The sequence below is a fragment of the Desmodus rotundus genome, chromosome 3 (assembly GCF_022682495.2).
Source record: "Desmodus rotundus isolate HL8 chromosome 3, HLdesRot8A.1, whole genome shotgun sequence".
NCBI lineage: Eukaryota > Metazoa > Chordata > Mammalia > Chiroptera > Phyllostomidae > Desmodus > Desmodus rotundus.
Genome location: NC_071389.1, coordinates 157,137,706 through 157,416,161, shown reverse-complemented (window position 1 = coordinate 157,416,161; position 278,456 = coordinate 157,137,706). Strand labels below are relative to the sequence as shown.

General features: G+C 41.6%; 1 protein-coding gene, 1 long non-coding RNA gene and 1 other non-coding gene across 4 annotated transcripts; 1 reads left to right on the top strand and 2 right to left on the bottom strand.

Moving 5' to 3' along the window:
• The first annotated feature begins 52,104 nt into the window (after positions 1-52,104).
• Positions 52,105-242,269, top strand: ANO6 (anoctamin 6). Of its 2 annotated transcripts, XM_024575416.4 has the most exons (21): positions 52,105-52,887; positions 99,708-99,767; positions 131,870-131,946; positions 169,410-169,538; positions 187,089-187,154; positions 188,073-188,360; positions 188,567-188,680; positions 190,708-190,823; positions 193,638-193,772; positions 195,336-195,438; positions 199,764-199,824; positions 207,595-207,737; positions 209,906-209,983; positions 215,543-215,768; positions 216,742-216,911; positions 217,113-217,210; positions 220,852-220,982; positions 226,210-226,415; positions 230,483-230,685; positions 231,746-231,851; positions 239,430-242,269. In XM_024575416.4, exons 1-21 carry the CDS (start codon positions 52,815-52,817, stop codon positions 239,634-239,636), a joined length of 2,790 nt encoding a protein of 929 aa, XP_024431184.2. In that variant the 5' UTR covers positions 52,105-52,814; the 3' UTR covers positions 239,637-242,269. The 2 variants fall into 2 exon arrangements, with proteins under 2 accessions (XP_024431184.2, XP_053777562.1); XM_053921587.1 differs by lacking the exon at positions 99,708-99,767.
• Positions 216,892-275,425, bottom strand: LOC123478199 (uncharacterized). Its single transcript, XR_008426507.1, has 4 exons — positions 275,343-275,425; positions 269,171-269,291; positions 217,821-217,926; positions 216,892-217,019 (listed from the first exon to the last, which is right to left on the bottom strand). It is a non-coding gene; the product is annotated as an uncharacterized lncRNA (long non-coding RNA).
• On the bottom strand, positions 269,865-269,969 carry LOC112318705 (U6 spliceosomal RNA). The gene has a single exon (XR_002976233.2). It is a non-coding gene; the product is annotated as a U6 spliceosomal RNA (small nuclear RNA).
• Positions 275,426-278,456: the final 3,031 nt, after the last annotated feature.

The window sequence follows — 278,456 nt, the reverse complement described above, 5'->3', positions numbered from 1 at the left end:
GTGTTGGTTGGCCATGAGCTGGAGTGGGTCTGAGGCTTCCTGAGGAAGTAGCCTGACTTGCCTGTGGGTCAGTCCTGTGAGAATTTTGAGTTTTGTTTATTCTTCTTTTTTTGGCCCCAGCAGAAGTAAAGGAACCAGCAGAAAAGAGACTCACAATAAACAAGGGAAGAAATAATTGGAAAAACAAGTTCCCTGAGGGTCTGGAAAGGAGAGAGGTGAGAACACAGGTAGAACAGAAATAGCAACACTTTTCCTTCTGTTAAATGGAGAGAAGATGGGAAAGCAAGGAGGAGCAAAGACAACCTTAGATCAATTATCCAAGTGCCTTGTACGTAATAGGGACTCAATACTTACTGAATTCAATAGATGTTAACTAGCGACAAACTACCAGCCCCTGGTCAGTAAGGAAAGCTGTCATCGAAACATTATATCCAGCAATTGGCCACATGGAGATTTAATATAGATATTTCAAGCAGACACTGGGCTGCGTAGACCATGTAGAGGGCCTGACAGAGCAAACGATATACTTAGTAGTCACCTATTTCCCTAATCACAATGATGATTGAAGTGCATTGTTTGTTAATGTACCAGGACTGGCCTGCACCAGAGCATAAATCCTCTCCACCTTTAAACACTTCCAAAAGATTAAAGAAAGAAGGTAACAAAGGGCTGAGCCCTTAAATATCAGGCTCTATGCAGAACACCCAATACATTGTTTCATTGAACTCCTCACAGCAACACCATGGAAGGAAATGACTTTGCCAGCTCAAGGTCTCAAATGCAGAGGTGGGATTCAAATTCAGATCTACCTGGTTTAAAAGCCCACTCTTTCCACATTCAACAGTGCAACAATGCAAAAATAAAAAATAATAAAAATAAAAGTAAAAGAAAATTTAATCTCCAGTAGAATTTTATGCCAGAAAGAGACGATTCAAGCACCTAACAGAGAAAATGTCCAGCTGAAAAACATTCCCACTTAACCTGACTCTTTTTCTGTAGCTCTATAAAGTGTCATAGATTTGTGGGTACTTTCAGGAAATTGACAACTTGTAGACAGAGCATAACTTTTTGTTTATCTGTAGATTTCCTCTATTCCAGTGAGAAAACAATTTGAAATGCCTTCTATTTCTCTACCTCTGAATTGGAGGTCCTCTATTATTTTCTGTTGTCAAAACTCAGACAAACCTTATTACTTTATTAGGTCATTGGCTATGATTTATGTCTCCTAAGAGGAGTGACTGTAGACAGGGAGAGTGATAGGACTTATCAGCCCCGCGTGGACTGAGATCACCCATTAAGTTAGCCTGTCTGCCCCGCTCGTGACAGTTATGAATGTTCCCACTTCCTGCCGCTCCCAGTGCTTTTTCTTCTGGGGTGCCAATTCCAGATGCTGTTGTTACACTGTGGCGGTGCTGATAGCCCAGACGTGCCAGTGGCTCTGTGTCTGGGGCATGGTCCTGCTGTAACTGTTCCCTGGGCGGCCCCCTCCCCTTGCATTATCCAGGGAGTGCAAAATGACTAGCATGAGCCAGTCAGAGTCCCTGAAACAACCAGCATATCTTTGCTCAGGCCACTTTCAAGTTGAAGTTCGTTCTCAGTAAAGAAACCCCTGCATGTTGCTAACTCTCCGGCCTTCAATGTGTTTATAACCTTAGTGGCTCATGAGCCCTGCAAGCCCACTCTCTGCTCACAGGAACAGCTGTTTCCTGTTGCAGGCTGGGCGAATAGGGACAGGGAGAGATGTGATTGCCCTGTATCAGTCAGATATACTTGGTTATGCTGTGGTAACAAATGATCCCCAAATCTCAGTGGCTCACAATAATAATAAACAGCTCCATTTTGCATGTATAGTTATATCCATTGTGGGTTGGCCTCAGCCCTACTCTACATTGTCTTTGCTCCAGGACCCAGGCTAATGGAGCAGCCTCTCTGGGGAATATTAAGTCTGTGGCAGAGACAAATGAAGCATGACAAAACCCGAGCTTGCTCTTACAGCCTCTTCCCCACTTCATCAACAAAGCAAGTCATATGGCCATTCCTGATATCAAAGTGAGGCAACATGAACTCCTCCTTCAGGGAGCAGTAGCCCGGGAGGAGCAATCAACAGCTTGAGCATTAACATAACCTACCAGCCTCACTTTGGTGGACACCTCTCAGCACATCAGCAAAGTGCCTTAAGCAGTGCCCCATCTATGGAGCCCAAGTCTCAAGACCTCATAAGATTCTGCCAGGGGAGGGGAGACCTGTTCAGTTTCTCAGCCACACCTGCCACATTTCATTGAACTCCTCAGACGTTGACAGATGGTGCTGGTGTCCTGGGGACTCCCTGAGGTGAGTCAAGGTGTTGCTCCTGGTCTTTGCAATTCCTAGGCTGTGTGATCCCCATGCCTGAAGAAGCAGACCTCAGCCCTCGCCCAGCCCCTGGGGCAGGGTAGGGAGAGAAGGCCTTCCATCAGAGCCCACCTATGTGTCAGTGAAGGACACTCTACTCTGAGTCACTCGTTTTTACAGCCTGTCAGAGACCGAATTAGATCACTTTGAAGGAATACATTATGACCCATCTGTCCATTCAAATAAATCATTGACCTTCCTTTTTCTTTTGCCCTAGCAGTAGGGTGTTCAAAATAGTTGTCTCCGTGATAAATCTTTACCAGTTTCATAGTATAAATGCTGCTGTACTTGATGTTTTATTCTATGATTAGCTCTGTGTTGAAATATGTAGGACTTAGGGAGATAATGTGGTCCTCAACATCGTGAGACACGCATGAAATAAAGATGATTTAATGATCTGAATTATGTTAATATGCAGAAAATGCCTCACACGAAGTTCTTCTAAATACAGTTACTTAAAATCTGGTTGAAAATAATTTCAAAAGTGTTCATAATAACCCTGGCCAATTTGGATGGGTTGGTTGGAGGATCATTCCATTTACCAAAAGGTCCATGGTTCGATTCCCAGTCAGAGCACATACCTGGTTTGTGGGTTCAATCCTTGGTCAGGGCACATATGGTAGTCAACCAATCGATGCTTCTCTCTCAAATAGATGTTTCTCTCTCTCTCTCTCTCTCTCTCTCTCTCTCTTTTTCTCTCCCCCCGTCCTCTCTCTCTAAAAATCAGTGAACACATCCTCGAATGAGAATTGTTTTTAAGTTTTTCATGTTAATAATATAGCAATTGGTAAATATATCATTTTAGGGCTACGCACATGCAGGCACACCAACATATCTATCTTTATATATAAGATTTATTGAGTATCAAGCATTGATTACTCACATAAGTCAGGAAGACAAAGAGAGCCAAGGTAAAAAGTGTCTCCCATGATGATATAGTCTATAATTGCTATACCACTGTTGACTTCTTTAAACTCACATTAAAACAACTGATATCTCCTCACTCCCAAAACCATGTTGATTGAGCACCCATCATGAGCCAGGCCCAGGGGACACAGAAGAGGATGAAGCAGATGAAAAGCCCAGCCCATGTGGAACTCAGGTTCTAGTTGGAGGAAGACAGCGAACGGAATACAGCGGCAATCTTCCGTGCGCGCCCTGACCTGCTCCCTGCCTTCCCCGCCTGAGCTCTGCCTGTCTGCGGCCCACCCCAACAAGCTCTCTCGGCTTCTTATCTCCAGTGGGGTTTGGCCAGTGGGAGGCACTTGAGGCACAAGAGGAGAATCAGGTTGGGGCGTTGGTTAAAAGGCAGCCCTCTCCACCTCGCTGCGCTCTCCAGGCTCCCCTCTCAATCCCGACCACTGCTCTTTGACTTGTCTCCTGCAAGCCTGGGGCGTCGATGGCTCCCCACCATCACCACCACTGCTGCTGGCCCCCGGGCACTCCACCAGCCCCTGGGGTCTCCCTAACCTTCGCCCACGTCTTCCTTAATCCTCCTTTTAGTACATCGTCCTGAGATCACCCAGTTCAAGGATACTGTTTCCTCTTCTAACCCTGACCAACACACAAATAAAGAAATTACGTAGTAACTTAGACCTTGGTAAGCGCTGCTGAGAAAAACAAGACAGGGGAAGAGGGTAAAGCACGCTGGGTCAGGGCAGGTGGGTGCTTTTTAAACACTGTGGTCAGAGGTTTCCTCGTAAAAGTATATAATACTACACATTTGCATATCTCCTGGCAGCACTTAGCTTTCAAAGGAAAGGAAAAGGAAGCGAGCCCAAGACGTGAAACCTAGAGCCGAGGCGCATCACTGGTGAAGCAGAGGCAGGAGTAGCGGTGGAGGCTCAGGGGCCTCCCACTCCGGCTGCTGAGTCCGCCCTCTACGCCCCAGGCTGCACAGTCGCCCTCCGCCCCACCGGTGGCTTCTGACGTGCCCCTGCTGCCCTAGGGCTCTGCGACACACAGAACCCAGACCGGTACCCAATATTCAGTTCTTAATCCCCTCCAAGTTCTGTGCCGCATCATTCCAGAGAAACATAAAACTTATCTCGCCCTCAGGAACAGCTTTATAGAACCACGATTTAGTGCTCTGTCCTCATCGTTCACCCACTGCTAAGAAAAGAAAGACATGGCCTCGTATATATTTGTCTTTTCATTGTTATTTGTAAAATTGACATTAAGGATCTTGTCCCAATTTTTGTCATTGTCTTCTTTACAAAGGTCCATATGATGAATGATCTCAGGTCCCAGGGCCAGGAAAATGTTTGCCTCTCCTGACGGACCCAGATGGCCCTTCTGCTGGACAGTGAGAAGTTTGTATTCTCTCAGTTTTCCTCTTGGCGTTGACAAGCAGAAACTCCGAGCTAAGGGTCGTGCTAAATGGCTGTGACTTTTCTCAACCATGTTTTCTTAATGTAATTTTTTCTTTTCCAGTTTCTCTACTGTTTTTTGTTATATATGTTTTATTTTATTGTATGTATGACTTTCTTATAGAAGTAGGTAGACTAAATAAATATTATAATGGCGCTGACCACGTGACTCAGTTGGTTGGATCATCATCCTGTAAACCACAAAGTTGCGAGTTCAACCCCAGGCCAGGGAGCACACAGGAGACAAGCAGTAACTGTTTCTCTCTCACGTCACTGTTTCTCTCTCTCTCTCACTCTCTTTCCCCCCCTCCCTTCGCCTCTCTCTAAAATCAACAAACATATCTTCGGGTGAGGATTAAGATAAACAAACAAACAAATATTATAATGCAACTAAAATATTTTATTTTGATTTTGTTTAACTATTTTTCCTAACTATATCTACATCAAAATAATCTATAAATTATGAAGACTCAAGCCAGTTAACCATTTTTGTTTGCATGCTAACCAAAGTAACCAATTTGACTGATTTTTTCTTTCCCACTCTAGAGACTGTGCTTCTTCATTCAAGAAAGGAAAAGCACGACTTCTAGGTAATTTTTTGTTACTAGGATCGGTGCTCAGTGCTGAGAGCTCAAAGCTGAACGTGCTACAGACCCTGTCCTCAGGGAATTTACTGTCTAGAATTAAAGTTATTTTTCTCCAACTTCCCATTTAGAACCAGTATTTATTCGTAATTAAAAACGAATTTGCAAAAGAAAGCATTTTTGAAAGCAACATTAGTTTTCCCACTTACTTCTCTCATGCCAGCAGAGAGGGAGGTAAAAGAAATAAAAATTCTAACCCTTCTACAACCGTAGCTTGCCCCCACAGAAGCACGAGACTGCGTTTAAAATACTTCCTGCACTAAGGATTTATGGAGGCCGGCCAAGGCCCCTGACAAGCCCCTGGGGGCCATGCCGCTTCTGCTCCTAATCCATCCTACTTCCTTCAACATCAAATCCTCTTAAAACATTTAAAATCAATATTTGGCTTTGAAAGCCTGAAATGTATCTGCCTAGCAGGTCAAGCTACATTTTTATATCAATCATAATTCCTAGCAAGTTCTGTACCTTTCCAAGTTTGACAAATCACTTTATGCCATTGACAATGCAAAACCTAATGGCCAAGGTACTTCGCGACCTCCAGGTTACCAATATGATCAGCCCTGGCGTACCTCCAACTTCTATACCATTCTTTCATTTGACGAATATTTGCTAAGCACCTACAGTGTTCCAGGCTCAATACTATATGCCGGGATAAAAATGATAGACAAGACAGATGTGTTCTCTGCCCTCCCGGAGCTGCGTTTAATAGAAAACACAAACGGTGAACAAATACCTCCAAGTGTGATGAGGACAAGGACTTCTGTCTGATGCCATCACTGCTGAATCTCTCACGCATGTAACAATGCCACACTCAGTAGGCATTTGCTGGATGAACAGTGGGAAAGAGGAAGCGGAGGGATGCACAGGAATATATGCGGGGTGGCAGGGCAGGGGGCGGGGGACGCTCATCCAGTCTGGGTTGCTGAGGCAGATCATCCTAAAGAAGTGGCATTTCATCCGATACTTAAATGATGAATTGAAGAGGGGAAGGAAGAGTGATGGCAGGTGAAAGACTTTGTTCAAAGGTCCAGATGTAAAGAAACTGCAGTTTTATAAAAACATACAAACATATACATGCAGAGTGGACAATGTCGAAAGAGCTTAGAGCAGAGTGACGAGAGACGGGCTTGAAAATTTTGATATAAGTGGCAGCTCAGACAATCTCACCAGGCAAGTTACAAATTCGGTACTTTATCTTATAGGCAACGGGAAGCCACTGAAGTGCTTCAAGTAAATGTGTGATGTGGTCAGATGTATTATTATTATTATTATTATAAATATTTTATTTACTTTTAGAGACAGGGAAGGGAGGGAGAAAAAGAGGGAGAGAAACATTAATGTATGGCTGCCTCTTGCATGCCCCCTACTGGGGACCTGGCCTGCAACACAGGCATGTGCCTTGACTGGGAATCCAACCTGCGACCCTTTGGTTCCCAGGGCAGCGCTCAGTCCACTGAGTCATACCAGCCAGGGCAGATTTATTATTTTTAAAGATCCCACTATGTATAGAGAGAAGTCCTTGTAGCTGATGTTAGAAAATTCTGCGATCATTCTCATCATCTTTCTGTTGATCTGCACTCCATTTCCCCTTACTGCTTGCTCTGTAGTGTTCAGTTTATAAGACATCTTTGCAGGAATGCCACATCCCTCCTGTGTCCCCAGCTTCTCCCTCCAAGAGGGCAGCATCACTGTCTCCCAGACCGACACCTAGCTCACTCTTCCATGACTTCTTACGCCAGGCACCCTTTCAGTCATACATATCACATGTTGATCTACAGTACCATGCACCTGCAACTTATATCCCAAGGTTCTCCTTTCTTCTGTGATGACTCAGTATCTATAATATACAAGCCAGTAAGTTTAAACTCCTCTGCCTCAGAAAACAGGGAGCCCTGAACAATTCTGAGAATACCCAGAAAACGCTCCCGTTCCTCTATTGTTCTGTGTTCTCTCATTTCAATCTGCTGCTCCCCAAATTTCCCTGATCATTTCTGGTGGCTCTTCATCATTTTACATGCTGTCCCAAAATTCTATCAGTTGCAGGGGCACATCACCCCCAAACACAGACCTCTCTTCACCCCCCCAAAGCACAGTGGAAGACTCAGGGACAGAGGAGAGCTTCAGGGAAGAAAGGCAAAGCCAACATCTGGTTATCAGCTCGCTGTCACCACACCCTTTGAGTGGGGGTCTGCCCTTGGCACTCTCCTTCACGCCCCTGAGCCAGCTCTCTGCGCTGGAACCAATGTCATTTCAAAGGAGCCTGGCTGTTGCCCAACCTCTCCCCATGTGTCTAAAGCCCAAACATTCTTTTTTCTTAACCCCAACCAGTGGGAGCTAAACCAGGAAGCCTATAATAACCTGCAAGAGTTGCCAACCTGTGCAGAATGACAATAGCTATTAACCCTGCTAAAGGAAGGAGTTTCACTCCTCTGTGACCCAACGTTTCCCTTCCAGACTGGCCCTGGGATTTACTTAACTTGGCAAAGCAAAGGCCTACCAAAGTCTTTCCTTCCAAACTGAGAAACAGTCTTCCACTGAAAGATGCCTCTGCTACATCCCCCTAGAACAGACAGGGGCAGTGTTGAAATAACATTTTTATTTACTTTATAGATGTACAAGTGCGCTTATATATCAAAGTATACATACCCCCATACAATGTTTCTCAAATTTCCCAAACTAATTATTGCTAACAAGTGAAAGTTCCCGGAGGAACAGGGAATGTTATCTCAAAGCAGCCTATGGCAAACATATTATTTTCTTCTAAAATTTACATTCTGCCTGTTACTACAGTTTGTTCATTTATATTTCAATATGTAACAGTAGAATGAAATACATTTAAACCCAGCCATAGTGTTATAAGCAGGATTCACAAAATTTTATTCAGAGTAACAAGGAGAAACCATACCTTAGAGTAGTTGATGGGAGATGAAAAGAGAGAGAATTGGTCTGTCTCCTGTCTTCCAGGCTGATTTCACAGGGATCTGTCTCCTCCAGCTCCACTGTCTGGGCAACTGCTCAGGACCAGAGAGTCCACGCTCCACAGTAAGGGGCTTCTTTGCAGCCCAAGGTGGATGGAACCCCAGTGTATGTGGAATGCTGAGCAAGAAAAAGAAGGAGGTTGTCAAGGAACTCTGAGAAGTGTCACAAGGTTTGTGTCCCCAACAAGCAAGTTATATAAAAAGGTCAAAGTTCTACCATATTTGATGGGATGAAGGGTTAAGTTCTACCCTCGTAGGATTCCATCATGAAGGGTTATCATCTTAATCCTAAGATGAATGGACTTTACGTCAAGCCTACATTATTGCTTCTATAACTTGAATTCTCCAATTTATACAATCTTATAGCAGTTGCTAGACTGCAACTCCGAAACTTAGTGTTTAAATATGTTTTCCTATGTAGTTTTCTAAGAGCTTATATAATACTTTCCCTTCCCATCATATTTTTGGATGTTCTAAGTCAGGGACCAAAATAATACAGAGTCCGGCAGAAGCAACGCCTGCTCCAGGGTGGTTGGGAGGGTAATAATATGGGAGCAATAATTTATAGTTTCGATGTGAGCATTTCACCTAAAATGTCATATGGTGTGGTTGAGTGTGATATTGTTATGTTACAGAATTACATTGTTATCATTTTGAAGTAAAAGATTTTATAATAAAAAGGGGGTATTATTTATGCTGGACCCTGTATAATAGTTAAGAAAATGGACACTGGACAATTTACTAACCAATACAAATCTCAATTTCTTCATAAACTCCTTCTTTTATAATGAATAAATGAGATAATGCATTAAAAATGTCTTTTTGGCCCTGGCTGGTGTGGCTCAGTGGATTTAGAGGCAACCAGCGAACCAAAGGGTTACCGGTTCAATTCCCAGTCAGGGTAGATGCCTGGGTTGCAAGCCAGGTCCCCAGTAGGGGTGCGTGAGAGGCAACCACATATTGATGTTTCTTTCCCTCTCTTTCCCTCTCCATTCCCCTCTGTCTAAAAATAAGAAAAGTTTTAATAAAGTGTTTTCTTGGTAAATGCCTGGCACATAGCACTTAAGAAATATTGTATATTGTTCTGTCATAATTAACTATTTAATTATTTAATTATTTTATTAATTGTTATTATTTTTCATGCCACAAAACAATCAATAAAGTATGGAACATACCATAAATGTTTAATAAGAAATTTATTGAGTGATCCATATGGGCTATGCTTTTTAAAATAATGCTTCTGTACAAGAAGGAATACTTCTCTGGGTCTTTTTTGACTTTTTTTGTCAAAAGAAGGGATTAGACTCAATTACCTCAAAACTCCTAATGTTATTTATACTAAGTTATTGTTTTCTTGAAAAAATCTACTTGCAGCTTCTTCTAGTCACTAGCAGACATGAATACGACAACATGTACTGTTACGGAGAAATTCTGAAAACGAGCACTGGGTGTATAAGGTACGATTCACAATCACCACACAGGTGATGCTCGCGCAGCTATCTGACTGCCTCGCCAACACTGAATAGACAAAACGAAATCTTCGCCTTCTCCCATAAAACTTCTCTGTTTGGTCCTATCCCAGTGCATCCATCCATGGCATATGCCAGGGTGTTGGTCTTATCGTTTTCATTAATCTCAACGCATCTTGTCATTTCTATCATATATGTGTGTGTACCGGAATCCATCTAATTAGTCTCCACTCGTACCACCTAGTTGAAGCTACCATCATATTTCTCTTATAAGAACACAATGATCTCCTCACTTGTTTCCCTACAATTATTCTTGAATCCTCTAATCCATTCTCCATACACCACGATATGCCTGTTTTAAAACTAAATCTACCTCCCCCACTTCTGGGTTATAATCCCTCAGTATCTTTTGTGGTCCATTAGATTATGGAAGAAAAAGTGCTCCCTCCCTCCCCCACCTGCTCCATGAGAAGATTATCCTCTGTGCCCCACTGATGCTGGGCATGGCCATGTGACTTGCTTTGATCAATGGGATGTTAGTTCATCTGACACAAGCAGAAGCTGTGCCTGTTGCTTGCTCTCGGGCTTGCTCTTTTGTGCTTCTGCTGTCAGAATGAGAAGAGCGTCCTTGGGCAGCCACTGGCCCTTAGGCCTGTGTTCCAGGGTGATACAGGTGGGCCAGAGCCTCTTTAGCCCACCCTCAGACCTGCAGCCTGAAGCTAAGCCAATCCATTTGACTTGTGTAACCAAGAAATAAATGCTGTTTGTCTTGTGCTCTTGAGATCTGGTGGTTGTTTGTTATGCAGCAATAGCTAACTGATAGAGTTTCATGTAAAGTCAACTTAAAAATTCTTAATGTGACCTAAAAGCCTATGATGGGTTTCCAGCCTCACCACACAGCACACTCTCTTCTTTACCCCCATACCAGATTGTAACCACTCTCTCAGTTCTTAAATATGCAGAGCCCGTTCCCAGCCTGGACTCTTTATATACGTTGTTTCGTTGGCCTGGATATTATTTGTCTGTCTCTTGGCCTAGCCAACTTCTGACGCACATTCTACCTCTCCTTCTATGTCCCTGCCTCAGGGACACCAGCCCTAAAACTTCTCTTCACACAAGTACCAGATCAGGAAGCATCCCCGTATTACCTATTTCTACCTCCCGCTGTATCTTTCTTTCATAGCATTCATTAAAAAGTTGTAATTTATTAACTTGGGAAAACATAATACTTACTTAATGGCTCTTACACCAAATACCTAGCCCCATCACGTCAGGACAGTGTCAGGCTTATTTGCTTCTACACCTTTACGAGGAGCACATGCCTGGCATGATAAGTACTTGAATAAACAATTTGAGTCACTCATATTTCCTTGATTGGAACAGACTAAAATAGTTTTTACACACTGTTTATCTTATATCAAGTGATGCCAGTAAAACTATTATATTTTAGAGCCCTTCAGTGTCAGGTTGTTTTGGTTGAGCAGACAATTTCCTTCTCTTTCTAGAATCCAGTTGTTTCTCATATTTTTGTTATTACAATATGTTTAAGTATGTCACCAGTCTGAAATGACAGCTAACAATCTATCTATCTCCAGCAGAACATTTGACAAATTGAAGTGTGGTATCCCATATGTAAACAAAAATATTAAAAGAAATTATAATATGCCAGAACTTATTTTTTAATGTAAAGGGAATTTTCAGATTAAACTGTTACTAAGGGAGAAGGGTAAAGTGAAAATATCTTGAGTCTGGAATTGTAATAGAGGACAAACAGGCATATCAGTAACTTAAAAAAAATATCAACTTGTTATCCCATATGTGCAAGAGTTGTCATCACAAGAAAAAGAAAGGAGGTGGGGAGGGAAAGAAGGAAGCAGGGAAGAAAGGGGAAAAAAGGGAAGGAGGGAGGGAGGAGGGGGGAGAAAGAGGAAAAAAGCGGGGGATGGAGGAACGAAGACGACTTTCGGTATCATCAGGTGCACTGGTTACAACTGAATTGGAACAGGAGCTCCCGTCTATAAAATAATACCCCTCACAGGGCTCTGCAATAGCTGTGAAGGGGTTAACAGTCTGAAGGCTGGAACTCTGCCGGCCAGGGCCAGCCGGCTCTCTGCTAAAGCAGCTGTGCAAGCAACAGTCTGCAACCTTCAGAGCAGCTGCTGGGAGCAGCAGAGAATGAGGGTCAGCCCACATGGGGAGAAGAGGTCAGATCAGCATTTTTATGCAGAAAAAGCCAAGGTAAACCTCCTCACAGAGTTTTTTGATAGGACCTTCTACAGTATCTTAAAAACCTGTCTTTCTGTCACTATAAATAATTAGAGAACAAGACCAGGAAGGTAAGATTTTATCAGGCTTCTTTTCAAGAATGACCCACTTAAATGTGCCCCAAAGCACCTGAGTTTCTATACCTGGGCACAAAGCCACTGGATGATAAACTAAACTGAATCTTACGGATTATTTGCATACTATGGCCAGATTCTTTTTTTTTTTCTTTAAGATTTTATTTTTAGAGAGAGAGGAAGGGAGGGAGAAGGAGAGGGAGAGAAACAACAATGTGTGGTTGCCTCTCACACACCCCCTACTGGGGACCTGGCCCGCAACCCAGGCATGTACCCTGACTGGGAATCGAGCCAGTGACCCTTTGGGTCTCAGGACTGCACTCAATCCACTGAGCTACACCAGCCAGGGCCGGCCAGATTCTTTTTAAGTAATACGTGTAAGATATTTAACATTGCACCTATGTAGTGAACATTTATGGTCTGACCTACCCAAAATAACACCTGTTCCTGGGATGCATTATTGCCTCTCCTTAGTCATAAGATTAAAAGAGAAATCGCCATTTTCTTAAAATTCTCCACTAGTCATCACCACTGATTGGCCCAAGGTTGTTTATCCAACAGAAACAAGATTAGTAAACATCCTACATCCTGGACACACGTTATTGGTCTGGGGTAGGGTGGCCCGACATCTGTTGAAGTAATTTAAACTTTACCTTAGGCTACAGTTTTTGTTTGTTTGTTTCTTTGTTTGTTAACTTGAGACAAGAGAGGGAGTTTGGTCCCTCTTCAGTGGCACATTGAGAAGAGAAGAGGAGAAAAGCTGCGACATCTGTTTCCTGCTACATCGTGAAAACCGGTGTGGGGGAATGAAAGCAGCATGCCAAGACAGGCCCAGAGAAGAAAGACAGACAGACCCTGTGGCTGTCCAGTCCACGTTCCAGCCGCCTCTAACACCGGCTAGGTCCTCGTTTCTGTCACTTGCACCCGGAAGTTCTGACTGATACACACTGATATCTCGTAAGGACGCAGTAAATGATGAATACTATTGTTCAGTCTACTGACCATATATATATTTATATTTTAATGTTTTCAGTGTCAACATTTCATTCATTCATTCATTTATTTCTCTATTAATGTTTTGTTGTTGATGCTATTATAGTTGTCCCAATTTTCCCCCTTTGCCCTCCTCCACCCAGCCCGCCCCCCACTTCCATAGGCAATTCCCCACACCTTGTCCACGTGCATGGGTCCTTTATGCATGTTCCCTGACTAATCCCTTTCCCTTCTTTCACACAGCCCCCGCCTCTGTCCTCCTCTCTTATACGCTGTCAGTCTGTTCCATGATTCCATGCCTCTGGTTCTGTTCTGTTTGCCAGTTTATTTTGTTCATTAGATTCCACATGTAAGTGAGATCATATGGTATTTGTCTTTCACTGACTGGCTTATTTCACTTAGCATAATAGTCTTCAGTTCTATCCCTGCTGGCTCAAAAGGTAAGAATTCCTTTCGTATAAATGTACCACAGTTTTTTAATCCACTCATCTACTGGTGGACCTTAGGCTGTTTCCAAATGTTGGTTATTGTGAATAATGCTGCTGTGAACATAGAGATTCATAAACTCTTTTGAATTGGTGTTTCAGGATTCTTGGGGTATATTCCCAGCAGAGGAATCGCTGGGTCAAAAGGTAGTTTCATTTTTCGAGGAAATTTCATATTGTTTTCCAAAATTAAATGACATAGAGACTAAAAAAGCAATTCAAAGGAGCAATGAAACCAGGAGCTTGTTCTCTGAAGAGATAAACAACATGGACAAACCTTTAACTGGACTCATCAAGAAAAAAGAGAGAGAGGACCCAAATAAATAAAACGAGAAATGAAAAAGGAGAAGTAACAACTGATACCACACAAATACAAAGGCTTGTAAGAAATTACTATCTATATGCCAAGAAATTGGACAACCTGGGCGAAATGAGTACGTTTCTAGAAACATATAATCTTCCCAAACTGAATTAGGAAGAAGCAGAAAACCTGAATAGACCTGTAACAACTAGTAAAATTGAAGCAGTAATCAAAAAACTCCCAGCACACGAAAGCCCTGGATGAGATGGCTTCACAGGAGAATTTTACCAAACATTCAAAGAACTAACACCTCTCCTTCTCAAACTATTCTAAAAAATTCAAGAAAGGGAGGACACCCAAGCTTTTTTTATGAGTCCAGTATTATCCTAATTCCGAAACCAGGTAAAGACACAACAAGAAAAGAAAATTACAGGCCAATATCTCTGATGAACATAGATGCTAAAATCCTCAACAAGATATTAGCAAACTAGATCCAGAAATACATTAAAAATATCATACACCATGATCAAGTGGGCTTTATTCCAGGGATGCAAGGATGGTACAATATTCGCAAACCAATAAACATGATACATCATATAAACAAAATGAAATACAAAAATCACATGATCATATAATAGATGCAGAAAAAGCTTTTGATAAAGTACCCATTTACGATAAAAATACTCAGCAAAGAGGGAATAGAGGGAGCATGCCTCAACATAATAAAGGCCATGTATGAAAAACCCACTGACCTTATTTTAGAGAACCCCCATCAAGATTCTTAGTTTGAAAAAGGATTTCGCACATTTCTGATTTTTCTATATCGAATTCTTACAAATGTATAAGTGGCCAGTGATATTTTATGAAATATTTAATATAGCATCTTTTTTCAAAGAAATAAATTTATATGCCTAAATATCTAGTAAGTGTGGGTACCATAATCTGGGCTGATAATAGACATAATATGGGAAGACACAAATTGGAATACTCCTTCGTAAATGACAACAATTCTGAATGAAATTTAACTGAGATTGTTATTATATCCCTACAAATGCCAGGACAAGTTAATTATCTGATTATTCCTGTGGAGAATTTCACATACAGAACTATGAAGAAAGAATATTTATATATGGCATATATGATATTAAAATGCATCTAAATACTTTCAAGCTCTAAGCAAAATAGATTTGGTAGCTAAGAGTCCAACACTTTTCCTCCAACCAGGCTGGGGCTAATCAAAAGTGTGAAAGGCTGATATATTTTTAGTTTTCTGAGGAAATTCCATACGATTTTCCACAGTGGCTGTGCCAGTCTGCATTCCCACTAACAGTGCACTAGGGTTCCCTTTTCTCCACATCCTCTCCCAACACTTGTTTGTTGATTTGTTTATGTTGGCCATTCTGACTGGTGTGAGGTGGTATCTCATTGTGGTTTTAATTTGCATCTCTCTGATGGCCCTGAAACACCAATCCAGAAGAACCTATGCACCCAATGTTCATAGCAGCACAGTTTACAATAGCCAAGTGCTGGAAGCAACCTAAGTGCCCATCGGCAAATGAGTGAATCAAAAAACTATGGTACATTTACACAATGGAATACTACGCAGCAGAGAAAAAGAAGGAGCTTATACCCTTTGCGACAGCATGGATGGAACTGGAGAGCATTGTGCTAAGTGAAATAAGCCAGGTGGTGAGGGACAAATACCATATGATCTCACCTTTAACTGGAACATAATCAACAAAAGAAAAAAGCAAACAAAATATAACCAGAGACATTGAAATTAAGAACAATCTAACAATAGCCAGAGGGGAGGGGACAGTGGGTAAAAGGGTTTCCAGGAACTACTATAAAGGACACTTGAACAAGACCAAGGGGGAGGGTGGAAGCAAGGGAGGGAGGTTGGTTTGGCAGGGGTGGGGGAGAGGGGTCGTGAGAAAATGCAGGCAACTGTAATTGAACAAGAATAAAATAATTTTTAAAAAGTGCGAAAGAGACAAAACTTATCTTCAGTGTTTTTCTCATGAGTACTAACTAGATACGTGCATTCCCAAATCTAACTGTGAACATATTTCTTAGGGAACTCTACTGTCAAAATTAACTGCTTCCTGGACTCCGGTAAGACTGCGTTCCCATAGTGCACAGCACTTCCACTTCCCCTGCTGGAACACAAGCTTTTCAAGAGCAAAGATTGCTTGGAAAAACTAGGTGTTAACCAAATTGATTGTTCTCTCCTCTAAAGAACTGAACTGAACTGAGTGAAAATTCAATAGCCAAAAAAATTACATTTAGATAAGTTCCTTGTATTTCTGTTCCCTGAGGACAAAAGCAGTCGCTGTTTTTGACCATGACCTAAAGTAAGAAATACATTTACTTGGTAACACAGTAACATGTACATAGATAGATAAAACTGAAATAGAAATTTCACAAAACAATATTTATTCTTAAAACAAGTGACAAGCTCTAACATCTAGTCATTTTTTAATTTTTAATAATAATGGTTCTGACCCATTAAATTAATTTTATGGCCCCTAATGAGTCATGACCCATAGTTTGAATACATTGTGCTAATGAGAACCTATGGCTTGGTGCATCTTTATAAGAGAAGGTGGGAATATTGAGTGGAATCCTCAAATCAGGTGAAGCCTCAAAAATGGCCATTATTCTATATGCTTCCTTAACATATAGGTTGCAGAACTATAAAGTCATAGAAATATCAGCCCAGAAACAAAATTTAGAGGAGTCAATTACTCACTCTCAAAATATTTTTCTTCTCCAGATTACAAGATCTGTGTAAGGTAAACAAAATCTTGAAGGATTTATTCATTTCTTCTATAATTCATTGAGCATTGTGTGTAGGTGTTGGGGCTACAGAGGTAAGTGAAATAAACAAAGTCCTTGATCTCGTGGAGTTCACATTTTAGTGAGGGACACCAAGAATAAACGTAGACATATCTAACACAATTTCAGGTAGTGGTTAAGTGTTATGAAAGAAAAACAAAACATGGGAGGGGGCTAGGAAGTAATGGGGAAGGGGAAGGGCTGTGTTAGGCGGGGGAGGGGGGGGGCATGTCCAGGAAGACTTCTCTGTGACGATATCTGAACAGAATCTGAGTTTGCCACTTGAATGTCTGGAAAACTGAATGAAGCAGAGGGAGTGGCAAGTGCCATAAGTATTTTTACTAAAGTGAGGGGGCTGTTAGGCAGGTGGCATGGTCAGCAGACTTAGAAATCATATTCATGATAGAGATGAGCCCAAGCGCAGCCCCTTCCAAGGGAAGCCACCTTGAACGTAATCACCGGCCATCCGGTGGACAGAGGCAGTCATGAGCGTAACGTGTCCCACCCTCCTCTTCCAGCACGCCAGCCACGGCTATTTGGACCAAGTATGGTAGATTGGGAATTGGTTTCAATAACTGAATAGAAAATAGGGGTAATCATTTGTTATGGCTTGAATTGTGTCCCCTTCCAAATTCACATGTTGAAGTCCTAACCTCTAATACCTCAGAATGTGGCCTTATTTGGGAATAGTGTCATTGAAGATGTAATTCATTTAGATAAGGACCTACTGCCATTGGGTGGGCCCCTAATCCAATATGGCTGGCGTGTCCTTGCAGAAGGGGGACATTTGGACAGGCATGCACCCAGGGAAGACACCACGGGACCACGAAGATGATCATCTACAAACCAAGGAGGCAGACCTGGAACAAGTCTTTCCCTCACAGCCCTCGGAAGGGACTCACTCTACCAACACCTCCAAAATCTTGGCCTCCAGAACTGTGAGATAATAAATGTCTGTTGTTTAAGCCACCCAGCTGTGGCACTTTGTTACAGCAGCCCTAGCACACAAATACTGCTCCCCTGGGGAGCAGTTGAGGGTATTCCGCGTGTAGTAAGATGGCTCACATGTGGATGAATGAATATGGATGTGTGGCAAACTGCTAGCTGACCTACCTCTGTAATAATATATCCCAACTTTTTAGCTGAGCCAAATAACATTTTTTACTCTAGTACAACTGTGTGGCTAAGTCACTGAGTTCTGGCTAATGAGATACAATCACATGTATCTGTTGGCAGCTTCCAGCAGCCTTCCTTAAAAGATAGCTGGCAGCTATCTTTTGCTCTCTTTTTTTTGCACCCTCTCCTCCTCTCTGGTGGCCGTAATACAGATGTGACACTGGGAGTGGATGCCAAGAGGGATGAACAGCCAGAATATAAGGGCTGTGGGTAATTGAAAGCTTTGCGGAGCAAAGTCATTGTACCAACATTAGGGCACCCACATCTGGACGTTGACAGGAGGCAAGAAATGGCCTTGTAGGTTGTCCAAACCATGGTTTGGTTTTTGTGGGGGGCATTATTCTTACTTGCTGTAGAATCTAGTCTTAACCAATACAAGCATGCAAAGTGCGCACAGAAGAAAAACAGAACCTGAGGGAGGATTTTAGTATAGAGACAGAAAAACCAGAGTGAGAAGGAGTGATCAAAGAGACAGGAGGAAAACCAGGAGAAAACCGAATCTGGAAAGTCAAAGGAATATGTAAAAGAAGAGAGAAATAAAGCATTCGATATAACTGATTCAACTGGTACAAGGACCAAGAAACATCTAACGGCGGGCCCATGTTTCTCAAACCTTCATGTGCGTAAGAATCTAGTGTGTCGTGAACATACAGATGAGATTCAGGGGGTCCGGGGTGCGGCAGTCCTAGAAAGCTCTCCGGTGATGTCCATGCTGCTGGCTCACATAGAGGGGCAAAGGTCTAGGCTAGAGTGGGTCTCAATGTGTGGCTCTTGACCAGCAGCATCCATGTCCCCATGGAACTTGTCAGGCATGCACATTCTCAGTCCAACCCCATACCTACCACCTGAGAAGCGCTGGGGGTGGGGTCCAGCAGTTTGTTTTAACAAGACTACCAGGTGATTCGGATGCACCCTGAAGTCTGACGGCCAGCGATGAGAGCAATAATAATAATAACACCCTCCGCAGACGATGCTCACCAACTGTGGGCCAGGCCCATCAACACTCTTCTTACTGTTATTTTATGTGGTCCTCATGACAATCTCTTTTATCAATGAGGAAACTAAAACTGAGAAGAAGTTAAATATATTGCCAAGGTTACACAACGAGCAAGTGGCAAATCCGAGAAACCACCTCAGTCTGACACCTAAGCCCATTCTCGGGCCACTTCGCCTACTCACCTTCGAGGGTCAACGGTGATATCGCCATAAACAGTTTCAGCAGAGTGTGAAGACGGAAGCCAGGCTGCAGTGGCTTTGGAAGGGAAGAGGTGGGAAAAGTGAGTGCAAAGTCCTTTTTTGAAAACTGACTTTGAAAGAGAAGAGAAAAAGAAAATGAAAACTTGAAGGTAATGAAGAGAGAGAATATTTGCTAGCTTGCTGGTTTTAGGAAGGGAAACAAATAAAAGTAGGAAAGGGTTTGAGGACACAGGAATGGGTTTGAGATTCCAAAAGATCAAATAAGCACAATCGAGGGAGGATGAATGAGGGAGGAAAGGTTATTGATTATGTTATAAATGTTTTGAGGAAATAGGCTATTTATCCCGGAAAGGAGAGAGACTTACTTAGGCAGAATGTAAGAGTGAACTTGGAGCAGCTACAGAAAGGGAACAGATCTCATTTTATAGCTCCAGAGAGTAGACCAGGGATGGAAGTTAGAAGGGCTAGATTTCACCTTAAAATGAGGAAGAACAGTCTAATGATTCAAGTTATTTGAAAACAGAATTACTTGCCCTTTGAGATGGTGATTTTCTTATTACTGAAAGCAGTTGGGGAAAAGCTATTTGACACCCACGAGGCAAGTTGTATAAGGAATCCCTGTGAACTCGCCAGGGGGTATTAACTCTGCTAAAATTCTAGGCTATGTTCCTACACTTCTGTTCCGTTAGTAAACCAATGAAGGATAGTGCTGCTCACGGGAAGGGAGATTTTTCTTTGTGAAGTTTGCATCTTGGAGCCTTCCTGTTATAATTTTGAAGCAACGGAGATGGAAAAAGAGGTGATTGCCTACATTTCTGACATTATCAAAACAGTTCATGTATTTGAAGTAATTTGAGTCACCATTTAGACTTCAAATCAGGGATTCTAATTTCTCGCATTTTGTATAGACCCTGTTTCTAAGCCTCCACTCACTCTTCCTAGGTAATTTTGACTACATAAAGCAGTAACTGGATTTTTCTATGCTATACTTGAGCCCCATCATCATATATTTTCAGCATTTCTGCCTTTAGCAGATTCTGTTCAGAGCATTCTGCAAACACCACCGTGACTTACTAGGTAGGGCGTTTCTTCTCCCATGTGAAAGACCATTGTTTCCAAATCAGAGGAAATCATATTTTGACAAATTTGTGAGAAGAAAACCACAAAACCCACACATCTCAACAGATCCTAAATCGAACCTGCAGAGGCTTAATCTGTTCCTGTTTTCTTTCCCACAGCCTGAAGACAGTGGTGTGACCTGAAAACTTCCTGCTATCTTCACCATGGACAACCAAGCCAAATCTAAAGCCCCTGCCCTCCCAGAAGATGAGCACAACTCATCAAAGTAAGTGGTAGCTTCGCGCCCACTGGTAAAAGGGCAAGACAAAGGCATCCGGAGGCAGTGCTGGAGAGCGAGACCCTGTGCTGCGCGCACCTGGCGAGAAGAACAGTTGGTCCCCAGACCACGCTGTAGATCACAATCAGGAGCTGGCATCTACAGAACTGCTGTTTCCTCCTGGGCTCCAATGCACTGCTTCAGCGAGTGCTTTGTAAAACTTGACTTAACCTTAGATTTTGCAAAATTTTAGGGGACCAGAAACTGCCATTTCTCAGGGTAAACTGAAGAAACAGGGCATCAACCCTTTGTTCTTGGCTTGTGGACTTGGAAAGATGGTTTCTAAGGCTACACTCAGGTTTTTAACTTGAATCACAATATATGGGTTTCCTCTTGAGCAGAAGGTCCTTACTTTCACAGACCTTACGATATTTGTTAAAATACAGCATCCTTAATTGTATATACAAGTGTACGTATATATGTGCGAGTGTGAATATATTATATATGTGAAATTTTGGACACTTACCTCTGAAGCTTCAGGTTGAAAGTGGGAATTCCACTTGATATATTGTCATATGATATTTGCATACATAATATTATCGGGACATAGGAGAGAATGACAAGAACATGTGCCAAGTGCAGTCCACTCCTTTGAAAGCCGTCAAAGAGAAACAATGTTTTTAAATGGCAGTAATACATTGCCAATATGTGAGTTTTTCCTCACAGGCTTGAAGGTCAATAAAATGTACGAATAATATAGTCTAGAAAGGCAGAATTCTAGGATGTCCCTTGAAAATAACTGGCCATGTACTGCAGTGTTCTCAGACGCTGCTATACTTGTTTTCTTCATCTTTGGAAGCACCGAGTAATCTTCAAATGGGCCTTTAAAATGTAATGCCATCATGGCATTTTAGCTAAGGTAGAAGAACTTTTGATTGATAGGGTCATATTCCTAAAGAGCTTCAAAAGAAGCTAGCTTGAAAACTAGTGTAAAATATGTACAAGATTTCTTTCTGATTCAGCTTCTGAGTTGTTCTGTGAATCAGTTTATGCGTTCTGTTTCTTCTCCTGAGGAAAGGGAGGGAAGGAAACATTTCTGTGTCCTGCCTTGGGAAGTAGGGCTATTAACAGGAGACCACTAGGCGGCAGCACTGAACTAGGAATCAGGAGCCCCGGGTTTGGGCCGGCTGGTCAGCAGCTGTGCCTCCTCCAGTGTCATCTAAACCAGTGAAATAAGCCAGGTGGTGAGGGACAAATACCATATGATCTCACCTCTAACTGGAACATAATCAACAGAAGAAAAAAGCAAACAAAATATAACCAGAGACATTGAAGTTAAGAGCAATCTAATAATAGCCAGAGGGGAGGGGGGAGGGGACAGTGGGGAGAAGGGTTTTCAGGAACTGCTATAAAGGACACATGGACAAAACCAAGGGGGAGGATAGAAGCAAGGGAGGGAGGTGGGTTTGGCTGGGGTGGGAGGAGGGGTGGGGAGAAAATGCAGGCGACTGTAATTGAACAACAATAAAGTAATTTTAAAATAAATAAATAATTTTAAAAAGTAAACCAGGAGTCCCCAACCTCTAGGCCATGGACCGGTACCGTCGGGCCCATTAGGAGCCGGGCCTCACAGCAGGAGGTGAGCGTGAATGTAATGTGCTTGGATCACCCCGAAACCATCCCCCTCACCCTGGCCTGTGGAAAAACTGTCTTCCACTAACTGGCCCCTGGTGCTGTAAGTGCTGGGGACCGCTGGTCTAAATGCTGAGCTTAAGTTTCCTCCTCATGGCCACGACAGACTTTTGATATATCTATTCTTATTGTTTTTAGGATTTTGCTGTGACTATGACCCACTTGTACAGCCTGAAGTGCTGGGGGACACAGGGTGGGAATCCAAGGGTGGGCCACCCCAAGTCTGTTTGAGGGCAAGTGGAGCCTCCTGGGAACGCTCCATTCTAAGGCATAATGGTTTGGCCCAAGTGCAGTGAGAAGCTCGGGAATGGGAGGGACTTCGAGTCCAGTCAGGGGTGTGCTACTTCCCCTTACATATAACGCAGGATGCCATATGTTCCATTCGTAGGGCAGAGCATGCGAAGATACAGATCAGTCTGTTAATTTGTAAGAGGGCATTACTGTGTCAGGGATCAGAACCTCCTATCTGCAATCACAGCATTCTCTCCCTTTGGGCAGCCGGACTCGAAAAGCCAAACGACAGTCAGAAGGCTGCTGGGTGACAACTGGTGAATAGCATCTGGGTACGGTGCACCTGTCTCCCCCAGACACGGTCTTGTTGGGACCAGAACTTTTGAAGTATGATAGCTAAAGCCCCCTTTCTGTTCTTGGTGTGGCGCACACATGCCCACTGCTGCTGTTTTGTGACATTAGTTTCATTCACGCACTTTGGAAAACAATGGTCATGTGTCTTTAAAAAAAACTTGAGTCAATGATCCCTAATTTCTCTTCTGAGCGATTAGTTGGGCTCCTGGGGTATCACCAAGCAATAGCATAGATTAATGGAGCCGGACTGCCTGGGTTCAGCCAGGCAGCATGGGCAAATTACTCGATCATTCTATGGCTCCCCCTTCTTCATCTCTAAAATGGGGAGAATAATAGCATGTGGGTTCCAAAGTTGTCACGAAGATTAAATGAGTTAACACATGAAGCATTTGATAAACTTCTTGCCACATGATGAATACTTAGATTTTAGCTGTTTTGAGAAGGTACTTGCTTTTTTCTTTACAATTTGTTGTGGTCTTAATGAGCTTGATATAAGTAATTATTTATTGTGTTTCAGAGCCAGGTAGTTTTATAACACAGTCAAGTATTTACTATTACATGCCAATTAATGAGTTGAGAGAGGCAATTTTTTTAACAGTAGTGTCATTACTATTATCATTGTAATGAATCATAACACTAAAACAAAACTTTTTAAAAAATTAATGAGCATGTTTTTAAGCACAAGGAAAATACAGTAGTTCCCCCCATCCCGCCCTTATTTGTGGTTTCCTTTTCTACATGTTCAGTTACCCACAGTCAACTGCAGTCTGAAAATGGTAAGTGAAAAAATTACAGAAACAAAGAATTCACAGGATTTAAATTTTGGGTCATTCTGAGTATATGATGAAATCTCGTGTTCTCCACTCCAGCTCCCCTCCCCAGGCGGTGACTCAGCCCCTTGTCCAGCATCTCCACGCTGCAGACACTCCCGCCAATTACCCACTTAGTGGCCATCTTGGTTTTCCGATCAGTCGCACTACTGAGTGTTTGTGTTCAAGTAGCTCTTACTTTACTTAATACATGACCCCAACGTGCAAGAATAGTGATGTTGGAAATTTGGAAATGCCAAAGAGGAGCCATAAAGTGCTTCCTTCAAATGAAAAGGTGGGTATAGCACAATGAGAGATTTTGAGGAGAGACCACCCACATTCACACAACTTTTATTACAGTACACTGTTAAAATCGTTGTTTGATTATTAGTTGTTGTTGTTAATCTCCTACTATGCCTAATCTAACAAATTACATTTTATCATAGGTGTGTATGTTTAAGAAAAAACATAGTCTATATAGGGGTCAACATTATCAATAGTTTCAGGCCTCCACTGGTGGTCTTGGCACATACCCCCGTGGACAATGGAGGACCACTGTTTCTACACCTGGGTTGAGTCTTTCCCAACGAGAGGCATGGTCTCCAAAGGGAGACGATATATTGGTCACTGCCGGAGCTGTGCCAAGGGGAAGAAGCCCTGGGGACACGTGTTGCATGCACTGGCAAAGTCCAGTGCGAGCTTTTTTGCATAGGTGTGCCAGGGTGTGTTTGCACTCTCTGATTCCTATTCTCACTGTAGCGTCAGAGTAATTGGGAAAACAAATAGTCCCAAAGTACTGGGTAGAAGTTACAAAATAAAAAACAGAGGACAATTTTAAGCCCCATATATGAAGCTTATTTAGCAATTTTAAGTAGATGCAATTGAATTTGCTTCTTTTGCAGTTGGTTTTGAATCATTTAATTCATGTAAAATATATTATTCCAAGCAATTTTTAATCTCATCTTTTAAGGGTTTAAGACTTAATAAGCAGAAAGCTAAGAATGTAGTTAAATGTGTAAATCACTGGTACAAATAATCGATAATAGGATTTATTAGAGAATATAGTAGCCAGTTTAACACTTAATCTTGAGTAACCAAATAATTTGGGAAGGACTTCATGACTTTTAAAGAAATTTATAATCACATGGTTAGATTTAGATCATTGCCTTGGGTAGCTTCAGGATATAAACTAATAAAAATATTATAGAACAAATTCTTGGTATTTGGAATATAAAGAGTTTGATGCTGTGAAATCATTGTTTTAATTACATTTTCTTCAGCTGTTGGATTATATCCATTGCCTTTTAGTGACAATTTCTGTAATTTGAGAAATCCTCCCTACATTCGTCTCTGTTCCCAGCACCCTCTCCTCGCCGTCTCGCCCTCCCAGAGCTGCCCCAGCGTACCGCAGGGCGTGTCGGGAGGCAGGTCAGGAGGCACTGCCACTGGAAACAAGACCAAAAATCAACATTTGTTTTTCACATTTTTCAAAACAAGGGTGTTTGGACGATGGTATGCGTGAATTGGTATAAGAACCGCTCCTTCCTAGGGAAAGGAATGAGAATGGGCTCAAGTTCCCCGAGAAAAATGCCCGCTGAGCACCCAGAGGCAATGCCTAGGGTCACTGCACCACAGGTGACGGTGTGGCTCTCAGCTTAGCAGGATGAGAAACTCAGTTTGGTCCATGTAACTAATCAGCCTCTTGGGGACTCACCTGAACCAAAGCACTTCAGACTGTTCCAGAAATCAAAACCTCAATTAATCAGGTTTCAGTGAAGAATCTGTAGCCTTTCCCTGCTACCATAATATCTAAGCTGGCCAGCACAGTGTCTCATTTTGCTCCCTGTTGGTGACCAAGGTGCCTAGCACCGTATTTTGCATAGAGGTATTAACTAAATTTAAAAAGAAAGGAAGAAAAAGAGAGAAAAAGGGAGTAAGACTACGGAAGGGGTATAATTCTGAGCGAAACGTCATCCAGGTCATAAAAGCTTAGCATTCCATCTAGTACCCTCAGAAAACATTGTTGTGGCACCCTAGTTTATACTACTTTCTCAGATTCCATTTTTCTCCTTGAGAACAATCAAATTAATTGAATTATTTTAGCCTTTCAGCCTTGATATTCAGCCTTCCTCATTCTCTTTATAACTCAGTCTTTCTTCAGAGACATTTCATGATAACTGATGAAGTGTTGTCTTTTCCAGCCCTCCCTCTCAGGGAGTCAAGCCTGGCCAGCTTGCTCAGACTTCCCAAACCTTCCTGGGAACTTGTTAATAGATAGTCCCCGTGTTCTTCCAATTTCAGGGTCCCCTTCCTCCCCTGCTTGTATAATCCATAAAAAGCATCTGAAGGAGGAGCTAAAGCTCCACCAGCAGATAATATATTTCAGCAAATCCCCCCCTACCACACGATGGTACTGGCACACAAAAAAAGAATTTTTTTATATCCAATTTGTGAATTTCTATATTGAAAGAAATTGCTACTTGTTACTTCAGAATTATAGACATGTATTAACAATACAAATCTCATCCTATCTGATTTTTAGGGTTCAGGGTTGTATAACAGTTTTCTATGTTAAAAAGTCTAACAATTCCCTTGTTCTAATTCTTGGTCCAAATCAGAACTATGCACACCTGGAACAAAGAGCCACTTAACTGAGATCTCACAGCTTCCGTGGCTGATCAGTTACCTGAACAGCTCTGGATTCTGCTCGGAAAGTGTGCAGGAGGCACAGACCAGATGGTGTCCCCTGGGTGAGGCCCAGGAACCCTGCAGGCCTTTCCTGGCCCTGGGTCACAGCCTCAAACACAGCGTTTGAACTGGGAGGGAGTGTGCACAGAGTCAGACTTTTCTTGCCTTGCCTTCCCAGCGAATGCCTAGGGAAGTGTCCCTGTAACGGCTGTGACCGTTGTCGTTATTGTTAATGCTAAAAACAAGAAGATAATGTTGCGAATTATAACCATTGTGATGACACTAATAATGGCTCATATTAATCAAAAGTCTGGTCTGGCCAAGCCTTTTTCTAGTATTTTACAGATATCGTTCCATTTAATCTTCAGAACAACTCTGAAGTTTTTTTTTCATTAAACAGATGAGGAAATCAAGGCCTGGAGTGTTCAAAACCTTGCTTAAGATCACACAACAATAAGTGGCATCACCAGTAGTGTCTGGCTCCAGAGCCTACTTTCTTAACTAGAACTTTTGGCCTCTCCTGTCTTAATCTCAGAAAGGTAATTAGTTGCATGACACATACCAACAAATCTGATTTCTAAACATCTCATTAGATTGCTTTTTACATTGACCCTTTGGTCTACCTTGACTTATCTAAGGGGATTTATATCTGTATCTGTACTATATGTAACACACACACACACACACACACTCACATTCTACCTTCATGCTCTGCTAAACTTTTTATCCCTTTAGGATTTATGTCCCATCCTATTAAAGGGAAGAAGGAAAACTAGGAGAGGTAGAAGACAGATCAGTTACTTGTGTTACCATAACAGCTTTGGGTGCAGCTGAGAGCCTTTGAAACTGATGTATAAAATTAAGCTTCTGGATTATCTACTTCTTTAGTACTTCATTCATCTGGATATAATGAGATGAGTCAGCCAGTAGCCAAATCCCATTTGCAATTGTTTGTAAGTATTAGGATGAAAAACTTCATATACCCTACTACGGCCAGTTGCCCTAAGAACACTTGCTTTATCTTTTCTTTTTATGGTTGGAATTCTGTAAATAGAATTTATGAATAGCATTTAATCACTATGAAATCATAGTTTTCCAATGTCTTATAATTGACTCAGTTTTTATAAATATTTATAAAGGCCCTGGCCAGTATGGCTGGGTTGGTTGAAGCATCCTCCCATGCACCAAAATGCTGCGGGTTTGATTCTCAGTCAGGGCACACACCTAGGCTGTGCGTTTGGTCCCCAGTTGGGGCTCATACGGGAGGCAACTGATTGATGTTTCTCTCTCCCATCGATATTTCTCTCTCTCTCCCCATCTCCCTTCCTGTCTCTCTAAAATCAATAAATATATCCTTGGGTGATATATTATATAATATAATATTATATCAATATTACATTAATATAAATTATATAAATATAATTAATTATATCGATATAATAAATTAATTACTGTGTCACTGTAATATAAAGTAATTGTTTAATTATATCAACATTATATTAATATTATTATATTATATTTATACCATTACATATAATAAAATATATTGTAATAATACAGTAAATGTATAAATTCTATTTCTGTAATAAATATATAAATAATGATGTGTTTATATAAAACAATTATGTATAATAATATGTATTACATATAATATATATCACCCAAGGATATATTAATTGATTTTCGAAAGAGAGGTAGGGAGGGGGGAGAGAGAAATATATATCTCGCCCAAGGATGGAAGATGGAGATACAGATAGATAGATAGATAGATAGATATCTGTTTTCATTATGTTTTTTCTATTTTGCTTTTGTAAGATTTTCCAGAAATGATCAATATTACCAGAAAAATATGCAGTCAAATGAGGGCTATTTTTAACGATGCCTAGAGAAGATGATATTTCTTTCCCCAAATTTTCAGTGTTCATTGAAGAAATTACTCTTTAATATCTAATTCCTATTCCTGTGGGTAAGTTGCATTTCCTCCAGCTTCATCCCCTTGGAGATGGAGAATAATTTGTCATAGGAACAGGGAAGAGTTAACTTACATGCTATCAAATATTCTGAGCTTTAGATATATGGAGAAAACCCAGAAGTTAAATTTTAATAGGCCTCCAGATTTGGACAGCAATCAAAGATTTTCTCTATGGTAACAATTACACACACCAATGATCTGAGATCAAATATTTATGTCTTCCCCTACATGCTAGAGAACTAGCATTTTGCTAGTTACTGTTATTACCAGGGCAATTCAATGGATGGCAAAAGATTCTAAAAAATGTCATTTCACAGTGGAAACTGTAAGAGAAAGCAATAACGAGCCCGGAACAGATTAAGTACGACTGGAAATGAGTCTAAACTGAAATAAAATACTGTATTTGAGTGAATTTCTTTTAGGGCTGTAATTTTAACTTCTACTAAAGAACTGTCATCTTGCCTATCACTGAAACACACCAAAAAAGACAAAGAAGCCTGACGCTGGCAGGAAACAAAAGCTCTTCTTCGTTTTCTGAAAGTACTTTCTTTTCCAGAAGTGTAGTTTGAAGAAGACTCTTTCATTATGCCTTAGGGAAAATGTAAGCATTCTTTAAAATAAAGTATAAATCATACTTTCCTTTGGAAAAACGTTGTCTCCTTTGTCGTTGCAACCTAGAAAGCACTAACAGTAACTTCTGCTCGTGCAGGACCCCAGCAAACACCCCCAATGTCTCATCCACCTGCAAGGACCAGCGCTTTCTTCACATTGCCATCATTAATCACCACCACGGTGGCCACCACATTACTGACTGCTGTCCTGTGATATCTTTGGGAGTACGGTCTTGCAGCCAATTCTCCCAAGCCAGGTCCTTTTCGGGAACTGTGACAGAGATGCCCATGATTTAAAGACTTTCATTGTAGTGTTGTATTACCATTCTTTCATGACTTCATTTCTTTTCTGTTCACATCTCTGGTGATTTTGTTTGGTTCCACGGAAGCTGTGAAATTCTGTTATTTCTTCCCATTGGCTCCAAATATACAACCCAACAGACCTCTCTAGGATCTCTTCAGTCTCCACTGGGACCTCTAAACTGAGGACGGCTCCAATGAGGACATGGTCCCTTGGGAAAGTGCTTGTATAGTCCAGAGGGGCACACAGGACCAAAGACAAGAGAAGATAACTAGTAATAGAGATCAGTTCTGAATGAATAGTGTGCCTGGACACAGTTCAAAAGAAGGAGAGAACCCTGGGTCTGCTGGAGTCTGGGGAGGCTTTGTAGAGAAGGTTCTTGTAGGGAAAAGGTTCCCGGTGGCAGAGGCTAGAGGAAGTTGATCTGTAGATGATGTGACTAGCTAATGTGAAGGCTGGGAGGATGGATGGAATAAGGATGCTCGCTCATGGAGCAGTAAATAGATCTGTCTGTGATGGGGTGTTTATGAAGACAAGAAGCAGGACAGAAGGATGAAAAAGGTTATGGCAGGCCTTGAAGGACAGGTAGGAGATTTGAACTGGATTCCCTGTTCCTGTGGGAATTGTTAAGCTTTCTGGAATAGGGAAGTGACAGGATGAAGGTGGAATTTTAGGAAGATTAATGTGGAAGAAATGTGCAACACAGATGTGAGAGGAACAGGAATTTCCTCCCTGGAATGGGAAGATACATTAGGAATTCCTATAAAATGTCAGGCACCATTCATTCATTAGCAAGCATTTTTTGAGTATTTATTATGTGATGGGCACTAGCCCTAGGGCCCAGGAATACGGTACTTAACAAGGTGGGTCCAGATTAGTAGGCCCTAAAGTTCAAACAATCTGGGGAGCCTTCTTTTAGAAAAAATATATACAAAATTAAGTATGGGGGGTTAAATATTACTTGGGAAATGAAAATATATAAAAAACAAAAATTGCCACATTATAGAGACAGTGGATTTAAATGGACATGGTAGTTTTTATCCCTTTAAAAATAAATTAATCACTATTTCTTTCTTTGCCAAGAATATGCAAACATGATTTATTCCTTTTTCATCCTAAGATATAATTTCAAGAATCTGTTTATAGGTGTGATGGAGGAAAAGAAACCCTTTTTATAAAAAAAGGCTTTTCACTCAGTCTTCCCGAAGGACTCTTCCTGCATTAGCCAACTTAACCAAACCTATAGTTTGCTGCACCCTACTGCCTCTAAAATATCTCCTCTTAAGGATTTGGCAAAGAGATGGCAATTTTTTTGAAGTGGCTGAATCACAAGATCAGGCTGCTAGAAGGTTGAGATGTTCCCAGAAAAAATAGTGTGGGGTGGGGAGTAAATCTCAGAATCTATAGGAATAAAAGTTAAAAAATAATACCCCTATGTTTCTGAAAAGCTGTCACACAATTCAAATTGCTTAGTCCTAAACTATAAAAATAAAATATTGTTGCTATTCTACACTGCAGACAAATGGATGGAGAGCCAGAGTTCTCTATCTCTTGTGTCTAAGAGGCAGTGGCATGAAACTGGATTCAAGCAAATCTGAGTTTGAATTTCTGCTTCATCATTTACTAGTTGTGCCAGAGACCACTAACTGCTCTACTCACTCATTACCAATTTATGGTTCAGCAAGGCACATGGCTGCCCAGGCATAGGCTACATTTATCAGCCTCCCTTGCAGCTAGGTTTGGCCATACAACCAGATTCAAGTCAGTGGGATGTTAGCAGAAAGGATTTCTGCATCTTCAGGCTGGAATACGCATATGGGAGTGACCAACCTTTGGCCATGCAGGTGTGTCAGTGGCAAGATGAAGGGAACCTGGGTCCTGGAATGACCGCATGGAATGGAGCTGCTCTGACAACCAATAATGCTCACACCAGGGTTGTTAAGAGAAAAGCATTAATTTAATTAATTAAGCCACTATATTTTATGGTCTTTTTATTACAGTAGTTTGAAACTATAACCTCAAAAATATACTTGCTAAGTGCCTTCTTTGTTTAACCCTTCTGGATCTCCATTTCTTTTTTCCTTAACTGAGCATAACGTCTATTTCACACCCTTGTTGGGAGGATTAAATGGGAAAATGCATCGGAGGACCACATGAGAAGTGCATGATACGTATTTGTTGTCTTCCCTTCATCCATTTAGGAGTGTGTGTTTTATGTTCCTCTTCAGTGAATATAGAAAATACAGAGATTTAATGTCAGGCTGCTGAGTAATATGATTCACACTGTACAGGAGACACTCATTCTAAGACACTCCAAGTGTTCTTTGAATAAACTCAGGAAATAACCGTATTAATCAGATGAAATCCTGTTGATCCATCAACAGGTTCTCAATTATATCTGAAGTACACAGCACAATGCCTGGTACAAAGTAGGCCTTTGATAAATATTTGTTGAAAGAACAACTAGTCAGCCATCAACCATTGGGAACGGAGGTTGGAAGTGCTCAGGATTCTGAGTGATAACACGCCCATTGTGAAGGCTGGTTGACATTAATCCATGTGAAAATACCTAACAAATGCATGACATACATATAAGGGCACTCAGTAGTTCTAATGGGACTATAAGGTTCTTGCGGACCAGTTCTATGTCTTGTTTTCTGCTGTATTCCAAGTACACAGGACATAGTAAGACTAAGTAAATATTTGTTGTGTGAGAAGAACATTCATATGAAATATGACTAAGCCATTTTCACTTCCCTCTTCAACACTTACCCCTGCCCCAGTGAATAAGGAACTGGCATGCAAAAGTGAAGCAAGTTGCCCCAACTGGCACAGTTAATAAGTAGCAGAATCAAGATCTGAAGCACACCCAGACCTTACTGGGTCCCCATTTTGATGTCTTTCCACTTAAAACCTAGGTAGATACTCCTCTTGACAGCAGACTTTGAGACTAGTAAGACATTTGTGTATCACTGGATGAAGAAAAGCAACTTAAAGGAGAAAGGGAAATTAGGTAGTTGGAATACTTTATTTCCTTTCTTTCTCTCTCTCTCTCTCTCTTCCCCCCCCCTCGCTCTCTCTCTCTCCTTCAGATTTGCCTAGGTCTTAGACACTATAGCAGTGGTCACTCTTCCATTCCTTGCCTCTTATGTGGTATAAACAGTTCTAAAGGACCCCCTCCCATTTTCTTCCACCAATCTACGGTATAACTAGAACTTTTGAATCCCTATGGGAAAAAAAGGTTTCTGACAAGTGGCAAGATTAACAAATCCCCAGCCTTCAGCCCTGGGTGGGATTTACACTAGGGAGGAGAAAAAGGAGAAGCCACCAGCAGGGCTATCGTGTTCTAATTCTAGCTGATTCGCAGTGCCCTTGGCATTGCATCACATATATCAGAGCAACAGATGAGCCACTGATCCTGACAAGATAAGTCACTGCTCTTCAGCAAGGGAAAAAGCGGAACCAGTTCCCCTGTGCCTAAGTTGGCTGATGAGTTATGAATGGCTCAGTTAGGACTGACTTCAGATGAAATTCTGAAGAGGACAAGGTTTTTCTCCCAATGTACCTCCCCTCCCAGTGTATTTACACTCTAACTGTTTTTAGAGACATAAGGTTTTTAGCAACTGTCTGATAAGAAAGATATTGGCCAACTAGGTTTTAGTTGGATGCTTTTGCAGGAATATTTGTATGTTTAAAAAGCTGGTGAGGATGAAACATACCAGATGGGAGAAAAAGTGCCGTTACAGCCTTTTCTCTCTGCTTATATTCAGAAAGGCTTCCTCCATGATATCTCTGGACTATTAGCTAACATGATAAATAGAAATCTGTAATTGAGCATCCTTTCATATTTGTTCTCAGGACCCACTCACCCACAATAAGATAACTTAATAGTTACTTGTATGAAATAGTGTGTGTGTGTTCCCAGGTTTAGGAAGTTTCTACAAGTATTTTGTATTGGTCTAAGATATCCATGATGATATTTACTTAATTAAGACTTTTTAAAATCCTCACCTGAGGATATATCTATTGATTTTAGAGAGAGAAGAAGAGGGGGGAAAGAATGATGTGAGAAACTTTGATTGGCTGCCTCCCATACTTGATATGCACCCTGGCTGGGTAACAAACCTGTGACCTAGATATGTGCCCCGAATGGGAGTCGAACCTGCAACATTTTGGTATAGGGGATGATGCTCCAACCAAGTGAGCCACCTGGTCAGGGCTACTTAATTAGTAATTTTAACTAATTAATACATTTTCCCCCTGACTTTCTTTCTTTTTAACCCCTCTCTTCTCCTACCACTTATTCCTCTTTTTCTCTAACTAGAATCACAAAGGTGGGCACTGTTCAGGGTTGGCATTTGGAAACCGTATCAGTTCCCTTCCAATTCTGCCCCTGGATGTGGAGAAGAAAGATGCTCTTAAGATTTTACTATCCTGGGTCTAAACTTGTGGCAACTGTTTTGTGAGAAGCTGTAGCCACAAAGGGCAGTAGTAGAATCTGCCTTCAATCTAACTTGGCTCTCAGGGGCCATGGTTGTTTATATACATGGATGCTTTGCATCCATATGCTAATCAAAGCCACTCCCACGTCTGCCCCAGTGGTGGTGAAATTATACAGGCAAGGAAGACTCCGCCCTCACCTGAACTCTGTGCCTTTGAGGTTTGGATTAGATCCTGATAGGAAAAAGAAATTGGTCTCAAATTAGAACTTATCAGGAAATATAATAAGGGAACAGAAATGCATTTGGGGAAGGGGAGAACTTGGGGTGGGCTGAGGTTTAAATTGTTGACTTAGGGAACAAGGGAGAAGAAATATGAAGCCAGTGACATTTTGAAACTTACAGGCTTTGGTGAAAAATGCTAAGCCTCTTTTGTTTTCTTGCTGCTCTGTGTGTGGAAGACAGGAGTGCAGGTGGCAGGGAAGGGTGGATTGGGCAGGTTGGCGGCATCTCGGGGGAAGGGAAGCAGACTTAGGTCACAGAAGTTCCTCCTAAAAAAGAAACTAGGCTACTTCTTTTCACACGCCATTTTAAAAATGTAGTCCACTTTCTACGTGGAGGAGGTGTGGCAGCACCAAATGGCTGGCAGAACCGGACGAGACTAACCGCAGTACTAAACAGGTGTGCACGTCCTTAGCAACAATCATAGCCCACAGGTAGAAAGATAATGAACATTCTTGAAAGTCATTCAAAAGTATAAAAGTAATGCATTTATGACTGTTTAGGAACACTATAACTTACATAAATTACTAGACACAAAACTTACTATTGATTTAAAACCTTTTTATTATAATTATGGTGCTTAGCTGAGCTCTTGTTTCTGGAACCCAAGAGATACCCAATAATCCTTTATTGACTACATCATTCTTCCCCCAGTGTCAACAGCAGGTGGGAAGTCACAGCCTCTTCTCGTGCCCCCTTGGCACAGCAGCCAGTGAGAGCTTCCCACAGGAGGGAGGGTCATGTCCTATCAAGAATAAGGACACTTCGCTTTGCAATAAACACTGTCGGGCCAAACAAGAGAAGATACCTTCTGAGACATTTAGAGACTTTTTAATTGTTATATATCTATATCTGTACATTTATAGAGATATAGATATACAGATATACACACATACATATAGATATCATAGTGTTTATTTGTTTTATGCCTCTATTATTAGAGCATGGGCTATAGAAAGATCCTAGCACAGTGTTTTATATTCTCAAATTAAATGGAAAAGAGGATCCCATTTTCCAACACAGTTCAGGCATGCTTTGTGAAATAAAGATAAGCATAATCCATTTTAGGAGGGCTTCTGAGAGGCTTCGTGAATCTGCAGGAGGGGTCACAGTGTAGAACATTTCCCTAATGTATTTCACCACCAAGCTCTATTCTCAATTTTTTTCTTTAACCAGGTCAGAGCAAAGTCCTAAAATACTAAACTAAAGACTTCCTTAGAGGCTCAATATGTCATTAATTGAACAAATATTTATGAAACCAGTCAAACAGCAATACTTAATAAGCACTTAATATGCACCACACACTGTCTTAGCTTTTGGATAGATTGGGGTGAAAGACAAAATTCTTGTCTTTGGTAAGCTTACATTTACTGAAGAAAGACAGGCAACAAACAAGGAAACAAATAGGAAAGTATCACAGGTGCAGTGGAGAAAATAAAATAGTCTAACGTGACACATCTGAGCTGAAGGCTGAATGAAAAGGAGGACGGAGCCTTGTGAAGATTGGGTGGAATCTTTTGAGGAAGGAAGAAGAGCAAATGCAGACCTCGATGTGGAAAACCGTTTGGCTGTGTGGTTCCTAGAAGTGAAAGATGAGATGCGCCTGGAGAGGCTCCGACAGGGGGAAAGAATGGAGGGAGATGAAGGCAGGGGCTGCAGAGCCAGGTGAAGGAGCATGCTTTCTCCAGCTGGAGTCATTGGTAAGCCCCTGGAGCCTCTTGTTTAGTGTTCATTGGTTTGGAATGTTTTGTTTTACTTTTTATTTTGAAGTACTTTCCAATTTACAGAGAAGATGCAAGAATACACAAAGAACTCTCATATATCTGCCACCCAGGTTCCCCTACAAATCCATGGTACGAGCATATAAATTAGGAAATTGCTATCAGCTAAGAGATCCAATTTAATTTCTACCGTTATTCTAATAATATCCTTTATAGCCAGATTTTTTTTTCTTTTGGCACAGGATCCAATATAGAATTATGGGTTGCACAAATCTTATATCTTTTTAATCTACTTCAGTCTGGAATAGTTCCTCCATCTTTCCCTGTCCTCTGAGACCTAGACATTTTAAAGGATTGCAGGCCAATTATTTTGTAGAATACCCTTCATTTTGGGTTTCTTTGATGTCTCTTCATAATTAGATTTATTCTACGCCTTCTTGGTAGGAATTTCACAGAGGTTATGCTGTATTCTTCTCAGTACGACATCAAAAGTCACATGATGTTGTCTCATTTCTAGTGATACTAATTTTGATCTAGGGTATGTCTATGAATTTCTCCACTATAAAGTTACTGTTTTTTACCCTTGCAGTAAGTTGTTTTGTGAGGGAGAAGCTTTGAGACTGTGTAAATATACAATTCCTCAGTAAACTTCCACCCCTGGTTTTAGCATCCATTGATGCTTCATGTCTGAATCGCCATCATGACGGCTTCCTAGTGATTTCCTAGTTTCATCATCCCCTCAACATTTATTAGTTCCATTCCAATGAAAGAAGTAGTTTTTCCCTTCTGCCCTATTCATTCATTCATTCATCTACTCATTCATTCATATCTGTGTGGACTCATGGATTCCTGTTATATTTAATGGGTTATAATTTGTTACATCATTATTTCTTTGGATGCTCAAATTGTCCCAAATTTGGCCAGTGGGAGCCCCTTCAGGACATGGCCTGAGTCCTTTTGACAGGTCTTCATCATTTTTAAGCTCTCCTTTACTTTATGCCGCTCCACAAAACTTTCCAGGCTTCTCTTGTGCTTCTTTCACTTCTGCCCTGGATTCAGCTATTTCTCCCAGTATTTCTGGTTCCTTTTAGTGGGAAATGATATTTATAAACCAAGATCTTGGTGCTAAGTGTGATCATAGCTATTAGGACGTTATTACTTCTAAACCCTCTCATTGGACTGAAGTAAAACACACACACACACTGTATGTATATAACATATGCATATAACACATACATATAACATATATCTTCATCTACTTCTATATCTAGCTAGCTAGGTATATATGTTAAAATACTATGACTTCTTCAATATCTCTAATTCCAATTAAAACCACAAGATTCATTCTAGTCTTCCCTATTCCCACATTGTAACTTACTTACTCATTCATTACTTAAATTCATGAGTAACTTACTCACTCATTCCTCCTGTAGGTAGCCAATCTTTTGACCCCACCACCACTTTCTCAACTTGCAATGTTTCACCCACAGCCACCTCTGCTCTGACTGTCTCCTTGGTCTCACCTCTTCAGGCCCTGCCAGCCATGTCTACCACAAAGGGAAGGAAAAAGAAGAAAACTAATAAAAATCTTTACATTTAAAAAAATAAGGAAAGAGAAGGGAACAAAAGAGAGAGATACTTAAGCATTCTTTCCTTTTTAAAAATAAAATTTAAAACAAAAAATAGAGAGAGAATAGTATACTGACCCCTCTTATCACCCAGCATGACAATCTTTAGTTCCTGAGCCTTGTTCAATCAGTACTGCTATCTCCTCTCTCTCTCTCTCTCTCTCATTTAGAAACAATAATACTTGAAGTCATAGTATTTCATTTACAAAGATTTCTATATGTGTATCAAGAAAATTTTAACTACAATACTATTTATTATACTTTATAAATTCACAATTACTTCTTAATATTTTGAAACATCTAGGGAGATTTCAAGTTTCCTCAATCCTGGAGAGTTTTAAGCAGGGAAGGGACTATATTCAGATAAAGACTTCTTTAATATTTCTTTAGCCACTGAATGGAGAATGGGCTTTAGAGGATAAAGAGGAAAGCCAGGAAGATCAGTTGGGAGTTTGCTGATTGCTTTAGCCATGGATAAAGGTTACTTGGATTAGGAGTATCATGGGGGATAAAAAAGGGGGGGAGGGTTAAATGCACATGTGTTTTAGAGATAGAGTGAACCAGACTTCTTGAATACACTGGATATTGATATGAGAGAAAAAGAGGAACAAAGAATTACTTTAAAATTTTTGACCTAAGCAAGTGACTAGCTGTTATACTATATTATCTAGTGCCATGTAACACATTACCTCAAAACATAATCACTTATTATGTCTTGTGGTTTCTGTGAGTCAGGAATTCAGACAGGTCACAGCAGAGATGGCTTGTTTCTGTCCCATGCCTGTAGTCTCCATTGGAAGGCTCAATGCTTGAAGGCTGAGACATACATGTATAATGGTTAATGATGGCTGTCAGCTGATTACCTGTGGTAGTCAGCTGAAACGTACACATGGCCATTCTATGTGATCTGAGCCTTTTCATGACATGGTGTTTGGTTTCAAAGGAAGAGCATCTTGAGAGAGAGAGCCAAGCCCCACCCTTTATATGGCTCAGTCTCAGAGGTCACATAGCATCACTTCTTTTGTACTCTATTGAATGTGGTGGTCACAAACCCTGGTCAGATGCAAAGAGAAAAAATGCAGAGCCCACCTTTCAGTGGGAACAGTGTTAGCCACACTGTACAAAGAGCAGGGAAATAGGATAAGTACTTCAGTCCAACTATCTCTATAAAATACAATCTCTCCTAGGTGCCATAGCTAAATGGAGACAACTTGGCTAATGGTGTTTGGGTAGTGATAATAAGCCTGTTTTCACCAAAGCAAGAATGTAGACTAGACATTTGGGTATAAGAATCTGGAATCCCCATGAGATGTCCAGGTCAGAGATACAGATTTAAAGGTCATCAAGGTATAGATAATAGTTTTAAATCATGAGACTAGAAAAAATAACCTTAAGAAAGGGTGTGGGATTGAATAGAGGGCTAGAGGGCTGGTAGAAAAGGAGTGGCTGCTGAGCATGCATGGAGTCAGATGACAGATGTCCTGGAAGCTCAGAGAAGAGTTTCAAAAAGGAGGAAGTAGAATCATTTTTATGAAGTACCTCCTATGCTAGGAATTAAATTTTTTAAAATTAAATTTATTGTGGTGATATTAGGTTAATAAGACTATATAAGTTTCAAGTGTACAATTCTATGGTACATCATCGGTATATTGCATTGTGTGCTCCCCACCCAAAGTCCCTCCGTCACCATCATCATATTTGACCCCCTTTACCTTGTACTATCCCCTGCCCCTCTTCCCCCTGGTAACTGCGATACTGTTGTCTGTGTCTATTAGTTTTTGATTACTTTTCTTGTTTATTCATTTGTTCCTTTCAGTTTTATATCCCACATATGATTGAAATCATATGGTTCTTAACTTTTTCTGTGACTTATTTCTCTTAGTATGATATTCTCAAGATCCATCCATGTTTTCACAAACAGCAGTATATCATCCATTCTCATGGCTGAGCAGTTTTCCATTGTACACATCTTCTTTATCCAATCATCGATAAACTTCCAGAGGCTTCATATATAGAGTAAGCTATTCACACAAGGTCCCTCTCCCAATAGAAAATACAAATAATTAAAATATGACTAAACAATTAAACAAACACTAACAGTAAGGTATATTAAATGCTAGCATGAGAAAATACGGGATGCTTTGCAAGCATGTATCAGAGGCATTCAATAGGGGGAACATCAAGGAAGTCTTCTGGGAGGAAGCAAAATTTAAGCGGACACCTGATGGATAAGTGAAAACCAGTTTAATATGGGGGAGAAGTGGTCCAAGTAAAGAGAACAGCATGTGCAAATTCTTGAAGGTATGATAGAGAACGCAACCTCAACTGAAAGTTCTGAAGATGCTGAAGAAGTGTTGAGAATGAGGCTTAAGATATGGACAAGTTCAAGTGATTGATTTGAAAGGAATCATGTCATCCAATTTTCACGTCAAGATCAGGGCAGGAAGGTGGATTGGAAAGGATAAGAAAAGAAGTCAGGAGGCTTCAGCAGCAATCCAGATGAGAAATAGCTCCAGCGATCTCAGTAATTCTACACCACCAGAATATACAGCTTTCTGGTCTTACCAACTCTTTTGAGTCACGTCCTTACTGCTCTATCCTTTGGATCCTGATAAAAGCATCCTCTTGCTTACACCATCAGCCCCCACCCCTTCTTTCCCTCTGTTGAACTTACCTGATATAACTAGGGATATAACCTTAGCTATAGCTATGCCTAACCCTTTAATATATGGACCTGAGTAACAGAATGTGACTGGAAAAAATATGTGACAATGCTGACAGGTTCCACTTTAAATTCATGACCTCATGTGGGTCCTTGGTGTGGTCCTATGTATTTCCCTAGTCCATTTACTTTCCAGCTGTCATAGGTAACTATTCCAAACCTTCCTTCTGCATAAACCTCCCTCCACATTCTCATCTCTTCCTAATGGCCTTTGTTTTCTATTTTACTAACAAAGTAGAAATTATCCAAAGATAGTTTCTGGGCCTTGAGGACATTTTGTTAATAAAATAAGCCAGTCACAAAAATACAAATACTGTATGATTTCCCGTATATGAGATATCTATAGTCAAACTCATAGAAACAGGAAGTAGGATGGTGGTTTCCAGGAGCTGAAGGGAGGGGAAATTGGGACTTGTTCAATGAATACAGAGTTTCAATTTTTCAAGGTGATAAAGTTCTAGAGATCTGTTACAGAACAATGTGAATATATGTAATACTACTGAACCATATACTTAGAAATAGTTAAGATGGTACATTTTATATGTTTTTTACCACAATTAAAAAATAGCTTTCAGACTTCTGGCCAAAATGGAGGTGTAGGTAGATATGCCTTGCTTCCTTGCCCAACCAAAAGAAGGACAACAACACATTTAAAAACAAAAAACAAGTAGAACTGCCAGAAAACTGAGCTGTATGGAAACCCAAGAACTAAGGAGTTAAAGGAAAAACATTCATCCACACTGGTGGTGGTGGGGGGACAAAGACAGGCAGCTGGGATGGAGAGGACCCGCTGCAAGGTGGTGGCTGGTAGACCAGGTGGTCCCACATTTGCATGAAGATAAGCCAGGAGGAACAACTGGGGAGTGAGACAGACTGTGCAACTAAGGATTCCAGTGGAGGAAACTAAAGGCTCAGAACCTCTGGCTGTAAAAACCTATGAGGGTTGGAGTGGGAGAAACTCCCAGCCTCATAGAAGAGTTCATTGGAGAGACCTACTGAGTCCTAGAACATACACAAACCCATCCACCCCGGAATCAGCATGAGAAGGGCCCAATTTGCTTGTGGGTAGTGGGGGAAGTGACTTAAAGTGGGTGAGAGCAAGCAAGTGGCATTGTTCCCTCTTTGACCCCTGCCCTACATATAGCACCATAAGGCAGCCAAGTGGGTTGCTCTGCCCTAGCGAACACCTGAGGCTCTGCCCCTTACAACATAAAAGGTGAGCTGACACAAAGAAATATGGCCCAAATGAAAGAACAGATCAAAAGTCCAGAAAAAGAGCTAAGTGACAAGGAGATGGACAACCTCTCAGATGCAGAGCTCAAAACATTGGTAATCAGGATGCTTACAGAAATTGAGTATGGTCACAAAATAAAGGAAGAAGTGAAGCTATGCAAACTGAAATAAAGAAAAATATACAGGGAACCAACAGTGAAGGTAAGGAAACCAGGACTGAAATAAAAGGTTTGGAACAGAAGGAAGAAATAAACATTCAACCAGAAAAGAATGAAGAAACAGGAATTCAAAAAAATGAGGAGGGGCTTAGGAACTTCTGGGACAATTTTAAACATTCCAAAATCCGAATCACAGGGGTGCCAGAGGAAAAGAGGAAGAGCAAGAAATTGAAAACTTATTTGAAAAAGTAATTAAAGAAAACTTCCCCATCTTGGTGAAGGAAATAGATTTGCAAGTCCAGGAAGCTCAGAGAGTCCCAAAGAAGTTGGACCCAAGGAGGAACACACCAACACACATCATAATTAAGTACCCAAGATTAAAGATAAGGAGAGAATCATAAAAGCAGCAAGAGAAAAGGAGACAGTTACCTACAAAGGAGTTCCCTTAAGACTGTCAGCTGATTTCTCAAAAGAAACTTTATAGGCAAGAAGGGGCTGGAAAGAGGTATTCAAAGTCATGAAAAGCAAGGACCTCCATCTAAAGTTACTCTATCCTGCAAACTTATCATTTAGAATGGAAGGGCAGATAAAATGCTTCTCAGATAAGGTCAAGTCAAAGGAGTTCATCATCACCAAGCCCTTATTATATGAAAGGTTAAAGGGACTTATCTAAGAAAAAGAAAATCAAAACTATGAACAGTAAAATGACAACAAACTCATGACTATCAACAACTGAACCTAAAACACAAAAACAAAAACTAAGCAAACAACTAGGACAGGAACGGAATCACAGAAATGGATATCACATGGAGGGTTATCAGCAGGGATGGGGTGGGGTATGGGGGAAAAGGTATAGGGAATAAAAAGCATAATTGGTAGGTAGAAGAGAGACAGGGGGAGGTTAAGAATAGTATAGGAAATGGAGAAGCCAAAGAACTTACATGTACAACTCATGGAAATGAACTAAGGGGGGAATGCTGGTTGGAGGGGGGCTGCAGAGTAGAGGAGGATTAGGGGAGGAAAATGGGAGAACTGTAATAACATAATTAATAAAATATACCTTAAATAAATAAATAAATATTCAAATAAATATTTCAATTTTTCAATCTGGTCCACCTTTAGCTAGGTACACCACACCCTCCCCAGATCCCCTGCCTCTGCCATTGCCTCCCCTAATGGTCATGGGGCCTGAAGCCCTTTCATATTCATGCAGAGGTGCCAATGAAAACAAGCTGGGGATGTATGCTGAGTTACTGCCCTAATGAAACCCCAAGGCAGACAAATGTAGAGCATATCTAGTGTAGAATCTTAGAGCTTTTAAAGACTGCAGTCCAGAGCTGCAGAAGTTGCTCTGTGAGGCCATCACTGATGAGAAGCTGATGGGGCCCCTGAACAAGGAGTGGAAGATACAGAACAGAGCACATCCCAAGGTGGACTGGCCCAACACAACATGCAGAGTAATGAAGATTGGATCACCGACCAGAATCTATGCCAGGAAACTGAGTGAATGGAGGGAAGGTGACATGCATGCTGCCAGGATGGGTAAGAACTGACCTGGTGGGTGGGACCCGATGCCACCAAGGCCCGAAGAAAGAGCAGAGACCCAAGTACTTTGCCCTTTTGCCTCAGAGTATTGAGTAGTCTCGGGGACAGTTTGGAAGAAAATTTTAATGTTGAGCTGGATTCTTAGCTCCATTCTTGGGCACCATTTTGTTGTATGTTTTGACTCATCCAAAAGAATATTTCATATTTGTAAAAAAACATTCTGCCCTGGCCAGGTAGCTCAGTTGGTTGGAGGATTGTCCCAGTATGCCAAGGTTGTGGGTTCAGTTCCCAGGCAGGGCACACACAGGAGTCAACCAAGAATGTGTCACTGGGTGGAATAGCAGGTTGATGTTTCTCTCTCTCTCCCCCGCCCCTCTCTCTTTAAAACCAATGAATAAAAAAGTTTTTCTTAATTTCAAAAAAACAAAAAATATTTCTATGGAACACTCACTTGGAGTGGACTGCTAATTCCATGAAATCTTTTGTGATTTCTTCCATGAAAATCTGTAGGGGGAAATGTGTAATTGCTGAAAATAATAAATGAAAATCAACACACAAATACGCGATTGTTTATAAATACCCATTTGTACAGATGGTTTACCAGCTGAAACAGCTCCATCTCAGATGTATAATGTACTGTTTAAGAGTTAGGTCAAGGGATATAGTATAACCTAGGGGCTGACAAACTTTTTTGTAAGGGGACAGATAGTAAATATTCTCATATTTTCAGGCCACACAATCTTACTAAATGAGACAAAAGGTACCAACAAGGCTTCGATGATTCTGTAAGATGACTACAGTCATAAAAACATGCTCCTTCTGTTGATTAATCTAGCAGCGTTCTAGAAAAGGAGATTTTATGTCACTCAGACTCATAAAATTGTGAGTTAAATGCTAGTGAAACTGAAGACATTATGTCAAGTCAAAGCACAATGGGGAAGCACGCCTGGGTGTGGCTTGTCCACCCTTCTCAACCACTGCTCTAGTTATTGTAGGGAGTTATTTCCAATCTCTTTGTTGGTGTGAGACTTTGTGTCATGTTTTCCCTGACACCTCACCTTGCTTTGCAAAGCATTATCTACTTTACAAATGGAATTAAAATCGAAATAGCTTTGAGCCTGTATTGTAGAAATCCATGCTGCCTTACCCACCGGTCTGACCCCCAGCGATGACTCAGATTCTGTAATACTGAACAGGACACGTGAACATTTGGAGGTTTTTGATATTTCCTGTCTTGTATGGCAGTTGAGGACCAGCTACTGGGAAAGCTGTGGCCTCCACTCAATTCTGTAAAAAGAATAAAAACAAACAAACAAAAATATAAACAAACAAAAAAGCCACGTAGGAAAGTCTCTTCATTAAACAAGCATCCTGCCCACCACTAACCCAGCTGCCCTGACACTGGTTCTAATCTAATCCAGCAGTTAGGTAGTTCTAGTCCTAGTTTGTCCATGATCTTCCTGCATGAAAGTAAGGCAGCCATGCGCCAGAGCACTGGAGACTGCTCTCAGGCCAGGCACTTCGTTTACCTGATTCCAAACTCTTCAACCGGAATTTGTTTGCCAACCTTCCCTAGCAAAGCAAAAACAAAAACAAGAACAAAACAAAACATCTAACTCTGAGAATTTAGTAGCCAAAGAGTTATCTGGATGAGTTAATTGCTTTCAAACAGGGTTACAGGTAATCTGGCCTAAATTCCTCCTTTAAAAAAGAAATTCTAATCTGAAATTTCTGCTTTCCCAATATTAGAACCATCTTTCCCCAAAGCCCAGGTTATCACAGAATAAAAGAGTTGAATGCCCACATCAAAGACCACCTTCCTGTTTCATTTACACATTTTTCTGTGCATAAGAAAGAAAGGTCTTGGGGAATGATCACGAATCAAAATGGAAACTGGAAAATCAACTACAATCTGGGTTATCTCCTTACTGTCCTTGGTACCAACTAACAAGGCAATAAATGCATTTTTATCTTCCTCAATAAATAAATAACACAAGAGGGAGTTTGCTGTCATCAGGAAGTGTAACAAGTTTGAAGGGTCCTTTTTTATGATTCTGAACTGACAAGGCATTTTTCTGTAGTGGGCAGAGCAATCAGCTTTTGAATTCTGGCATTGGTGCTTGTGTATTTGCTCTTGAGCCCTGTGCTCTTTCCCCAAGAGGGGATACAAAGTGGTGAGAGGCACATTCCCAGGAGTCGGACTGCCCAGGCTCAAACCATAACCTAATGGAAAGGTCTGGTGTTCGCCATGTAGCCTGGTGTTCAAACTTAGCACCAGTAATGGGGGTACAGACAGCCAATGTACCCTTCCTACTGTGATGACACATGGAAAACACAGTATTTCTATAACGGATTTTTTTCTGTTCAAAAGTGTTTAACTTGAATCTGGTTCTGGCTTAACATCCAGGTTACAGGAAATACTAGACATTGAACAACAACAACATTATGGGAAAAAATATCATCCATACCTCTTTTGTTTGCCTAAAAAAGTAGAAGTCATTGGGGGAAAGACCATTGCGGAGTATAATCAGTCTCCGTGTGTGAAATGTGACTGCGGGCTTGTGTGAAAGCCTTGGCCATTACAGACTCCGAGACTTGACTATGGATTGGATGCTAGTTGGTATGAGGGGAATACTATTAAATCTTTTCAGTGTGAATATATTATTTACATAGGGACGGCATGCCATGAGGTCTGCAACATTAACATTGGTCAATGAAATATGCACAGGGAAACAAACAGACGAATCAAATATAGCAAAAAATGCACAACTGTTGAAGCTTGGTGGTAGATGTGTAGGTCTCTGTTATATTATTCTTTCGATTTTTCTACATGTCTGAAAGCTTTTTAAAATAAACATTTGGGGGGGGAAATTGCTTCCATAGCTCCTACCAATACATTTACCAATAGATCTGCATTTGTACTATGTTTTCCCTACAGTTTTCATGACGGAACATTTAGCCACCTTCTTATGGCCAATGTCTTCATGGTGTACTGGAGCTCATCCCTCTCCCGTCATTACCCAAGGACTTCCTGACAGCAACATTCCCTTGTCTTTCCCACATGGTAGCCTTTCCCTCTTTTGGTCCCCCACATCCTTCCGTCTGCTATTGCACTAACCTTTCTCCACTACCTTTAACAGAAAACCAAAATTCAAATAATAGTTCTCGAGCACCTACTGTGTGCTGGAGATACCATCATAAAAGAAGACAGAAGCACTGCTCTCATGAGGCTCATCTTTTCGTTGGTGAAGACAGATAATACACAGAGTAAGTAAACAAATGATGTCATATGTAAGAGGGGCTAGGCGATGAGAGAAAATAAAGCAAAGTAAGAGGGATGGGGAGTACATGAAGAGAGGTGTCCAGCGTTGCTGACGACCTACATGGAGCCTCGTACAGACAGAGCCCTTGCACCAAGGCACGTGGCTTGGGAAGCAGAGCCCAAGCTGGATTTCATGCCTCATTTTGTTCCCCTTGACCAGGCACCTGTGTAGAGTAAACACCTTATACAATATGGGGTTGATTCTGGTGATTTCACAACTTAAATAGGGTGGGTTTGTGCATTCCTTAGATTTTCCTATAGGTAAAGAGGCATCTGTTGATAGTTTGACCAGAGAGGAGGATAATCTGATTTATGGTTTAAAACAATCCCTTTGGTCACTGTGTTGAGAATGAACTGTAGGGGGGGACAAAGGTGGACGCAGGAAAACCAGATAAAAAAATAATCCAAGTGGGAGAGGATGATGTCACAGATGATATGTTAGTGGTGAAGCTGGTGTATAGTGATCCAATTGTAGACACACTGTTTAATCGACTTAAAGAGATCTGCTGATGAAGTAGCCTTGCAGGGTACACAAAAGAGAAAAGTCAAAGGTGGCTCCAGGGTTGGGGCCTGAGCAATCGTAAGGAAGGGGTTTTGGTTACCCGAGATGAAAAGATCATGAGTAGAGCCAGGTCTGAAAGGAAGGTGAGCAGTTTGATTTGGGGTGTTAAATTTTAGCTGCCTACTGGAATCCACATGGCGATGATCTAGAGGCCCAGAGTTCATGGGTCTCAAAGAGTTTTAGGTCTTCTCAGAAGTGTTCTATACTTGTTGTTACCACTTCCTCTTCCTTCATCTTCCCGTGAACCTGTGGCATAATAAACAATGTATTTGGTCTTTGTCCCCAGTTCCTGGCACAGACTCTTGGAACTCAGGGTCCTTCCAGATCTGCCACTATGTATCTCTTCATCTCAATGTTCATCTGTGTTCCTTTTAAGAAACTGGTCAGTTTAAGTAAATGTTTCTTTGAATTCTGTGAATCTTATCTAGCAAATTAATCAAACCTGAGCTGGAAGTCATGGAATTCTCCAATCTATAGTCAGTTGGTCAGAAGGACAGATGGCAACCTAGATGTGTGATTGGTGTCTACAGTGGTGGAACGGGTGCAGTTTCGTGGGGCTGAGCCCTTAACTTGTGGGATCTGTTGCCAACTGCAGGTAGATAGTGTCAGAATTGAGTTAACTGTAAGGTACCCAGTCAGTATCCACTAGGAACTGGAGAGTTGCTGGGTCATGTTGGAAAAAACACTTCAGAGAACCCATTCCAGACTTTTGTCACCTACCACTCCTCTGAAACTGCTGATGTCACCAATGACCATCCATTGCTAAGTCCGGTGACTAATTCTCTTCCTACTTGAAGAAAACTACTCAAGCTACAAGAAAATTTGAAGTCTTTATAAGGTCATCTTATTGGATTCATTTGACACAGGACATCATTTCCTCCTCTTCTGAAAAATGTTTTCCTTAATCTCACCCTTTTCCATTGTTTTTCATTCCTCACTGAACACTCCCTCCTCCTCAGTCTCCTTTGCTGGTTTTTCCTTATTTTCCCAATGTAAATGCTGGAGTGGAGAGTCCAGGAGCTCAGTCCTTGGGCCTTATCTTTTTATACACATCAACTTTTCAAGCAATCTTATCCAGTCTAAGTTTATATCTCCAGTGCTGGTCTTTCCTCCAAACTCCAGACTCAAGACTACTGGACATCTGCATGTGGATGTCTAATCTTGAATTCAAATTTATGAGTCCAAAAGCCCAAATCCCCCACTCCCTTACTCTCTCGTTCGCTTCCGCATTTCAAAAATAGCAACTCCATTCTCCCAATTACTCAGGTCAAAGCCTTGGAGTCATCTTCAGCTCCCTTTTTCTCATGCTCACACCCAGTACATCAGAAACTTTTTTCAGGTACACTTCAAAATATAACATAATGCCTATCTACCAATACCTCTCTGGTTCAAGACCATCATCCCTTGTCTGAATGGGGGAAAAAAAAATGAGTCTCTTAAGTGGCCCCCCTGCTTCTACACTTGCTGTTCTACAATCTAGTGTATTTTTCATAAAATAGTGAGATCATTTTAAAAATGTTAAATTATGTCACCCACTTATTCAAAACTTTCCAAAGGCTTTCCATATCGTTCAGAGTAAAAGCCCAAGTCCTTCTGATGGCCCGCAGGGATGTGCAACACCCCCCTCCCCACCGACCCTGACCTCCTGCTGCTCTTCTCCTCTCTATCAGGGCTACGCTAACCATGACCTCCCTGCTCTTCTTGTGCATGCTATGCATGCTTCTTCTCAAGGCTTTTGTACTGTTCTTCCCTCTTCTTAAAATTCTGTTTCCTCAAGGACTTACAGTACTTGTCTTATTCCCTCACTATCTTGAGACCTCTACTAAAATGTCACCTTATCAGAAAGGCTTTCCCTAACTACTCCATATAAAGTCCCCCAGCCCCAGCCACTGTTCTCTATTGCTCTTGCCTGGCTTCGTTTTCCTCACTAGTACCTCCCATCCTATCCTGACATGTACTTGCTTATTTATTTGTCTCTCTCCACTAGAATGGAAGTCATAAGGGCGGTGTTTTCCATCTTTGTTTTTTGATTAATATTGAATCCCCAACACCCAGAAAAGTGTGTAGTATATAGTTTTTTTTACTAACTAAGAACAAAGAATGATTGTAGTGTTCAAGAGCAAAATTCAACCAAGTAAATTTGAAGACACCATTGACTTTATTAAATAATTCATGAATCAGGAAACATCCTGATTCACCTTACCAACTGGGAAAGTGCTCTGAAGGGTTGTATAAAATGAAAGGTTCTTACATGCAGGAAGAAGGAAGGATATGAAGTTAAAAGAGTGGGTTATTTCAGGCAAGGGCACCTTTTGTTAGAAGTCAGGGGCTCTAATCAGGCAGACTCCCTCACTAGGGTTGATCAGGAAATTCCAGACTGGTTTAAAATTTCACTCCTGGAAGAGGAGGCTGAAACTGCATTTGGGTTAGTTACTAAGTTTTGGCTTGGTGATATGGCTTACCAAAGGGACTGCATTTTGGCCTGCTGTTTAACAGTGCTATGTATCGGAACAGTGATAGAGGAGATGCGTGGCAGCCAGCCTCCAAGACGCCCCCAGTGATCCCTGCCTCTGGTATTCACGTTTCTGTATAAGCCTCTCCCACAGCAAGTAGGGTTGCCTGACCTGTGCAACCAAATGCAGAAGTGACAGTGTGTGACTTCCAAATCCAGGCCATAAAGAATGCTGTGGCTTCCACCTTACCGGCCCTCCTGGATTGTTCTTGTGGGGAAAGACAGCACGGTGTCATGAGGATGCTCGAGCAGCCTGCAGACAGGTGCATGTAGAAGGAACCGTGCTCCTGCTAACAAGAAGGCCACTTGAGAGTGAACTGCCTTGAGAGTGAACTGTCTCAGGAGCAGATCTCAAACCCATCAAGCTTTCAGCCAGAACCCCTTGACTATGCTGCTCCCAAATTCCTGACCCACAGAAACTGTGTGATATTTATTTGTTTATTATTGCTCCGAGCTGCTAAATTTTGAGGTAGCCTATTATGCTACAGTTGCTTTGACCTCTGCTTGTTCTTCTTGGGACTTTTGCATTTGCTTTCCCTTCTGCCTAAAATGCCATTCCTTCAGATAGTTGCATGTCTTAATCTCTTCCTTCAGGCCTCTACTAAAATGTCATGCTATGCAGTTATACAGCAATGCAACAACAGACAACAGATATAGGATGTGTTTGATATCCAACAGATATATCCAGGAGGTAGATGTAACCAGATTTAGCAAGTGATTGGATCTAAAAGATAAGAGAGAGCAGAAGGAATCAAATGATTCTCAAATTATTGGTTTGTAGAACTAGTTCCTACCACTTCTGGATTTAGGGAAATAGGTTTTCCAAAGAGATTATAAGCAGAGTTTGAAATGTCTAACAAATATCCAAGTGGAGGTGTCTAACACGCAGGTGGATATACCATTTGTTAACACGGAAGACAGGTCTGGACTAGAAATAAAAATCTTTGAATCAGGGTCAGTTATACAGTTTGCAGGGCCCTGTGCAAAATGAAAATGGAGGGTCCCTTGTTCAAAGACTGCATGATGTCCACCAGCTGCCAGGCCCCTCCCACCATTTTGTAGGGCTGACAGGCCATGCTCTGGTTGAGGGTGGGGAAGGTGAGTCAGGTGTCTGCTCTTCCCATGGACTTTATGCTCCAAACTACGCTGGAGGGGCGAGGTCCAAGAGATTGCAACTTCCCTGCCAGGGTGCACTGTAATAGGGGATGGGCAAGAGACTCATCCCCAGAGTCACCCACTGGGTGCACTGTGGCATTGCCAGTCTAGGGCCAGGACAACTGCCACCATGCCCTGCCCTAAGACACCATGGGTACATACACACAATCCTGACCTTCCCTTGTGCCCTTGGCCAGGTACCCCCAGGTCCTGGTCCTGAGTGGGGCAGAGGGGAGGATGGGCAGGGCTGAGATTCCAGGAAATGGTGTAGCTGGCACCAAGGACCTATCCCAAGGAGGCAGGACTGCATGTGAACTCAGACATGCTCCACTGTCTCTTTGAACTTCACTTACAAAAGTTCAAAGGTAACATTATTAAGAATTTCAAGCCAACAACCACAGAGCATTAAGACCTCGAGCCCCCTGTGTGAATTAACTGTTTGAATGCCTATGAATCTGACCCCTGTTTGGAACAGATGGTGTAGTTATAAGGGAGATGAGAGGAAAAGAGGCCCCAGGACCGAAGTCAGAGAAGCACCAAGATTTAAGGGGTGAGCAGAGAAAGAACATCCTGTGGCCAGTCAAAGGTTGTAACTAATCAGAAGACCAATGAAGGGGAAATACTTGGTCTGTGATCCTTGACTTGCCCACATGTTGTTAAGCACATTTTATTTCACAAACTGTTCATGGTATCGATGATAATTTTTCAGGGTCATAGGTGTGGTCCTTACAAAAGCCTATTACTTTGATTATTTCTGAAGCATATATTACTCCATTGGGAAAAAAAATGCCTGAGAGAAGCTACGAGAAATAAAACGGGTTAAATGAAATAATAATGGAGTTTACTAATAATAGATTCACAGCTACCGAAGTAAATAATTCATTTCCCTTCCAGCCACAGTCACCTTTTCACAAGGCCAGCAGTGTCTTTCTACAACATTTATCAAGCAAGAAAAATGTAAGCTGTAAGATCTGTGAAGAATTTTAGATGACTCATTGAAACATTTTGCGAAATCAACCACAAGAGTTTTCTAACTACTAATTAACTTTGAGCAAAGTCTTAGGCCATAAAAATCAGACCATTTGGTGAGAGAACTGTGGCAGGGAGTTGATGAGACTTATAATAATTCTGGTACTTCAGTGGGAAACATATAAAAAGTTTCAATGAGAAGTGTTAGACAATGAATATAACAAGAATTTCAAATATACCTCCACCCCTTTTGAGAAGTAAAAACTGGCCCATCTAAATTCACCAGCCTTTTTGAAAAAGGTTCTGCAGATGCACGATCCTAGGAACCTGCAGTTCAAACTATCCCATGTCTGTTAAACACAGAAATCGCTTTGAATTTCTCCTATTGTTCCCGTTGGTCTTCGGGAATGCATTCTTTTACTCTGTCCCTCAATTTTATCTCAGTACTTTCTTTGTTTCGGTTATTATAGTTTTTCACAGTGCTTCAGAGTTTACATGGTGGAGGTCTTCGGTTTCTTTTGCCTTTCCGTCGCGTAGAACTAGGCTTTACAAGGTCCAAATGGGCTGCACACTCGGTGACCCAGTTCGACCACTCCCTGTGTGTGCTCAGCAGGCGGAGGGTAGGGGGCGCTTCTCTCTCTTTAACCTCACTTTATGCGGAAATCCTCCTGCCTTTTGTGAACGTGTTTCTTTAGATCTCGTTTTCCTTTCTTTTTTAAAAATTACTTACGCGTTTTGCCTCTTTTCTCTGTAATCTCCCTCCCCCTTTTCCCTACAGCATACTCGTTTGCCCCTTAGAGCCAGAGAAATTGATAATTTAAGATTCTCCATTGGCTCCACGTCGCCTTTAAGCACGGCTCTAAGGGGCTCGTCTTCAGGGTTGATAACGTGAGCCAGAGCGGCGTTTTCTTCTCTCCAGCAACAGATTTCAAAGACAACAAGCCCCGTATACGTATCTATACTGGTAGCACAACAGAGAGCTGCCTCGTCTGGGGGCAGCATTGGGGAGCCCCGTCCACTCCCACCCTCCCGGGCTCACGCCTCGCCCTTCCGCGAGGTCACTCGCGTGCAGAACGCGGGCGCCGAGCCCTCTCCGCGCTCCCCCGACTTCCTTCGGAGCGGCTCCGCGGCCGGGGGAAGTTCGGCGTCCGCAGCCAGCCTCGCCGCACTGGGCATGCTCAGTGGCCGGCGCTAGCCCCGGGCGCCGGGTTTGGGTCGGCGGCCGCCTCGCCTGGGCTTCCCCGAGCGCGGGCCGGGCCCAGCGGGCCCCGAGCCGGGAGCGAGACCCGCCCCGCGGCCCCCACCCGGCTGCCAGGCCCGCGGGAGCAGCGCCGTTCCGGACCCCGGGAGCCCCAACTTCGCGCCAAGTTCGAAGCCGCCTTCGGGAGAGCCATGCAAATGATGACCAGGGACATTTTGTTAGACATGGAGCAGGAGGAGGACGACGACGAGGATGGAGATATCGGTGAGCAAGGGGACCCCTAGGTTGGGCCGGCGCGGGGCCCCGCGTCCACGCCCAAAGCCCCAGCCCACGCGGGAGGAAGTTGGGGACTGCGCGTGGGCGCCGCACTGGCCGCGAGGCAGGTTGGCGGGGACCCTCGGCCGCTCGCGGAGCGCGGGAGGGCTCCCCGGGCGGGCAGGAGGAAGCCCGCGCCACCGTCCGGGGGCCGCACTGCGGCCGCCTCGGGCCGCCGACCCGCGCCGCCTGCCGGGCGGGGCTCGCCCCCGGGAAGGCCGGGGAGGCGCGGGGCGCGCGGGGGGCCCGAGGGGTTTCTGGACGGGGAAGGGACGCAGCCCCTGAACACTCTCTGGGGACAACTGGGTCGCCACCGCGCGGGAAGTCTTGACTCAGACAACAACTCTTGGGTCATTTTCTCCGCTTCGAACGAGCGCCGGGGATCCCAGAGAGCCGGCGTGGGCGGCGCGCCCGTGGGCTGAGGTTGGGAGAGCAGGGGTGTGACCCACCTGAATCCCCTCCAGGTGAAAGCGGCTCTGGGAGGCAGGATTGGGACCGGCTGGGGCGGCCCAGGGAACTGATTTGTGGCCGCCGGCCAGCAGCCTTTTTTCTTCCGCAGAGCCCACGAGGTGGTGAGCGGAGGAGGAAGCCCTTAGGTAGGGCGGACCGCAGGCATTTCCTACGAGTCCGGGAGGCCTCTGGAGCTTGAGGGCGGGGCGAGCCCATTCCTAATTGTAGTTAAAAAGGCATAAAAATTGTAAAAGGAACGGAAGGAGAGATGTTTCACAGTAAAAAAGCAAACCGAGGGGGTGGGTGGAGGCAAGGAAGGGGAAAGCAATTACAGGAGTAGTGAGAAAATTAGGTCTCTAAAGAGAACACTGTTAGGAACAGATGACATTGGGTCCCTCCGCAAGACTGAAAATTAAATAACCACTCTGGTCTGTTTCACAGACTCCGCCCTCAGTTTCCTGGGTGGCAGATCACTTTAAAATGTAACAGTTCCTGTTCAGGTCCTACAGCCCTATCCTTCTCCAATAACATTAGAAAGTAATTTAATTTTAGGGGTTAGGTGTGGTTTTGCTTCCTTTCCCAGTCTAGGCACTGCTTATTTATTGAGTTACTTTTCCCCCATCTCTCCTGAGATAGTTGACATGTAACACTGTATAAGTTTCAAGTGCCATGATACTTACCATGATTTGATACTCTTATGTATTGCGAAGTGATTACTTCCGTAGCCTTAGCTACGTAGCCTTTTGTGTGTGTGTGGTGAGAACATTTAAAATCTACTCTTTCAGCATCTTTAAAGTGTGTATGACAGTTACTATAATCACTGTCTTGTGCTTTAGATCCCCAAAACTTACTCATAACTAGAAGTTTGACCAACATTTCCCATCCCCTCATTCTGTTTTTATGAGTTCATCTCTATTCACGTATAAGTGAGATCATGCAGGATTTGTGCTTCTATGTCTGACTTATCTCACTTAGCATAAGGGCCTCGAGTTTCATCCATGGTGTCACACATGGCAGGATTTCCCTCTTTGTTGTGGCTGAATACTATTACACCAAATGCGTGTGTGTGTATACATACATATATCTCATATCATGTATCTCTCTCCTTTCATCTGTAGCCACACAATTAACTTGGTTTTATATCTTGGCTGTTGTAGTCACGGCTCATTTAAATTCCTAGTACTTGATAACTTCCTTGTTGACCAGGGACAAATTGAATAGAGGGGATTTTTTACTCTATGATTCAGCTTTGGCACTCAGTTAAGAACAGCTTACTAGGTCTCCGTCCTTATGGAGGGAGCAAATAGTGTTTTTCTTCTGTATAGGAAGGAAAACTTAAGCGCACAGGTTGATCTGCCGGCTTCTCACACAGCTAGTTAAGGTTCAAACCCAGGTTTTCTGATTTGCAAGACCTGCACAGATTAACGCACCTTCCACCCTGTGACTCCAGCTGTCAGGTAGTGCAAAATGCTATTGACAGGCTTTAGTATAAATCATAATTACATAAAAATATAAATCACGGGAGCAAACTTTAAAGAGTTATGATAAAATTAGCAGTCTGTTCCATTTGAAAATAGTCTTGTTGGTTGTGGTGGGGTGTCACTATTTATATTGAGTATGGTAAATAAATAATGGTGAAAACCCAAATGGAAATTAAACAGTCAGAGCTTTGTCTGTCTCCCTGCGCCTTCAGTAGATCTCAGCTGAGAAAGAAAACTGCCTTGGTCTGGTCTGTGCTGACATGATAAGGCATAAATTTTTTCTTAAGTGTGTGGCAATAGACTTTCTGTTTATAATTACAGGTGTAATCTGTGCTGGTTCTAGCACGTCGAACAGTGTGGATATATTTAAGAAAAAATGAAATATCGCTGTTCCTCCTTCATCCCACCCTCCATTGGCTAATGATACGAATATTTTAGTGTGTCTAGGGGTCAATTCAACATATTTTCTATCAGGCAACAAATATTAACATGTTTCAGCAATTTTTGGTTGTTATGTAAATTTAATGTGGGTTGCAGTGATTTTATGTCAAGAGAAAATGTTTACCATGCTAATGAAAGTTTATGTCATTGTAACTTTTTTTTTTAAAGCCTTTTAAAAGGTTACCAGAAGTAGGCTGATGCTATCTATACAGCCTTTTATGAAGTCATTATAATTTCCAGCTATGGGAGAGGAGACTCTGGTGAAATGAAGATTATAAGTTTAACCTCTGCCTCTAGTTTTGTGATGCAGGGCTGTGTTAAAGCTGTTGACTAACATATTTCTCCTAGTACTTGGTGGTCACTATGAATAGTTGTGTAATAATTTAAAACCCACTCAGGTACTGAAGATTTCTGTGAAATCTCTCTAGAAATATTAACTTTATAATTCAGAGCAGGAGAGTTATTTTGACATAAGTTCTGGGATAAAACATCTATGACCAGCTAATTTGCAAGAGATAAAAAAGAAAAACTTTTTAAACTACATGTGGTTCCTGGTTGCATCATAGAGATGTTTTACATACACATATGGAACTGTGCCCTCTACTAGGCAGGGATTTGGGGCTTTTTATTTTATTTTTTTAACTAGTTAGTTCCTGCCTACTTGTGAAGAACTGTTTAGTACTTTAAGCGAAAAGATTGCCTTCTTGTTTGGCATGGACCAATCCAGAGAATCAAAGATGCTAAATCTCACCACGGGCGTCTTTTCCATATTTGCTTAACTCAGTGGCCACCAGAAATTATGCCCGAAGGTTTGTGAATGAGGCAACCTGTTGGCCTGAGAGCATTTTTGCAAAAGGCCACTTATTTTCTCCATGAGCTTCAACAACCAACCACAGATGTAGTAGTTGCAGGGACTATTTGGCCTGCAGCCCTGTTGCAGTGGGGCTGGTGGAGATCTCCTGCCAGGCAGGTGCTGTGTGCCTGGTGTGCGAAAGAGGGTCCGTAGCTGCCTCCAGGAGCACACTCCGCCACCCCCAAATTAATCAGTGCATTGCATTCAACATCTCTTCCTGTTGACCTACAAAGTGATGGAAACATCTTTTGTAGCCAGAATGTAGCTATTATATTTAGTGTGTTGTTTTATTTTGTTTCTTTCATTTCCACCTTCAGACTTCACTGAGAGAGGAAAAGTGTTCTTACAAAAGAAGGGGGTTACAGAAACAAGTCAGTTCAGGCAAAAACCTTTTGGTTTAGGTGACTGGTTGTTTTGAATTCCCAGCCCGTTTAGCAAAGAATTTACTGTGTGATCCCCACAGCTTATGGCCGCATCCCCGGGGTAGGGGTGGGGGTGGGGGTGGGCAGAGGTCTATTATCTCTGAGAGATAATGGTTCTGCAGTACCTCTCAGTTGTTTTAACTGTCTCTCTTTTCACTGTCTTCCTGCACAGTCTCTATCACCTCACTACCTGCTTTAGGTTTAATCGCCTGCAAATCTTGTCCTAGCCCCAGCTCTGCTTTATCAACATTCACTGAGCAAACTGCTGTGCCTGGTACAGGATTAGGTGCTGGGCTGAGTGTTCAGTGACTAAGAATGAGTAAGATGCAGCTCTTGTCCGTGGAGAGATAGGTTCCCTGGAACCAGATATTTGCAGTAAGTGCCGTTATTGAGGTATGTACACAACCGTGGGCGGAGAATGGCAGGCAGCTTCTCAGAAGGGATTGAGTGGGCCAGGTGTTGAAGGACCAGACAGATGCAATGACGTAGAGATCAGGAGAATCTGGAATCCATCTGTGGTGGAAGGGAGAGGACACCAGGCTGGGAAGGCAGGGAGGGCTTGTGCCATGCAGACTGTTATGCACGATTTAAGGATTTTGGATTTTACTGTGTTATGTGATTTGGAGCTCTTGAAAGATTTCAAGGAAAAGAGTGATAGGATTGAATTTGCTTTTGGAAAGATCTCCCTGATAGCATACTGGAAAATAGGTTGAAAAGAGGAGATGGTAGAGGTGAGCCTTTCCAGTAGTCAGGCTCAGAAATGCCTGCAGTGAATGCGGGATTAAAGATGTGTGAGTCTGAGAGCTTCTGAAAGAGTCAGCATCTATGAGGTCTGAAGAGACTGATTGCTTCCAGGAAGCAGAGAGGAGTTGTGGATGAGTCTCGAACTTGAATTGGGTGATTATTAGGTGGGAAGTGGTGGCAAAAGGAGAACAGGTTTCCAGGAGGGGAGAATTTTCTACTCTTCCAAGTCTTACACATTTCTCCTCTGCTTTGGCTTAGTCCATTCCCCTTCCTTGTACTTCCGGAGTCGCTTCCTCTTTTCCTTAGCCTGTCCCAAACCCAGAAAGCTGTTCCTGATCTTCTGAGCCCAAAGTGCCCACCGCTGAATCCTCACACCCCTTCTTTCCCTCTTCTACCCAATTAGCATTCACCTTGTATTTTGTCTTTGTTGTTCATTATCTTTGCATTAATTATCCCCACAACTAGAGTGTACGTTTCTTGGGGACTGGGACTAGGCCACTTGGATTTTCTAGAAAACATGTAAAATACCCCAAATGTTGTAGATACTTCGTTGCTATAATTTAAAAAAAATAACACCTCTCTTCCTCACTGTCCTCTGAAATGTAAGTTCCCTGAAGGCAGATGTCTTGTGTATTTCCTATTCTATGTCCCTTGTGCCTAGAATGGTGCCTGATATTCAGTAGAAGCCAAGCAAATCCTTGTTGAAAGAATGAATAAACGAATTACTCTTTTTAAATTTTTTAAATTATATTTTACTGATTATGATATTACAGTTGTCCTGATTTTTCTCCCTTTGCTCCCTCTACCCAGCTGTCCCTATTCCCTCTGGCACCCCCCCCACCACTGTTCATGTCTGTGGGTCGAACGTATAAGTTCTTTGTCTACTCCATTTCCTATACTGTATTTACATCCCCATGGCTATTCTGTAACTACCTATTTGTACTTCTTAAACCCCTCACCTCTTTACCCATTCTCCCTCTCCCCTCTTCCATCTGGCAACCTTCCAGTAACTACTTTTCTCTTGCTTTTAAGAGTCTCTCTTTACCTTTAATCTTTGGCCTTTTAAAAATGATGTGTCTTAGAGTGGGCCTCTCTGCATCCATCATAATTGGGACTCTCTGTGCTTCCCGGTCTTGGACATCTATTTCCTTCACCAAATTAGGGAAGTTTTCTTTCACTATTTTTTCAGATAGATTTCCAATTTCTTGCTCTTTCTCTTCTTCTGGCACCCCTGTGATGTGAATGTTGGACCTCTTAAAGTTGTCCCAGAGGCTGTTTATACTATCCTCATTTTTTTGGATTCTTTTTTCTTCCTGTTGTTCTGATTGGTTGTTTTTTGGTTCCTTATGTTCCAAATCATTGATCTGATTCTTGGCTTCATCCACTCTACTCTTATTGCCCTGTAAACTGTTCTTTATTTCAATTAGTGTATCCTTTGTTTCTGACCAGATATTTTTTATGCTGCTGAGGTCCTCACTAGGTTTCTTGAGCATCCTTATAACCAGTGTTTTGACCTCTGCATCTGATAGATTGCTTACCTCCATTTCATTTAGCTCTTTTTTTGGAGTTTTTATCTGTTCTTTCATGTGGGCCATGTTTCTTTGTCTCCTCATTGTGGCAGCCTCCCTGTGTTTGTTTCTATGCAGTAGGTAGAGCTGCTTGACTCCGTGTCTTGGTGGTGTGGCCTAATGTAGTAGGTGTCCTATAGGGTCCAGTGGCACAGCCTCCCCTATCACCCAAGCTGTGTACTTGAGGTTCACCCTTTGTGTGGACTGAGTACACCCTCTTTGTAGTTGAGCCTTATTTGCTGTTGGCAGATCAATGGGAGGGATTTACCCAGGGCAGTCAGCTGCAAGGATTGGCTGTGACCACTGAGCACCAACCTCTGCTCTCCATGGAGGATCAGCTGTGCAGGGGCAGGGTGGTGGTGCTCTGCCGTAGCTGTCCACTGGGTGCCCTGGCCCTGGGGTTTCCTGGGTGGTGCAGGCCAAGGTCAGCCCCCACCTGTGTTTTTCTCGGGGTAACCAGCCTGAGCTGTAAAGCAATCTTAGATGGCTGCTACTTGTGCTGGGCTTGGAGATTCCCAGGGGAAGCCAAGCTGTGACTCTAATCTGGCTGTTGCTAGGGCTCACTGAAGCCAGCTGTTGCTTGTTTGGTAAGATTTAGGAGCTGAGACCAGCCATTCCTATGGAAAAGCACCGTGGATGGGCCCATAAGTTGGGTGTGGTAGAGCTTCTGTGGGTCTCCAAGATGGGTCACACATTGTTAATTCAGGCTGATGGAGTCTCAGATATGACATCAGACTACTGCCTCTCTGGGGGAGATGGGGCAGCAGAGGGACAATGGCCTATATTTACCCCAATGACAGACACTTCATTTTCTCCCCGTATATCACTGGTGCCCTTCAAGATGCTACCCTGGTGCTGGAGCTCAGATGGAGGGAGTCTGAGTAGGTGGATCCATGTATAGGTTCCCCAAGAGGAACTGCTTAGGGCTCTGGCAGCTTCCTCCACCAATCAATCCCCAGTGGTTTTCACAGCCAGAAGTTGTGGGGACTTGACTTCCCAGCACTGGAACCCTGGGCTGGGGGCCCTGGTGTGGGGCTGGGACTCCTTCCTCGCTCCTGAGACATCCCTCCTGGATTTTTAGCCTGTTCCACATCTGTGCCCCTCCTACCAGTCTGGATGGATGTGGTTTCTTCAATTCTATAATTGTCAGACTTCCATTCACCTTGATTCCTGACATTCCTGACTGATGGTTGTTTTTTATTTTAGTTGTAATTTTGATGTGTTTGTGCAAAGAGATAAACCCTATCTGCCTACATTGCCATCTTGGCCAGAAGCCGAATTACTCTTTTAAAAATAATTTGATTAACCTAACGCTTAGTGGTTTTATGGCCCTAGCAGAATTCTCTTTTATGGCTTTTGAGATTCCCTCAGTTATTTGTTACAAAAATGTTGATTGTACTTACTCTATGAGGCACTCAGCTAGGTTCCACTCCTAGCTGAACTCCAGTATCTCACTATCTGGGAAGGAGGCAGTGAATAGATAATTGCAGTAATCTGTGATTAACGCTGTAATCAAGATGCATACCAGGGTCAGTCGTGGTACCAAGGAGAGCGTGTAACTCTGCGTTGGCCAATCCGAGATAGTTCTATAGAGGCAGTTCCTGAGCCAGCCCTAGAAGGGGTGAGATGATAAGGGAGGGAATGGGGCTAGGACAAGGGAGTGTCCTGAGCATCTCAAATGTGCCATTGTTTCTCAAAGGATAAACCTTGATGCTGCCCTTGCCTTATTTGCTATGGCAAGGGGATCATTCGTATACTTGTCTCTGTTCTATATCTATATTTATATCTGTACCTAACCTGTTTTTCTATGAGGGTGATGACACTGGAAAGCCAAGCAAACTGTCCTTAAAGTGTTTCTTTTTGAACATAATCAGTTTGGCCCTTTCCTGTAAACCTTTTGTTATTTTCAGTTTCAAATCCACAGTCCTAATTTATCTTCCAGGTTCTAACTCACGGGTCAAATAATCACTTTCCAAAAGGTTCCGCAGTCGTCTCTTACAGTTCTCATTGTTCTTCGGATCTGACACAAACTCAGCTTGGAAAGAGTAAACAAGTTCCACATACCCGTTTCTTTTTTCTTGTTTCTCAGACGGATGAAATAGTCACATATGTTGATTGCCATACATTTTATGTGTCTTTTAGAAATCAAGAAATTCACATCAAAACCTCCTGGGAAGATTTACATCAGAGAGATTACTTAAATTCTGCAATTATTGAGGGAAGATTAAATTACTAAGAATCCCACAATCTAGCTTTAAAGGATGGTCTTGAACTCTCAACGTGTTATTTGTAGCACGTTGAATTAAAATGATTGTATTTTAATACAAGTTTTCACTCTAGCTGGTAATACTTTAGATTTTCTTCTGTTATCCTCTTCTCAGTTGTGTTTTTCATTGTAGCCGATTAAATACATCTTAACAAAAAGCTAATGGCCTTGGAGTGTCAAGGCCATCTTATTGACCTCTGTACCCCGCAGCCTGCGTATCATAATGCTTCTCACATAGTAAACACTCAACAAACATTTGTTAAGGGACTGTGTTTTTAAATATACATAATTTTATTATAATTTTTTTAAAAAATGCAACATTCTAAAAAAACCCCAAAATTATATTGATACTGATTCCCATGAGTTTGCTGTGCTACCACACGCAAGTCAAGAAATTAAAGAAACCATGAAGTATTCAGAATCATTTGACATCAGAAGCCTTAAAATCTAACTGTAGTAGCCCCTCAAAAAGGTACAACCTGCATTTTTAAAAAAGTACTTTCTCTACCAAGAGTCTTATCAGCCGTACAACAATCTCTACGGTTTTTGTACTGAAGCTAATATGGAGCTGCACTTGAATTCACATTCTGAGCAAAAACAATTGCTACAGTGCACACACTACTCCACACACATCATCCCAGGGTAGCCATTTGTCCTTCATTTTTGTCCTCTTTCTCCTCCTCATCATCTTTGTATTCTTCCTGCTCTTTATCTTACATTGTAATGGAGGCTTTGCATGCTGGACGATTTAAGCTTCTTGATCTGCTTTTGATACAGTGCTTTCAGGGCTGGGTCTGCGGAAAAATCACTTGTTTTAGAACAGAAAAGCATCTTTGCCAGTTCCCTTCAACCAGGAAAATGTACTTCTTGAGTGATTGGTAACTCTATCTATGAAAAGATAGAGACTATGAACATTTAATACAATCAAGTGATTGTCTTAAGTCATTGTCATTACTGCCTTTCTTGTATAGTTTTATCATGCTTTCAATACTGCAAGTAAAATTAATTAGCATCCATTTTAAGAAGCAGCCAGTGTAAAGAATACTAGCTGAAAAAGTCAACAATAAAATATTTTGGATATGTACCAAAGAGCAATTCAAATACTATTCAGCCAAAGCATCAGATGGAATGTTTGCACAGAAGGCAAGACGAAGGGTTAATAGGCACCTTTCTTTGCCATGGTACTTATTACTGCCCTGGCTAAATCACTGAATACTAATTGAAAAAACTTGCTGCAGTAAGTTATTCAGTAGCCAAAAATACAAATGCAAGAAAACATATTCTTTTGTGAAGTCCAGATGTTGCTTTTATATTTAATGCTTTCAATCTAGGACATTGAAACTCTACTATTTCCCACATTTTAAAATACAAATACTTGAAATTGGGGGAAAAAGGATATTGGTTTTTAAAATTCTCTTTCTATAATTTTTATTTTAACTTTGGCAGAACTTTAGCCACAGGTCATAGTCATGTAAATAGATGTTCTTTCACAAAGTATAATTATGCAAATTGTAGGTTTGTTTATAAAGCTTGTTTTGTATAAACTAAGATTGTGTTTACATAATTGAATTTGTTATGATTTCTCCAGACGTTATATCTAGATGTTTGAAAAATAGTCTTTGGACAGACAAATGATGCTGGTCTCTTCTGTGGCATCACACACACACCTTAAACACTGTTCCCCCCTCCCCCACCCCCAGCTTGTGCTGTTTTTTGGAGAATTTACTTCCTACTAAATTCTAGACAAAAATGATGCACCCTTCCCACATATAAAACTCAACATTATTTTAAGTTTTGTTATTTATATGATTGGAAACAGTTGCGTTCCTTTGTTATTTTATTTCTTTCTGTTATGTATTAGACTCCGAATGCTAAATTTGTATAAAACATAAGATACTCTTTTTCAAAAAAAAAAGAAAAACCAACAAAGGAAATCCATCATTGTTTCTAAGTGATACAAATAGTAAAGAAACAGTACAAATTTATTGATCTTAGATGCTACCTAGGAAAAGAGATTTTAACCAGAGCATCTTGGTTTCTTGGGGGAAAGTTAATCCCTAGGAGGAGAGAAAAAAAAAATTAAAAGGAAAGCATGGGTGAAGGCTGTGTGATGGAGAGTGGTGAGAAGGGAGAAGGAACGTCTTGCTCTCAGAAGACCTGAGTTTGCATTGGCTTTGTCACCTAGAATCTATCAGCTGGGGCAGGTTTCTGGGCACCTCTGAGCCTGTTTCTTCAGCCCTATGGGACTGTTAGGAAGAGGTGAGGTGGGATGCACAGTGCTGGGTGGAGCTCTTTCACTCACATTCCGCAAGGGGCAGTTACCATTTACCATCCCAATGAATTCTTGTATTTAAAAGCAGTCACTGGAGCCCTGGCTGGGTAACTCAGTTGGTTAGAACGTCATCCCTATACACCAAGGTTGTGGGTTCGACCCCCGGCCGGGGTGCATGCAAGAATCAACCAATGAATGCATAAATAAGTGAAACAACAGATCTGTCTCTCTCTCTCTCTCTCTCTCTCTCTCTCTCTCTCTCTCTCTCTCTCTCTCTCCCCCTCTCTCCCTCCCTCTCCCCCTCCCTTCCTCCCTCTCTCCCTCCCCCTAAAAAAAGTCAGTAAACAAAAATTAAAAGCAGTCATGGGAACTGCTACTCTTAACCTCAGAGAGCTCAAAGTCCTTCCCTCTGCCGTGCGGTGTTGCTGTGTGCCAGGCTCTGTGCAGGACCTGTAAGGGTGAGGGGTCACGGCAGCAGCTGCACTGCAGGCACAGGGACTTAAAGATGGAGTTGAAGAACAGCATGTCATTTCTGCAAAGTGGTAATTAATAATTACTCTGTGTGCGTTTTTTCCTACACTATCACACATCTTCAGACTGACTGAGCTCTCCAAATTCCAGGCAACCTATTTCAGGGGAATCTCAGGAAATCTTAGCAAAAGGTCCTAGGGTTGACACTTAGTTGTCCCCGCCCCCCCCAATAAATGGCTCATGAATGTAAGGATTGTAGTTCACATTCTCCCAATTGCTGCCAGGCCATTATAACCAGTCTGTGTGCTCCCGTGTGTGTGTGTGTGTGTGTGTCAGTCACTGTAGCAGCCTATGTGCAAGAAGTGAGCAAGGAGACAAGTAAGCAGTAAATGGCTTTTATTACAAACTGAGCCTTTAGAATATGACAGGAGCACAGAGGAGGGGATTTTAATTAATGATGATACTCTCAGTGCTCGGGGTTGTACATGACTCCATAGTCACTACTGGGTTGTGGAAGCATGGGGGATCATTCAGAGAGTTCACCAGTCACCGGAGGGAAGGCAGACCCGAGGCAGGTGAGGGGAGTGATCGCTGATTTGCTGCGAAAAACCCATTTGACTTTGATATCCTTCCCACCAGCCCTTCCCAGTTTTTGACCATTGTGAATGCTGGCAGCTCAGTTTTGGCACCTCATTCTCTAAATGTCTTCAGAATTGGAGATTATCTTGGATCTCTAGGAAAGGACCTTCTCAGCTACCTCATTGCCCTGCACACCCACACTCTACTCTCAGAGGGCTGTGGGTGCTTTGGAAATCTGCGTTAACTGGAGAGGTGAAGGAGAGACTAGGTCCTTTGTCTCTCCCTGAGGGGATCCACCTGCCCTGCCGCCTCCCTGAGAGCCCTGGGCAAGTGTAGGTACTGGGGATCACGTGAAATCGATCTTAAGGTTTGGATTTGCAAATGAAAACCTGAATTTGACTAGCAGCTCTTTCAGTGGAACCTGAAATAAAAGGCTGACTCCTCCCTGTGTTGAAGATGGTAGCTTCACCTTCACTTGGCCAAGGATGTGGACTAGCTCGCATCCTGGGGCACTGTGGCTGACTGTGGTGAGGGAGAAATGGGCCCCTCTGCTGGCCTGTGGTCCTTTTTGTTTATTCCACCACACCAGCTCCTTTTCGTGCCCTTCACTTGCCCATCATTCTTGGAGTCCTTTATCCTTCCTCCGTCCCAGTATTTTCATCAGATTCTGAGCCTGGTTCTTCACAGAGACAGAGACCAGCACTATTGAAACTTTGTTTCGAGCCTGGACAGTCACTAGCTGTGTGACTTTGAATGGTTAATGTAACTTTCCCTTCTTCGTAAAATGCAGCTCATATTAGAACGTACTTCAAGGATTACTGTATCAAAAATAATACAATTTTAAAAAATCTTACTTTGCAGGATTATATGCCTGATACATTAAAAGCTTTTGGTAATTATGAGCTAATGTTGTTAATATTATGAGTACCTATTTTTACCTATATCTTAATGGAGACTTACCTTAAAAAAAATTTTTGTCCTCACCTGAAGACATTTTTTTTTCATTGCTTTTTGAGAGGGAGGAAGGGAGAGAGAGAGAAACATTGATGCGAGAGAGAAGCATCCGTTGGTTTCCTCCTGTCTGTGCCTGGGCCAAACCCGCAACCTAGGTGCGTGCCTTGACCAGCAATCAAACAGTAACCCTTCCGTTACCGATGCTGCTCCAGCCAACTGAGCCACATCGGCCAGGGCCAGACTTACTGCTGCTGATTTTCCTCAGAAATTTTGCCTTTCTTCCACAGCTAGATCTTTCATTTATACAGCTTACTGTAATTTTTTTATTTTTTATTAAACTTAGCATCCGAGGAGAACTATCACCTCAGTGAGTGCCTGGCATGTAGAAGGTGATCGATAAATCCGTGTTGAATGAGTGAATGAAAGATATTAATTATTGAAAAGCTACGTGATATGCTTGGAAAGATAGGACTTTGGATGTAGATCAGCCCTCGGGCAGGTTATGATAACTTTGGATCATTGTTTTTCAGACCAAAACATGTAGTAGGGATAATACAGAAATACAGAAGGGGCAATGATATGTTACAGGACTGTTATAAGTTTAACACATTAATATATAAAAGGATGAGGGACAGTTCCTGGCACCCAATCTACCAATGAATAAGTAGTCGCCCTCATTAAAACAGCTAAAATGGAGAAATGAAAGCCCAATAATTAAATTGGACTTTCCAGTGGATTCATTTTACAATAGAATTGTACCATCCCTTTGAATTTTTGGAAAAAGGTAAGAGAATATAGTGTAAAGATTTATAACAAAATTGAAATGATATTTTAATAGCTTTTACACTGAAGAAATAAGAACATTAATTTAGACAATGTAAGACTTTAAAAGTATCTTATGTTAAAGTCTAAAGAGTGGCATTTTTGGTATTGATCATGTAAATTTTTAGTAAAATATGTAGTTTTTAAATATGTATCTTTTACTTGTCATCTGAGTGGGCAGTTACTTTTAAACAGAAAATTTTTCAGATGTTCAATTTGTCCACAAGAATAAAATTTGTTCATTGAATATCATCTAATAGTTTGAAGTCAAGTAAAATCTCTGTTAAAAGAGATGAATATGTTACAGAGAAAAATGATAAAACTGAAACATGAACACAAAAAAATCACTACCATTACATTTGAATTGTTTTGAATTTAGTGGTATAAAAAAAACATAATCTCTACCTAATTTGTATGATAGTTATATGAAATACCATTTCTTACTTTGTCTGTTCGAAGCTTGGGAGTGATTCAGCCTCTATCCAGTTGTTTAAACTTAACCCTGCCAGGCCCCCTTTGGGAGCATCAGACCTAAGAAAAATCACTCTTCCCTTTTGGGTAGATGACAGCAAAATGAGAGGAAGGAGATGGGTTTTATCCCCAAATCAGGTAGAATGTAAGATATTTGCTCTGTATTTAAGCCTTTCATTGAAGAGGCTTTTCAGTAAAAGCCAAATTCCGTTCTCCAGTTAACTGCACTTAGAATTGCAGTTCGTGTCACCCGCGGGTTTCAACCTGCACGCCGTTCAGAAGATTGCCAGCCAGACCGTCTCACCTCTGCCGCCTCCACTTAAATTTAAATAGTGTTTAGGACCCACTGGGTACATGCTTCTACAACATCGCAGCTTACAAAACGTAAAGGAGTCGTGAGCATTTCTAGCAGGCCTTGCTATCCGCTCCGAAGGTAGCAACGCAGCAAATGGTTTTTGGGCGACGCGGTAATCATGGCTTTCCTGAGAGTTACAGTTCCCCAAACTGTAAGGGCTCTAATGGCTTGCTTTGTCCTCCAGAATACTTTTGAATATTTTGAAGTATTCAATCACAATCTTAATGTGTTTGGCACACACAGAAACATCCCTTGGAAAGCTGACTATGGAGTTTGCTAGCAGTGACCTTCATAAATCAGGTCTACTGCCCTTTTAAAAAGTCATGTGCATAGAGATTTAATTTAGTTCGGAGCCCTGGGTTTTTCTTGTCTCACAATCTTTGCTAATTCAGTAAGCATTTACTGAAGACCTCCTGTGGGTCATTTAAGGTCTGAGTATAGAGGATCCCATCTTCATTCGAGCTTGTATTCTAATAAGTGACAAAATAAAAATGCATGCAGAAATTCATTCAATTTCCCAGTGTCTATTTAGCATCTTCTGTGTGCCAGGCATGGTGCTCAGCACTAGGGATGGAACAATACACGAGACAGGAACAGCTCCTGCCTTTGATGAGGAGGCAGACCGGCGGGGAAGACAAACATGCCAACAGATTGTATTTAAAGGTTGTGGGGGAAAAGACTGAAGCGGGAGGATAGCACTGCTGGGAATGGAACTTGGGTGTATCAAAGCCAGGATGGGCCCCCACCAGAGGACGGCTAGCAAGTGCAGCTGTTGTTTCCATAACTCTAAAAATAACATGGCCTCAGACTCTTGAAAGAGGTCTATGAGAAGGCTCAAGGTGTGCAGTAGGTTAGTGTGTAAAACACCACAAATGTTTTCAGGCCTACTCTTCCAGCTGTGCTGGGGGAATCCTCCATGGGGAGCTTTGCTTATATTAATTTCTACAGCTGTTAACGCACCTTGTGAAGGTGAGCAGGTGGCATTGTTGCTGTATGGTCCTATGCCCCTTTATTTCTTGCTAGATGGGCTAAAACATTAGTACTGGGTTGGGAAGGACCAAAACTTGGTAGGTCACTCCCAGTTCTCTTTCTTTTTCCTCAGTAGCTCAGTTTAGCGCAGTCTTCTCCCTTCCTTAAGTTAAAGCAGGAGCTGAGAGGTTGGGCCTGAGCAATCTGTGCAGTTTCCTTGAGTTGACGGAGGAGGAGGGAAGAGGAGTGGAGCAGGTCCACCTGTGCCCTGCACTCCAGCTTCCCCCCACCCCCAACTTGAAAGGGGCAGGGACCTGGTAAGGAACCCATTTCCTAGTCTTCCTGTCATGCTCGCCCAGGGGTGTGACTCATTCCTGTCTGGAAGTGACTGACTTTGGCTGGGAATCATACCCAAGCCCCTGAGGCATGAATCAGAATTTGTGTGAGAGTGGAAAAGCCCCACAGGGGCTCTCATGTGCTCCATCAAGGATTTTCCCTTTGAGAAATCCTAATATTAAGTTAACGCCCCCCTCCCCTTATCTGCGGTTTTGCTTTCCATGTTTTTAGTTACCCACTGTCAACCACGGTCTAAAAATACTCAATGGAAAATTCCAGAAATAAACAATTCATCCGTTTTAAATTGTGCACCCTTCTAAATAGCTTGATATCTTGCTCCGTCCCACCCAAGACGGGAATCATCCCTTTGTCCAGCGTCTCCACGCTGCACATGCTCCCTGCTTTTCAGTCACTTAGTAGCCCTCTCGGTTACCGGTTAGTTGTCAGTTGGTTATCAGAGAGAGAACATACATATACTTTTGATGACAGTATATTGTTATAGCTTTTAAATTTTATTAGTTATTGTTGTTAATCTCATACCGTGTCTAACTTATAAATTAAACTATTACAGACGTGTGTGGGGGGAGGAAATGGTATAGGAGTGTATAGGGTTCAGTGCTGCCTGTGGTTTTAGGCATCCATTGGGCATCTTAGAGCACATCCCTCAGGGAATAAGGGGCTGGGGCGGGGCTGCTGTCCCAGACAGTCACTCTCTGGAATCCCTTCCTTGTGAATAGCCAGAGGTACCCTAGTAATAGAGTAATGCAGATGATGCAGATTTAAACTTGTTTTGTTTTCAGTTGATAGGCAGAAGGAAAAGGATGCAAATTCTGATTTTATTACTATTTTAAAGTCCCGTAATTTTTCCATGTGCGGATCTTTGACACATTACTGAAATCTATAAGACAATATGACTATATTACTAAACTTCCTGTCATAGCCATTACATTAGATTCCTTCCAAATTGGAAATATTTTTCTTTATAAATGCTGTTGGGGTCAAGTATACAGTATACTACCATTAACCCTTTGCCATGATTTTATCTGGACACTCTATTCCTAGTAATATTTTTTAGTCCAGTGGTATTTTTTATTATTTAAAAGTCATATTGTACATACAATAAAATAGACCGTTGACTGTTCAGTTTGGTAAGCTTTGACAATAGCATAACTTCCACCCCAAACAAGGTAGAAGACACTTCCATTGGCCTCTCAAGTCAGGCCTTCTCCTCACAGTGCAGAGGTCACATAACGACTTCTACTCCCATACATGGGTTTGGCCTGTTCTTGAACTTCATATAAATGGAGTCATATAAAATGTCATCTTTTGTGTTCCTGGCTTCTTTCACATGGTATGATATTTTTGGAGATCCATGTTGATGTGATTATGTTTAGTAGTTCAGGTTATTTTATCTGTAAGAATATCTGGAAAAATATTTTGAATTAAAGCTTGAAGTATTACGTCTCATAAATAAATAGTTAACCTTTCAGTTCTATTTTTGCTTTAAAGTCAAGTATTCTTTTGGTCTTAGTTATTTTTGTAATCTCTTCAGCAGCTCACACAATGCCTTGCCTATAATAGGAAGTTAGCAAATGTTTTCTTAAGTTGAAAGAGGTGTGGGAGAAATGAACTCATCTCGCTTCACAGAGATGCAGATTTTAATTGCCCAGCTGTGATTGTGAAACCAAACTGCACGTTCGTGCGCCGACGATTTTTCTGATGTGTGTGGTACCAGTGCAGAGTGGACGGTTGGTGGATGCCTTCCTTCAGTGTTAGGAGTTCAAGTGTAGTAATTCAGTTTCCCAAAAGGTCAGCTCTCATTGCTGTTTTTTTCCTGGTAAAAACATTCTAAACAGATATTATTAGCCTTACATGGAAACCGAAGAGCTCCGAGGACAGAAAAGAGTGACCACGACCGACCCAAGACCGATCCAGAACGAAGGAAGGAGTGACTCCGTGTTGATGCAGGATGTTAGACTCCAAAATATTTGTTCAAGCATGTGTCCCAAGTTCCCAGAGAAGTTACTGACACTGACCCCGGTTTCCTTTAAGGGTGACTCATGATTTCTTGAGTTTGCTTTCCACTACATGTTAGTCATCTCCACTGCCTGGGTTAAAATTAAAGCAGGCGTTTAGACTCTGCCTGGATTCCAGCCTTCCCTTCCCCCACCCCAGCCCTGTTTCTTGATTCCCACTTCTTGGCTTGGTCACACAGCAGTCTCGGGAACCAATTCTGACGCCAGGCAAGAAGGGTTCTAAAATTCAGCATTTAGTTACCGTTCAGCGCTAACCCTGTGGCGGTGTTTCAGCTGTGACAGTTTGGCTCGCCCCTTTCTTCCGCCAAGTTGCCCAGACTGCGTTGTCAGAAACACGTAGGACCCCAGTCTCTTCATCCTTCAGGTCCTCTCTTACTCTTGTGAACGCCTCCTAATTGCTCTCATGCTCTGGAAACTAAGTCCTCCCTTGCGTGGTGCTACCTGCCCCTGCCTGTATCAGACCCAGGTAATGGTCAGCTTGTGTCCCCAGATGTAATCAATGAACTGCACTCTCTTTCCTTCTTTAGCTGTTATGCCAGTATTACCTTAAATCTGGGGCTCTGCACTGGGATCAGAGTGTCGCAGTTGTGTTCACTCCACTTCATTAGTCATGCCCTGCTGGCTGCTGCGAGTGCGTCTGTGAGTAAGAGTGGGATTCAGTTTCCTTGCAGTGAGAGAGAGGAGACTTAGCTTCGGCCTGGCCACCAAGAATGGTCAAGTGTTTAACTGGAATGTAGGAAACCACCTCACGGGCACAGTAGAAATCGGAGCCTGGCAGTAAACATTCTGTCCTAAATCAGCTCCCTGATACTGAGAAGTGACCTCTTTGAGCAGTGGGGTATCTGAGCAGAGCTGGCACTCAGCAGCACTTGTAACACTTGTGGCTGTAGCTGTCATCCACCCCTCCCTGTTTTTCCCTATGGAAACTGGATATTTTCCTCAGTCTCGTGCACATACAGCTTTATGAAAGGTCCCCTGGTCAGAGTTTCCAGTGTCTGAAAAAGTGTTGGGAATCCAAAGTGTTGAGAACCACTCTTGGCTTTTTCCTTCCCTCCCTGACACGGATGGTGTCCCTGAACGAGCATGCCCGTCTGTCCCCGCATTTCTTGGTTACCTCGTCCTCTCTCAGGTGGCCTTCCTCCTGGCTCCCACACTGCATTTTTTCCCAGGCACTTGATCCACTCTGGAGGCAGGCCTCATTCCTCCCAGGCAGCCTCCAAAGCCCCGTCCTGGCCCAGGATCTTTACCCAGCCAGGCTTGACTGTATTTGGAAATGGAAGAGGTTTCATTGAAGCGAAGGAGGGAAGAAGGATCTTGTCTGCCTTATGGGAGAGAAATTAGCTGTGGTGAATGAGCAGACAAAACAGACCTAACCTTGTTGTGACAGAACTTAGAAGGCATCTGGTTCAAGGCTTAACTTGGAGAAATTAAAAGCGATAAATGCTGTGAGTAGGTTAAATGCAGGGTTTACTGCCCAGGTTCTGATAGAGCTGGTGTGTGCCACTGAGCTCTCACATGGGAAGTTCAACAGGGATTGAGAAGGGCTCCCTTCTGGACTTTTCATTTTATAAAACGAGTAAGGTTATAGTGTTTCACATGCCTTTTTAAAAGTTTGTGATTTCTGACTTTTATTCTGCACCTGGAGTAGGAAAGTATGTATTTGTCACTATTTCACACATGCAGTCGACCCCTGAGCAACGCAGGGCTTTGGGACCTGACCCTTAGCACGATTGGCAATCCACGTATAAGTTTGACTCCCACCAAATTTAAGCACTAACAGCCTACTGTTGACTAGAAGCCTTATCAATAACATAAGCAGCAATCAACACATATTTTGTTACATATTATGTACTGCAATCTTACAATAAAGTAAGGAAACATTACTTTATGGAAAGGAAAGGAAAGGAAACATTATTAAAAAAATTGTAAGGAAGATTAAAAAAAACGCCATGTAGTTCAAACCTGTTTTGTGAAGAGTCAACGGTATGTGTAGAAAAGCCATTATCTGTGATTTCTGCTGTGCACCGTGGTAGCTTATTTGTCACCTTATTTGTCCATGATTAGCGAGGGGTTATTTGAATAATAAAATAATAATTGTGGTAATAAATTGCTTTGTAGCTTTTTGAAGTGTATATGTATTTATTATACATAGGAATCACCTTGGCCATGCATTCTGAACTTTTAAAAGCACACTTTCTTAATATTATTCAGCTGTGACAACCTGGAATAAAGCATTTAATTTTTCCTCGTATCTCTGTTTCCTGATAAATATCAGTGATCGCATTTACCCACTTCTTGGTCTTATTAGAGATGTTTATAGATCTATTTTTTAGTGTAATTAATTACTACAGAGTAAATGGGAGAGATTCAGATGTAGTACTGATTGCCTTCTCTTACAGCAAGTTCCCTCCCAGAAGCATGCATTACAGGGAAAATAAATGGAAGCTCATTTTCTCAAAGGAATGGTGTAGAAAGGGAGATTATACTAAGGGCCTTTTGTTCTGTATTTTCTAGAAATAATAACAAATACTTTAATATGCTTACATAAAGCTTTCCCAGTAACCTAAAAATCAATTGGACAAGGAAATATAGTAGTAATAAAAAAAATCATATTTGATTTTTGATGACAGAACACGAAAAGTTTCTTTTCATGTTCTCCATGATTCCTGCCTTACTGTATTGTAATCATTTGAAGATGAGTGAACGAAACCTTCGCAGTTCAGTGGGAAAGGCTCTTTGTGGAGAGCATCTGTCAGGCCTCTTCCGGGGGGTGTGTGGGCGTCCCCTGCAGAGGATAATCTCTTCGAGAAATTGCCCAGGAAGATGCTGGCCGCTCCGTTTCTATTTATCAGATTGCCCAAGCATTCGGTACTGTATGAGTTTTTACCTTGAGGTCTTTGGATCTGTGGGTCTGGGCTTGAGGTGGGGCGTTCTTCAGTCCCTTAAACTGTCTGGGAAATGGGTTTATTTGCATACTTTCAGGTCTCTGGTGAAAGGAATCCTTAACTTTCACCAGATTCTTAAGGGGATCCTTGATCCAGAAGGACTGAATTGCTAGCTCAGTAAAACTGGGGTAATTTGGTACAGAACTCGTAAGTTAAGGTTTGACAGCCGCACAGTGCTGTAAAGTTGTTGTTCACCAGCACCGCTACTTATTGAAACGGAACACCTCTGTGTTCCTGTGCTGCCATCATTAGCTCCCACACTGACATTTCTTAAGGTCCACCTGCTGTCAGATACGTGCACTACAGTGGATTCTCTTAGGTGGTTTTAGTGGCAGAACTAAAGTGACCAGAGAAGGAATAGGTGACTTTTAAAAAATATATTTCTTGACTTCTGACTGCCTGTTTTAATTAGGAATCTTTGGTCACAGGGGGCAGGAAACCAAACAAATGTCCTGATTAATAAAGGGAACTTAATTAGGTGCCTAAACTGAAAGGGTCAGAGGTAGTTCTACGTGCAGAAGCCAGCCTTGCCCTCAAGTTGCATAGAGGGATGCCCAGCAGCTGCGGCTACTCCTGGTAGCTGAGGGGCAGTGGCGTTTTCCCATCTGTTCATCCCCCTTTGCCACATCATCCACAGGAAGAGTTCTGGTAACCTCTTCCCTAGAAATTACAGCAGATGGCTCTGATGGGAATGTACACTCATCCCTGAAACCCCCATTGCGGACATGAGTTATAGGGTGTGTTGACCAGCCCTAGATCAGAGTGGAGTTACTTAAACCACATAAAGGAAATTGGGGAATGTGTACACTTCTTTTGAACTTTTATATTATTACCTTCTAAACCTAAAACCACAGAGAAATCATTCATTAATTCACTGAAATATAATTTTTATTCATAATAATTAATCATTCATGTTTGCTTTTGTTAATATAAAATTTAGAGACATAAGATATTTTCATTGCTTTGTCTTAAAGAAAAAACAAAAAAATTAAAACTAATTTTACTGGGGGCTTTCATTAGAGCTCCTTTCTCTCCCCTTGGGTTGGTGGTGTGGCAGCTCTTTGTAGAACAGGTACTTCCCTCTTAACTGCCTTTTCACTGTATTACCGCAGATGTTGTTCAAGGACCTCTGCAGTATGAAGCAGTAGAAAAGGCTCACTGGGAAGTGTTTTCTGATGTCCGAACGCCTGAATTAAAATTTTTACTCTGTTACTTGCTGGTAGTACAACCTTAAGTTGTTGAATGTCTAAGCTGTTTTTTTTCCTCATTATAAAGATATAATGAGATAAAATACATAAAGGACTTAGTGTAGTCCCTGGACTGGTAGTTGTGTACATTAGCCAAATTATGCAAATCTCATCATTTCAAATACAATTATTATAATATGTACAAGAACTTAATTACAGGCATTCATGAATGGGCCCATGGCTAAATGCTATGTCTACACGATCAGTCTGTTCATTGTAATTTTGCATAGATTCTCTTGGGTAGGAGTCTAGAAGTTAGATTGACATTTTAGTAAAAAAAAAAAAAAAACCCAAGAAGATTAAGTTGACAGAGAAAGAATATGGTATATTAATGTTATTAATAAGCATTACTTGTGTTACTGAATTAAATCTGAAAATATCAAGAGGGAAATTAGCTTAAAGCACTGAATTTCCAAGTCAGCCTGAGTGTAAGGGTACAGTACATCTCTAATTGATTTTATTCCTTGGGTGACTTTTTTTCAGTTTATTCAGGGGCTCATTTTCCATCATATTATAATAGGAATGAATAAAAATGAATATCATCATTTACCTTCTACGGTAATTTGTTCCTATCAGAATTGTTGAATTAGTGACATTCTTTGGAGCCAATGAGCGCAAGACTGAAACCTACAGCAAGTTTACTTTGTGGTTTTTGGTTTTCCCGCACTTTCCAGTGTAATCCTTTTTGAGTTTGTCAGGATTTTTTTAACCTGGGTCAGTATAGTGCCTGAAATATTTCTACACTTGGGAATTCAAGTCAAAGTAAACATTGCTAGTAGCTGGGCGGGAGGCGTAATGAGGCTGAGGTTGTTGGGCTTTGGAAGAGAACGCTGACCGGTAACCTGTAATAATGTGGAGAGCCCAGCCGTGGGAATGGACATAGAGAGAATCCTACTGGATTTAAGGAATTCATCCTTATAATTAACCTAATGGTTTAGATTGTTAAACAATTAATGAGGTCCAAATATAGACTTTTCCCCTGCAAATGTTCAAAAATAGAGAAGGCAAGGGTTGGCCTGATTGTTTCAATATAGCCTTGCTTCAAATGAAGTCGTCTGGGAGCAGACCAGACGACTTCCTGAGTCATTTCCATCCTACTTTCTAATGAATTCCATCAACCCAGGATTTATTAAGTTAGTGTCTGCCGTGTGCCCATAAGTACTAAATGCTAGGAAGGTGCATTAAAAGAGTAATGGTTTAAGTGCCAGTATGAATGCTTTATATGTAGTAACACATTTAATAGTTACAACAATGCTATTAGGTAGGTAGGTGCTATTATAATGCCCATTTTGTGGATGATAAAATTGAGTCAAGAAACTTAAGTGATGGTCTGGAGTCACCCAGTGAGTAAATGGTGAGGGCAGGACTGGAACATAGGCATAGTTGTTAAGCTGACTCAGTCTAGTGATGGGTACAAGAATGAAAAATAAAAAAAACTATATGTATTTGATTAGCTAATGTACTGGCGGATTATGAATATTTTTCATAATCTGTAGAATCTCATTGCCATTAATTTAGTTTCATCCACTTGAAAATCCTGCTAGTTTCCACTTAGGTGGAAGGTTGGTCTGGACATGACAGTGAGTCCTTGAAGCTAATGAAGGACAAATATGCTAAATATTACTATGAAGTTAATTTTTTCCTGGCATGTGTATATAATGGTAATAGCTTCATTTTGTGGAGCTGTGGCACTTTCCAGTTAACAAAGCACTTGTGTCTCACTCGAGTCTCACAACAGACATGTACAGTTGGCAGGACACCCAGTCTGTGGATGAGTAAACGGAAGTGCTGAGTCACCCTGAACTTTGGCCAGGATACTATTCTGTTACTCAGTTTAGAAAGCTTCCGCCAAGTAACATGGCTGATTGTGTGTGTGTGTGTGTGTGTGTGTCTATAGGGAATATACATGAAATTGTAAAGAAAACGTATTTAATGGCAAGTAAACGTAAAAAAAAGAAATGAAACCAGGCTTTTGGAGTTAGTTGACGTGAGGGGACATGGAGTTGAGACACTGGCAAAAATCACTGAAACCAAGGGTTGGCTGTCTCACTAACTAGGAGATGTTGGCCTCACTGAGTCAGCCTTAGAATGCTTCTCCAGTTCAAGAATATCTGGCCGGGGCCCATGTGGTCAGCCTTAGCTGGAAGGAAGACCTGCTGACTTACACTTCCCTGTTGGAGGGTGGGTCCGCTGAGGCGTTACCCTGAGTCAGGACAGCAGCCCAGTGACGAAGCTCAACCTCTGGTAGTCCTGGTTTTCTTTTCTTTCTGTCCTTCTTTTTTGGCAAGGGAGGGGTAGTATTCTTAATTTATTTTATTTAAGTTTAATGACAGTCCAAAGTTTTGTGCCAGGTGTTTAATCTGTTCAAACAAATACATTAAGTATTTGAAGCTTTGGAGGGCTTAAAAATATTTGTTCTTAAGACCTACAGGTTTTCCAGGGGATTATTGGGTTTGGTTATCTTTTAAGATTGGTTTTCTCTCTTCCGTTATAGTTGACATTAAATATTTTATTAGTTGCAGGTGTACAGTGTAGTGGTTAGACATTTTCTCTTGGGGGGCATTGCTGTTGTATTAGTTGTTTATAAATTTCAAATATAACCCCTATTGAATATATCATTGGCCAATATCTTTTCCCATTCAGTAGCTTGTCTTTTTGTTTTGTTGATGGTTTCCTTTGCTGTGCAAATACTTTTTAGTTTGATGTAGTCTCATTTGTTTATTTTTTCTTTTGTTTACCTTGCCTGAGGAGATAATCCAAAAGGGTATTACTAAGAGCAGTGTCAAAAGTTTACTGCCTGTCTTGTTTTCTAGGAGTTTTGTGACTTTGGGTCTTACATGTAAGTCTTTAATCCATTTTGAGTTTATTTTCTATATCATGTAAGAAAGAGTCTAGTTCCTTTTTCTTTCTTTCTTTATTTTTTGCATGTACCTGTTCAGTTTTTCTATTACCATTTAAGAGACAGTTTTTATCTCATTGTGTATTCTTGCCTCCTTTGTCATAGATTAATTGACCATAATATAGGTGTGGGTTTATTTCTGGGCTCTCTATTCTGTTCCATTGATCATATGTCTGTTGTTATGCCAGTACCATGCTGTTGTGATTACTGTGGCCTTGTAGTATAGTGTGATATTGATAGTGTTATATGTCCAACTTTGTTCTTCCTTCTCAAGATTGCTGTGGCTCTTGGAGGTTTTCTGTGATTCCACATAAATTTTTGGATTTTTTGTTCTAGTTCTGTGGAAGATGCTATTGGTATTTTGATAGGGATTGCATTGAATCAATAGATTGCTTTGGGTAGTCTCGGGTTGTCTTAAAATCAGCATTATATTTATCAGTGGTACCATGTCAGACTTTTTGTGAGAATGAAATGATAGAGTAGATGTTAAAGTGATTTGAAAGATTTTGGACTGCAAGCAGACGTGAAGCCTTGTTCCAACTGCTACAATGTCCTGGACTAGGAACGCCTCATGAAGGCAATAACTTAGCTGGAACTTCAGAAGCTGCAATTTTCACATCAAAGAAGCAGAACAGCAAAATGCGTAGTTAAAAAAACTATTATTTGATAATTGGGAAGAGTATATTCATAGGAAAAGGTCCTAGTTTATTTCATGTTCATTAGATATTCACAAATATTTTTAAAGTTGTGATTAGCATTTCACCTTGAGTAATTCTTCTGAGACGTTTATTCCTTTGTATTACCATCTGCCATTTTGAACTTGGTTTATTATATGTCCTGCAAGTTTATAAAGGTTTTCAAATTTGGAAAAATCTTTTTCACGTGATACTACTTTTCTTATTCCTTAGGGGAAGTCATGCATTTGAAAATTTGCGTTTTTTCTGAGGACAAGTTAATTGGCAGGGCAACGTATTCCCATTTTAAGGCATTTGAGGAATCTGTTTTTGTGTATTGAGAATAGAATATGGAGAATATGAGGGAAGGAAAGGATAGATACCAGGTGTTGAACTTGATATTCAAAAATCTTGATAATATTTCATGTAAATTTAGAGTAAAGCTTCTTCGGGAGAAAAACGTTAGATGCTGATGACTCTCGGGATCGTTCAGCCACTTACAGCCATGTAATCTCTAGAGGCACATGGGTGCCAGCGGCTTGCATGCCGGTGTCTTACCTGCTTTTCTTTTAACTGGCCGCCAGAGCGTGTGTATCTTTGGAATTCTTTTCCTTACTAAGTAACAGTTTAATGAAAACAGTATCTAAGAAAATACTGTTTTTTTAGTATCTAACTAAAATACTTAATAAAATAACTTACTGAGTAGATCATTAGTCTGCAATTTCAGGTGCATATGGAGCCCAGAGAACACCTGAAATACCTGAAATGTTTCCTGTAAACTGCTCATACAGAAAAAGCTAACCTTGGTATTAAAAAAAAAAATTACTAACCTGCAGAAGCTCAGTGTTGCCTTCTGATATGTTTTCAGATAACTGAAGAAATAAATGTATGAACTGTATTACTAGATCTGATAACAGGTCATAACTGTCTTAACAAGTTGGAGCAAAACATTGACTGTGTTAGGATTACAGGTGTAGTTTACCTGAGGATATTTCACGTGAAATGGGAATAAAGAGGTGAAATCTTATGTGCACTATTTGGAGTTAACACTACTGTCCACATACTAGAGCAAAATTTTGTCAGAGGTTTTATTCCATACTCTCCAAATAGTAATTCTTTCCCATTGTCACCCAAGGCAAATAGTTTCAAGATAAAGGCATAAGAAAGAAAATATGTCAGAATTATTCTTAACTTTTAAGATAGGTAGAAGATAGGATGTCTAAGATCGTGGCCTGATGCTTTTTGAGTTTGCACATAACGGAATGAGAAGGTGGGGGTGGGATGTGATGAAAAAAGATGAGCTCTTTGAAAAAGCAGAGCTGGGAGCTTAGAGACCTGGCTTCTAGTTTTAGCTAGTGACCTTGGACACTTAACCGGTCTGGACCTCAGTTTCCTCAAAAGCTGTGTTTCACCAGCAGATCTTTAAAGTCCCTTCCAAATTCTGTGATTCTCCATGCTGCATAGCAAATTCTCCTAAAGCTTTGTGACTTAACGCAGCAACTGTTTTATTATATCTTGTGATTCTGTGCAGAGATTCAGCCAGGGCTCGGCCAAGCAGTGTTGAGCTGTCAGACAGTCTTGTCCAATGCTCCCCTCCTGTTTCTCTGACCTTGGCAGGGATGGCTGAAAGGCCGAGCCCAGGTGGGGCTGTTCATCAGAGTGACCACATGTGGCCCCAGGGTAGTGGGAGTTAGTGTTCCAATGGACAAGACAGAAGCTGCATGGTCCCTTAGGGCTTAGCCTTCAAAGTCACCAGGAGCATTTCCATCCTACTCTATTAGAGGAAGCAGTACAAGCCTGCCCAGATTCAAGGGGAGGGGACATAGCCTCTACCATCCAATGAGAGGGGTTTCAGAGAATCGATGGTGGTATTTTAAAGTTGCTGTAATCCCATTCACCATGTATGGTAAAAGTGTGTTCAACTGTGGTAAAACTCGCTGTTTTCAATTTAGCTGTCTCGAACTCTTGAAAAGGTGGTGAAGTCATCCTGATGCCCTAGGAGAGAGTGCCGATGACCAAAATTAACACCCTGTTCTCCATTTCTTCTTTCTTTCCCATTCTCCGGTAATAATTGCTTATTGATATGATTTTTTTTTAACTTAGGTTTTGCTTGTTCAGCCTATACCTCAACCACTGCTTCAGCTTTTTAATTGATTATTGTTTATTTAATAGGAAATGACATCTCTCCATTGTTTCTTAGAAGGAGCACATGTTAAAATTTGGCTGACAGTGTGTTCTCAGTAAGTACTGATTTCACTGCTGTGAAGGAGTGTTGTTACCCAGGCCTATAAAGCTTAGTACTGTCGAGCACCAAGCCACGAAAGTGGTGCCCTGGGACCGAGGCCGCAGCACCCTTCACAGTCGGCAGTCTGCCCTTCTGCTGAGCCAAAACCATTCTCCCCCTTCCCCGAGGTTCACAGTTACCCAGAAGGAGGTGGTGGGAAGGCATTTATTTTAGTTTAACTTTAAAAAAATTATGATGTGTTGTATCTTTTCCTTATATTTTGTATATAATGGTTTGGTCATCAACATCCTTAACTATAAATATTGGCTCTGAGGACCAAATTACAGTGAGGATGTAATCGTAATCTCTGTCTCTAAATTAGCTTTGGAAATTCGGGAAACCTTCATGCAACAGGGAATTGTTGTGGTTCCTGACTTGTTTGGGTGTTAATATCTTTGTTTTGAGACTTCTTCAGGGAAAATAGTTATCACTGTATTTTTATTGCTCACTCTTTGCAGATGCTGATATAATTAATACTGTTTTATTAAAAGCTTATATCATGTCAGCTTTTTAAGCTGGCTCCCCTGCCTTGTCTGTCAGTAAATTTCTTTGTTTTAATGATAGCGAGATGCCCCATAGACTGGCATGACATATTAAGATCCTTACGGGCAGTAGGAAGCATTCTGTAATTCACGTTTAATATCACATTTGGTTAATTGCATAAGTATTATATTGTCGCTGGAAGAAAAATATACAAAGGAAGAAAAAAATGATAGTACCTGATAATGCCTGTCAACATTTCAGTTTATTTCAGAAGTGAAATAAAAAATATTTAACAGCCAATATGGCACAGGAGCCAACTACATAATCACAATAGACTCTGGCCTCACACACGTGCCTTCTGCTTTAAATTGTCTTGGGTTGTGTTCCTTTGAGTGCTTTCCTTTACATACATAAGCATGCTACACACTTGAAACAATTAGCTTTCTTACCCTGGCCGCTGAAAAGCATCTGGAGTGTTTCATAGACTGATTCTACCAATTTAAATCTATGTATAAGAAATAGAAGCTGAGTCAACAGAATTGAAAAATAAAGTATTGTTTATTTACGAATTTACTTTTGACCTAGCTCTTTAAACATAATAGAACATTTTTGATTAGTAAGTGTAAAATGAGATGTATATCCTTTTAAAAGCAGAGCGCATCTTAGCAAAGGAAGTGCAGCCTTGCAGACGACCTTCATCCCTGCCTGCTCCCCCTGGGCTTTCCTCTCGGAAGTCCGTGGGAATCAGCCTCCCGTCCCTTTCCAAGCCCCTTGCCACTGATTCAGTCACAGAGAAGAGAAAAAAAGAATTCAGAAATCTTTATCATATATAAAATTGTTCAAAGATAATTTATGAGAGGCATGTTGATGTCATTAATAACAACCACATGTGGAATTGGGGTCCATGGAAGAAACACATGATTTAAATAGTTTAAGTATTACTGTAAATCGGCACATAATTATAAATTAAGAGATATACAATATCATTAACATCTGAGTTTAGATGATTAACCTCTTACAACATTAAAACATAAAATGTATAATTAAAGTGTGCCTTAATGAATGTTTTAGAGGTTATATGAATGCACTCGATAACTTTGAGTTAGTTGTTATTTTGTTTATAGGTGAGCACCAGTATCACAGCTCCCTTATCTGTAAAATGAGGGGTTTAGACTCAGATATATCCCAAGATTCCTCCCAGCTTGCTGATTTCAAGTTGTATATTAATAGTCCCTATAATGAAGTTAGTAGTGTTTGGTTTATACTTTAGACTTTCAAAAGCTTTTCAGAACTCTCCATGTAGTAATTCCAGAAAGTTCACTGATCTTATGAGGAGGGTGATGGGTGCTGAGAGGTACCGAGAGGAGAAGGCAGTGGGGGAGAGACCTATGCGTTACAGTTGGGTTAGCCAGAGGAAGGTCGCTCCAGGATTCTGGAAACCCAAATGTGTCACAGCTTCTGAAGGTGGGCCAAGACGTAGTAGGGAAAGGAGGACGGGGCTCTTGGAGAGTATTGCCTGGGAGGCAGTACCTGCTAGGTCACGGCTTCGGCCTCTTGACCATTAGCTTTCCTGTCATATTTTCACACACCGTCACGTGTGGCTACAAAACTGTGCAACTCAATGTTTTGGTTATGTCTCCATTGTTTTTACTGTGTTCTATGGGCAAATATTTAACTTGGTGCATTATTTATTTATGGTCTTACTTTGTACCTGTTGCTGTGGTTTACTGAAAACCTACCAAGGTTAGAGGCTGCCGTGAGCGGGAGCATCAACTTGAGTCCGAATACCTGCTCCAGCCCTATGTCCTCCCCACACTAGCTGTTGATGAATAATTGTTTTTGATATTTCACCAAATCATGGACAGATCTTAAATTTTAATTATGATGTGCTAAAATTAATGATATTCTATCAATTTAGGAAGAACCACCCTGAAGTTATTTTTGGTTTATTAAATAGTTTTATTTGTTTGTACTGCTTGTGAGTCCCAGTCTAGGTGGCTGTTAAGAAGGGAAATTATGGCTTTATCAGCTCCTCTTGGATGGGTTGATCTTGCAGCTCCTTCTGAAGCCGGGTCTCTCCGTGATAATCCTGAAGTTACTGCATCTCTTCTTACAATCAGGATGCCATCAGTTTGAGTGTGCACATCGTGTGCACATGCATGTGCACACACACGGCTGATGAGGATGACCGAGGATATGAATTCCATTATTTTGCCTTTCCTGGCTTTGTCAAACACTGCCAAAGTAATCATTTCAGATTCCGGTGCTTTCCTGGCTTTCTAAACCACATTTACCTGAGACAGTGAAGGTCATTTATTTTCATATCTGTCTGTTGGTACCTTGGAAGGGCTAGTGTTTTTTATTTATTTGATTGTTACTACTGTTAATCATTACAAAAATCTTATTACTGCCCATATATAAATCGGGAAAAACAAATTTGATTTTTAGCATTCTAACATGGTTAAAAAAATTCATGAATAAAAAAAACTTTTTATGCAAATATAAGCAACTGTCAGAGGATAAATATGGGCATAAACCCTTGCTGTTATAATAATCTTTTGACCTCAGCCACCCTTTGTATAGGCTAAGTAATGACTGTTTGATATTTATTATAAAGCGTATTAAATCTCTTGATTAACTGAACCTTTCATTTCTCTCTTTTTGTTTCATGTAGCAGTGAAAATAGATTGTTCTATTATCATTCTTGCCAGGAAATTTATAAAATATATAAAATTATTCATAAATGTATTTTAAACTGGAGATATATTAATGTATTATTGGGTGTACTGAGCAGAAAACATTTCTTTTCACATTTGAATGGTAGGCACATGATTATAAATTCACTTCCTACTGAATAGTAATCATCAACTCCAAATGGCTGGTAGATAAAGCTCAGAGAGGCAGCCAGGAGATGTAAATTCTTACCCTCACCATGGACTTTTTATGTGATTTTGTTTAATATTTAAAATTGAGTGACCTCTGAATTTAAAAAGAAAAAAATATTCTTCCTGTGAAGTCCAAGGGGGCAGGCAATATGGTGTCAAGATGGGTTGCTATTCCTTCTGCTCCACCTTGGCTGACTGCTGTTCCTTGGTCCCTTGCTTCCTCTACTCAACTTAAAACACTGGTGTTACTGAGAGTGCCCGCCTTGGTCCACTTCAGTTCTCACTCCACTGTGCGTGTTTTCTGAGGGCATTCTCATTCCTACTTGCAGTTTACAGATCCTGGCCTGTCTGTGGACTTCAGACCCCTCTCCAAGACAACCCAGCTCCTCGCTTCCTTTACTTTCATTCCACTGTGCTGTGACCTCCGCAGTCTGGTTCAGCACTGACTCCCAGCACTCAGCAAGGCCCCTGGCATGGAGTAGGCACCCGGAATGTGTCCGCTATTTTAATGCTCATAATTGAACTCATTATTCTCCCCAGTGCCAACCCTGACACACACACAGATCCACCCACACACTCTGAACAAGGCATCTCTTTCCTGAGTTCTCTCTCTCAATGAATGACATCCACCATCCAGTCTCCCCTATTTCCTCTCTTTGCTGACACCATCCAGCTGCTGCTTTCTGCTCCACATCCAGTCTTTTAAAGTCTGTCTTCTGTGTGCTTTGAGTCCAGTCCCTCCCCTTCATCCCAGATTTCACTGCCTTGGTCCTTAGGCTTCCAGTCTCCACCTGGATTGTGGCCATATCTCTCAGGTTGCACTTCAGCCTTCCAATCCGGTTTTCTCAGATTCACCCTTCTTAATACTGTTGCTAGACCAACCTGCCCAAAGTACCCATTGAACATGTCATCCTCCTAAATTTACAAGGAAACTGCAAACATTACCTGGAGTGCAAAAAGATCAAAATAAGTGCCAGGCAATAGATTGTTCTATTATCATTCTTGCCAGAAAATTTATAAAATATATAAAATTATTCATAAGTATATTTTAAACTGGAGATATATTAATATATTATTGGGTGTACTGAGCAGAAAACATTTCACATTTGAATGGTAGGCACATGAATTTATAATCATGTGCCTACCATTTGCTCCCTGTAGGGGAAGACAAAACAGTGATGTGTTCTTGCTTTCCCGGTTTATTTTTTTGGCTTATTATAATGCTAATCAAGATCACAAAGTATTTTTCTGAGAAAATTAGATAAAATGGTTTACTCATCTTATAAACTAAATGAATGAGAATAAATAAAACTTGAAGTGTAAGAGTATGGTTTTCGCAGTAAGAAAACTTGGTGTTGAATCTCAGCTTAGCTGTGTAGCCCTAAACAGTAGTACCAACCCGCCCCACCCTTCCCTGTGTCTGTCTCTTTAAAATGGGATTACAAGGAACTTTCTCTTAAGAATTTCTGTGAGGATTAAATAACAGGACAGGATTCCTGTGTATTTGTATATTTAGCACAATGTCTAACACCTAGCAAATGCTTAATAAATGTTAGCAGAATTAAAATAACATGAAAATCATAGTCACATACATACATGTTTACATAACACATGAAGGAATAGTAATAGTGGTTGTCGCTATACGGTAAAATTATGTTTTCTCATTTGTGCCTTTTCTCCTTTTTCAGTAGAAATTTAAAAAAATAATCTTTCAATAACTTCCCACCCAAATGCAATAAATTCCAGCTCCCTTATACCTCATTCAATGCCCTCCATAACCTCATCTCTCTCTTCAAAACAACTTCCCGCCTACCTGTGTAGTCATCACGAATCCTGAATTATTTACTTTTTCCCTGCTCACACTCTTGGCTGCCTGCATGCTCACCATCCTCTGCCTATCGTGTCCACTCCTCACTTTGTGTGATTTATTGTCACTCCTCTGTATAAGATTTAGCTTAAAATCACTCATCCCATCATATTCAGCATTAGGATTTTTGTGTTAAAATTATTTGATTTTGTATCTATCTCCCTCAATAGAATGCTTCCCTCCAGAATGAAGGCTTAACTAGAAACTGCAAATAAAGTATGATTAAGTTATAGTCCGTGACCTCAGTTTGCTTCCAGCAGAAGGAGAGAGGCAGGTAAATACACGAAGGTAATAAATATTACAGAATCTCTGGTGCTGGCACCTGTATAGTAGGGCAGAAAGAGCGCAGTTCATTCTTCTGGGGGCGAATTAGGGTAAAGGTTCAGAATGTTTCTATTCAAGAGGTGAGAAGCTGCTGAATAGGTGTTTCCTGGGCAGTAAACTCGGGGGCACGTGTTCCCGGCAGCACATGGGAGAATGCTCCAACATGCAGTATGGCCAGGAGATGAGTTTGAGGAGGGGCCTCCATGCTGCTTGGCACACAGTAGAAGCCCATACCGAAGTGAACCGTGTACCTTCTTGGTACCTGTGTGTGGGCCTCAGGGGTCTGTGAATCCCCAGAAGTTATGTTCAATACTTCACGTTTATGTGCTTCTAAGAATCTTCTAGGAAAGGATCCTTGAATTTCACCAGATTTTCCCAAAGTGTTGTATGTCCTGTGAAAGGTTAAAACCACTCTTTTGGCGAATATAATTCCACTAGAAAGGGGCGATGTGAGGGGTGAAGGATAGAAAATGGTTTGAAGATAAACTGTCCCCAGCTGAACCTGGGCATCCACAGGGCTCTTACCTGCTGCAGCCCCTGAGGGCCTGGTCACAATGGGCGGTTCTGGTCATGGTTCCATGCCACACTTTCTAGCTCCTTGCAGCAAGCAGGCTCATTTGTGCATCTTTTGTTTACTCCAGCTAAGCCAATTACAGTGTTCTTTCCCTGATAGTCAAAGCAGCTCTCCAGGGCAGGGAACAGTGTGGGGTTGAGAGACCCAGGAGAGAATGGAAGCACCGTGTGTTTTATTCTGAAAATGAAGTGAGGAGGTGAATATGTGAGGAGAAGAAAGCAAATACAGTGACCAAAGCAAGTCAGTGGCAATGGTATTAAATAGACTGCATTGAAAGACGGAAACAGCATTAACCCAGAGATTCTATAGGTCAGCTCATTCATTCCCTAGCCTCTGCTGCAAAAATGTGTGAATTATCCAGCTCTTAGACTCCTGCCCAGGCAGATCCTCTGCTCTGCTGTGCTGCTGTGATCATACTCTGTACATAATACCTTTGTTCTAGAACACATTGCACTATGGTGTGACTGCCAATATGCTTTTCTTCCATAAAGTAAGACTGGTTTATTTTTGAGTATCCAGCATTTAGTGCTGGGCTCAGTATATGTTTATCAAAAGAATGAACTCAAGCTTCCTAGCCTGAAGGTAGTGGAATTCATAGTTCAGCCTGCACAGAGGAAACCCCAGTCTACTGAAGATTTCTATTATCCCTTCCCCAGTGAGGCACTCAAGTAAAAGAGCCAATCAAGGAAGGGAGCAGATCTTGTACAGAGGTAAGGACTGTTCTTTTGAAGGGAGGGTTTGGCACTATGTGGAATCTTGGTGCAATCAGACACTATCAGCTTGCTGAACAAGTGTTGATAACCACAAGGCAAAGCAGAGGACAGAGATTACAGGGGCAGACGTGGAGGGTGATATGGGTCACAGCATCTGGCTCAGAAGCACCCACACGCCTCTCCATCTGTCATCCAAAGGCAAGTAACCTTCAGAACCATAATGATGAGTTGTATCTTCCAAAACCCTGCTCTGAGATGCATGACTCAGGCCCCTGGCTGGCAGGATGCTCAGCTCTCACAGGGCTAACCAACCTGTGACCTATAGGCCACATGTGGCTCAGGATGGCTATGAATGTGGCCCAAGACAAAATCATAAATTTGCTTAAAACATTATGAGATTTTTTGTGACTGTGTGTCACGATGTATTTAATGTGTGGCCTAAGACAACTCCTCTTCTTCCAGTGTGGCGCAGAGATGCCAAATGATTGGACACCCCGGGTAGAGGAAATCGGAGGACCCCCAGCTAACTGAGTGCTGGGAGAGCTTATAGAGGGCTCACAGGAGCCACAAACATAAAGATTTACCAATGGGAAAGGTGAAGAAGAAACTGAAGGGTGGCTTCATGATCTCAGGTACATGAAATACACAGAGAGTAGTGATTTGTCTTTTTTAATTATTGAAGAACAGGGAACAGGAAAATTGTTTTGAACTATATCATAAAGGCTTCTGAATTGATGGAATGAATTATAAGATTATTGAAAATATCTTCCTGTACTCCTGCCATGTTAATTTTATTAGTGACATAGTTGGTCACTTGAAGCATTCAAGTCCTGTACGCTGTTGTTTTCCCAGATTAGACACTTGATCTGAAGAAGGAAGGGGAAGGAAACCAGTGATACTGATGGAACACCTCCTGATGGCGGGCTCTGTTTTCTTTGTCATCCTATTTAACACGCAAGGGGTTGGGACGAGTATCCCCCTTTATCTGTGGGGAAGCAGACCAGGAGTACTCAGGACGGCAGTCAGAGGAGGTAATCCTGGGTCTGCATTAAATGTTACTTCAGTCCTGCGTCTGTGTGACTCCAAAGTTCTGCTTCTCATTTAGCTGTAAACGTGACAAACCTCGTGTTTACTGAGGCCGTCTGGATGCCCCGTTCTCTATGAGGCCTGTCGGATTGGCCCGTCCAGGTCCTGAAAGCCTTCACCTCCAGAGCAAGTGCACATTCGATCCGGTCTGGCACTTGTGTGTCCAAAACAACCATCTATTACTTCTCGGTCTCCACGAACATACTTATGAGGCCGCACATCTGCAATGCATGCTTTCTGGTGTAGCAAAGAGGAAAAGGAGAAAAGTACATTCTAATATAATAAAGGTAACGTTGCAACTCCACTGGCATGCCTTTGGACTGTCCCCACAGCGAAGGCGAGCACAGACGGCGGGTAGTGTGCCAGCGCATCAGGACCAGAGCAGGGTGGTGGTCGGTCCCCATCTACATTAAACCCGTTGGTCTTCCTGTCCCTGACGTCTCTGCTGTGTCTCATCTTTTTCTGATTATGAGTATTATATGCAGGCCATTGTGGATATTTTGGAAAATACAGAAATCGCAACTAAAACAAAAATTAGCTCTGATGCTACTGCCCAAACATGAACCAAACATGACAACCTTAGTGTGCCTCTTTCCAACCTTGTAAAAATGCAGACCTAATTTTATGTGGTTTAGACATATAGTCTCCTGCCTTTTCACTTACTTGCCTCATAAGCATTCCTTAATACTTATTTTATTTTTTCACTGTGGTAAAATATGCACAACACAAAATTGACCATTTTACCCATTTTCAAATGTACAGTTCAGTGGCATTAGGCACGCTCACAGTGCTGTGCGACCATCACCACACTCCACCTCCAGGACTCTCTCGTCATCCACATTCCTCATATTTAAAAATGCCTCCCAAACCACCCTCCTGGTGGCATAATATTTCCCCACGTAGTGTTTATTGGAAAGCATTTCTCACGGACGTTCAGCGGATAACACATTTTGTGTTCACTATGACAGACTTTATGGCTAAGGCAGTGAGCAAAGCATGGTTTTTGCCTTCCAGGACCTTAAGTCTGGTGGAGAAAGTGGCCATCAGCAGGCAGTTTGAGTCCTGTAGAGCTATAGGAGAATCTTGAGGTATAACTTACACGGTTGTTTCTTGATTATTGCACATCTAGTGCGTAGCAGATTCTTCTCCTGTTATAAGTAATATTGTGAGATATTTGTAGGTATAAAATACCTGTTCACATTTCAGATTATTTTATGAAGATTTTGAAAAGTGGAATTACTGAACTACTCATTGTAAAAGGGAGTAAGAGATGTTCTTTTAGAATGCTGTTATTGTTTTCCACTGTGCCATTCTCCAGATTAGGAGCTGCCCCCAAACATTTCCATTGCCTATTACACCTTAGGAGCCCTACTAACTTCTTTTTATAAGTGTGTATTTAACTTGCGTTTGGAAGGATTGTGTGAAGAGTTGGGGCTGAGAAATGAGTGTATTCAACTGGGAAGAGCTAGGGAGGGAAGAGACAAAGGGATCATGGCTGAGGCTGCCACCAAGTCACAGGTATCATGCAAACTGTCTGGCCGTTGGTACTTCATGCAGAAGTGTGGTTTGACTCACGCTCTAGGGCTGTGCTCCAAGTGTGTGCTGAGAGAGCTTGGCTCCCTTCCATGAAATTCCGTGCTTGGGAACTTGAAGCCCACTGTGAACTAAAAGTAACCTTTAAAAAAAATAGTATGTTTGGCCTTGGGCAGACAGCTCAATTGGTTAGAGTATGATTCTGATATGCCAAGGTTGTGGGTTCAATCCCCATTAGGGCACAGACAAGAATCGACCAATGAATACCTAAGTAAGTGGAACAACAGATCTCTCTCTCTCAATCTCTCTGGTTTTCTCTCGCTCTCCCCCCTCCCTCCTCCCACTCCCTCTTTCTGTCCTTCTCCCTTCCTTTCTCCCTCTAAAAATCAAATAATTTAAAAAAATCAATCAATAAATTTACTTATCTAAATAGAAACTCCTGATCTATTCTCAGAGCGGCAAGAGACCTTTGAATATTACATAATCTAAGTAAAGAAATATTCTGAAAACAGCCCTGGCTGGTGTGACTCAGTGTGACTGTGAACCAAAGGTCACAGGTTTGATTCCCAGTCAGGGCACATGCCTGGGTTGTGGGTCAGGTCCCCCGTAGGGGACCTGTGAGAGGCAACCACACATTGATGTTTCTCTCCCTCTCTCCCTCCCTTCCCTCCTCTCTAAAAATAAATAATCTTTAAAAAGAAAAAAGAAAAAAAAAAAACTCTGAAAACCAGTTGGATAAACATTGAAGAGGGATTAAAACTCATGTCTCTTGATTTATTTGGTGGTTACCCCATGACCTGGCCAAGGTTGTCTTAGCCTTTGTTCTTCTCTGTGCAGGAATTCTTTTCTTCATTTCACTTTTAAATTCCCAATTTTATTCTCTGTTGTTGGGTTCTAAGATGTTGTTCATTTTCAGTATTGAATACCGTGCTTGTGCTGGCTGATACCTATTAGCAGTCACCGGGTTACGCTGGTGTGTTTGCATGCCTTGTTTTACCTTGCTCTTCTTGGTCTTTAGCCTACTAGTTTGTTTGTCTGCTGGCTGCTCTCTTTTTCTTGGCCCCATGGATGATTGGAAAGTTTCCGTTGACTCTGGCAAAAGTAATCAGTTGTATATTTTGCTTTCTTTGGATTAATCAGTAATGTCTTATTTTTCTCCCTTTGCCCTCTTTGAGTTACTCCCTTTGGGTAATTTTGTTGGGTTTTGGTTTTTTATTAATTTTAAGAAATAATACTCCCTCCTCTGATACAGTAAATGTGGAAACCCGGTCCAGGGCCAGAGAGGAAACAGTTTTTATTTATTTAATCATTTATTTTTAATTTTTTAATTGTATTTTTCCATTACCATTTAACCTGTTTATACCCCCTACCTTCTGCAATCACCACACTATTGTCCATGTACATGAGTCTTTTGTCCTTTTTGCTCAATCCCTCCACTCCCTAACCTCCACCCTCCCACCGCCCACCAATAGCTGTCATCCTGCTCTCTATCCAAGAGTCTGGCTCTATTTTGCTTGTTAGTTCAGTTTGTTCAGTAGATTCCATATATAAAGCGAAATCATATGGTATTTGTCTCTCTCTGCCTGGCTTATTTCACTTAGCATAATGTTCAGGTCCATCTGTACTGTTGTAAAAGGTAACATTTTCTTTTTTATGGCCAAGTAGTATTCCATTGTGTAAATGTCCCACAGTTGTTTTATCCACTCCTCTGTTGATGGACACTGGGCACTCAGCTATTGTAAGTAACACTGCAATGATTATTGGGGTGCTTATGTTCTTTTAAATTAGTGTTTTGGGGTTTTTTTAGCTATGTTCCCAGAAGTGGAATCACTAGGTCAAAAGGTAGATCCATTTTGAATTTTTTGAGGTATCTCCGTACTGCTTTCCATAGTCATTGTACCAGTCTGCACTCCCACCAACAGTGCAAAAGGGTTCCCTCTTCTCCACATCCTCGCCAGCACTTCTTGTTTGTTGTTTTATTGATGATAGCCATTAGAAGTTGGTTTAGTTTCATCTTTCTGCATGTATCTGTCCAATTTTCCCAACACCATTTATTGAATAAACTGTCTTTAGCCCGTTGTATGTGCTTGCTCTCTGTAGAGTATCAATTGAATATAAATATGTGGGTTTATTTCTGGCTCTATATTCTGTTCCATTGATCTATGTGTCTGTTTTATGCCAGTACCATGCTATTTTGATTACGGTGGCCTTATAGTATAGTTTCATATTAGGTAGTGTGATTCTTTGTTTTTCTTTCTCAGGATCTCTGTTGCTACGCTGGGCCTTTTGTGGTTTCATATAAATTTTTGAAATATTCTAGTTCTTGCAAATACGACATTGGTATCTTGATAGGAATGGCATGGAATCTGTAGATTGCTTTGGGTAGTATGGACACTTTAATGATGTTAATTCTTCCTATCTATTAACACGGTATGTGCTTCCACTTATTTCTATCTTCTTTAATTTCTTTCTTCAGTGTCTTAAAATTTTCCAAGTAGAGGTCTTTTACATCCTTGGTTAGGTTTATTCCTAGGTATTTTATTCTTTTTGAAGCAATTGTGAATGGGATTGTTTTCTTCATTTCCCTTTCTGTTAGTTCATTATTGGCATATTAAAAAAAATGCAACTGATTTCTGAGGGATAGTTCCCAAGCTCATCTTACAAGGCCAGCATTATCCTAATTATAAAACCAGATAAAGACACTGCAGAAAAAGAAAATTACAGGCCAATATCCTTGATGAACATAGATGCTAAAACCTTCAACGAAATAATAGCAAACAATACAGCAATGCATCGAAAGATCATACGCCATGATCAAGTGGGACTTTTTCCAGGAATGCAAGGTTGGTAGAACATTTGCAAATTAATAAATGTGATTCTCCACATAAACAAAATGAAGGATAAAAACCACATTATATTAATAGGTGCAGAAAAGCATTTGTTAAAATCCAGCACCCATTTATGATAAAAACTCTCAGCGAAGTGAGAATACAGGGAACATACCTAAACATATAAAGGCCATACATGACAAACCCACTGCCAGCATCATTCTCAACAGGCAAAAACTACAAGCATTCCCCTTTAAGATTGGGTACAAGACAGGGATGTCCACTTTCACCTCTTTTATTCAACATGGTGCTGGAAGTCCTAGCCACAGCAATCAGACAAGAAGAAATAAAAGGCATCCAAATTGGAAAGGAAGAAGTGAAACTGTCTTTATTTGCAGGTGACATGATACTGTACATAGAGAACCCCAAAGACTCCACCAAGAAACTACTGGAACTGATCAATGAATGCAGTGAAGGACCAGGAAACTTTTAAAGTGAGTCATTGATGTTGAGAATAGGAATATTATCTCAGATTTCGGATATATTAATTTCATTATGGCTGGTAGGTAACTGTTACTGGTAAAGCTTTACCATGTGTACACATGTGTATAATTATGTAAATGTGCATAAACTTTTTTTATGTATAATGACTCTTCCTTCTGAGGTCAAATTTACAAAACACTGCTTTGTGTTAGACAAAGTGCTATTACCTTCAGTAAACTTTATGTCTACACAGTGACTCTAAATACAGGACCATGGGTCTCCTGATAATGACTAGATAAAGGAACTTAAAAAGCAGAGCACCAAATTTGTTCTGAGGCTGTCATCCCCAATATGAAGTGACTATTAGGCAGTTGAAAAATCCTATAGCTTAGATACTGTATAAATTTCTGGTAATCAGTATCTTGAAATACTTCACAGAGTTTTCAGGTCCTTTCATTTATGAGAGGAAGTAACAATTCTTCATTTATCTTAAATCTTTTATGTTGACGATTTTATCCTTAATTAACAAGGCATTGGCATTTTCACTGTGCAAATGGTTTTCCTGGATCTATAGCTTAGTCTGTTAATGTAGCATTTTAAAACTGATTAGTACTAGCATGGATAGTTATTTTTATACAAAATCAACTTAAAAATTGATTTTGGAGTGTCTTAATTTTGAAGATCATATCAGACATCTGTGCTTCCTGTGTTGGGTCTACTCTATCAAAGTATTAACTTTTGGAGATCTAAGGAATAAATATAGCACACTCCACTTCCAAGAAAGGTGGATAGCCATTGCCATTCCCTGTTTGGGACTTGAGGAAAGCCCAAAGGGGCGCACTCTGGCTATTACAATAATAACAGTTACATTTTCTTAGGTGCTTACTATTAGGCCATATGTAAAGTCCCATTTAGTATCCCTAACAGCCCTACTAAGATAGATTAGGGTGATGCCCATTTTGCAGATTAGGAAGCTGAGAGTTTTCTCAATTAAACATTTTCTGATTGACCTCCTGATGCCCCTCGATCGATTGATTCTTGCTGTTCCTGTCAGCTCTGGTCCATTCTGTACATCACTACTGGTCCCACCCCTGTTCTTTACAACATTCTCCTTCAGAAGCACTTTAGAAGACTCCATCCGCATAGGGCTAAAGCCCACACTTCACTGTACACAGATTGGCCCCATTTCTTAAACCTTACTTCCCACAACCTCCTTACCAGAACTTGCTGTACATACCTACCCCAAGGTGACCCAGCCTGTTCCCCTGCCCCAGCCTTGGCAAATGCCGACTCTTTGCCAGGCGCTCTGAAGTGAGAATCTGAAGTACACAGTTCCTGCCTTCGAAACTTTATAGTTAGTGGCAAGACAAACCTGGGCATAAATCACTTCTCTTTACATTGTTATTACAATATTATTGACTGTATTTTGTATGCTGTGCTTTACATGACTGTGACTATTTTGTAACTACCAATCTGTGCTTCTCAATCCCTTCATCTTTTCACCCAGTCCCCCACCCCCTCAACCCTTCAGCAGCCATCAGTTTGATCTCCATCTATGAGTCTGTTTCTGTTGTTTGTTTGTTTATAGTATTCTTTAGATTCCATATGTAACTGAAATCATATGGTGTTTGTCTCTTGACTCACTTCACTTAGCATAATATCCTCTAGGTCCATCCATGCTGTAACAAATGGTAAGATTTTGTTCTTTTTCTATAGCCAAGTAACATCCCATTGTGTATATGTACCACACCTTTTTTATCCACTCATCTATCGATGGGCACCTGGGTTGCTTCCACAGCTTGGTTATTGTAAGTAATGCTGCAGTGAACATAGGTTAGGGGTGCATAGATTCTTTTGAATTAGTGTTTTGGTTTTCTTTGGATATATACACAAAATTGGAATTGGTAGGTTATGGGGCAGTACCAGTTTTAGCTTTTTGAGGAAACTTTATCCTGTTTTCCACAGTGGCTGTACCAGTTTGCATTCCCACCAACAGTACATGAGGGTTCCCTTTTCTTCACATCCTTGCAAATGCTTGTTGTTTGTTGATTTATTGATGATAGCCATTCTGACAGGTGTGAGGTGATACCTGATTGTGATTTTAATTTGCATTTCTCTGATTAACATATTAAACATGTTACTATGTCTTCTCTAATAAACATTAAAAGATGTCTATTGGCCATCTTTAATCCTCTTTGGAGAAGTGTCTGTTTAGGTCTTTCTTCATATTTTTAATTGGGGTGTTTTTTGTGTGTGTGTGTGTGTGTTGAGTTGTATGAGTTCTTTATAAATTGCGGATATTAGCCCCTTATCAGATGTATCGTTGGTGAATATGTTTTCCCATTCAGTAGATTGCCTTTTCATTTTCTTGATGGTTTCCTTTGCAGCAAAAACTTTTAGGGGGAACACTTTGTAAAGTATATAATTTTCTAGCCACTATGCTGGATACGTGAAACTAATACAAAATAATATTGAATATAAGCTGTAATGGAAAAAAATAATTTAAAAAACTTTAATTAAAAATTGAATGAGATGTTCAATAAAAATGGGTTCAAAAAGAAAAGGAATGATACAAAATTTCTATTAAAATAATCTTATTTACATATTTTTAAAAAACCACTTCTTTGCATTTAAATACCTAATTCCAGGTTGGCTTAGAGCTCTTGCCCTCGGTGAGACTGTCTCCAGTCATTCGAGGCACAAGTGATGCTGCCTTCTTGTGAATGCAGCCTGAGCTGACTATCAAATATTTATCTTCAAGTTTTTACCTTCTTTTCTTGTGATTGGATCTTAACCCACTTTCAGGTTACAGACTTCATAGGCAGAGTCAGGATTTTAACGTGTCTTTGATCTCTAAACTCTAATATTTAAAGGGAAGGTTGGTTAATTGGTAAAAATCTGTAAAATTTTATAAAGAAAATTTTATAAAGAAAAAGTACCATACTTTTAATATATTGTATTGTGTTCTGAAACCAACATGTATTAAAGTATAAAAATTAGTTTGGCACATGGGTATGACATATCATTTGTTATTCTGAATTTTTAAACCCTAGTGCCAAGTCTTTTTTTTTCAAATCAAATTAATAATATTACTGTGACACCTTCCTTTCCATTAGTTATCAGCACAGGAAGAAAGCCTTTTGCATATAAGCCAAGCCTTAAAAAAGACACTAATAAATAAAATATCCTGGGCTCTAGTCCTTCAAGTTGTGTGATTTGTTAAAATTACCTTAAAAAATTAATGGTGCGAGCAGAAAGAGTCCTGAGTCAGGAAGTAGGAGCCTGTTTTAGTTCCTGCTCCAGTCACTTAATGGGTGACCCTGACGTAGTCGGAAGCACCGTGAGCTCCAGGTTGGCTTCACTTGCCCGGTGAAGCCATCCACCTCACAGCAGACGTAGTGGGGTTTTGACCCACCAAAGACTTCTGTGGGTGCCTCTCCATGTTGTTAGATGAATTGTATCTATGTATTTATTTATATGTTGTGTTAATTTGGTAGGACTGCCATAACAAAACACTCACAAACTGGGTGGCTTAAACAACAGAAATTTATTCTCCCGGCATTCTTGAGGTGTTAAGTCCAAGGTGTTGGCGTATTTGGTTTCTTCGGAGCCCTCTTTCCTGGGCTCGCATGTGCCACCCTCTTGCCGTGTCCTCACATGATTTCTCCTGTGTGTGCACATCCCTAGCATCTTTCCGTGTGTCCGTATTTCGCATTCTTATAAGGACACCAGTCTGACTGGATTAGGGCCCACTCTAACGGTTTTATTTTAATATCATCACCTCTTTGAAGGCCTTATCTCCAAATATAGTTGCATTCTGAGGGACTGGCAGTTAGGGCTTCAGCTTTTGAATTTGAGGCGACACAGTTCAGCCTATAACATCTATTTAAAATAACACTCTTTGTTTTAAATTATATGTAGAAAACCTGGTATAAAGGAGAAACCAAAAATAGCCTTCTATACACTTAATGCCTGTTATTAAAAAGGAGAGGGTATAAGTGCATAAAAAGAGAATTCAAACTGTATAAAAGAGTATAAAAGGAAAAAAATACTCTCCTGGCCCCTTCCTTCTTCACTAAGGGAACTTCTTTCAATCCATTTACGTAGATGTTTGCTATATAGACACCAGGTGCCTTTTTTCCCCGTCTTAATGTGTCAGACAGAATACAGACATCTCTGTATCCGCACACACTCTGTACTGGCCTTCTTTCAAAAGGCGACCTAGCGTTCCGTTGTATATGTACCAGATTTTAATTTAATTAGACACTTGTTAATGGACATTTGAGTTGTTTCCAGGGTTCCTCATCTGCCCCCCATCTTCCCCAGCCCCCCATTGCAAGTAATAGAGTTGAACTCCTTTTAAAAACCCACCATGGAAAAAAATAGTGACAAGCCACCTAACAAAAACAACTAGCACCCGATTTTGATGAAGACAGCCTTTGTTTTCCCCTCTTCCGTCTGTTGGTCCTTCTGGAGGTGCTGTGGAAGGTGTGTCCGTCTGTCTTACCTTCCCGAGCCCAACCGTAGGCCAGCGCCTCTCCTTCCTGTCTTCTTTGGCAGCGTCGACCCGACTCAATACAGCAGTTCTCCCTCCTCAGGAAGCAAGGTCTATTCAAATTATTAACAGGCATAGACTGTTTTTAGCTGAATTAAACAATTTTTCTTCTAAGAATTGCTGTTTCCATGCCTATGGCTGCACAGGAATCCTTTCTGGCTGCATCCACCGTTTGGAGAGGGATCAGCTTTCTCATGGACCATGAGCAGCCTTACTGCTAATCAAGACTTGCAGTTGAGACCGGGGTGGCCGGTGCTCACTGGGTTCACAGACCCTCCAAGCTAGGAGTGCAGCTCTGAGATGCAGTGCAGTGAGGAGGCCCCAGGGCTGCTGTTCCCCGGCCCAGCCGCTTAACCGCAGGGATCATCTGCTATTATTCTACAAGCTGTGCCACGATGCAGATATTCTTTGCTGAGGAATTACTTTCATTTCTGAATCATTTTAGGAAATGAGGCAGTCTATCAGAGGTGTTTTTTGGTTTCCATACTCCTGGAGAGTTCATTTACTCCTGGGATTTCTAACCATATGAGAGCAGTGCTTTACTTACCCAGATGTGAGAAGTGTGAACAGTCGTCTTCTAAAGCAGCCCTTACGTCCCTGCAGAATCCATGTGAGAGCCCAGAGGTAGCCTGTGCTCTTATTGACGTAAATATTTCTGAGGCTTTGGTCTCATGATGCCTGTGGAGGTGCTGTGTGTGGGGGCTTTGGTGCAGGAAATGCAATTTAGTAACAGATTTAAAACGTTGTCTGGAGCGTTTCTAATTACTGTTTGTTTAGTTCACCATTGCCTAATAAGTGGATTTAAGTAACCTTGGGGGCAGGGGATGTGATGTTCACGTTATAGTCAGCCATGCAAATCAAATGCTTCTAACTAAGCATTGCATAGGACACACCATGGAGTCAGTTCATAGACCTGTGCCATTGAATTTGAAATTTAGAACTGAGAGCGCTTGGGAATGGGCATCTTCCACCTGTCATTCACCACCATGAATTACGCAAGTGCCCAAAATCAACCCTACTGTGGGGTACAACCCCATTTATACTGGATCAGTGGCCTTTGGTGTTCAGTTCATAAAAATGTATATTAAGGATAAAATTATTTCCTTTACCATATTGCATATATAACTCTAAGCAGTCACATTTCATTAGCATAGTTGAATTAAATCTTAGGGCTTCTCTGGATTAATATGTTAAAAGTCTTTTCAATTGGTTAAAAAAACTATTAATTTAAGATCAGAATGAGAGAGGGAGAACCTATGACCTTCTCTTTGCTTCCTTTTTTCACCCTCCTTCAGTGGCTGTAATAGGAAACTGAAGTGTCCAAAGGGCCTAGAACAGTGGTTCTCAACCTTGGCTGCACCTTGGAATCAGCCTGGGAACTTCAAAAAATACTGATGCCTGGGTCCCAACCCCAGAGATTCTGGTTTGATTGTCTAGAATGCAGCCTGCACTGGGACTTTTAAAAGCTCTGTAGAGGATGTTATTGCGCACTATGAATTGAGAACCACTCACCTAAGATATCTGGGACTTAAGAGGTCATCACCTTCAGTGGCTCTCAGTCTTGGTTACAGACTGGTTTTACCAGTAAAGCTTCTCAAAGAAGCACCGATGCCCTTACAAATTGAAACTGTGTTTCTGGGGGAGGGAGCCAGTATTTTTAGAAAGCTTCTAGATGATTCTTATGCATCGCATGGGTTAAGGTCAACTGACATAATCTTACCATCCCGTATCACAGGTAAGGAACAAGTGAGAGCTAGAAAGGTCGAACGTTGCGGAGGCAGGTCTGGGACTCAGGTCTGGGACTCAGGTCTGATGCCTCCAACCAGTCTCTCTGCTGCCTGACACCGCCTCCTTGTGTTGCATGTCTGTTGTATTTATTACTGCCTCCTCATCCTTCAGGTGATGCTCCTGCCTCCAAGAGGCCTTTACTGAGAACTCACACTCTCCCATCCGGTCTGGGTAAGATGCCCTTTATATCTGAACAACGCCCTTACTTATCTTTCCCCTCGGATGGTCAGCTCCAGGAGGGCAGAGCCCGTATCTTTCTTGTCCTTTCTGTAACTTGCTGGGATGCCACTGAATCACCGATACCATTTATTGTATTGAAATTCTAACTTTTTATTTATCAATTAGTCCACATGGATTGCTAAATTTTAAAAAAAATCCATTCCCGTATGCTAGCTTCTGAAAATAGTTTCTGAAAGCAAAAGTTATTTCTTACCTGTCAACAGCCAAGATCTCACACACAAGGGCTTCCTACCCCTGCCTTCCAGAAGAGGGCTTTTCGGCTGAAAAGAAAAAGAAAAGTTTATCAAGGGGGTTTTGATGACAAAATAATGAAAAGAAAATTTTAGTAACTGTGCTTGTTGCTCAAGATACTTAAAACAACCAGGATCTTTTGAATAACATACTTACAGGTACATATGTCACAAACAAAAGGGAGGGAGTGTGTAGCATTACCTGAGGGTAAAAATCTGCAGAAAAGTAATGCTATTTCATGAAAATATGTGTTAAGGAGTACATGATTTCCTTGACCATATTGCATATATAACTCTGAGCAACCATAGTTGAATTAAATCCTTTTCAGTGGATTTTAAAAACTATTAGTCTGTCATCCCAGTTCACTTAACGTTTTGCCTGGCCGCCAGGGTCTTATTTTTATTTGAAAGTACAGTATTATGTTTACTCTTGTAGCTGTGACAGCAGGCGGATTGCAGCCAGTGCCTCTTCACTTTACAGGTGGCCGTGAAGCTCCACGAAGGAGTAACAGAAAATGCCTCTTTTCTTGTTTGGAGAATTGAGTTCACAGTTTTTGGAGCAAACACTACAAACTTGGCAGTGTTGTAGGGTGGATATGAAGATGTTGCAGACAGGAGAGAATAATGACCAGAGTGTGTGAAAGCATTATGAAGTCTTAATGAGACTGTAGGTTCATGCTTTGTGATTGGGAGTCTTCACGTGCAGGTAGGTGGTCAAGGTGGCAGCGTATAAGTAAAGCTACCACTTACCAGGGGAAATCTTCCTAAAAGAAATATTCTTAAAAACTTCAGGGAAAGCTAAGTCATTGAGCTGGAGGTCCGTGCACAACATTTTTATATCAAAATAACTTTGAACGTAAGACCTGAAGTTGTAAAATTCCTGGAAGAAAAAAGGTGGCAAGCTCCTTGATAGATGTCTTGGCAATGCTTTTTTGAGTGTAACATGAAAAGCAAAAGCAACAAAAGCAAAAATAAATAAGTAGAGCTGCATCATACTACAAAACTTCTGCACAGCAAAGGAATCTAACCTACCAAATGGGAGAAAATATTCACAAATCATCTAGCTGATAAGGGGCTAATCTCTGAAATATATAAAGAACTCATACAATTCAGTAGCAAAAAATGCAATTAAAAATCTGAAGAGACACTCTTTCCAAGAAGACATACAGGTGGCCAACATGGAAAAATGCTCAACGTTGTTAATCATCAGGGAGCTGCAAATCAAAACCACAGTGAGCTATCACCTCACACCTGACAGGATGGCCATTATCAAAAAAACAAGGCATAAGAGTTGACACAGATGTGGAGAAATGCGAACCCTTGTGTACTGTTGGTGGGATTGTAAATTAGTGCAGCCACAATGGAAAAAAGCATGGAGATTTCCTCAGAAAGTTAAAAATAGAACTACCATATGATCCAGCAGTTCCGCTTTTGGGAATTTATTGAAGAAAGCAAAAACACTAACTACAAAAGATACATGAGGTCTGTCTGGAAAGAAGTCCAACCATTGTTAATGTAATGAGAACGGTTTGCGCGACATCAATACAACCTGGCAGCCAAGGAAAGTGGACTGGAATGTGCATGCGTGAACAACAACAACTTTACTAGTCCATGGGGTGGTAGACGCTGTTGAGTGAGCATGTGTACTGTGTGGCCATCACATTTAAAATGACTGAGTGAGTCGTTGCAGCATTATTTACATTATTTAAAAAGCTAAGTGTCTATTAATGGATGAATAAATAAAGAAATATATATATATGTGTATATATATACACACACACACATGCATATATATAATGGAATGTTAGCCATAAAAAAGAATGAAATCTTGCTATTTGTGACAACATGGATGGAACTTGAAGGCATTATGCTAAGTGAAATAAGTCAGAGGAAGACTAATACTGTATGTCTCTTACAATGTGAAAGCTAATAAGCAACAAACCAAGCTTATAGATACAGGGAACAGATCAGTAGTGGCCAGAGGCAGGAGGTGGAGTGTTGGGAGGAGTGGGTGAAGGGGATATAAATTTCTTTTAAAAGTATCTTACAGGTGTATGACATAACAAAAATAACTATTTTGTAAAATAAAGTGCAAAGTGTTCATGATTTTTTTAAAGATAAAATATGAAATTTTAAAGAACCACCTCCTTCCAATGTCTCCTTTTCTGCTACTTGGATGAAAAACTAACAAACCAATAAAAGTTTTTGTTAAGTAACCTATTTCTCTTACACTAATTTCAGAGGCTCAGGAGTGCACTCTGGAAAAGGAGGAGGAGGGAAAGGAAGAAAGTTTATTAGCTAAGTAAGGCACAGTGCTCAGTGGCTTCATTCACGCTGTGCCATGGAATCTGCATGACTACCCTGCACATTAGGCTTCACTCACAGCAATTTTAACATGTGAGGAGGTATACGAGGTCTGTCCTGAAAATGTCCAGCCATTGGTAATAAAACGAGAACGGTTTGCTGGACATTGGTGTAACCCGGAAGCCAAGGAGAGTAGACTGGAACATGCATGCGTGAATATTGACAACTTCACTGTACTAGTCAGAGGGGGCGGTAGGCCTTTGAGTGAGCGTGTGTACTGCATATCCATCACATTCAAAATGAGCATGCAGAGCAATGAATCTGCATCAGATTTTGCATTAAGGGGAACATTCCTCCATGGAAACTATTTGCATGATTCAGAAGGCCACAGCTATGGGCACCTGGTGATTGGCAGCTTCATCATGACAACACACCCACTCATGTATCACATCTCGTGCAGAGTTTTTGGCCAAATATCAAATCACCCAGGTGACTCAGCCCCTCTGCAGCACAGATTTGGTGCCCTGTGACTTCTGGCTTTTCCCCAAACTAAAACCACCTTTGCAAGAAGAGATTTTAGACTGTCAGTGAGATTCAGGAAAATATGACCAGACAGCTGATGGTGATTGGGAGAACTGTGTGAGGTCCTAAGGTGCCTACTTTGAAGGGGACTGAGGCATTATTGTCCTGTGTACAGTGTTTCTTGTATCTTCTTCAATAAATGTCTCTCTTTTTTCATATTACATGGCCAGATACCTTCTGGACAAACCTCATACATGCACCTGTCCACTAGGGAGCAGAACTAAAATTTGAATACAGATCTGTCTCATTCCAGAATCCTTGTATTTTTCACCAAACTTGGCCTTTCCTCTCGTGAGAGTAGAGAGGTCTCTAGAAGAAGTTATTAACTCCGAGTATGTACCATGCTGATAGAAGAGGGCCGATTCTTACCTCCCTTAGACTTGTTATTTAACACCCGTAAATTAATGTTTATAAACTTCTGTCAAACGGTTGAAAGCATTTCTGCATAACGTCCTATAAAGTTCTGACTTTAAAAACGACGTGTTGTTATTGCAGTGGTCCTCCGAGTCCTAGTGATACAGTCATTGTCATGACTTGGAAAGGAGGGAAGGAATAATCAGCAGTGTCCACTTTTGTTCAAAACACCTAGAGCATCACGTAGGACCCTGTGCTCTCTCCAACATCATGCGTTTGACATGGGGGAGACAGCAAAGCAAAATGCTTGATAATTGCACTTTGCTGTGCAGGTGCTGGGTTTGCAATCTCGACTCTGCTGCCCACACTGGCTCTGTGATCTCAGGCAAGAGACCTGAGCTCTTGGTGCATTAGTTCCTCTATAGTAAGATGGGAACAATAATAACTTGATTGTACTTCATTTTAAGAATTGGAATACCATAAAGTGTACCAAGCATTAACATTGTGTACCACAAAGTAAGTGCTCAGGAAATGTTTACCTATTCTTGGCGGATAAAAGCTAGATGCCACATGGCCTGGTGATCCCACTCCCAGGTATTGACTGAAGAGAAATGAAAACCTGTGTTCATCTAAGCCCTTTTAGCAAAAGTTTATAAAAGTTTTCTTCATAATAGCTAAAACCTGGAAGGAACTCAAATATTCATCGAATGGCAAATGGATAAACTGTGGTATATTCATACTACAGAATACTGTTCAGGAGCAAAAAGGAACAAATTACTGATCTGGGCAACACTGTGGGTAGATTTCAAAAGCATTATGCTAAGTAAAAGGAGCCAGATACAAAGGCTCTGTCCTCTTTGATTCCATTTATATGAATGACAGTCTAAAAAGGCAAAACTGTAGGACCGAAATCCTGTCGTTGCTTGCCCAAGACTGCAGTCGGGGAGAAGAGAGTGCCTGCAAGAGGGGACTTTGGGGAGTCGCAGGAATAGAAAGAGTCTATATCTTCATTGTCATGGACCTCACATGATTGTGTTCATTTGTCAAACGCACCGAACCTAACACAGGTAAATTTTCACTGCGTGTTTTAAGTTAAACCCCAATAAATATGATTTTTTTAAGTCAGGTGCTACAACATGAACAAAGACTGGAAGAAAAGTGGAAGAAAATGGGGTTAGAGACAGAAGTTTCAGCAACTGCAGCTGCAGTTCTTTGTTTTCAGTGATTGTCTAAGACAGAAGGAATGGATTCACTAATTTTTCTCTCGCAGGCTGTGACTTAGAAAAATGTAGGGACCTGTGAAATAGTCCTGTCCTGCCCTACCGTATCTGATTCTCGGCTGCGAGCACTGGTCTGCCTCCCATCTCCTGAGCCTGTGCGTGGGGAGCTCTTTCTGTTCTGCAGGCACAGGGCCCTCCTGTGTTGCCTCCTGGGAGAATCGTGCGGGAGGGCTTGCTGGGTGGTAAGGTATTCATGGAAACAGCGTGCTGGTGTTCTAGCTGAACTGAGGGTTACTTTTCCAGATTACTGAGTAGTCTGAGCACACTTACGAGTAAGAATGTCATCTCAGAGCATTGTCCATTCATCATGAGTCACAGAGACCCCTGGCGCTTCCTCTGCAGTTCCTGTCTATCTCAGCAGCCTGGGGCACAGCTGGCCACTCCCTCCTTCCTGAAATTCTTTCATCACTTGGCATCTGTGAGGTACTCCATCTTGCTTCTGCTTACAACTCACTTGTTCTTTCTCAGTCTCCCCTGCTGGATCCTTCTCCTCCTATCCCTGGCCCCTAAACTTTAGAGTGCCAAGGGCTTTGTTCTCTGACCACTTCCCCATCTCCACTCATTCCTGAGATGATCTCATTCATTTCCAGGGCCTTAAGTACCATATATGTTGATGACTTCCACATACTTACCTTCAGACCCTATCTCTCCCTTGCTTTTCAGATGCCCGTTTTCTCTCTCCACTTGGTGGTTTAAAAGACATCTCAAATGTAACATGTCCAAAACCAATTTCTTTTTTTTTATTTTTTTTAATTTTTTTTATTTTTTTATTTTTATTTATTTTTTTTATTGTTATTTAATTACAGTTGTATGCCTTTTCTCCCCATCCCTTCACCCCACCCCAGGTGAACCCACTTCCCTCCCCCCTCTCCACCCTCCCCCTTGGATTTGTTCATGTGTCCTTTATAGTAGTTCCTGTAATCCCCTCTACCCACTGTCCCCGCCCCCACCCCCCCACCCCCGCCCTTGCTATTGTTACATTGTTCTTAACTTCAATGTCTCTGGTTATATTTTGTTTGCTTTTTCCTTCTATTGCTTATGTTCCAGTTAAAGGTGAGATCATATGGTATTTGTCCCTCACTTCCTGGCTTATTTCACTTAGCATAATGCTCTCCAGTTTCATCCATGCTGTTGCAAAGGGTATAAGCTCCTTCTTTCTCTCTGCTGCGTAGAATTCCATTGTGTAAATATACCATAGTTTTTGGATCCACTCGTTTGCTGATGGGCACTTCGGTTGCTTCCAGTACTTGGCTATTGTAAATTGTGCTGCTATGAACATTGGGGTGCACAGATTCTTTTGGATTGGTGTTTCAGTGTTCTTAGGGTATAAACCCAGCAGCGGAATTACTGGGTCAAAGGGCAGTTCCATTTTTAGTTTTCTGAGGAAATTCCATATTGTTTTCCACAGTGGCCTCACCAGTCTGCATTCCCACCAACAGTGCACGAGGGTTCCCTTTTCTCCGCATCCTCTCCAACATTTGTTTGTGGATTTGTTTATGTTGGCCATTCTGACTGGTGTGAGATGATACCTCATTGTGGCAAAACCAATTTCTTGATTTATTTTCTAAACCTGCACTTCTTCCATGGTTCCTTATCTCAGCAGTGACTCCACTAGCTGCTCAGTCCAAAAACCTGGAGCCATCCTTGATTCTTGCCTTTCTCTCACACCTCATATTTGATCCATTAGCATCTATCTGCAATCCAAGCACCCCTAATCTCCCACTCCCACACCTAAATCCCAGCCCTGGCCACCCCTGGTCTTCCTGGAATTTCTGCAGTGGCTTCCTAAGCTGTCTGCCTGTGCCTACCTGTGTACCTCATGGTCTGAGTTCATACAACAGCCACAGCGATTCTTCTGCTTATACTTCTATATACTCCTTGCAACGGCTTCTCTACAAACAGTATAAAGTCCAAACTCTTAGCCACGTACTGTAAGGCCCCTGCTACCTCTCTGTCCCCATCTCTTCCTTCTCTGCCTGTCTCTCAAGGTGCTCCAGCCACACCGACCTCTCACGGTCCCTTGACACACCATCCTCCTGCCTGGAACGCTGTTCTCTTCCTCCTCTCCACCTCCCACTCCCTTCCTGTCTAGAATTCTTATACCTGCATTTCACTCAGTTCTCCTTCAAATGCCACCCTCTCAGAACTGGCATCCCTGACTCACCCATCTGAAATATCACTGTTATTCTCCATCCCCTTAACATGCTTTATTTGACTTCAGAGCATATATCTCCATTTGAAATTAGTACATGTGTATTTGTTTATTGCCTCGGTCCCCTGGTAGATTGTCAGCTCCATAAGGACATTGGTTTGGTGCTCAATGAGTATTTGTTGAGTTGAACAACTGAGAGAATATGTGAGTTAATGCTCTGGTACCCTAACATTAAAAATCAAAGAACCACACACCCTCCTGGACTCTGACATACGTCTCCATCTCTCACCCAATTTCGTTGTCCCTTTTTTAAAAATAAGTTTATTTTATATTTTTTAAAGGATTTTATTTATTTATTTTTAGAGAGAGGGGAAAAGAGGGAAAGAAACATCAATGTGTGGTTGTCTCTTATGCAACCTCTACTGGGGACCTGGCCCACAGCCCAGGCATGTACCCTGACTGGGAATCGAACCTGTGACCCTTTGGTTCACAGGCCGACACTCAATCCACTGAGCCACACGAGTCAGGGCTCATTGTTCCTTTTTAAGGCAGAATTTCTAAAATGTTATCTAGGTGTACTCTAGATATTTATTACTCCTTTACTCTACTTTGTTACAATTTGGTGCCTTTTGCTTTTGTGAAATTTCTCAGGCTCATTCAAGATCTACGTGTTGCTGCTTCTGATAGGTACATTCTTGTCCTGTCTTTCTGAGTCTCTGAGTAGCTTTAAGAACAATTTTCTGTTGCATTTGAAATTCCCTCCTAACTTGGCTTCCCCCTTCCCAGCTAGTCATTCTTGATCCTTTCCTGACATTCCCTTCTTTTTGGGACCTCAGAATACTGAGAAGTGCTCAGGGTGTGGCTTGGGCCTTCTTCCCTCTCCATATTCTCACCTGTTCCCTGGGCTTTAAATACCAGCAGTGATCTGATGGCTCCCCAGTGTGCCTGTGCAGCACTCACCTCTTCTGAGCTCCAGACCCTACATCTACTGCCTCCTCAACATCTCTTTCGATGCCTCATGCCCAAGGAAGGACATTTTTTTTAAAAAAATTAAAAAAAATTTTCAACTACAGTCAACACATAATATTATATTAGTTTCAGGTGTATAACGTAGCAATTAGACATTTATATAACCTACAAAGTGATCACTCTGATAAATCTACTACCAGTCTGACACCATACTTAGTTATTATGTCATCGACCATATTCTTTACGCTGTGCTTTACATCCCTGTGACTGTTTATTTATTTATTTTTATTGCTGTCCAAGTACAGTTGTCTCCATTTTCCCGCCACAGCTGTCCCCCACCCCACCCACCCCCACCTCCCACCTTCAGTCCCGCCCCACTTTGGCTTTGTCCATGTGTCCTTTATATATGTTCCTTGATGACCCTTCCCCTTCTTCTCCCCAGTTATCCCCTCCTCCCTCCGCCCTCTGGTTACTGTCAGTTTGTTCTTTGTTTCAGTGTTTCTGGTTATATTTCGCTTGTTTGTTTTGTTGATTAGGTTTCACTTAAAGGTGAGATTATACAGTATTTGTCTTTCACCACCTGGCTTATTTCACTTAGCATAATGCTCTCCAGTTCCATCCCTGCTGTCACATAAGGTAAGAGCTCCTTTTTGTGTTTCTGCTGCGTAGTATTCCATTGTGTAGATGTACCCTGTGACTTTTTTTTTTATTGTTATTCAATTACAGTTGTATGCCTTTTCTCCCCATCCCTCCACCCCACCCCAGCTGAACCCACCTCCCTCCCCCCTCTCCACCCTCCCCCTTGGTTTTGTCCATGTGTCCTTTATAGTAGTTCCTGTAATCCCCTCTACCCACTGTCCCCGCCCCCACCCCCCCACCCCCGCCCTGGCTATTGTTAGATTGTTCTTAACTTCAATGACTCTGGGTACCCTGTGACTTTTTATAACTGACAGTTTGTACGTTACAATCCCCAAGGAGGAACTCTTGGTTTGCTTCTCTATCCCATCTACCCAAACCTGCCTTTCCACATTCCATCTTTGCTCTCTCAGTCAGTGGTACCACCATCCTCCCAACTTCCAACGTCAGCAACCTGGGTGTCATTCATCTTTAGTTTCTTCCTCCTTGTCGCCCCTTCCCCAGCACTTTCAATTCTGCCTTCAAAATATATTTTGCATTTGTCTTCTCTGTCTCCACTACTACTGTTTTAGGCCAACATTGTTGCCTGGACCTCCACAGCATCGAATAACAGGTCTGTTGCCACTGCTCTTGCCACAGCAGAGTGCTCTGCCGTGCTCTGATGCCACACACTGCTTTCCTGTCAGCGCATGGTGGCGTATGGCACCTGCCTCCGCTTCAGCCTCATTTGGTTCCCAGCCCCTCCTCTCTTCACTACCCGTCCGTCACCCTGACCTCTTTTGGTCGTACCCCTGAGCACAGCAAGATATTTTCTGCTTCAGAACCATTGGCTTGCTTATCCCCTTCCTAGAACATTCTTTCTCTAGGCCTGCGTGGCCAGCTCCTGCTAGTCTTTCAGGTCTCATGTTAAATACCACCCCTCAGCGAGCCTCCTCTGACCACCATGCCCAAAATACTCCCCTCTCTTATGCTCTGTTGAAGGAACCCATTTATTTCCCTCTTATCCACTAAGCAGAGTCAGTTATTTTTAAAGTATTTATAATTAGTTTTTATTATAGGGTATGAGTTCCTGGAAAGGGGACTTTTTCTGTTTTGCTACCTGTTATCTGCACACAGCACGGTGCTTGGCCGTTGTGGGTGCCATGGCAGCCGTGCGTGTTTCTGCGTGTTTCCACGTGTCACGTGGTGATGTGTCTGCCATGAGCCCTCGTCTCCACTTCATTAAATAGGGAAAAAATTGTTTTTATTTCACCAAAGTTTTGTATACTGAGTACATTTTACATAATTAGAAAATTAAATAGTGCTATAATATTTGTCACAAAAAATAGCATCTCTCCATTTTTTGTTTGCCAGAGGCAAGTGTTTTCAACTTTAGCTGATTATTTTAGTAATAACTTCTATATTTTTAATTAACATACTTGTATTGTTACCTACCTGCTTTTTAGTTTGGGGAATTATCGACTGATGAAACAGTGCATACCTAGCTCACTTCATCTCCCGCTGCCCCTCTCCCCTTCACACACAAACTTTCCCAACCCCCATCCTCCGGCTGTAGTTGTACTGGGACTCTGGTATGGTCAACATACAGTGTTTACTTTGTTATCACTATGTAACACTTTCCACAGACAGGCTCCCTAACACAGTTTGATTACTTTCCTCTTAAGACTACTCAGCAGATACTAATTTTCTTTTAATTTTTGATGTCCTTATTAATATTCAGCCTCAGACTTGACGGGAGTTGTAAATCTCTTAATGTAGCCAACTACACAGAGAATCTATCCAATTCATCCTATCGAAGGAAATTTCTCCTGGAGCCTTCTGGTCCTCACTCCATCTAGGTTGCTTTCTCGGCCCCCCAAAACCTGGGGCTCCCCCTTCTCCCCTGCCCCTGAGGACTCTGTTTGCTGTTCGTATTGGAGCTGTCAGTCTCTGGGATTTAAGGCGTACTCTTTGTCGGTTTACTGCTTCATTTCGGTGGGGCACATTCTTCAGTTTCTTATGGAGAAAGGGTGTAAGAGAGGTAATTTGGGAGGACTTACAAATCTGACATTTCCTTTGTTCACTCTGGCCTTTAAAAATTGTTTTAAATCCACCCGGGGATATATTTATTGGTTTGAGAGAGAGAGAAATAATAAATAAATAAATGGATGTGAAAGAGAAACATCAGTCAGCTGCCTCCTATACATGCCCCCACCAGGGATCAACCCCACAACCCAGATATGTGCCCTGACCAGGAGTTGAACCTGCTCCAACCAGTTGGGCCACCTGGCCAGGACTCACTCTGGCTTTTAATTGATGGCTTTGATGAAGTTTGTAATTTTAAGGTAGTAATCATCTGTTGTCAGAATTTTGAAGCCTCTGCCTTCTAGACTTGTTCGTGATAAGTTTCTGCCATTCTGACTTGAAATCATTTGTATGAAACTATTTTTCTCTCTGGAAATTCCATAATGATAAACCGTGGTGTAGGTCCATGTGCACGTAATATGTTAGAAACTTGATTGGCCTTTTCACTGTGGAAACTCCATTGTCCACTCCTCCTGTAGCCTCACCTCTGTTCTTTAAGTAGAAGGGATGTGTGTCCGGTCTCAGGGAAAGTTCTCCTTCAATTTTGGGAAATTTCCTTCCTTGACAATTACATCCCCTCCATTTTCTTTGGTAATGGACACTCTATTATATTGGCTGTCCTGAATTGGTCCCTAAACTCTCCCTCTTTGCTGTTTTATTTCTCTGTCTGTTTGTTCAACTTTCTTGGACATTTTCTAAATTGTATCTGACATTGAATTTTTAATCTGTCATCATTTTATTCTAAGAGCTCCTTTTTATTCTCTGAATACTTCTCTCTCCAATAATATCTTGTCCTTATTTCATGGAGGTGCTTTTCTCAGATCTCTGAAGCTGCTAGAATTTTTATTTTTGTTTCATTAAATTTCTTCTTCCTGTGATTTTTTTCTCTCCTCTAATTTGCTTTGCTGTTCCTCTGTTAGATGCTTTCTTTAATATTGGAAAGTCTTGCTGTTACCTCCTGTTTTAGAGGAGCTATCTAAAAAGAGGACGGGAAGTTCTTTAAATAGTGGATGGGTTTGGCAATTCTGGGCTTCATTCTAGGGTGAGCTAGCTGTTTTGTTTAGGAAACCCTGATGTTATTATTTTTAGGTTCTTTTTTTTTTTTAGCTGATCAGAATCCCCAGAAAAAATATAAAAATACGACTAGTCAGAAAGCTAAGTGGAAGGCTGGGGGTCCCCCACTTTCAGCGGCAGTTTTCTGTGTAATCTCTATTCAGTGTGGAGTCCTCTAGCCCGAAGGTCCTTTGTTGACTCTTTTCAGGGAACACCTGGCCAGTCTCCTTCTGGGTGGGGCCTTGGGCTTCGGAGGCAGTCACTTGTCCATGAGAAGTGAGGGAGAGATTCTGGGGGTCTAACTGGTTAAAAAGCCTTTCAGCGAGTTCTCCAACCCACATTCACCCCCATGTCCAGAGGAACCCGGTGCTGCCAGTCCTTCAACCTTCTGGGGGGTTTTATAATTTAACTGAAATTGCTTCTACATGGTCCTAGTTTTGGACTGAGTTTTCTCCAGTCTGCCAAGCCACTTGCCACTCATCTATTTGCTCTCCATCTTCCCAAATTGCATTACTCTCTTCTGTTCTCTTTGTCTTTATCTGTTTGTGTTCTAGTCGTATTAGAGAGGGAGCAGAACTAGATGCATGTGTTCCATCTTCAAATAAAAGTTTCTCTTGACCTGAGGGTTTTTTGTAGATCCTCACCTGAGGATGCATTTATTAATTAGAGAGAGAGAGGAGGGGCAGGGTGCAGGGTAGGAAGGAGGGAGAGAGAGAAACATTGAACCACTGTCTCCTATACATGCCCTGACCAAGGATCGAACCCGCAACCTAGGCATGTGCCCTGACCAGGAATCAAACCTGCTACTTTCTGGTGTACTGGACAACGCTCCAACCCAACTGGGCCACCCAGCCAGGGCTTGCCGTGAGTTTTTAGTTGTTGTTTATGAAGCATGTGATCACATGTGTGAAATGGGTTTCTGTGTAAGCTGCGAATCTCCATTTCCCCTACTTCGTTTCTTTTCTTACCTACAGCGGGGCGGGGTGTGGTGGAAAGTTCCCTGCTACAAAGCAATATGGGCATTGCTTTATCATTCTTTCCTCATGTATAAGACCATGGAATCAGAGTATTTTAGTCTCTTTGTACCCACAGATTGATTTCATTTCCTAGAAATGAAGATGCTTATTTCAGTCTGCAGACTAGGAGATAGAGTCATAGCAGCCGACTGAAGAAATGCAGAATGTAAACTCCTGTGTTTGTCCTTCAGGTTCCGTAATTCACACCTTGGAAGTCCCAAGTAAAATTGCAACTCACATTCCATGAACAAAAACTGTTTGAAGGTTAAAATTTCTGAATTGTTTTCCTCTGGGCTATTTTCAACTGTCAATAGTTCAGCTCCCAAGCATATTTGGATTCCCATTTTTCAATAGCTCAAGTGTTAGTTCTGAGCCAGAAAAACAGGGGAGATAATAGAGAATGAGGTCTCTTTTATCCCCTCCCACCCTCTGGCAGGGATGGCCATCCTGGTAGCGGCCCACCAGGAAGCGCGTCCTTCCTTCCAGGCCGTGCGCGAGGAGATAATAGCCCCTCTGTATTTTCTCTCTCCCCCATGTCGCTGTTTCTCAGTTGGATGGGAAGACAGCGGACATTGCATGTCACTGTGGTTTCGACTGGCGGGTTTGATCACTAGCCCAGTGTGCTCAGTAGTGGTTCGTATAACGACTGAGGAGAAAATGTGATCTGGGAAGCCAGTGGCCTTGTGGCTCAGAGACCAAGGTGAGGTTCCTCAGGGTGGTGCTTCGCAAATGGAGTTGAACTAGAGCCACCCCCGCCCCCAGCTGCTCAGACAATCTCCACAGGTTGGCGTGGGGAACGAATTTGTCAAAGTTCCCCAGGTTAGGGACCTGGGGAACTATTGTCTTAGGGACCAGAGGCCACAAAGAAAATCTGAGTCTGGAGCACTGCGGAGCTCAGGAAAAAAACGGTAGAACAGAAACTGCACCTGGCACTCCGAGCCAGCTGATGCTGCTTCTGTCAGTCACAGAAGCTATTTCAGACCCCGCCGGCTTTTCTCATATCTCTACACCACACCCTTTCTCCTCATTCCTAGGTAATCTTGCTTCTGAAACCAGAGAGGAAATGGAAACCTTCAGGGGGTACTGCCCCAACTTCTTTTCTTTCCTTCAGAAAAAGTGTGTGTGTAGTATATGTGTGTGGGTGTAATGCATATACAGATGTATGTTTGCACTCATCTTTGCTTTTTTAATTAAGGTTAACCCTTGTACCTATGCCTCCCTTTAGCAATGACCCCTCCTATGTTTTTTTCACCCTGGAGTTCAGAAGAGACATCTCAAATAGAGTGAATGCATTTGGAACCCTTAGCCCAAAGGCGTTAGCAGATGCCATGGGATAGATTACAGAGGAGCAGGCCCCGGGTGGGGCCCTGAATACCTTCAGAAGGAAAGATCTAGTCAGGGAGGAGGCACCAACAGGGGAGACCAGAGAAGTGGAAGAACCTCTAAGAGAAGGAAAGCAAGAGAAGAGAGTCTCCGAAAGAAGTCATGGTCAGCTGTGTCAAAGATTGTTGAGATGTCGAATAAGACAACAATGTGAAATGGACATTAGGTTTGGCAGTGTGCCAGTCATGGCGCCCGGAGCCAGAGCTGCGTGGCGGAGGGTAGAGGCTGAACCTGTGGGAGAGGCGCCAACTCCCCGGAGCCCTGTGGGAGCCGGGGTGGTTGGTCTGCGCAGTGGACAGGGCTGATCAGCTTGTCATTTTCCCTTTTTATGATAGCCTCTTACATTTATTATTTTATTCTGATTACCAAAGCAGTATGTACTCATTGTAAAAGTTTTAAACATTAAAAAATATGACTGAAGGTAATCTTCATAATCATATTCCCTCTTACGTAACCACTGTTAACCATTTAACGTATATCCTTTGAGATTTTTCTGTGCGCATGCCACCACATACACACACTGTTACACATCTGCTTTACAAAAATTGGTGTGTTGCCAGATAGTCCGTTGAAGCCTGTGTTTTGATGTGCATATTTCAGACATCTCACTACATAAGCAGATGTCTTCTACTGTGCTACAGTGTATTCTCCAGACATTTGAGCTTTATTTAGACATTTTGCTGTCTCACACAGATCTGCCCTGAACACACGTGTGCGATTTACTTGTGTATCTCCTTCATACAAGGACAGGGGTTTCTGTGCGACAAGTTCCTAAAGTGGAATTACGGAGTCAAAGGGCAAGTACATTTGACATTTTGTTACTGCTACAGTGTCCACAGAAAAGGGCTTTTTCTTTCTTACTTTTTTTTTAGGATGGAAGAACTTTGAGCATGGAAAATGTCAATGAGGGGCAGATAAAGAGTAGGTTGAAGTCACAGGAAAAGTGCTGAATGTTCCATAGGGAGAAGGCCAGTGGCAATGGAAACCAAGACATGGGGGGAGCCTTTAGGCTGAAGGGGTGGATAGCATGAGAAGGGACAGGGTCCTCAGTCACTGCTGCATCCCAGAGCCTTGCCCAGCGCTGGCACATGGCGCACACTCAACAAATGCTGGTTGGTTGAATGAATAAACGAATGTTGTTTGGTTGATTCAGCAACAGAAGTTCATGATGTTTCCATCAGAAAACATCAAGTTTCCCACTTTGTCTACATAAAGAAGGTTAAGGATTCCTACTGAAACTGGTAAGGAGGAGTTGGAGATTTAAAAGGCCCTTCTTACTTAGTGAACCCAGCTGCGCAGGTCAGACAGGACTCCACGTCTAGGCATCTCTTACCTTCCTCTCCAATCAGCCTGCAAGTCCTGTTGATTCTAAGGCCTTAATATCACTGGGCTCCATCTAATTCTGTTCATCCTCACCATTGCGACCATTATGTTAGTTCCAGCCTGGATTTTCTTATAAGAGCAGCCTCTCAGTCTCCTATTTCCTCTTGGGCACAGCTCAGGACTCTTTCAGCTCCCAGCCCCGTGCAGCCAGGCTTCTGTTCTCCCTGGAGGGCCACGTGTATGTCGATTTACCTAAAGCCTTCAGGAGTAAATGCCTTGGTGGTCACTTTTATGTCTCTAAGACCTACTGTATTGCTTAGATCGCTTTGCATGCTAAATAAATGATAGATACTATTTTATGTAGGAAAGTCTGATGCTTATCTAAACTTGGTACATGAAAAGGACTAGGACAAAAGCAGGCATGATGAGATGAGCTTACAAAGACCAAGAATTTAAGACATTTAATCCTTGAACAAGCTTCAGGATTATTACTCTTTCCCTCGGGAGAGGCAATCTGATTTAAGTGTCATTTGTATTATTTTGTAACTAGCATGTTAAATGCATATTTTGAGAAAATCTAAATGCCTTGCATCTCTCAGGTGATTTGACTATATTCAGGTGGTTTGTTTATTTTTTAAAAATTTCAACTAAAGAACTATATACTTTGTGGTATTTTCTAGAGTAGAAATGACTGAACCTTCTTAGCTGCATCTGGCCAGCTAGAGAATAATCATATGATTGAAGTCCCTGATGGGACTCTAAAAGAAATGGCCTTCCAATCCATTAAATAAAGAGCTCCCAACTTGGCCTGGAGTGTTCCCATTTGGATCTGCCTTGCACCATCATGCCCCGCCCCCGTCTCCTGGGAGCACTGTAGCAGGTCCTTACCAGCTGGCAGCTGAACTAGAATTTCAAGTTTCAGAATCAAAGTGGAATGAAAGAAGAGACAGGAGGAGTTGCTTTCTTTCCTTTTGGAGCAAAAAGCAGGGTTCAAACCTTCTAAAGCATTCTATTCACAGCTGAGAAGAGCTATGGTCAGCAGACTACGAGAATCGTTTACATCCCTGGGACCTTGTAGAGCTATGCGTTGTCCTGGTGGGAGGGTTGCAGTCTTGTGGCACGTGGTACAGGGTCAGGTGTTGCTTGCTCTGGCTGCTCCCTCCCCAGCCAGATCTAAGTTTCCCTCAAAACAGCCACCTGTACATACCACTGTCGATGTGTCCTCAGCAGTTAGCAAGGCTATCACCCTGGCCACTCCTTCAGCAGAAAGGACTTAACTGAGGTCAGATTTGGGTGCCCCACTTCTGAACACTTCCCTGAGGCTGTTGGGCTGTTAAAGGATGAGTGGAAGAGAAGGTGCAGCCTGATTTGGGGAGTTTCTGCTGAACAGCACCAGAACAAAGGATGGTAGCTGAATACAGGCATTCAGTGTTATTTAGCCTAAAATAATATCCTGAACTACTCAAATTGATTCATTCGGAAGGGCTTTTTGTCATATCAGTCTTTTACTTAACTAGTGGCTTAAAAAAATGTGCCAATACATTCAAAATTTAAGGAATGGGAGTGATTTAGAAATATCTAAGTAATAAAGTAGAAAATGCATAAAAACAGGATTTACATGTTTCTTGAGTTTTTAATATTAGACTAAATTTATATGCATTTTCCTAATTTCTGCTGTTACACAACATTTAATAAACTGCCATTAGCATCTTTATTATTTGACATACTCCAAAGGCTAAATATGCACCCCTAAAAAAAAAGCCTTTTAGGAGGGGTCAAACACAACATTTTTCCTCTCGTTATGTAATGCTTGTAGCAAATATTTACTATGTGCAGGTTCCATGCTAATTACATCATTTGCCACAACTCATTTCATCTTCAAAACCACCCTGAGGGGGTGTGCCATTTTTCATGTGCAGACGCCAAGTAGAATAAGCTGCCCAAGGTCACGTGGGTAGGTACGGATAGGTCTGGGGTTTGATTCAGGTCTGTCTGACGCCAGCAGCTGGCCTTGTAGAAAGAAGGCATTTTCTCAGCAGGTAATTATGGAGTGCCTAACGTGGCCCGGGCACTATTCTAGGTCTTGGGATTCAGCTGCAAACAAGGTGAAATCCCTGCCCTCCTGCGACTCAAATGGTATATAACAAATAATTATTAACTATGTGCTGAAGAAAACTATAGCAGGGTAAGGTGACAGGATGGTGGCTCTATTCTGAGGCTAAATTAGGATTTCAAGGATGTTCTTGCCCGAGGCAGGGATATTGAACAGAAACCTGAATAATGCAAGAGAGCAAACTACGTGAGACCACAGAGTACCACATAGTGGTTACAAACATAGCCAGCTTATGGGCTGCCTGGTCAAATTCCCATCTTCCTGCTTGTTGCTGTGTGATCTTGGGCAAAATACTTGACTTCTCTGTGCCTCTCCACTGGTGATGCAAAGCTAACAATAATACTTATCTTTATAGGGCTGTTGTAAGGATGAAATGGGTTCACATATGAAAAGAACTTAAGATATAAAACGGGCACTACAATTTGTTAAGCACTCAACATATTAGCGTTAAGTGCTAGTTCTTATCGAAGCCCTATGGAGTGGTGAGAAGTAAGTAGCTGGTTTCTGAGTAGATTTTGACAATCCAGCTGCCTGGATTTACTGAGGAATTGGGGGTCAGTCAGTGTACGAGGGAAAGGAGTCAGGGATAGGGCTAGGATTTTTGGTCTGGTTAATTTGGTGCATTTGAAGGCCGTTTATGAAAACGGGGAAGACTTGGGGTGTAGTGCAGCTCAGTGTTGGGGGGACACTCTCATCATTGTGCCACTGTCAACTTCAGCCGTCCCCTGTACTTCCTCATCTCACGGACTAAAACGGCACCCGTGGAGCAAGAATGCTCTGTTCTGCCCTCCCTCTAATTTTGGCAACCACCATTCTACTGTCTGTCTCTGAACTTGACTACTCTAGCGGCCTCATATTAGTGAACTCATACAGAATTTGTCCTGTCTTGACTGGTTTACTTGACCTAGCATAATGCCCTCAGGATCCATCCGCGTTAGAGCATGGGTCAGACTTTCCTCTTTAAGGCTAAATACTACTCCATTGTATGTTTTGTTTATCCATTCACCAGTTGTGGAAACCTGGGTTCCTCCCACCTTTTGGCTTCTGAGAATAATATTGCTATGAATATGGGCGTGCAAAAATTTGTTCAAGTTCCTCCTTTTCCTTCTTTTGGTATATACTGTATAGTTTTATAATCTACTTTTTCACTTTGACGTCTATTGTTAGAATTTTCCAGGTCATTCAATGGTTTTCAAGTGATTGCAAAATGGTTTTCAAGTGATTGCATTATACACTGCCATATAGTTGAATTTAAGCAAGCAACTATTTCTATTTCCTAGAAATAAAATTTATAAGATTAAAGGATATGACTGGCAGCAAAGCTTTAGCTACATTTGCCAAGTTGCCACCCAGAAAGCTCCCACCGCCTGGCACTCGGGACCTCTGTGTGTGTTCCCTGCTCCTCTGCTCATTAGACAGTGTCAGCTCTTTTCCATCAGGTTGATAATTAAAAATGGTATATCAGTCCTGGCTTTCCTTTTATGCAAATGCAGGGTTCACTTTCTGGGTTAGAGCTGGTTTGTAGCTGGTTACATGGGGAAATACTGATTTGGTAAACGCCCAGCTTATGAGCTGATGAGAAAAATGACAGTGCAAGGGGCTCTTCTTTCTCAGACTTTCATTCCCAGGCAGCCGCAGGCTTCTTCTCTGTGCACATGACCAGCTGCTCTAACAGGGTTTCAGTTCTGCTGCTGTTGCGCGCTGCGTACATTTTTAGTTACTTTCACAATTTCTCAGGTAAAATTCAAAAATCCAACAAGTGCTGGAAAACAGTAGTTTCTGATCATTCATTTGGTGATAGAATCTGACAAATCTGAACTTATTTGATGGAAAAACCTGACCTCAACCAACATGAAACTATATTTTTTTATTTATCCTACTTGAAGTGACCACATTTTTTGGCTGTAAAATAGAAAGGTGTTTGAGTAAGGGGTGCTATCCCAGACCTTACTAGGGGTGCATAGTAATATATAATATCTACATGTAAGAGTTTTTTTTCTTTTTTTAAGTACTTTTTATTTTTCAATTACAGTTGGCATACAATATTATATTAGTTTCAGGTGTACAACACAGTAATATATTATAACAGTATTGACTGTGTTCCCTAGGCTGTACTTTACATCCCAGCACTACTTTGTAACTACCAATTTGTACTTATTAATCCCTTTACCTTCTTCACCCATCCCTCAACCCCCCTCCCATCTAACAACTGTCAAAAAATATTCTCTGTTTATGAGTTTGTTTCTGCTTTGTTTGTTTTGTTTTTTTAAGGTTCCACATAAAAGTGAAATCAGCTGGCATTTATCTTTCTCTATCTGACTAATTTCATTCAACACAGGGCCCTCTGGGCCCATCATGTTGTTGCAGATGGCAAGTTTTCATTTTTCTGGACTGCTGAGTCATATTCCATTGTACATATGCACCGCTCTTCTTTATCCGTTTATGTATTGATGGGCCTGGGGTCGTTTCCATGTCTTGGCTATTGTAAATAATGCTGCAGTGAATATATGGATGCACATGTCTTTTTGAATTAGTGCTTTGGGTTTCTTCAGATAAATACCCAGAGGTGGAATTCCTGGGTCCTCTTTGTCTCTTGTTATAGCCTTTGTTTTAAAGACTATTTTGTTTAGTTTAAGTGTTGCTACCCCAGCTTTTGTTTGTTTGTTTTTCTGAACTACTTTTTCCATCCTTTTACTTTTAGTTTGTGTGTGTCTTTCGATTTGAAGTGAGTCTCTTGTAGACAGCATATGCAGGGAAGGGTCTTGTTTTGTTATCCATTCAGTCACTGTCTTTTTATTAGAGAACTTAACCCATTTACATTTAAAGTAATTGTTGATAGATGTTTAGTTATTGCTACTTTATTACTCATATCTTTTTTATCATTTTTTCTTCTTCTCCTTAAAGAAGACTCTTTAACATTTCTTGTAATGTTGGTTTGGTGGTGATAAACTCCTTTAGCTTTTTCTTGTTTGGTAAGCTCTTTATTTGTCCTTTGATTCTAAAAGATAGCTTTGCTAGGTAGAGTAATCTTGGTTTTTGTCACTTTAAGTATTTTTTGCCAGTCCCTCAACCTACAGAGTTTCTGTTGAGAAATCAACTGATAGCCCTATGGGAGCTCTAAGGTAGGTAACTGCTTTTCTTTTACTGCTTTTAAGATTCTCTCTTTGTCTTTAATCTTTTGCATTTTAATTTTGTGTCTTGGTGTGGGCCCCTTTGGGTTCATCTTGTTCGGGACTCTCTGTGCATTCTGGGCTTGTATGTTTGTTCCCTTCACCAGGTTAGGGAAGGGCCTCATTATCTCTTCAATTCCTTGCTGTCTCTCCTCTCCTTCTGGTACCCCTGTGATGCAAATGTTGGCATGCTTGATATTGTCCCAGAGGCCCCTTAAACTATCCTCATTATGTTATTTTTTTTTTTCTTTTTGTTGTTTTGATTGGGTGTTCTCTGCTACCTTGTCATCCAAATTGCAGATTCAGTCCTCTGCCTCATCTAATCTACTGTTGATTCCCTTGAATGTATCCCTTCATGTCAGTTATTACATTCTTTATTTCCGACTGTTTCTTTATTATAGTTTCTATGTCCTTTTTTATTCTGTTGAGGTTCTCACTAAGTTCCTTAAACATCCTTATAACCATTGTTTTGAACTCTATATGTGATAGGTTTTTGGCCTCCATTTCATTTAGTTTTTTGTGGGGGAGGGGGTTGGATTTCACCCGTTCTTTTATTTGGGGCATGTCTCTTTTTGCTGCCTCCCTGTGTGTGTTTCCATGCATTAGGTAAAGCTGTTACATCTCCCAGTGTTGGTAGAGTGGCCTTATGTAGTAGATGGCCGTGGGGCCCAGTGGTGGACTCTTCCTTCTCACCTGACCTGGGTGCTCCTGGTGTGTTCCTTGTGTGGGTTGTATGTACCCTCCCTGTTGTGGCTGAGCCTTGGTTGCTGTTTGGAGGGATTGACCCTTAAGCTGACTGGTTGTCAGGACTGGCCATAACTACCGTAGAGGAGCTGTTGTGTGGGTGCTGACCCTCTGTGCCACAGTTCACTTTAGTGGGGTTCTGCTAAATTCCTCCCTAATTCTCCCCTTGAGTGTGTCATTTGTGGAGGTGGTTGGATGGTACTCTGGTGTGGTCTGAAGCTGCCTTCCCAGAGGGTGTATTGGCTCAGGTGGAGGTCAGCTGCTACCTGTGCCCTGCCCAGGGCCAGCCGGTATGAGCTACAAAGTGATCTGCAAATGGCTGCTACCTGTGCTGGTCTTGGAGGTACCGGGGAGAGCCTAATCTGAGAACTAGGCCGACTGCTGCTGGTCCTGGAGTTGGGGTTGCTTAGCAAGAGGCACAGAACATGCAGAGGTCAGATATCTCTTGTTCAGGGTTTGTAAATCTTTTAGAGATTTTAGAAGAGTCTGTAGCATGAGCCACAGCAGGGGCATTTGTATGGAAAAGCCACTGGACAGGGCTTGGGTGGGCCAGAAAATTGGGTGGGGTAGGGTCTCAGAGAATCACTTTGGTGAAGCTAACAGTGTTAGCCAGGTTGATGGAAACTTAGAAATGATGCCAGTCTGGGCCTGCAGGGGATGGGGAGGTGGCAGCTCAGCAAAGGTCAATGGCTTCTGTTAGTACTTATTTCTGGGAGAAAACTACCCTTCCTGCCCTTTTTCTGAAGCCAGATAATTCAGTTCCTCCCAGTAGGTCCCTGGTGCCTTTCAAGCTGCTGCCTCAGCCCTGGAACTCAGAGTGAGTGAGTCCATCAGAAGGTAAATCCATGTGGTCCCTTTAAGAGGATGGGCACTTCCAGAAGCTGTCAGTCTTACTCAGCCACTATTCCTGCTGGTTTTCAAGGCAGGAGTTATGGCTACTTCTCTTCCTGGCACCGGAACCCTGGGCTGGGGCACCTCATTCTTCAGGGGGACCTTTGCAATTGAGATATCTCTCCCAATTTTCAACCCGCCACATGTGTATGCGCGTGTGCATGGGTGTGCAGGGGTGTGCATGTGTGTGCACGGGTGTGGCACCAGTCCATTCCGTACCTCTGCCCCTCCTACCAGTCTCAATGTGGCTTCTTCTGTATTCCCTTAGTTACAGGACTTCTGTTCAGGCAGACTGCAGGTGGTTCTCAGTGATGGTTATTCTGTCATTTAGTGTAATTTTGAAGTGGTCATGGAAGTAGGCAAGTACAATGTTTACCTACTCTGCCATCTTGACCAGAAGCCTCTTGAGATTTTTCTTTTGAAAGATGCTGAATTCTGAAACACAAAAGGCTTGGCATCAGAAGTGTTGGAAAAGGGAATGTGGACTTACAGTTTTTTTTCTCTCTTGCATTTCTGTGTTCTCATCCCTCCCAGGCTTCAGAAACTGACTTGAAATCAGGCCTGCGCTCATGCTGAAGCATGACTCACATGTGCTCTGAATTTGAAGACAATAGAAATTTAAGAGTGGTGTCTTCTTTCATCCCCAGAACGTGCATAATCAGTATAATCGGGGAACTGGCAGGTCAGTAACTAGAACCAGTGTCAGCTGAGCCGTAGCCAACTGCAGATTTGGGGTGGTGTTCAAGAGGAGCCCTGAGCATCGTAGAAGACCTGAACCAGTTGAACTGTGAAGTGATCGTGATAGCTTTCCAAGTCGTTTTTGGGACATATTTCTGTAATTAATACCATTTGTCCTTTTTAGAACATCAACTGTCTTAGCCAAGCTTTTAAAAAGCAACACCAAATTAGTTAAATGAAATAAAATCACTGTTTAATCATATGACTGGTTATCATTAACATTATTAAATTTAAATAAATACTGTTAATTAAAATAATAATGGAAATGGAAAAGTTGACTCAAATTCATGTGGAATTGCAGGGGGCCCTGAATAGCCAAAATGACTTTGGAAAAGATGAACAAAGTTGGAGGACTCACATTTCCTGATTTCAAAATTTCAAAACTTTGATAAAACCACAGTCATTAAAACACAGTAGTGCTGGCATGTAGATAAACATACAAACCAAGAGAGTAGGACTGAGAGTCCAGGAGTAAATCTACGTGTCCATAGCCTTTTGATTTTTGAAAGGGTGCCTAGTACATTCAGTGAAGTAATGAGTCTTTTTAACAAATGGTGCTCTGACAACGGCATTTCCACATGCCAAAAAGAGTGACGTTGGGCCTCTATCTCACATTACGTACAAAAGTTAACTCAAAATGAATCAACAACCTAACTGTAAGAGTTTACCATAAAACTCGTAGAAGAAAACTTAGAGGTAAATCTTCATGAGCCTGAATTTGGGATTGATTTTTAGATGCAACACCAAAAGCATGAGCAACAATAATAGATAAGTTGGATTTTACCAAAATTAAAAACATTTGTTCATCAAAGGACATTCTCAAGAAAATGAAAAGACAGCAGAGTGGGGAAAATATTCAGAAATTATATATCTATAAGGCTTTAATATCCAGAATATAAAGAACTCATACAACTCAACGAAAAGACATTCTTGTTGAAAAATGGACTAAGGATTTGATTATACATTTCTCTAGGAGGATATACAATTGGCCAATAGCAAGTGAAAAGTTGCTTAACATCATTTGTGGTTATGGAAATGCAAATCAAAACCAAAATACTACTTCGTGCCTGCTAGAATAGCTAAAAAAAATTTTTTTTAAATCAGAAAACAAATGTCAACAAGGATCTTAAGAAATTGGAATCCTCATACCTTGCTGATGGGAATGTAAAATGGTGCATGCAGGCACTGTGGAAAGTAATTTGACAGTTCCTCAAAGACTACACCTAAAATTACTGTATGACTCAGCAATTCTGTTCCTTGGTTTATACCCTCAAAATTGAAAACAGGGCCTCGGATATTTGCCTGCCAGCGTTCATTGCAGCATTACGCACAGTAGCCAAAAGGTGAAAACCTGAGTGTCCAATAGATGAATGAGTAAACAAAATGTGGTATGCGCATGCAATGGAATATTACTCAGTCATAAGGAGTGATACATGCTACAACATGAATGAATCTTGATGTCATCATGCTATGTAAAATAAAAGCCAGAAACAAAAGGACAAACATTGTATGATTCTACTTACATGAAATATCTAGAATAGGCAAGTTCATAGAGACAGAAAGTAGATTAGTGGATTGAGGGGTGGGGAATTTGGGGAGTTATTGCTTAATGGGTTACAGAGTCTGCGAGGTGATACAAACAATTTAGAAGTGGTGGTGGCGGCGGCACAGCAGCAGCAGTGGAGCCAACAGCACCGAATTGCACACAGTTATTGAGGAAGGGCGTGGGTTGAGGGAACAGGGAAGGACAGGCATAAGAGGAGTTAAAACAACACTAAACATCACTGGAAATGTAATAAGATGGAGAAAAGTGTGCTTACCAGAGGTCTGTCTTCTTGGGGGTATTCGTATTATTTGTGGATGGGAGAAATCCTTAGAGTGATCACTTAGGGTAGGGCTGGGAAGGTGAGATGATGCCAACGGGACTCACTGAACTGGCTGTGCCCCTTCGGTTCTGCTGTGAAGTCTTTTGCACTTGGGTGGGAGCCTGTGTCTCTGTTCGATGTGCTGCTGGCGTCGTGGGCAGGACGGAGGAGAGACTGAGCCCCTTCTTTTTGTAAATGTTGTCCAAATATTTGAAGAATACAGTCATGAAGGGACACTGTATTATTAGCCTGCTTTGTGTGTGGACATTATCATCTCAGTGGGGCCCAGTGCAGTCGGCTCTGGAAACATGAAAGCTCTCGTGATTATGTAGGTAATTAGACTGCACTCTGAGGAAAGGAGGAGCACTAGTGGCTCTTCAAGTGACAAAGAGCACTTTTGTCTTTTCTCAAGATGGGAAAGACAGAATTCTAATGGAAATCATCAACTTGAATTTGGAGTTTGCACTCCAGAAATGATTAGAGGGGAATGCCTCATTCTTTTCATTTAAGTATTGTGGTCATTTAGTTTATATGCCAGTAACCAGCTGGAGTCAGCAATTGATCCATCCAGATTCAGAAAAGAGGAAACATTTCCTGATTCACATTTGTTTTTATTGAAAGTAGTAGGCAAGAGTGCTTAGGACGTTGAGGTCATTCAAAAATATTGGCTGAGTTAATGTTATCTTTTTCTATGTTTTAATTTATTTCATTATTTAAAGAAGGGGTGAATGACTGGCATAGTCAAAGTAAAAAGTAGCACAGAAAAATTGGTGCCTCACGATTTTAAGGATGCCAAAATGTATGCAAGATTGAAGTAAAAAAGTAATATTAGCCAATACTTATATAGTACTTAACAGTTTCCAAGTCATTTTTATATATGTGTCCACAATTTGTTCTCCACAATGACTTTCTGACACAGGCATTATAATATACAATTATTGACAAGGTCAACTGAGACTTAGGGGTAAATGATGTGTCTGAAGCCACAGGTTATACTGTGTAGAGGTCTTATATTTCAGATCCACGGCCCTATGTGGTAGAATACAGCCATCTTAGCCCTGACAGAAAGTCTCCCGTCCTTGTGTTTTATGTTTCATTATTACCTTTCTTTTCATTAATAATGACTCTTTGGCCCCATTTTAGAGTTTAGTATCTCATTTAATGTTTTAGGACCTATAGATTTACAACCTCTCAATGATAGACTTTTCCCTACCTGTCACCAAAATACTGTAGATCGTGTTAAACTGAGGCCAGAGAAAGAGATGCCGGAACCTGGAACCTGAACGTGACTACCACAGGCCCTGGCCGGGTAGCTCAGTTGGTTAGGGCGTCGTCTCGATACACCAGGGTTGATCCCTGGTCAGGGCACATACAAGAAGCAACCAGTGAATGCATAAGTAATTGGAACAACAAATTGGTATTTCTCTTTCTCTCTCAAATCAATAAATAAAAAAATTTAAAAAATTAAATTAGACTACTGTGGTATGATGTGAGGCCTTGAGGGACAGACGCAGCTGTAAGTAATGAGGGGAGTGGGACTGGGCAGACCTACATGACATCTGGCAAGTGTGCGTGATGGGAAATGGCGGCTCCAGTGCATGGTGGTTTCGGGAACAGTGGTTGGGAAGTGCTGGCGTTTGAGTCAAACATTGCATGTACTGTGAGGCCAGATTTCAGAGTCTTCTAGTCACGTGGGAAAAGGACTGTTTGGCAGGTCATTAGACATCCGGATACGTGAGTACATCCTTATTCCCAAGGTGACACGGGCCGTTCCTTGGATATTTCTTTAGTTGTACATTCACTAGACTGTGGAAGTCCTGAGAACCGTTTTCTACACTTTATTCATCTTGGTATTTGTATTCACATCACCTAGCTCATACCCATTTATTTATTTTGTGAAGCTTTCTCATTAGTTCTCGTTGTGACCACTATATCGATAAATTTCACTGCTTTGTACTATCATTATTTGTTTTTCAAAGATATGTTGGTCTGTTACTTGTTAATTTTTTTGACTTATACTTACAGTACTATCTAATTCTTTATCAACTTAGATTGAGCATTAGAGGCCCCTTAGTATTCACAACAGCTGAAGAGACAAATTATTATATTAAAAAATTTAGAATCTAACACAGATTCAGATTCCTTTTGTGTCAGTTCTAGTATTCACTTCAGGCAACTAATAATCTTGAATTTTTGTCACTTGTGAAAACAAGGATACAAACAGGATTAGATAAGATCAGACATTTGGAAGTGCTAGGCACAAAAAAAGCTCAGGAAATTACCTACTTTTTTTCCTATCTCTGGGTCTGTGTACATTAATTTATATTTATATAGTGTTTTATGTTTTTACAACATGTTTTTGAATTGTCATTTGTATCCTTTACACAACCTTGTCAGATAAACCAGGAAAGTAATTTTATTACCAGCTTGAGATAAATAAACTGAGAGTAAGTTATTGCCTAAGATCATGCAGCTAAATTGCAGAATCAGGACCTGAAGCCAGCCAGTCCCCTTAATCCGCGCCCTGGTCTGTTTTCCACATATGTTCCTCATATGTTCACCACATCTCTGATCTTGCCAGTGGCCACCAGCCACCAGCCACCAGGATAAATATGTCAGTCAGACCCAACCGCCGCCCTGCTGGGGCCATCAGTCAGGTGAGTGTGGCTGTACAATGCTGATGACATTTATTGCTAGGGCACTGCTTATCAGGCACCTTGGCTTTTACCCATGAATTTTGAAAGGTCATTTTGTGTTTCCTGGTAGATAAGAAATTGTCTTTGCTATAAAATTATAGATAATGAATTTTTTAAATAGGCTGTTTCCTGATATACACTAGGCATTGAGTGTCTGTCAAACCTGACTTTGAACCGGGCTTTCGTTGTGCGCCCACACAAAGTTCCAGTGACGTGTCAGTACCAAAGCTTCCTTTCGTAGTGTCGCACCAGCTAGCGTTCAGTTCTCTAGTCGGCTTGTGAAGGCCAAATAACACAGCATAGAAACGTTATGTCCCAGATACTTTTTTATATTCCAAGTGCCCAAATTAAATGAACTAATCGCGGTGCCATTCAGGGTGGTACTTCTGTTGTATAAAGCAAGGCATTGTGACAATACTAAAAATACATTTAAAACATTTAAAAATATGTTTATTGATTTTAGAGAGAGTGGAAGAGAGAAACATCGATGTGAGAAGCATCGATTTGGTTGCCTCCCGTGCATGCCCCAACTGGGGACCAAACCCACACAGCCTGGGCATGTGCCCTGACTGGGGATTGAACCTGCAGCCTTTTGGTGTATGGGACGATGCAATAACCAGCTGAGCCACATCAGCCAGGGCTCTAAAAGTATCTTCTAAAATAGTCCATTAAAAAATGATTTATGTGAAGAAATAACATGTTTGCTTTCTTTAAATTTTTTCCCTTGATTCTGTCTCTATTTTAATAAAAAGCCCTCAAAGTATTACCTTGGTTTTGACTATTTTATTTTTGCTGAGAAATGAACTTTTCGGCCGTGTTAGATTACCAGAAATAGGAATATCTGAAAGTAACTGGAGCCCTTCAGTGGTGGAAGTATAATGATCATGTTAGCCTCATAAATCATGCGCTTCTCCATTCTATATTAGGTCGTGAGAGCACCAGCTGCAGCTTTTTTCTGCCTACATGATGTTTTGATAAAGCTGTTTCTGTTTTTATTCACAAATTTATAGTTTCTCCTCTGTGTTGACATTAACCAGTAAATCTATTAGCTCCCATTACCACAGAATAACTAACACTATAGTTTTATATTTTCTCTCACAAATCCTTTCAAGCTGCGTATATGCCTTTAATTTGATAGACTGAGTGATATATCTTGTTTCTCAACTCTGTCTTTAGGCAAAATGTATACTTTTTAAAGCTGTCCTTTCATTAAAAAAAATAATAAGAAAAAGCAATGGCAGCTTTGTTTTATAGATTGACCCTAGATACATAATAGACAAATTGGGCATCTCATTATAAAATGAAACAAAGGTAAAATGCAAAAGTCAAGTCACTCCATCCGATTTACAATACTCATTAAAAAAAAAATCTGCAGTATTGTAGTATTCACTGACTCGCCCGTTCTGCCAGAAAACCTCATTGTATCATAAACACCACAGATATAATTTTTTCAACATCTAGGTGCTATAAAACGGTTAGGTCTTTTCTTCCTAATGTAAACCGAGTTGCAAAACACCAATTTCAAACACACCCTCATAGGCACTAGTATAAACACATGTTAGCAAGTTTTAAAGGTGGTCTGCAAGGACGCAATTATCTTGGACAACTCTTGCTCCGATGCTGGAGACACCAGCCTATTACACTGCAGTTCTCTCAGGGCAGCAGACTGAGCAGTAATGGCTGTCGCCCTCCTGGGGTTCTCGGAGGCAAGCGCCTCAACTCTGCCTTCGGTTGCCGCTCTGCAAGGCTTGGCTCCAGGGACCGGTTTCCTGTTTCTGCATTGGTTCACATGTTGGGGTCCTGTGATGAACTCAGTTTTTCAAAGGAGTTAGAATCCCTTGTTTGTGTTGTCCTTGATGTGAGTGTAGTGGACCAGACCTTGAGTGAACCGAAAATCTCATCCGGATACTGCGAGGTTTCACAGTGGTGTGCCAGATCTGAGTATTCGGTAGCTGAATTGTTGGCGGATATTTTGGTTTTGTTAAACAATCACTTCGAGGTCTCCTGTGAATCTGCCCTATATATGTCCAGCTTTCTTTGGGGCCACTGTAGGGAATTTTTCTGGATCAATAGGAACCCAGCCTTTTCTTTTACAAAGCCTTTAATGGATTAAAAAAATAATTTGCATTAAAAGAAGTCACTACAAAGCCAAAATAACACCATATTTCATAAAATTAAAAGTAATTTCTTAGCATAATTTGATGCTTATTTGACACTCAATCTTCCTGGTTTTGATAAATATGTTCTTCACACCAGGTTCATGTATGATCCACCTGAGTGCCATATATTGTCAGTGACTGCTTTGGTATTATGATTTACAGTGAGAAACATAAGAGCAATAAACATGCCCTTCATTATGTTAATGAGGCAACTTTTGGAAAGCCCTTAGGTAACCAAATTTGGGGACTGGTTGCCAGAAGAACCCACTAGGTGATTAGAGGTTGAAACTTTCAGTCCTACCCCCTGAACTGGAGGGTTGTGGAGAGGGGGGAGGTTAAATCCATTGCCAGTGGCTGGTGACCATCAATCATTCATCTTCTGTAATGAAGCCTCCATAAAAACCCGAGGGACAGAATTTGGAGAGCTTCAGCTTGGTGAACATGTAGAGATGTGGGGAGCGTGGCACCCTCTAAAGGCCGTGGGAGCTCTGCTCCAGTCCCACACACATTGCGTTATGTACCTCTGTCTGGCTCTTTATCTGTCCTTTTAATACCCTATACCCTCTTGGGGAGGAATAATTCTTCCTCCTCCATTCAAAGGTTTTTTTTTTTCTAATAATCAAATCAATATTAAACAGATTCACAGGAGAAAAACAAATTTAATTTTGTGCATACTGGAACCCCACATGTGTGAGAGGTTCGAAAACACAAAGGTAAAATAGGGTATAAGTGTAACAAGGTAATTTTGACTGCATAGGAAAATGTTATTAATTAAGTAAACTTCAACAAATATTCTCAAATATTTAAGCTTAAATGGCTATTATTAAACATTTAAATAAGTTTAAATAAATATTATTTATCAACAAGTTCAGCCTCTTAAATCCGTGACGTGAAAAAGGCAGACAGAAATGTAAAGAGCCCTGAGGAACACAACTCCAATATGTGTTTTTCCCACTACCACCAGACAATTCACTCAGTTTTGACACTCTGAAGAGAGCGGCAGATTCCACAGGTTAAGGGCTCAGTGCCACAAGACTGGCCCTATTGAGCCCGAGAATGGGGCTAGGGGTTGGGGGCTTCAGAGGGGAAGACGGTCATTCACAGGATGATAAAGAGAGCAGGTGTTCAGTGATTAGACATTTGCCCAGCCGTACAGATAGGTCATAAAAATTTATTTCTGGTGATAGCTCTTATTATGGGCAAGGCTCCCAATTCAGATTTTTTCAGGAAGAGAGAAAAGTTACTCTGAGCCCACTGGGTCTTGAATGCCTTTAGCTCAAAACAAGCCACATGCACATTTTGGGGATGCCTGTTCTGAACTCCTTCAAACCCTTTATAATAAACTGGTAAATGGAAGCAAATGTTTCTGTGACTTGTGTGAGCCGCTCTAGCAAATTAATAGAACCCAAGGAGAGGGTGGTGGGAACCTCCGATTTATAGCCGGTAGTGACAGCCTGGACTTTGTACTGGTGAAACCACACTGCAGATGGTGGTTTTGTTCTCTCCATATCTTTTAATCTGGAACAATACCTTGTGTTCCTGCCACGCACTTGGTGATTGGAATAGTATCTTGTACAGTGGCACACCTTCTGGATTTGGTTCCCTATCCCTCCAACCCTGTGCCGTTCAGTCACCACTAATCACACGTGGCTGTTGAGCTTTTGAAATGTGCTAAGTCCAAATTGAGATGTGTTGTGAGGATAACACATCTCGAAGACTTAGTACCCAAAAGGTAAAATATTTCACTAATATTTTTATATTGAATACATATTCAAATGATAATCTGAACATATATTATCAATAGGTCATGTTACTGAAATTAATTTTCTTTCTCATTTTCTTAATGTATCTAATAGAACAATTTATTGGTTTTCCAGGATATTTCTACCAGATAGTGCTATTCAACAGAGTTTAAAACAAAATTTCTACCCCAGAATGACTTCACATCAGTTCTCTGAGTTGTAGTAGAAAGAGAACATTGGTAGATCAAAATGTTTTTTAGCTACAGTTTTATAACATGTAGTCGCTCTGTCCTTCTATGTAGAAGCCAAAAGACTTTCCATGGTGGATCTAGCCTAGAGCATTTTGAGAACTAACATCCTCCAAGCACGGCATTGTCCAATAGACACAGCAGCCGCTGCGGACTGAGTGCCCCTGATAACTGAAGTGTTAAATAATGTAAACCTGTGAGTGCACCACAAATGCTCAATATAGTTGGTAAGCCGGTGCTGCTGATTTAAAAGCAAAAAAAGTATGTGAGCTGATGAAACCTCATGCTTTATTTATGTATGTGTCTGTTGTTTATTTTTAGCCATGGAAAACCTTGATCAGATGAATGTCTCCAGTTTTGGAACCCTGGGAAGTCAGCATGATTTCTCCCCGGAGTTTGTGAGTATTACTACCCTGTCTTAAATGTGTAATGGTCAGTCAGAGATGTCTCACAAAGCGGAGAAAAAAGGTGGCTTTTCTTTTTCATGGGTTCTTGCCTTCCGTGGCTCTACATCTGGCAGAAGTCTCACTGGCAGTGACCGTGTGTTCAGAGCTGTGGATTTAGGGGAACAGGTTGCTGTAGAACTATAGTGTCTTGGCATCATGCTCTGTAGGCTTGTTCTGCATGCTGTTTGTGATCATCAGTGGGAGCTCATTCTGCAGTAAAATAGCATCAGGTTTCCATGCTCCCCATTGATACCTTTGCCTTCAGTTTCTGCTGTTAGTAACTCTGGAAACCACTCTTTACAGCGCACGTACAGGTCCATTAACCAGTCTGATTCCCATTGCATTCTGGAGCCTTCAGTGATGCAGCCTATATCTTGTTGGGCTAGGAATATCCTATTGGTTATTCCTGCCAACAGGGGAACTAAATACTTTTACTAAATTGGACTCATTAAAGGTTAGCCATGATTCCTAAACTTAAGGAATTAAAAGTCTTATTAGATGCTACTGTGATTTTATTAATGCCTTGTTTAAAGGAAATTAAGCACATAGGATGCCGTATGCAGAATGACCTCATTAACTAGGTTTTATATTACATTCATTTGAAGAGAGGGATGGGAAGAAGTGTTTCTGACTCCTGTACCGTATTATTTCACCAGATGTGTAGAGAAGCCAGGATCCACCTACATTTACTGATTTTTGCCCCCTGCTGCAAATGGCTTGTCTGCCACTTTAGCAATGCAAAAACCTTTTTTTGATTTATTTTCAAAGTGTAATATATAGTCACCACTCCGGCAATTGGCAGAGCACCATTATATTATTGATAAAGACAAAAAAAAGAACCCATTATGTGTTTTTCCTCTTCTCACTCACTCTTTATGGATTTCCCACTCAATGCAGCCAAGAGGAAGGAAACTAGGCAGTGCTCTGGATTGAAAAGAGTTCGCACATAAAACCGTATCCACAATGCCATTTCATTTCCAAGTGTGGACTCCTGTGGTGTACCAGCAGATTGCCTACTGTGAAAATCACTTGGCTGTAATAGAAAGACATGGTACTCGATGGCTTCCCTATTATATTCAATGAGATTTTCAGTGAGGTAAAATCGTGAATGCTCACCAATATTCCTGCCTCTTAAAGTAGCAGAGCAGTTTTGTGCTTTTCTAATTTCTGCAGTTAGAGCCCCCAAAGCAGAATTGGCACAGATACTTCGCATTTGAGCATAACATTGGTACAGACTTGTGGAATGGTGGCCCTTTTTGGCTTTGTTATTCTCTAACTGCTTTTTTCCTGATAACCTATAAGCAACATATCTAATCTAAAAAGAGCTCCGTGCAGTCAGGTGTTGTTGTGCTTGGTAAAAACATGCAGTTCATAGCAATTTCCTGTGGGAAAATAAACATATTTTTCTCAAGAACAGATCTGAGTAGACTATGACATTTGAGATCGGCATGCCTCAGTGTTGTCTGTGCCACAGTCTACACTGGTAATTACACTGGTGATCTTCTTCTGCCTTTCGTGTTAACTTCTCAACTACCACATGTCCCTTTTCAAAGTGTGGGGACTCGCCAGTCCACGCTAGAATGACCAGCGGTGGAACGCGAGGACCACAGAATATACTTATTGTGACTTGTCTTAACAATGAGTCTGAGAACCTCCCGGCCGAAAGGAGATTGTTAGACTCAATCCCCAGGTTTTTATTTCCCACTCAAGACTATGGAGCCACTTCTTTAGACCACATTAGTGGAGTTGAAGTTGTTAATCACAGTTGCCTTGTATGTGTGGTTGTTATCGATGTCTGTAGACGGGCTCTTATCTTTCTGTAATTGTGTGTTCACACCATTTTCAAGAAAGGATCTGTGATTTTTCTTGTGCCTTATAGATTTCCACACATCCGACGCTCACTGCATGCCACGTCTCTATGTGGCGTGTATGTAGCTGCTTCAGTTTTCTGCTCAGCGTCACTGTAGTCTGTACACTTCCCGCTCCAGAGTGAACATCTGTTTCCCAAACTGCTGTCTCCATGGTAAACAAACAGGAGGTGTACAAGGTACCTTGAGAATAAGGTACTCGAGGGAACTGGGCGTGGTATTTAATGTCGCCTTTTTGTAGGCCGAATGTTACACAGCATCAGTGAAAACAGCGGGCTCAGGTGGTGTGGGCAGACGGATTGGGCAAATGCCCAGGCAAAATCAGGTAAGTCGATCCAGCCCCAAATTTAAAATCAGAAACAGGTGATAATATGAACCTGGTAGCGAAGAGAACCCAACAGCAAAGCAGAATTTGAAGACAGGAAGAAGACAGAGAGTAGTAAAAGGAGCAGTGAAATCCGTATTCTGTCTCCATCTGGCAGTTTGCTGAGCTGAACTGAAATACAGCACAGACCATGTTTACTCAGGCCTGATCCTCAAATAGTTCAGATTTTAGAAGGATCAAGAGCCTAGTGTTTTTATACAACAGAGTGTATTTATATAGTTTGGCCAACAGGGAGAACAAAAATGCTTATCATTATTCATTTGTTTCCTTCGGAATTTCTGTTTTTCTTTCCTTTGAAAGAAGGCCTAAGAGGGTGGTGCTCGTTGAATAGCCCTGTTTACCGGCATGATAAGCACGTCAAAGGGCCCCTTCACAGCTCAGGTGTCTCTAATGGGACTAGTCGGGCAAAGCCTGTGCTGCCAACTAGTCTGTCAGTGACGGGTAAACAAATGTTTGGTGAAAGCCCCTCACCCCCCGCTGCGTGGCGGCCCACCCGCTGCACAGCAGGGTCCACTGGTTCTCCTCACTGGCTGCAGAGTGTCCATCGTGATCTGTCACCTGTGTGTCTGTGCTGCTCTCTCCACCTCACACCCCACTTTGCAGACTGAGGCCAGTGTAGCCCATCCATGCTGAAATGGAAAGGGGTGAAGGGAGAGGTGGATGCAAGGTGTACATGTGTTTGCTGCTCCGAAGCTTGTGAGGAGCTGGAACATGTTGAAACCAGACATGGACCCACTCTGAGCTGAGACAGGGCGTGAGTGAGGTGAGAGGGACCTGCTGAATGCCGGCCTCACACGGAGGACCTTGGTGATCTCGCTGTGCTGGGAAACCCGCTCAGTCCAGCTCAGTTTTTGTTTAAGCACAGTGCAGGTTGGTTTTGTAACATGCTTTATTAACTTACCATTTTATTCTGAATGTTTCCTGTATGTTTTTTCCCAGTTTTATTGAGATAATTGACATACAGCACTGTGTCCATTTAAGGTACACAGTACCATGCTGGTTTTTTAAACATTATTATGTCTCTAACATTATTCCCTCTAACACTGGTTAGATCCCTTTTGTCGATAAACTGTAATCACATTATAATTTTCAAAACAGTCAGTTCAAGGGGGATCTAGTCAAGGAAATGCTGGTATAGCTAGGTGCTCTGAAACCAGGTGGTTTGTTGTTGACCATTGTTTTGGGACATGGACCCCCAAAATAGACTAGGTACATGGTGATGGGTCTCAGACTCACTTGGCCAGAATGAGGCAAGGCATTGTATTTCCCCGATAGCCTTGTAGTGTTCAGACTCTGAAGTAGAGATGGCCCAACTGGGCAGTCTCTTTGGAGCTGGGGAAGGAAGCCATCTACCTGGCTGTGGAGCAGGTAAAGGTTGTTCTGCAGTATGGTAACATGGAGATGTGGGGCATCCAAGCCCCCCCGAGTGCCCTCAGTTTCAGGCTTGGTTAAGAGCAAAGGTGTTCTGAGGGTTCAGTCCAGGAGTCATGCTGACCCAGCAGACCCCAGGTTTATTCCAAGCCTCAAGGAGTAGAGGGCTTAGTAGAGGGAAAGTTCTGTGGAATGCAGGAGCTCCAAGCCGGCGAGCTGCACTTTTGTTTGTGATATTCTGGAAAAACCACCTGGAGCACCAGCAGATATGGACATGCCATTTATTACTCACTTTGCAGGGGAGTCACCAACGGGCAGTGGATTGGACGAGAAACCGTGCCTCACCTGTGGCCTTGGCACTATTTATCGGGTGAGGGAGGGACCAGCAGTGGGGAGAGAGCCACGGTAGTATGTGAAAATGCTACAGGGTTGTGATAAACATGGGGGCCTTGAGAAGGCTGGGACTCCAGATACACACTGTTTTCCTCACTCCTTATGGCAGCTGGCCAGGCGGCCACCTGCTCTCTGAGGTCGTGGGAGGGCCATGTCTTGAGCTACCCCACAGTTGGGTAGTGGTCAAGTCTCTTTCTAGAAACTGTCTCTGTTGGTATCGGCCCTGGACCTCACACAGGCCTGAGGGCCTGAGCGCACAGGGAGTGAGGCGTGGCGGGTGGGGGGGAACTCTGAAAGAGCAGTGGTGAATCTGCTTGCAGCGAGCTGGGTAGAAACCAGGCTGGGGTCACCAGGAAGACACACGGAAGAAAAGAGAAGGCTAAGAAATTATGTTTTATGATTTGTGTCTCACTACTAATATCCTCATTTCCGGTCTTTTATACTTAAGATTTATGTATAATTCTCCTGGCTTTTGGAGGCAGGAAGATTCTTATCACCTCTTGTCTCATGCTCTTAGTGATATTTTCCTTTGTTTAGCTTCTGCCAAATTTGCAGTAAATAATGATGAGTGTGGGCTGGCAAAAGAGTAGTAGGATTACAACAGGATAAACCAGGGAAGATGATGAGAAGCCGGGGTTAGAGACTAAGCTAGAACAACAGACTCGGGAAGGTGATGACTGTGGTGGAGTAAATGCATGTGTCCCTTCAGTCAGCAGTCGCGGCTCTGTAGAGCGGAGGCCTGACGAGTGTCCCATTTGGGATTTTGTGTAACTGGCTCCCTTTTTGAGGGAAGATACTACTTTCTAGAAAACACTGTTGATTCTCTGCAGTGCAACTTTGGTTGTCTTTAACTAGAAGAAAATATATGTGATCCCCAAGAAACAGTTAAAATATTAATTCATTTAACAAATATGTATTTGAAGTCTACTATTTTAAGCACTACAGTGAACAAACAACAAATTTCCCTTCACTGGTAGAGCCTATATTTTGGTGGGGGAGACACAAAATAAATAAAATATATCCTGTGTCAAATGATGGTAAACCCTTCAGGAAAAAATAAAGCAAGGATTGTATGTGGCTACTGTGGGGGAAGGGTGACAGTTTTAAATAGTGCTCAGGGCATGTCTCACTGAGGGCTGTGACAAGTGGGAAGACCTGAGAGCAGGGGCACAAACTATTTGGAAATCTGGAGGAAGCACTTTCCAGGCAGACGGAATAGCATAGACGAAAGTCTTAAGGTGGGAGTTCGTGATATGTTTGAGGAAGTGGCAGGAACTCACTCAGTCTGATTGGAATAGAGGGAAGGATGGTGTGAACGGTAGACAGTGGGGACTTTGCAGGCCATTCTGAACACTTTGGTTTTACCCCGAGTGGGTTGGGAAGTTACTGGAGCATCAGCTGGGGGGTTTTGAGCAGAGGAGTGGCTTGACCTAACCTATGTTTTAACAGGAGCACTTTGCCTGTGTTGAGTGTAGACTGTGGAGGAACAAGAGCAGAAGCTGGAGACCTGTTGGGCTGTCCAGGACTCCAAGTGAGAGATGATGGTGGTTTGGTCCTGAGCATTAATATGGCGGTAGTGAGACATATGCTAATTCATGGTATGTTTTGAAGGTAGAACCAAGAGGATTGGTTGACAGATCAGATGTGAGGTGTGCAAGAAAGAACAGTCAAGGATGACTTTAAGGTGTTTGACCTAGATGACTGCAGAAGGAGCAGTTGGAGGGAAGAGTATGAAGAGGAAAGTCACATTTCAGTTTTGTGTATGTAAAGTTAAAGTTTGAGATGTCGAAGTGTAATGTTGATATACAATTGGATGTATGAGTCAGGAGTTAGAGAGGGGTAAAGCTAGAGATGTATGAGTTGTCAGCACAAAAATGATGTTTAAATCTATGGGAGTGAGTGAGAGCAGCAAGGGGAAGAGTGAGATAGAGTAAAAAAGAGATGCTGGGGTGAGCCCTGGAGGCTCCAGTGTCTACCTGTCAGGGCGACGAAGAAGAATCAGCAGAGGAGACTGAGAAGGAAGAGTCATTGAGGTTGGAGGAGAATGGAGAGAGTTCTGGAAGCCCATGAAGACAGAACAGATAGGAGGGAGTGACCGAACACTGCTCAGGAGGATGGGACACGGGAGGGAGTGCTAAGGAAGAGACCTTGATGAGAGAAGTCTTAGCTGGGTGGGGGGATCCAAAACCTCATTAGAGAGAATTCAAAATGGAATGGAGGAAGAGGAATTGGATACAGGGAGTTTACATAACACTTTCCCCGAAGAATTTGCTAGACAAGATTGCAGAGACAGGAAGTATTATCTGGAATGGGATTAGGAAGAAAAGAGTTTTTCCTCATTTAGATAGTTCTAAAATGTCAAGAATTACCATTTGTAAGATAGTAGAAATAATTCTGTAAAGAGAGAAAATCTGATGATGCAGGAATGAAAGGGAAGAATTCCTGGAATGCCCTCTGAGAGGGAGGAAGGGGATGGACTCCACTCCAGCAGTGAAGGGTTTGGCCTCCCCCCATAGCTATAGAGATGGTTCATTTTTAGAATGGGAGGGAAGTCAGTATGGGGACTCAGGTGGAAGGAATAACTTCATTAGACTTGCTAGTAGAAGCTTATTGAAGCTTTTTATTGATTGATTTTTATTTACCAATGACATGGGAAGCAAGGGTAGCCAAGACTGGAAAGGAAAAGAGATAAGAGATCTGAGATAGTCACCTGAGAGTGAAGTGATATAATTGCCTGGCGGCCCTAAGAGCCGCTTGGAGTGGGTATGATGGTTGTAATGCTTTTCTCATTCGACACCGGCTTTGGGGAGCAGGTGTGAAATACATAAAGAGTTTGATTTAACTTACTTGGGGGTTTCGCCAAGTCAGTTCAGTGGAGCAAGACAAGGCTAAGAGAGTTACCAGGTATTTGCAAGAGAGTATAGGACCAGGAATAAGAGGAGAGTGAGGCAATAGGATCAATAGATTTAGACTCTAGTGGGGTGTGATCATTTTTGGAGTTGGGGTATTGGAGAAGGTGAACTGTAGTAATAATAGACAGTAGTTGGAGAGTTGGATGTTTGTAATTGAGGGAGGAGTTACAGCAACTAGTACAGACAAGGTCTAGTCTGGAGTTTGAATATTGGAATGAACTGCTGAGGCAGGTTGGAGTTGCAGGGACGGGGTGTTGGGACATTCACATATGTGGATATGAAAATCCCCAAGAATTATATCAGGAGTAATGCATTAAAAAAAGTAACAGTGAGCCAGCTTAAATATCCAAGGAATGAGGGGCAATGACTCAGGGATCAGTATATGGCAGCAAAAGGAAATGACCGGAAAGACAGGAAGAAAATGTGGAGAATGGCAGGACAGCAGCTGAGAAGCAGATGAAGTGTTGAGTACTTCTGGATGCTGTGGGGGGAGGGCTCAGTCATATCAGGATTGCCCAGCCTCAGCACCACTGGCATGCTGGTCTGGGTTACTCTTTGCTGCGGGGAGCTGTCCTGTGCATTGTAGGGTGGTTAGCTGCATTCCTGGCCTCCACACAAGGTGCAAAGGACCCTCTCTCCCCAGTTGTGACAACCAAATATCTCCAGACATTGCCAAATGTCCCCTGAGGGGGCAAAACCATTCCTATTTGAGAACCACTGAGTTAGATGAATATGGAGAAGGTATTGAGGTCACTGGAGTCCTTACATAGAGCTGTTTCTATGGAGTGTTGGGGAGTCATGGAACCTCTGAGGATTATGGAATGAGCGGGAGGAAACAAAAGAAAATGTTGACCTATCTTTCAAGGAGTTTGACTATGAAGAGCTGGAGGATGAGAGGTATAACTGGAGGAGAATACGAGAGCCAAGGATGATCTCCTTCTGTCAGATGGAGAGACTTGCCCAAGTTTAAAGATGGATAAGAGGATCTGTGTGAGAGGAACAGCCGGATCTAGAGAAGAGTGGCTCTGAAAGGCTGTGGGTGGTGAGCACGGCACTGTGGAGCCGTCCACACTGCAGGAGGGGCAGTGTCTCTGAAGGAACAGGGGTAAGACCACACGTGCTGTTTGTTTGTGGGTTTGATGGAGAGAAGTGGAGGGAATTCCCATCTGACAGCTTCAGTTTTCAGCTGCCAAGAGGGAGGAGAACACTGAGGAGGAGGAGGAGGAGTTGGCACTTTGAAGTCATCGTGGAGAGCAAGAGAGCAAGCTGACCTGGAAAAACCTGGAAACGGTCTAGGTTGTCTGGGCTGTGGTGAGGGCCCAGGGGGGCCAGTGATCCTGAATTCACAGTGACACCCAGTGCCCTACTGTGGTTTCTCCCGCATCACTCAGACAGCGAGGGAGCAGAGAGCAGGCTTCAGCCTCAGCCGTGCCAAGTAGACGTGATGGGAAGAGTGGTGCTGAATTGATGAGCTGGGAAGTGTAACCCTAAACAAGGAAGGGGGATGAAAAAGAGGATTTGCAGATTGATTAAAAAATACCATGGGCCCTGGCTGGGTAGCTAAGTTGGTTGTAGTGTCTCCCCCAATATGCCAAGGTTAAGGGTTCGATACCGGTCAGGGCACAAGAATCAGTCAATGAGTGCATAACTAAGTGGAACAACAAATCAATGTTTCTCTCTCTCTCAATCTAAACCAATCAATCAGTCAATCAGTAAATAAAAATCATGGGGCCTCTGAAGTCACTGTGAAATTAGAAGGGGAGATGCAAGTTGTGGTCAGAAAGAGGGCTTCTTGAATAAGTGATTTTGGAAAGAGAATGTTTCAAGTGATGACCAGGTCCAGGCTGGGGCTGTGGCAGTTAGTGCTTGAAAGGGAGGAGATCATTGGTGATAAGAAGCCACTGTACACCTGTCGTGACTGGATGCGATGTCCTTGTGGTACAATGGAAGACTCAGAATGGAGAGGGAAATGGGAGCCAGGGGCCGGTTTCAGTGAACCGGGAGCAGCAGCTGAGAGCAGGAGATGATGGACTCTGGAAAACTCTGGGAGTGTATTCTACCTGCACGGACCTAAAAGTTTTTCCCCCCAAGAACATTGGGAGTAATGGTCTGAAAATGACACGTGGCGCAAAGAGAATGTCAGCCCGAATTTCTCGCCCTGATATGTGAAAGGTGTGAGAGGAAAATCAAAACCAGCTGACCATAGAGCTGCAGGTTTTTGTTTGCAGGTTTTGTTTCAAGGTGGATTCAATGTAATCGTTTCCCCCGCTAGAAATCTAGCAATCTAAATAGCCCTAAGGCAAGTAAATCAATGCTGAGGCTATTGAGAGATTTATTTTATGGTCAGTCCAAGGTCTTTCTGGGCAATCCCAGAAAGCCAACGTGAGTCCCAGGTCTGCCTCAAGCTCCCAGGCTCTTCAGGGTCTGGGAGACCGGGCTTAAGGCAGCACTATTCCATTCAGGCATTCCTTTACTTGGACTTGCACTCTTGGGCCTGCTCTGAACAGAGAAATAGGGTGGTTTGCCTTACAGCTTTTGGCACAATTTCACCAAACTAAAAAAGAAAAGAAACTCCACTGCAGAAGGAAGCCAGACAAAAGAACATTATTTTGGCAAAAACGACTCTCAAAAGGAAAAATGAGATCAAAGATAAACTAGCTAGTAAGGACAGCTAAATTGGCCCTTTGCTGTGAGAGACACTCACCTGGCATTCCGACATTGACAGCTTCTTGTGCATTCAAGAGCTAAAGATACTGGAATGTGCACTTTGCCTGAATGGAGGAAAGGGGACCTACTTCTTTGCTTTCTGTGGCTGATTCAGGAGCTACGTTTGTTAGGATTGGCGGGAGGAGCAAAAGTAAGCAGTCCAACATGCACAGATCTGGGTCAGAAATTTCTCTGAGTCACTTCTTCGGAATGCAGAATGTATTTTCCCAGAGAAACAGTCATAAATGGTGATTAGGCTTTTGGGCCCAGCCAGGACAGGCCTGCTAAAGCCAGTTTGACTCAGAGAGCTAGCACATTGTCATTCTGTACTAATGATTTTCTGGACACCCCAATCTTATTTTTTCTATTGTGACTAAAAAGTGTGACTAAACCCCAAGTCCAGAGTGACTGAGTGAGTTGAGCCTTGTAAACAAACAAAACAAAAAATGCTTAACGTGCCCTGGCCTGGTAGCTCAGTTGGTTAGAGTGTCTTCCCAATACACCAAGGTTGCAGGTTCGATCCCCGGTCAGGGCACATCCAGGAATCAACCAAAAAATGCATAAATAAGTACAACAACAAATCCATGTTTCTCCCCCCCCTTCCTCTCTCTCTCTAAAGTCAATAAATTAAAATTTAAAAAAAAAATTTTAATGCTTAACATGATCAGAGAGAGATTGATTTTGAGTTCTGTTAGACCTTGAAGAGGCTGTGATGGTCGAAAATTTAAGGAAGACAATTAAGTGGTTCAAGATGACAGACGAAAGAGCTCATCAGCTTCTGTAGTACTTTTGTCTCTTCTGCTACTGAAGGGGAACATCAGATTGAAATGGTACCGGGCCTTGTCAGGAGGGGCTACAGAAGCCCATGCTGCACAAGACTATTTTAGAAAGGAATATAATTATCCCAAGTGAGTTTAAATATCCTGACTAGAGAAATTGTGTGTCAACCAGGGTGTTAAAAGAGCTCATAGATTTGCTTATGGAATCACAATTAGTACTCTTGGGGTGATATGGAGACTAGGACAAGTTCCACAATAGTAAATGGACAAATGTGACAATTTTCCCAAAGGGGTGGGGTTGGGGGGGGGAAGTTGGGCATAGACTACACTCTGATCAGTGGGGACATTGAAGCTGGAGCATTAATCTCCAGGAATGTTGGAGAATAAGGTTTTTAAACACATGGTTTGTGAAGGTTAGAAAAAGAAAGGGTCATCAGGAGCCAATGTGAGTTCAATAAGAATAGGTCTTGTCAAAGGGAGAGCACCGCCCCTGCCTTTTAAAATGGGGGAGGGCTATTAGACGAGGGAGAAGGAGAAAGCCACAGACATTTTTGTGTGTTTTGATGTGTGTGTGGAAAAAATACATTTAAACACAGAATGAAGAAATGCAGGGCTAGTGAATGTGCTTATCTGGACAACTGATCTTAGCAAGGCTGGAATGGTGGATGGAAACCAATGTCTAGGGGAGACGAAAATCAGTGTGAATTAACGTAAGCTCCTGCTCCTAATTCATAAGTACCAGCTGCTTAAGGAATTATTGTAAGGGCCGAGCCTAATGACCGATCACACGAAAAGGTTCCGTATTTGGCCAGTTAAACAAGTATGAGTTGAGCATGTAATAATACCTCTAGGTTTTATCCGTGCCTATGTATCCAGAACAAAGAAAGTCCTAGGCCTCTCCCATTCAGTACTGGTAAATCCACCTCCTATTACACATGCTCCATGTTGATAGGAAGCCTGTTGAAAGGAGAAGGGTCAACGTGGTGGTGGCAGAAACATGAGGGCAAGTAAATATTTGACAACAGTAATTGGTGGTAACACAACATACAGTATTAAGACCCATGAATGGGACGTACATGTAGGCAGACAGATTTTATTTCAGCAAAATATTCTCATGAATAAAACACCTCCGTTCCTTGGAGTAGTTCAGATACTCAGATACGGACAGGATAACAGTGTAGGCAGGACATGATGAGTGCTTGAGCAGGACACATCAGTGGTGATGGACAGAAGGGCGTGCGTGTTGTACGTGTAGCTGGACTTGGGAGTCACTGGAAGGTGAGGAATGAGGGAAAGAGGATATTTCTGGACTTTAATAATCCAGGAAGATATGTGTGGCTCACTGGAAGATATGTGTGTGTGGCTCACTGATGTTTGAGTTGCTTTCTTTTTTATTTTTATGTTCATTCAACCTATTAGCAGCAGCAGCCAAATTATGTAATTGATTAAAACCCTTTCCCCCATGTAGCAGTATTCATTCTACCTGGTTTTATTCCCCAGTTTTAAGAAACCCTTGACAGTAAAGTGCTTTGTGAATTCCTGCCCCACAAAGTAGCCCATTTGAAATTCAGCAAGCTCTCTATTATCTGGTGAATGTCAAAATTAATTTGACAAAAACATGCATGAGGAAAGCAGGGAGCCCTGGGCATTCTAGGGGCATTCTGAACAAAGATGTGATATCACATTTACCATAGAACTCATTTGATTATAAGTCATCTAGAAGCATATCACAGTAATGGCCAAAAAAGCCCACAGAGGCAAAAGAATTGAGTTAAATTTGAGAGTCTGCTGGTAAATAACCTGACCGTGCTGTGACCTTAAAAAAAAACCCACATTAAATTAAAATTTAAAGAGAAATACAAAACTTGGTGGAAATGTATATACAATATGAATTCACAGGATTCCTGGAAAATTGGAAAGGGAAACCAGTGGGATTTCAACTGCTGTCCATCCCGTATTTTGAACTCTTAATTTGGAAGTATTAAGGGTTTTGGAAAGATAATGTAAAATCCTTTTATTTGTGAACTTCAAGTAGTTAACTGTAGTTTTTCTTATTTCAACAAATAACAATAAAAAGTACATTTTTACTGTAAGTCTCAAATGTATTCCTTAAGTGAGTTTCTGGCAAAAAAAAAAAAAAAAGTATAAATATACTTTTACCCAGAAAGCCCTAATAGCTCCTTCAAAAAGGAAAAAAATGCATTTAAAATTCCTTCTCCCAAGTCACTTTTTGAAATGTAGGTTAATGTGACCTGACAGATCGTAATAACTACCGAAGAGCATTTTCATTAATTATAATGGGCTGTCCAATCATATGGATCTTTATACGTCATTAATCATGTGTTTAAAAAGTAAATAGGCTGAAACGCAGCACCGGGATCGAGCACGAAAAAGCCACATGCCCTCCCTTCGTGCCTTGCCCTGTGCATCTCTTCCATTTGGCTGTTCCTGAGTTACATCCTTTTATAATAAACCGGTGGTCCACAGCTCAAATGATCTTCAGTCAATTTCTTTTACCATTCTTTTTTTTTGTGGGCTTAGACCTATCAACAGTAAAGGCCCAGAGAATTTAAATAACTTGTCCAAAGTACACACTCGTCACAAACATTGGGTGACAATTGTTCTACCTCCACAGTATTTTCAAACAAGCAGTGGGCACACCAGACGCTGGGCAGAATCTGGCAGGAGGTTGATCGATATAGCAAAGAAACCATCTAGAGAATGTGTATTTATTTTTGGTAGTCAAAGTCACATTTTAAAGTATTTATATTTTATTATAAAGGTAATTCATATGTGTTTCAGAAATGTTAGAAAATTTTAAAACCATAAATAAGAAAATAAGTCACTTCTATTTCCACTAAAAATAAAAACAAAAGAGTGAATATACTGTCTTGTGAAATAGGAAGTAAGATAGTTGAAGAGAGAGGGGAATGAGGTGAGATACTTCTGAGACTTTCAGAAGTGTTTTTACTTTTTAAAAAATATATTTTCTTTTCAGTCAGGAGAAGTCGATCTAACGTAGTTACTCCCCCAGGCCTCTGCCCCAGGCTGAGGGGGAGATGGGATTTCAGGGAATTACAGGCCTGCTGTCCCTGCGCACTCTGCTCTCTGTCCCCTGGGGGCAGGTTGCTTTTCCTTTCTGGACCTCAGTCTCCTCATGTATAAAAAGCAGAAAAATCAGCCATAGATGTACTCACCAGGGTGTCATTCAGTCACTGCACCTCGTTGAAAAGCATTTTATCAATCTTAAAAGCATGTTCATAAAATAATAATGCAGCAAGAAGCCTTATCTAACATTTATAGTTGGTGGTGCACCACGCAGGACCGGGTGAGCCAGCCTCGAAATGGCCACAGCCCTACCTTGCTCAGCCCAGCCCAGCCCAGCCCAGCCCAGCCCCCTGCTCCTTTCCTTTCACATGAAATCAAATTGTGTTGGCTTCAGGGGTTGGTTCTTATGAGCACACAGGAGCATTTGTGTCTTATACTCCTGAAAAAGTGGTTACAGGCCCGTAGGTGCCTACCAAATCATCAGCGGGTTGAGAACTAATCATACCCAGCGATATTATAAAATACCAACAGTTAAGTCTATCAATAAATAAATATGTCAAGTACTTACTAACACCTGCTAACACAATTTTCAATTGAAGTAGAAATGAGAGCTATTTAAGTTATGCACTATTTTGAATGAACCATTATCAGCTTCATTAACATTTGCAGTAAATTTTTCATTTATTCAATCACATTGTCTGACAAACGGTAGTAATACAACTGATGCTGGTTGGTGGCTGGTAAATGAATGAAAACTGTCAGGCAGCGTGCGGTGTTGGGTCAGTTCCAGTGGCACTCACAGGGCTAGCGGAGTCCAGTTAGGGCTGTAGTTCTCAGCTCCCGCTGTGCGTCAGAAGTGCCTGGCCAGCCCTTTGAAAGAGTGAAGGCCCACCCTCCACCTTCATGAGCCAGTCTCGCTCTCTGTTAGAACCCATATATGTTGATATAAAGTCTCCAAAGGTGACTTTGTTGTGCAGCCAGGTTTAAGGAACGCTGTCTTCAAAAACACAGGTGTGTATTTTTGAAGGACAGGTTTATATCTCAGCTTTGAAGGGTACATTTTGGTAAGTGCAGAAATCTGTGCCAAAATCTATACCAATCAAGGTTTTACCAGAAAACAGAAGCAGTGTGATATATACTCACATACACACTTATGTGTACATATATGTAGATATGTATGTGTGTGTATACTTATTTATACCTATTATCCACACATGGCACGGAGAGAAAGGCATTTACTGAAGACTTTATCTGAAAGGACTGGCCCCTGTGCTTGTGGGGTCTAATCCACAGGGTGCTCCGGGAGGAAGGGGAGGCTGGAACTCTCAGCAGGGGCCCACACTGCAGTCTATAGATGGAATTTTTCTCAGAGAAGCTTCAGTTTTTCTCTTAAGGTCATTCAGCTGATGGGTTGAGTCCCACCCATATCACTGAGAATAATCTCCTGATGGTAGATATTAACCACATCTACAAAATACGTTCACAGCAACACCTAAACTAGTGTTTCCTTGATAACTGGGAGCCCCTAGCCAAGGTGACACGTACCTGGTAGTATCACATGAGTGTGCCCAATTTGCAGGCTTGATCTAGGGGAGTGGGAAGAGATAAAGTTAGAAAGACAGCTTAGGGCCAAATGTAGAAGCCTTGAACTCTAGGTTTGGACTTTGGAGCGGAAATGACGAGGCAATGCTGTGGCAGCACTGTCCCACCGAACTTCCTCAGGGCTGGAAATGCTCTGACTCTGGGCTGTCCACTACGATGGTCACTTAGCCACATGTGCCTGCAGAGACCCTGGAAATACAGCTGATAAGACAGAGGAACTGAATTTTTACTTTTGCTTAATTCAGGTGCGTTGAACAGACACACGTGGAGAGTGCAGCTATAGAGAGATCAGTCTGGCAGGGGTACACAGGACTCACTGGAAGGGAAAGCAAAGCAAGCAATCCAGTTCGACTGCTCTTACAGTGACCCCCCCCCAGTGTAGGGTGGGGCAGAAGCAGGGAGTGTAGAAAGGAAGAGAAAAATGGGAAGTGAGGGAGGAGGGAATCAAAAATAATCTTCTGGTTGGCCACTTCTCTGTCTTTCCAGCCACTTCTCTACCTTCTTGCTTGCCCTTCTCCTTCCCCCCAAGCCCTTCCTGTCTGTCAGATTTCCTCAGAGCTTGTCCCAGCTGTCTGTTCGGACTTGCTCTTATGCTCACTTCTGTAGTTTCAGTTACAAGCTCTGTGTTCACAACTCCCAGGTTCATTCTTTCACTCTTAGAGCTTTCCTTCCCACCACACACCCTTGATATCTCCGCTTGGAAATCTCACAAACCCTTAGTCTTCCCGTCCTACTCGTATTTCTCTTTCAGTTTTCTGAGTTCAGGTAAATATAATCATCATCCTCTCAGCTGCTCAAGCCAGTCCCCGAGAATTTTCCAGACACCTTGTTTCTGACCTGCTGATGCTAAGTGTAAGTTACAGCCTCAACCTGCCCCTTTCTCCCCCCACCCCCACCCGCAGAGAAGTAGGTTGCCGCTGTCCTTCTCTGGGCCCTCACAGTCTCCCCGTGATCACTTTTGTTAGCCCACTAGCCTCTAAATAATTTCTTTTAAAAGAGAAACCAGACTTATTTTATTTTATTTTGTTTTGTTTTATTGTGATGTGTAATGGAATTTTCCCCTGTGGCTTTATCTGTTACACCACAGTGCCACAGGACAAAGGGTTAATTAATTTCAGTTGATTTATTTAATAATATTTATCCATTTAATATTTCTATGACCCTGTTGAGCAGGGACAGTTGGGAAATGCAGCTGAAATATCCCTTGGGCATGGGTTCTATTGAGAAAGACAGACATTAATCAAATAATTACACAGATAGCTAGACAATTAAAATTGTGAGACATGACATTTAAGAGGAGGATGTGGTGATCTGAGAGTCTCGAAGGAGGAGACCTAAGCCCCCCAGGAAGGTGAGGAAAGGGCTCCGTGAAGAGGAGTTAGCCAGGGAAAGGGAAAGGAGATTCTAGGAGGTGGGAGCTGCTTGTGCAAAGGCAGCTGGGAAATACTTTACTGGGATGGAGTACAGTGCAATCAGTAGGAATGTTAAATGGAATATAGAGACTGACAACTGCCTTGGGGTGAAATGTGGTCTTAAATTTCCCAAGCCATCTGGGGCATTTGGAAACTAATGATACCGAACCTTTATCAAGCTTGAAGAAGATGTTTCTAGTGAACACCTTGACTTGAATGTGCTATCTCAAATTAATTCAGTAAGTTTCTCTCCTGGCTTACTTTCCTAAAAACAAAAAGTAGTGTTTTTATCCTTTGCTGTTATAATCCAATTAAAATGATAGTATGTGTGCATAGAAATAGATGACATTATACTATATATGTATTTTATCTTGCTACTATAATTTGTATAATGCAAAATTAAGAGTCAAATGAATGGTGTAGAACAACAGTTCTAAACTTTATATATTCCTACAGTTTACACTCTTAAAGTATTGACACCAGAGAACCTTTTTATGAGTGTAGCTATCAAGATTTACTGTATTAGAACTTAAAACTGAAATTTTTAAATATTTATTAACTATTTAAACATAATCAATAATAAACTCAATACACATTAACATAATTACAGTATTTTTATGAAAAATAATTATTTTCTAAAAATTCACTAAGGAAGAAGGCATTATTTTGTGTATTTTACAGGTCTCTTTAAGGGAAGACAGCTGGATTCTTTTTTTGTTGTTTTTTGTTGAGGTAACATTGGTTAATAACATTATATAAGTTTTAGGTGCATAGCATTACAATTTACTTTCTGTATGCACTATAGTGTGGTCACCCCTGAAGTCCAGAGTCCACCCGTCACCATATATTCGACCCCTTCACCCGTTTTACCCTCCCCTCTGACTCCTTTCCTCTGATAACTGCCAACCTGTTGTCTGTGTCTATGAGCTTTATTGATTTATTTGTGTATTTACTAAATTTATTTGGGTAACATTGGTTAATAAAGTTATATAGGTTTCAAGTGTACATTTCTATGATGCATCAGCTGTACATTGCATTGTGTGCCCACCCCCCCAAGTCCTATCTTCTTCCATCACCATATATTTGACCCCTTCACCCTTTACTGCCCCCCCAATGCCTTCCTTCTGGTGACCACTGTACTGTGCTCTGTGTCTCTGAGTTTGTTTCATATCCAACATGTGTGTATCTGTCTCTTTTTTGTTTTGTATTTCATATATGAGTGAAATCATACGGTTTTTGTTTTTCCACCTGACTTATTTCATTTAGCATAGTTCCCTCAAAGTCCATCCATGTTGTCACAAATAGCAAGATTCCATCTTTTTATGGCTGAGTGGTATTCCATTGTACCTTCCTTATTCATGTGCTGGTAACAACTTAGGTTGTCTCCACATCCTGACTATTAAAAATAATACCAGAATGAACTTCGGGGTGCATGTATCTTTTTCAATTCATGTTTTTATTCTCTTTGGATAAATACCTAGAAGTAGAATTGCTGATTCGTATGGTAATTCTGTTTTTAAGTTTTCGAGGAGCCTTCATACTGTTTTCCATAGTGGTGTCTCCAGTTTACAGTCCCACTGACAGTACGCAGGGTTTCTCCTTTCTCCGCATACCCACGAGCACTTGCTGCTTGTTGACTTTCTGATAATAGCCATCCTGACGGGTGTAAGCTGGTATCTCACTGTGGTTTCACCTGGCATTTTCTGGTGGGTAGTGATGTTGAGCATCTTTTCATGTGCCGCTTGGCCATCAACATGTCTTCTTAGGAGACATGTCTATTGAGGTCCTCTACCCATTTTCTAATCTGAATTGGCTTTTTGTTGTTGGGTTGTATGAGTTTTTTTTTTATATTTTGAATATTAACCCCTTATCAGATACATCATTTGCAAATATTTTCTTCCATTCAGTAGATTGTATTTTCATTTTGTTGTTGGTTTCCTTTGAAGAGTTGGATTCTTATATCTGCTTCTGCAGTTAAAAGTTGGAATATGTTGTTTTGGTTGAAGTATGTGATGTGAAGCATTGGATTGGCCAAAAAGTCTGTTCAGTTTTTTCCATAAAAGACATATTTTTAATTTTCACCAATAACTTTATTGATTTGCATATTTTGAGTATGTCGGCTCTCTCCTGCTATTGGCTTCTACTGGGCAGAGGCGAGGGATGCTGCTAAACATCTTCCAATGCACACGACAGCCCCACAGCAAAGAATTATTTGGCCAAAATGTCAGTAGCACCAAGAAACGTCACAAACCACTTTTGACATGTTCCATCAATCACAGCACCTCCTCCATACACTGAACAAATCTTTTTGTGTGTTTCAGTTGCATTTTTACTTTTCTTGAAATAAAGCAAAATACACTGAAAATGTTGCATACCTTCTTCTATCTTCAATATTAAAATGGTGTAGAAAAATTCACCAGTTTTGATAAGATTTTTAAAAAATTCTCGCTGATACGATAGCTGTCACAATATAATCTAACAAAATTGTTTCAAATGAAGTTAAAGACAACGAAGCACCACTAAAGCCATCGTACAGCAAAATTAAATGAACTTTTTGGCCAACCCAGTAGATCCAGCCTTACACAGGTAGACAGAAAAGAGGGGAGTATTTTAAAGCTCTTTTAGGTAAGTGTGGATATTCTCCTTTGACACCACAGTAAAACTCAGTAAGTGGTAGTTTCTTAAAGGCTGATTGCAGTGTGGATTGTAAAACCATATAAATGGCCTTTGTGTTTATTAAAAATCTCTGTTCCATTTTGAAACCCAAGCATGACTTTCATCACCATGCATAGAGCAGTTGGAAAATGTAGGCTCACCGAGTTAAGTGGCTGTTATAAATATTGACTTACTTTATTATACAATGTGAAAAAAATACATTGGTTAACACACATCCAGCCTCATCAGAAGGCCATTGAATATTGAGAAACTGTCAAGTTCACAGTGGTTGACTACAAATTGTCCTCAATTCTAATACTTGCATGAAAGCTCAGATTTTATCATTAGCAATAAATATTGTCAGTTGTTTTCCTTGAAATGATAGTTTCACTGTTCATTTCCAGGAAAATATCTGCCAAATATCCAAGACTGTACAAGTGAATTTTGTTTCAGTCATCTGTCAAGTAAAAGTAGTGTCTGTGAAAAAAATTGGCAACTCAAAAATTGCACATTATTCCTCAAGACAACCATCATACTTGCTGTGCAACAGAAGTGCTTTGTGGGCGCTTCCATTTCCACATGCAACCGTGTGCTCGGAATCAAGATTTAATAACTCCAGCAACTCCTACAGCTTCGGCAAGAGTATCCTTATATGAAGTGACGTTTTTTCTTTCTTTCTCTCTTTTTTCTTTCTTTTTTTTTTTTTTTACTGTGTGTAGTTGTGAAGAATACAATAATGACTCATACAGTTTGGTATCACTGCTGAATTGTGTTAAGGTGCTGGCACAATTGCTTTTGCACTATCACTGCAGATGTTAACACAATGAGAAAGACAGATAACATCCTAGTATTGTTATGAAAATGCTTGTGACCTCATGTGCCCCCAGAAAGGGTCTCGGGAATCTCCAGAAGTCCACGAACATATTCATATTGATTGACATAAACAGTGGTATAGTGAGGAAGGAAGAAACACGAACCCAAGTTGTTAAGAAGGCTTCATATAAGAACTGAGCTGGACCTGGAGCAGTTAAGGTTTGGATTGGTGGGAAGGAGAAGGAAAAGGGATTTCAGGAGGGCAAATCCTGTGAACAAAGGGCTGGAGGCAGGAAGCAGCGTGACATAGCCAAATACTGATTGGAAAGGATGGTTGGATGAGGGCTATAATCAGATTATGAGGGATATTGAATACCCATTTGAAAAGCTGGCACTTTCCCCGTAGGTCTCTGGGAGTAGCTGAAGGGGTTTGAATCCTGTGACTTGGCCTTGGTGTGGGAACACCCACGCAGACAGTGCGTAAGGGGAATTGGCAAACAGGGCAGCTGGATGCAAGGAGACCCATTGGGATAGTAATTGTGACCTGGTTAGTGAGAGTTATGTGTGCAGACTGCAGCGATGGCAGTAGGTGGAACAGAGTGAAACGCAGACTGATTGCTTCAAGGGTAGAAGTGATATGAGAACTAAAGACCAAAAAATCAGAGGTCAGTAGTTTATTGCGTTTTATAACCCTAAGTCCAGGCCAAGGACATTGTTAGGGAAGTAGATGAAAACTGGGTGTTTCCATATAAGGTCTAACATGAGACTTTTTCCTTTCCCCTCTAAATCAGAATGCTTTCTTTTCTTTTTTTTTTTTTTCTGATAACAAGGACTGCATCATGGAACACATTTCCTTTCTGCCCTGCCTCCAGAAGGCTTTGTGCCAAATGTCATGTTAAAATCACCATAATTATAATTGTCCTGATGGTTAGTACATTTTCCTCCTCCTCCTTTCTCTGGCTCTGATTCTCTATCTCTATTTGTAATTCATTAATCTTACTTGTTTTCATGCTGTTTAATGCCAGATGCCACAAGACCTCTTTTGAAACAGACGGAGGGGATGAGAAAATATAATACAATGATAATAACCTTTAACATATTTCATTCATTTGTGGAATGGGGCCCTCCACTTCAATCACATTTTACTCAGAACTTTAAAAAAAAGCCAAAAATCCTCTGGTGTCCAAAACCAAAGCACTAAGGCTTAATTTCAAAGAATTCAACAAATTTAGCTAATGCGACAGTCTAGTTCAGAGCAGCCAATGAAAAGGTAGGGGAATACCTGCTAAAAACAGGCAAAGTGGTAGCAAAAGAAGTGACTTTGAATATGACAGAGAAGAAAACACAAGACGCAGGTGGAAGTTCCTAGAGGTTACAAAGCAGGTGAATACACCCAGCAAAGCTAGAAGTCAATAAAGAACTGTTACTTGTTAAAATAGCCAACACCAGCGGCTCATATTTGGGCTTTCACTATATTTCAGGATGTGTATTATTGCGTTGCATGCATCGTCTCACTCTTCACTGTAACCCTGCATTTCTTTCTGTGATTTCCCCCCTTTTACAGACGAGTAAATTTAGTTATAAAGAGATAAAATATATGCATCGATGCAGATGGCTAGTTGTATGTGGCAGAGTTGTGATTTGAACCCAGCTCTGCCAAATGTCAAAGCCCATGTTTTGTTTTTTAAATGTTTTTCTAGTACAGTTGACATACAGTATTATGTTAGTTTCAGGTATGCCACGTGGTGATTAGACATTGTGTAACTTAGAGTGGTCACCCCAGTAAATCTAGTGCCCATCTGACATCATGTGTAGTTATTACAGTATTATTGACCACATTCCCTTAAATGCTGTGCTTCATAACCACGTGACTGTTTTGATAACTGGCAATGTATACTTCTTAATCCCTTCACCTTTTCAGCCATCTCCCCAAACCCCAAACCCCCAACCCCCTAACCCCCTGCCCATCTGGCAACAAACAGTTTGTTCTATGATTCTGTTTTGTTTGTTCAACGCATTTTGTTTTTTTAGATCCCAAATATAAGGGAAGTCATATGGTATTTGTCTTTCTCTGTCTAACTTATTTCACTTAGCATAATACCCCATAGGTCCATCCATGTTGTCACAAACAGCAAGATTTTATTCTTTTTTATGGGTGAGTAATGTGCAGTTGTAGCTTCGGACCACGTCCTCCTTCTCGAATTGTCCACCAGGGACACAGGTTGCTTCCACATCTTGGCCACTGCCCACAATGCTGCAGTGAGCGTGGGGCACATACCTCTTTTTTGAATTAGTGTTTTGGATTTCTAAAAATACATGCCTGGAAGTGGACTAGCCGGGCAGTAGGGTAGTTCTATTATTAATTTTTGAGGACCATTCATACTGTTTTTGATGGTAGCTGCACCAGTTTGCAGTCCTACCAACAGTGCATGAAGGTTGCCTTTCACCACATCCCCGCCAACATGTTCGTTGATTTATTGATCATAGCTTTTCTGACAAGTGTGAGGTGAAATTCCGTGGTTTTAATTTCCACTTCCCTGATGATTAGTGACATTGAGCATCTTTTCATATGTCTATTGGCCATCTGTATGTCCTCTTTCAAGAAATGTCCATCCAGTTCCCCTGACCATTTTAAAAGTGTTGTTTGTCTCTTTGGTGTTAAGTTGCATGAGTTCTTTATGTAGTTTGGATAGTAAGCCCTTATGGAATGTATCATTGGCCAATATATTCTCATGTTCAGTGGGTTATCTTTTCATTTCATTGGTAATTTTCCTTTGCTGTGCAAACAATTTTTAGTTTGATGTAGTTTTATTTGTTTGTTTGTTTGTTTGTTTACTGGCAATTTTCCTTTGTGCAATTTTTACTTTGATGTAGTTTTTATTTCTTTGTTTGTTTACTTATTTATTTACTTTTGTTTTCCTTGCCTAAGGAGACACAGACAAAAAAAATATTACTACATGCAGTATCAAAAAATTTACTGCTATGTTTTCTTCTAGGAGTTTGATGGTTTTGGGTCTTTAATACATTTATTTTTTTATCTGGTGAAAGAAAGTGGTCTAGTTTCTTTCTTTTTTTTTGCATGTAACTTAGTTTTTCCAATACCATTTATTGAAGAGATTGTCTTTACCTATTGTATATTCTTGCCTCCTTTGTCAGAGATAAATTGACCATATAGGTGCAAGTTTATTTCTGGGCTCTCTAGTCTGTTCCATTGATCTGTGTGTATGTTTTTATGCTAGTGCCATGCTGTTTTAACTACTGTAGACTTGTAGTGTAGTTTGATGGCAGGTGGTGTGATACCTCCAACTTTGTTATTCTTTCTGAAGATAGCTTTGGCAATTTGTAGTCTTTTATGGTTTCATAAATTTTAGGATTTTTCTAGTTCTGTGAAAAATGCCATTAGTATTTTGAGAGGGATTGCATTGAATCTATCAATTGCTTTGGGTAGTATGGACATTTTCACAATGTTCTTCCTTGAGTATGGTATATACTTCCATTTATTTGTATCTTCCTCGGTTTCTTTCCTCACTGTCTTATAATTTTCTGAGTATAGGTCTTTTACCTTCTTGAATAAGTTTATTCCTGGGTATTTTATGGGTTTTTGTGCAATCGTAAATTGGACTTTTTTCTTAATTTCTTTTTCTGGTATTTCATAATTGGTATATAAAAATACAACTGATTTCTGAATATTAATTTTCCATCTTGTTATTTTATTGAATTAATTTATCAGATCTGATAGTTTTATGGTAGAATCTTTAGGGTCGTCTCCATGTAGTATCCTGTCATCTGCAAAAATTGACAATTTTACTTCCTTTTTTTCCAATGCAGATGCCTTTTATTTCTTTTTCTCATCTGATTGCTGTGGCTAGGACTTCCAATACTGTGTTGAATAAAAGTGGTGAATGTGGATATCCTTCTCTTGTTTCTAATCTTAACATCATACATTGGGTGTGATGTTAGCTGTGGGTTTGTCATATATGGCCTTTATTACGTTGGTGTATGTTCCCTCTATTCTCACTTTGCTGAAAGTTTTTATCTTAAATAGATGCTGGAATTTATCAAATGTTTTTTTCTGCATCTATTGATATGATCAAATGCTTCATTTTGTTTATAAGGTGTATCATGTTCATTGATTTTCAGATATTGAACCAGCCTTGCATCCCAGGAGTAAATCTCACTTGATCATGATGCATGATCTTTATTTTATGTATTGCTGAATTCAGTTTGCTAACATTTTGTTGAGGATTTTTGCATCTGTGTTCATCAAGGGTATTGGCCTACAATTTTCTTTTTTGGTTCTTTCTTTGTCTGGTTTTAGAGTCATAAAATGATCTTGGGAATCTATACTCCTCTTGAATTTTTTGGAATAGTTTGAAAAGGATAGGTGTTAATTCTTCTTTAAATATTTGGTAAAATTTACCTGTGAAGCCCATGCTTTTGCCTGTTAAGAGTTTTTTGGGTTTTGTTTTTTATTTTTTTATTATTGATTCAATTTTGTAGTGGTTGTCCATTCAGATTTTGTGATTCTTTCTTATTCAATCTTGGAAGATTGTATGTTTGTAGGAATTTATTCATTTCTTCCAGGTTGCCCAATATGTTAGCATATAATTGTTCATTGTTTCTTCTTATGATCCTTTGTATTTCTGTGAGATTGGTTGTTACTTCTCTTTTATATATGACTGTATTTATTTGGGTGTTCTCTCTCTTTTTTTCTTAATGAGCCTTGCTAAAGGTTTATTAATTTTACCTTTTTAAAGATCCAGCTTTTGGTTGCCTTGATCTTTTATATCAGTTTTTTTTAGACTCTTTTGTGTTTTTCTGATCTTTATTACATCCTTCCTTCTACTCACTTTGGGCTTTGTTTGTTCTTTTCCTAGTTCCTTTAGGGGTAAGGTCAGCTTGTTTGTTTGAGATTTTTCTTGTTTCTTGAGGTAGATCTGTTGTATTGCTCTGACTTTCCTTCTTAACTGCATTGGCTGTGTCCCACAGATTTTGGCATTGTGCTTTCACTTTTACTTGTTTCAAGGTATATTTTTATTTCGTTCTTAACCTTGTTAATGCATTCATTGCTTGTGTGTTTCTCAGTTTTCTTTTTGTAACTGATTTCTAGTTTCATACCATTGTGATTGGAGTTGATGCTTGGTCTGATTTCAGTCTTCTTAAATTTCTGGATACTTGTTTTGTGTCCTAATATTTGGTCTGTTCTGGAACAAGTTCCATGTGTAATTGAAAAGAATGTATATCCTGCTGCTTTGGGATGAAATGTTTTAAAAGTACCCACTGAGGCATCTGGTCATATGTGTCATTTAAGGTGTTTCCTTTTGATTTGCTGTCTAAAGATTTATCCATTAATTTCAGTGGGATGTTAAAGTCTCCTACTGGGACTGTATTACTGTTGATCTCTCTTTGTACGTCTGTCAATATTTGCTTTATATATTTAGGTGCTTCTGTATTGGTTACATGAATGTATACTAGAGTTATATCCTCTTTTTGGATTGATCCCTTTATTATAATGAAATCACTTATTTGTCTCTTATTACAGCCCCTTTTCAAGTCTGTTTTGTTTGATGTATTACTACCCGCAATTCATTTTCCATTTTCAGTTGCATGAAATATCTTTTTCTATCCCTATACTTTCAGTCTATGAGTGTCTTTAGATCTGAAGCAAGTCTGTTGTAGGCAGCTTAGGTATGGGTCTTGTTTTTGAATTGATGATTCAGCCACTCTTTGTCTTTTGATTGGAGCATTTCGTCCATTTCCATTTAAAGTAATTATTAATAGGTATGTCATTATTGCCATTAATTGTTTTTTTAATCATTTTTTACCGTTCTTCTCTGTTCCTTTCTTACTCTCTTGTTCTCTGCTCTTCTATGTTGATGGCTTTCTATAATGTTGTGTTTGGATTCCTTTCTTTTTATTTCTTGTATATTTTTGCTTTGTAGTTACCGCATCCTTCATTTATACTAAGCTATGTTTATATCAGTTGATATGTTTATATTAAGTTGATGGTTGCTTAAGTTGAAACACATTCTAAAATCACTGCAACTTTTACTAATCCCTCCATGTTTATGTTTTTGTCATTTTTTACTTCTTTTTTGTCTGTGTATATGCTTTGGTTTATAATTTTAATTACACGATTTTTCTACTTTTGTCTTTTAAACTTTGTACTAAGTTTATAGTTGATTGATCCTCTGCTTTACTGTTTGCCTTTGTCAGTGAGCATCTTTTCTTTCCTATATTTCCTTATTTATATTTTTTATTCTTTTCTATTTAAAGAAGTCCTTTTAACATTTCTTGTAATACTGGCTTAGTGGTAATGCATTCCCTTAGCTTTTTCTTGTTTGGGAAACTCTTTACCTCTCATAAATTCTAAATGATAGCCTTGCTGGGTAGCCTTGGTTGTAGGTCTTTGCATTTCATCACTTTGAATATCTAGTGCCGCTCATTTCTGTCATGCCAAGCTCCTGTTGCGAAATCATCTGAGTGCTATGGAAGCTCACTTGTATGTAACTAACTGCTTTTTCCTTGTTACTTATAAAATTCTCTCTTTGTCTTTAACCTTTGGTGTTTTAATTATGATGTGTCTTAGTGTGTGATTCTTTGGATTTATCTTTTTTGAGTTTCTCTCTGCTTCCTGGGCTTGTTTCTTCACCAGGTTAAGAAGTTTTCTGTCATCATTTCTTCAAATAGGGTTTCAGTCCCTTGCTGTCTTCTCTTTCTGGTGTGCAATGATGCCGGTGTTGGTACACTTGATGTCCCAAAGGTCTCTTAAACTAGCCTCAATTTTGAAAATTCTTCTTCTTTTTGTTTTTCCATGCAGGTGTTTTCTGCTACCTCATCTTCCAGGTTGATGATTCATTCCTTTGCTTCATCTGATCTGATGTTGATTCCCTCTAATGTAGTCATCATTTTCATTTTTATGTTCTTCATTTCTAGGGGTTTTTTTCATGGTTTCTTTCCCTTTTTTAAGTTCTCACTGAGTTCATTTGTTCTTCCCCTAAGTTTCTTCAACATTGTTATAACCAGTGGTTTGAACTCTGTATCTGTTAGATTGCTTGTTTCAATATTGTTTAGTTATTTTTCTGGGGCCTTGTTCTGTCTTTTTTGGGGGGACATGTTCCTTTGTCTCCTCATTTTGACTGACTCCCTGTGTTTGTTTCTATGTATTAGGTAGATCTGCTGTGTCTTTTAGTCTGAGCAGAGAGGCCTTATGTAGCAGGTGTCCTGTGGGGCCCAGTGGCAGTCTCCCTGGTCACCTGAGCTGGGTGCTCCAGGGGTGCCCTTCCTGTGGGTTGTATGCCCTCCCATTGTAGTTGAGCTTTGATTGGTGTTGGCACATCAGTAGATGGGATTGCCCTCAGGCTGTCTGCGTGTGAAGGCTAGCTGTGACTACAGCAGATAAGCTGTTGTGTGTGGGCTGATCCCACGGAGCAGATGTCTCTGTAGCAGAATGGTGCTAGCTGAATCAGGTATGTCATTTATGGAGCAGGTTGGATGGTGCTCTTGTGTTCTGAAGCTGTCCTCCAGGTGTGTTAGCTCTGTGACCTTCCAGGAAGTGCTCAAGTGCAGGATAAGTTCAGCTTCTATTTGTGGCCAGCTTTGGACCACCTGGTGGGAGCTACAAAATGATCTGCAGTTGGTTGCTGCTTGTGCTGTGCTTAGAGGCACTTGGGAGAGGCTGTGCTATGAACCAAAGCCAGTTTCCACTAGTGCCAGGGCTTGGGACCCTTAGGTGGGCACCACGATGTGAGCTGAGGCCAGCCACCACTTGTGCTGGGCTTGTGGCCATTTAGTTGAAGCAACATTCGAAGCCAACACAGGCCTCAGCTTATACCAGGCTCGGGGCCACCTGACAAGAGTTACAATGCAAGCTGAGACTGGTCACTGCCTGTGCCAGGCCTGGGGTCTCTTAGCAAGAGGTACAGGGCATGCCAGGGCCAGCCACTGCTTGTGTGGGGTTTGCAGATCTTTGAGAGTTTGGGGGAAGATTGCATCACAAGGCAAGGCAGGCTGCTTATGTGGAAAAGTTGCTGGAAGTGGCTTGAGCCAGGTGCGCAAGTCGGGTTGGGAAAGATTTCAGGGATTCACCAGGGTGGGGCGAATGTGTTAGGTTGATGGAGAGCTCCACTTCCATTTGGCAACAGCCTGTGCCAGGGTGACTTGGTGGGGAAGGAACATTGGTGCCTGCCCATGCGTCCTTCCCTGGAGAGAGCTGCCCTAGCCCCTGCCCCTCCAGCCCTTGCCCTGAAGCTAGTCAATTCACTTCTCTCTCTGTACGGTATTCCCCTGGTGCTTTTGGAACTGTGGCCCCTGTCAGCTTAGAGCAGGTGAATTTGTGAGTGTGCACGTCCATGCGCATTCTTCTCAAGAGGGATGCCTGGCGTTCCAGCAGCCTTTCCTATCTTGGAGGTGATCCCACTGGTTTTCAGAGGCAGGTGTTGTGGAGACTCCTTTTCCCAGCACTGGTGTCCCTGACTGGTGAGCCTGATGTGAGGCTGTGACCCCTCGTTCCTCAGCCGGGACCTCCCCAGCCACCGCGTCCTTCCTGATTTTAATCATCACATGTGAGTGCGGGACCAGTCCATACCACATATCTGCTGCTCCTGCCAGTCTCCTGCTGGCTTCTTCTGCGTAGCCCTTATGTTCAGCTAGTCTTCAGGGGTTTCTCAGTGATGGTTTTCAGTTGCTTAGTTGCAGTTTTGATGTGGTTGTGGGAGGAGGTAAGCACAGTGTTTACCTCTTCTGCTGTTTTGACTTTTCTTATTTTGGGTTCCCTTCATTTTTATCCCCATAATAATGATAATAACAGGAAGAAGAACAGTAGTAGTACTAGTAGTAATAACAACTATATTCAATATCCTGTCTTTGAGAAATCAAAAAATCCTATGTACCATATTTGAGAAAATTTTGAGCACAAAAAGGTTAAAGTAACCTTTTGAAAATTGGTATAGTTTACTGGAACACTCATTCCTCAGAGTACTTGACTTCTTGCAAATTTCTCATAATTGATGGGAGGAGTATTTTTGTAAGGTTATTTGTTACCTATAGTCAGTTTAAAACATGTTTGTGCCATTGTTTTAAACGAGTCATTTGGTTTTCTTAACTCTTGTTTTGGAAGCCTGTCTGCACCATCTTTTTCATGCCGCAAGAACAGCCGTGCCTGCACGCTGCGTCTTTAGTTAAAGGGCACACAGTGTTATCTGTTAAAAACATTGGAGCAGCTGAGAGGAGTTGTCACAGTCCTTTGCTTTGCTGGGCACAGGGTGCTCTGATTTGTCTTTCTTCCTCTTGCACTGAATGAGGTTGCAGCCATCAGTTCCCAGAGAAGCGGTCTGAGGGACTGTGGCCGAGGGATACACGTGACAGAACAGTTCGAGGAGGGAGGGACAGTCGATGACAGGGCTCTTGTGGTGTAAACCCTGAGTGGCTGAGAAGCTAAAAATAACTCAGGGTAGTTCTTAAACTGGAAATGGAAACCTCCTGTGAAAGATGAAGAGCTTTCCGGCAATGACGGGTTGTAATTACAAGGCCGCCTGCCGAAGAAGAATCATACAGGAACCTGGTGAAGAGCTTAGGGCTTGCTGCCTTGCACCCTCACTTATGGCTTATGTATCTTCTTCAGCTCAACAGTCTGATAGCTATAGCTTGGAAAACTCCATTTTCTGTTTTTTCCTCAGATTATAGTCGCCTTCTATGAGATTGGCTCTCCACTCAAAAGCATAAAATTTCAGGGCCTACAGCTGTGGATTTGGTGAATGGGAACTACCAGTAAATATTTCTGAGTCATAATGAGTGAGTTTTTCAGGAACCGAACATAGATATGCAGAGACAGTTGAAGTACGATTAAGAGCAACAGGAGGATAGGTGGAGGGGAACCTGTGGTTTTGAAGTCCAGCTGAAATTACTGTTTAAGACTTAGGATCTTAAAGTTGTAGCTAGAATATTGTGAGTCTATTAAGTCATGGAGGACCTTCTTGTAGCAGTATTATTTTGGTTCTAACAAATTCCAGAATATAAGATTGGGAGCTATTTCTTAAAGGTCCAAAAAATGCAATTCAGGACAACCATCTTGTGTGGGTAGAAACCTACAAATCATTCTTGCCCAGGAGGGGGTGCACCCTGAAAATACTAATAGGTTCAAAGAAGTTTTAGGTAAATGGTTGGATGTTAAATCTATATGGGACTGTTAAAGCAAGACATTTTGAAACCTTAAGAGGTTAGCCCCCAGGCGGATACCCATTCTCACAAATGTTTGCTGTATCATTCTAAGACTTTGGTGGGAGTATCTGAGACCTTAGTCTCACCCCCATGTCTTCCACCAGTGTTACCGCTGCCGAGGAGAGCCGTGCAAACGCAAGATGGCGTCTCCTAGAAAAAGTATGAGCATAACCACCAGAGGCATTTCTACATTTTTTTTCTTTTCTTTTCCTGTTTTGATTTTTCTTTACTTGTTCCCCTTTTCTACAGATCATCTTTATGGAAGGATAAACTGAGGTTTTATATATGAACTGAGGTTTTAAAATAGTGAAAAGCCATTCTATGCATTTAAAATGGTGAAAAGAAGAAGCATTTTATGGCATAATCTAATTACAAACGAACTGCTTCTATCCCTGATGAGAAATGATTGAGATTAACAAGTTCAGCTATTTGACAACTAGTCCTAGCCATTTCCCAATATAAAATAGCAAGACTATTCTTTTTAAGAATTTGTACATCAGTTTTTAATTTGTAACAGGAGTCATTTATAAACTAAATAACTAGTAGATTCTGAATCTAATATACATATTAGATTATTATATATATGTAATATACAAGTCAAAAGATGTGACTGACCTTTGGTAGTTGCATGGTGCCCCATAAACTGTAAGGGAAGTTCATCCCAGGAGGGTGGAGGCAGGGGTGATGACGTCTAACACCAGCTTGGCACAGTCCAGTTCCATTGCACAGTTTCGGGAACATGTCGACATTGTCGAACCCAGGGCTGGCTGTCAGTGCCCCAGACTATTTTTTGCTTTTTCTTTGGGCACTCACTTGGCATTTCTGTGGGCCTCTTTATTACCATTCGTCCACATGCCCCTTTTGCCTATCTGGTCTTCAAGGTCTCATCAGTAAAACTCAAAAGAGAATCTACTGGGAAGTGATTACATAACAAGAGGGTTCAATTAAATCAAGAATAGTAGTAGGCACTTCACAAGAACTGTAATTCAATTGGGCTCTCGAGTTAATGTTAGAGCTCTCTAGCTAAAAAGTACAAACGAGACACAAATTGACTATCATGGGAAAAGCACAAAAGATTGAGATCTAGTGATGGTGAGTAGAGACGCTTTCATACTCCACTGGTGGAAGTGTTTGTTTTTATAAATATTTTGAATGACAGTTTTGCAACCTCTGTATCAAAAGCTTTTAAAAAGGCCACACTGGTTAAAATCTGCTCCTAGAGCCCAGCCTGAGGGAATTGTAAGTGAACAGGTGCGCAGGTGCGTATGCACAAAGGTGCTCGTTGCAGCAGTGTTTATGAAAGCAGCAAATCGGAAACAACCTAGTGTTCATCAGTGGAGGAACTGTTACCTAAATTACGTGGCAGCTATTAAACAGGCTGGTGCAGAGCTTTATATCAAGCTAGAAAAATGTGTGTGATGGATGTTTTTAAAACAGCATAGTATGTATGGTACGGTACCATTTTGGTTAATGTGTGTACATGTGTGTGTGTGTGTGTGTGTGTAAACCTAAAAAGATGTACTTCCAAATAAGTTCTACTCATCTCTGGGAAATGGGATTACATATGATTTGTATTATTTCCTTTATACTTTTTTCTGTCTTCAGACTTTTTTTGTATTGAGTATATATCACTTTTATTATCAGGAGTAAATAAGCTGTTTTTATTCTGAGAGAAAAGTAAATCAGGCTCATGCTACATGCAAAGGATCAGCAGAGAACTCAGGGTGAGGAAGGGGAATGTGTGATTTGTACAAAAATCATTCTGGGTCACTCCTGAGTGCATCTTGATCATCAGAGTCACCACCAGGGGACTTTCTTGGAACATCCTGAACTTGACCCTAAGAGATTTGGAGCCCTCGCTTCTCCATGCACCCTCCTTTGAACAGGCCCCTTTCCCACCACACTTGGTTTCCATCAGCACTGCCCTGAATGCCTGGGTCCTGTCAAGAACATGCTCCCTCACCCCCCACAGTGTGCCATTTACTGAGCTGCCTTCCCATGTGGCTCCCCTGTGTGTCCCCGAACTTCTCCCTGTCCCTGCTATTAAAATCTAACTTCTTTTCCTCTCAGCCGTGCTTCTCACAGTGCCTGTCTATCCACCTTCAGCGTCTGGCCTTTCATACCTGCGGTTCTTGGTGCTTTTCTCACTATTAGGTGCTTTTCTTTGCATTTTCTCACTATTAGGTGTTCTTAGTCTGAGGAGGTGATCTAAGTGTAAGGAATAAAATTTAACCTGCAGGAATTTTGCACAATTGTGTAAAGGGAAAAAAAGTTTTACCAATACTTATGCCTTGAATCTGCCTGGACTGCACTGCACTCGAAGGAAGCATTTCAGAATATGTCTCATCCATAACTGCATGGCATGTAAATAAAATTTCATTATGTTTCATATTTTGTGAGACCAAAATATTTACCTAAAGGCTTTTGCCTCTAAATACTTGTTTGCCTAGAACTTGCTATATGCATGGATCAGGGTTTAATTAGAAATAACGGGTCCTGTATTTTTACTTTCATTCTCTGCTCTGATTAAAGTTTGTTTTTCTTTCTGTTCTGTTCTTCTTGGAATTAATTATTTTGTTTTGCTAGTGCTAAAGACTGCAGACAGCCACATGTTTTTTCCATATTCACTTATCAATTGCTCTTTAATTGTGTTTTGATACTGTTTTCCATAATGTAATCCCCAACTGTTACTGTTATACAATAAACCTTTCTTGCATGCTGCTTTGTATAGAGGTTGAGACCATTAACCCAAATAATCCTGGAATGCTCTCCAAGTTCATAGTCAATGACAGCCATATCAGGGCAGGAATAGGCTGTTTGGAAATTTGAAAGATACAATCAGATAATAACATTTGCTGCCCAAGGCAAGTTTCCAATACCCTTATGCCAAAACAAAAGGTTGAGCAAAGATCCTAGTCTGACTGCTTTTTGTCCAGATCTTGGACAAATAAACTCAGCATTTTAAACTCTAGGAGTAGAGGCCTCTATTGTGCAGTGGGGTTATATGAGACACTTGAGAAGTGCTGGACAAATGTTAAGCAGCAGGTTATTTCACGGACTCACCAAGTGTCGATGATGCCAGGGATTCCAGGAGGGTGTTCACCTGTAACCGACCTACAAGCCCCAGTGCAGGGGCACTCAGGCAGCGGTTTCCCCAGGATCCCCCTTCCTTCCGCCCTTCCTTCTCTGCCCAGAAGACAGACCTCACCATCATGTAATCCTGTGACCCTTCATATGTCTGAAGAATAACATATTATCTGAGAAGAAGTCCAGTGCTTTATTTCATTTAGAGTCTGCTTAGGAGAAATTTTCAAGTAACTACTGGAAAATGCTCATCTTTGCACTTGCCTATGTGTCCTCTAGGACATTCTTTCTCAACCACTTGTCTTGCAGTATAAAGTTCTCAACCGCCCCAGGGACAAGACTGGACCCACACATAGTTCCTAGCCAGTGTTACAGAACAGAAAGAGTTCCTCCACCCAGTGCTAGCAGAGCCAAATGCGGGACACTGAGAACTGCAGTGGAGAAATATTGCCTATTTTATTATGAATGGTGCCACCCAGGACAACTGGAAGCTTCTGCTGAAAAGCCTGAACTCCCTGATGGAATGTAGGTTACAGATTTTTTAGCGCAAAATCACAAGACACTGTAGGCTAGGGTTTTGGGTCGTGTTGGGAGCTGGTTGGTTGCAGGTGAGTTCAGGGTGGTGAATAACTTTCTCACGTCTCGAGGGCAGCTCTAGGGTCTGTTTTGATGTCCCTCTGTCTGGTTTTATGGGATAGTAGCTAGGAGGTCATTCCACCTTAGCACTCAGGAATGAAAACATATAGGTTAAGATGTTATTTTTAGCCTTCCAAAGGGGATGGGAGTGAGAAGAGAAAGAGGGGCGAAGAGGGAGAGAGATTATTCCTAGAGCTAGGATTTAAAGCTAAATTTAATCAAAGTCATAAGGACCCTTGGTTTTACCAATAGCAAAAAAAAAAAAATGTGTTTTTTTTTCGTGTCCTCAAACTCACAACTCTAGCTTGAAAGCACTGGGCAGAGTAATTTTGCTGCTTGCATTTTTTATCCTGATTTGGTTAAGGAGGATCCTGCCCTTTCAGCTCTTCTGTTGAAGTAGCTGCCCACAATCGGCCGATGGAAGCCAGCTGAGAGGAGGGAGGCCTGGGAAACATTACTTGAGTAAATCACTTGTGACCTCCTTTCTTACTCTCTCCTACATTGCTTGGCTAAGCCCTTCTCTCTCCCATCCCTCCTTGCTGCACAGACCAAGCGTGTCTCCTCTTTATCCCAAGTGTGAAATAAATGTCAATGCCAACAGCCGTTGTTTTGCTTTGTTTTGATGCAATGACAAATGTACCTAGATAGGCCTTTTAACCACTGTAGCCTTTAACTTTTAGTGCAGTTTTAGGTCAGGTCACTGCGAATGAGTAAATGGAGGCCGGGTTGGTGGGAGTTCGTATCCTTGGGGCCAGAGAGAGCACTGCGTGTGAACAGATGTAATGTCTAATGGACTCCAAACTCTAATTAGAAATTTGCTTGCTATTTTTTCCAAGAAGGTAGAAGTATTAGCAGCTAGAGGCTCTGATGACTTCCTGAGCATTGAAGACATTTGTCTGAGACCCCCAGGGTGACAGTAACTAAGTTACCCTGATGAGTAGAAGAACTGGCATATTTCCCAGCTGGAAAGTCAGTAACCATACGTAAACTCCGATCTCTAAAATGATTTTACCTGATACATTTTAAGTCGTCTCTTCACATATTTTTTAAATTTAAGCCACTGAACAGAAAAAGCTGGGCTTCAGGAATTATTGTATTTCATCTTGGTGCCATTTGGCTTGTTAGAAAAGACTAAAGATAAAATTTTGAGTAGACTCCAAGACAAGGTACAGAAGCCAAGACTTGAATAATCTCCCTCTAAATAATCAGTCATTTAAAGAAGACTCTTTATGTTTACCCTGAGAAATTATTAAAATTTTACTTCATATAAAACAAACACTTCAGGAGAGGAATTATTTTTTTAGTTTTTTGTCATTTCGGCCCTGTTGGGAGGGTGAGTTGGGCCTATAGTAGAACTTATTACTGGAAAATCTGGCTTTTTTTTTTTTTTCTTGACAGCTCAGTTTTGTTCATAAATCAGTCTTCTTTATTTACGCCAGTTCCCTTGTTTGTCACATATTCTTTCCAGCCCAGCATTTAGTTTCTCTCTTCTTCCCAATTATCGAGTAGAATGCCTTCAGCCAAGAGATGGGAAACCTGGACTGCACAGCAGTAGAGAATTGGCACCTTTTCCCTGGCATCGCATTATACTAATACTGTATCGGAGTTTGACCTAGTTATTTCTCGCAGAAGATCGTCGCCAAGTCCATAGGGGTTTTCCTCCAAACAAAGGGTCATAGTCTTCTATAATGTGAAGGGGGACCTGTGTGCAGACCAGGTTCCCTGGGACCTAGCTGCCCACCTGTGCTCCCAATGGCCATGCAGGGAAGAGTGCCCGGAGTCCTGTGCAAGTGTGGTTCTCACTCCGGGCCCATTTCTTCAGAACTGAACTTCAGTGAGCTCCTGCTGGCGCCACCTGAAGCAGCGTGATACGGGCAACAGAGAACAGGTTGCTTTTGTGCACTTCGCAGACGTCTGCAGGTTTTCGTGATCAGGTTTTCGGGACTGTAGTCCACGCCACCTCCGTTCCTCTTTGCCATTCTGAGGAACTATTCATTTCTTTTTCTCTACATAAAATTTTCCTCTCGCAGCTGCCCTGGCTGTCACCAATGGTAACATCTTCATTGAAAGGAAGAGAAATTGAAGGGGCCTCAAGGACTCTGTGGCTGAAATGAAAAAGACAGGGCCTAGCATTTTTGTTTAGTGTTAAATACTCTTAAAGTTTATTGGTCTTAAGTAGCTGAAATTGCAAATAAAAGAATGGGGTAGTGGCCTAAGGCACTGATGTGTCTGTTTTCCTGGCCCTTCAAGGCCCTGGTTAGGAAAGGGCTGAAGGCCAGTCACACTGTTCGGTTATGAGGCTGAGATGAAGGTGCTTTGAGTTGGGTCACCTCAGGGGCAGCACGCGTTCTGCAGGTGAAATAACCTGCTGAATGGGAGGCACTTGGGATGCTCATGAACCTTCACATGCTCCCTGGTGGAAAAGAGGAAAGGAATCAAAAGGGTCAGGTTGGATATGTTTAGCACAAAACACATCTCAGAAGTGTGAAGAAAAGGAGGAAGTGTTGATAAAATTAGGTGGTTTTTATACTGATTGATGCTGAGTGCAGAGGAGAATTAATCACATTTAATGATTAAGTGGTTCTACCACATAACTGCAAAATGCAGTCTCCCCAGGAGCTTCTAATTTAAAAAACTGAAAGATTAAAAAATGGTACTCCGTTAAAAGCAGTCTGATTCTAAACAGCAAAACTAACATGAGCATCCTGACAAGCTGTGTGAGAACAAATTCAAGCCTTTTAAGACAATTCTATTCAAATCCATATATAATAGATATTGTTTTAAATTGTATCAGGTTTGTGTTTTGCCATTTTTATTTGGTTTTTTTTTAACCCATAAGGCTTTTAAGATCTAAATTAAAAGCTCATTTATTTTGTTATTGTTGGCTGGTTTTTTGTTTTGTTTGTATTTCCCTAGGAGTGAGAGATTATCTTTTGTGGATTTGGGAACAAATAACCGAAGACCATTGTAGCTTTTGTGTATACTGAAGCATATATGCATGTGTGTGTGTGTGTATAACATTTAATTGAATTTATTAATGTTATAAAATTACACCTTCCATAAAGCAGTCGGTCAAGAGGGATCAGGAAAACTGATGGAAAATGAAAAGATATGACATAAGAAGGATGAGATTTTCATCCACAGTGCTTTGTCTTAGATTTCCCTCCTCATTAAACAAACTTCAGTCCTCCAGATAAGCATCTCTGGTTACTGTGTTCATACATGAACTTGCTACTGCTTTTCCTGTTTGGAGTGGGAAAACTCTGGGATGAATGTGTTACATACACAATGCTGATATTTTCCCATGCACTTGGAGAATAATGCTAAGCTGTGCCACTCAGGGACCAACTTTCATTGAGAATACACTATGCTTGCGAAGGTCACGGTGACCATGACCTTTGTCAAGTAACTAGTAATAGATGTATTTTTCTTTCTCTAAAAATGTCAGTGTGCCCACTGAAGCTGGAAAATAAACGTGTAAATTAGTAATTTTTCAAAAATTTATATTGAAATTTGTTTTTTATTCCACACAGGAAGAATTTAATGGAAAACCTGACTCACTCTTTTTTAATGATGGCCAGCGAAGAATCGACTTTGTGTTAGTGTATGAAGACGAAAGTAGAAAAGAGAACAGTAAAAAGGGTTCAAATGAAAAACAAAGGGTAAGTTTTTTTTATGCTATTTCTTTTTATTTCTGATAATATTGTGAAATGACAAAGTATTATTTTTGTGTAAACAATAAAGTGAAACTGGTGTCTAAAACATCATACACCACCCTGGCTGGTGCAGCTCAGTGGATTGAGTGCTGGCCTGTGAACCAAAGAGTGCTGGTTTGATTCCCAATCAGGGCACATGCCTGGTTGGAGGCCAGGTCCCCAGTAGGGGGTATGCGAGAGGCAACCACGCATTGATATTTCTCTCTCTCTAACTCCCTCCCTTCCCCTCTCTCTAAAAATAAATAAATGAAAAGTCTTTTAAAAAAATCATATGCCATACTACCTTCATATACTCTCTGCTCATCATTCCCTCAAGGCATGTTAACAAATTGTTTATTTTTAATTTGAAATACAAGTTTCCACAGGCTCTTAATGTCAGTTGGTTTCACAGCTGAAGGCAGACTTTCTTCTATGGAATTATACCTTCCATCTGCAGAAAAGATTTACATTAAAAGCACACTTGGCTATTTGCAATTAGGTGGGAAAAGATGCTAATGGTTAATAATGACAGCAAGTATAATAATGACTAGCATTCAATCTGTACTCTCTCACAAACAGTATGTGCCTTTTGCATGCATTCTTCTCATTTAACTCTCCTGACCTATGAAGTGCGTTCCGTTACCTTACCATCACAGAGGAACGAGTTGACCCTCGGAGAGGTTAAATGGTTGGCCAAAGTCACAAAGTGAAGTATAAGCAATAGTGGAGCCAAGGTTCAAAATCTTATCTTGAATCTAGAACTTGTGCTCTTAACCTCACCCATATTCTGTCACCTCCCCTCCTTCCCTTTCATTCTTTGCCAGCCACTCTGCTTCTTCCTCCCTTTCCTCAGGTAACAGGACCATATTTATGTTGAGATCTTAAAGCATCGAGTGGGCTAGGGTTGTAACACCTGCTGGGATCCTCTTTGCCTGCCCCCAGACTGTGTTAGACTAAAGCAAGCCAAAAAAACAGCAGACGTGTTAGTGTCGCTTTTACCCACTTTGAAAGTCGCTCCCTCTTTGCTTATTTGTTTTTCTCACACCGGTGCGCTCACACGTCCAGCTGTAACCATCACTGTCTGGACACTGTCTCTGAAATACATCATTCTTAAATCTGTTTATGTCTGCCGATTCCTTCAAACCAAGTGACGAAGCCTGCTTATAATGAAGCGATCAGTCCTGTTTTATTTGGGGGTTTTGTTTGTTTGTTTGTTTTGGAGGTCCGTGTTTGCATGCCGTCACAGGATGAGCCCAGGCTTTGGAACCTGACTTCCAAATTCTAAATCTGCTACTATGTATATTATTGGAGTGATCCTAGCTGATGTAAGAAACTAGCCCCGAATGACAGTGGCTGAACAAGCATGTATTTATTGCTCATGTCAAGTCAGATGTGGCATTCCTGTTTGGCACCGTGATGGCAGGGTACAGGCAGGCTTTGTCCTTGCAGCCATTCGGGAGCCCAGGGTGACAGAAAGGCTTTGCCCGTATCCGAGAGGTGGTCTCTAACATCGCTGTGGACATGGACACAAATGGTAGCTAAGAGAAGGGATGGAGGCAGTGCTCCTGCTTCTTTACCTCTTTGGCCTGCAAGTGACTGCCTCAGTTGTGTTCTGATTCTGTTGATCGGAATTCAGGAAGGCGGAAAGTGTAGTTCCTGGCTGGAATGCCATTTCCCAGTAGGAACACCGTGCTATGGAAGTTGCCACAGCGACTAACTAGCTGTGTGACATCGGTGAATTTCCTTATCAGTGACTTCTTTTGAGATGGCTGTTATTTTTTACATGTTGACACTTCTGACATCAGGGTACATATTACAAATGGAGCGTCATAATTTCATTGGCTGAATTTTTTCTTGTTGGTAATAGAGTATTGGCCCGCTGTATAACTACTGGCATCTTAGATTCAGGAAAGTGGGACTCCTATGGGAATACATAGTCCACAGGATTGTGGGTAGGATTAAATAAAATAGTATATAGAGGTGCTATGTAGATTTTTAGAATATATTAGATAACATGTTAATTCCTATCCCTTCACTTTTATTTGGGGTTTTCTTTCTTATATAAAATTTTAGTTTTCAGTTACTGGTTACATTCAATATTATTTTGTCTCAATTTTAGGTATACAGCGTAGTGGGTAGACAATCATATACCGACAAAGTGTTCTCCCAATATTTTCAGTACCCACCTGGCACCATAAATTACAAATTACAATATAGTTATTACAATATTACTGACTATGTTTCCTATGCTGTGTTTTACATCCCCGTGACTGTTTTGTAACTGCCAATCTGTACTTCTCAGTCCCTTTATCTTTTTCATATTTGGGGTTTTCCTAAAATGCTGCACTAATATGAAAAGGCAAGATTCTCCTTCTGTTATTGTATAATTTTATCACTAGAGTTAAATAGCTTAGAGCACTTTATCATGTTCCTGTGGACACTTAAGATATCTTCTATGCGGTCGCAGTCACCATCGTCAAGTAGTCATTAAGCCTCCATATGCCCGTGGAACTGGGCTGAGTACTACATAAAGTGAGTTACACAAATCTCATCCATTAAAGTGTAAAGGAAACAGTTCTGGTTTTAGACAAGAGCTTCCCAGCCATGGAGAAGAAGCCCCAGAGCTGCTTGCATTATTAATAAGTTCTGTGTTTGCTTTACATAAAAATATAAGCCCCGGGGTAACTCTTATAAATCAGGAGGAGAAAAGTCACCATTAATCTTGGCGATCCCTGAACTCATGGATTGATATCCAGTGATGCGGTTTTAATAAGCTGTGCTTTGAAATGTTTTGAGTTTCTATTTGTACACATTACTTAATTTAGACTCCACCAGAATGCAGAGGTCAGCTTCAGAATCACATTTTTATTAATTTGAACAACATTTGCGAGTTCTGTCATGCTCCCTGTCAGGCCTTATTTGGGATTTAGGACAACACCAAGGAAAATATTTTCAAAATCCTGTTTTCTTCGAGAGGAAAAAAATGTCTAAATCATACTGGTTTCCTAAAGCAACGCCAAGGTTGCCTTTGCCAGGGGCTGATCTGGAGTACTGTTCCACACTCTTTAGTGATGAAGGAGAAGGAGAGACACAGCAGGGCCACAAATACTGAAACCCCAGAGGAGTAACCGGCTGCATTTCCCATGAGCAAAAGAGAAGTTATTTTTCTATCCAAACCTCCAAATAGCACGTTACTTTGTCCCCTCACATTAGTGAAAATACTTCATAAGCTACCTCGCATCTGCCTTTTAAAAGCACAACGATTTACATTTAGATTTTGCAAGGGGATGATTATAAGTCGTTTTGATAATAAATGTTCATTTAGCCAGTACTGTTCTTAGCATAGAATCAGTTTGAATTTCTTTTTTACTGCAAGTAAAAGGAAAATCAAACTCAAAATGGCTTAAATGCTAACAGAAAATAATAATTTTCTCATTTAAGAAGTAGCCTGGAGGTAGGACCATGTCTGGTTTAGTTAATTTATTGGCCTAACAAGGTCATCATTCCATTCTTCTGTCTGGCTTTTCCTAAACTGGCTTCACTTTGTCACAAGATAGCTGCTGCAGGTCCCTGGCATCCAGAGGCAAGAGGGGGAAATGCTCTTTCTCGGGGCCCTTTTGTAAGGGGGAGAAGGCTCCCCTAGGAGAGCCTTAGGCAGACTTCCTACTGCAGTTTATTGCCTATTACAAATCTATTCCTAAACCAACTACTGGCAAGATGAATGGAAGTACCATCATTAGCATAGACTAATCGAGATGAGTCTTTCATCTCTTGAATCACCGGACTACCCAAATACCTGAAAAACCAGTTGGCTTTTCCTAGTAACAAAGAAGGGGAGAATGACTGTTCCGTGGGCAGCCAGCAGCTTCTGGCACAGTAAATGATTAAGTCTATCTAAATATATTTGATCTAGACTGTTAAGAGCAAAAATGTTTCAAATAAAACAAGTTTCCATATACTTTTCCTACACTCCTTGCTCGTTTTTGTTAGTAATGCTTCTTTTCTCCATTTCATTTTTAGAGCACTCGAATAAGTGGCAGAATTAATCTATTTTACATTTCATTTGGTCTGACCTCCCTTCGAACAGATGTGTTCATGACGAAGTACTAGTATAATTCAAGTGATGGGAAAGAGAGTGAAGGGGCCTAGATGCCACAAAAAGAGCGAGAGCAGGACTGACTATATGTTTTACATATTTATCTTTTTTATCAGTGGAATTCATTCCTAAAGTTAATGGAAAATTTATTTCTTTAAAGTTGATGAACAATTTATATATGGAAGTAAAAATTTGTATTTCCTATAGGACCTTAAAAATTCTCTAGTGTATGGCAGAAGGGTCTGTCCAACAGACACCATAGAAAAAGGAGATTTTTGAAAATGAGTGATCCAACTAAATCATATCCAAAATTTCACATGATGTGAGACAACTGACTAATTGGTCGTAGATTCTCTAAGCTTTTAAAACTGTTACACATTGTTTTAGATGAGTTATTATGAGGCAGTGGTTGGCTAGAAGCTGGATGAGATCTCTTTGGGTGTTTCAAAGTTCATCAAAAAGTCCTAGTATGGTAAAAACAGTACATCATTCCATTTATTGACGTCTTACATTCTTTAGAAAAGTTTTATAACAGTGTCCACAAATATCTTGTACATATTTACTATTTTAAATTTTTGTTGTTGTTGTCAAAAGGATTTAAAATACAGTTTGTGATTTATTATTGTGTGTTTAAAAAATCTAATGTAAGTTCTATTAGGGACCTTGCTAAGCTCTTTTTAGTTCTAGTACTTTTTAATACTTGTTTTCGGTTTTCTGAGAACACCATATTTTCTGCAAGTGACAGTTTTGCTCTATCTCCATCTTTACACGTCTTTCTTTTTCTTGTCCAAGTGCAATGGCTAAGACACAGAACCAGTAATACATAGTGATCACCATTGCATCACTCCTTATTTCAGTGAGAATATTTCTGAAATTTCACCATTAAATATCAAACTTGCTATAAATTTTTGGTAGTTTTCTTTTAAAAAGTTAAAAGAGTTCCCTTTTAGTTCTAGATTGCTAAGATATTTTATAATTGAGTTTTAAATTTTATGGAATGCTTTTTAATTCTTCTTGTATCTATTGAAGTGATCATATGGTTTGTTTTCTCATGTGCACTAAGTATATAGATATTAGTGGCTAAATAAGATGGTAATTCAAAAATCATTTGTTATTGGCCTCAACATGCAATGTAAAATTCCTGTAGACATTAGCTCTCTGCTTATGCTAATACTATATTAACATCATTTACTTGTAATTCATTAAAAAGCATTTGAGATCAGTTACAGAAATATATCAAGAATAAAAGTAATTAGTATGTAAATCCAGGTAACAAATGTAAAAGCTAGAAAATAAAATAAAGCTATGTGTCAGAGTAATAAACAAAATGATTTATTATTAACCATAAGGTCCTGTTCAAAGTTAGAGTTCAGCTGCAAATCTGCCTCTGAGATTCCTCAGAGCCAAAGAGAATTGGGGTGTTGTCAATAATATGGTCTAAAGTTTGAACCCAGTAAAAGCCAAACTGGTTATTCAAAAGAAATATAATGTTCTGGTGTGAGGGTGCCCCGGAAAGAAATGCACCCCATGGGCCCTCATAAAGCAGGCCTGCCTGAACAGACCTAACATTGGCACGCCTTCTCCAAATTGAAATTAAGGGTTGGCAGAGGGGAATTGTGAAGAGTCAGAACATTTCCTGGAAATGACATATTTGCCACAGATTGTCCAGGCAGTGGACACGTGACACTCACATTAGGACAGGTTCAGAAGAGATGGTGACAGCCAGTGTCAGGTGGTGTCACCTTCACACGTAACTTTGGGTAGGTGTTCTCTCTCATTTTAGGAAGTGAAATCAGTGTAGTTTCAACTCCTTAATATTTTACACTAAGGCAGAGACCTCTTTATATTTTTATCTCCTTCCTTCCCACCCTACTTGCTTATCGTAAGATTGTACGTTAAAAGGAATAAATTAAATTAGAATCAGCAGTGTCAAATTACAGCTACAAAATGTGTTGTTGGTATAAGTACGTTTGGTTTAGTTTTGAGTACTCAGCACAGCAGCAGTGAACCCAAGTCTTGATTTTTGTTTCCAAAATGGGAAGTGTTCTTGAACCCACTCCTTAAAAGCAAACAGAGAGGAGAGTGAAATCCTGAAAAGTAAATCTGATTATTCTATTTCCTCTCACAAAGACATGGAGAAAAGAAAACCCTTTTCCTGATTGGTCCTTCTGAGGTCTGGCCTTGGATTTGAATGAAGAAGCTGTCATTTGCTTCTTCATTTGGGGACACTGGTCCCCAATGTCACCAATGTGTTACTTTTTAAAGGGTCATCTGTAAAAGAGTAAAGGGTTTGGAAAAATTAACTATCCTAATTCTCACATAAAATTGGCTTGAGGAGGCTAAATAATCAAAAAATAGCTGCCTGGACACACAGAAAAGATGTGTCCTAAAAACCAACATTTCTTCAGCTTATCAGATGGTAAGAGTCATCCACTTTGCCTATAACACTAGATTGTGTTAGGCCCCGTCCTATACCCTACAGAGTCAGCATCTTCAGGACAGGGGCCCAGGAATCTGCCTCTTAAGCAGTGCTCCAAGTTGTTCGTATGAGAAGGTAGCTTTGGAAAACACTGCCCGAAAATGCTTACAGCAGCTATCTCGGGAGTGGGTGACAGGTGATTTTTTCTCCATTCTTGGACAATTTCTGTTTCCTAAGTTGCCATTTATGTATTTGTGTAATTATAGCAAAAGTGTCCTTTTTTTTTTTTTTGAAAGAAAAGTTGAAGGGGAACATAATGTGAATCTTCACTTCCGTTCTGTGCTCACCCCCGGGGATGCCCATCTGTTTTCCCGTCCTCTAGTGAACATGCGTGGCCCATGTGAGTAGGCCCCTCACCAGACCTGTCCACTTGTGTTAAATGGTTTGCCTCCAACACGTGAGTTTAAACTAAGTCCTGATTAAATAATTTATTCTGCTTACCAAACCTTCTTGAGCACATGATTATTATAAACCAAATTTATAACTAATAAATAGCACTTAGAGTAATTAGACAGTAATTTTTTGCACAAATTAAGTACCTTTGACTTTTTCCTCATCCATCTTTGTAGGTTTAACAGAGATTGGCAAGTTGAAAAATACTGTGACAGCACCATCAGTACTTTGCCTAAAAAAGCTGTAAGAATATTTGAAATTAATCTATGCATGTATTTCATTAATCCCAAATGATTTGTGCTTTATTATCATCACAGTGAAATTCAGTAAATTTTACTTCTCAGACATTACAACCCCTGCTTTTTATGCTGAAAAAGCTGGGTGACATGGAGAAAAGGGTAGATTGGTGTTTGTAGTCAGTATTATTACTATGTAATTCACAAGCAAGTCCTTCCCCACAATGACTTTATTAAGCCAAATGGGATGTGTAATCTAAGGTGCTTAGGGACAGAAAGCTTCCTTAATTACGCCAGTCTGTCCTTTGTGATTTTGATTGCATTATTCTTTATTTCTCTGACAGCTTTACTAACCTCTAAAGAGTTATGAGTAACATCAGTGTCTGGAGTGAGAGGGGTGCTCTTGTCCTTTTCCGCTCTGAACCCCCAGCACTTTCCTGCACCAACAGTAATAGAACACCACGCACCTTTTTGTGACGTGCATAGCTCCTCAAAGGTTCTAGCCACTTCGGCTTTACTAGAAGTAGGTTAAAAAAAATCCAGGTCGCAATGCCAATAAATTGCTTCTCTCAACAAAGAGTAATTTATAGCACAATTTAATGTACAGCTAGGCTGTTTTTTTTGCAGAGCCAGTAGTCTAGTTTAATCATTTTGTGCTGCCAAATATAGATCATAGACTATAGGACATAGTTTAGTTTTTTATATGTAAGGTTTTCCAACGAGGCATATAGATAATGTTTAGTGAAAGATTGTGTGGCCTCTGATATTCATTTACTCAACAAATATTTATTGAACAATGACTGTGTCAGGCAATATACAATATTAATTTTCTATCATTTTTAACATGGAAGACAGCTCTAATCAATTTTTTTTAAATGTCAAGAACACAGTTACTTATCTAAGTGTAAATTCTACAGAGAAGTAAAGATGATAATTTCATATTAAACATGCCTAAGCAATCTTTTCTTAAATAAGCGCTCTTTTCCTATTATGCGCCTGTTTGACAAATATACCACATATGCTAATTTACTATAGCTACCTGACAAACCAAGAAAACTGGTTTGAGCAACTTTTAAAATATTCCACTAGCTCTTTGTGAATTGCCTTGCCAAAGGAAAATAACAAGAACTGTTGGTGGCAATGTGAGCTCTCGGTTATTGACTTCATGCAAGGAAGATTTCACAAGAGTCCAGGCAATGTTAAGAATACGTTTATTAAAGCTGAGGACAGTAAAACAAAGGAAGGTCTTAAGATAAAAGAGGCATGATCATAGCAGGAGTGAGCCCAGGTGGAGCTGTCTTGGCCCTTTGAAAACATGAGGAAGAGTCAAACCTAGCAAATGCGACCTTGGCTCTTTAGAAAGAAAGTCACAGAGGCAGAAGAAGTGATCCAGCTGGGCTGCGTGGACTCAGGAAACAAGTTACTAAGTCAAAAGAAGGATCTTTGGGAAAAAAAAAAAAAAGTAAAGATACACGCCTTAGGAAAGAAGGTGGGGAAGGGCTCAGGCGTGCTCCCTAGTGATTTTCTTTCTTTTTTTTTTTTATTTTTTATTGTATTTTTTCCATGACCAATTATCCCTCTTATGCCCATCTCCCTGCCTGCAGTCACCACACTGTTGTCCATGCCTTTGAGTCCTTTTTCCTTTTTGCTCAGTGACCCCTCTCCCCAACCTCCCTCCCACCCCAGAGCTGTCAGCCTGCTCTCTGTATATGAGTCTGTCTCTATTTTGCTTATTAGTTCAGTTTGTTCATTACATTCCACATATGAGTGAAATCATATGGTATTTGTCTTTCTCTGTCTGGCTTATTTCACTTAGCATAATGTTCTCCAGGCCCATCCATGCTGCCACAAAGGGTAAAACTTTTTTCTTTTTTTTTACAGCTGAGTAGTACTCCATTGTGTAAATGTCCCATAGTTGTTATATCCATTCATCTACTGAAGGACACTTGTTCTGCTTCCATATCTTGGTGATTGCAAATAACACTGCAATGAACACAGGAGTACTAATGTTCTTACGAACTAGTGTTTCAGGTTTCTTTGGATAAATTCCCAGAAGTGGAATTGCTGGGTCATAAAGCAGTTCCATTTTTAATTTTTGAGCTATCTCCATACTGCTTTCCACAGGGGCTGTACCAGTCTGCATTCCCACCAACAGTGCAAAAGGGTCCCCTTTCTCCACATCCTCTCCAGCACTTGTTTGTTCAGTTATTGCTGATGACCATTCTGACAGGCGTAATATATTTCATTGTGGTTTTAATTTGCATTTCTCTCATGATTAGTGATGTTCATGTGTCTATTGGCCATCCATGTGTCTGTTCAGGTCCTTTGCTCATTTTTTAACTGGATTGTTTGTTTTTCTGGTGTTGAGTTTCATAAGTTCTTTATAAATTTTGGATAGTAACCCTTTTTCAGATGTATCAGTTAATATGTTCTCCCATTCAGTGGGTTGTCTTTTTATTTTGTTGATGGTCTCTTTTCTGTACAAAAACTTTGTTTTAATTTGATGTAGTCCCCGTTGTTTATTTTTTCTTTTGTCTCCCTTGCCTGAGGAGATATATCATATATATATATATATATATATTGCTACAAGCGATGTCCAAGATTTTATTGCCTATGTTTTCTTCTAGGATTTTTATGGCTTTAGGTCTAACATTTAAGTCTCTAATCCATATTGAATTTATTCTTGTGTGTGTGGCATTAGAAGGTAGTCTAGTTTACAAAGCCCAAAGTGAGTAGAAGGAAGGATATAATAAAGATCAGAGAACAAATAAACCAAATAGAGTCTAAAGAAATAATACAAAAGACCAATGAATCCAGGAGCTGGTTTTTTGAAAAGATAAACAGGATTGATAAAATTTTAACCAGACTCATCAACATAAAAAGAGAGAGGACCCAAATAAATGAAATCAGAAATGAAAGAGGAGAAATAACAACTGACACCAAAGAAACACAAAGGATTGTAAGAAAATATTATGAAGAACTATATGCCAACAAATGGGACAACGTGGACAAAATGGGTAAGTTCCTGGAAATATACAGTCTTCCAAAACTAAATCAGAAAGAATCAGAGAATCTGAATAGACAGATTTCACCTAGTGAAATTGAAGCAGTAATCAAGAAAACTCCCAACAAACAAAATCCCTGGACCAGATGGCTTCACATGTGAATTTTACCAAACATTCCAAGAACTAATACCTCTCCTTCTCAAACTATTTCATAAAATTCAAGAGGAGGGAAGACTCCCAAACTCATTTTACGAGGGCAGCATTATCCTAATTTCAAAACCAGGAAAAGACACTACAAAAAAAGAAAATTACAGGCCAATATCCCTGATGAACATAGATGCTAAAATCCTCAACAAAATATTAGCAAACTGAATACAGCAATGCAAAAAGATCATACACCATAATCAAGTAGGATTTATTCTGGGAATGCAAGGTTGGTACAACATGTACAAATCAATAAATGTGATTCACCACATAAACAGAATGAAGGATAAAAGCCATATGATTATATCAATAGATACAGAAAAAAAGCTTTTAATAAAATCCAGCACTCATTTATGATAAAAACTCTCAGCAAGGTGGGAATAGAGGGAACATACCTAAACATAATAAAGGCCCCATATATGACAAACCCACTGCCAGCATCATACTCAACAGGCAAAAACTAGAAGCATTCCTCTTAAGATTGAAAACAAGACAAGGGTGTCTGCTTTCACCTCTCTTATTCAACATAGTACTAGAATTCCTAGCCATAGCAATCAGACAAGAAGAAAACATAAAAGGTATACAAAGTAGAAAGGAAGAAGTAAAACTATCTTTATTTGCAGATGACATGATACTGTACATAGACTCCTAAAGATTCCACCAAGAAACTACTGGAACTGATAAATGAATTCAATAAAATAGCAGGATACAAAATTAATATCCAGAAATCAGTTTCATTTTTGTATGTGAATAATGAATGATCAGAAAGGGAAATTAAGAAAACAATCCCATTTACAGTTGCTTCAAAAAGAATAAAGTACCTAGGAATAAATCTGACCAAGGACGTAAAAGAACTGTACTCGGGAAATTACAAGACACTGAAGAAAGAAACTGAAGGAGATACAAATAAGTGGAAGCACGCTCTGTGTTCATGGATGGGAAGAATTAACATCATTGAAATGTCCATACTACCCAAAGCAATTTGTAGATTCCTATCAAGATACCAATGACGTATTTCACAGAATTAGACCAAATATATGAAGAGTTCATATGGAACCACAAATGGCCCAAATAGCAACAGCAATCTTGAAAAGGAAGTACAAAGTTGGAGGAATCATGCTACCTAATATCAAACTATACCATGAGGCCTTAGTCATCGAAACAGCATGGTACTGGAATACAAACAGACAACAGACACATAGATTGATGGAACAGAATAGAGAGCCCAGGAATAAATCCACACTTTTATAGTCAATGTTTGAGGGACAAAAGAAGCAAGCACATACAGTAGACTAAGGGTAGTTTATTCAATAAATGGTGTTGGGAAAATTCAGCTGAAGAATGTAACTTTTTTTTAAAAGGCCAAGGCAGCTCACCTAGGCTCACTCCTATTGCTATGATCTTGCCTCTTCTATCTTAAGACCTTCCTTTGTTCACTGTTCCCAGCTTTAATGAATGTCCTCTCAAAATCACCTGGATTCTTGTTGCGAAATCTTTCCTGCATGAAGTCAAGAACTGAGAGCCCACATCACTACCAACAGAACTTTCTCACTAAAGTAAAACAAAAATGATACATTAACACGTTGAAGCAAATAAAAATGTCCTATCCTTGATTAAGCCTGTTTAAATATTTATAGTTAGTGGTAAAATAGAGGGTATTATATAAACCAACTCCAGGGTCTACCAGTTATCTTGAGAAAAATCAGGTAAATATCTCAGAAGTTCTTTGTAAAGAACTAGATAAAAACTGAATAAGATAAATTAGTACAACCTTTCTGGAGGGCACTATGGCAACACATATTAAAGAACATAAAGTTGTGTACACTCTGATTAATAATTCTGCTTCTAGGACTTTATCCTGAGGAAGTAATAATGGATACACGAGGATTATTCCACAAAGTATTTCATAGTAGTGAAAATTGGAAACAACCTAAATATCCAACAATTTGAGATTGGTTAGTAAATAAAAAAATCCATCTATCTGAGAGAATATTATGTCATTACAATGAGGTGGAAGAGAAATATGCCTAATTTTTCTGCATCTGGGATGTCCACATGTTCTATATACTCTTACTAGTGACTTTCCTCAATGGGGCAAAAGAGAGGAGATGTGAAGATGTGTATACTCTTTGGAGAATGAAAATGCTGTAAATCCATCAGATTGCAAAGAAGATAGTCCAGGAACCAGGATGACCGAGTGGCATGGGAGAGTCCAGAAGAGGGAGGGCTGAGTGGCTCACATTGAGATGCGTCTCCTGGAGTTCTAGCAGAATGGTGTCATTGGTACCCCACTGGAGGGATTAAGATGTCATTGGGTCTGCAGTGTAAAGGCCAAGTGGGAATTACCTATTTTTCTCCCAATGTCTGACTTTAAAAAGTACAGATGAGACTGTAAGAACTATAAAATAGACAGGATGTTTTTTAAAGGAATAAGGTAAGACAAGCATGTTTGAAGGGTATGACGCTGAGTACTTCATACCCATGATCACATTTAACCCTTAAGAAGACCCAAAGATGAAGCCATTTCTTTTCCCACTTTTGAGGTGAAGCTGCAGATGCTTGTAGAGTTCATCTGCCCATCACAGAGCTTGCAAATTGCAGAACCAGGATTTGGGTTTTGACTCCTAATCTAACCACAATACCCAGGAGCAAAAAACAAACCAAAACTGCAAGGGCTAAAGAAACAATGTAACATACTGAAATCCGAGAGGAGAGATCCCACAAAGGGGACTAGAAGTTACAGCCTCAGTTCAGAAATTGCGTAAAGGAGGAACCCTGTCTAACTTCAATGTGCAGCATGTTGCGGTCGGGTTGATGCGGCTGAGACGACCAAGGTGGGAGTGGCTTGTGTTTGGGACAGGTGACGACAGAGCTGCCTGCCTATAGAACTGGTTCATCGCCAGCTCTCTGAACAGAGTCCACGGTGTCTGAACATCACTTCATGCTGTCTCTGGATGCCCTGAGCTATCTGGTGGCAGTACACCTCAGAATTACACTGAGTCTCTCCTTCTTCGTCATGCTCTGTAATACCCATAAGTCAAAGTTTGTGGAACGTTTTACAGGCTTGTGATAGGGGAGCTCAGTTGTTACACTGCAATAATTTGTTTTCCTCAGTCCATTCCCACTTAACAGACAGCCATCGATCCACCATCCACTCAATTTATTCATTCATTCATTAGACATTTAATGCATTTTCTTCTGTTAGAGGCCTCAGTGCCAAGGATATCAAGATTAAAAGACAAACATCTCTAGGGGCAGGATGGTAATTGAAGAGCAGGCAGGCTGTGGAAGGATTGAATATTCTTAAAGATGAGAAACATTTGAGGGTGTGTGTCGGCTGAGTAAGAGCAATGAAGAACAAGGAGTGAAGGGAAGGGACTGCCGAACCCAGCTGAAGATGACATAGGAAAAGCATGCAATCTTCTGACACCAAGAAGAGACCTGGCATCCAGCGGTTGACAGGTATAAAGACACCTGCAGGAGGTCACAGTGAGCGGCTGCCATTTCCCCTGTGACGAAGGAGGCGGGGTCACTCACAGAGTCCGCTGGTGGGGGAGAGAGGTGGGGAGTCTGAAGGTTTGGAACAGATCCCTGGTGGGTGAGTAATGGCCTGCAAGGAGACAGCTGAGCCTCACGGAGAACCTAAGCGACTGGAGCGCAGCTTTCTAATAGGGCCCGTTAACAGAGTTATGTGATCTCTTTATACCAGCACTTAATTGTTAACATGCCCATTCTGCCACTGGAGAAGCTCCTCTGACTGGTTTTTCTACTCTTCTAACTAGATGGACGTTTGCCCACAAGAGCTAAAATCCTTGAGTCTGAGCTTTCCCACCCTAATTGAAATTCTTCCTCACTCATATAGAGGATACAGGAGACACAGTCACGGATCCTGCTAGCGAGACAGTCTGGGAGGCCCCTTGCACAGACTCGGGGTGAGTCGTCATCTCTGAAGGATCATAAGTCAGAGTATCTATTCTACTCAGAACACCTGCCACCTTCACTGTGCAGTGATTTAGGTGTTAGGCTAACAAGTTGTCCCTGATTCGTGGCTTCTCTGTCAAGATTGTTGCTGGCAAGGAACAGAAATGAGCTCTAATTTAAGCAGTCGAGGAGTTTATCAGAAGAATGTTAGAGAGCTCACACGTTCTCCAGAAGGATTGGGCAGACAAGCCTGGACACGAGGTAGCCAGAAGTGGTGCCCCAAACCCACTGCAGAGCCAGTGTGGGAGAGAGAGCGTGGTTATAGCCTGGGCCCAGAGTGACTGCTGGCACCACTGACCTGCAGTGGTCTTCAAAAGCTCTTGCCAAAACCTCTACTGTCTCTGGAACTGGTATTTGCTCTCCCAACCACCAGAATGGTTTCTGCTTGGCCAGCCTTCTCTGCGTTGCTAGCTTCTGATGCACAGTGCAGAGTGGGTGGTCTGATTCATACGGCCTAGCTCATGTGCCAATTACAGAACTTCATGGGAGACAAGAAGCAGGAGTGTCTGTCCGAGTTTTTATCGGTCATGGATGTGGGCTCTGGCAGAGGTTGAAATGCAGGGTGGCCATAAAGAGTGACAGATGTCCATTTCAGTGCCATGAAACACGTGAACAAATGTTGTAGCCCTTTTGCATCGGGAGACTCCGAGATCACCAGACACTGAGTTTCTCCATAGTTCCTCTATGGTTGACTATCTTAAATTCTTCTCTGAATCATGAACACTTTGTAACATGCTCTCAGACAATGTTTGTAGAATGAATCAATAACTCGCTAAGTATATTCCTTCAACAACCATGTATGGTGCATGTACTCTGTGCCAACTGTGTTGGACATTACTTGCAGGATCAACAATGCCTTTTTTATGCAATAGCAAAGAAAGAAGCCATCTGGAACTAGGAGTGGGCTACTATGCAAGGATCAAAACAGGAGAATTGGGATCTAGTGAAGAAATACTGCCTAGGTATGAAGCAGGATGAGTCTGAATCAACTTTCCAAGCTGCGGTTGGAGATATGGTGGACCAGGAACACACAACTGGGCAGAGTGGATTCCGGAGATGTCACGGGTGGGAGGCTGGCAGGGTGGACAGTCGCCTGTTGGAGCAGTGTGCGACAGCCGCACCGCAAGCTCTCAGTCCCCAGACTGGCATCTCTAGGCAAGTTGCTTACTTATTAGTAGGGGAGCTGTCGTGCGTATGGTTTTTCTCTAAGTGACTGTTGTGTGCTCAAATTGTAACAAGTAATTCAATCTGTTGTATTTGCAAAGCTCCAGCACAGTGTGTGGCATGTCGTAAGGACTATATAACCATTTATGAAATATAAAAATCAAGCAATGTTCCGTTTCTGATAATTCTCTGAAATGTTGGGAATTCCACTTGGACTCACATTTGGCCAATTGCCAGGTGCATTCTTTCCACCTTTCACTGTCAGTCTTTTTCATACGGTATCTGCTTTACCTCCATGAGGTGCCTTCTTTGCATTAGGTCTGGGCACTGCCTGTAGCACAGCTGGCAGATTGTGCTGGTGTCCCCGGGCCACATGGCCTGACCGCCAATCCCACTGGTTACCTTGGCCTGGGCTCAGTAATTTTTCTCTATCTTAGCAGCTAAAGTTAAAAACAATTTTTTTAATCTAGATTTTTCAGTTTTCCTCAGTGGGAGAACTGGTCCAGTTTGCCTATGATTACTAGAGAGGCAAGTTCTTGTTCATGTGCTTTTTGTGGTTTAAATCATATAGTCCTCATGAGAAGCTCAGGAGAAAACTGGTGAGGTTTTCTCCATTGTACAGATGAGAAGAATGAGGCAAGAGGGTGGTTTGTTTCCCGCCAAGGGTCGAAGAGCTGGCAGGTAACGGCCGCAGAATTCGACCCCGGCAGTCTGTGTGAGAGCTTTGCGTGTTTACCCCGGTACACACTCACTGTCTTCCCTTCGTAAAGCAGCATTGCGACTTCATCATCAAGAGCATCCTTTTTTCTTTTTTTTAATTTTAATTTTATTGTTGTTCAAGTACGGTTTTCTGCCTTTCCCCCCTCAAGAGCATTTTTTTAAAAGACCGAACAAGTCTCTACCTTTAGCTGCTGCCTTGCAGCTTAGGACACAGTCTGCTAAAACGCTAGCCAAATACATAGTTTAATGTCAATAAACACAGCTCTACATTCTGTGTCTCTCCAAATGGCCATGTAACCTGGACAGATATATTCATTGTTCTATATTTTTATAGACTTAGATGTTTTTTACAGCTTCAAAAACATTTCACTCTTGCAGAGAGAAAAATTCCTTTGTTTTGCCAGAATTTTCTGTGTTGTTTTACTGAATTTGGTTGAGGCCTGCAGAGACGAAATACACGTGTCCAAATTGAACCATTTGAATGTTTAGTGTGGAAATAAAGTTTTAAAAATTTAGGATGTCAGCTCTGGGCTATAGCTGGTATATGACGTCCGTGGGTGGTACTAAAAATGTGTGTAAACCTTCTTATAAGCCAAAAAAAAAGTCCTCGGAACTGTGCCCCAATTAGAGGTGTTTATGTACCTCAAATGGCTGAACACCCATGGGGATGCGAGGGCCTCCCAGAGCGCTGAGACAATAATCCAGGTGTCCGCTGGTCACCAATAGCCAGGGCACCTCCATTGCTTCTGTGCCATTTTGAGCAAATGTCTCCATCAGGTTTGAAATGGTTTTTTTTTAATTAATTTATTTATTTTTATTCAGTTACAATTGTCTGCATTTTCTCCCCTTCCCTCCACCCCACCCCAGCCAGTCCCACCTCCCTCCCCAACCTCTACCCTCCCCCTTGATTTTGTCCTTGTGTCCTTTATAGTAGCTCCTATAGACCCCTCTCCCCACTATCCCCTCCCCACTCTCCTGTGGCTATTGTTACAATGTTCTTAATTTCAATGTCTCTGGTTATATTTTGTTTGCTTTTTTCTTTTGTTGATTATGTTCCAGTTAAAGGTGAGATCATATGGTATTTGTCCCTCACCGCCTGGCTTATTTCACTTAGCATAATGCTCTCCAGTTGAAATGGTTTTATGCTTCTATTTTCTTTGGTCGGGGGCAGGGGCAGGTAACCTTTTCTGGCTTTGGTAAAACTAAAGGCTTAAGATATTTTTGGATTTGTTTTGACAGAGAAAAAGACAAGCATATGAATCTAACCTCATCCATGATGGGCTGCAACTAGAAGCAACAAGATCGGTGAGTGGCCGGCCCTTTCCAACCCCCGGCTGACTGAGACTCTTGGGAACCTGCATGCCCCTTGGAATGTTGGGGTGGCATTTCAGACATGCGGCCCCAGCCACGCCTTAGCTGCAGGCTGGGAGGGCAGTTCAGTCAGTCTGCGGTTGCTCTTGACCGAAGCCGGCAGACATTTTGTAGTAGCTAAAGGATGAAACAATAGATTATTTTCTTCTTCTGAGAATCTTTTTAAAGATTTCTTATTATATAAATAATAGTTTACCAAAAAATAGAAAGTGTAGGAATAGTGAAAATAAAATGATCTGTATCTTAATTATCTATAAATAAACTTGTAGTCCTTGTAAACTTTTTGCTCAAATGTATACATTTTCTCTCCCCAAAACGGAAATTATTACATCATAGGGATTTAATTTACTTTTTTCCCTTTAATATATCATAAGTGCATTTCTGTATTAATAAACATTCTTTTACATTCTTTATAATGACCATGTAACATGACATTGAACAGATATAAATTAAACAGCCCTGAGTTTAAGAAATTAAAAAATTGTTATTATAATAACATTGCAATGAACTTTCTGGTGGTTTTCTTTTTACTCACTAATTTGAATGGAGTGATGGGCAAATTAACAAATTTACTTTCCTTCATTTAAAATATTTGTAATTTTATGACAGAATTGTGATAAAAATTTAAATTTCTTAGTAATTCCAATGAAGAAATAATCTCTAATGCAAAGAGTTTACAGTGGTTTGCAAATCTATTTTTTTGTTCTATCTTCACTTTTAGTAGCATCTATTTGTGTGTTCGTGTACACGTGTGTTTTAACTACCAGCAGCATAAAAAAAATCTATGTGTTTTAAAATTGTGGAAATAGTTGGTTTGGTTTCCTAGATGGTGTTTCTATTCTTCCAATACAGGTTTTGGATGACAGGCTGGTATTTGTGAAGGTGCATGCCCCCTGGGAGGTGTTATGTACTTATGCTGAGATAATGCACATCAAATTGCCGCTGAAACCCAGTGATCTGAACACCCGGACTTCAGCCTTCGGGAATTTCAACTGGTTTACGAAAGTCCTCCAAGTGGACGAAAGTATCATCAAGCCAGAGCAAGAGTTTTTCACTGCCCCATTTGAGAAGAACCGGATGAATGATTTTTATATTCATGATCGAGATACCTTCTTTAATCCAGCCACCAGAAGCCGCATTGTAAGTCTAAACGAAATGTAGTGGCTGTCTTGGGGTGCGTTGCAACCTGCTGTTGACAAATTACTGGTTTGGTTTGGGTGGCTTAGTTTTGATTTTAGAAGCTGCCACACACAGAAAATGTGCCTACAGATTCCTGTGACAATAGTAAACAATGATTGGTTAGTTCCACTGTATAAACCGCATACTCTATTTTGGAATCCTTTTAGGTTTACTTCATCCTCTCTCGGATCAAGTATCAAGTAAGAGACAACGTTAAAAAGTTTGGGATTAACAGACTTGTAAACTCCGGGATCTACAAGGCAGCTTTCCCTCTCCATGATGTAAGTCAAATAGCAAAAATGAAATAGAAGACCTAATGTATACTCCAGTGTTAATAGGGAAGAGCTAATCTTCTTGGCCCCACTGAAATTTCTTTTTTGGTAAAACAAAAATACTATGTCAAAAGATTACAAGCTTTGTCCAGAATATGAACCAGGTTGCATTGTTCACTGCTAAATCTTTTGTAGGGAGAAGGCCCTCAGTTTAAATGAGTGAATGAATGAACTAACAGTCGGAAGCCCTCTCATCATTAATGTGTTAAGCAGTGTGGATCAGTAGTTAAGAACATAGGCTCGGGGGCCAAAATGCCTGCTCCACCATTTTCTAGCTGATAACCTTGCAAAAGTCATTTAGTCTCTCCTTTGCTCAATTTCTTCATCAATAAAATGGGAATAATAATAGTTCCTACCTCAGAGTTGCAATGTGGATTAATTAATCTGTGTCAAATGTTAGAACAGTTCCTGGCATGTAATAAGTACTATGTATGTATTAGCTATTTTCGTAATTACCAACAGATGTTATCATCAACCGGAAAAGTATTAGTTCTCTGTAACCAAAAATAACATGTTAGAACTTCTCATGTATCATTTTCTGTGACATAGGTTTTTTTTTTTATTTCCTGCTGAAACACCATTTCAGATTGGGCCCCGTTACATCACAGGACTTTTAAAAAGGCGTATGTCGGGGTTCCTGTCACAGTGGCAGTGTGGCGGGGTGCTGACATTTTTTAAGGACTACGTTCTGAGGTGATAGCAACTCCTCAAATTCAAGAGCACTTCTCTAGCTGATAACATCTCCCGTGAAATGAAAATTTTTAAATGTGACTGCTTCAGACCCTTAGTGATTCCACACACACAAGGAAATGATATCCAAGTGGTTTAAATAAATTCTGCCAGTGAAATACTATATCATATTGTACTGTTACTTTGTTACATTCACCATCAACTTTTCTGAGTCTCTAAGACCAAAGAAAGCAAACACTGAGACTGATCGTTGTACTGTGCAGTACATGGATTTGTGGATGAAGGCAATATTGAAATGTACCGTATGAGATAATAAAACTGGGACACTGAACAGCTACTTGATATTCATACACACAGAGAAAACAGAGAGAAGGGTAGAAAAGCAGATGCTGAGCTTCCTGGCTGAGAGACCCAGCACAGCAGCCCAGCCATGTGTTTTCTGTTTGTGCCCCAGCAAAATTAGCAATAGCAGCATAACATGAACTTTGGGGACACTTGCAGAGAGCCCACGTAAATACAATCTGCCAGAGTTCTGTAGTATTCAGTTGGCGTGTGGCCATGCCCAGTTCTTTTTTTTAAAGCCTCGTGTAATTGCAGAGATGCCGTATCCAGGCTGAGGAATGACCTCAGGTGGCATTTAGAAGGGAGGTGAATGGAGGTCAGGACCCATGTTAAGGCTTGGCCTGGTGGTAAGCAGGTTCTAGTTGCAGGGAGAAGGAAGACCAGTCAGGTAGAGAGAAGAGTGACTGAATTTAAGCAGAGGCAGGGGGTTTTGTTTCTTGAATAAACTACGTATATATAACATGGCATCAAGCTTTTTTGTTATTTGTATTCTACGTGTTGTCACTGAATAACTGTTGAATTGGGGAAAAAGAAGTCTGGGTTTTAGAAGCCGTGCATCCTCTGGGTGTCCACGGTGTGGGCTGTGCTATCAGGTGTCCCTCCATGGTGGTAGCTTTGGCACTTCAGTGGCCCAGTTTTTCGCTGTTTAGGACTGACCTCCTGGTGGGACATCAGCATCTCCCAGGCTCCCACCGTGCACCTGCTGCATTTCCCAGGGTTGCGACAACCCAGCACTCCTCCCCACCCACATTTGCAAACGGCCCTCCGTGGGTTAGTAATGCCCATGGTTGAGAATCAGTGGAAATTACATGGCATTTCCATCCGCTTCGGCAAATAAGGTCCCTGTAGTCACAAATGACGTGGAGTATTAGCGCCACACTGAATAAACAGCTTTGTGAACACGTGGTGACTGCGATGCTCACCTATTTGATTTTGGTTCCCAGTGCAACTTCAGCCATCCGTCGGCCGACTCCAGCTGCCCGAATGAACGGTATCTTCTGTACAGGGAATGGGCTCACCCCCGAAGCATATACAAGAAACAGCCCTTGGATCTTATCAGGTAAGGCAGCGATTTTCAACAGGTGTGCCACAAGAATTTTTAAAGCATGCAGTACCTGACTATTTAGTCAAGGGCACTGACCTCTTTTCCCTTAGATTGTCAAATAAAGAATGACAACAGTCAGCACAAGAAAACCATCCATTGTGAATTCCCTGTCTTGAACCATAAATATTATATGGATCATATAACAGAGTTGCATTATTGGTCATGTGGCATCAATAATGTTGCATCTGATTAATTCTTGGTACCAGAAATCCTTATATACAAGTATAGGCACCTGATATTTTTTTTTAAAGTCACTTTGGAGCAAAATGGGTAAATAATTACTATTACTACTTTCTTTTTTTAAATCAATCACAGTTATTAGCTCTTTTTGTCAGATCAGCAAAAAAAATACAGTATATTTTTGGTGCGCTGCAGAATTTCAGTGATTAGTCTGTGTGTGCCAGGACATGGCGACGGTTGACAGCCGCTGAAGTAGGGTGTCGTGGGCTCAGGGTCACCCTCGTGGCATCAGAGTGGGACCGTACTCAGAACACTGCCAACCGGGCAGCTCAGCCCAGCCTCTGCGCTTTGCTGGCCAGACTTTTTGTTAAGGTTTTTGTTAAGGTTTCAATACGTAGGCACGCTTGATCGAGCCATTACCCACGTGGCTCAGTCTCCAGCCCCTCTTCCTCCCCGGAGGCTGGGCCAGTACCAGGTGGCTCAAAGCCCCAGGCTTCTGCTCACAGGGTTGATCTCTCTGGCAGGTGGCCAGCACCCTTCCTGAGTCACATCATCTGCGCAAACTCTCCACAGGGGCACTGTGAATAGCAGAGATAGTCCTACCTCAGAAACTCCCAAGGGTTTAGAAGTTACCTCCCAGGAACTGGGAATAAGGACCCACCAATGTTGTTAGATACTATTTTTACTTTACCACGTGAATATAATGTCTGGCTCAACATTTGTCTTCTCAAAGCACCAATGTTATCTGATCTCCAGAAGCTTATGTCACTTGGGAAAGGCTGCTGGAAAGATATAAACCAAAAACAAACAAACAAAAATAAGCAAACAAATAAACACAATTTCTGGTAGAAATGAAGAAAATAACAGTGATTAGATGGGAGCGGCGGGGGGGGGGGATAAAATTATCTTTAAATAAATGGCATTCGAATTGAGACCCAGATAGTAAAAGGGATCCAGGACTTTGAAGAATTCAAAGAAGTCATTCCAGGAAAGGGGCAGCTTGCGCAGTGGCCCTGAGGCACAAACGCACTTGTCAAGTGTGAGGAGATACCAAGGCCGGCGCCAGTGAGAAGGAGAACAATCAGGCACAAGTTAGCAGGGCAGCGGGAGCACGGGAAGGAGTTTAGAGCCAGTGCTGTTGTGATATTTTAAGCATTCAAGTCATTTTATCTCGTTCGCATTTTGCAAAGACAGTGAGGAGAATGCAGGGGCTCAGGATGCAGGGAGAACGGAGAGGACAATAGTGGGCCTGATGAGAGACCATGGGGACCAAGTTAAAACGTATTTTAGGAGTAGAGTTGACAGGACCTGGTGATAGATTGGACGTGGAGGGTGAGGAGAAGAGGAGAGTCGCAGTATAAAACACTGAACAGTTGTTCTCTTGTTTTATTTTACATTTTATTATGAGAAATTTCAAACATAAAAGTGTAGAAGAGTACAGCGAACCTGCATGTACCCCATCACCCAGCTCCAAAGATTTCTAACCTCAGAGCCAGTTTTGTTCATCTTCATCTCTACCGCCCTCCTGTCCCCTCCACAGGATTATTTTGAAGAAAATTCCAAATATCATATCATTTCATAAGTAACACGAGAAGATCTCTTTTAATTATAACCAGCGTACTCTTTAATCAGTGTTCACATTTCCCTGATTGTCACAAAAAATACTTAACAGTTTTTTGATTAAAAAAAACTATTTTGGTTCTGCCGACCAATACTGAGAGTGAGGTGAATCAGTCTAGAAAGTATCAACTACAGCAACGATGACTTAGGTAGTCTTTTCATTTTCTTCTGCTTATCCCTAAACCTTTGTGGTTATCTTCTGCCTAAACTGTCTGTGCCTCCCTTTCTGGAATAGTCTCCCAGTACCCAGCCTTGCTTCTTCCAGTCTCGCCTGCCTGGCCCCTTCCGTTTCACCCCAGAGCGCACCATTGATAGTTCCTCAGACCTGGGGGGGAATCGAAGTGCTGGATGAAGGAATGCAACAGGGCGGCGGATTTCTCAGCCCTCTCCGCCCTGACCTCTCCCACTCTCGCAATGAGTTCTATAAATGTTTTGATCAGAGGCACGTTCCACTACCAGTTATTATTTATATCAGTCATTGCTGTGACCTGCAATTTACGTTTCATTTGCCCGAGGACGTTCCCTAGAGAAGTGAGAACAGGTGACTGTGAGCAGATTGTTCACGTTCACTTGTTTCATGCATGTTAAGAATCATCTTTCAGAGAAGATGTGTCAAATGTGGTGGTCTTCACAAAGATTGGTGGTGAGTCTCTCTCTCTCTCTCTCTCTCTCTCTCTCTCTCTCTCTCTCTCTCTCTGCTTCATATGCAGCATTTTCCCTTCCTCTGCTCCATCCTGATTGACTTTGCTCTGACAGGCTAACCAGCGACCACTACTTCCATGTTACGTAAAACACTTTTTGGTGTAGAGTGGAATTTTGGGTCAGCTATGAGCATGAGTAGGTTTTAATGTGAATTGAGTCAGAGTTTAAGCTCAAAGGCTTCTCTATTTAAAGTCAGAAGTTAATATTCAGATGAAGCTGAGGAGTGGTTATTTGTGTCTTCTAAAAGTAATTTCTGTCCTTCTTCAGGAAGTACTATGGAGAGAAGATCGGAATCTACTTTGCTTGGCTGGGCTATTACACTCAGATGCTCCTCCTGGCCGCGGTAGTGGGCGTGGCTTGCTTTCTCTACGGCTTCATGAATAGAAATAACTGCACATGGAGGTAAGCCCTGCTTTGTCCTTATTACCACACTGAGAGTTGATGAGACATAAAATTATTCTCTGGGTCTGAGACTTTTCTCCTAAAGAAGACTCATCGCAGCACACTCACTGCTTCGGGTGACGTATCCCTTCTGTTTGGAGTGTATTAATTAAGTGCAGTGGAAAATTTTTTTCTTAGATAATGCAGCCCAGTCTCTGACAGGATTATTATCCTTAGGAAACACTTCAATGTTTTAAGACAATACTTTGTTTGAAAAAGAACTGGGTCTGGAGGGAGGATCATCCTTGAACTTCTGGCCTCCCGAGGAATGCTTTACTTAGCCCTACAGATGTGGGCCAGGAGCAGCTATGATTTCTTCAAAGTTTCAATGGCAAGACTGGTAAAATTGGTGTTTTTATGCATTTAGAAATGATTTCTTAATATGTATTAAGAAATACATGTTTATGAACTTAAGTAAACAATACTTTCATTTTTACTTTACTTTTAAAAAATTAGCCCTTACAAAGTGAGGGGAAAAAGAAGCAATAGAGAATGAGTCTGTGATTGCTGTTGGACCTCAGATGCCCCCTGCACTGTCTAAAGAGACATTCGTGGGTGCAGAATGCCGCGTTTCACCGCCACTGTCCGGAACTGGATCGTTAGGGCTCTGTCGTTGCCACGGCTTCGCTTGCACAGTGTCAGTTTTCACCTTGCTGACTTCCGGGCCAGCGGCTTTTGTATATGTAGATGTCGCTTCTGAGCTCTTTATTTTGTTATCATGGTCAGTTTTTCTCAACCTCTGCCAACAGAACCGTGCTTTTTTAGAGGTGTCTTGGATCTTCTGAGCCCTTTGGTCTTCTAATTGAACTTACAGCTCCGCTGGGGGAGAAACGACATCTTTAGATATTGGTTCTTCCATGTTACACACATGGTAACTTACCCACTTACATAGGATTCACTACGTGCATTTCACTCTTCCAGAACGTTTTTGTAGTTTCCTTTATATAAATCTTACACCTGAGTTAGATTTATTCTTTGGCTCTTTTTATCTTTTAAGCTATTGAAAAATGGTATTTAAAAAAAATTCCTAATTGTTGTAGGTTGGTAAGGATACAATTGCTTTTGTGGCCCTAGGTATATTTTGTATATTAATTTTACGTCCTGCAAATTTATTCTCATAATTTATCTGCAGGTTCTGTTGAGTTGCTTATATTGCTTATCTAGGCAATTGTGTAATCTGTTAGAATAACAGCTTTTTTTTTCCTTCCGTACCAATCCTCCTGTCTTGGTTTTTCTTGACTTACCGCGCTGTGAGTGACCTCCACTGAGAAGAAGTGCTGATAGAAAGGCCGGATCTTGTTCCGGATCTAAGGACAGAATCTCAGCATTTTCCCATTAACTACAGTTCTTTATAGGCTTTATGTAGCAGCCTTCGTCAGTCAGGTTGATGAAGTACATTTCCATTCCTAGACTTACAAGAATTCAGCTTAGTTTTGTTTTCATATGATAAATGGATGTTGGATTTTATCATCCTGCTATTCATTAAATGTTTAACATTAAATTAGAATTTTCTTTTTTCTCTAGCAAAGAAGTCTGTGACCCAGACATTGGTGGCAAGATCATAATGTGCCCTCAGTGTAACATTTGTCCGTTCTGGGAACTCAATATCACTTGTGCATCCTCACAGGTAATTTTTGTTTTTCCAAGTAAAAATGAAAGATATTTTTTTCTTCTAACAATTTTAGTACAACATAGAAATTAGATTTTTTCTCTGAGGAATTCAGAAAGGTAATTTTGAACTAACCCTTCATTCTGAAAGGTAGATATGGAATGCACATGTTTATTCTGTTTTTACAGATAACAAATTGAGATTAAAAGCCTTATCTAAAAATCTCCTGCAGAGGCAGCAAGGAACTGAGGAATTGAAACCATTTGAGTGTTTCAAGTAATCAAAGCAGAAATCTCGAACTCAGCTTATCTCATGAATACTATTTAATAGGTTTACTATTATAAGTATTTTTCGTAATTCAAGTGAGTGGAAACCTGAAACTTGTACTTGTGTTTTCCCAGCTTTAAAGTGTGCTGAAACTATGTTTGAATTGTTAAAGACTGCTGGTCAGATTTAGACTCTATCTGTAAATATGCATGGAAAAGGTTTTGTGTATAATATAAATGACAACAGATACTCAGTTTGTCTCAAAACACTCCCACAAAACACGTCTGGTTCCTCTGATGCATGCAGATGGTCTTGAGCTCTATGACATCTCAAACTCCAGGAGATGTAGGACGGGCATTGGGACTGAAAGGAGCTTACTGACAGGCATGCCAGAAACTGCAGATAGGAAGAAAGAGGCTCAGCTTGCTTTGCAGAGTTTTCCTGACAACGCGGACATACTATCTCCCTCATTGTGTCATTGTGTGCGATCCTTCCTCTCTTCCCTTGGCCTGCCCCAAAAGTTTAGGGACCCTTACGTGACTTCAGAATATTTTGACTCCTCCACGTAAGTCTTGTTTTAACTGAGTGCAGTACACTCTAGTGATATCACTTTGTATTTTGTACTTTGCACAGTCTTGAACTTATCACTTTTGGCACACACAGGAGTCTGTGAGACAGAACAGGTATTATGTCAGTTCTACAGATTGAAACGCGGAGGATCTGAGAGATTAAGCAGTTTGCTCAAGGTGACCCACCTGTTAACTCACAAAGCTGGAAGCTGACAGGAGACCTGCATGTCTTGCCATTGCCCCGTTCCGTTCCTCACCAGCCAACAGCGGTACCAGGCCTCACTCTCAAACTGAGCCCCGTGTTTGAAAAACCATTCCTCTGCGTAATTAGGATGATTGCAGGGTATGGTCAACACATGGATTTTTACACTTAATTTATGAATTAGAGTAAATTTCATTGCCCACCCCCCGAAACCAACACGAATTCTAGACTACAAATATCTGTCATAGATAACACAGAATAAAAGACTTGAAGCGACTGAGAGAGAAGCTGCGGTCCAGCGACGTGAACTCACAAAGGTCAGCAGTTAGTGTGTATCCCCGGGCTCTGGATTTAAGGCAGCTGTCAACGATAATACCAGAGGCAAATTGTGCTCCAAAGTGCGATTGTAAATTCCATTTTCCTGAAGAAATTCTCTTGCACACACCCCACCCCCCATCTCTTTTCTCGTTTCCTCTGCTCCACCTACCCACCCTTAACCATATGACTTCCAAATGTGTCCCCTGTGTATATATTTTTCCTTGTTTTGGAGAAAATGAGTCATTCTATTCCAGTTTCCTGAAGGATCCCTTGAGCCCGTCAGAGTGATTTATAAAGGGAAGGAAATATATTAAAAATGAATAAAAGAATGGAATAAAAAATGTGTAGAAAGAGAGCCTTTTTATGCTTCTCTTTGTTGGTTAATTCAGTTATTTATTTATTTACACATTTACTTATATATTTATTTCTACCTTTCTTTTGGAAAGAGATGGAGTACTCACTAATTGACATGTATGCTAAAAGGGTTAAAAGGATTACAAGTAGAAATATGAAATTGGATGAAGGAAATGAAGAAACAGTTATGGAAATAATCAGGATCAATATTTTGTGTGTGGCATTGAGCACGGAATAAAGTTCTTAGCTTTTTGGCTGGCAAAATAAAAGGGACACATGGTAAATCATAATATTTTGTCCTTAGAAATACATTAAGCTATACAATTTTGACTTTGTTTTGTGTAGGAAGAAAGCATAACAAATGGTCACTTTTCTAGGTCCTGTTTGGTTCCTCTATGAAAATCGTCAGGCCTACATACACCTCACTCTCTCTTTTTTCCCCACCCCATGTGACTACAGCAGAATGCTGACTTGGGGCTCCTCTTCCCACTGCTGGCTCTCCCTCTCTGTGCCATCTGCCAAGCAGGCTAAGCCAGCTTCTTACCAAGAAAGCCTCTTGCTTACCTTATCTCCTACTTCCTGTTTCCAAGTCACTGTGGGTCACATAGAGCAGAGCGGCCAGCCATCTCATTCTCTCTCTTGGGTCCTTGATTCTCACCCCTGTGGCAAGAATGGTAAGTGTATCCAGGCCACCTCCCTACCTCTCATAGGAGCACAGGGCACGTTCCCTGTCTTGGACCAGGCAACTGGTGTGATCTTGGTATCAGCAATAAACCTGCTTTTTCAAGCTTCTCCTATTTGTTTTTCCCTCACACTGACAGATGTGCTTCCACTGGCTTTTTTTTTCCCCCAGCTTGGTAGGGCAAAGAATTCACAGCATTTTTCTTTGTAAAGTGGGTAGGTGGCGGTGTCAAGGCAGGTAGGGAGAGATCAGACAGAAAGAGGCGTGCATCAACTCCTAAAGGAGCAGTAACACTGGGCAGAATTTTCAATAACAGCAGGATAACACACAAAACTATTTTTCTTAAAACTTTTCTTACAATAACTTTCAATAAGGGATAAGGCATAACGTTAAAAGAGACCTTGGAGAAGATGGTCCTAAAAGAGCCAAAGCTAAAAGATTTGACACGTGTGGTGCGTGGAATCCCAGGGCCCAAGGAGTAGCTGGAGCGCTCGTGTTGCCAGGGCACACACTCCTCTATTAGTTGTCTCCCTTGTGCGGCGGTTGTTGAGAGGAATGATTGGATGGCAGCAACCTGGCGTTCTGCTTTCTGACCTGGGTGCAGGTGTGTCCAACCTGCGGCTCACGGGCTGCACTCGGCTCAGGATGGCTGTGAGTGCGGCCCAACACAAAACTGTAACTTTACTTAAAACGTTACGAGATTGTTTTTGTGTGATTGTGTGTTGCAGTGTATTTAATGTGTGGCCCAAGACAACTCTTCTTCTTCCAATGTGGCCCAGAGATGCCAAAAGGTTGGACACCCCCGAGGATGATTGAGGGGCATCTGCCTTGGAAAATAGGTGTATGAGTAGAGGCTTAGGTGGATACTGTCTTAGGAAAATAATGTTTTTAGTTTGATGAACGTTTACCCACTTTACAGCAGCATAAAAGGCATCCCCAAAAGTTACCTAAAACAAAGTAGAAATTTCCTTAGAAGCAGCTTAGAATTTTCTTTAGCGTTTGAAAAGCTTTCTTTTTTGTTTTGTTTTGTTTTCCTATAGCTTCTTTTTCTACTCTGTGGCCTCTGCTTTTCATACGATCTATTGAGAAGTCAATATGATATATGTTTGCCACTGTTTCCATTAACCTTACAGATATTTTTAGGAGATGGAAAAAAAAAAAAGCTCACTAATGAAAAATTAGTAACTAGCTGAACAATTTTCCAGGAATTCATAGAGGGAGATGAGCTATTTATATACCAGGAAAAAGATGAAACTTAGCAGAACCAGTGAATCGAGCTTTCTTTGTGCAGGTACGGCATTTACTCACTCATGGTCATCGAACGTACCTTTGCAATGTCAGCAGAAGCCCCCCCCCCCCCCCCCCCCCCCCCCCGTGCATCCTTACCCTAACAGAAGCCTCTGTCAGGGAGGGGAGAGAGGCGACTTTAGGTTTGGGGAAGTGGAGCTGGGGGTGGGGGGGGCATCTCAGAATAAACCAGCTTTGTACTTCTCTTATCAAGAAAGGCAGGAATTCAGGAACTTATCCTCTGACTGAGATGGGATGATGATAAGATGCAAATCATAATCTAAAAGTTGCTTGGAATTCATTGTATTCTTAGGGCTGTACTACTTCCTCAAATTCTTTCTATGAAAGCTCATAGATGAGGCCATTATTCAAAAGCCTGAGAGAGGCTTTAAACAGTGGAATTGTAGCAGCTATGCCTGTTTCTTTATCATAATGTGGAAAGATTCCATTGCAAAATGCACTTGTAAATACAGCAAAAGGCTGTTTGTTTCCAAAAGAATGAGAAATTTCATTTATAAGTATTTAGTAAATGTAGTGCCTATTAAGCTAGGTGTCAACTTTAAAGAGAAATTCAGACTGTACAATACACAAAGCATTGAATAGTTGATGAATTCTATTAAGTTGGGAACAGGATTAATTTATATGTCATTTCTTTATTTTCCAGAAATTATGCATCTTTGACAGTTTTGGAACCCTAGTCTTTGCAGTATTTATGGGGTTATGGGGTAAGTTTTCTTTTCCTTTTCTTTTTTTTTTTTTTTTTTCAGTTTACTTTTGCCTCCTAACATAAAAAACCCCTAAGATCACACAAGCACCCGGTTTAGGACCATTACACAGTTTTGTGTAGGCTATCAAAGTAACGCACTTTTAGGAGCTTGGATTGCCTAATCTTCGGCTCCCCCAGAACCCCTTTGAGAACTCTTAAAGGCCATTGTGTCAGTTACTGGAGAAGAGACTGCCTCAAAATGCAGTAGCTTAAAACACGCATCCTTTATTCTCATGATTCTCGGGGTCAGCTGGGAGGTTCCGCAGGCATGGGCTGGCCCAGCTGGTTTCTGTGTGGAGCAGGTCACCCTACTGGGCCAGGTGGTCTGGCCATCACCAGGCTGATGGGTGCGTGGGGCTCAGCAGGGCCAGCTTGTCGTGCTCCACCAGGTGAGCCCAGGTTCTTCACATGGTGGTTTTAGGGTTCCGAAAAGGGGCAAGAGAGGGCGAGCCTTAATGCACACACACTGTTTAAGCCTGTGGTTGCACTGAGTTTGTAAATGTCCCATCAGCCAAAGCAAGTCATGACCAAGCCAACAACAGTGCGAGGAGGTGTTGGCTTGGATGGAGGGAGGCTTGGTTCGTTGGGAGCCGTTACTGTAACAGCCTCTCGGCTGTGGGGTTGGGCTCAGGGGACGCACCGACACTGGGATTCCAGGTAAGCTTTCGTCTTTATAAATTTCTGTATGAGTGTGTATTTAATAAGTATGTGCCATTCTTAAAGTAATGCTATCACATCCTATGTAATACATTGAACAAATGTAATCCTAAAGAACATAATTTTATATAGAAGCTCTAACATTATATTCATGTATTTACTTTGAATAGCATTATTAACGAGGCAGTTATTTTCTTTAAATGCAGACTTTTACATGTTTAATTGATATAAATGTTCTACCATAGAAGAAATAATTTCATTTTCAACATTAAACACATGTCCAGTCTCACTGTGTAAGGCCGTGGAAAGCAGACTTCAGGTCATAGGTAGGTGGGGGAAGAAACAGAACCAAGTCTCCTGCTCTTAAGACAGCGCTTGAACGCGCGCGTCACAGAAACAGTTCCCCACGGGTGTCCACGCAGCGCTTCTCCGTCGCAGTGGTCGTGTCCGTGAGGTGTCTCCAAAGGGTCTGATAACAGACGGTTGGTTCAAACACTCTTTAGAGATATTGGCTACCACTCCTGGATTAACTGGGCCCTAAGGGGGCCAAACTTACCTGAAAATCACGTTGTCATTCAGACCATTAGCATGTTTCGGCTGAAAACCAAACACTGGCCACTAGTTGATGCATAGAAGAGTGAAGATCAAATTCATGTAGTAAGGCCCTCTGTACTCCTCCACTGTACACTACATGGTCATTTTCCCCCAGTAAGAGCACAGGTGCCAACTGCGTGGGTGATGGGCAGTTTTAACTCTTGTCTACACCTTAGTCTCAGCACAGATTCCTAACGCATAAAATTCTGACACTTCTGTTGAACTCCATGTACTAATGGATGCTGACAACCCAGATTTAAAAAGGCATCATAAATAAAGCTATACACACACACATACATACATATATATATATATATATATATATATATATATATATATATATAACTTTGGCACCGGAAAGACAAACCTCAGATTTCCTGGCTCTCCTCGGTGTCCGTGATCATGAACTGCACCAGGCTTATGGAACTGACTTAAGCGTATGGAGCCTCAGATTTTACTGCATCAGATTCTAGAGCACCCTGCTTGTAGCACCACGTGTGTGTCTCTAAGGGTGTGTATGGATGCTGAAGTCTTGATTTAAGGGCCTTATGTTGCTTTTCTTCTTACCTCTGCCTTATGAGGATGCTGCTGTGAACCTCTTTACAGAAAGCCTGAAGTTGTAGCACTGAAGAGGCAGGAGGAGCCTGTGACGTTTTTCAGATCACCATCATCATATTCTGGCGCATCATTTTTGTGCCCGGGTGCATGTGGCACTTAGAGGGTTATACTCTTAGTGTGGATCTTAGGAGTTATACAAGTTGAGGGTAGAAAGCCTTTTATAATAAATATAGTACAAATTATATACTTATCTTCGCCCTTCTAGGCCAGGCCAGCCCACGCATTCATACTGACTCAGAGTCCTGACACCAACCCATGGTTGAAGTCAAGGTTCTTAACGCTTCCCCAGCTCCCTTTTTTTGTTGCTTCTTACCTGCTTCTGTCTGCTTCTCCCTGGCTCCAGGCTCTTGGCTGCATGACTGTAAGTTTCATTTTCGCCTTCGAGTTCTAGTCTAGGCCTAGTGATTTCCAGAGAAACACTGGACACCTGGCTTTAAGGGCCCAGGGAATCGAGAAGCACGACCCTAAGTAGCTGCTCTTGGGGGCCTCAGGAAATGGCTGTAGCAGCGTCGTTCCAGAGCTGTGCTGCTCCTGCTGGGTCCGCATTGCAAAACAGCACAGCTCCCGCAACCGCCTGGGCTTCTGTTCGCCTGTTTCTGATTTAAGTGACACACAAATGCATGTCATGGGCATTTTGAAAATTGCATCTGGGACTGTAGCTGCAAGAGAGTCTATGAGAAATGTAGTTTTCACCTTGCAGTCTTTCAGTTAGGAAGTTGCAGTAAAGGCTAAGCCAGCTCATCTACCTTGTCTGCTTTTGTGAGTAAAGTGGTCTGAATAGTTTGAAGGCCTGTTAAAATGTCCCAACCCTTTAGCAGCAAACTTTTTTTAACTTTCTTTTTTTAATTTAAAAAAATTTTCAATTACAGTTGATATACAATATTATATTAGTTTCAGGCCTTGCAACATAGTGATTAGACATTTATTTAAATTATACAGTGATCACCCCATCTGACACCATACACAGTTATTACAATATTATTGACTATATTCCCTTCAGCAGCAAATTCTTATAGCAGCCAGAACATTCCCATCTACCAAGGGTGTGCCTCTTGTCCTCAGATACTGCTGGATGTAACCCCACCAACGCCTTAGGGATCTCAGCACCGTATTTCCTTATGGGTATCTTTTTCATCTGATGCATACATACTCTATCTAAATGTAATAGCATCATGAGTAAGAGGACAAGCTGTTCATGGTTCCCAGGGTCCTAGGCAGCCTTCCCTCTTCTCTTGGTATTTGTCGATGAAAGAGTCCTAACCATGTCCCTCTATAATCAACTAGAGCAAGGGTGTCAAACTCATTTTCGCCAGGGCCACATCAACCTCATGGTTGCCTTCAAAGGGCCAAATGTAATTTTAGGACTGTATAAATGTAACTACTCTTTAACTAGGGGCAAGGAGCTCGGCCCTGCGGTCAGGTAGAGACATGGTGCTGGGTCGGATAAAACAAGGTGGAGGGCTGGATTTGGCCCACGGGCCTTGTGTTTGCCACCTGGTAACTAGAGTTTCATGGTGTATGTTTTGCCAGAGAACCTAAGTGCAGTGCCTCCCACTGGTGTTCTGCCAGTTGTTTTACTGCAGGGAGAGAACAAAAGATACAGAACAGGAAATTCCTGTGTGATATCATGCACGGTCACCCCCGGTCCTGGTGCTCTCAGTCAGGGACACACAGCAATGTGAGTCAGCAGGGAGGTGGCCCGGGAGTGCTCCAAAACGTTGGGTGGTTCTACCAGGTTATCGATGTCTTCCATGAACCCTGCAAATATTTGTCTAGGTGGCATGAAGAACTAAGAAACTCCTACCTGTTCCTGCAACTCTCTAGGTTGTTGCCTTCAGGGTTCAGGCTTTGCTAACAAGTACTGTTTTATACCGGGTCATTTCTTGCTTGCACAGCAGCCCTGTCACCTCCTAGGCAGGACTCCTAAAGTTCAGGATCTGGTAAACACCAGCCTTTTTACCCCTTATGTTCAAGTTCAGGGAGGACAAGGAACAGTATCCACTCTTCCTTTATAGTGCTGATTAGAATTTTTTGTATTGCTTTTTGTAAGAAAGATGTTTCCCTTCTGTAAATCATCTCCTGTTGATACCATTGCTAGAGAGTGAGTGGATGGCTACTATACTCCCATTTTAAGGATGAGGAAAGTGACACTCGGGGAGATGAAGCAAATGACTCAAATCCCCCAGGACAGAAAGTGACATGCACAGAATAAGAGCTCTGCAAATAATTGGGCTGTCATCAGCCTTTACATCACTGACAAAATACAGTGTATGTAATGAAGTTGGAGGAAACTTTTAGAAAGATGCATAAGTATTTACACGATTAATATAATAGCACTGTTCTGTCTGGGGCTTTCAGTGATAGGATTGGGTTAGAAGATGTTGATTCCATATCTGTGGTTCGTCCTCACCTGACACAGCATAATAGGAAGGAGAAGGCACCAGACTTCCAGCTTCATTTTACCAGCCCCATGAGATAAGAGAGGCTCATTTCATTCATGCCTGGTTCTAGGAGACAAAGTGAGCAGGAGTTTAATGTTTTAATCACAATTCAGTTATATGAATTGAATTATAAATTCATATAAGTAAGGTACTTCTTTCAAAAATGAAAAATAACTTTCTTTACTTTGCAGGGAAGGAAATTGGGGATTTTCTCCATTTTTGAAAAAATTTCAAAAACATCTGTATTTCTAATAGGTTAAAATTGCAAAATTTGGAGGAATTACAGTAACACAAGGAAGGTATTTAGAGTGGCTGTTCAGAGGGCCTGTTCCAGCAGGCTGCGTTCATAACGAGGCCGTGGCGGGGCGCACTGTCCGCCCACCTGTAGCGTCTCTCCTTAGGTCGGGCAGGGCCAGAGTGTCCGCCGGTGTGTGGCCACAGTGCTTCAAGTGAGCTGTGAGGTAGGAGAGGGCACTTGATGCTTCCTTCAGTCTGTCTCCCCTGAAATCCTCCCAGCAGTCAAGGGGCTGGAGCCACCATGACCTCACCAATCAGCTGTCATGCTCTCTCTGGTTGGTTCTCCACCGTGGCATGTCCAGACCTGTTGCTGGGTATAGGGTGAACTGAGGACCCAGGTGGGCTAGTAGAACAGAGAAGGGTGGAGAAGGGTGGTCATGTACAGAGAGGAGCAGGTGGAGCCATCCGGGTCCTCCGAGTGGATGTCCATCCTTCAGGGGTCCCAGATGGTGGGGGTCCTCCAGTTTCTGGATGGGCTCCTTACAGTTCATTCATTCAGCTAGTATTTATTCAGTGCCCGCTGTATGCTAGTGCTTCAGCATGAATGAAATGAGATTCCTGCCCTCGTGAAGGTGACATTCTAGAGGGCATGATGAACGATAAGTGCAGAAGCAAGTGCCACGCAGGATCGTGAGTGCTCCCTGTTTTGAAGCACGAAGTTGAGGTCAGCATAGGGAATAATGCAGTGTGCCCAGTTTGAGAGAATGTACACTCCTGCAGGAGGGATTCACCGGTTTAGATGGGAGACAGAGTTGAGAGGACATGCAGTCCCGGCTGTCTCAACCCTAAACAAGGAGCAGCCTCTTTCAGACCGGGAATTGAGTAGTAAGTGCAAGCACACGCTCATGGGAGAGACACAGCAGAAAGAGGGCCTTCCTGAGAGCAGGAGCAGCCAGGTCAGTCCTGCTGCCTGGGGTCTGACCAGCAAACCAGCTGAATTTTGCTCCCAAGTTATTATTCACTTACGGGATTTGGGGCATTTGAGCAACCTGGGAATGTCAGGAAATACTACCCGAGGGCTTTGTAGATTTCTCCCTCCAACGTTAACTCATCTGGTGGAGCTGTTGTGCAAGGAGATGGAATTTGGTGGACTATTGGCCCCTTGCCTGTGCTCCCTGATGGGGCCAACGGATTGCAAGGTGGACTACAACTTGGTGGCAGGGGAAAGGGAGGCGTCATTCCTATTTAAAGAGGCTAGGAGGCCTTATGTAACTCCTGCCCTGGGTTCAAAGCTTCATAAGAAAAACTATCTTCCTCCAGCTCCCAGCCAAGTAGGAGACAAAAAATGGTCTTCTCTATTGACTGAGCTCTCTGCCTCCATTAACGCTAGCACCAGAGCAAAGAGCTGGACTACCACCTCCATCCCCTTGTAAACCTTCCGGTAGCCACAGCAGTGGCCGTGCAGGCCTGTGTGAGAACAGGACAGTGGCTGGCCGTGTGCCCCAAAGGGGTGCCAGGGTCAGAAGCTGGAAAAGCAAGCAGTGATAACACCTAAGCAAAGAGTGGGTGCCATGCCCTGACTAATGCAGCTCAGTGGGTTGGGTGTCCTCCCACAAACTGAAAGATTGCTGGTTCGATTCCCAGTCAGGGCACATGCCTGGTTTTCAGGCCAGGTCCCCAGTCGGGCCATGTGAGAGGCAGCCCATTGATATTTCTCTCGCACACTGATGTTTCTCTCCCTCTCATTCTCCCCCCCTTCCCCTCTCTCTAAAAGTAAATAAATAAAGTCTCTTAAAAATTATTTTTAAAAAGAGTGAGTACCGTGGTCCAGAGCCAAAGGGAGGCGGGTTATAGAGCAGGAGAGCTGAAGAGCAGAGCTTGGGCTCTGGAGCCAAGAATGCCTGGGTTTGATTCCTGACTCCAACACAGTCATCGCAGGCAACTAGCTGCACTTTCTGTGCCTCTGCTTCTTGGTGTGTAAAATGGGGATAGCAGTAACTGTGACCTCAGAGGGCTCTGAAGGCCTTTACAGAGATAGTGTCAAGAAGTTCACAATAGCCTGTAAGGTAGGTTCTGTTTCCCCCACTTTCCTGCAGTCTCCACCTGGCTGCCCCACCCTGCTTATCACACGGAGTGCTCACTTCCAGACTAGTTGCAGTTTCTGGGAAGTACCTGGCTCTCCTTCTCCTTGCCTTTGCAAGCACAGCTCCCTGGGGGAAATGACCTTAACCTGATCAGTTCTAAGTCATCTCAAAACTCACTGTGGTGGTCCCCTCCTCTGGGAGAGCTGTGGTCACATGTTCTGGCTCTGTGTGCCCAGAGCAACCTGTGCTTACCTTCCTCAAAGACCTCCTAACAGTCTGCAGTAACTGTCACTTCGTACAATCCCTGTACACCTAGGAGCCCCTTACAGTGAGATTGTATCTTTTTTTCCTCTTCTCAGCACATAGTAGACTCTCAAAAATGTTTATGGATGGAATAGTGGTGACTCCAGAATTTCTGTACAGGAAGGGCTTAGTGGTCGCAGTCTGGAAGAGAGGCCTAGGGCATTTACCCTGAAACCACTTTTTCAATTAACATTTAATGTTGTCTTTATTTGGTATTTTAGGTTACAATTCTTAAAAAAGTAATAAAGATTTCTAAAAATTATTTTATTTATATTTTGTGCAAGATAAAAATATCAATTTTCTATATTAAGAATATTATTTTTATTTGGGCTGGCTTGGGTAATGGTAAACAGAGATTCCGGAACTCCTAAACCAACCCCCTCCCCACCACCAGGCCCTTAGGAAGGAAGCGAGGGGGAGGGGCGGGAGGAAGAGCAGCCTGCAGGATGGACCGGGAACTGCTCTGAGCTATGCTAATTATTCCTGTTGCTTAGTTGGCAACACAGTGCTAATAGCAGATGCTTTAGCCTTAGACACACTCACACGCCTTCTGACCAGCACAGTATCACCTGTCCCGAAAGCTGTAGTCTGTTTTCACAAGTTGAATTGTCAGTGTTTTCTAAAACGAAGAGCATTAACTGTTTTTTGCTCTCTTAAATATTAATATTGCCTATAAACTAGATTGTGTTGATCATATACAGAGGCATTGTGGATAATTAATATTATTTAGTACAGATTTCTGAGACATCAATCGTCACTGAAGGCCCACATGATCCTGTTCCCTCTCTTTGTTAGTTACCTTGTTTTTGGAGTTTTGGAAGCGGCGCCAGGCAGAGCTCGAGTATGAATGGGACACCGTTGAGTTACAGCAGGAAGAACAACCCCGGCCCGAATATGAGGCGCGGTGCACTCACATGGTGATAAACGAGATTACTCAGGTATGTTATTCAGGATGTTACCAGATGCAGGGGTTACTGATTGCAGGGGCTCTCTGCCTTGGTTGCACTTTGGGATCCCTGGGCACCTTAGAAAATGTTGATGCCTGGTCCCATCACTATATCCTCTAATGGTACTTGGTAGCCTGCAGTGTATTCTAGGCACAGGGAGTTCTTAAAGCTCCTCTGGTCATTCTAATGTGCACCCAAGGTAAAGAAGCTATGCCCAAACAATGGACGTGCGGGTAAACATAGTCCTTTCAAAAAAAAATAGACTCTGACATAAATGCACAGTGAGTCCTCATCGATAGGTTCTGCAACTTTAAGCAAAATGGTGTATAACGGAACTAATTCTGCCAGAGGCTAATTGGTTCCTACATCGTGTCATCAACATTGTGACAAAATGACATTGAACGAAAGGATGTTATTTAAGGACCTGCTATATAAGAAAAATATGCATTGGTTTGTGTAAAATGTACCAAAAAAATGGACTGTGTGGCCAAGGAAAGGCACATGGGTTATTACAGGTGATTCTCAATTTTTCACATGCACCTTCATTATTTCAGCCCCTTTCATCCTAGATTCAGCTGTCCCATTGTCTAGCGCTAAAACCTCAGTCACTGCTCCCCCTACTGGTTGGGATGTGCACAAAACAGTGTGGCTCTTAACCTAAAGTTGGGGGAAGAATGGAGAAAAAAAGCATTTGTTGAGGTCCAACTATATTCATTCACTGTGGGAGGCATCTCATATAATTGGAAAGGTAAATTTGTTGCTGCTACTGCTGGTGCAAAATAAAAACAACTATACATCTCTCCGTAAAGTATTCCAAAGCTGGTAAAAGATGATTTCTGAATTATCTGCATTATTGCTTCTTTCCATCAACACCGACAGTTTGGAGCTGATTGTCCTTGCGGTCATCAGCATAAGGACAGTAGCTCCTGAATATGAGTAACTCTTGGGAACAAATGCTTTTACCAAGAACATCTGAAAATTTCCTCATCTCCAGATTTCCTAAGTTGCATCACAGATTTACGGGAGGTCAGCACTGAAAGGGACTGGAGAGAGCAGTTCAACCTCCTCGTCTTATGAATGGGACAAAGAGCTGGTTCAGTTACTAAGAGAAGGTGACATGTTTGAGCACTGAAAAACAAAAGCTTATGTCGGCAACATAAGGAAAACACCCAAGAAAAAAACAATTTGGTGCTTTAAACCTGCCAATTTTAAATTTAAGATTGCTAACTAATAGATTTAAATTTCCACTGAAATGTTGCTTATTTAAAGATGAAAGTTCATTTGATTTTATCTTTCTTATTTTTATTTCTGCTGCTAATACATCTTCATTGGTTTCGAGAAGCGTACAATGGGCTGGCCAGGTTTTGAGAATGAGGCTGCCTGAGTTCAAGTCCCAACACAGCAACTGAATAGCTGAGTGATTCTGGACAAATTATTCAACTTCTCTGTGCCATTGTTTCCTCAGTTAAGGGAGGGAAGCAAATTTAGTTGCTTCCGCATGTGATTGTAGTAAGGATTAACCTACTTAATGTATAGAACCTACTTATATAGTGCCTGGCACAGAATAAATCGCATAAAGTATTTGCAGCTATTATTATACTGTAGCTGCTTTTACTGTACAAGCAAATCTTGAGAAGCTTGATTTCTTCTCTTAAATTTTTAAATATAGTCATATAAAGTAAAAAGTAAAAACTTTAAAAATTCAGTTATGACAAATGAATGTGTAAAGCTCAACCAAGGAACGCATACTGGACACCTATTATTTGCAGACACCTGGGAAACGTTTTGTCTAGCGGGGGCTCTGTGCTGTCATCGCTTCCCCTCTAAAGTCTAAGGCAAGAAACGTAGCTTTACAGCCTGGCGTTGTCAGACACCCCGACTCCCGAGCTCAGGTTATGGCGGATGGATCATTATTCACACTCGCGTTTTCAAAAAATATTATTGAAATGAACACTGTATGTGTTTTGTTGTGTGTACATTTGAAACTGTTAACAAAAAACATGCAATTATGAGTGAGGAAGCTTCAATTGTTTGAAAACTAATTTTTTAAAAAATTATCTTAAACCTAGTAGTTAGTGACTGATCAAGAGAAAAATCATTTCATTGGAGTAATCTCTTGATTGTCTAAATTTTTTCTTCATTTTTTTTTTTTTAATCAGGAAGAAGAGCGTGTTCCCTTTACTACCTGGGGGAAATGTATACGTGTAGTCCTCTGTACAAGTGCTGTCTTGTTCTGGGTAAGAGTCACAGTATTTAATATTGAATATTAAATGTTGAGGAAACTAAAATCTGAGCTGGAAACTATGTAATCCCATTTGTTTAAATCTGATCAGTGGTTCAGGACTTTCCAGTTTCTGGTGGAGAAACCAAATTGGAGGCATTAGAATTCTAAAATTGTTCAGTAGTAACAACTGAAAATGGCTAGAAATAGTCTTAACAAAAAAATAGGAACTACCAAAGAAAAGGCATAAAAGCTACTGAAAGATATAAAAGAAGCCTTAAACAAATGATTCTAGATCAAAAGGCAATATTTCTAAAATATTTGAACTTATGAAATTAATTTTGAGTGTATTATTAATAAAATCATAATGTCATTATAATAATCAGTAACATGAAGTTTTACTGGCTCAAAAAATAGCCAGGTTAGAGAGTAGGAAACGAAGCCCAGTATGGGCCCTGATGTCAGTAGTAAAGTAATATATGCGAAGGGAGACCGAAATCAGTGGTATAAGTAAAGATTATTCAACAAATAGTAATGGAACACTCGTTAGCTATTGGGTAAAAAATTAAAGATTGAAACAAATTATGAACCACATACTGTAATAAATTCCAGAAACCTTAAAAATAAGTAACACCAAAAATAACTAGAAATAAACATTGACAGATACATGATCTCTAGTTGTAAAAAGATTTTCTAAACTTAATAACAACGGGAGAAGTTTTAGAAGAAAATATTTTAAAATTTCCATACATTAAAAGCATCCTAAGTTTAAACAAAAACACTAAAAGTAATGATTGTTAACAAATAGGGCAAAGAGTTAACAACTCTGATGCATAAGAAGTCCAGATCACTTCTAACACCCAAGATCTCAGGAATTAGCAGGCAGAGAATGTGAGTGCACTTTCACAAAAGAAAAAAAGTATCATGGAAGATGTCAAACCTCAGTAGTCATTAGGTCAGTGCAGGTTAACATGAGGTCCAATTTTTCACCTCTCAGTTGGTAAGACTCAGTGGTTGAGAGATGAAATACGGGGGTCAGGACTCTCATACCCAGTCTGTTAGAATTTTACACTGCTCTGGCCTTCTTAGAAAGCAGTGTGGCAGTGTGGATCCAGAGTCAAATATATCCATATGATTTTATGTACCAATCCAGATTTTACACACTTAATGAGAAAGTATTTTAAAATGGTAATTAAAAATCAGTAAGGAATTAGTCACAGACATAAATATATCAGCCAAAATATTCTACTTCCAACTCTTTGTTTAATTTTTTATTGTTTACTTTATTACAATTATCCCAATTTTTTTCCTTTTGCCCTCCTCTGCCCATCCCACCCCCCTCTCCTGCAGTCACGCCCCTCTCTGTTGTTCCTGTCCATGAGTCATTCATACTTGTTCTTTGACTAGTCTTTTCCCCTTCCTTCCACCACTTCCTCCTCCTTCCTCCCTTTCTACTACTATCAGTCTGTTCCATGTTTCCATGTCTCTGGTTCTATTTTTGTCATTAGTTTATTTCATTCATTAGATTCTAGTTATATTTGAGGTCATATGGTATTGGTCTTTCACCACCTAGCTTATTTCACCTAGCATAGAACTCTCCAGTTCCATCCATGCTGTCGCAAAAGGTAGGACTTCCTTCTTTCCTTCTGCTGTGTAGTATTCTATTGTGTAGATGTACCACAGTTTTTAATCCACTCGTCTACTGATGGGCACTTGGTGTTTCAGGATTCTTAGGGTATATTTCCAGCCATGGAATTGCTGGGTTATAAGGCAATTCCATGTTTAATATTTTGAGGAAATCCCATACTGCTTTTCCACTGTGGTGGCACCAGTGCATCCCCACCACCAGTACACTAGGGTTCCCTTTTCTCCCCATCCTCACCAGCACTTGTTTGTTGATTTATTAATAATGGCCATTCTGACCGTTGTGAGGTGATATCTCATTGTAGTTTTAATTTGCATCTCTCTGATGGCTAGTGATATTGAGCATTTTTTCCTATGTCTATGGGCATCTGTATGTCCTCCTTGGAGAAGTGTCTGTTCAGGTCGTTTGCCCATTTTTTAATTAGATCGTTTCTCTTCCTGGTATTGAATCTTATTAGTTCTTTATATATTTTGGAAATTAAACCTTTGTCTGGTGTATCATTGGCAAATATGTTCTCCTACACAGTCGGTTCCCTTTTTATTTTGATGATGGTTTCTTTAGCCGAGCAGAAACTTTTTAATTTGAAGTATTCCCATTTGTTTGTTTTTCCTTTATTTCCTTTGCCCTAGGTGTATCGGCAAAAATATTGCTACATGGGATGTCTGAAATTTAACTGCCTAAGTTTTCCCCTAGGACTTTTATGGTATCACAACTTATATTTAAGTCTTTTATCCGTTTTGAGTTTATTCTGGTGTATGGTGTAAGTTGGTGGTCTAGTTTCATTTTTTTTGCATGTAGCTGTCCAGTTCTCCCAACACCATTATTGAAGAAATTGTCTTAACTCCATTGCATGCTCGTACCCTACTTCCTTCCAGCTCTTTATGCAGTAAAATATTGTGCAGCTGTGAAAAGGTGTGTCCATGAAAATATGTTATGGTGTAAAAGTGTTATGGTTACAATAGGTTTAAAGAAAAGGTACAATTATTAAAATGATTTTTAATACACAAACTACAATGTTCTGAAGGAATTGTGCCTATATTAGATAGTAGATACATTTTTTTCCTATTTTTATTTTTAGTCTCTATTTTTATAGTTAGGAGTCTCTCGATTGCGGGCAACAGAAAATCAATCTCCAACAACAACAAAAAAGTGGGGGCGGGTGGGATTTATTGGTTCCTGTAACTGAGAGCCCCAGTCCGAGGTGTGGCGTGGGTCCAGGATAGACACTGCGGCCCGGGTGATGGCAAGGGCTGTGTTTTGTTCTGTCCTCCTTCTGCGTCTGGCGGCCTCCCAGCGTGGGGGTTCCAAGCACCCTGCCTTACGCTTGCAGCAGTCCTGATCTCACAGCCCAGGGAAGCCAAGCCAGGTCTCTTTTAGCAGCTTCCTCTAAGAGAAGCTGCTCCTTCCCGTGGGCACGAGGAAGTATCTCTTCACATCTCAATAGCTCTCAGTAGGTTATTCGTCAATCCTTGAGTCAGTTGCTGAGGCTAGCAGGATGAGATACCTATTAGTCTCACACAAGTCAGGATCTACCACTGGACACCAGAGCAGGGAGGGTGATCTAGCCCAAACCACAGGCCTGAAAATTAAGAGGTGATTCCCTCAAAAGCAAAATCCAGGTCCTTTTTAAGACTAGAAACAGACCCGGGCAGCAAAAGCAACTCTTGTTCACTACAGGGTACTTTCAGATTTTCTATGACAAGCGTGTATTAAAAGTTATAAGAACAGTATATTAAAGTTTTAGTGAGAAAAAGATATGTAAGAATCTTGAGAAAGGAGAATGAAAAGCTTCCCTGCCTCCTGTGAAGAAATATTGCACCTATCAAGTGCCCTGAAGAAGTATGGAAACGTTGAGTTCGTAAAATCTCTGGAATGAGTTAGAATTCATTTCAGAAACCACGTGTGAGGCAGCACCATGCAGAGGTCAGTGTGTCTTTGGAGCCCTTGAGTGACTCAGGTCTTTCACTTACTATTTGCTTAATTTGGTGCAGATCCCTTAATCTCTGTGTGGCTCTGTTTCCTCATCTGTAAAAGGGATCTAATAGGACCTACCTCCCAGGGCTGTAGATAAATGTGTGCTAAGATGAATAGTAAGCATGTCAAGAATCTTAACTCTTCTAATTAATAGCTTTAAAAATTATTATGGAGATGACTTTTAAAAATACATACTATTTAAATGGTCTATATATGTTGTGCTGAGAGAAACACACATTTCTCAGCCTTATCTAACATTCTCACATACTCCACATATTAAGAAAAAAGTTTTCCTTTCACAAGTGTTAAACCTTAACTGTGAAGGAAAGGAGATAATAAGAGATTAGAGGAGGAAGTATAATGCTTTCTCTACAATTGATGGCTTAAAAGGTAAGAAAAACATCTTGTTAACACTGCAGTTGCCATGGCCGTAGCTGCTGTTCATATAATACTTTTCACGTGGAGTGTTTGCGCTCAGAGCAGCTCACTGAGTCCCACGAGTCAGTGTTAGTTAGTTGCTGTTATTACTGCCGCCCCCCCCCGCCCACCGCACCTCCCCTGCCACGCTATGGGTGAGGAAGTTGAAGCCCCCAAAGGCTGAATGACTTGTACCAGGCCCCACAGCTGGTGGCAGAGCTGGGCTCCAGTGCAGGAGTCTGTGCTGGTCAACGCCACCCCCCTCCCCACCTCGCCCCCAGAGCGCTCTCCTGGGAACACCAGCCTCCCAGCCTCCTCCTGTTACTGCAGACAACACATGATTGGCTCCTCCTGAAGTTCACATTCTCGGTAGCCTTCTCTCTCGTGGCACACACGCAGTCAGACACATTGAATACCCGCTGCTGGAATATGTCCATGAGGTGGATGTAGGGAAAACCCTTTAAAGTGGGACCTTTAATTCACACTGTTCAGTGGCAGAGAAAACGTGCCTAGCGAGGAAGTGGAACCCTACCAACCACGTGCAGACTGTTGCCTCAGACACCCCTGCTGGCATCCGGTCTGCGCAGTCGAAAGTACAGTGGATTCGTGAAGGGAATCTTGTGCGATTGCAGGTTATGAATAACTGCCCATTTAAGGTCTCCAGATAGGAGTATGAAAAGCCTGGGAAGCTTTTATAAGCAGAGACCTGCTGCCGTTCCCAGTAGTTGCCTTGGGGCATCTGTGCAGCTGTGAACACCGGACTTGTTCAGCATCTCACTTGGCACAGTGACTGAGACAGAGGCTGGCACCTGCTGACCCCTGAACCAGTGGTAGGTTCTCTGGTCGAAGGACCCGGACCCCTTAACGGAATCAAAACACTAATAATTCATAACCTAAATAATTTCATAATTATAGAAGGATGTTTTCTCTGGGTCTGCTCTCACAAAGGCTTTTTCTTCTACCAGAACAGCTACCAGTTACCCCATTTCTACCCCGTGTGAAGATGTGCCCTCTCCTTCGTTTCTTTTTTCCTTTTCCATGCAACATGCATCGTCACTGTCTCGCAAGTCATTAATACTTTTCCGTATCAGTGCAGATTTTCTTTCTTCTTTATTAGTATTGTTGACACTGTTACAGATGCCCCCCCCACCTTTGCCCACCTCCATCCCCCTTCCCCCGGCCGTCACCACACTGTTGTCTGTGTCTGTGGGTCATACATACATGTTCTTTGTCGACCTTTCCTTAGAGCAGTTTTACATTCACAGAAGACAGGTCCCACGTTCCCCTCACTCCCCACACAGCTTCTCCTGCTGTTACCATCTCATTCTAGTGGACGTGCACCCCCTGTGACTCCCACCATTCCTCTTCCTCTCTTTGACATTTGAACGTGCTTGATTCCCGCCTCGCTTGTGGCCGTTCTGTGAGACTCACTGTCACTTCACCCGTGCACCTTCTCCGTGTGAAGCACGGGGCCAGTGTTTCAGCGTAGAGACATGACTGTTGGTGAGTCTCACATTGCTGTGCTTGCTGTGTTTTCAGATCCTACTCATCATCGCCTCGGTTATCGGGATCATCGTCTACAGAGTCTCGGTGTTCTTTACCCTTTCTAAGGAAATGCGCCCGAGCGAGAACGGCACCGACCCGATCCAGAAGTACCTGACCCCGCACTTGGCCACGTCCATCACCGCCTCCCTCATCAACTTCGTGATCATCATGATCCTAAACATCATCTACGAGAAAGTGGCCATCATGATTACCGATTTTGGTAAGTTCCTCCCAGAGCCGAGGTCATTCCCAGCACAGTCGAGAACCTGGTAAAGCTGGAGACTATCTTTCATGCACTTCAATTCCAGTATGTTACAACTGTTAGAAAATTTTACATGTAAACATATTTTCTCTAGCCTATACGGTAAATGAATTATCTACAGCTCTGCATTATAGCACAAGGGACAAAGCAAAGACAATCATTATAATACTCACGCTTTGTATAAACAGATCAGTGCTGAATAATGTTGTCAATTACATGACATCGCGCACCCTATTGTTGAAAGAAAATAGTCTCTTTATTGCACATAAGTGGAGCGGGGTCACGGTTCCGGTGGCAAACACGGCCCTCTGTTGCTGAGAGGACAGGCAGTCTTGCTGTTACATGTCCTCCCCCATTCCGTTCATACTAATAAAGCTCCGTCCTCATCAGCTCTGGCTTTTGTAATAAATGTTGCTTCCCTCTGGCTTGTATCCCAGGCAGCTGCTTGGTGGCCAAAGAAGTGCCTCCCACACGCTGCATGTGCCTGGGTCATCCTCCGAACAGCCCGCTCAGCGGTCTTGTTCCGAGAATGGTCAGCCCAGTCTGAATTCCAAGCCAGTGGGATGGCCTGTTTTGTCTTCCCCAAATGCTTCTAGCAAGGTGCCCCTTGTTTTATTGATTTTCTTCAACATCCACCCTCAAAACCACAAGAGAAAATCATTCTTGCCCATTTGATAACATTGTGCTTATAAACTTTAAGGAACAGTGACTATTTTTTGCCATGTGGGATAGTATTTATGGAGGAGAAGCTCTTACAACAATGTGTAAACTTGAATTAACACAGTAGCTATATTAAGGAGCTCAAAACAACTTAAATGGAAACTGTGAATTGTATTTTTTAAACATTTTAACTCATGTATCAGTGTCTTTGATTAGGGTCTCGTAGCTGTTCACAGTTTTTAAAACTTAATTTTCTGTGCTTTAACTGCAGAACTCCCAAGGACCCAGACTGATTATGAGAACAGCCTAACCATGAAGATGTTCTTATTCCAGTTTGTGAACTACTACTCTTCGTGTTTCTACATCGCATTCTTTAAGGGCAAATTTGTAGGTCATCCTGGAGACCTAGTTTATTGGCTAGGAAAATACAGAAATGAAGAGGTATGAATACAGACTTGAATTCTCTTGACAATTTAAGCTGCTTCGTGTTTTCTCCCAGTTGCCCAGTGAACACTTTCTTCATTGTGCTTTCTTAGATTGTTTTTTAGCCTAAAAGAGTATCAGGTAAATTAAAATGAGTGATTCTGTTTCATGTTGCAGCCATCTAAAATTTAAATGAGACTTTCCTCTTTAATATTCCAGTGTGACCCAGGTGGCTGTCTCCTTGAACTGACAACGCAGCTGACAATAATCATGGGAGGAAAAGCAATCTGGAATAACATACAAGAAGTGCTGCTTCCGTGAGTACCAGTTGTGTGTAACACCGCCCACCCGTCCAGGCCGTCTGTCTACGTGTCCACGTGGCCACATGTCCACCTCTAAGGTGGAGTAGGCTCCATGCTTGTGAAAGGCTCCACGAAAGGCGGTCCCACCAACAGTGTGCACGTGGCTATGTTTGCACGAAGTGAGCCCATGGCTGCAAATTAGAGTAGCCTGAGCTTTACCTTCCGATATTTCTGCTCCTGGTCTAAAATAGTTAAGCAGCATTTTGAATGATCTTGCCTTTGCTTGAAAACTGGGAGTGCGAAGTGTTAGCCAAATTAGAGAGTGACTCAGGTTCTCCTCGCTGCTGCTGCTGTGTGTGTAGGTACCAGTTCCCCTCTAACTCTTTTCGTGCAAACCTCGAGCAGGCGGAAGGTACACTCGTTACTCTTGCTACCCAAGACTACACCCATCCCAAAAGTGTGTAGGAAGGGTGAGAAAAGCCTTGTAAGTCAGCAGCTGTGTTCAGGCCATTTAAGTATGTACAGAAGAACATAGTAAAATGAATTCCACTGTAAATGTGTTTCTTCCACCCCAGCCCCACTCGGGGTCCGGGCTCGGATTTTTGCAGTCAGTGAAGCAGCATACCTGGCACTGTGGTCGAGGTTCCGTGGGGTCTCTCCAGCACCCAGATCCGCACGTGGCGTTCCGGAGGCCCTCTCAGCACCAGTCGGGTGAATGAGTGGCTCATATGCTGCAGATCCATAACATTAGTAAATTAATAGACATGTTTGCTGGATTCAGACAACAAGCTCAGAGGTCTCGGGCCTTCCTAGCCTCATTCAGTATTTGAGGCCTTCCTGCGGATTTTATTCTATACATACTTGACAAAAGGCTAGCACGATATCTGCATTAAGCAACTCACTCTGGGGAAATTTTAAGGCAAGATGTTAAAGAAAATAATTAAAATTAAATATCCAAAATGCCAAAAGCATTGTCCTTTGGTCAAAATTTAGATAATGGATGGCTGTCATTTTCTTCCTTTATGTGTTTTCTGTATTTTCCACGATGGGTGTGCACTACTTTCAAGAAAGTGAACTGTTATCTTGAGAAGGGATATTTTACATGATTTACTCTGTGAGCTGATAGTGAGAGAACCCTCACTACTAACCATGCTTGCTTTTTAAGTTCAGAGGCAGTAAACTCAGGAATGAAATAGATGCAGGAAGCAGAGGATGCTTGTGTTAAAAATTAGCATGCGGGAATACTGTAGAATGTTCTAACAGAAACTGAGATTATCTGCAGTATGTGGATTAAATATGGTACTGAAGATACAGGGAGAGGATGAGGTATAAAGTCCTTCATACTGTGTTTCCAAGGGTGTCCAACCCCTGGCCCAGGATGGCCATGAATGCGGCCCAACACAAAATCGTGAATTTACTTAAAACCTTTTTTTTGCTCATCAGTTTTCATTAGTGATTGTGTGTTTAATGTGTGGCCCAAGACATCTCTTCTTCCAGTGTGGCCCAGAGACACCAAAAGGTTGGACACCCCTGCTACACCTAGGAAGGACTTAGTAAAGGGCAACTGGTTATGGTGCTGTTTTGCTAAGATGCATGGTAAATTGCTAAGACAATCATTTTGTGAGACACACTAGAGGGACGGAGCTTTCAGCCTTGCCCAGGAGGTGTGATGTCTGGCATCTGTATTTTTAAAAATTTCTCCAGGCAGTTCTCGTGTGCAGCTAAGATTGCTGTCCCTGCACTAGAATCATAGCCCAGTGGAAAACCCTGAAGACCAAGGACAATGACAGATGAACTACAACCTAAGCTTTCCTTCTACAGATCAGTGGTTCAATTCAGAAAGACTGAGCAAGAGGCTCGGAGTCTGTAGCTCGGGAAGGAAAGCTTTCTGTAGCTCAGAAAGACTTCCGCATGACCTGTTCGGGGTCAGGGAAGCCAGTGCAGTACTTGAGGGAGGCGCAAGTGGCTGCCAGGATGGAAGTTTCCACCTGAACCCAGATTGTGATGGACTTGGGACCCCAAAAAGAAACAGCCTGCTTCTCTGGGCCATGGAGAGGATTCAGCAAGAGGCTGCGGCTGGAAGGGTGAGGCAGAGCAAACTATAAACCAGTTGAAACCAGTAATCTCGAATTCGGAGATCATGAGGGGGTAGACATGTTTGGTCCTCGATGCCGCCTGCGTCACAAGACCCCTGTAATGTCCGTAAAACTGCGGATTCACAGACTTGACTGACTACAGGGCTTGGGGTTGAAGCCTAGGAAGTAGCACTAGCAGCGAGCGTTTTGTGGTTTTCTTTCAAGTCCTGGAGTGAGATCCCCCGATACAGATGGCACTGTGTCCCTGAGCCCAGGTTCTACATCACTTAGGCCAGGATTAGTCAGAAAGGAATCTCATGCAGTGGGGTCGGTGTGGCAGGAAGTGTGCCACGTAAATGCCTCCCTGTGTTGAGTCATTTAACCCTGACAGCAACCCTGGGCAGTGTAGGTCTCATCACCCCATTTTATTTGAAGTTGACCAGCGTCAAATAGTGAGTAAGCAATGAAGTGTGAACTCAGATTCAAGGGGTGTCTGAGTCCACATCCCTCTGCTTCCCACAGCCTCCTGCTGTGTCCCTAATGTCATAGAAGAGGCAGAAGCGGGAAAGACTGTGCAGCCAGCGGCATGTTGTGTTTAGAGAAATCTCCCCTTAGTAAACCTCGGGGAGTGGTCAGTGTAGTTAATGCCGCGGCCCGTTGCAGCAGGAGACCCAGGCTGGTGAGCTGGCTGTGAGCTGGGCACGACTGACGCTGCGTGTGTCTGTGCACGCACAGTACCTACACCTGTCCGTACCCCACGTGAGGCCTCCTCATTGTGCGAATGGGAAATGCACGCAAACGTGCTGTTGAATCAGCCACAGTCGTGGCAGGTGTTTGTGTCTGGATTTGAAGTTGTTTGCTGTCGTGCTCCTCCTCTGACGAGCTCCGTAAGGAAACCACAAGCCGCTGCGCCCTGGGGACAACGGTCCTCCGTGCTACAGGTGCACACCTTGCATCACTGCTGGCTCCGGTTTCTTTTCAGGACAAATTGCCATGAAAATGGGGGAAGCATTTATCTGGGCCACAGGCTTCGGGAAAGACAGAAACACGACAGGGAAGGAGAGACAACAGACCGCTCGGTGGGCACAGTATCCAGTAGATGACGACTTAGAGGAAGCGCATCGTGTCTCCGGCCTTGATTTGTGCAGCTTAGAATAGGGTCTTAGGCCTGTTACAAGCTGACAAACCAAGGTATTTCGTCAGTAGTGTTTTTCAAAACAGGGTCCAGCACATGTAACGCCCCTTTTTAATTACAAAATCTTTTATTATGAAACCATAAGCGTGTAATTCTGTAACATAACAATATCACACCCAAGCACATCATATGACATTTTAGGTGAAATGTTCAAGTTAAAACTGTAAATTGTCGCAACCATATTATTACCCTACCAACCACACTCAAGCAGGTGTTTCTTCTTCTGGACCCTATATTTTGGGGTAGGGGGTCAGAAGTAAACATTTTAGTGTGAAAATACAAAATGAATTTATTGGGAAGATTATATATTCAGCTTGAGATATCACTAAATACTTATAACCTTGGTCTGATAATGTTCTACTTTATAATTTGATCTTTTCTGGCAGCTGGGTCAAGAATCTGTTCGGACGCTATTGCACGGTTTCGGGCTCAGAAAAGATAACCCCGCGGTGGGAACAGGACTACCATCTGCAGCTCATGGGCAGACTGGGATTATTTTATGAATATCTTGAAATGAGTAAGTCAAAGTGAAATTGTAAGTAGTATACATTATATTGGAGCATGTTAGGGGTCCCAAAAGTCATGATTAAGCCAAACAATTATTTAGCATATGGAAATGGGGTATGTTTTCTCCACTACATAATGTTACACAACCTGGCTTTCAAATAAGGTGACTGTGTGTATCTCTGTCAGTGTTCGTGTTGTACACAGCTAAAGATTTGTTGCTGGTGAAATGGAATAGTCATTGAGCTACATCTTCCCCATTGGCTCTCAGAGCGTTCTAACCGTGCTGTCTGAGAATGAACTCAGGACTGTTATTAGAGGTGACTCAGCGGGGGCGGGAGGCCACGCAGGCACAGCTGTTGGCCAGAACACTTGCGAACCAAGTCCTGTAAGCAAGCCTGAACAGAGAGCCTGTAGGAGGAGCACATTGCTTCTAGTCACGGGGGTGATCACAGGCCCCCCCACCTTCCACAACTGCCTTTGACAGCATCTCGCTTTCTTCTGGCCTGTGGTCTCTGTCTGGTCCCTTGAGTGACCTCATGACTAATCACTGGCTTGAATTCAGAACCATTTTGCTGGTCTGGAAATAAGATTTAGCACAGGTCTCCTCCTCCTTGATGGTCTTTGTTCATTTGTGGAGTGTTTGCTTGGGCTCTGTTTCTCTTTTCAGTTGAATGTGAACTTGATCTCTCAGTTACCTTTAAGTAGATGTATCTCAAAGTAGATTTCCATGGGAAACACCATCTTTTCTATAATGCATGACACACTTATATCTAATAGAAGGCTAACAATGTACATGCTGTGTATCTGTGCCCTTTTGGTTGCCATTGCATTAAATTACAGTTTTTTAAGCTTAGCAGAGTGGAAAAGGAGGCACAACATTTGGCTGACAGACCTTGCATTTATGCAAAAGGGTTTGTGTTTGCAGAGACACCCTTTTGTGTTTCCTGTTTACAAGTCTGCAGAGAGAGAGGGCGGCTGTTATTAAATCACATTCTATATATAAAATAATTGCTTTTAAAAATATACATTATACATGGAAACACATCTGCTTCCTTTGGTGACTGAAAGGTCCATCTTGTAGCTTCTTCAGTCGGCAGTGCTTTGCAGCCTGGGGCCTGATTTGAATTTCCTTTTTGCTTGTGTTATGTTTTGTGACCAGGCTCAATTAACAGTGTGGCTGCCGTACATAATGCAGAGGTTGCATTTATTCTGTTTATTTTCAAAAGGACTTTCAAGATAATTACCTGTAGTCTAAAATAGTCATAATTATAAATATTTCTTGTGGAGCTATTATTAGCATTAGTAATAGCATTCTGGGGCAGAATATCATTTGTTATTTTAGCACTAAAAAAACTTGGAAAAAGAAGTTGTTTTTCTGCAGTTGATTAGTCAAAACAATGACATTGAGAGGAAAAGTTAGGTGTTTGTGCTTGGGGAGAAGCTGATCTGACTTTTGGAGGTTCCCAGTCTCATTAAAATAACTTCCAACTAAATAATTCAGCTTCACCCTACCTTATAGGAAAAGATGGACTGTTATAAACAGATCTATTTAGATTTATTGTTATTTTCCTATTATCCAAATAATACCTAATGAATTAGAAAAAATCAATCGATTTCTAAGAGTAGGCAGTCTGTTACTCTGTATCAACTCCAGAATGAAATCTTTTTTTTCTGTTCTTTTAGGTTGTGGGAGATAGGATTTCTAAGTGCCTTATGAATTATCTTTGTTTTCTAAAATAAATATAGGGTGTCTTTGGGGGTGGTCCACCACCAGTTTCTCCTCTCTCTGTTTTCCCACATTCGTTACAATACCACCATCTACCTTTTTAATTATGAAGGGAAACCTCTTCTGACCAACAACCCTGGCACTGCCCCCTCCCTTTGCTTAGGCCCTGCTCCTGGCCTCCCACTCTGTTCCCCTCTGCCAGAAATACCTTTCTTCTTTTCTATTTGAGGAATTCCTGCCAGGCCTCAGCAGTAACCTTCAACTTTTCACGCAGACTAGCTGCTCCTTTCTCTAGGCATTCACCCGACTCCTGTGTTGGTGGTGTGTGATTGCATGTGTGCCTCTCTCCCTGGCTAGACTGGTCCAATTGGGGGAGGTAGGGATGCCTTTGCATCTTCCAGTCCTCGGCTGGAGCTCCACTGCCTGGACCTAGCCCTCATAAATATTTATTTAAGTGACTCCAGCTTGGAGTTTCAACACGCACATACCACTGTGAGTTGAATTTACATTAAGATTGCCCCTGCCACCCCCACCAAGTTCCATATGGTGTATGTGGCATGTTCTGGGGGAGAATTTTTTAGTGAAATTTCTTTTTATTTAGCAAATTCCCCACCATCCTTTGAGATTGTTAGAGAAACCTTGGGGTGTTAGCCAAAGTTGCCTCCCCAAATGTATGGTCCTGACTTCTGAAATCTCAGACATGAGGCGTAAGAGAAATAGTCCATCAGTCTTAAACTCCAGAGGCCGTAAGATAGCATTCTGTACGTGGAGCGCCGCACGGCACAGACACCAGTGTCTGGGGCACTCGGTGAGGCCTCGCAGGGGGCACACACCCCACAGGAAATGCAGGAAAGCGATGAAGTGGCCCTCCTCGCCCTTACCTTCCTCCATCCCTAAGTTAGTTTTTAAAATCTATTAAAACAATGACCTCCATCTATTATTTTCTCCATTTAATTTCCTGTAACTAATACAGCGACTGTTCTCCACTGTCTGCTTGCACCGCCCTCTTTCCTTCCTCTCTGTGCAGGACGCGGGCCTGTCCTCCCCCAGTCCCTCACCTCTGCTCCGTTTCCACCCACCACCTGCACTGACGCCCCCTCGTCTCTGCAGGATGGGCTTTCCAAAGTGGAAAAAACACTACAGCTAGGTAGCTATTTTTTTAAAAAACCTTGTGTATATATAAATGTTTTTTATTTATTTTTATGTTTATATATACACACATAGATATACCCAGAGATACACACATACCCCTTGGCTCTTTAAATTTTAAGGTAAACAAAAAGCAAGGGGAGAAACATTCCACAGAGAAAGAAATGTTTGGCTGCATCAAAAGCTGCCTAGTGATCAAACAAGTAAGAACTGCAATGTCCAGTGGCTCCACATTACGCAGCCGCCAGCAGAGTGAGCAAGGGGAGTCTCGGAGCCTTGCGAGGGCCGCAGAGGGACGAGCGTGGAGAAGCAGCCCCTGTACCTCCTCAGGGAGCGAGGAAGGCACGGCCAGTGTCAGCAGTGCGGGTCGTGGAGCCGTTCCAGTGAGGGTTGTTTTTGTTTTTCCAATGGGTGCTTTTTCCTTGCTGAATTGAATTCATAGGTCCTTTCTTGTGTCCTTGCTTGCTTTCAAAAGTTGTTTAGAAAGTTCTAAAGTACCAGAACAGATTATACCATCTGGAATTTATTTCAGTGTCAAAACTGAGGGCTCCATACCAGTTTTTCCAGTGTGGAGCTAATTGCTCCGTACTCGAATCTACTGATTTGAAGTATCACTTTTATAATGCATGAAAATCCCATGAATATCTGCATCTCTTCTTGAAATCTGTTCTGTTTAGTTCATTCTATTAACGCACCTGTTGTAACCTGTGGCAGTTATCACAGCACAGTAATATATGTGAATGTATCACAGAGCTGGTCCCATTTTATTGTTTTTCAGAATGTCCCCGATACTGTCAGTTCAAACATCCCTCGTCATTAGTGTATTTGTATATATTTCTTGAAGAATTTTAGTATCACCTTTTAGCTTTTTTCCTTAAATTCATTTGGGATTATTAACTAAATGTACATTAAAATATAAATTAGAATTTGAGAGGAAAAATTTGACATGTCCCCAAACTTGAGTCTGCTCAAACTGTCCACCATGTATTCATTCAGCATTACTTGTTTTACTTTATTTTTTAAGTCATCATTAACAGTCTTAGCATCTCTCACTAATGTATTTCTAAGTAGTCTGTGCCTTTGTTGTCATTATAAATGGTATCTTTCCTGTTTTGGGTTTTTAGCTGAGTTTATTGCTAATACAGTCCTAATTTCTGGCTTCTCTTGAATAGTGAGATCTGGCAACTGCAAGTGGCCCCTCTAATTAAGACACACACCCGCCAGCCCACCGCGGTGGACTGCACCCACTCCACACACTCCTGTCCTTCTCCGGCCCTGCAGGTGGATGAGCTCATGTAGGGCTGGATGAGTCATAGATACAGATAGTGATGTCACTGCTTGATGCTGTGCTGCTGACTCTGTGACATCACCAACTCTGGTCCTTGCTTACCTGATTTCCCCGAATATGACCACACCCGTCTGCCCTTCTATAACACACCCTGGCCTCAGAGACCAGAAGCAATTTCCAGCTCCTCCTACCCAGCCACCCCTCCACAGTCTTGCTTTTCCTGGCTGGAGTGGCCCTAACAGAGCCATACATCTTCCTCTCATCCACACTCTTAGTTACATACCTGTACTTGTTTAAAGGTCTGCCAGTCTGGAGGGAAGGGTATCAAACTGAAAAGTGGAATATTATAATTTATTATATAATATAGTATAGTATAATATAGTATAATATAGTATATAAATCACATCAGTTACAGACAAGGAGAAGAGAACAGCTAAGCCGCCATTCGAATGTTGACTTAGTGTGACCACATGGACTACAACAACTTCAAGGTCCAGATTCCTGAAAAGGGCTGTATTTTGACTTAGGCACTTTCATCGCATGCATTTCTGTGATGTGTAGTAACGCTTCCAGTTCTCTGAATCTGCTTCACTTGCTCATTTGCCCATGTTCAGCATCCTTCCTCAACATTCTCTAAGCATGGTCTTCCCAAAGATGCATGTCTCACCTCTTTTTAACTTGTGAGATACTAATACAGCATTTTCTTTTTTTAATCCTAAATCACAAATCATCTTCCAATATTCTATTATTTCAACATGGAGGGTGAATAATATGCTCAGAGTGTCCCAAGTTCATCTACCAGCAAATAACTTTGGCTAATTAAAGATTTTTAAATATATTATCTCTATTAAGTGTATATATGTAAAGAATAGTCATAACTCATCTTTTTCCTAGAGGCCTCAGGGTATTTGTGTTTTGTTTGAATTCTTTCACTGTTGAACATTATTAGTACCATAGATGTCTGTTCTCTTTGGGGTTTGCTGTGCGCCTTCCTCTCCCTGTATGAGAGCGAAGGAGAACGTGTTGTCTCTCCATCCACCCACACTCCATGACGTGTGTCCATTTCATTGACAGTTATTCAGTTTGGGTTTGTCACCTTATTTGTGGCCTCTTTTCCACTGGCCCCTCTGTTGGCCCTGGTGAACAATATATTGGAAATAAGAGTGGACGCGTGGAAAATGACTACCCAGTATAGACGCATGGTACCAGAAAAAGCCCAGGACATCGGAGCATGGCAGCCCATCATGCAAGGAATAGCGATTCTGGCGGTGGTGACCAATGTGAGTAAAACCGAGGCTTCGCAGGGCGAACCCTGGGAAAGGCCAGCAGCGCGTTAGTTAGCCTTGCTACCGAAGGAATCACATGTTTGGGTTCCTTAAAACGGGAGAAAGTGCCAGGACTATCACCCGTGTAAACAGCAAGGTTGTACTACTTGTAATTGTTATTTTTAAATGTATTTTGTTTGTTTACAATTATTACTCATGACTTAGAAAGTCAAGACCTCTTACAGAGGCAGTTGCTAAGAAGAGTAACCGTTATATTGTTGCGCGTTTGCTCAAGTTTTTATTCAGTAGCATGGTAGTAGTAATAAGAGGAAGTACTGACTTTTAACGCTCACAGGACTATAAAAGGAGTTACCAAGAGTGCTTCTGTACTGGACATAGAAATCGATCCCTTCAGGGTGTGAGGACCCTAATGGGACAGCTATCATTCCACCATGTTTTAGTGTCTATACCAAATTATCAGCTTCACATATTAACTATTTGGTGATGAGGTATAAACACTTCGTGCATTCGCAGTCAGTATTACCTTCCTTGTCTCCTCAGGCAGGGGTTCTTTAAGGAGGCGGGTTTAGGGTGGGTCTCATCTCTCGCCCCCACCCTCCACCCCTTAGTCACTGCAAGCCACTCTGGTTATTAGCTACACAGCCTCATGCCCTGGGTGCATCCCAGCTGTGAGGGAACAGAACTCAGTTGTTCACCACCTGTACTGATTATGGACCCATCTGAACAGTCAGTCTCTTTTTCTCCCCCAGCCAACAGAGAGCTAGCTCTCAGGCAGACCAGCTCCCGTGCCAGCTCATCCGGGCCTCCTGCCCTAGCAGTACCGTTACAACCAGGGATGTTTCTTCCCTTCTTTCACTCCCAGGCTACAGCCCCCAACAGAATCATATCCCAGTTTTAATTTCCTCATCAAGCCCTGAGTCCCTAGCCTTTTCCCACAAGCATGTGCCAAAACAGAGCAAAATCCGGCAGAGCCCCATGGGTCAGGCTCTGGGACAGGGAAGCTGCTGAGCACTGCCGATTCCAGGGTCTGCCGGGAGCCCCAGCCCCCTGCATGACCGTGGCCAAGCCTTAACACGAAGAGCTCCTTTCATCATTTGTGAATTGATTACTTCTCCATCACACGCTTTGAGAATATCATATACCGCAAAGGGCAGTTAGGGAATTCAGTGAGCTAATGCGTGGAAGGCACAGAGCCTGGTCCTCACGGGACGTGAGCTGCTGCTGCTTATCCTCTTGGTCAGTCATCATCGTCAGCAGTGAGTCTGTGTCGACTTCGACAGGTGTCTAAACTAAGGCACAAGAATTTTACAGTGTGTCACTGTCTGGACGATGGTTAGTTACAGTTCTACACAGTAAAGCAAGTTGTCTGGAACCCAGCTGTCACCCCCAAGAACCTTCAGTTTATCTGAATTACATGTTATTCCTCCTTTTTGGAGAAAGTTCCAAATCACACACAAAAAGCAACTTATATCAGTTTCCATTCATCCAGGTAGCCTACACCTTCAACATCCACCGAGCTGTGAAATGAAGACTGATATGTAGAAATACATCAGTGAGGCCTTTCGAGTTCCACAGTCATAAGAGAACGAGCCTGTCATGTTCAATATGCTGTACAGCACTAAGCGTGGCAGGAATGTGGACTTGGGCGCAGTAGGAAGATTTTCAGCAGCAAGGTTTGAAACTAAAAGAGTTTTTGTCTGACCTTCAGCTAACCAGAAAATTCAATTGAGTCATACTCCCCATTCCTGAAGCGTCTGGTTTGATTGTATTAGGCACCTTTTCCTAGTCTCCGCAGCCTGGCTCCACTCCATTAGCACAGATGGAGTATTGGCAGTGTTGCCAGGGCTACTCTGTGTGTGTGTCTGAGGGTGTGCACACACAGATGCACACACGCCCGCTCTCTGGTGCCGCTGCCTCTCACCCAAGTAACTGGGGCCTCGTTTTCTTACACATGTATATTGTCCCCTCACCTACCTACTGTGTGCCTCCCCCGTCTGATGTGCACTAGAAAGGCTACCTTTCCATAATGGGAGTACTTTGAACTGTAGGGAGAAGGGAACAGCGACCAGGGATGAGAATGGACAGTAAGCAGGAACTTGGCTTACAATCACTCATTTTAAAGCTGCTAGTCCAATAATAAGCTGAATTGACATTATTGTACCATGCCAGAGCATCAGCTATTGAAGACCAATTCTAATTTATTTTGATATAAATGGAAAATGGTGTTTGGAACAGCATGGGAAATGAAGCACACTGAATTTATTTGTACTTTGTAGCATGTCTCAAAGCAGCTCAATTCAGGAGGAAAGAGTATCTTGTCAGAAGATAATAGAATTAACTTCCTTGTCAGAATTTTTGTAGCTTCCTAAAGCACATCTGGCAATTCTATAAAAAGCTATCGTTGAGTAAATTAACAAAAAATGTTAATTTGTTGAAATCTGGAAAAACTATTCTTGTATTACATCACCCCCACCACCACTGACAGGCAGGCATGTGCACACACACACACACTCACACAGAAATATTTCGTGGCAGAGGAAATGGCAGAGCTGGTTCCGTGGGGGATATCTTGCAATAGAAAAGCCCCTTAGTTGTTTTTTTGCTCTGCCTGAGATGTCATTTGTTGGCTTGTGGTCTCACTGTGTCTAAACCATATGTTCAAAAGAATACTATTAAAAACCATATTGCGCCAAAAAGATGTCTGTTCTTCTGCTTCAATAAATGACTAAATCAGTGAGCTTTGTTTATTCACATAGAATTTAAATTGAAATATACTTCTTCCTTTAAACCAGTTTTATGCATTGGAAAGATTAAAGCCAAACTTAAAAATTTTTAGAGAAAATTCATGTGTTGCACAATAATTTACAGCTGAATAGATATCTGCATAGTTTAGACCCAGGTTTAAGTTTGACCCATGTTTATTCCTTTAATCTGGAAACATTAAACTTTGTTACTTGATAATTTATAACGTTCATAACATTATCCACTAAAACTTTTGGAAGTGTAGAGGCTTAGATACTAGATCTAACAGAACAGACATCACTACTTGACTGTGTGAATGGAGCAACCCCAAATATTGTTTATTGCTATGTACATTTTAATAAAATTTACAGGTTATTGCTCTTTAATCAAGCAGTATACATAAGTATATAATGACAGTTTAAAATAAATCAGACTACAGGCTGACTTGTCTAAACAAGTGTGTAGAGCACTGTCTGGTGTGGCTCAGTGGAATGAGCACTGGCCTGCAAACCAAAGGGTCGCCGGTTCGATTCCCAGTCAGGGCACATGCCTGGGTTGCAGTCCAGGTCCCCAGTAGGGGATGTGCGAGAGGCATCCACACACTGATGTTTCTCCCTCCCTTCCCACCTTTCTAAAAATAAATAAAATCTTTTAAAAAAATAAATAACTGTGTAGATTCTATAAAGAAAAAAGTATGAATTTATAGGCTACTATTAACTTAGATCAAGGAAAATGTATTTTATGCAGTTTATATTCTGTTTTTAAGTGGCAAATGATTAAAAACAGTTTTGTATTAACTATTTAAAAAGGAATTATATAAAGTCAAATTATTTTTGGAATATTGATTTTAGTATTACATATACAAAAGGGTCTTCTACATCGAAATCATAAAAGATTTAAATTATATTGACTAGAGTTCTAAGGTTGATTGATTGAATTTTGTTACATTCTAATTTTTGAAAATAAAATTATATACATTATGTGCAAGCAACTCTTGGATTTTCTACAATACCAGAGTCCACAATTATTCTTAAAGAAGAAACATAACAGGTTGCTTTTGAACTGCAGAAAGACTTCTGGACATTTCTTAGAATTGAAGACCAAATGGGAAGTATTCTACTTTAAAGCAGCTGCTCAAAGATTCTAGGATATTCACTGTCTATATCCATTTGTTAAAGATATAGTTAGGAAAAATTAAGATTTCTGAATCTTTAATTTTAAAAACAATCAGCTGATGAAAATGTCATTCTGGTCATTTTGTTAATGTAGCTGTAAAGGCTCTAATGTAATGCCCCTCTCTTGTTTGCCTCCCGACATAGGCCATGATTATCGCTTTCACGTCGGACATGATCCCCCGCCTGGTGTATTACTGGTCCTTCTCTGTCCCTCCCTACGGGACCCACACCCACTATACCATGGAGGGGTACATCAACAACTCGCTCTCCGTCTTCAAAGTCGCAGACTTCCAAAACAGAAGCTTGGAAAATCCGTACTCCAGGCGTGGTAACTATACCACCTGCAGGCAAGTCCCACTTACGTGTTTAGGAGAAAAGTCTTAGAAATGAGGAGACTCTAAGAGTTCCAAAAAGCGAGATAATTCATTTGTTAAGACTGTGTCGTTCAAGCACAACCTGACAACACTGAGCGAGGACAAACTAGCACCCTCACTTAACAAAGAAACGCAAGGATGAGAAATGCCAACACCTCCGCCTAGCCGGCAGCGTGCTGTGAAGGTATCCGCAGCATTCCGCATTGATTTTAATGGCCGGTTATGTCAACTGTGGACGGTATACTTGAACTAAATTACCAGTTGATGAAGTTTGCTGACTATAGGTCGAGTGTTTTGTTCACTCAGAGTCTTAAACCTAAAGCAGGATTTAAAATTTGTTTAGTTCCACTCTTCAGAGCATTCTTTGATTCAGATTCTTAACAACATAACCAAGAAACCAGAAATAAGCCCCAAATGAATGTTTCAAAGTTACACATTGTAGAGCCTCTTCAGAATTCCATATTGAATCTGCTTTATGTAACTCCCAAGAGTAATTACACTCTTCTAGGGCTAATAGGTTACAGGAAGAAAATTGGAGATATGCTACCTGAGGGAGAGACACTAAGAGCAGTAGCTCATGACATCTGACAACAAGGAAGTTAGCAAGAAAATTTTAACAAGAAGACAGTACTCTCCATAGGGGAGAGAGCCCCACAGCTAAGTGAGCCCTGATGACACCATTATACAAATTTATAAACATGTTTCTGAAAATACACTCAATTGTTTTAGTTATACTCTTTTGAGAAAGCAAGGATAAAACTCTGGCAAAAAAAATTTTCAGATTCTTTTGTTTTCTTTTTACAAAGATGAAATCTGTCATTACCATCATTTTCCTATTGCATGTTACGTTTTACTAGAATAGTAAGTATTTCAGGATTTTGTTTCCCTGAATTAAACTCTTGGAGATCATTTATGTGATGTCCAATTTTAAAAAAATCATTGTATTGAATATGACCCATCCTTTAATGAGCCCTTTTTTACAGAATTTGATCAGAAAGAATTATGTCCTGATCCACCTCCGTTTCACTTCCAGGTATCGTGATTTCCGGAACCCCCCTGGACACCCGCAGGAGTATAAACACAACATCTACTATTGGCATGTGATCGCCGCCAAGCTGGCTTTTATCATTGTCATGGAGGTAGGAGAAGTATACGTATTTTGAAATAGTTTATAAGGCAATATATTTGCATTCCTTTTATCAGCTTTATGCGTTGCCAGCCCTGACTTAAAATGTACAATACATTCTTATCTCATGGTAATAATTACTGTAGGACATTTGTTAATCAAATTTGACCTGAGAATACCCATAAAGCTTGCATTAATTAAATGAAGTTGCTTATCTGCCTTAAAAGCATGTTGTTTGCTAAAGGGATTCCGTTCTTTCCAATTCTGTATTAATTGTTGGTTGGGGGGGCACTAGGCTACATGTTAGGCAGAGAAGGACCTTATTCAAAATGAGTAAGATGTGATCTCTGCCCTTGAGAAACTTATTGCTCTCGTAGTATTATTTGTATTATTTTTATTGATTTTCATAATAAACCTTTTTATATTTTTTATATTCCTAGCATATATAAAAGTGGATTCCTGAAGCGCAGTATCTGGTACACAGCAAGAGTCACTGATTGTATTCGGGTAGATAGTTACCAAAGTGTTCAGACTCCTGCTCTTGAGGTCATGCTGGACTAGATCCTGTGAGGGCCATCTTACTATAAAACATTTAGGATCAGCTTAAAATATAGTTTCCTTTGCATTTTTGAGCTCACTGGGAAGGAGGAGAATCTACAAAGAGGAAAGAGAAAAACAGGTGATGAGCCTCAGGTGCCCCTGGAGTTCAGGAGCACTTTGAGAACAAGTGCTGTTAGCAGTGTCTCAAGCTAAAAGCTCAAGGAGACCAAGATGGGGGGTGGAAGCAGGCGGAAGAGCTGAGCTTGAGATTCTAGGATTCAGCTAGGAGTCCCCAAAAAGCATCTCAGGCAGAAGTAAATTTTATATCTTCTTTGGAGAAAGGTGTCCTCAATGTAGATCCCAGATTTTTCTCAAATTGAAATCATCAAAAACAAGCTTTCAATCAAAGATGAAGGGGCATTCCAGTCAATATGGCAATAGATGTAAATATACTAGTCTCCTCCCCACAACCACTTCAAAACTGTAACTAAAACTACAGAACAACCGTCATTGGGGACCACCTGAAGTCTAGCTGAACAGAAGTCCTATAACTAGAGATACAGAGAAAAAGCCTCAACGAGACTGATAGGAGGGGCAGAGACGTGGAATCGCCTGGTCCTACACCCATGTGCAGCAGATAAAAATAAGGAGGGATACCTCAACTGTGGGGGTCCCCCTCTGAGGAGCCAGGGATGCCAGCTCCACACTGGGCCCCCCAACCCAGAGTTCCAGTGCCAGGTAGAAAAGTCCCTAAAACTTCTGGCTATAAAAACTAGCAGTGACATGGAGGGCTACTTGTCTCAAGCATTTCTCTTAAAGGGACTCACTGGCTTTGAGATCCAGCACTGGGGCAGTAGCTCAAAGGCTTCAAAGACATACCCAGAGGAACTGAATTGTCTAGCATCAGGGCAAGAGCTAAAAGGCAGCTTTCTCCTAAACAGAGTTGTTAACAAAAGCCACCCTGCCTTTGCTGAGCCCACCCTGCCTCAGGTGCAGACCAATGACTGCTGCCATGAGTTTCCATCAACCTGGCTAACACTGTTCTGCTCTGCCGACTCCCTGAGGCCTACCTACCCCACCCCATTTTCAGCCCTGCGCCGCCCCCAAGCCAAGTCTAGTGGCTTTTCCATACAAGTGGCCTGTTTTAGTTCATGCTGCAGACTTTCCTAAAATCTCTCATAGTTTCACAAATCACAAACAAGTAGCACCTGGCCTCAGTGTACCCCACACATCGTGCTAAGTGGCCCTGGGCACAGGCAGCAGCTGACTTTGGCTTGCACCCTCCCAAGAGATCCCAGAAGCAACACACCCCATGGCCAGCCTCAGATAACACCAGAACACCACCCAACCACCTCCATAAATGACCCACTTAAAAGTCAGACCCTGCAGGCACCAGAGCCCTACTAAAGCGAATCCTGGTATGTAGAGTTGGCCCCCACACAATAGCTCCGCTACTGTAGTCACCACCAGTCCTTACAGCCAGTCAGCCTGCAGGTTAGTCCATCCAAAGAGCAGACAAGGCTCAACTACAACAGGAGGGAACACACTCAGGTCAGGTGACAAGGGAGACTGTGCCCCATAGGACCCCAACTACGTAAGGCCGCTCTATCAAGATGGGGAGATGTAACAGCTCTACCTAATACATAGAAAAAACACACAGGGAGTCAGCCAAAATGAGGAGACAAAGAAACATGCCCCAAATGATAGGACAGGAGATAGCTCAAAAAAAGAACTAAATGAAATGGGGGTGAGCAATCTACCTTACACAGAATTTAAAACAATGGCTACAAGAATGCTCAAGGAATGTAGTGAGAACTTAAACAGCATAAAAGAGGACATAGAAACCACCAAAAACAACCAGTCAGAAATGAAGAATATAACTAAAATGAAGAATACATTAGAAGGAATTAAAAGTAGCATACATGAGGCAGAGGTTTGAGTCAGTGATTTGGAAGACAAGGTAGTAGCAGAAAACACCCAGTCAGAGCCCCCAAAACAGAAACAGAATCTCAAAACTGAGGACAGTGGAAGGGGCTCTGTGACAACGCCATGCTCACCAGCACTCGCATCGGGGCGCCAGGAGAGGAGGCAGAGCAAGGGACTGGAAACCTGCTTGAAGTAATAATGACAGAAAGCTTCCCTAATCCGGTGAAGAAAATAGACAAATAAGCCCAGGAAGCACAGAGAGTCTCAACAAGATGAACCCAAAGAGGCCCACACCAAGACACACCATAATTAAAATGCCAGTGGTCAAAGACAGAGAAAGAATCTTAAAATGAGCAAGAGAAAAGCAGTTAGTTACCTACAAGGGAGCTTCCAGAAGACTGTCAGCTGATTTCTCAATGGAAACTACAGGCTATAGGGATGGCGTGAGATATTCAAAGTATCAGAGATATTCATGAGATATTCAAGATATCCTTGCATGAGAAAAAGCAAGGACCTACCACCAAGATTACACAGCAAAGCTATCATTTTGAATTGAAGGACAAATAAAGAGCTTCCCAGACAAGGAAAAACTAAAGGAGTTCACCATTAACAAATCATTATTTAAAAGAAAAAGAAAATTAAAGTGACTTCTTTAAGTGAAAGAACAAGATAAAAAATATGAGTAATAGAATGGTAATAATGACATATCTATCAACAATTACTTTAAACATAAATGGATTGAATGCTCCAATCAAAAGACATACTGCGGCTGAAAGAATAACAGAATAGGACCCTCACATATGCTGCCTACAAGAGACTCACCTCAGTTCATAATACACACACAAAGCCTGAAAATACAGGGATGGAAAAAGGTATTTCATGGCAATGGAAACAAACAAAATGCTGGGGTAGCAATACTTATTCCCCACAAATTAGACTTTAAAACAGAGGGTATAACAAGAGAGAAAGAAGGACCTAGCAATTTCATTTCTGGGTACTTATCTGAAGAAACCCAAAACACTAAATTGAAAAAACATATGCATTCATATGTTGATTGCAGCCTTATTTACAATAGCCAAGGTCTGGAAGCAACCGAAGTGTCCATTAATAGATGAGCGGATAAAGAAGTGGGGCATACATACAATGGAATATGAGTCAGCTATAAAAAAATATGAAATCTTACCATCTGCAAAAATATGGATAAACCTAGAGTATAAACACAAGGCCCATGGGCTGAATTCAGCCCTGCACCTTGTTTCTACCCAGTGCTGCCTGAGCTCTGGCTTAACTGTTAAGGAGTAGTTACATTTATACAGTCCTAAAGTTACATTCGGCCCTTTGAAGGCCACCACAGGGCTGATGTGGCCCCCGGTGAAAATGAGTTTGGCACCCCTGACCTAGAAGGAATTTTGCTGAGTGAAATAAGTCAGACAGAGGAAGATACATGCCATATGATTTCACTTATATGTGGAATCTAAAAAACAAGTAGAACAGAAAGACTCACAGATACAGAGAATATTTCGATGGCTGCCAGAGGCACTGAGGATGAAAAGGGGGAAGGGATTAAGTCCAAATCAGTGGCCACCAGTAGGCCTGGGGATGTGGAGTCCAGCACGGGGAGCGTAGCCAATAACGTTGTAACACGACACGTGGTGTCAGACGGGTGCTAGATTTAACAGGGTGACTACAAGTTACGTAAATGTCTAATCGGTGTCGTGCGCCTGAAACTAATATGATATTGCATGTCAACTGTAACTGAAAATTTAGAAAAGTATTTGAATAAAATAATGCATCTCTACAAGAAGGGAAAAAAGACAAAAAGCAAAACAAATTAACAATCATTATTGGAAATAGAAAAAGACATGAGTAAGATTAAAAAAAACTGATTTAAACCATTAACAACTTAAAAGTTTGAATTATCAGATAAGGAATATAAATTAACTGTATATAAAAATGTTTAATCAAATAAATGACATAGTCAAAAATGATCAAACAATAAGAAACTAAAAAAATCACAACGCATTTTTAAAAAATAATTTCATAGAACTTTGAGAAATAAAAATATATAGTTCTTGAAAAATTAACATAAGGATTAAACAGAAGTTTAGGCAAATCAGAAGAAGGAATTAGTGAACTGGAAGATAGGTCTGAAAAAAATTACCCCTAACACGGGACAGGGAGATAAGAAAAGGGAAACTATGAAAGAGAGGTTAAGCAGTACGAAAGATAAAATGAAAAGAACAAACTTTCAAAAAAATGGGTAGTGGAGGAGAGGCAATATTCAAAGAGTTAATGGCCAAAATTTTTTAGAACACATGAAAGACATCTGTTCCCAGAACAGAAGGCACAGAAAACCCCGGCAGAGCAGAGAGAGAAATCCGCATTCACGCACATAGTAAGGGGAATGCAGCGAGGTGAATTCGGGACGGCACGTGTAACGACGGACAGATGACTGGCGGAGAAAATTAGAATGAGAGTAAACTTTTTAGCAGCAACATGGAAGCCATAGAATATTCCACTATCTTCAAAATGCTAATGATCACTATAAGTCTAGAATTAAATGAAACTTTGAGTAATTGAAAAATCTTTCTGCAGTGGAAACACCAGGCCATACGGTTTTATAAGAGAGTGATACCAAAGTTTCCAGAATAAATTACTTCAACGTTACACAAACTCCTCCAGAGATCACTAAAGAGAAATACTCTCCAACTCCTTTTAGGTCCTAAAATCAGACAAGAGAAAGGGAAATTATAAGCCAGTCTCACTCATTACATAGATACAATGATCTTTTTAGAATGTACAGACTGACTCAGTATATTTTTAAAAGATGACCTCATACCATGATGACTTTATCACGGGAATGCAAGGGTGGTGTAACAGAAAATCCACACATCTATGAACATTACCTACCTCAGAAACGTGGGAAAAGAACCCCTTTCCTTCAACATCAACTTTTGCCTCTTACTGTATAATTTCCAATATTCTGATCTCTCTCTCATCCACAATACTCTCCACCCTCACATTACCTAACTGATCAGAAGCGTTTGGCACCACCATTCACTCCCTCCTCCTGGAAATTCTTCCTCACTTGGCTCCAGGAAAATATTTTTTTGCCTTTCCTCCTACCCTACTAAGCAGTCTCTTCTTCATTTCTTTACGAGCACCTTCCTCCCCTTCCCCTTAGTGATCCTGGGGCTCATTCCTTGCTTGTCTGCGTTTGTCTCTACTCGCAGCCCTGATGATCTCCTGCGGTCCGTTGGCTTTAAGTGCCACATACATACCAATTCCTGATAAGTGGGTGTCTCCAAAACGCCTCTCTCCTGAACTCAACCTGTGATCCAACTGCCTGCATGGCCTTTCTGCTTGGATGTCTGACAGATACCTTAAATATACTGCCCCAAATTCCTCTATTTGCTTAAATTTGTTTCTAATGTTCTCCTCCCTACCCTGCCCTAAATCTGTTCTGTCCACAGAAGAGTGACATTATTCCATGAATTATGGTAGTTCTGTCTCACCGGTTGCTCAGGCCAGAATTTTTGGAATCCTCTTTATTTTTTCTTCCCTATTTACCCCACATCCACTGCTGTTGGCTTTTCCTTTGAAAATGCACCACAGATATGGCCACTTCTTACCAACTTGCTGCTACCACCCAAATCAAAGCCACCATTATTTTTTGCCTGAGTTAGCCCAACAGTCTCCTAACTGGGCCCGTAACTGTCGTCATATCTCACTCAGAATGAAAACCGAAGGCTGTACACAGTGGAGCCACGCTGTTACTTCCCCGTTGTCACTCCTCTCCTCCTTGCTCATCAGTCCAGCCTTGCCCTTCCTGCACCACATCCTGCGGGCTCCACTGTGTAGACTCTGCACTGGCTGTTCCCTTTACCCGCAGGGTCTTTCCTCCCGACCTCCTCCCGACCTCTGCGTGGCTCATCCCCTCCCTCCTTAAAGTCTTTGCTCAGTGAGGCGTATCCAGCTAATCTACATAAAATCTACATAAAATACACCTCCCACCATTACACTCAGATTCACTCTTACCCTGTTTTACTGTTTACCCATAGTTCTTACTAGTCTTTAATACCATGTACAATTCACTTGTCTTTAATTATGTTTATTATATATTATCTCTGTCCCCTTACTAGGTCAGAGATTTTTGAGTAGTGAATAAATTAAAAGGCGTTCAACCTCATTAGTCACCAGGGAAATGCAAAGACAGACCAAAGTGCAAGTCCATTTCATAATCATTATGTTGGTTAAAGAAAAAAGAGGCCTGATACCAAGTGCTGACAAAGAGGTGGAGCCACCGAAGCCACCATACACTGCCTGCGGGAGTGTAAGCTGGGACAGAGAGCTGCTTTGGGAAGTCCTCACTGCCCTCTTGTGACACGGAGCATGCACATAACGTGGGGTCTCCGTGGTTCCACGCCCCAGCGCACGCCCTTGGGAAACTCTCCCGGTCATGCTCCAGGATCCAAGCACAAGAACATTCCCGGCATCAGTGTCTCTAATACAAAAACTAGAAGGAAGCCCAATACCTTTGTAGGGAAACGAATAAATTATAGTGTATTCAGACAGTGGAATATTATACGGAAGTGAAAACAGACTACAGTTTTACACAGTAACATTGATGAATCTTAGAAACTAGCTTTGAATGAAAAAAATAATTTTCAAAACACTGCATACAATATCATGAGATTTATAAAGCTCAAATCAAGCAAGACTAAACAATATATTATTTGGGGATATATGTATGCGGTATATTCAATTCTCAAAAGTAAAAAATAATGATATCCTTGCACAGATAGGAGAGGGTTTACCTTTGGGGAAGAGGCTTGGGAACGAGACAAGAAGGGAACACTCGACAGCAAAAATGCTACAGCACTAGTAGTGTTGTGGTGAGTGTTGCAGATACTAGGTACGTTCTTTTCCACACGTCAAACAGTATTCTGGAATAGGGAAAGTGGCAACAGCTCCTTGGCAGCACCCCTCACAGGGGGGAGAGCGTGTAGGATGCCCACGCCCTGGTCCAGATGTACTGCCCTGTGACCTGCAAAGAGAAATGTAACGGACTCTGTGTTCCCCTCCGTGTCTTTGCGATTGACTTTTTTCTTCTTCTCTCCTTCAGCATATCATCTACTCTGTGAAGTTTTTCATTTCGTATGCAATTCCAGACGTATCGAAAAGCACGCAAAGCAAGATCAAGAGAGAAAAATACCTAACCCAAAAGCTTCTTCATGAGAATCACCTCAAAGACATGACCAAAAATATGGGGGTCCTAGCTGAGAGCATAATAGGAGTCGTAGATAACAGTTTACGACCAAAATTAGAATAAGAGCCTTATGTTCTGAGAAGCACTTTAAAGAACTTTGCTCTGTCAAAAAATATTATTAATCTCTAATGAAAATGCTTAAAACCACCCTCCTAAAGCAAAATGGATGATTTTTCTTCTCTTGATGGTTTTTAGGGAGTGTTTCATTTTTTCACTTTGCCAACTAACTCTGTTCCAGAGTTATCTTTCCCTTCCATGTTCTTAAAGACAAGATATGCTACATTTTGCATGATTAAAAAATGCTAATGTGGAGTTCAGCTAGCAGGTGGCAAACAGACTCAAGAATTCATGCCGTATAGGTGTATTATCACACCCCCACAGAAAAGGAAACCTCAGTCTCCTGGAAACACCGTCCGTCTCCATTCCGGCCTCTCTTTCCACGTCAGAGAAGTGCCCTGAATGGAGTGGAATGAAGAGAGCAAGTTTCTGAAGCACGCTGTGCCAGTCCACAGCGACACTGGTATCTCCCAGGAGCAGTCCCAGAATGTTCGGTGCCAATCAGTGTTGGCTGCTCCCCAACTCTAAAGGGAGTAAGATGACAAAAGGGGGGAAGTTATAGATTCAATAGAACTGTGACTCCTATTGATCAGGATCATTAATTTACCTCTTGTAAAGATGTGTAGTTTCTTGAAAAAGAAGTGAAATCAAGCAATTAAAATTGCATTTCTATCCACAGAATGGTCTGGAAAAGATAAGCCCATCAGTTTCCCTCCAACTGCCCTTTACTCATGAGCTACAGTGTGCGCAGTGTTGCAGATGAGGCACCATGGTGTGTGAGCCACTGCACAGCCACTGTCACATGAGCCACACTTCGTCCCTGTGTGGGGGACACCTTTGGCAGGCATTCTGTTTGTCCTTGCAGTCAGCATACCCACGCGCCTGCCCTGCTAGCTAGCTCCTTGCACCCTCCATTCCCCTAGTCCCAACCCAGCAGCTTGTTTGCGATTACACGTTTGCACCAGGGGAGCATTGTGGGGAGGGCGGGGAAAGATGGGAGTGCACCCAGATCATCCCCAATCAAGAAAAGACTGGATTTGATTTGCGCTTCCAGCCTCCTTAAGTCCTATCAGGCTTTTAGAGTAAGAAAAAAAAAATGGTTTGGTCACAAACCGTGCCATCAGCTGGAGGTCACTTCCTGCTGAGCTCCTGACCACGCCCATCTTGCCCTTGATTTGTTCAGCTAAGCAGCCTTTACAGTGCTTTACTGCCTTTCAGGTGCTAGGCCCTCTAGGAAACTCGAGAGAAGACATGGGACCCTCACTCCTCACCCTTGACTGGTGATGGGAGTGCTGGGTGCAGGAGAGGGTGTCTGGCACAGGGTTTTTGCTGGACGGGCCGCCACCCACTGAGGTGCTGCTGAATGCCCAGGTGCCATAGGAGCCAAGCCACTCCGAATCCCAGCAGCAAAAGACAAGGTAACATGGTTAGTGTTTAAGGCTTGTTATAACAGAGTAGTCTAACTCCACTATTTACCTACAATTCATCAAAGCAGTATCTGCACTTCTGAATTGTCCCAATGGAGCAAGGACAGCATTTCACTAACTTTCTTGAGAGCGTTGACGATGTGATCAGAAGTGTCCGTGCCACGCCGTGTGAGGTCTGACTGCGCACCTGTCATACCGCTGCTCCTGAAAGTGATGTTGCTTCCTCTCGAATTACCTCTGCTCTTCTCTGAACTCAGTGACTATCTCCTAGCTGGTGTTGGACTCGGCAATTACTCATTGCGTGTGGAAGCATGGAAAAGGAAATGTTTTTGCCTTATCTCCTTGTACATAAAACTTTAAAAGAATTGTGCACTTATGTTTTCATAAACCATCTTTCATACGTTGTCTTCATGGTCTAAAGTGAGCTTCTGTGGACAGGAGGGAAAAAACCCTACACTTTTCAAGGCAGAGGATGATGAATGACACTGCCTAGATTCCCCAAGTGGCTACACGGCAGTGGGGCCAAGTGTCACCCGTGACAGGACGCTGTCCACGTCAGCCCAGTGCTGCTTCGTTGGTGGTGAAAGTGTGGGGCCGGTCTGCAGCAGTCAGCGCCGCCGGCTCTGTCACCGCACACACGGGCCGCGCCCCGGGGAAGTGATGGTATGGCCGTGGGCCGGTGAAGGGAAAATCAGGCCCCACACCTGCCCAGCATTAACCACTAGAGAGATTTTCGTGTTCTATCCTTTTGTAATGCCTGTGAATTTTAACAGAGTGAAGCCTTAGACGAAAACACTCAGGGGATTTTTTCTTTAAATACCCCTCATATTTTAATTATGTCAGTAGAAGGGGAAAGCTATCGTTTTTTTGTTTGGAAACTAAACAAGGCCATCTCATACACGAGTGTCGCCAGAGCCTTCCCTTTTGGTTGCAGACACAGCTTGAATTCCAGAAAACATTAATTCACAATAGGGGGGCAGAATGTGCTGTTTCCAAAACACTTCTTGTACCATTTTGTCCTGTTTCTATTATATTTTAAGTTGTTTAATAAGTTAAAATGTATGAGTAGCTTAACTAAAGTAGAACTGAAATATTACTAGCACGCTTCATATACTGTGGCATAAGATGTAAAGTTTGTAATGTTTTGTGATCTCTGCATTTTAATATCCTTTTATAATAATGAGCATTTTAATAAAATCATTTTAAAAACAATACTGTGGTTTACTCTCTTTAATTGTCTTAATGTTTTTAAGAGAGCCAACATATACCTGCTATTTACCAGTTATCAATCACATAACAAATGTGCATTTTATGTAGACTACATCTAAAATTATATATTTTTCAGAGCCTACACTTCCTTTGAAACATGGTTTTCCTAGAAAAGTTAGGGGTGGGGACTCAGCCAGGGCTGCTGCATGCAGTTATTGGGACCAAACCCTGCACAGGGCACCAAGCCTGGAGACCAGGCAGGAGTGAAAACCAGCCCACCTCAGCTCCCCACGCTGGGTGCACCCACTTGGGGGGTGATGCGCTTCCTCTAATTGCGTAAAGAGGCCTTCTGATTGCTCAGCCATGATCGCAAGGCCAGTGTCACCAGAGAGGGCAAGTCTCTGTCTGCATCTCAGAAAGGCTCTTTTCAGATTAGCCATGGTCCTGGGTGCAGAAAGGGGAATTACGGAGAATATAGAATATAAAGGATAATCTCAATACAAAAATCAAGTTTTTAAAAAAATTCTAGACAATACAAAATCCAGATTTTAACTCATTTCATCCTTTGATTTTTTTTGACCAACTTGAATTTTATTAGGCTTCCAATCAAACTATAAGTCAAATATAGTCCATAACTGAGTAAGCAGGAAGAAGCCATTTCTGATCCCTAAGTAATGCTTTGGGGACCGGTACTAATAATGTTATTCTTCCCTTCAAGCATTTTAAGTCCAGCAGAGCGACAACTACAAGTTCATATCTTAAGCAAAGTGCCCCCTTCTCGTGTGGGATGGGGGGAATGATGAAATCTTAAATACAGTGGTTCCCCCTTATCCACGGTTTTACTTTCCATGGTTTCAGTTACCCACAGCCAACTGTGGGTCTGAAAACATTAAATGGAAAGTTCCAGAGATAAACAATTCATAAGATTTAAATGGCGTGCCCCAGGACATGAATCATTCCTTTGTCCGGTGTCTCCACGCTGTACGGGCCGCCCGCCCATTAATCACTAAGCGTCCATCATGGTTATCAGATGGAATGTCAGGCATCACGGTGGCTGTGCTTGGGTCAGCCCCATTCTCCTGAAAGCCCAAGAAGATCCACGCTGGCAATTCAGATCTGCCCAAGAGAATCCCTAAAGTACTTCCTTTAAGTGAGAAGGGGAAAGTTCTCAATAAAGAAAGGAAAAAATGTACACTGAGGTTACTAAAATCTACGGTGAAAATGAATCTTCTATCCACGAAATTGTGAGCGAGGAAAAACTAACTCGGGCTGGTTTGCTGAGAGAGAGAGACCATAGCCACGTTACTTATTACAGTACTTTGTTAGTTCTATTTGAGTCTTTTTATTGTTGTTAATCTCTTACTGTACCTAATTTATAAATTAAACTTTACCATAGATATATATAGGAAAAAAACATATAGGGTTTGGTACTAAACACATATGTACAGGGTTTGGTACGACCCACGGTTGCGCACGCCCACTGGGGGTTTTGGAACGCACCCCTTGCAGGTGAGGGGGGAGCAACTGTAATTGGTGTTTATCTGCCCCCCACCCAGCACCATGTTAGATGGTTCCTTACACAGTATCTCACTGGCAACTTGATTTTTTTTGCAGAGAAATGTTAAGTAGCTTTTTTAAAAAAAGGATTGTAGAAGAAGTGCATGATTATAAAAGAAACACAACATGTTGAAAAGTCCCAAGCTGCACAAAAAAGCTGTGCAGGAGCCCTAAATCCTGCCCCAGCCCAGCCCAGCCCAGCCACTCCCTGGGGTCCCCGGAGATGTGAGTTGGGGCCATAAAGGGCCATCTTTGCCCCAAGCAACTACAGAGATTTGCTTGCGTTTTGAAAAATTACATTCAGTGTATTAAAGTTGCAGATCAGAAAAGCTAGTTCTTTCCTTCAGCTTTTCAGTTCAGCCCAAATCCTGTTCTTTTCATAAATTTAGCACATTTTCTCACTTTTTAAGGAAACTTTGTTTCTACTTGCAAACTTAATGAAATGCTTTACAATATCTGAAATAGCAATTATACGTTTTTCTATTCTTTTTCCTTTCTAAGTATTCCAGTTTTCCAACCAACTGTGGCCAAGAAGCCATAAGTAAGGAGACTACAGACTTCTTTCTCCTGCTCCTCTTTGGGGACACCTTTCACAAAGCCGTGTAGCCCATGTTCTCCTTTGTCACTCTGTTCCTGGGAGACTGAATATACACGTGGGCAACAGCCAGACCATACAGAAAAATAAAACTGACCCACAACCTGTAGCAACCATACCAGGAAGCCAACCCCTTGTCTACAATAATCAGACCAGGAAGACAGCCACACTTATAAGAAGTCAGACTGTTTCATCTTTAGTGACAGTCTAGGGAGCCAAACAACCCGAAACAATCAGCCCCAATGGCCAGGGCCTGATTAATACTGACCGCTTTCCTAATTTTTATCCCAGCTTCAACTTCGGACCAAGCAGGGATTGCCAAATATGCCTCCCTAAACAGTCCCATAGGACACAACCACCGGAGGCAGCCCACCACACCTTCCCCGTGTCCGCCCCTCCCATCAGGAAGCTTTCCCATTTCCACTGTAAAGCTTTCCTGCTTCTACTTCTGCCTTTGAGTCTCTACCAAAATGCAATTGATGGTGGCTGACTCTGTTGCTATAGGGAGCTCAGAATAAATAGCCTTTGGTGGTTCTCACTTAGTTGGTCTTCGCTTATTTCACATTACTGTCTGGGACAAGGTGGAGGGGGTTGCTGGGCGGATAGGGCAAACATTGGGAGTTGGTAACTGTGGCACATTAATCTTCTGGAAGCCTAGATTGGACCATCAGGAGAGAAGCTGTGAACTTAACACGGAGTTTTGCCTTTGATAGGCAATGGAGAACCCGTGAAAGACGTCAGAAGGGAAAACTGAGAGCAAGAATCTCATCTTTGTCCCTGGTGAAGGTTCATTTCCTTTCTGTCTAAACTCTTGTTCCTCTGAGATGTTCAGAAAGTGCCTGGACACCTTCAGAGTCAAGAAGGAGTTTGACTCAGTTCTTGGACAGGGAGGCTGCTTTGCAAGGTGCCTGAGGCAAGTGGTGTGCCTCGCTTTGGACCCTTCTCACTGCACGGGGCACTCAAGCGTAAATTGTCCCCGGAATAACCAACTGCGGCCGTGACCCTTTCACTTTATTTGGGGAGATGTTTTCCTTTGCGCATGAAGATTTTGCAAATGTTCTTTAAAAAACCAGCATTTCCGTTTCCTACCAGAAAACATAAAGTAGATGGCCCTTTAAAACCCTTGCCTCATTTCCTTCAACTGTTCGGCACATGGGATCTTTTGCAATGCTGAAGTGATTTTATTTTTGTCATTTAACCTATTAGAAGGGACCCCGTCCCCAAACCCCTGGCCCTACACTGCATTTTTCATTCACTCATCTGGGTTGACCACACCTAGTTCTTGCAGTTAGAACCGATCCACACGAGAACTCTGATCTAAGTAGACCATGATCCCTAATATTGTTCAGCATGGATAAGCATGTTTATGGTTACAAAGTACCCTGCCTCTGCTTCCTCTTCCTTCAGTGTCACTTGTGGTGGCTCAGAGGGATGAGCCTCTAAGACCAACAAGAAAACCACGGAGAAGTTTAAAGGGCAGACCTCACCACTGGGCCCTTTCACTTCTACTTGTTTTTGAATAGACGAATCAAATTTTACTTTCCAGTGTGTGGGTCCTTTGGCACAATCAGTGTCTGCTAACTCAGTGCTCTGGCTCCAAAAGGAAAGTGGTAGATCAACCCTGTCTTAAAGACTGGCTAGAAAAGGAAGGTGGGAAGCCGTACAGAGTGCAGGGAAAGAGACAATCTGGAAAAAGAACAAATCTCTTAGCAGACTCCACAAAGAGTGGGAGGACCTGGTCCCTCCTTTCCACTATGAACTGTAACTACCAAAGCACACTTCATTTTGGTTGCACCCCAAAATACTTAAAAGCAAACACTGTAAGGAGCAGCTCCCAGGAAGTTGTCTCCATTGCCCCTTTCATGGGTGGTGGTGGGTCACCTACGGCCCCCAGAGCCTCACTAGGGCCCAGAGAGAACCATCCTGCAAATGCTCACCCTTCACTGATAATGAGGTGGGTGATGCACTTCGGGGACTCCCTTTGCAAGGATATAAATCACTTCATCACCTTTATTGTTTTAATCTTGGAGACTGTACTGAAAACCCTCAATAAAACTTTTCCCAAGTAACATTCTTTTACATCACTGTTTGAAGCTCTAGCAACCAGTCAATGGGAGCTGTGTAATTCCAAACACTCGGTGGTGTCACTCAACCTGAGAAAAGGGACAGGTCCCTCCCTGGCTCTTCAGGGCCCTCTCCCCAGTTTTCCTGGGCTCCAACCCTTTGCAGCCGTGAGCCCGGATAATACCACAGTATCACTGTTTTCCAAACCTTGCTCTGATTAACATCGCCATTCATGCATGGCCACCTACTTACTTAATATTCGTACTCCTGCTTTCCGCCAGCTGCTGCACCTAAAGGTAAGAAAGAGCTCACCAGCGTCCTGCTCACAGACCACCGCTGATGCCCCAGCCCACAGATGCATCCTGGATGACCAGTCTGGGACAAACACGTATTTCTTCAGCCCTCCATTTTCTTAGGAATTTTCTGGCCATGCTGCACCATCCCAACCAATTCAAATCTTTGTATTCTGTGAACTGCGCCTGGGACCAATGTACTCCACCTCCCTCTCCACCATCCTATGTATTGTAAATGATGAGAGTAAAGGAACGGAAACTTTGCCTGGGGTACAGAGTGAGGATTTTAATCTGTTTACCTAAGTATCTCAAGATAGTTGGCCTCGCCAAAAATGTATCCAGTTATGATTAGAGTCAACAGGTACATTTAGAATATAACAGAAAGTCACTGAAAAAAATGAGGGCAATGTTTGGGTAGAAGACAGTGTTGACAATAATTTTACTGGGATTCCAGGCAGTCTGTCCGGAGGATGGGAAAGCAAATAAAATCTAGGAATGGAAGATCGTGGTTCCAGTCCTGGACCTTCCACTGACCGACCCCATAACCTGCAGCAAGCGGAGACGGTGAATATACAGGGAGACAATGTCCGGGCCACATATGAAAACAACTGATCCGCAACCTGCAGCAACCTGCCCGGGAAACCAACCCTTTACAACAGTCAGAGCAGGAAGCCAGCCTGCTGTAAGTCAGACTTGTAGGAAGTCACACTGGTATCTCGAGTGTCAGTATAAGAAGCCAAACCATAACCCCTGAAACAATCAGCTCCAAAAGGCCAAGACTTGATTAACAATTGATTTAATTGCCCTAATTTTTGTCCCTGTTTCCAACTTAGGACCAACCAGAGAAAATCAAATGTGTACCCCTAACCAGTCACATAGGACACCCCACTTCTAGTTAGCCCACCTCCAGCTTCCCCGTGCCAGCGCCCTCCACTCAGGGCAAACAGAAAGCTGCTTTCTTTACTATAAAGCTTTCTCACGCCTCTGCCTGCCGCTGAGTCTCTGCCAAAACGCACGTGATGATGGCTGACTCCTTTCCTACATCGAGCTCGAAATAAATAGCCTCTGCTTCTTCTCACTTGGTAGATATTTGCTTATTTCCACAAAGCTGTTAACCTCTCTAGCATCCAGCTTTCTAATCCACAAAATGGCGCTAAATAGTTCCCACCACTCAATGTCGTTCAATGCCCCTGATGTCTCACACTGGATTTGGTGTGCCATGAAGTATAAGAAACCACAGGACGAACACAAGGCATCCCCTGGGAGGTGTTTCAATGATTAGGGACAAAATGGCCAGATTAAAATAAACACATGTATATTGTGCAATTAAATTTTAATATAAAATAACAACATGCAAAGCAATTGCCTGCTATGGTGAGCTGCTGCATCCAGACCCTGCTTTTGCTTTCCTCTCTTCATTTGGAACTTGGGTAGAACATTTTAAGACATATTAACACAGGTTGAAAACACTGTCAGCCATGAGATTCTAGGACAGTTGTCAGAGTGTGATCTAAGTTCCCCCGGGAGGGTCTGGGACCTTCTCAGGACGTCCGCAAAGGCAAAACTGTGTTCATGATTATATGAAGACATTATTTGCCTTTTTCACTTTCTTCCCCTTGTGAGCACACAGGGGAGTTTCAGAGGCTACATAGCACTGAATATGGCCACAGATTGATAACTGCTTCTGTGTTCAGCATCCAGCTGTTTTCTATTAAGCCAACATTAAAACAAAATGCACTCTTCTAACATTCTGAAAAATAGTGTCTTTTTCATTAAACAGTTTATGTTTCACATGCAATGGATTTATTGTTGTTATTTTAAATTAATTTATAAGTACATTTTTTAAATGTCTACTTTGGTTTCTATTTCACTAAATATTAATAGACATTATTCACATGAACAAATGTGTTTTGAGGGTTCTCAATGCTTTAAGAGTATAAAGTGGGGTTGGTGACCAAAAACCATGAGAACTACTGCTTTATAATAATGACAATTTAAACCAGAGCCAACTACGGCATTCACATTCGATTTGACAATGAAACTTCAAGTGTGAGGGTGACAGAAAAGACCGATACTGCCGGTCCACTCTCAAAGCACGTGAAATCCATCTTCTGGTCAATGACATGACCTCTGCTGAAACTCAGGCTCCGACACAAGGGGCTGCATTTGTGCTTCCGCCCAGACACGCCCGTCGTCCTGCCCGAGGCTCTTCAGTTCCCAGTTGTCTCTCCGGGGCTGCATGGTCTGATGAGCCCTGCTGCAGTTTATTTCATGTTTCTGTTGCCACACTTGGCACGTGTTTGTGTATATATTTTGGATTCCAGGCTCTGTTTTGCTTGGAAATCTCGGGGCTCCAGGGAAGGAAATGTGACCGGCAATATCAGTAGACTACCATGCAAAAAGTGGTCAGAACTACAAATTCGGGCGCTGTGTAAAAGCCCAGTGCAAAAGCATGGATGCACATTGATCCTGCAAATCAGAGGCAGGAAGTAATCCCACTAAAGATATTTCTTTCAAACAAGGAAGACAGTGTGTTTAGTATCCAGAGCAGACCTGGCAGCGAGTAGATGTTCAATGCATACTTGTTGAATGAATGAATGAATGCCACTAAGGGATTTGGGAAGCATACCCAGGAAAGGAGAATAGGTTAAAATGGAAATGACAGCTGATTGCTCAAGACACCAAATCAAGATCAGTAAAGCCACAGGTGTTGCTGTGGTACAACGCTGAGTGGTCAGGAGTCCTGCCGGGGGCTGTGAGGAAGTGTCCTGTGTGTCTTTACTACATATGCTGTTGCTTCTGCAGACACTACGGACAATTCTCTGCTGGCCACCGCCCAGCCGCCCACCTAAAGTGAGTCTCATCCTAATGTGCAGCCACAATAGCCTTCTGAGGTGGGCTGACAACAGTGATTTTCTTACAGGACACACAGAGGCCAATGGAAGACAAACAAAGTGGGTCTGGGACTCTGGAGCCCTCAATCCCCACCTCCAAACCCTGCATCGATAAACTGAACGTATCTGCTCTGTGCTTCTCATCACGGACTCCCACGTGGTCTGTCCTATTGGAGACAGACCCAGCTGGGAGGTGGTCCGAGTAGGCTCTCATGATATTCGAAGTCTGTCACTCCTCTTCCATCGAATGGGAAACAGGAGTCTGGGCATGTGAGCATTTGAATTTGGGCATTTAAACAAACACTCAAAGGTAAATGCTGGCTCTCATTTTCATTCAGCCTAACTGGAAACAATAAGTACTATATATAATTTGACTGCTGCATTTCACACAGGGTTGTCTATGAAATTAGGCTTTCAAAGGAACCAACTATTGACTTTGTTGAGTTACTATATTATAGTTTATTTTTTATTCAATACATCTGTTTCAAATTAGGTTCATTCAACAAATATTTGTATGGCTATTGTGTAACAGGCATTGCTTAACTTGCTGGAGTGGAGATACAGTAGTGTTGATTGGCTCATTAATTTTCTAATATTGACATTTAAGACCATTATTTCCCTCTAAATCCCATTTTACCTATAATTCACAAGCTTTTATGTGTACAGTCCTTTGTTGTGGTGGTGGTTATTAAATTCTAAATATTTTAAATTATTTTGTTTTGCTTATTTTTTAAATATCTTTTTTAAAGACTGTATTTATTTTTAGAGAGAGGAGAAGGGAAGAAGAAAGAGAGAGAAAGAAACATTGATGTGTGAGCGAAACATCAGTGTCCTCTCTCACAGCCCCAACGGGGTACCCGGCCCACACCCCAGGCATGTGCCTGGCTGCAAATGGAATGGAGGACATTTTGGTTTGTGGGACAACACCCAGTCCACTGAGCCACCCCAGTCAGGTCTTGCTTTGCTTTTTAAATGGAAATGCCTTTATTCCACTTTCATTCTTTTTAAATAAAGGTGTTATTTATTTATTCTTAAAGAGAGGGGAAGGGAGGGAGGAAGAGAGGGAGAGAAACATCAATGTGTGAGAGATACATTGATAAGTTGCCTCTCGCAACCCAGGCATGTGCCTTAACTGAGAATCGAACCAGCGAACTTTCACTTTGCAGGGCAACACCCAACCAACTGAGCCACACCAGTCAGAGCACAACTTTCACTCTTAAAGTTAGTTTAATTTCTTTTTTCTCCAAAATACAGTGTTGTGAGGTTTGAAATTTGTAATAGTTCCTTTATATGATTACATCTAACCTTAATTGAATTATAGCAAGAACCATTTCTGTATACTGTAATATTTATTTTTTTACACTTGTTTAAACCTGAGTTTTGAACTGTTGTGTAACCCATTTTTATAAATATTTCACGTGTGCTTAAAAATCTATTTCTCAAATGATGTCAGCAAGATGGTGGAATAGGAAGCTCCAAATCCTTATTTCCCCAAGGAAACACCAAGGAAACAATTACGGACTGACTGGAATAGCTTCGGCGGGGCTCTGGAAACTGGTCAAGGATCTGCAGCAACCACGTGAACAGCTGAAGAAAAAGCCGCAAAGTGGCAGGCGATTTGGAGTTGTTTTTATTCAACCTCATCTGATGTGGCATGGCATGGTTGGGAAGAGATACCCAGTTCCTGGCTCCCTCCCACTGGGTGGCAGGAAAAGGAAAAATGTTTGCAACATTCTAGCTGATCTATTGGCTGCCCAAGAGACTAGTTTCTGTCGTACGTGACCCAGAGCTCAGATGTGAATGGCAGCATAGTTTGGATATTAAGTTGAAAGCCATGGGTGGCAGGAGTAGGTACCTGGGCATGTGAACAACTACAAGGGGACTGCAGACCATGAACACCTGGGGGCAAGAGAGAACAGGTGAAAGAATACAATTTAGCATCTAGGGCACCAAGGAGAAGCAGGTGCACCAATGAGACTCAGGGAAATTAAGACAATTAAAAGCAGTTGTGTATACGAGACAAGGCTACTGGGAAGAAAGCACACACATAGGCCCAGGGAAGAACACCTGGACCCTTCACATTGGCCTGATTAAGGGGCACCTTCCCCCTCATGGGCCCAGGCAATACAGCCTGGAAGAAGTGGATGCTTTTTCAAAATGCCCAATTTTCCATAAAAGATCTCAAGACATACAAAGAAATGGGGAGATAACATCACCATGAATGGTGACACGGGAGAACCCAGCCTCCCTGCATCCCCACACCTGAGACCAACAATTAGACAGCTCTCCGTGGTCAAAACCAGCTCTGGGGGAGGTCTGGAGTCCACTTAAGAAACTTTAGCAACACAGTAAAATAAAAAACCTGAGGATGACTTCACAAATGGTGCTGGGAAAATTGGAGAACCACAAGCATAAGAATGAAATTAGCCCCCCACCCCACCACTTTACAACCACTCACAAAAACTAGCTTTAGCTGCATTAGAGAGTTAAACATAAGAACCAAAACTAGAAAATTGTTAGGAGAAAAACAGAGAAAATGCTCCTTGATATTAATCTTAGCAATGATTTTTGTATATGAAAGCAAAAGCACAAGCAACAAAAGCAAAAATTAATAAGTGGGACTGCATCAAACTAAAAGGCTTTGCACAACAAAATAAAAAGGTAACCTATGGGATGAAAGGAAGTATCTGTAAAACATAACTGATAAAGGGTTAATATCCAAATTTATAAAGAACTCATACAACTCAGTACAAAAGAAACAATCTGATTTTAAAATGGGCAGATAATCTGAATAGACATTTTTTCAGAGAAGACATATAAATGGCCAACAGATAGATGAGAAGGTTAGAAAAATATAAAGTTTTCTTTTAATTACATGAATAAATATAGAAAAGAGTATTATCATAAATTTGTGTCATAACCCCGTTTTTATTATTCTACAGATTTAAAAGAAAATGCACAAAAATAATCATAAATCTATGTTAATGGGCACACATTATATAAAGATTTAATTTCCAACATAAATAATAAAGCAGGGCAGAGATAGAAAGGAATACAGTTTTAACTGGTAACAGCTTAAAATAAATTGTTGTAACATTAGGATGTTATAAGTAATCCTCATGGTAAACAAAAAGAAGATATCTATAAAATATAACACGAAAGAAAGTGAGAAGGAAATCAAAATATGTCACTAAAAAAAGATCAACTAAACACGAAGATAGAGACAAAAAAAGCTACAAGACATACAGAAAACAAGAAAATGGCAATAACAAATCCTTCACTATCAGTAGTTACTTTAAAACTAAATGGATTGAATTCCCCAATCAAAAGACATATGTCATAAATATAGGCCTCACGGAGGTGGCACTGGCTTCAGTGTACCCTGAGACTCTTGCTGAGTGGCCTCAGACCCAGCACTGGCACCAAGTTTGGATCTGTATTTACCTGGTGAACACCACTCACCCTTCCTTGGTGACTCCCTGAGGACCTGCCTCACGCAACTCACATACTGCCAAGGCTCTTCCAGTGCCTGAGCCTATCAGACAGGCGGCAGTGGCTACAGGGGTGCCTTGGGCCTTTTGCTGACCTGACTCAGGCCAGGTACTGGTGGTAACCAGCCTCAGTACACAGCTTGGCCACTCCCACATGCATCCAAACCCAGCACAGGCAGCTACCAACCGTGGGTCATTTTGTACATACTACTAGGTAGCCCACGGTGGGTCACAGTATTGTCTGTCATTGACCTGAACAGCAGTACCTCCCAAGAGGCCATGAACCAACACACCCAGTGACTGGTTTCAGAACACAGAAGAGTATGACATGCTTAGCTTCCTAAGCGACATACCCAAAGGGTGGGTCTCAGCTGGCACCAGACCCCGCTGGAGTCATCACCCCCTCCAGCAGCTCATGCATTGTGGTTGTGGCCAATCATCCCAGCAAGCTAGCCTGAGGGTCAACCCTGCCCCCCGCAGACATGCCAACAGCAATCAGGGCTCAAATACAACAGAAGGACAAACATAACCCACACAAGGGACATTCCTGGGGCACTCAGCTCATGGGATAAGGGAGATTGCACCATTGGGCCCAACAGGGCACCGACTACAATAGGCCATCCTATCAAGACTGAATACATAGCAGATCTATGTAGTACACAAAAACACAGAGTCAGCAAATATGGTGACACAAATGTCATGGAGGCAAGCCATCTACCTGGTGCAGAGTAAAACAATGGTTATAAGGATGCTCAAGGAACTTAGTGAGAACTTCGACAGCATAAAATAGGACACTTAAAGGAAACCATTAAAAAGAATCATCAGAAATAAAGAACACAGTAACTGAAATGAACAACACACAGGATGGAATCAACAGCAAATTAGATGATATAGAGAATCAAATCAGTAATTTGAAAGACAAAGTAGCAGAAAACACCCAATGAGAACAGTAAAAATATTTTTAAAAACCAAACCAGTGAGGATAGAATGAGGGACCTCTGGGACAACATCAAAATCAACATTATCCACACCATAAGGGTACCAGAAAGAGAAAGGAGTGAGAAAGAAGAGATTGAGAACTTATTTGAAGAAATAATAATTGCAAACTTCCCTAAACTTGTGAAGGAAAAAGACACACAAGTCCAGGAAGCACAGAAAGTCCCAAACAAGGTGACCCCAAAGAAGCCCACACCAAGACACATCAAAATTAAAATAGCAAAGGTTAAAGACAAAGAGAGAATCTTAAAAGCAGCAAAAGAAAGACAGTTACCTACAAGGGAGCATCCATAAGACTGTCTTCTGATTTCTCAACACAAACTATTCAGACCAGAAGGGACTGGTACAAAATATTCAAAGTAATGAAAAGCAAGGATCTATAGCCAAGGCTACTTTACTTGCAAGGCTATCATTTAAAATTTAAAGAAGAAATAAAGAACTTCCCAGACAAGAAAAAGCTAAGAAATAAAGAACTTCCCAGACAAGAAAAAGCTAAAGGAGTTTATCACTACCAAGCCAGAGTTACAAATAATGTTAAAGGAAACTCTTTAAGGGGAGAAAAAAGGAACATAAATATGAAAATTAAACTGGCTATACATATGCACCTACCAATAATCACTTTTTTGTCTTACACCACACACAAGAATAAATTTAAAGTGGATTAAAGACTTAATGTTAGACCCCAAACCATAAAAATTGTAGAAGAAAACATAGGCAACAAAATCTCGGACATTGCTCATAGCAATATTTTATCAGATATAACTCCCCAGGCAAAGGAAACAAAAGAAAAAATAAACAGCTGGGACTATATCAAACTAAAACATTTTTTCACAGCAAAGGAAAATTCCTAGAAATATACAATTTCTAAGACTGAATCAAGAAGAAAGAGCAACACTGAACAGATTAATTACAACCAATGAAATTGAAGCAGGAAGCAAAATACTCCCAACCAACAAGTCCTGGACTAGATGGCTACACAGGTGAATTTTACCAAACATTCTGAGAAGAATTAACACCAATTCTTCTCAAGTTATTCCAAAAAATTCAAGGGGAGGAGATGCTCAAGGTCATTTTATGAGACCAACATTATTCTGATTTTAAAGCCAGATAAAGACACTACAAAGAGAGAAAATTATAGTTCATTATCCCTGATGAACATAGATGCTAAAATCCTCAACAAAATATTAGCAAACTGAATTCAGCAATACATTAAAAAGATCACACATCATGATTAAGTGGAATTTGTTCCTGGAATGCAAGGTTGGTTCAATATCTGAAAATCAATTAACATAGTCCCCAGATAAAATAAAAGATAGAAATTATATAATCATGTAGCTGATGCAGAAAAAGCACTTGACAAAATTCAGCAACCATTTATAATTAAAAAAAGAAAAACCTCTCAGCTAAATGAGAACAGAGAAAACATACCTACACATAATAAAAGGCTATATATGACAAATCCACTGCCATTGGGCAAAAATTACAAGCGTTTCCCTTAAGATCAGGAATAAGATAAGGATGTCCACTTTCCCTTTTCATATTCAACATAGTACTGGAAGTCATAGCGACAGCAATCAGACAACAAGGAATAATAGGCATCCAAATTGGAAAGAAGTAAAACTGTCATTATTTGCCAATGGCATGACACTAGAAAGAGAACCCTAAAGACTCCACCAAAACCTACTAAAACTAGTAAGTTCAGTAAAGTAGAATATAAAATAACATTCAGAAATCAGTTTTACTTTTGTTCATCAATAAAGAGCTATTCGAAACTAAGAAAACAATCCCATTACAATTACCTTTAAAAATACCTAGCAATGAATTTAATCAAAGAGGTATTCTTCTAGACTTGGGAAAATTACAAGATATTGAAAAAAATTGTAGAATATACAAATAAATGGAAGCATACACAGTGGCTCATGGATAGGAAGAATTAACATCATTAAATGACCATGCTACCCAAAGCAATCTATAGATTGAACACAATAATGTCAAAATATCAGTGGCATTTTTCACAGAACTAGTGCAAATAATCCAAAAATTTATATGGATCCACAAAAGACCACAAACAGCCATAGCAATCTTGTAAAAGAAAAACAAACTGGGTGGTATCACGCCACCTGATATCAAACTATACTACAAGTCTACAGTAATCCAAACAGCATGGTACTGGCATGAAAAAGACACATAAATCAGTGAGACAGAATAGAGAGCCCAGAAACAACTCCATGCCTATATGGTCAATTAATATATGACAAAGGAGGCAAGAAAATACAGTGGGATACAGAAAGTCTATTTAATAAATGGTGTTGAGAAAATTGGACAGTTACATGCAAAAAATGAAACTAGCCCACTTTCTTACATGATCAATAAGAATAAATTCAAAATGGATTAAATACTTGCATATAAGACCTGAAACCATAAAACTTCTAGAAGAAAACATAGGCAGTGCAATCTCTGACATTGCTCTTAGTAATATTTTTCTGATATATCTCTTCAAACAAGGAAAACATAAGAAAATATAAACAAATGGGACTACATTAAACTCAAAAGATTTTGCACAGCAAAGACCACCAACAAAACAAAAAAGACAACCTATTGAATGGGAGAAGATATTCATCAATGGTGCATTTGATAAGAAGTCAATATACAAAATTCACAAAGAACTCATACAACTCAAACCAAAAAAACCCAAACAATTTATTTAAGAAATGGGCAGAGGACCTGAATAGACATTCCTCCAAAGAGGACATACAGATGGGCAATAAATATATGAAAAGATGCTCAACATCACTCATCACCAGAGAAATGCAAATTAAAGCCACAATGAGAGGCCACCTCACACCTGTCAGGATGGACAGCGTCAGTAGATCAACAACAAGCACTGTCGTGCACGGTTGGTGGGACTGCAAACGGGTGCAGCCACTATCAAAAACAGTATGAACATTCCTCAGAAAATTAGAAATAGAACTACCTTACAACCCAGCTATTCCACTTTTGAGTATATATTTTTAAAAATTGAAAACCAATTCAAAAAGAGATATGCAAACTTATGTTACTTGTAGTATTGTTTATAATAACCAAGATATGGAAGCAACCCAAACACCCGTCAATAGATGATTCGATGAAGAAGTGGTGCGTATATACAATGAAATATTACCAGGCCATAAGAAAGAATGAAGTTGCACCGTTTGCAACAGCACAGATTAACCTAGGGGGTATAATGCTAAGTGAAATAAGTCAGACAGAGAAAGGGAAATAACTTATGACATGACTTACATATGGAATCGAGTGAACAAAACAGGCAAAACAGAAAGACTCATAGATACAGGAAACAAACTGAGAGGTGCCAGATGGGAGCACGGTTGGCAGGGGCTGGATGCTGGGAGAAAAAGGTGAAGGCATTCCAAAGTACAAATTAGTAGTTACAAAAAGTCATGGGGATGGGATTATAATCAATAATGTTGTAATGATTATGTAGAGTGCCAGGTGGGTATTAGAATTATTAGGAAGATCACTTTGTAGATTATATCATTGTGTAATGACTATGCTGTACACCTGAAACTAATGTAAAATAATATTAAGTATCAACTGTAATCAAACAACAAAAAGTAAAATAAAATATACTACATTTTTAACAATAACAAAATATATGGTATTTATATACAATGGAATATTACCAGCCATAAAAAAGACTAAAATCTTACCATTTGTCAAAGCATGGGTAGACCTAAAATGTATTATGCTAAGTGAAATAAGACAGACAAAGAAAAATGCTATATGATTTCACTTATATGTGAAATCTAAAACAAAACAAAACAAAACAAAGCAAATGAACATACAAAACAAACCAGAAACAGAGCCATAGATCAAGAGAACAAGCTGCTGGTTGCCAAAGAGGAAAAAGGTGGGGGCAGGTGAAACACAATCCTTGTAAAAACAGTGCTGTGTATGTTGTAATACAATGCTAAATAAGTATCTAGAAAGAAATGATAACAGAATACCCGTGAAGAAGATAAAAAAATAGAGGACCTGCATAATATTATATATTATATTAACATATGGCAGAACACAATTTCCTCCAGTGCACATGGTATATAGTCTCCAGGTAATGTGTGGTCCAGTCTCCATGGTAATATATGGTCTAATATATAAAGACCATATATTAGGCAAAAAAACAAGACTTAAAAAACTTAAGACTGAAAATATACAAAGTATCTATTCTGATAACAAAGAAATAAAATTTGAAATCAATAGAAGGAAAACTAAACACGTGAAAATTAAACAACATACTCTTAACCTTTGGAGCAATGATGAAATCACAAGGAGAACTGGAAACTATTATGAGACAAATGAAAATGAAAACAGATGCCCAGATTTATGGGATTCAGTAAAAGCAGTGCTGAGTGGGTAATTCATAGCAGTAAATGCTTACATTTTTTTTTAAAAAAGAGCAATCTCAAACTAACAATCTAAGCACCTTAAGGAACTTTAAAAGAAGAAGAAAGTAAACCCAAACCTAGCAGAGGATAAAATAATAAAAATTAGAACAGAGATAAACAACATTGATCATTAAAAAAACTAATAGAGAAAAATCAATGAAACAAAGAGTTGGTTATTCAAAAACATTAACAAGCTTGGCAAAACTTTAGCTAGAGTAACTAAACAAGACTGACATCAGAAATGAAAGAGGGGACATTACAATAAACTTTACAAATATAAAAAGGATAAGAGAGTACTATAAGCAAATTGTACATCAAATTCCTAGAAACATGCAGAATTAACACCAGTCCCCCTCGAATGCTTCCAAAAAATTGAAGAGGAGGGAATATTTCTGAACTCACTGGATGATATCGGCATTACACTGCTACCAAACCCTGACAAGCACACTACAAGAGAAGAAAACTGCAGACAAACACCCCTGATAAATATTGCAGCTAAAACCCTCAAGAAAATACTAGTTGACAGAATTTAACAGCACATTAAAAAGATTATGCACCACAACCAAGTGGGAGTTATTTCTGGAATGCAAGGATGGTTCAACACACAAATAGTAATCAGTGTAACAGAATTAACAGAATGAAGGTGGGAGGACCCTCATCATCTCAATTGATGCAGAAAAGGCATTTGGCAAAATTTAACACCTTTTTATGACATAAAGACTCAACAGACAGGAAATAAGAGATAACTACCTCAACATAATAAAGGCCATGTGCAACAAGCCCACAGCTAACATCATAGTCGTTGGTGAAAGACAAAGGTTTCCCTCTAAGATCAGTAACGAGACAGTGGAAGACATCACTTCCATTCAACATAGTTCTGGAAGTCCCAGTTAGAGTAATTAGGCAAGAAAAAAGAAATAAAGTACATTCGAATTGGAAAGTAAGATGTGAAATTATATCTGGTCACAGACAATATTTTATATGTAGAAAATACTAAGTATTCCACACCAAAATATCTTAGAACTGATAATTTAGTGAAGTTACAGGATACAAAATCAACACGCAAAAGTAAGTTGCCTCTTTATGCATTCACAATGAAAAAGTCAAGAAGGAAATAAAGAAAACAATTTCATTTACAATAGCATCAAAATAAATCAAATACTTAGGAATAAACTTCACTAAGGAGGTGAAAAACTTGCACACTGAAAACCAGAAATCAGTGCTAAAATTTTTTTTAAAAGACACCAACACATGAAAAGGCGTCCTGCGCTCATGGATTCAAAGACTAAATATTGTTAAAATGTCAATACTACTTAAAGCAGCCTACAGATTTAATACAATCTCTAACATAATCTCAATGACATTTTTGGCACATTTAGGAAATTTATCCCAAATTCATACGAATCTCGAGGAACCCCAAACCGCCAAAACAGTCTTGAAAAAGAACAAAGTTAGACTTCAAAACTTAACTGTAAAGGTACAGTAATCCGTGTGGTACTGACAAAATGACATTTAATCTATTTGTGTTACATCTGAGTCAGATAATTCAACATCAGAACACCCTCGGCATCTAATTTGCTTTTTATTGTTTTGGCTAACATTGCCACACACAATAACTTGTTCCCCATGTATTTTGAAATTTTAAACTGTGGAGTCATATTTGGAGTTTAACATAGGAGGATCTTACAGAGCCTGAGTAAGGACATAAACCTCCTGGACGATGTGTGTTGCTTTTGCCAGGTCCTCTCCTTTTTGCCCTGAGGGGCTGGGGGTCAGGGGTCCTCTTAAACAAGATCCACTTTAATTCCTCGGACAAAGGTTTCCCAGACATTCAGGTAGGATAAGCTCAAATCCCAAGCCCACAGATAGGAAGGCCTTGTTTACATCAGGGAAGACATTTTTTTTTTACCCTGGAGCTAAGGCCAAAGCAGGTGCTCTTGTCATTTCTCTGTGACAGCAGGTGGGTTTCTTTCTAGTCCATTCGTCTATTCACAATGTACCCCTTGAGGTCCCGGCTGTGGAGGAGTCTCTAAGTTCCATTCCCCCTCCTGTGTGAGTCTAAAGCCTCATCTTCTATCTCCTATTCAACGTTAAAATGAAAGCCTCTTGGTTTTAGAAATGACAGATGTTCCCTGGGAAGTCAGGATGAATGAGCACACAGGTTCCCATCTCTCTTGCTTTATGGCCCCTAGAGATTTCTCTTACATTCTTAGATTTCAGCTGTATATTTAAAGGATGTTTGTTATATTTTATCTAGCATTTGTAGGGGTTTTTATTAGGGTATTTTTAGGATGTTTAGGCTCTTTAGGATATCTAGTCTACCACATTGCAAAATGTATGTGTTACTGCTGGAATAAGGAAAAACACAGTTTTCTTTTTCCTTAAAAAAAGCACATGAAAACATGGAGGAGTCTCACATCAGGGTTCACTATTGCAAAACCTTTATCGGGTGTCTAACTCCCAGGTTCATTTCCACTGTCACTTGTTCCCCAGGTTGCTTTCATAGTGAACTACTTAAAATGAGACACAGGCCCACAAGGGCCCTGCTTTGGGGGTGGAGGATGGGGCAGATGGGGAGCTCCACCTGGCTCCAAGTCTAGATGGGAAAAAAAGAAAAGCTCCAAGGACTAGACCAGGGCAGTGACAGATTATGAGATGAGAAAAAAAATGAAGCTGAGCCCTTAAGGCCTGTAATCAGGAAAGAATACAAGAACCTCACGAGGCGTGGCATTCTTGCGGAGTGCCTTCTTCACTGGACTGTGGTAAGATGTGAAGGAGACACGGGAAAGCACTGCACGTGGCCCTTGGCACGTTGTAAACATTCAGTTAATGGCAGCTGTGACTAAAATCCATCCATTCGTTTAGAACAGGGACTCACACGTTGAAAATATATAAATACTCAGGCAATAGGGGAGAATTCTTCGGCACCCCTACCTCGGGTTACTCTTACCCTGCCTATTCATGAAGTATATGTATCCTGATTATCTCTAAGGTTTAGTAAGGACTATATTCTTAGATAAATAAGATTTGTTTTGTAATCTCACCAGGAAAGAAAACAACTCACAGAGAATTTCAATAATTGGCACCAAAGCCACCTGTTTGTCCATCCCTCAGCCAGAAATGAAACTCAGGTTTGATAGGCTTTTCACCTCTGTCCCTTTATGTCTCCTCTGTCCCCATAGCTCTCCTGCACCGTCACCGGGGAAATCAGTTGACACTGTAACAGGAGGTGTCGGAGACTTTCGCAGAGGACAGAACATGACAGAGGACATGTGTGGACTTTCCTGGGTTTTGGATGATTTACAACAACCCTCTCTAACAGAGGGGAGTAAATGCTGTGCATCTCAAAGACAACAGGTCAACACAGTTTTTTTAAATTCATAAAATTAATTTACATTAAGGAAAACAAAAAGAAAGAAAATCAAAGAGAAAATTTCCTTAAACAAGGCTTTAAGAATCTGTGGCCTCTGGGCCAAATCTGAGGAATCACCATCTTTTGTAAATAAAGTTTTATTTGGGCCACAACAACAGCCATTTCTTTATGTATTGTCTGTGGCTGCTTCATCCTACAGTGGCAGAGTTGAGTAGCTGTGACAGAAACTGTGCGACTTGAAAGCCTGAAATAAGTGTGTTACAGAAATGAGTTTGCTGACCCCTGTCTAAACTCTATTTCATTCTTCTTGTCTAATTATGACCCAGTGTGACCAAAGGTAACGAAGATGTCTCAAAGGATGTTTTCCTCACTATTTTGCTGGAGACATTCCTGCCTTTATTTTCTTCCTTCCCTCCACTATCCTATACACTACGCTCTGTGTCTCTAGCTATGGTTTTCTCAGTTCTAAAAGAGAATATACGTGGTATTATTGTGAGAATTTCAGGACGCAGGATAAAGTGCTTCATGTAGATGGTGGCTATGATTAGCACCCGACCATTCCTTTTGCACATACTTACTGAGTTTGTTATGGGTTGAATTGTGCCCTCTTCCCAATTCCTATGTTGAATTACTAACCTTCAGAACCCGAGAACATGACCTTATTTGGAGATTGGGTCTTTACAGAAGTAATCAAGTTAAAATGAGGTCATTAGGGTGAAATTTACTTATAGACACTTACAAAGCAAATATGAGTGAAGACACAGGGAGAAGATGACCATCTACAAGCCAAGGAGAGAGGCTTGGAACAGCTCCTTCCTTCACAGCCCTGAGAAGGTGCCAATATTCATTTCAGACTCCAAAATAAGAGATAGTAAGTTTCTGTATTTAAGGATTATGGCCTGAATATGCCCCCACCTCCCAATTCATATGTTGAACCCCTAGACTCCAGGGTGATGGTATTTGGAGACGGGACCTTTGGGAGGTGATTAGGTCATGAGTAGAGCTTTCCTGATGGAATTAGTGTTCTCATAAAAATAGACAAAAGAGAGTTGGCTTCCTCTCCCTCTCTGTCATGTAAGGACTCAGCAAGGTGACCATCTGCAAACCAGAAAGAATGTTCCCACTAGGAACTGAATCAACAGGCACCTAGACTTTGGACTTCCCAGCCTCCAGAACAGTGAGAAAGAGATTTCTGTAGCTTCAGCCACTCACTCTATGGTATTTTTGTTATATCAGCCTGAAATGACCAAGACATTAAGCCACCTAGTCTGTGCTACTTTGTTACAGCATCCCTAGCACCATGATACAGATTTCTACAAGAAGAAAATCAAATATTCAGCAGTAGTGAACAACTAGGAGATGCCACTTTGGATAAGTATCTCATCTCTGATATACAACATTTGTGCTGAGACCTGAGTAGTTACAGGGAGCAAACCATATGGAAATCTGAGGAAAATTCATTCCTAGAAGTAATAAGTGCAAAGGCCTTGGAGCAGTAATAATTTTGCTTTTACAGCTCTCACCTCTTCTACCTTGTTCTTATCTTGCACACAGATAATACCGATGTGACGTCTGTAGCTGTAAGAGCCATCTCAGGACCATGAGGCACCAGACTTAAAGTCCCATGTCCACGTACAAAAGACGGCAGAGAAACAGAAAAGCATCTGAGCACTTCATGGAATCATTTCAAAACTGCACCAATACCACCAACTGCTACTCAGGATTTCTCATTCTGTGAGAAAAATTAATCCCTTTTGCCTAAGGCACCATTAGTTTTTCCATTACTTGGTGCCAAAAATACTCTTAACAGACATAACATTTCACAGTGTGGTAAGAATTACCAGACTTTGAAGGTTTTTAATCTAAGGAATGACAAAATCTGATTTAAGTTTTTAAAAGAACATTCTGTAGAATTAAGAATTGCAGAAAATGTGGCTACAGAATTCAGGAACAGATCTTTTAAGGATTTCCAGGTCACGATAAGCTCAAATTTTATTCTAAATAAGAGGAAGCTACTATAGGATGTGTCGAATCTGATCTGTATTTTCATAGGACCCTTTGGTTGCACAGTTAGGGCATCCATTAAAAAGCAAATGTAGAAGCCAGGAAAAATATGATGGTGGGTTGATGAGGTAACATCAGTAAAGACAGAGAAAATTGGGGGAAAGAATGTTCTGGCTACAACTAGGAAAGAGCCTGTCAGATAGCTCTCAGTCATCCAGATGAAGGATGATGGCCGACGGCCCGTGATGGATTTGGGAAACATTTTGGGTTGGATGTAGGAGGAAGAGAGGGAAAGACAGGAGTTGAAAATAACTTACATTTTTTGACTGAGTACCTAGGTAGGTGGAGATGACATTGTTCAGAAGAGATCTGTACAAAATGCAGAGATCTGTTTCTGCCATGTGAAGTCTCAGATCCTAATAAGACTTCCAAGTCAGAATACCAACCGAGCATTGGGTGTATAAATGTGGAGTTCAGAGATGCCTTCAGACTTAGATATATCAGGTTAGATTCATTCGCACGCATGTGTAAGACCGGAAATGAGCCTCTAGAGAGAGAAAAAATGATCCTAGAAACCAGACTCTGGCATTTGTCAATCATTTAAACATTGTACAGGGAAGGAAGAAGAGGAGGAGACTCCGAAGACATTGTCATGAGAAAGGAGGAAAAGTGGAACACTGTATTATTGTAAAAGGGAAGGGAAGATGTTTCAGGTAGAAGGCAGGTAGGGAAGGATCCTCCATTTCAAAAGCTGACAGACCAAGAAAGATAAGGAAGCCCTGGCTGGTGTGGTTCCGTGGACTGAGTGCTGGCCTGCAAACCACAGGGTCACCAGTTCAATTCCCAGTCAGGGCACATGCTTGGGTTGCGGGCCAGATCCCCAGTGGAGGGCATGCAAAAGGCAACTACACATTGATATTTCTCTCCCTCTCTTTCTCCTTCCCTTCCCCTCTCTCTAAAAATAAATATATAAAATCTTGGAAGGAAGGAAGGAAGGAAGGGAGGGAGGGAGGAAGGGAGGGAGGGAGGAAGGAAGGGAGGGAGGGAGGGAGGAAGGGAGGGAGGGAGGAAGGGAGGGAGGGAGGGAGGAAGGAAGGAAGGAAGGAAGGAAGGAAGGAAGGAAGGAAGGAAGGAAGGAAGGAAGGAAGGAAAGGTAGGAAGGCACATTTGGATTTGGAATGGTGATAAACCTGAAAACGATTTCAGTGGATTGATAGGGGCAGAATCCCCATTCACATGGTCCGTAGAAATCATTAGCTGTAGGGGAAAAAAATAAAGAAGAGACAGGATCCATAATGGCAGAGCTGGGGAAAACACATTACTTCCCCTGAGGGATACATTCCTTCCACTTGCCTTTTTCTTCCTTCTCACTGTTTGCCTTTGCGCTCCACGATCCTCTGCACGAGTTCCCAAAGCCCAGGGAGGAGGAGGCTCAGGTGCAGTGGTCCAGGGCTGGGAACAGACACTCTCCTTCCTTTTGTTGCCTTTCTATCTACACACCAGCACTGAAAGTCACTTGATCACGGTCCAATGCAAAATTCTAAATTCCTTGACTCTATTGTATGGCAAATTTTTAGCCAAGTATCACCTTCATTTTGTTCTCCTATTTAATTTACTTGGTTTCTCAAAAGCAGCTGAGAACGAGTTGTGTTTGTGTCAGTTTATTTTAATGTATAATGAGCGATTCAAATGATTGCACATCACACATTCAAATTTCACTCAATGTGTAATCACCTAAATGAACACAGGTGCCAAGTGCCTGTGCGCCTGGCAAACCACCCTCTGCGCTTCGTGTGGAAAGAAGATGGTGTACTTGGCTGTACAAAGCTCATATCTTAATTTCTTTTTAATTTCATTATTCCTCAACTGCTTTTTTTCCCATCCAATAAAACGTGCTGAACCCTGGGTGCTGTAAGGGAGATACTTGGCCCAACAGCGAACTAAAACCATTCTTAAACATGAATGAAACAGCAACCTTGCAAGTGTAGAGTGTATTTTTAATTTTGGGGGTGAAAAATTATATCAGTACTCTTTAAGATTAGCATCTTTAGGAAGACAAGAAGCCCTGGAAACGAGGATGAAGGAAGTTAATTCATCCTCCCTGATGATGCTCCTGCGAGGTAGGAACAATGGCAGGGCAACTGCTTTTTTTTTTTTTTTTAACTTTTATTGTTATTCAATTACAGTTGCCTGCATTTTCAGCAACTTCTTTCTCGTCGCTCCTGACGGCTTAGTTTCAACCGTCCTAGGCAAGCCCGCGGAATCTACCCCGGCGCGTTTCACTGCAGTGCTGACTGCTATGGCATTATTCATACGACCGTGCCATTTCATAATTAACGTACGTCTAGTAAAATGAAGGCACTTGGGGTTTCTGTGAATAGGCTCCTGCACTGTTTAATACACGCACATCACTAAAGCCCAGTTGAAGCTTAGATATAGGACGCAATGCCTTCGCACTACCTAACCTGTTCCATCAAGGGCGGGGGCGGAGTCTGAAGTCCCCGTGCACTACCATAACTGAGTGTCACCAAAGAAGTTCTTCACCGCTAATCACTTGTTATCCCTGAACACACATTAAGAATCAGCCGAGGAACCAGGGCTTCTCAAAATGAATATGTGGACCACTTTCATCCGACTCACCTGAAGGGCTAATTAACAAGCACTGATTCCTGTTTGCCACCCACTCCATCTGGGTCTCTAAAGGAAACCCCTGCTGCCATCTGCATGTTCAGTAAGCCCTGTGAGGGTATTTATGCCCTCTAACATTTAAGAACCAATGAATTAGATTATTTTCATATATGATACCACTTGCCTATCACGAAGCCATTTCGTGTGTGTGTGTGTGTATGTGTGTTTGCACGCGTGCATATAACCTTGGGTCTTATTAGGTCACAGTTGGCATGGGTGCCCAGGTGCCCAGCCAACACCCCCTTCTTCAGCAATACTAGTCTCGTAGACTCTGCAAAAGTCATAATCTAGTGTTCATGGTGCCATTGTGACTATCAAACCTGACTTGGCCTGGGGTTAGACATGGGCTCACACTGATAAAAAAAAAAATCAAGCTGGAAGCAACCTAAGTGCCCATCAGTAAGTGAGTGGATCAAAACACTACGGTACATTTACATGATGGAATACTACACAGCAGACAGAAAGAAGGAGCTCTTACCCTTTTTGACAGCAGGGATGGAACTGGAGAGCATTATGCTAAGTGAAATAAGCCAGGTGGTGAAAGACAAATACCGTATGATCTCACCTATAGGTGGAACCAGATCAACAAAACAAACAAGCAAGATATAAGCAGAGACATTGAAATTAAGAACAACTTGACAGTGACCAGAGGAGGAGGGTAATTGGAAGGGCTAATGGGGTTAAAAGGGGGAAGGGTCATCAAGGAACATGTATAAAGGACACATGGACAAAGCCAAAGGGGGGTAGGATGGAGGTTGGGAGGTGGGGATGGCTGGAGTGGCGGCAGGGTGGGGGGGTGGGGGATGGAGACAACTGTACTTGAACAACAATACAAAACATAAAATAAAATTATAGGTATCTACAAAAACACTAAAAAAAGTTCAAGTGTCTCTCAATAATTAAAACACAGATAGCAAAACTGTAGCAGTAGCAGTTGTCATTGGAACTGGAGAGTGATATAGACCCCGCTGGCTGGGAGCTCGGGGGCTGTGTGGATGGACATGAGCGAGCAAGAAGAGAGAACCAGACCACAGTGAGAAGCCGGCGTCCTAAAAGAGGCAGAAATGAAATACCCAGTGGGGAGAAAGAGAAGCTGAATGTGGGCAAGAGAGAGAGAAATGAGAGGAGTGGCAATCTTTGTCCCTGAAGACTTCCCAGCTTACAATTCCAGACTTGCATGAGGTTCAGCTGGCTTCCAGCTCTCGGATGCCGTTTACTGAAACTGGAGTGGCTGGTTTCTGCTCCTTGCGACCAATGGCCCTGAATTCAACAGGGATAATTTGCTTTTTAATGATCATGATGAGCTAAAGGGGTTCCTACTCTACTGCCATGACCTTCCTGGTAAACAAGTAAAAATAAATAAATAAAATAGGTAAAATTCTCTCATTTTTTCTTTGGAAAACTGCTTTTTCATGCTCCTAGGCCAAGTTCAATTAAACCCACAAAGCAGAAAGCTGAATACATGGGTTGCAAGGCCACGGGCCAAAGTACCCTGTCTTATGGTTCCCTCTCCTCCCTTTGGAAAGTCCAATTGCCTTCCAGGGTCATCCATCTGCTTCTTAGCCAACAAATACAACCTTGAAAAGCCACATCTGAAATCTACTAAAAACAAACCAAAAAGCCCTGCAATCTTTGCTTAAAATAATAACAAAGGGAAAAAGCTGCCAGTGTCGACAGCGGCCAACATGTGGTTGGCTTGCTAATGGAGTGAGGGGAACTCAGGGCTCCGTCCACTTACTGTGTTCATTAGGCAGAAAAGAATGTTCGTTTCCCCTCCAGACAGGTTCCAGGGGTTGGTGGGAAAGCTCTGAGAAAGGGATGGCATTTCCCTCTCCCCCATCCATCCTCCTTTTACCTCCCCCTCCTCTGCTCCTCACTCCACAGCCCTGGCATCCAGTCCAGAAAAAGGAGTCGGGAGCTGGAGGGGGGCCCCAGGCTGGTCTGTACAAGAACAGCCTGTGCCAGGTTTTCAACTGCAATTAATTTTCCAGATAAGCTCCAAACCTCTGAAACGCATTTGAAATTGAAATGCTGATACAGTCATCAACCACCACAGTGCACAACCATACATCTTGAGTACAGCTAGTTGTTTGTTGGTAATAATGAAGTACAATATGCATTCAATTAGTGTGAGATTTAGAAAATGTGCAGAGTAATAAAACAATATTCTAATTAGGGTTGGAGAAACTTGCTTGATTATGATTTGTGCAGTACCACCAAAGAAGTTCTTACAAAATACACGGAAATCTGCTTTCACTAGGAAAAAAAATTCAAACAGAAGGACAAGGTCTTGATGCCACTCACTGTTATTCCAGAGACAGCTCCACATTGAAAACAGACTCGTGGGGGAAGGGAGCGGTCCACCCAGGGGACAAAATGGAATCCCTGTGTAAGCCCCGGCTGAACTGATAGTAACAATCCAGGCTCTCCTCACACCTTAGTTTCTTTTCTTGTGAATTTATCCTCTGAGCTCTCTAACTTCCCATTCAGAACCCGTCAGTCTTTACCTGAAATGCCGCCTGAGTCCACATCCAAGGATGCAGTGGTTACTGATGACGCATTTCCGAAGCACCCCAAGTCCTGCAGAGGAATTGGTAACCTCAGCTGATTCCGTGAGGGAACCACAGCCTAATGGAAGAAGAGCACCCACGTCAGGAAATTCAATATTCTAATCCAGCCTTGATTGCAACTTTCTGTGTGACCTTGAGAAAGTCTATTAACACCTCTGGGCTGTAATCTTATCTGAAAACTGAGGCCAGCAGGGTCTCACCTGGGCAATTGTTTCACAGATCTCAGCTAATTCTTATGTAATAACAAATGTGAGTAAAAAGTGATGAGAGAAAATAAGATTGTAACAACCTCTTCCTCTCTGTCAGATGTACACACACACATGAGCACACATACACACACGTACATGTGATAACAATTGGGATAAAAGGAGTAGTTTCTTAGCTCATTGAATTGGTTTTTATTTATCTTTTAAAGGCAAGATATAAAGACCTTTTAAAGTCAAGGCACTTAGTATTTAGAAGTAGTTCATTTTAATTGCAAATCAGAAAATTTCTCCTCGATCTCACAATCCACTTTAAAGGGGTAAAATAATTTTATTATCTGCCTAAAGTAAAACTAGATCATAGGCATTATTTAAAGCTGCTCTTTTGGAAAAAAAGTAGAGATACATATAATTTAAAGTTCTGGATTCAAAATTTCACATGCAAAGTTTTTGCGTGTCATCCTTGTACAGGGGCCATGCTAATCTTCTCTGTATTGTTCCAATTTTAGTGTATGTGCTGCCGAAGCGAGCACGGAGATCACATGCAAAGTTTTTGTGTGATGTGGGCCAAGTTACTTAACCCTTGCATGGGTCTGTCTCCCCATTTGCAAAAACATAGCCTTGCTAAGAACGTTGTGAGGAACAACTCGGCCAAACCAACCTTATTTTCTCTCTTTACTTGGGAATGTTATTATATATAAATTTAAATAACAGCATAGAATTTCATAGCTGGGAGAGTCCTTAAAAAAACATCTAATCTAACCTCTTCCTTTTGTAGGTAAACTGAGACCAAGAAAGACTAAATGAGTTGTCCCAGGTCACACAGGTGGCCCAGTCTCGCTGTCCCTGTGCAGGGTGTTTCTGCCACCCCACAGCCACCTTGTGGGCTTGAAGGAGCTCCTGCCCCCCAGAAAATAAACAGGGTCAGAGCCAACTGGTACAATTTGTCTCGATTCTGCAGTGGTACTATTTGTGAAGATGTTGCCAATCTTTGTTTTTTTGATATTGAAAATATATCAGGTGATGTTGCCATTATTTTGACAGCCAGAGAGACATCCCAGAAAGAGGAATTAACACCTTATCATTTTAGAACACCTCATAACACTATTAGGAAGGGTGATTTTGACATTTTTATATGCTTAGGTGTGGTTTATTATAAACTCTGAGTCTGCTTAGCTAACATCGATTTTACCCATCCCTGGTTTCTGCAGAGCATCTTCACGACTTAAGATGAAGTTAAAAAATAAAAAACAACCCTATAGCAAAACATGGCCCTAAGGTACAGCAACTAATTATATAGTATGGGTTTAGTTATGGCATATTTTGCTTGTCCTATCAGCCACTGGGAAGGACCCTTGACTACAGGTTGGTTTAATCCTCAGCTAATACTACTCTTCTTCTTCCAAGTTTATTTATTCACACTGGGTGAAATTAGTGGATTGTAAAGGTAGTTTCCTAGCTTTGGATTTGTATATCATGACTGTTCTGCACCCCATCCAAATTAGGAATATACACAAGATCTCTAACTTTCAATTTCCAACTTCTTATTTTGCTAAGAAAAGAAAGCATAGCTAACCAATTACCAACATCATTTCATAAAAGAAAACGTGTTTTAAAGATATTTTCATTTATTTTTAGAGAGAGAGGAAGGGAGGAAGAGAGAGAGGGAGGGAAACGTCGACTGGTTGCCTCTCACACCCCCCCAACCCGGGACCTGGCCTGCAACCCAGGCATGTGCCCTGACCGGGAATCGAACTGGTAACCTTTTGGTTTGTGGGCTGACACCCGGCCCACTGAGCCATACCAGTCAGAGTGATAAAAGAAATCATTTAAACAAAAAAGAGAAAATATCACATTTTCAACATAAAGTATTTAAATGGAATCTTTGACTTTATGAAACACTAACCATTGTGTCCTTAATTTCCAATAGTGGCAACTCCATCACAGAAATAACCATATGAGGTATATTCCACACATTTAATTGATTGCAAGAACTTAAATGTATTGAACAAAATGCATCTACATTATCGGTTCTATTTTCTAGTCCCTTAAACCAGGAGGTCAGCAAACTACCTGTGTTTAATATGGGACAAATGCAGATGTTGGAGCTGCATACCAGCTCTTTGCAGGGTAAGTCAGAGCCTCTGCCACCCTTGGTGTGATCTCATTGAAGAACGGCAGTGGTGGCAAGCAAAATCACTCAAGAACATTTAATGTCTCTTCACCATGACATTCCACGGACCCAGTCCCACCTCAATGAGATGAGAAAATGTGCTCTCCTTGCTCAGGTGGGAGGCACTGGAAAGTCACATAGCAAGAAATGGGTGTCTCATAACAAGGGAGGGAATGAAGAACTGGAACGTAACCCAAGATGCCACAGCCTAACACCTGCAGTTGTGCCACATGATACAAATAACAATCGTCCCGGCAGGTCGGCGAGAGTTCCGTTCTTCCACATGACTTCCTTAGGGGTGTCTCCAGAAAAGGAGCGCAGAGTAGCAGCAGGCCTACCCTTCGGTTTCCATCTTACACAGTAGGTGGTCTGTCCTAATTTACATCAAAAACAGGGTCTGCTTTTCATTTTTTCCTTTTAATAGTTTTAATGTTAAGTCCTAATTAATATGTATTTTGTCATCTTATCATTTAAATGAAAAACTTCTCAAGGGCAAACGTTTCATAGGTCTGCTCTGTGGAACACAAAAGCAATTTATGCACCTGTTCCATTTCATTGTCCAGGGCTGGGGGTCACTAGAGCCGGTCTCAGAGCGTAGAGCCTGGGCACTGGTGTTTTTTAAAAGCGTGTCCAGGTGACACAAAACTGCAGCCAGGGTTGAACGCTGTTGGCCAGGCCCTTTGACCCGTGCGTGAATAAAAATGCCACAAAGAAGTTACACCTCATGCTAAATCTCCTTGTGCCAGAAGCAGCTACAAAGCCAGTTTGCAAGAAAATAGGTCACTTGTAAAATTTTCTCTGGGGACCACTCCCACCAGCAGCACCAGCTGGGAGCTTGTGTGACATGCAGACTCTCGGGCCCCTCGGAAGACCTACTGACTTAGGAACCTACAGTTTAGAAAGACCCCAGGTGACTCATATTCCTGTTGAAGTCTGAGAAGCACCGCTAAATATCCTAAATCTTAACTAGGAAAGACAAATCAGTCACCCCTTAAAACACATTCTTCTTTTCAGGTTCCCGAGATTTGAGTCCAGGATTCATTACTGAGACTGTCGCAGGTGAATTAATTACTATAGTGAAATATATATACATGACAATATAGCATAATTAATATGTAATATAACCTAATATATAATATATTCAGATAAATTTATTTGCAGAGAAGATTCATAACACAAATCTTAAATTGTGTTATGAAAAAAGGAGCAGCATCAACTACCCACAACCACGCAGTATTTCACAGCCAGTTTATTTTACTGTGGTGGAAATAAAATAAATAAGATTAGGTTCTTATCTTCAGGCTGCTTACATTCTAATAAGGGATACAGAGGAATAAATAATTAACCAGAACTTAATGTTGTCTCAGCTAAAATTAAAAATCCTAAACCAGAAATACAGCAATGTGCTCCTTAAGTGAGTCAAATGTTCATGTGGTTTAGAATCACCTAGAAGGCTTGTTCAACCACAGATTATCCCACCTCCAGTTTTTCAGTACATCTCTGGTGAGACCTGAGAGTTTTCATGTCTACCAAGTCTGCTGCTGGTCAGGGAACCCACCTTGAGAATCACTGGGCTATGGAAACAGAGTGAAAAGAACAGAATGCTGGGATCCAGGTGGGTGGCAAAGGATGAGCCAAATGTTGCCAGGCAGAGAAGAAAGAGAGATGTGCCTTCCTGCCTGGCACAATCACCAGAGTGGGGCATGTCTGAGCATCTGGTATGCTGGAGAAGGCTGCTCGGTTGGAGCTCAGGGTATGTGAAATGAGGAATGGGTGAAACTGGAAAGGTAAGTCAGGGCCAGTTCACGGAGGGTCTAAGACAGCAGCAAAGGAGTTGGCATTTTGTCTTGTGGGCAATGAGGAGTGATGGAGGGTATCTGAGGGTAAAAATAATATTTCTAAAGACATGATCCAAATTCCACTTTAGGATAATAGTTTAGGCAGTAGTGAAAAGGATGGACTGGAAAGGCAAGAGAATGGAAGTCAGGAGAGTAGGTGAGAGGCTGTCCCAATGACCAAAGAGAATGTCCCGCAAATAAGGCCACTGCCAGAATGTCTGGTCACCTTCACACTTCTGGGAAGCCCATGATTGGACAATAACAGAAAAGAAAAAGGGTCATTTATTTAACATGTGTATAGGGAGCTCTTATATTACTAGCACAGTTCTAGGCACAGAGGAAACAATGATGAAGGAGACAGACAAGGTTCTTACCCTCATGCCCTTGAACTAGCAGGGAAAACAGACAAGGCAATACGGCCAGCAGAGGAGAGGCCATGGAATAATGTGTGTGTGCTGTCAGAGCTAGGGAAGGGAGCTGGTTTCCTCCAATTTGGAGAAAGAAGGCTTCCTGGAGGAAGAGATACTTAAGCCTACATTTCTCAATGGCCAAAATGCTTAACAGGGATGAGACCCTGCATAATCTAGGGCCTCCCCTTTTTTAGATGATTATAAGTCATTTTCTCTTTTACTCTTCATGCTCTGGAACTGGAGCTCTTTCAATTCTTTTCAGCCTCAGGACCTTTGTACATGCTTTCCCCTCAGCTTTGACTTCTCTTATCTCCCCTACCTAGACAATTATGACTCATCCTCGGAGGTTCACATTAATACTACTTCCACAAAGGTTTCCCTATGTCCCCAAGATTAGATCGATACCCCTGTTTTACTCTCTAAAACATTCCTGTATTTCAGCTTCCTGGCACTTATTACAATTGTAGTTAACTCATCATTTGAGGACTATTTGTTTCATGCCAGTATCCCCTGTTGGAATACAAAGTCTGTGGGACAGGTTCTGTTCCCTCCATACCGGTATTCTGAGCTCTTCCACAGTATCAGGAACATAACAGGTACTCAGTATTTCATTTCGTAAATGAAAACCGAGAACTAAAGAATAAAAAGGAATAGTTAGGCAAAGGGGGTGGAGAAGGCAAGACAGAGCAGGCGTGCAGGCCCTGAGGTAGAACAGAGCACTACCCAGTAAAGGAGCTGAAGGGAGACCCAGGAGGTTGGGTCCTAGGCAGGGAGAGGTAAGAGATGGGCCTGAAAAGGCCGTCAATGGGAAGACACAGCAAGATTTGAAATCATGGAATCTCACACCAGATCTATGTTTGTCAAGGCCTACTCTGGCTATCCATGGAGAGTGGTGTGAGTGAGGCGAGAGAGAGTGAATATCACTGGAGGCTTCTCCAGGAGTCCCGGTGCCAGTCACATTGGGCAGAAAGGAAAAGATAAGGACACGTGGACAAGACATTTAGGAGACAGGCCGGATGGGGTTTGGTGATGGAATGAATGTGGGGATAAAGGAGAAGAAAGACTGTTAGAGTTGACGTGCAGGTTTTTGATTTATAGGGATGATCAGCGCCATTTACTGAGTTGAGAACAATGAAGCTTCTGGGTCCTGTAGAGACCCTCCCAGCAATGAAACAGAGTCCTTCTAACTGAGGGCACAGACTGTAAGTGGGGGGACTGCAGAGGCAAACTTAGAGCCTCAAACTTTAGAGACGACTAGGGGGACCTCAGGGACCAATCCAGAATATGTGTTCAGATATTACTTTTACATTATATATACAGTTGTATCTATGGCTTTGTCTATATCCTTCTGTCTAGTTCCACATTGAATTAATAAATAAATAAACATTGAGGAACCAGTTCTGCTGCTACAAATGCCCGATCACCACGTGCTGCGTGATGGTGCCAATGCCCCTACACCTCGGTTGACTGACATGCAATACACACCCCCAATCTGCTTAGTGCAGCATATTACTGTGACTGTAGATCTCTTTTCTATGTCCAGAGGTGGGAGTTTCCTTCTCATTCAGAGGTCGGCGAAGCTTTCTGTAAAAGGTCAGACAGTAAATGTATTAGGCTTTGCAGATGAGAGAGACCGTCCTTGTTGCAACTGTTCTACTCTCTGTGCAGCCCAAAGCGGCCGCGGCAGCAGGCAAACAAGTGAACACGGCTGTTTCCATTCAAGTTCATTTGTGGACACTGGCTTTTGAATTTCACATAATGTTCACGCATCCCCCCAAATCCTCCTTTTGAGTTTTTCAACCAATTAAATGTGTAAAAAAACATTCTTAGCTCACAGACTACACAACTACAGTATTTGGTCCCTGGGCTGGAGTTTGTGGACTTCTTTCTAAATGACGGACTTTTGCACAGAGACAGTCACAAAGCGGGTAAAGAAAAGCAAGTGTTAATGTCATCTCCTGGACTCTTGTAACCCACTGGGGGGAAGGGGAGAAGATTCCCAGCCAGGAAGAGGAATGAAAGTTTGTTATGATTCCAGGCAGTCGTGAGCTGCTGACAGCAGAGACAGGGAGGGGGATCATTCCATGTCCTCCGATTTAGAGCAGTGGATCTCAGCGGCCCTAAAACAAAGTGCCTCGGGCTGCCTGGTGCAGTTCTGATTCATATTCCTCCTCTTACCCCGGGCCCAGTACATCAAGTGAATCAGACACAGCAATGCACCAATTCTTTTTAGATATAAAGCTAAATGCCAATGACATTCTTAGCTTTCAAGCATAGCTGTAGTACCCACATTCAAACCACTGTGTTATCATCAGGCTGGGCAAGCTAGCCTTCTATAAAAGACCTACAGGCTTCAACGACGTCAGGGACAATAAAAAGATTAAATAAAGTTACCATCATTGCAAAGTGACATTTGCTTAAGAAACCAAGGTATCTATAAACTGATCTTCCTGGATCTCCCAGCAAAACTGACAAACTCGGAAGATTATCCATAAAGAATATGTGTATCATCAGAACTGGGTATACAATTACTATATATGCGCATCAATGCTCTCTTGATAAATACATCATAATTGTGTGTATATAATTGTTTACACGAAAGTGTTTAACTTCTGGACTATGAACTACTTGAGGCTAGGGATCTTATCCACCTCTGAACCATCAGCATCTACTACCACATACTCTAATTACTATCACGTAGATGATGCCTAATATATATTGGCTGAATGCATTAATAAAAGTCAGAATATTGTTAACATTGTTAATAGTGAAAAAAGTAATATAAGCTTTCTTCCAAAATATAAAACCTCATCTAAAAATAGGTACTGAGGAGTCCGCTTTGTGTGTGCACCTCTCTGTCAGAGTACTGCGAGAGACTAAGATCGTTGTGACAAAATAAAGGCATAGAATTTCTTGCTTACTTACTTGAGGACCAAGTGGGATTTTGCTCATCAAATATCCCCAGGGAAACAACAGCTGGATTTGCTCACCCAACAGCCATTCCCACTCCCTGCTCTCTTGTGACCTTCCACAGTGCAAGCTGAAAATGGAAAAACTCACTTTCTCAGCCTCTTCTGCAGCAAAGAATGCCATGTAACCATGTTATGGCCAGTGAGCTGTAACCTGAAGTCTCCCAGGGATTCCTGAGAAATATGCACTTTCCTGATAGTACCTGATAACTAGCACCAACCTTGCGCCTTCACACTGAACTGTGCCATTACTTGAAGCAAAGTAGTGGAGAGAGAACTACAGCAGCAGTTGGAAATAAATCTATCTCAAGGCAGCAACAGGGGCCTACAGAGTATCTAAGCAGTGGTCGAGACTGGATGGTCAGCTAAAGAGACAAACCAGGATCTATTGGTGAAACATGTAAACATAAGAATATTCTCAAAGATAAGGAAGGAAGGAAGGAACGGATGGGGGAGGAGGGTAAGAAAGAAAAAAAGGAATGCATTTCTATAAAAAGTGGAAAGGGATGCAGACTGTTGAAAGCTGGGCATGAAAAGCAAATGAAATATAGGACATTTGGATTATATAAACATCAACCAACAAATGACATGAAAATAAATGTGAAGTTTCCCTGTTCTTCAAATTTCAAAAATGTCTTAATAAAGTGACTAGTTTTCACAATGAAGTTTACAAAATACCATTAGAACAGGATAACACTCAAGATTCTTTATATCTCCTGACAGAACAGAACAGTTATCCCAGGAGCACAGTAAGTAGGAGACCCTGGTTGAACACAGTAATGAACTATAGTGGACAGGTGACTATTTTGAACGGTAGGAAATATTTAGAAATGTTACATACATTTTATATTAGTCAATAGATACATATATCATGAAACAGAATAGAGAACTCAGAAATAACCCTACACAAGGTCCTCAAACTGACTTTTGACAATGGCGCAAAAGCAGTTCAAGGGAAGGTAGACAGTCAACTGGGTGTGTCTAGAAAAAAATGAGCCTGAACCTACGTCTCATACCTTATGGAAAAATTAACTCAAAATGAATCATGAACTTATATTTAAAACAAACTAAAATTTTTAGAAGATACCATAGGAGAAATCTCTGAGACCTGAGGTTTAGTGATAACCTTTTACACATGATACCAAAATCATGACCCATTAAGGAAAAAAATAGATAAATTGGACTTTATCAAACCAAAAAACTTTGCTATGTGAAAGAGTCTGTGAAGAGGGTGAAGAGACACGTAAGAACCTGGACAAAAATATCTGTAAACCACACATATGACATAAGACTTATACCTTAATATATAAAAAACTCTCAAAATTCCACAGGGGAAAAACCTACCAAATCAGAAAATGGGCAAAAGACATGAAGAAACATTTCCCTGATGAGAGGATATGCATGGGGGCGGGGCGGGGACAAAAGTACGTTTACAGTTAGTATGGAAAATAATACAATAATTAATAACTATTAATACAACAATAGACTCGTGTTTCACTTACTCACAACCGTAAACCTCGTTTTGCTTCACCAGTGTGGACAGGAATAAGCACATGAAGAGATGTTTGACATTATGAGTCATTTATGATTTATGGAGGAAGTGAACCTAATGCCTGGCCTTAGAGGATTA

Excerpts from the sequence above, each read along its gene's own strand:
- ANO6 (XM_024575416.4), top strand. The coding sequence starts at position 52,815 with ATGCAAATGATGACCAGGGACATTTTGTTAGACATGGAGCAGGAGGAG. Across the intron at positions 169,539-187,088 it reads GTTCAAATGAAAAACAAAGG|AGAAAAAGACAAGCATATGA; the intron begins GTAAGTTTTTTT and ends TTGTTTTGACAG. Across the intron at positions 193,773-195,335 it reads AGAAATAACTGCACATGGAG|CAAAGAAGTCTGTGACCCAG; the intron begins GTAAGCCCTGCT and ends TTTTTTCTCTAG.